Raw genomic sequence first — 254,731 nt, forward strand, 5'->3', positions numbered from 1 at the left:
ATTTTAAAGTTAGAAAAACATTCTTCACAACTTTTCTATTCTCCCTTCATTATTCAAAGCAGGAGTGTCTAAGGACCACCTCCCCACTAGGCTGCAAGCTTCATGAAGGCAGGTATGTGCTTCTTTTGTTTAGCAAGGCATCAAACTATATTTCATGAATGCCTGCATTTGTGTCTCTTCACTTACAAGAATTAAATGATCATTTTCTTTAATTGATACCTGGGTTTTATATCTTCCAACAGAGACATTTCTCATTTCAGAACAAGACCTTAAAAATGTATTCTAATATTTTCATATTGAACATGTGAGATAACCAATAAAACAGTCAGAAGTTCATGGAAGTCACATCACTTGACTTTAAACCACCCTTCTGTATTCAGCCCAATGTTTGTTGAACCACACTCTCCTGCTCTTTATAATTCTGTAAAAATCAAATTTAACTGTTTTTTGAAAAGAATATATTTTCAAGTTGATTAAGAAAAACTAAAATACTAGTTTGTAAAAGTCTTTTATTGTATCCGTGCCACACATAGTAGTGAAAAATAACACTCCTAAAAAAAAGAATGCTACCTTTTCCACAACATTTTATTTTAAATAAAACTTCAAGTACTCTTACATAGGTACAAAAAAAATTCTGATCTATTTGCCTCCAACGGGCCACCACAACACACAGTAGATAAAACACAGTGGTTACAAATGTCTTTTAAATTTATTTCTGAGGCAAGGCAAATGGGAGGGAAATGTTTCTATGAAAAAATACTGTGTGCGTAGGAAAATGTCACAATTTTATTCCACATGGATACAAATGATTATACTTTAATTTAGGCCCTGGTGGCTTAAAATTATATAACAAAATAGAAAAATGGAAAACTAATATCCCCTACACCCTGTTTCAAAGGCAGGCACTACCAAGATCAAGGAAACGCCACAGTGTTGGTAGAGGATAATTACTGTACAAGCTGTATAGCTATAATTACCTTCAGACTAAAATAAAATGCTACAGTCCTTCTAAGGCATAAACAATAATGTCTGCAAACAATATATACACATAATACATATTTAAAACAAGACTTAATATAAACAATAATGAACAGTATATACAAGTCAATTTTTCTTCACTGTTTTTGAAATACATTTAACTACACAAGTGATGCAGCAACATATATATATATAGATATATATATATAAATGTACTTGAAACTCTACAGTAAAGTTTATTTTTGGTGCTTTTATAGCACATCAGTGTAAACAGTTTAACTTGGCTTTGTTTTATATTTTAAAACATTCCTTGTTGTATTTTCAAGATTTAAAGCAATTTTCTAGTTCTTCCTTTTCACAGAAAACGAAGATTCTGGATGTGGTTTAATCATAAATAATTCATAAAATTAAATACATTCACTAAAAAATAAACTACAAAGTAAAAAAATGAAAAATATATATTTATTGAGAGGGAAAGGAGAACCGTTTCCCACGTTAGAGCTCTGGTGTTGAATATTCAGTGCGATTTGATATATTTTAATTGCTATTGCACTATAACACCCTTTCCTTTGAAAATTCTTTGGGTGTGCTTCCCTGTTCTACCTAAATTAGCTGATAAATCACACAAACCAATAACCAAGGGCCTTGGTTGTTGTAGGAGTGAAGCCTTTAAAAATGGTATCATTCTTCTGATACTTTGTGATATTTTAAGGAAAAAAAAGTCACTATGCATGTGCCTTGCACATTTGTGTAAATACAGTTCACATTGCTGGTCTCATTTGTCCTTGTTTTAAAGGGTAAAAAGGAGATTATTATAATTTCAGCTCACTTTGAAAGTATCTGTCCACTTTTTTTCAAAATACTTTCTCATACTGTGGCCAGCTCTACCTATATCAGAATCATCTTCATTAAATGTTTCACAGTTGTCAAAAACAAGTCTGACATCTAGAGCAAAGGTTTCAAGATTTGGATATCTGAAAAACAAACAAACAAACAAAAACACAACATGATTTAAAAGTTATTTTATGGGACAGTTTTGTTTTATAAACACAAATGAAGAAGTAATAGAAGGTAAAATAAAGAGTAAAACTGAACAGGAAAAGATGAGGATAACTGCATTTAAGCTTATATAAAACATAACCTCTTAAAAGTGGAACATTAAAACAATTGCATTTATTCTGAACTATATAGAATTAAAAGACAAGTTAAACAGAAAAATGGATTTCTCTGAACGTCAGGTATAGTTTAATTAACTAGCATTTTTCCTACATCTCATTTCCTGTTCAATCTGGACCATAACTCAGTCAGAGGACGCATCTCACATAACTATATCTTTCAGGGCCTCCCTGGTGGCGCAAGGGGTTAAGCACCGCACTATGAAGCAATCCGCAGCCTCTGCAGCACGAGTTCAATCCCCGGCTAGGGAGATATCCAAATGGCACAGCAGAACTCTCCTGTCTCGCCCGCTGCTCCCCTCAGCAGTGTGTTTCAGTCAGTCTGCGTGTTCTGTTCCCTACTCTGTCTCTGGTGAATACTCTCACCCCTTGCATCTCTGGTCTGTACCCCAGCTCTTTTTTTTTTTAAATATATATATATTTTTAGAGGCATGTATTTTTATTTATTTGTTTGTTTGTTTTGTTTCCTTTTTTTATTTATACATGCACTGGGTACAGTCAGAAGCGTGGGAGGGTGAGAGAATTCACCAGAGCCAGAGCAGGGAACAGAGCAGGCAGAAGGACCGAAGTACACTGCTGAGGGGAGCAGCGGGCGGCAGGAGAGGTCTGTGCGCCATGTGGGACCCTCCTCCAGTGGCCGGGAGCAGCCGGGGATCGTACTGGCGCCGCGGAGGCTGCGGGCAGCTTCGCAACCCAGCGCTCAACCGCTGCGCCACCAGGGAGGCCCATGTACCCCAGCTCTTATATGCATAAATAAATAACTCTTTAAAAAAACTATATCTTTATTTAACTCCTCTAACCAACTGTATCACCTGTAGTACCCCACTATCCAAATTCAAAGATATTTAGTTGCAGTAGAAATAATGTAAATGCGTCCTCTGCACAATAAACATTATGCCTGCCCTGTAGCTATTACATACATCCCAGGATCTGCTTCTTTATCTCATTTCCCATTTCTCTTCTCCCAAATCTGCCTCATCTCCCATTTCTCTTCTCTCTTCACATATGCTCTTTTGCTGAAGCATTGGCGTATGATGATCCAAAACAAGCCAAGAAAGCACATACTATAATAGAAATAACATTATGAGGAACTGCTTTTCAACAAGAGCACTTGACTACAGTCCTTTATAATCTCTCATTTTCTATAAGAACACAGAGAAAAGAACAGGAAGATGAATGAATCTGCCTAAATTTAATTGGTAATCGAGGAATGGGTTTGTTTCAAGTCAAATCATACATTTTGAAAGAGGGCTTTGGAAATTCAAATTAAGTGATTCTAACTTCCAAATTGTATACTAAAATAATTCACTCATTAGAAATATCTGTGGGGCCTTCCCGGTGGCGCAGCAGTTGAGCACTGGGCTAGGAAGCTGCCCGCAGCCTCTGCAGCGCCGGTTTGATCCCCGGCTGATGGGTGAGGGTCCCACATGGTGCACAGACATCTCCTGCCGCCCGCTGCTCCCCTCAGCCGTGTATTTCGTCAGTCAGCCTGCTCTGCTCTCCCCTCTGGCTCTGGTGAATTCTCTCACCCTCCCGTGCTTCTGACTGTACCCAGTGCTTGTATAAATAAATAATCATATATTAAAAAAAAAAGAATTATCTGTGAAGCCTGATTGGGAAAAAATCTTTGCACTCCATTCAGCTGATAAGGGACTGATCACAAACATATACAAAGAACTCACATGACTCAACAAAAACAAATAAACAATCCAGTCAAGAAATGGGCAGAAGAACTTAAAGGACATTTCTCCAAAGAGGAAATGCAAATGGCAAACAGGCATATGAAACATCCATTATAATCAGGGAAATGCAAATCAAAACCACATTGAGATACCACCTTATACTAGTAAGAATGGCACATATCAAAAAAACAAGCAACAACACATGTTGGCGAGGATGTGGTGAAAAAGGAACTCTTCAACATTGCTGGTGGGAGTGCAAACTGGTCCAACCACTATGGAAAGCTGACTGGAGGTTCCTCAGTCTACTGAAAATGGAGCTACCACATGCCTGGCAATCCCACTCCTAGGGATCTACTCAAAGGACACAAAAACATTAATTCAAAAGACCATCTGTACCCCTATGTTTATTGAAGCACTATTTACAATAGATAAAACGTGGAAACAACCTAAATGCCCCAAAACAGATGACTGGATCAAGAAGATGTGGTATATATACACAGTGGAATTTTATTCAGCCATCGAAAAAGATAAAATCATGCCATTCGCAGCAATGTGGATGAAGCTAGAAGGAATTATGCTCAGTGAAATAAACCAGAAGAAAAAAGAAAAATATTGGATGGTTTCACTTATAACAGGAATATAGAGAAACCCAATAAGACATCAGTGTAAAAAAAATAATAACAGTACAAAACACAACAAAGCAAAAGAGACAATTATAAATCAGAGACATCCTGCAGGGGAGGAGGAGGGAGCGGGATCAAGGGAGGGAGGGAGGAGCTCAGGGGACTGAGGTGATGGTGCACGGGTGCATTGGTGAAGGAAACTCTATGGGGACTACACCTGAGGGGGTGGGGGAAGCAAATATTGTTTAAAAATGAACAATGATGTAAAAAATTAAAAAAACTAATTAATTAAAAAAGAGAATACAAATAAGAAAAATATATCTGTGAAGCATGCACTGACATTCTGAGACCTGGTAAAAACTATTTCTTTAATGGAATACCTTGTGCAGTCTCTCACTTCCTTCTTTTAATATGAACAATAACAAAAGAAGTAAAATTTCTGTATCTGTAATGAGCTCAAAGAGTTAAGTAAGGCTTTATGTAACCTCATCCATATTCCTGTCCTGGGAATTGTTATTATTCATTATGGGGAAACTCACATAACATAAAACCAACCATTTTTCCTCCACCCTCACCCTACCCCAAAATTAACCATTTTAAGGTCAGTAGCATTCACAACATTGTATTTGCCATCACTTCTAGCTAACCAAATCATTGTCATTACCCTCAGAGGAAACCTGTATCCATGATGTAAGTTATTCTCCATTCCTCCTTGTCCTCTAGCCTCTTTGCGATCACCATACTGTCTCTATTCTGGATATTTCAGATAAATGGAATTACACATCATCTGAGAGAATAATTTTTATAAAATATCTTAAAGTTACTGTGAAAATTACTTCTCTCTTTAGATTGTTCCTTTCTACAAGAAAAGATTAATGATTAATGCTTAGGTAGACTAGCATCTAGGGGAGAATTTTAGGTGAGATTCTAGGTGAAATAAGTATAATACCCACATCTGTGCCTTCACAGAAGGATGGGACAGTTGATGGAATGCAGTAAGACTAATTATAGTAGGCAGTTCCTTCCTTCTGTTTTATAAATTTATAGTATAAAAATTTGTAACACTTTTTATGAATTTTAATTCCAACTTACTAGGTTGGGTTTAATAAAAAAAAAAACAATAAAAAAAGAACTCTCAAGAGTTATAGGAGCCCGAATCCACTAAATGTTGCTTCTCATTCAGTTGGCATCAAAAACAGGGCTATAAAGAACTGCTTCCCTTTGGCTGTCTGCCTTCACTGTGACTCTTCCATGTACCAGGACTCATCTCAAAAGGGAGTTCCAATTTTGTAGTTCTTTGGGAATTTTGCATTTGAATTCTAAGTCTGTCTGTCTTGAAGATTTTAAAGTTTAAGCTCATCCGCTATCCACGTATTGGAGAATCATGAAAATTAAAGTCAAGAGCTAATTTAAACACTGATCAAGTCTTCCTGGGTGATCTTTTTCTTAGCCATTTTGATGACAAAGTCCATTGTGTTATTGTGTTAGCTCCTTCCCCCAAACATCTGATTATTTTGATAGACAGACATGCAAAAGAACTACTTCATATCTCGTCAGTAGGTTTTGCTTGGTTCACATTAGAACCACTAGTTTTAACTGTCTTCTGAATGTAGGCCACTCCTCTCTGTGATTTAAAAAAAAAAAGAATCTTTTCCAAGAGTGACTTGCAGTCTCTAAGGAAATAAATTAGTCGTTTTACCAATCTATTAAATCATTTGATATGTGAAACAGGGACACAGGGCATTGTGAGCTAAGTTTTACTCAACTCTTCTAAACTGAATGCAAATTATGGAGCGCAAAAATTTTCACCAAAAGACTGTTCAGGGAGAACTATACGATAAAGTATGTAATGAAGATAAAAATAACAACAAGAGCGTAATTAAATGTGCTTTGTAGTTAACCTCTCAATGTAAAGTTCCTTGTTTCTCCATATTTTCTGTGACTGCCTTGAAGTGATGAGCACAAAGAAATCAGGGGAGAATGGAGAAAAGTACAGCGTCACAGCATCTGGCCACGCACATGTGGAATGCCTTTGTGTGGGCTTTTTAAGCAAACAGACTCATTCTTATGACTCCAAACTGGGCCAAGGTCTAGAAACCAATAAAATTCTACTATCTAATTAATAGCACTCCTCTCTGTCAGGTCTGAGTTGGTCTAACAAAGATCATTAATTGTGGCCAGGAAGTCACTTTACTCTTTAGAATAAAGAAGAACAAAGAATAGCTTTCTTCTACATTTAATAAATGCATTTTTAGTATCTCTGATAACTCATACTGGGCTTTTAATATTAAAATTTCCAATGAATTTTTTCTTTACATTGTAGTAATCTGAAAATATTCGAGTCAACTTTTGTTAAATCCTCATGATAGTGTCAATATTCCACTGATATGCAATATAAGTTTCTGTTTACATGTTACTTACTTTGGGAGACTTTTCTGATATTTTTCCATATCTCCCAAGCTGAATTTGGTGTCCTTTGAATTTCAAAAAAAAGCTTTATACTACTAAATTTCAATTGTTATTGACCCATCTTCCATGCCACATGTGTTCCTTGCAGGATCTCTCTAGCCCTCCCTCTCTCCACAAAGGCAGTGTCTACGTCTTTGTTATTAATTAATGCATTTTTTGCTCACTACAACAGTAGCCAGCACATATCAAACATTTAAAAAAACATTGAACTGAAATGATTTACTTACTGTCCACTACTTAATTTTTCTCTAATTGTAGAAAAATCCATAGGCTTCTTAATAACTTTCTTATAACCAGGAACAAGTTTCAAGTTTACAGGAAGTAGAAAAGGCCATGCATCCTCATGAGTTTCCATTTCAGTAAGGATCATACTAAAGGAAATAATGTTTAAAATCAATACCTAGGCTTTAGAATATCTATTTTTATTAAAAAATCAGCTTGAAAAATCTCTCCAATAAAAGCTCAAGAAAATTAACTTATTAAAAGAGATAAATGAATATATTTACTTATACAACAGAATTTACATTTTCCTAAATAAAATTCACCTTTAATATGCAGTTTTCTAACAGATGTCATAAATATGAAATATGTGAAAACTGAAATGATACCTGCAAAGAGCTAGATCCTTGGAGTCATCTCTCTTAGATTTCTTAACAGAAGTAAAACTTTCCTGTTTGGACAAGCTAATTGAAGTGTTGTCCTCCATTTTCCTTTTTTTCAGGTCTTTGTTTCCTCTTTTTAGTGAACTACTTGTAGATGCAGAGTCTTCATCTTCAGTATCTCCTGTTAAAGTTACTTTCTTGCCTTTCTTTGAATCATTAGTCTTTTTTCCTTTGACATGAAGCTTTTTGATTTTTAGAGTTTGACCACTTGCCTTGAATTTAAAAATATATGAGGTATAAGAGAATAATTGTCCATAGACTTTCAATTATTTTATATTCTTTTAAATTGTGAAAATCTGGACAAAAAGAATAGTATCTCTATCTAGAAGATTGATAATTTTACCATTTTCAAGAGAGATCTAAGAATTGTCCAAAATATAAGGTTAAAAAAATTTTAAAACTTTAAAAATCTAAAGAATTCTTAACACCTAAAGTTGCTATTCTGTTAATCCATCTTTGGTAGTATAGACTTTATCAGCAGTATTCCATTAGTCTAGCTCACTAAGTATGATATATGCTAGAAAAAACTGTGCTGAGGGAAAGAGGTCAGATAAAAAAGGTTACATGTTGTTGATTAAATTTATGTATAATAAACCATAATAGGCAAATCATGTAGATGGAAAACAGACTAATGGTTGCCAAAATCTGAGGCGAGAGGGGAAGTGGAAGTGACTATTAATGAGTTCAAGGGTACTTTTTAGGGGTCATGAAAATGTTCTGGAACTGAATATTGGTCATGGCTATATAACTTTGTTTCTCTATTAAAAACCACTGAACTTTACCCTTTAAAATGGTGAATTTTATGATGTATGAATTATATCTCAAAAAAATCCCTATAAAACTGCATTTTGATCTGGCAATTAAAAATTTCAATTTTAGATCAGTCTTACCTTAGCAATACAAGCTGGACAAAACCAGTCCCCATCTGGAATAGTTGTAATCTTGGGTCTATGGCAGTAAGTATGACAGCCTTTGTCACAGCCATCACAAAGGAGGAGTAGTTCTTCATTATCTCCCTTTCGACAGATTTGGCAGTACTATAACATGTGAAAAATCATTTAAAGTTAACACTCTGCTATGAATAATAGTTACTGGGATATCAAACACACCATATTTCCTAATTTTATTAGTAATGAACATTCCGCTTGCTAATGAATATACAGTAGCCATACACATCTATGTATCTCTCGTTACACAGATATGGACCACATGACGGGGTGAGCAGTTCAATTGGGGTAAATGCACATTTCAGGTACACTGCAAAGAACAAAGCTAGAGGTTGAATGCCTGCACACACTTCAGAAGCATGTACACATCAACATATGAAATAATTAACATGACATTAGAGCACATAAAGCAATGAATAGCTTTAATATGTGGTGTTTTAAATTTTTTAATATTTCATCTTTGGCTTATCTTAGCATCCTCATGATATCCTGAGAAAGAAATAAGTAAGAGTTAGAGTAATTTTCAAGAATTAGTATCAGAATTATATATACTAAAAAGATGTCTCTCGATTTTGGCTAAATTACCCAGTTTTTTGTAATTAATAAAAGTGTCCAAACCAGGAAACTTTGGAAATCAACCCATCTGTCACAAGTACAGAAAGTGTATCCTACAAAATGATTTCTAAGAAAAAATAACTGATATAATAAATCAGAGTATAAAAGGTCATGATTTTTTTAGAGCTAAAAATAATTTCTTCTCTGCTTAAAAATTTCTAATATCACTAAGAAGTTTAAAATCTGCAAAGAGAAGCCATCTCCACCGCATACATCTTCTATCTGTTCATCAAGTTTCATAAAGGGAAAGAAAAAAATTATACAAGCAAAACCTTTCAAATGGCTTAAAAATGGTGTGTGCTAACACTATATTTTGATGTTTAGAGTCAGTAGAAAATTCCTGAAATCATTTTAAAAAATAAAAACATTTAAACAATAACTCATTTATACTAATTTAAAGTTTCATATTATATGCTCTTAAAAACAAAACAGATTAACTGTTCAAACTTAATTTTTAAATTTCCAATACAACATGAAATCTTAATTTGGGATAGGATGATAAGGTACTATATATAACTCAATGCATACTCTAAAAGCTAAGCATCTTATCCAAACAGCAGATACACACTACAAGAAATATCTATCAAATTATACATAGGTATGTAATATGAAAATTGGTAAAAGCAGCAGAGTTTAACATTTTAACAGTAAGTATTTATTTTCAGACCTTTTTAAAACTACATCACCAAATATCTTAATATGCTGTTATTTCTCCATATTTAAGTTATATTTTTAAAACTTCCATTGCAAAAGTATTTATTCAGAAATAACATTTGGAAAGTTGTAACAAAGTTGAAATACCACCGCACAAACATAAGTAAATCCTCACTGTTTCTACAATAATTAAAAATACTACATAATCTGTCTTAGATCTCACATTTATGATTTAAAAATAAAACTATTTTCTAATACTTATCAAGAAAGGATGACAGATATCAAACTTGTAACACTTGAAAAATCACAGTAATAGCCCACAATATGTTAGAGCAAATGTATTAATATTTGATTTTAACACTTTTGCTACTACAGTAAAAAACAGTGGATATTGCCTATTGCTTAACATTAATAATAATAGAAAGCATACTAGAAGCAAATAACGACAGGTCCTTCTTTCTTGGTAAGCTTAGTCTCTGGCAGCAAGGTAATTCTAAAGACATCAAGCACTATTAACAGTCTGTTAGGACTTAACTACAAAGACTAATGAGGCACTGTTATATTTCTATCTAAAAGTTACAAAGTGTTGATTAATCTTTGAATATGAAGCTGCCTTCTTTTCAAGGTAGTTCCATAGCAAATAATATATTATTAAACTTTAAAAATAAAGCAATTAAGATTATGAGAAATGAAGTCAAATAATGATAATGTGTATTAATATGGAAAATATTTATGAATTCACAAAAACTGAAGGCTTTAAATTACAAAGAGTAGCTTTTGGGTTTCTGTGTACATTTTATAACAAAACTGATCACAATGTGAAAAAATAACCACAAATTTCATTTTGATGAGTCAATTCAATCCTTTTTATCATTATAGCCTAGGTTTCAGCAAATATATTTGTCCAAGAGGACTACAAAACTGGTTTTAATAATAATTTTAGAAAAATATTATTTGTACCTGGTAAAATTGCTACCAGATGAACAAAAAAATGCTTTAAAACTTACAGTAAATTCTAACTGGATTTGGAAAGACCTAAATTTGAGCATATTGTGAAAATTGCAGATTTATTATTCCATGGGCATTTTAGGAAGAAGTAAAAACCCACAAAAAACAGTAAACTTATTTATACAGGATAAATGTGGCCTTGAGCAATCTAAGCATAGAAGTAAAAATGAAAGAAACAATGCTAAATTATTTAAGGCTCACTTCTTCAGGAAATGACCACTTATGTAAGGGAATTTTATCCTTATTCATAAAAACAATATCAAATGTTTATGTTTTAAATTAGTCTGTAATTCAAAAGTCAATGTTACAGTGATTCATAAAAGTCTACATAGAATACATGTTTCTATACATGACATGTAAGAGCCAAGAAGGGTATTTGCACATGATTTAAAATAAATTATCTCCCTAGAAAACACATAACATATAGTTTTGATTTTGAATATATAGTATTGGGCACTTTCTACAATGTAAAGGCCAGTAAACAATAATAACTATTGGACTTAAACAAAGGAGGTGAAAAAACAGATATAACTACTAGAGGAAAGACCAAAAAATCTTTACTTCTTGTTAACAGCATCTGATGCAAAATTTGTGATATTAGAGCACACAATGAGAACCCTGTGTCATCATGTATTTACTTATCTATGCATTTCTTAGCTTAAAAAAATGATGATAGAATATAAAGACATCTTAGGAATGCTGTGGATGTAAATAGCAGGTGTTGTTAGCAAGTGAAATATTTACAAGAGTGAAAGGGTCTTCAAAATAGTTAGATTAGCAACTATTAAGCTGGCAGAATGTGGGAGAAAACTACAGTTACAGGCATTATCAAAGGAGGGAGAGTCAAAATTAAAAGACAATAAAAGTTACCTATTTGATAAGTTCCTTCAAAGAGCTTAAAACAAGAAAATATCAAAATATATGGTTTTTAAGAATTAGGCAAACTTTCAAGTACAGGATACATTAATAAATAATATATAATTAAGAAAGATCTGGAGGTTGGGAAAAAACAGGACAAAGTAAATTAGTTATAGTATTTCTTAAATGAAAACACTTACAACTTTCATAATTGATTTTTCCCATGCTATTGATTTCTGTAACTGCTGAATGCACAGAGCTACCTGTGCAGCACTGCGAGCTTCTGATAATGCCCTTCTCCATACCCTGAGCCCTGGAGCAATATCCTCTTCAATTCTGCATTGAAATATAGAAAAATTAAGTAGGTCATGTCCACATTTATGGTTACTGAATGTGAAACAATCATCACACTGAAAGCCAAGCAATGACAAAAACATGTAACAGCCAATAAGTATAAGGTTTAAGCAACTAAATTTGATGTAGTGCACAGACTGTGGCTACGTGCCTCAAAGCTTAGTCACAACCAGGTAAATGTAAGATCACTTTGCAGGATTATCAACGCACATAACAAAAAAAAAATGTTTTTACAAAAGCACCATGCAAATAGCATGATCCATACGGATCACAGACATACAAGAAGATACATAGATAACAGGCAATAGAAAATAGGCTCCAATTAGCAAAGAAGCACAATAATTTTTCAAGTTAATCTCAATAACCTACCCGTCACCATCACCACTAATGGATGGTGCAGGAGCAGGGACAGTAACTGTGCCCACATTATCCAGTTTGATCTGAATGGTGGTACTTAAGGGGCTCTTCAGATACCTTCTTTCAATGTTCCGCTCCAAATCAGCCAGCCTGGTTACAGCTATATCTAGGGGGTTGTCACTCTTCCGTTCTAGTGCATGTGCACTGCCTTCTTCTTCGCCAGTAAAATCTCCATCATGCTCCTTGCACAATTTAGAAAATGACTTATGTTCAAAATATACCAAGTCCTCCCTTTCTGATGCAGGCTCTGGACACATCCAACCCTACACATTAAGAGAATAAAGTTATTATGGTTTCTTCTGGAAATGCCTGTTGAGTGAATTACCCTTACTTAAAATACAGCAGCAATATCGCAGATCTCAAGGATCTTTACTAGACGTTTTTACCGTGTATTTCCTAATGCTAGGTAGAAAGAAGAACAGAAAATTAAAAAACAAAAACAAAAACCAGTTATAAAAATATTTGAAGAAAACTTAATTTTGTTATGAAAGGTATAATGAAAAAGTATTCTAAAGGACTTTTGACTAAATGCTTATGAACTTCATGAGATCTCATAAATGGAAATCTCTCTGTAGCCTCTGACAAGTCACTCTTCCTTTATATTTCCATTCCTTCCACTACACTTCTGCATAGGTACTTGTACTCACCGTCTTTCTTTTTGTAGTAGGACTTTTGCATAGACTGTTTATCCATGTAGTTTTTCTCTGTACCTCACCACCTAGTTAATTTTGCTCATCCTTCAGCTCTCAAGTCAAAATTACTTTCTCAGGTAGTCCTTTCCTGATCACCTTTAGGGCCTAAGCCTATATTACAGATTCTCACAGAATCATATAATATTATATAGCCTTTTGATAGTTACAATTTTATACTGTGATTATATAATTAACATCTTTCCCCCTCTAAATTTCTACATGTGTCTATAATTTCATGAGGGTTGGGACCATGATTTATGCATTTTCTCTCCAACACATTAAGGCAAACAATTGGCACTCAATACACATATATTGAATGAATAAATGATCTTATAACTCAGCTTGCTTATATTGATCCTCTAGTTCAAAAGTCCCCACTGTTATATAAAAGCCAACGTTTTTACCATGACATTTGAGTACCTCAATCTATTGTTTTCTCTCTTCTTATCATTCACACATTCAATACTGCAGTCAAATTCCATGCCACCCCTGTGTTCTGTCCATTCAGTTCATACTTAGTATGGCCTTCTCTATTCTCTGTCAAAAGCTTACTGATCTTCTCAAGTTCTGTCTCCATTTCTACATGAAATATTCCCTGATCTCTCCCATATCTGCAGCAGAATTCCTGTATGCTGTATCTAAATTTATGTATAACCCTGTACTACTCTATGATTAATTGATAGATTTTGAAGAGATAAAAACATGTATTATCGCCTTATTATCTGACAGGGAACTAATAACTGGTCTGGATAATGATGTTCCAGTATCACCAAGAAAATTTAAATCAAACTCATAATTCTCATTTTAACAATTCTGCATAACATAAGCCATTCAACAAACGTGCTTAATATTGTGGCACTAAATGGAATAATATTTATTTCTTTAAAAAATTAACATGTGCAGAGGAGTTCCTTTGTTGAAAATGCCAAATAAATGAGGCATTTCATACTGTACCAGGGGAAGATACATATAGTTTGCTAGCATAACAATTTCGGCAAATGAATTATTGCCTTGCAAAGTTGGTAATTATGTTTGTGGTTATAAGGAGTATTTTATTAGCTCTAGAAAATGACATTTTTCAGTGGTCCTCAAAAGTTTCCCAATGCCAGATTAGAGTAGTAATGAAGTAAAAACTTAAGCATTGGCTAGGATATTATTATTATAGCATAAATATCTCATTCTGAATAAAGTATGAAACATCAAATTACACAGAGACCACATTTTTAAAACTCTTTCAGCTATCTATCTCAGGTTCACTCATCACTATCCATTTATTTTCAGAGATATCACCTTATTATCAACTGAGAAATCCTTGACATTCTTCTTTATAAAATCAAAAATTTTTAACACAAAGATAGCTTTCGCTTTGCTTGTTCATTGGAAACTAATTTGGATCACTGTTTGTGATATGGGAACACCCAATAGATCGGTAATTAATTAAAACCATATATATGTGCGTTCATGCCTGTGTGCATGTGTGTGTATATACCCGTACGTACAGTGTCTCTATGTGTGTGTATTTGGATACATCTATGTTCTTTAATTTTAAATTATATAGAGTGATAGTCTGACACATAACATGGCTTATAAACAAGTGAGTTCTTGGTCCTATATGAAACATTACAGTAGGGATTTGACAAAATATCATATTTATTATGAACAAAACTATAAAATTCTGCTTGTGGTAAAAAAACTGCATTCCAACAATAATTTCTTTTAAGCTATGTAAGTGAATATTTATTTAGAATCAGAAGAAAAATCATAACAAATACCAAACCTTGGAAATTAATGTTGCTTTCTTCCAAGTTCTCTTAAGGCAACACACTACCTGACAACTCCGATTCCTCACCAGGTCTTAAGAGTGAGGAGCCCTTACACTGAAGTTTACAGTCTATGAGTAAATGCAGGTGGTGATGCATATACTCAAGCTAATTTCTAGTTATCATAGCTTTACTTAATTTCCCAGCACATTTTTAATTTTTTTTTAATGTGCCAATACACATCAGAAATCTCTGGCATATCATAAACAGGTAATTCTTTCTTAAATTTACCATACAATGTGGTTTTCAAAATGATTATTTTTGAATACCATTAGAGAGGCAGCAAGATTTAATAAAACAAACATGGCAGCTGGAGTCAGACTTGAATTCACATTTGGCTTATTATATGCTCACTGGCAGGTTACTTACTTTTGAGCCTTCTTCCTTACCTGTAAGATGTGGGAAATTAATTCATGATTGTTTTGAGAATTAAATAGGATACAGCAAAAATATTTAGGACAGTAACTGGCATAAATCAGGCATATAATAGACATTAATTACCTTTTACTACCCTAAAAACAAATTTTATTCCAAGTCAATTTTACCTTCACTTGCAAACTTGCTGATGCAACTCTCCTTTCTAGATCTTCTACCTGTTGAAGAATACTCAAATCCATTTCCATTGCTTGTTCTTCTACTGACCAGTTCTCCACAATATCTCGAGTTACCTGGTTTTCTTCATTTTCATTTAATTCAATAATAGCAACTACATTTGAAAAGAAATTAATTTTAAAATCCTTCAGTGATTTCTTTCAAAAAGTGAATAAAATTCCAGAGGTAACAAATACATGTAACTCAACACACACAAATGTACTTGTGCATATGTAGACAGCTTACTCTTAAAAGGTTGGAATATTCTTAAGAAACGCAAAACAAAATATCTGCAGGTATAAAAATTACAAGAAGTAATACCAGGTCAAGAAATTTAAATAGTTACTGCTTGTTGAGCCAAATAGAAATGCCCACTAATAAGAAGTTAAGAATTAAGACTAAGTGGTTTTAAAAAGATAAAAGAATTAATTCTCATAATTAAGCAAGAGAATGGCTATCTCTTTAGGTACATACCATCCTTATTCTTGATGCAGGCTTGAGTGATATAATCCAAGTGTTTCTGAATTTGCTTTTGTAATGCCTTTTCTCTTATTCCTCTGAGATGCAGCACTTTGAGCAAAGCTTTTAGGTCCTCTGGGTCAATAATTCTCCACCAACCAAATTGCATTTCTAAGTCAAGATAAATATATAGATCTTTTACAAATATCTTGAGTATGAAATAAATAAATCAGAAGATTACCAACTATATAAAACAATCAAATATTCAGCTATAATACAGCACTCTATAGCCATGAAATAAAATAGGTGTCTATAAGCCATGTCAAGGTACCTACCTTCTGGAATAGGTTTTGGACTAGGAAAATCTACTGGTTTTGCTACTTCAACAACTGCAGATTGTGTTAAAGAGGATTTTTCATTCTGTGGTATTGGAGATTCACTTTTACTTGAAGCAACATTGGGAGTCAAGAAGGAATTACCATTTCCTTCTGATAATCCCAACCCTGATCCCATACTAGGTAGAGGTGATGTAAATGGAATATTGGAAGTAAGCATGCCAGTGGACCACCCACAAAACTGAAGTCCCATCATAGATACTCCACTTTTCATCTGCAAAAAAAACAAAATATTTAAAATACAATTATTTAAGAAGTTAATAAAAATGTTTAGAACTTGAAATTATTTTCAAAAATTTGAAAACAGATTCTTTCACTTATCACAATTATAGGAAATGTAATAGCAACATTTAATTCCTTGGTATTTGTTCCCCAAAGCAATTATCATTTTATATATACTCTAATAGTAATTTAAAAAGTTATCTAAGGATCCTGTGCCTTAGGTTAAAGATAAAAACAAGCAGTTCTGCTGAATTTTGGTGATAGTAATTCCAACTCTCTTTAGTTTTCAAATTGGCAGGGATAAGACTATAAATATGCAACTGATTCTCCTTGAGTGAAAATCTACTTGGGGTCAAAGATTAAATAAAGTAACATTAAAAAACTTACAGTTTGAAGTACTAACCTGAAGAGGTGATAAACCAAATGGATTTAGGCCAACAGGATTCTGAGCAGAAGATGATCCAAGAAGAGGAGCTGGAGCAGGTGAAGGTGACTTAGATGGTGGCTGAGACTGAGGAGTCACTGAAGAAGCAGTTGACATATTGGCATGGGTCAGTGAAGTATCATCACAAGGTGTTCTTGGCAAAAGGCTAAACCATTGTCTATTCTTTTCAGTCAGTGTTTTTAACAACTGGTCATTGGGGAGAGGACTGTAGAACTTCCCTGGACCACTTGAACCAGCATTAAACATTAAATTATTAGAATCTGCCTTTTCCATGTTGGTTTGTGTAGTTGTTGATTGAATGCTGCCTAATGAGTGCTTTCCACTATTTTGATAAGACAATGTGCATCCATTTGAACTAACATTTGGTTTGGGGGTTATTGCATCTGGCTCAGGAGGCATCTTAGCTACTTCTAAAAGTTTGCTTAATTTTGAAAAAGAGCCAGGTTTCTGAAGAAATAGATTTGTATTATCTTTTTCTTTAGGATCTTCCTTTTGCTCACAATGATCTGGATTTGAACAATTTAAAATGTCCTCAGACATCTCAAATATTTCTTCTTTGATCTGGATACTTTCAGCTTTTTTAAGTTTTTCTCTTTCTTTTGCAATTTCCTCCAGTCCTAAAAAATTCAAAAGTTTTATGAAGATTAGTTATTACAAATCAAATCAATATTATCATTATATTTCATTACTATTTATCAAGCTAGATACATAAGTATTTTAACAAACATTTCTAGGTTCTAATACTCTGCTTTTTCCTTTTTCATACACTAGATTTTTTTTCTCATTGAAAAAAATCAATGTAACTTGGTAATTAATCATTATTAAAAATATAAAAAATATTAAAAGTTCTAATACACAGCTAAAATTATTTTTAAGATTTTCAAATAAGTCCTTCCAGTAGTTCTCTATATGTATACACAGATTCTTACACCTAAAACCTATAAAGTCAACACTGTCATATACATAAACTTTTAACCAGTATGTTTTACTGAACATACTCTCTAAATATCTTGATGTGTCAAATAAATATATTACTACACCATGAATTTTAATATCCACAGAACATTCAATAGGCAAGGTTCTACTGATGAATACTAATAGGGCCCAATTATTCACTATTATAAACAATGCTGCAAATGATAAATGATCTTATACTTATATCTTTACTTTTTTTTAAATCTGATTTACTTCCTTAGGGTAAATTCCTAGAAAGAACATACTCAATCCTAAGATATGTACACACATCAGAGTTTTGAAATGCACTGTTCTCTAGAAATTCTGGATTGATAAACATTCATACCAGAAGTATATAAGTGCATCTGTATGTTTAAACCCTCAGTGAAACTGGCTACTATCATTATTTTCTCGTTTTGCTAATATCTATTAGATGAAAATCTAAACTGTATTTTTTTCTTGTCACTAGCAAAGCTGAATATCTTTTCATGGGTTTACTTCTATGAACTTCAGGTTCAGAATTTTGACCATTGTTTTAAAAATAAGTTACAAGATCTCTTAACAGTATAAATCCATTACATTATTCAATTTGAAAAAATACATACAAGGTAAAACATTTTGTAATAAAAAGGATACAGTAGACCTTTCTGTCCTATGCCCTCAGTTCTATTTTTACTCTTCAGTTTTAACCATGGTTAATCAATCATATCTGTATCTCTTTCTGGAAATTTTAGATGCATATATATCACTATTTCATTGCACTACTATATAAATGGGTACCACTAGTCACTTTTCTGCAACTTAGAATAAAATCTAAAATCTGAAGCAGTTATAGCATTCTGTATGATCTGGTTAATGAAAGCCTGTCTGACCACTCTTGATCTTGCTAAGTTTGGTCTTACTTTCTCTTTCTTATTTTTTTTTCTTCAGTTTCTCAAGCATTTCTTCTCAGGATCTTTACACATGCTATTACCTTTACCTGATTCGTTGACAGGACCCTTATCTTTCATGTCTCAGATTTAATGTCATTTTCTCAGCGGTTTTCTCTGATCACCTTATCTAAAATAGGGTCCCCATACCATTTACCTCATGATATCATTCTAATTCCTTCACAGTGTTTACCAAAATCAACAAGCAACTATAAACCAGAGACTCACTATGGGGGGGAGCGGGGGGGGGGGGAGGGAATGGGATCAAAACAAGGGGGGTAGGAATTGTATGGGGACTATGACCACGATGAAAATGCATACATTGTGCAAAAATGAAAAATGATGTAAAAATATATAAAATAAAAAAATATTTACAGGAAAATAATCCTGTAACAATTAAGGTAAAATTCACAATGTTATTCTCAAAATCTGCTGTCATATATCCAACACCAAACAGAATAACAAATCAACCAATTTTTTGATTTGAAACTAGTACATGATTTCCCATTTATTTGCAACTAAAAAAGATTAAGTCAATGATATATTTTACTAGTCTGTTCATGTTTGTCTTTACTTTTGTATTTTCTTTGGCTATAAACAGCTAAACCTTTCATTAGAATGTAAGTTTATTTTTTAAATATGTCAAAGCATATATGAATGCTTAGTATAAGCAGATTTATACTATAGAGATTAACTATACTATAGAGATATTATAGTATAGAGATAGTAATATCTAGATGTTTAATACAAAGAGAGTCTTTAAATAGTTTTCTATCTCCTGTTTCACATAATTCTATGTTTTTTCTAGTCTCCATTTCTTTGACAAGTGGCAAAAAGCATTAATAAATATCCTCAAGACAGACTAAAAAAGAGGAAGGCAAGTTAGAGGTGAAATAGGGAGTACTGTTCACTTGATTAATTTCCATGGCAGTAACTGCAAGTACATGTGGACAAAGAAAATACCATTTCCTGATTTTAAAAATATCTTAAAAATGGGCCTCCCCGCTGGCGCAGCGGTTGAGCGCTGGGTTGCGAAGCTGCCCGTAGCCTCCGTGGTGCCATTTCGATCCCCGGCTGTTCCCCGGCCACCGGAGGAGGGTCCCACATGGGACGCAGACCTCTCCTGCCGCCCGCTGCTCCCCTCTGCAGTGTACTTCGGTCCTTCTGCCTGTTCTGCTCCCCGCTCTGGCTCTGGTGAATTCTCTCACCCTCCCATGCTTCTGACTGTACCCAGTGCTTGTATAAATAAACAAATAAATAAATATAAAAAAAATCTTAAAAATAACAAAGGTATTTATTTTTGAGCTTTGAATCCTCAAAGATCACAAAATCACTCTGAATGCTTTCAGTCGTCACTAGACCCAAGGGGCTCTCAGTTCAAGTGAAATATACCTCTTTTGATTGTACTTATGCCAAAGCAGGCTAAAACTTTCAAACAGATCTTACTAAATTCTAAGTGAATTACAGTAAAGAACAGAAGAAATGTAAAAACCTTGGCATTTAGAATACTGTCTCTGCTCAAGGCTTCCTCACAGGGGTCAAAGGCCTTTACCCATTCAGAGTACTCACTTCCAGAGCTCCTTTGCTGTCTTTATGCCAAGAGTGCTACTCCCCCAACCAAGCTCCCAACAAATATTTTGCTAATACTGTGAAGACTACAGGAAAGAGATTCTTATCAGTTTTCTGTCTAGGATTGCTCTTCAGTCCAACATAGGAATTAAAAAAATATGACTGATACTATAATACCCCTGTCCATCACATTCCATCACATTTCCATAACAGGGATTAACTTTTATATTTAAAGGTCGAATGCTTTAATCATATGAATACAAAAATGGAAGAGTAACATTTACATCACAATATATACATAAAATTTACAGTAAATTTGTTTCATTTTTCTTCCAAAGCTATAAATTATAATCTAACATAGCCAACTGTGGGAAACATCCTAAATCATCCTGACTCTTGAAATGAGATTACAGGTAGGAATACTCACAAATCGTCAACTCCACCTTAGGAGTTTGATTCAACTCCTGAAGTTCAAGGTCTTTGTTCTCAATCTGGACTCATTTAAAGTTGAGGAAGACCAGGACTTGGCTCAGTCCTATGGTCCCATCTCCAAGAGATTGCTAACCACTCTCTTCATCTCACTAGACTGGGAAGGAGAGGTACTGAAAACATTTATGGGCTTGCTGGAAGGGACCAAGTATTTATTGTCCCAGAAAGCACAATTACTGTGGCAAACAAATTTCCTCTACTGTGATTAGGATTTGGTGTTACTAATGGCTGAAAGACCAGAAGAATCATAATCACTACAAAGGCTTTTGGACCTCTGGCATGAACTCGTTTCATTTTCAGATAGCATAACTGGCATGGAAATACTAACGTATTTACGTCCTGTGTGGGCATATGCCCACATAGTAGTCGGACTTCTGTACTTATGTATTGTGCCCTCTACTGGCATATACTCTGACGGCATTTGTTAGCTTTTGGGGATCTGATTTCCTCTAGTCACTGAATGCCATATACCTTTCCTGGATATGGAATTACAGTGTCTCTTGCTTATGTAGTCAATACACACACTATTAAGATTGAAACATATTTGTCATTTAGTGGGGTCTGCAGAAATGATACAATCAAAGAATTGGAATCCTTTCACACATGCTGCAATTTAACAAAGGGTTTCCCAGCATGGTACTTTTGGGTGGCTAACCCATGCTCCCTTTTGTCCACGGGCAGGACAAAACAGTGGAGTAACATCCTAAAAAGTAGCTGCACTAACCCCTTTAACAATAGCCTCTATAAGTCTGACTGGTCTTTGCACACTTCTTATACCTCATTAAGGTCCCTCCATACAAGGCCAAGTTCTTTGGAATCCCGGAGTTGAAGAACAGAAATGGATCATGAATCTACTTGGTATGTCAGGATACTAAATTTTTATGCTATGATATGTCTCTCCTTTTTTGGTACTTTGCATGATTTCAAGAGGTGTCTGGGAGGTCCTATTATAGATGTTCTGTCTTCCAAATGACACTTGATAGCTACATCCACAGGGGGAGCAGTTTTGAGTCTGTTTTAAGTCCAACCAAATCTAAAATTTTGTTGAACACTCACTCTAAATGTGAGAGAGTTTACTGCAGTCCTTATATACGCAGATAGGATATTCCACCTGGTGGACATCTTTATAGGAAAAGGGCAACTCATGTGGAAAATTATTCCTCCTATCACTCTGTATTCTACAATGAGTAGAAATAATAGCATAAAGTACAATTGATATTTATATATCACTTTGTAGGTCTTTTAGACTCATAATTGGTCATGATCCTTAAAACAACCAAAGAATTTTTACAGAGCCTACTAAAACTCTTTAGTAAAGTGAGAATTCAGAATTCAGATAAGTTAAGAGTTAGGGCCTGAAGGGAAGCTGAGGAACACAAATTTAATTAATGTTATTTATCTCAGGGCTAAAATAAAAGTCTCCTGTATCCTATTCCTATAAACCTTATTAAGACATTTTATTAACTATTCACTTACTTTCTTACAATACCTTTAGTATGCATGCACTATGTAAAGCACTATGCATAACACTATGGAGAATAAAACTTGTACATAGGTATGGATTATAAAACAAATACTAAAAAGAAATGGTATGTATATCAATGTGCCACAATAATGGTATAATTACTTGGTTTTCTACAGGTTTACAGATAGTAAAACTTAGCTCCAATTAAACAATCTGGGGAAGGATTTATAAAAGAGGTGGGATTTGAACTTGATCAAGAAACACGGCAAAATTTATAACGTTGAAGAAAAGGCAGATTAACATTAGGATGAACAGAATTTGGAAAAGCATAGTATGCAAAGACAGAGGGAAGAAAGTAGATTGGTCTATGAAAATTCATATAGTAGAAAAAGTGTGAAGATATTTTGAGTTCAGATTTGCACAGGGCCTTGAATTTCAGGCTACATGCATAGTTACAACATTATCTTATAGGCAATAGGGAGTTGTTTAAGGTTTAGAGTAGAGACATGATATGACGACAGAATCTTAGAGAAGAAGGGGATTATATTCAGCAAAATTGCAGACAGTGTAATAATTCACATATATTGAAAAAGAACTTATTTCAGTAATGTGGAAAAGATACTTCATTTTGAAGGGAAAGTTGATGTCCTGATGTCCTAGACAACAGCATGCTTACATGTCCAGGTGTATCAATTCATCTTAATTAAAATGGCTCAGTTTTTGTTTTGCCTTTTTCATCCAAAGCCTCATAGTTGATTCTTATAGTTAAGGCAAAATTACTCACTTGGGCATTTCTTACTCTGTGCTTAAACTTACGAAGACTCTGCACTTGAATATCAACTGACTCATAATTTTGTCATTTTAAAATTAAATTTCTATTTTAATACTTTCATTCCAAACAAGTTCCTTCTCCTGACTCCTTTGGTTTAGTTTAGAGAATCACAATATTTTTACTGGGGAAATTAGTTCATCAAATTTATCTCTGATTTCATGTTTATGCCATACTCAATAATTGTCATACTCAAGATATCCACGTCTTCTCTTTCCTCCAGTCTCTTCTCTTTCCTCCTCCAATTTGAGTGCCCTAATTTTTTACTCAGGCTACTGGAATGATCTCACAACTCATGTCTCCACCCCTGTTATGCCTATTCAATTGGTATTTTGTTCCCAGATTACTTACTTCAATAAATAAGCCTGAATTACGCTCTGCCCTCAAAGAGCTCAGTGATAAAAATGATCATATATGCCAAAAAGTATGATATTAAATAGTCTATATAACATTTCCCTGTTTGAGTCCTTAACCTCTTCATTTTTACACCTTTAATGGCTTTGATCTTACTCCCTGATTTGCAAAGCCCTGATATTTTTTGGAGTTGCTTTTGGGGTAACTTTTAGATTAGAAAGTAACTGGACAGAATAGAGATCTATATGGAAAAGCCAGGAGTGCCCCAAGTACATCAAGCAGAACAATTCTGTTTCTGTCAAATGTTGAGGTCCTGCACACGATTTTTATTTTTAAAAAATGGTGGTTCCACTGTAATTACTTTATACATTGTTTTAGTCATCTATGTGATTAATCGATCCTCTTTTTTTCAATGGACTATAAACTTCTACCTGAGATGGATTATAAATCTCTGTCTAGGTTATAAATCTGCATGTCTAGAAATGCCTGGTATATAAACATTGAAAAAAAAATTTGAAAGCAGTTTTTGCTTCCATGTAGTACCATAGGGCAATACCTATATCCTGAAGCTTATAAGACTAGCATAACACTTTTGGGCCCATCAGAATTTAAATATTTGAAAATGCCCATATACAATATTTTGAAAAGTTCAATTCTAGTATAGCTTACTGGGCACAAAAATGCACTAAATATTGTGCTAGTTAATATAACAAATGGAGCCAGAAAAAGGTAAACTATCAAGGACTGTGTGTTAACAAAACTCAATAAAGAAAAGATTTCAAGATGAATGGGGATTATGCTAAGGATTTTGAATTTAAGCAAGTTACTTCCAGAGGTACTGTCAGAATGAATGTTTGTTGTAAAGATTAAGGAATAAACCATTTCTTGAAAAGTTTTCCAGTGGAAGAAAGAAGAAATGGAATAGCAGGCATGAAGGTAACACAGGTAAAGAACTTCATTCACTAAATAATAAAAAGAATAGGTTATATTTGATGTCAGAAAGCAATAGAATGAAAATCATAGAGAAGGAATATTTATCAGTGGTAGGAGCATTAAAAATCAAAAGAAATGAGAATCAAGGTTTTATAATGTTTCTCCATTATGCAAATTTGATTTTGGAACCACAAAATTTAGTAAAATATAGGAATAACAGGATATTTAAAAACTTTTAAAAAACGTAGTAAGTTAATAATTCCTACCTTCACCACTCTCCATGCCTTCTACAAAAATTCCCCCACACTGGGGAAGAATCCAGTACCGGCGTCTATAACGATCCTGGCCAAACATCATTGAACGTAAAGAGTGAGAAGCATCAAAGAGTTTCCTTCTGTACTGACTTTGTTGCTGTTTAAAAAAATGAAGCACATCATTGAGCTCTGGATGTTAATTCCTTTAAATATTAATATATAAGCAACATCATACTTATGCTTTCAGAGTAGGAAAATTTCATTACTGGGGAAAAAAGATATAGCAAAGGGGCTGAGGATTACATACTTACTTCAATTTCAGTAATTTATAAAAGTAGAAATTAGTTTGACGGTAACGGGAATATTACTGTTGCCAAGGATTAAAGGGATAAATTTTATAAATTATAAATTAGAGCCCCTAGTTTTTTATTAGGTATCAGGTATCTTACAAAGCATGATAGTGAAGTGATCAAGTATTTTATTGAGCTAAAGCAAACTGGCTTATGCAAACATATGAAATGGACCATATCTGTATTTGCTTAATTTTATATTCATGCTGCACACCTTGCCAACATATGACTAAATTTAGGGGTTGCACTGTGATCAATAAACATAACATATAGCTATCTTAAACACTTAAAAATGTCATAAATATACTAAAATGAAATAAAACATAAAATGAAATAAAACGTAAGATGCTGAATTACCATGAAATTTGACTGAATTTTTAAAGTAATTTAATTCCAAAATAATAAAACCAAGCATTTATTGCTATATAAAGAACCAAATAATACAGGTTTTTTCCTTCAAAAGTGCTGAAAAATTTTAGTATTGTGTCTAAAGAGACAAAATTTTAACTTTGGCATTGTACTTTTAAGATTTAATTGTAAGAATATTTCTAGTACTCCTTTAATTACTCACAAAAAGCTTGTTTTATTGAACAGTCAAAAAAAAAAAAAAACTAATCCCAGGCAGATTTTTTAAACACTGCAAAAAAAGGAATAAACTTTTATCTGAAAAATACTTACTTTACTTAGTTTTTCAATTTGTTTTTCTAGCTCTTCGACACTTGCTGCTTGGTCACCTTCATCCTATATATAATAAAATACAATATCATTTACCTGTTTTTTGAGATTTATTTATTCAATCAATTAGCAAATATTTTGTGAAACCCCTTTCTATGCAAAGTACTAAGATAGACATGCAGAAGCAATTAAGACTCAGTTCTTGCTCCTTATAAACTAGTAATCTCATAGGGTTAATAATCTGGGAGGGAGAGACATAAAATACACATCACCATTGACTAGTAGGAAGCTATTAGGGCTTCAAAAGAGGTAGATATTAAGAATGGTGGAGTTCAGGGAAGTGTCGGATTACTTCCAGAGGAAATCTATACCAAAAGGGGCTATGTGGAAGTGGTGTTTTAATTAGCTGCTGACAATTAGCTGCTGTCTAATTGACAAATTAGTAATTTGACAAATTACTAATTTGTCAATTAGAGGAAAGGGTAGGGCATTCTAGATTTTGATATATCTTCATATGAAAACATGAAGTGAGCTGAGAGACATGCAAAGATGGTTTAGAGCTAAATTGTCTAGAGTGGTAAATACTTGACAATGGAAAATAAAGTGGTCCTTTGAGGGAGGTTAAACATCAGAACTCTGCTTTATGACAAATATGGCAATACTAGTAAGATTCTTGGACTGGGGAAAGACTTCATGTCTTGATAGATTGAAGAGTGAGGAGAAGAGGGAGTCGTCTTTGAGTTAAAGGGTTATGAATTAGTCAAGGGCAGTTATTTTCCAATTCAACACTCATAAAAATAAAATACTTTAAAAGACACATCTGGTCTAAAAAACATTAATAACGAAAGAAAAAATGAATGGTTTATTAATTCTCCATGTGGAAAAACAAAGTCAGGGGAAGCAAGTATTTCTGTAAATAAATCCTAATATAAAGGGGTAACAACCCAGTAGGATACATTCATATCCCAATACAGAGTTGTCAAATTCATGAGTTAACACTTTAAAACAATTTATATTAAGTGTTGAGAAGGTATGCTAATTCTGACAAAAGGTGATTAATATTGGTCAGAAAGGTTTAATTCCTCCTATAACAACAACTCCACTGGGAAAATGAAACAAATTGCTTATAAATGATATCTTAAGTTTAGGTAATTAAATTCTGATACCCAAATTATGTTTCATACATTATTTGTTACAGGATGAAAGTATATGATCCAGTGGTATCAAAAATACAATATTATGAAAAGATTCATTTCTGATAGGAATCTCAATATAGTCTCTGTTGGTACTCTTAAAAGAAGTAAAGCTCACTGCAGTTATTTTTATCATTATGGTTTAAAACATAACATTGGTGGGGATTTATGAAAACATTTTTATTTATGTATTTTTACTAAAGAGAAATGTGCAGCACATGATCTTATAATTTCTTCTATATTAATATCCAGATTAAGTGAGTAATTTGGTAAACCATTGGTCTTGATTAGATATTGTTTTCATATTCCATCAGTAAATTCACCCCTCTAAGCAGTCTTCATTGCCCCAGTAACACTCAAGTTGCTGTCCCCCGTTGTCTGGGAAGTACCCTTTCTTTCCAGACACAATACAGCCATCTTCATTTTCTCACTTTCTATTTTCATCCAATCACAGTTTGACTTCTAGTCTCATTCTTTAACACAACTGTGTTGACGTTGGCTACCAAGGACCTCTATGTTGCCAGACTCAACACTTTTAGTCTTCATTACACTAGACGCACTGCTCTGACATAGTTTCTCTCTCTATTCTTATTGAAATGTCCAGTTTTCTTGATTTTTGTTATTACTGAATGTATAGAAAAGAATTAACAATTCTTTAGCAATTAATAATTTGAAATGTGTGCTTACAAGGTTGGCCCTTGGTTTGTGTCTAGGAATTTGTTGCTGGCAGGTTCCCCTACTCTAACTGATACGATTGGTTCATAGGACCAAAACATTGCTAACAATCTGGTTTATACTGAACACCTGCATTTCTTCTGAGAGTCTGCAATTTTGGCACATGCTATACAGAGTATGTCTATGTGACCCGCTCTTAATTAAAAACCTTGGGTTTTATTTTAGTATACATTTCATGAATGTTAGAATTTATTCCTGAAAAAATTAAGTTCCTCCTGTGTAACTCCACTGGGAAAAGACTCTCAGAAGCTTGAACTCAGTTCTCTATACTTCAGCCTATATGCCTTTTCTGTTTGCTAGTTTTGCTTTATTTCCTTTTGCTGTAATATTCATAACCATAGCATAATTACATACTAAGTGCTATGAGTCCTCCTAGTGAATCACTGACTCTGAAGATGATGTTGGGGATCCCCACATATTACAGAAATCCCCGAACTCTTTGACTGTTCCTTCTTCAACAGGAAGTCTTGCCAGCTCATTCCAAGTACTGACAATTCCCTAGGGTTCCAACCTCAGTTCAGTACCTGAGTCACTAAACCAATCTTACTGTGCAAACTTACTCACATCATGATTTTAAACTATTGTCTATGTGTTAATAAATTCCAGATCCATATTTTAAAGACTAAGGTCTCAAATTTTTAAGTCCAAATGACTATTGAACTTACACATCGGTACCTGAAACTCAAGACGTCCAAAATAAATCTACAATCATTTCCTATTTTCAATGATCTGTTTTCTACTTCCCTCCTTCCCTATCATCTACTTATTTCTCCTGATTTCCCTATCTTAGTTAATGCAACACTCCATGCAGTATTCCAAGTAATACAGTTGGGAATTAGATGGGAATAAATCATACCTACCCTTCCATTAACCTACAAAATTCATCTTCAAATACTGCTTATTCTTCTGCCTAGATATTTATTGTATCCTTTCCTCTTTTTTCATCAGAATTACCACTGGTTTAGTTTCAGGCCTGTCAAATTCATCTAAACTACTACAGTATTTCCTAACTAATCCTACCAACTCTAATCTTGTTTTACCAGATTTACTTTAGGTTTCAAATTTGAAAGAGCTGCCACAGTGAGCAACTTAAAAAATCAAGTCTGACTATATGTCATTTCCAACTTACAACCCATCAATAGCTTCTTATCACCAAAAAAGTACAAAAACCTAGTTCAGAGTTATATATAAGACTCTGTAGCAAAATTGAAGCACTTGTTTGTCCCTCCAAACACCTTGTGGTATCAGGTGTCCATGCCCTTGCTTGTGTTATTTGCCTGCCTGGAACATTTTACCATTCTCCCCTAGGCTAGCAGTCAACCCAGACTGTCATCTAAGCTAATGGGTCCAAAAAAACCTATGTGAGAATTTACTCCTCAGAAAGTTAAATGCCCTTCCTTTGTACCTGCCTCTTGGTACAAAAATTGGCTAAATACGAATTTCAAAGCAGTTAATAGAACCCTTTACATTTTTTTGTTGCAAATCTTTCTGAGTAAGACTGTAAATTGTGACAGACTTTCATTGCCTTATTCATCTTTGATCAAGTGTCTAGAGGTTGGCACATAATACTTTTTAGTACAAATACATTAAACTCAACATGACAATACTTTCAAGGCAAGAAGTATTACATAAATATAAAATAGTATGTTAACAGAATGGAAGAGAATGCCAAAAATAAATAATGCAAAGTTCTTTAACGAATTCTTAGATGATTAAATAGGAAGAAAAATTTAAACTTCTTTCATTCACTGTAACTGTATATATGTAAAAATTCTATTCAATATTTACATAAGCATCACAAATTAGGTGGCTGCTGTAATATTCATTTTATGGGTGAAGAAAGTGAGGCAAATATTTACACCTACATCCATTTCAGTCTAAATGCTATGCTATTTTTCATGTTATATAGTTTTAGTTAAGTATTAAAACCAATTTGAATTTGATTACCTCATCTTCACAGATATCAGTCTTCTTTCCTTTCTTGTCTTCTTTATCTTCTTCATCCTCATCATCTTCATCAGCCTGATCATCACTATCATCATCATCATCATCATCATAATCACTGTCTCCTCCCTTCCTTCTTCGCTTGCGTCCTGGAGTGGGTGTGCCCAATGGATGCTGTTCTTCTCCAAGATCAATGCCACCTGAAGTGTCTCTTTTGCCTGTTTTCTTAGCATGAATGATTCTGAGCCTTTAAAAATAAAAATATGATGATATATTAGAAAATGATTCTCATTATACTTTTTAAAGAGCCTAACATGAGTTTTAAGCAAAAATAGCTCATAGGATCTCTCTCATAGTAAGCAATAATTTAATGGCAATAAAAATTAGAATTAAGGAATCTGAAGAAATATGTTTGCAGAAATCATAGGCTATATTAACTTTCAAAAATTATCCTGATAGCCCTTTGTAATTAGAACATATTTTAAAAAATGAAACTTAGAAAGCTGAAAAGACTAATTCTAGCAACAGCCAACTAACAATTACTATTCACATACTATTAGATTGAATAAATTTCAATTCAAATTACCATAAAGAAACTATCCTCTTAATAAAAGTTGAAAATTCCAGCATTATATTTCCTAGCAGGAACATTAAGTTTTAATGTTGAGTATGTCTGAGTATGTTAGACTCTCTGTAAATGCAACCTTAACTAGAAAGCAATTAAGAAAAAAAGTCATAATTCCAAACAGACTACACTCATGACAAAAGTAACCTGATAGAAAATGTAGTCCCTTGACTTCTTGGAAAGACAAAAAGATAAAATGAATTTCTTCTGTGTATGAAGCATATAAACTCAATCTCAATATATTTTTGTCCCTTTACAAATTCTGGCCCTGAGTTTTACTAATTTCATGTCTCATCTTAATTAACCTGTACCTTTTCTAGTTCTTAGACAAAATAAAGTTAAATTCTATCTTTGTAATTTTATGTTTTACTGGAAATTTGTACAAAGGGAAAGCAGTGCGTTAATTTTAATAAAACAGGACTTACTTGCGGAGTTTTCCTTCTACGACCCATTTATCTCTCCTCAAGTTTGACATATAGTCTATGTTCTTGTCAATTTCACTGCCAATGCAAAAATTTATTAGAAGACATAAATTATCCATTATGCAATGCATTAATTTGGTAAGCAAAAGTGATATTTGTCAATGAATAGTAAAAACAAATGCAAAATATATTAATAAAATGTCATGGCTAAGAGATGTATGGAAAACTTAAAATGTTCACCAATGGTAAAAATGCATGAGTGAAATGTTTCGATTGACTTTTTCCTGGAAAAACAATGGACTAAAAGTAACATAATTAAAATATATAAAATACAGATGAGCAAAAACAAGATGAACATGGATTTTGCTCACTGAATTTTGAAACATAAAAGAGAAGGACTTAAATTTTGATTCTTAAGTGAGATTAAGTACTTTTTAAAAAAAGGTATAAATTAATTACCAATAGACTAATAACATTAAGGTTGCATATGTGCATAATACAATGAAATGTAGCTAGATAATTCTATGAATAGAAAAGTAGGTCATCATCTATCCTCAAAAGATATCAAGGAAAGAAAATCTGGATTCTTGGAAAGCTGCTGGATACTGATGCCATAGGAAGAAAAATATTTTTACATTTTATTATATAGAGAATTAACTATTAAATAAATAAAACAAGCTATAAAGATGATATATAGACCATCCAAATTTTCTTTTCAAAAAACTGCAAAGGATTCTATTAAAATATTCCTAGCAGGGCTTCCCTAGTGGTACAAGGGGTTAAGCATAGCGCTGTGAAGCTGTCCGCAGCCTCTGCAGCATGAGTTCAATGCCCTGTCAGGGAGCTACCCACATGGCACAGCAGACCTCTCCCGACTCGCCCACTGCTCCCCTCAGCAGTGTACTTCAGTCTATCTGCCTGTTCTGTTCCCCACTCTGTATCTAGTGAATCCTCTCACCTCCCACACCTCTGGCCTGTACCCAAATTCTTGTATGAATAAATAAAATCTTTTTAAAAAATATTATTAGCAGTCATCCTCAAATGGTAAAATTAAGCATAGTTTCCTTTTTTTTCTTTGTGATAATCTATATAGCTTCCAAATTTTGTAAAGCAAATTTTATTATTTTGTGATTATATAAGTTCAATATAGAAAAAAATCAAAAGAAAAATATGGATATATGCTCACCTCACCACACTCTTGCTACATGCCAGTTCATTGATCAGGAAAGCCAGGACTGAGGCTTTCTGTGCTGGAGTGTGAGCCTGAAAAGCTTTGGTCTTCAGGCTTTCAGTAAGCTCAGTTTGTCCACAGTGGGCTTCCATAAAAATCTGCAAAATCTCGGAAACATTGTCTCGATTCACACCAACATTCAGCAAATGTTCTCCAAGCGCTGTCTTGGCCTATAAAAGTTTGGGATATTTGTTATTATCATCATAAGCTTTCGTAACAAAAACATTAAGACTTTAAAATATTGGTATTATAGGTGTGTGTAGTATTACTGACAAGGGCTTTATTCACATTTTTAATAAAGAGATAAAAATGGGCAACAAAGGATAAAGAGCTATGCAAGTATTTGTATTTTTCTGTTCCTTCTTGAAACCCTTGGCTAAAAGTTAGGCAGGGAGAAGAGTACGTAAACTCAAGGGTTAAAATCATCTATCATACCTTCTTTGGCTACAGAAACTATCCCAAGCTTTCTAGACTTTATCAGTAGTGGTTATGGGGAGGTTCAAAAGTGCTATTGTTGTGCCATGAGTTTTACTGCCTGGTATAATAAATGAATATGGAAAATGAGGAAAAATAGCATGTGCATGTAGAAGCAGAGCTCTCATCAATGTTATTTAGCACAAAGCTGACTAAAATGTGAATCTTAATTGGAATTTGGGTAAATTTGAACTTATTGAGTAACTACTAAGGAGTATAGAATCTTAACATGCTCTGCAGGTGCCTTGATTAATCTGTTATTCAGTGATTCAGAGAGAACATAGTAAAATTTTAAAAGACACACACAAGTCCTAATTGCTTTATGAACTCTGTTTTGTGGAATATCACATGGGTACTTTGCCTTATAACAAATTGGTTTTTGCCTAAAGTAAGAGGGAAAAAGAATAACTTTGGAATGATTTATCCCTTAGGTTTTATGAGCACAGATTTCTAGGTTTGTAACAATTTTAACCTAAAACAAACCTTCATTTAATTTTATATGACATTATGTAGAAAAAAATTGAATCAGTCTATAAATCTTCTGCTAAAGCAAGATATAAATGCACTGAGAGTATATATTAAAAAAAATACTTTGCATTTTTTTTTTTTACCTTGTATCCTGTAATTAGACCTGGATCACATACAGCAGCAGAGAGGAGCCTCACAAGCAAGTCTTGAACTTCACCCATGCTGTCCCCTATATTTAGCAATCCCTCTTGAAGAACACTCAGGTTTGGAACATCAATATTCACATCAAAGCCCAAAACTTTACCAAAGTTTCGTAAGAACTGGACCACCATGAGACAGTCTGAAAATGTACTCCCAGAGAGAACAAGTCCTGGAATACGAGGCAACTCTGGCAAAGGCTATGTGAAATAAAGAAATACATAAATATATTAAAAATAAGTTTAAAAATAAGTACTTTTTAATTGAGGTTAACAGTGGTTTATAACACTGTATGTGATTCAGAGGTATATGATCACATGTTTTCACATAAGCCCACCTATTTTATATTTTCTGAAGTAAAATAAATTCCTATCTTTCAATCTCTTGTTGATTGATTTCCCTTGTAATTGTAAATTCCATAGAACATTTCTGCAACCAACATGGTACTAAGCATCCTCAAAGCAAGTAACCATCAGTAAACATTGATTAAACTCAATAGAAACTTAGATCTCCACAAAAGAGAACACTAAGTTAAATTAACTTACATGCTAATAAAACATGGTTATATAACTGGAGCACAAATTAGATAACTGAAGAAATAAAGATTTCAAAAATACTTTATTCACAGACATACTTAGGTGGCTCATGCACTCTTCTAAAGATGGAGACTGATTTATAGTTCACACATTTTTGGTAGCTCAGAAACTAACAGTGTGCATCTTTCAACTGTAGGACAGAGTGTGGTACCATCTTTGGCTAATGAATGCAGATACATTACAAGGTCCAAATCTATGGCCTAGCCAGAACCTGGATTTATTGCAACTAAACAATCTTTAGGTTTCCCTGTATGTAGTGAACCACTGAGTTTCAGTATTAAAATTAGAAAGCTGGGGCCTCCCTGTAGCGTAGGGTTGAATTTGATCTCTGGCCAAGGAGCTAACCCATATGGCACAGCAGACCTCTCCTTTCTTGCTGGCTACTCCTCTTAGCAGCGTTTTTCAGTATTATCTGCCTGTTTTGCTCTACACTCTGTTTCTGTTGAATCCTCCCAACCTCCATACCTCTGGCCTATACTCCAGTTCTTCTATGCAAAAATAAATAAAAATTTAAATAAATTAATAAAATTAGAAAGTTGCCTTTTTTGCTAATTCGCAAATATGCTCCTATATTAGTATTTTAATGACCAAATTATAATCAGTTGTCAAGGACATTTAAAAAATTAAATGAAAAGGCAAGCTCAATAAAAAAAAAAATACCATAAATGCAAATTCAACAATAGTATTTACAATTTTGATTGGGGAAAAAAGTGACTTGTAAATATTTTTATTTATCTGACTTGGTACTTGTTAAAAATGTTCTGCCACCCTGCAGTTAGGGAAATAACTAAGCAGGCCTTTTCTACTAATACTGTGTGGAAACACAGAATTATGGATAATAAGCTGATCTTTTATGTTCCATTTGAGTCTTCTTTCATGGAACCATTTGATATACACATTTCTTTACAATTCTAAAATTTTGAGTAACCAAAACTAGTAAAAATAAGGCTTAAAATGAACTTATATATTTGCTATAATGCATACAGACTTAGATGAAAATAAAAGGTGCAAGACAATAAAACTCACTTAGGAAAACAAACTGCTCACTATGAGATTATTAAATGTGTTAACTACACATTCTGTGTCTGTGCTTAGGAAATTTTAAATCTCCATGTGATTGAAAGTAGTACATATACTTTCGTTATTATTTAAAAGCATTTATGCTAAGTAAATATAATTAAATCTCTACGAGGGTATTAAAAGTTAGCTTTCAGCACCTTAGAAAAGAGCTTTCATAAATCAAGAGATAATCATTTGTTATCAGATGAATATGTAATAAGTAAATAGGGATGCTACTGATGAGTATAATAATATTATCGAGATGATATGCATTACCGATATAATTTTCTAGAAATACCATCTTTATATATACAATTGATCTCTATTCATAAGTATGTGAAGTCATGTCGGTTACCATGATAATTTTGCTCTTTCCAAGTTTCTACTTTTATGTTATCTTAGTATTACATATCTGTGAAGCACAATGGAAAACACAAATGAAGTAATTTGGCTGGACATATTTCTTGACTTTCAAGATAAGCAGTATGAACTCAAGTTTAATAAAGTGGAGCTTAAACCAAGTCGCCAACTTATTTTGTGATCTCCGGTAACTTCCTTAGCCTCTTTGTGTCTCAATTTTCTCATGTATAAATGAGGATAAATAACAGCACCAGAGGATCATGGGGGGAAAAATTATATAAAGTTCTTATTAGCATAGTGTCGGTATACAGTAAATATACTTAATAAAAGTTACTTAATAAAGAAATGAAGGAAGTTATAGATTATTAACCCTGATTTATTTAAATATTTATGAATGCTTGAGGAGGAATTAGATCTTTCTGATTTTTCTAAATACCTGGAAAGAACCAAAGAAAACAGGGAAAGTCTATCTACTGACTTTTATAATTCTTTTTTGTAGGCCTCTGCCAATATTTCTACTTTAAACAATTTGCAGTGTTCCAGTTATATATATTAAGAACTTTCATTACCAGTGTAGGAGTGCAAAAGAGATTTATCGGTGGTCATTTGGATAGGCAGATTGACAGACTTGGAAATCCAATAATCTTAGTTAAAAATGAAAGACTTTCATAATGGCAGCTCTGGCAAAGAAAGTAGGTGAGACTATAGTAAAAATTAAATGTATTAATGAGTGGTTTACATGATAAATTACCTTTTGGTCTGCTAAGCACATGTCTTCATTAGGCTTCTTTAGTTCTTTTGCCATTTCTAATTCTAATCTTCGTTGTTCTAGTTTACGCTCTTTATTTAGTCTTTTCTCATCACGTTTTTCTTGTTTCAACCGTTCTTTTTCCTTAAAAAGAAAATCATGACCACATATTCTCTTTAATCATTATATGTGTTTGCAAATATGATATAAAAATCCAGTAAAAATTTAAACATGAGCAAAGTGTCATTATTTCGTGATCAGAATTCTCTAAGGAAGTTTAAGGATAGACTTGAAATTACATAGCAACAATGGCTTATTTTGCTTTTCCTTGCTTTCACCCTTTGAATTTCAAATAATCTATGACTGTGTGTGTGTGTGTGTGTGTGTGTGATCAATAATAGATAAAATACATTTTATTCCATTATTTAAAATTAATCCAATCATTTCCTATGTTTTAATATGAGAACAAAATAGTAATAAGAGTCGGCAAATAAAATGCAAATGGGCAACTAAATATAAAATAAAGGTAACTGGCATTAATATAAGTTCTGTTGTTATTAATATAACTTCTCCAGGAAGCAAGGGAGGATTTATAGTAGTTAAGTGGAAACACGTTTGAATTTGCAAAACAGTTCATCAAAATGAATTTGTTACTGTTAAGATAGCACCTGTGATACACCAAAACATTATTTACCACTATAAGCAACATTTAAGAGAATGTAAAATGCATTCTGAAGACAGTTTCAAAAGCATTCAAAAATATTTTGGGTAGTGTAAATAATATGTTCTATTTTCCTATTGTAGGGGATGATAATCTGTTAGAAAACGTCAAGAAATTTTCTGTTATATATCAGTATCATTACCTGTCATACCTCAAATATAATTTTTATTTATTTAGAGGAGAAATATCAGAGGAATTATCAGGCATCTCTAACCTATTATAGCAAGTCCAAACTTGAAAACTACAACATTAAGTGAAACATATAAATAATGAAACCAAATCTACCATGGGCTAATTGACACAAGAGTTCCATTTGCATGGCCTATATCTGGTCAAAAAAATCACCGACTTCTCAATAAAGACCCCAAACACCCCTCATGTTAAATAATTATATGTCTTCATTCAATCATTCTTCACCCACCCATTTATTTTAGTTCAGGGTCACAGGTGGCTGGGGCCATCCTGAGCGCTCAGGGCACAGGTGCACACACATGTGCACACTCAGACTAAACAAAGAAACACCAAAGAACCTAACATGGACATCTTTGGCATGTGGGATGAAACCGGAGTACTCAGAAAAAACCCATGAAAACATGGGGAGAAGGTGTAGACTCCACACAGACAACACCCTCAGTTGGGAATCATTTTTTTTTTCCCTTATCAACATTAAAATGAAACAATGTCGAACAAACTAATGTTATTTAAGGACCTGCTTCATCTCATACATCCAACATATGCTGATGGATTTGCTACTTTAAGGCTGATCATGTCGTTTCCTAAACTAAAAATCTTTCAATTTTCTATATTCAATTTTATTTATTCTTTATCAAAATAACATCCCGCTTCTTTTAAATTCAGGACTAGCCTTTTCCAAACTTATCTTCCACTTTTATATGCATCACAGACTCATCAAACTATTTGCTATTCCTTATGAACATCTTTTATTCCCTTCTCTCCTTATATTGGTGAATTCCAATCAGGATGACCACTATTCCTATTGTGTATATCTAAATCCTAATTACACTACCACCTCCTCCCTATGACCACTTCTCTTAATTCTACAGTCCCAATCTATAGTTTTAACATAGCACTTATTGTTTCCATACTATTGTTAGCATTTGCCAAAGCCTACCCTCTCCATTTCAAGCACCACTGGTAAGACAGCATACTAACTGCTGCTGGAGGACATGAAAAGGAGGAAGACAGAGAAAAGTGGAGGGTATTTCAGGCAGAGAGTTGAGGAAGCACGGCATGTTTGAGGAACTCTTCATAGTTTCAGTTCTGGAGAGTGGGTTACAGATTGAGTAGTAGTATTATGAAAGTCAGAGGGCCAGATCATGAAGGCCTCTTTATATGATATGCCTAAATTACTCTTTGTTTTTACATAGTTTCTCAATTTCTTGGTTACTGATTCACACAGACATTGTGGGAGGGAAATGACAAAGAAGCTATGGTATTACTGACACTAAAAAAAAAAAAAAATCTGTAATTGCTTATAACAGATCTTTGGCCTACCAGAGACATGACTTATTAAATCTATGTTAATATGAGAGGAATGTTGAAACATTTTACATTACTATTGGCTAAATTTCAGGGCAAAAACTTAGACTGTCTACAAAAGGCTACAAATTATAGCTTTTAGCTATACTGTACACTAACAATACATAACTACAAGCAAATTAATATGCTCATTCCAAATTCTTTTCCTTCTCTCTCCTCACAGTGTTCTAGATATAGAATTTTAAGAGTAAATGTGAATTTTCAGTATGTCATTTACATTAAAACATCTTTTATCATTTTAATTATAGTAGTGAAATTTTCTATATCAAAATATTACTAATACATTAGGCAAAAGGTTATTTAAATTGTCATTCACAGTTGAAACATCTTTTGATAGCATATGCACTACTCACCTGGCAAGTTAATTTATGAACTCTAAAAACATACATGAAAGTACTTCCAGATATAGTAACAAATATATGAAATATTTATTTCAGTTTAGAATACTAGAAGTCTAAAAACCAAAGAATGAATGTGGTAGAGTATCCTGTTACTGTAAAGTTTTACAACTTCTAAGATTGTAAAACAGGGCATTTTTAAGGGACCACATTCCAAAGATACCTCTGTTTTTGGCATTTATGATTCCACTGGCTCTCTTAGGTGTTTGTTCTATGCATAATTAGAAGAATACATGTTTTTGACAGCAAGTTGTATTTAAATTTCAAACACATAAATATAATTTCAAACACATAAATATAATTTAAAATATGGGTTTACCTTAAGGTGCAGGAAGGATAAAAGTGTAAATAAGATTAATAATACATTTATAGAAGACAGATATAAACAATAAAAATGATACTGTCTATGGTCACATATTGAATGTGAGAACAATCGGGCAATTTTTTGAGTATATTTTTACATATAAAATATTATGGAAATTCAACTATAAACCAGAGAAACACTATGAGGGGGCGCAGGAAGATGAGAGATTGGGGTCAAAACAAGAGGGGTGCAATTGCATGGAGAACATAAAAAAAAATCTTAAAAAAACTATTATGGAAATTAAGTTTACACAAATTAAAAAATTATGAATCACATGATTGAAGAAACCTGATACTTTATATTTTTAATAAAATACATTATTTTTATTATATTTATAGCTATAAAAAGAATATTCAAAAAGAAAAAAACCTAGTTATTATCTTAGAATTAAAATAGTATACACAATAGTACTTTATATTAAATATCTTTAAGTATTGTGTATTGATAGACTACTGTCATACAAAATTAACATTAAATTAAAATAAAAATTGTTAATTCTTGCATGAAATAATTAGAGATTTTAATTGTATCTAAGTTAAATTGATAATAATCTTCTCCAAATCAGTTTTGTTATGACATTTATCATTTTATTATAGTGTTACAATAAAATCACTTTACATTTGTTTTTTAAAGGTAATTTAATTGTAAAATTGAAATAAAGTTCATCATAAGCTCAAATATAATTATATTTTATGAAATATAAATGTGTTGTATATTTACTATGTCTTCAACTGAGAATGGATTTGCTTAAGCAAAACTGTCTACATGTGCAATTTTACTGTTTATTTTTCACTAAGTAACGGTGTAAATACAGGATTATAAAATATTCTTATGACTTGCATCATTGGTCGGGGGGTATATATATTTTTTCTGCTTTCAGATTGCTTATTAAAAGACTTCTGAAACCTCAACTACTCTCTTCTTTTTATGGATTTGTCTCCTAAAATGCTGATATAGTCATTCTGCAATAGATGCATGTTTAACAACCTTTTGTAGTTTATTGATCCTTGGGGAAACACAAAAGACTCTGTTACAATTACTATGGCTGATTATTCACAGTTAATATGAGTAATGTGATTGTAAATTAGAGGCAAGTATAAAGTTTTAATAAATGAAACAGGAGATTTTGCGCTGTTTTCTCATGTTGCTTAAACCAACCTTAAATTTCCCATGATGAAAGTAGATGTGTTTCATACTGTTTGAGTTATACTCAGAAATAAGCCCTTTTATTCCTGAGGCTAAAGACTATGCTTTACTTTTTGTACATATGCTATATGATATACTAAGGACACTTTAAAATTAATAGGATAATAACAAGTGGGGTAATTTGTATAAATCTAATATTTGTATAAATCTAATATTTGTATAAATCTAATATAAATCTAATATTTTTACTAATTATAGATTCATATTACTAATTATAGATTCTCTAAATTAGAGAATCAATATAACTTGGGATTTCTTTTTAGTAAAAAGATATTGAGTTTTTACTAAATCAAAGCATTAAATCATTAGAGTGTACATAAACAATCACAAAAATGTACTTGTGCTACCTAGTTGCTTCGCTGGATCTGGATATGGAGAGATTCTTGGAATAATTTCATATTATAGATTTTTCAATCAAAAAGGTCACAGCAATTTTTCAAACTCGTAACTTTTCAAAAATTACATTTGTATTTTGTCTAGCCTATTTTTCTTTCTCAATAGTCTAATAATTAAATATCTAAGGGAACACCCATCCTATTTTTCTTAATATTCTACTAACTAAATGTCTAAAGATATTAAAGTTTTGAATCAAGGGTCGCACATAGTCTGATTCAGAATTTTGAACTGGTCCTGCCTAAGTATCACATGGCCTTAACTTCACAATAACACTTGCTCTTTTAATAGAAATAGAAAAAAATACAGATTTTGGTTATTATAAGGTAATAGGAAACATAATAGGAAGCCAAGATATGCCCATTATTGGTATAACATAGTTGTATCTTGTAATCAAGATTGTTGTATCTTGTATAACACGATGGACAAGTACATATAGGAATATTTTGATAATACTCAATGAAGTACAAGCTTAGGTATGGATTATTAGTAAAAGCATATGCCTTATAATGAGAGAAAGAGAGCGAGAGGGCGCATGAGAGAGAGAGAGAGAAAGAGAGAGAGAGAGAGAGAACGTGCCCCCTGCATGCATGAGTGCACACAGTGCACTGTGTCTGGCTTCTAATATCCCTTTCTAAACTTTATTGGAATCACTGTATCTTATTTACTCCTTCTAGTCAAAGGTCCATTTAATTTTAATTATCTTCATTTATCCTGTGGCATCTACTTCCCACTCAACCTAGATCCTATCTACCTCTCTTCAGCAACTTTACTCATTCTCGTCCCAGCCCGTGCGGAACAAATAGGATATACCAGTGGATAAATCATGGTCTTTTACACTTTTGGGCTTCTTATCCTGGGCATTCACTCCCTCAAATGGCCTTATTGTCACAATTTTCTTGGGTGTCCCCTTTTACTAAATACTAGCTTGTCTGGAGATAATCTCTTTTAGCTTTCCTCCCTACCAGAAAAAAGTCAGAATGATAAGACTTGGTTCTTAGTCCTTCTGGTAAGAAACACAGTTGGTGGGGAAGAACTTTTTTTATGAGGGAATTTCCAGATCTTTTTTCCTTAGTTACTTCCTCAGTTGTGCCCTCAGTTCCTTTTTCTCCAGATAGGTAGAAACCAGGTTAAGCTTTTAGGATTTTAATTAACTTCTTCCTCTACTCTTCTGCACTAGATTGCTTTCAGAAGGGAACAGAAATAGAAGTGATACCAATTCGTGGAATTTATTACCTCTCTTTCCCTCACTGTCACTTTTCAGAGACCATCATTACAAATGCACATATAGATGCCATTATGTTAGATGTAGAGGGTATCAATGAACCTGGATAATTTTGGGGGTTGGGGAAGAAGATAACAATAAAGACATCAGGGCAAAACTTACATAAAGTTTAGGAGAGTCACAGAAAGAGATTACTAGGAGAGGCTTTAGAGGTTATTGATGTTATTAGTTCCCAACCCTGGCTATACATCTTACTAGGTCACTCTATATAGCAAACACATGTAGAGTAAAAAGCGACTTTAAGCACTATGTGATGCCAGACATTGTACCAAGAACTTTGTAGACATACAGATGCACACCCATTTATAATTGTCACGACAAACCCTATGAGATAGGAATTAGAATCATCTTTTCTTTTTAGATGAAAATAGAATCACAGAGAGGCTGAGTAACTTGTCCAAGGTAATATCACTGCAAAGTATTGAAACTAGAATTCAAATCCAGGTAACTTGGTTACAACATCAACATTCCTAAACAATACAAATAGTGTCTCTACACATCAGAAATCTCTACATGATAGTTTAAGCCAGAGCTGAAGCCCAAATACTGAAATACAAGGTTAAAGAGTGTCATTTTCATTAATTCTCATATATTAAATGCTCATCTCATTTGATGATCCTATAATTCTAGGAGGTAGAAAACTTTATCTTAAAGAAGTAAAGCAAGTTGTTTCAGAGCCACCATAGGAATCTGAGTATCTCAAACTCCAAAGCCCTGTTTCTATTGGTCATAACTCCAATTCAATTGTTTTAATGAAGAACACATTCTTTTGTAACATACATTTAGTCTTTAACTTATTTCTATTAAATTTCAAAGTTTATTTTGAATTATAGTTCATTTGGACTCACATCAATGATTTTCATATTGTGAAAAATCTATTAAAAGTCTATTTTAAGGGAAATACTCAGGTCTAGTTTTAAATGTATAATGCTACACAGAATAATTTTGAGGGGAGAAGTCCATGGTTAAACTGGTTAGTGTTTGAACAATGACAACAAAGGACTTGTCTACGCATGTTGTAATATTGTGGAACTTTGGTTACAGTAATAAATAGCTACATCTACCCAGCGAATGCCACTTACTACATTAAAAGATAACTTTAAAAGCTTAGCCAAGAAAATTAACACACAGATTGGAACTCTTCCTACATTCTTTTATGTACTAACACTTAGTAACTATCTCCAATCTTTAAGAAAGCCAGTAAATGGTACGCTGAAAAATTTATATTTAGAAGAGCCAAAGTCTTAAGAAAAAAATACTAATTTATGAGAAGGTAATATCTTCCTAGAAATATATACTTACTTCTGCTTTTTTGCGAGCTTCCATAGCTTTCATAAGCATCATATGTTGTCGCCTTCTCTCTCGTTCCTATTAGGCCAGATAAAATTAGGAAAATAACTCAACCATAGTTAATAGTTTAATTTTCAAATAGAAAAACAAAAAAATCCAGTATAGCATGTTTAGCATTTATAGACAAGTCACAGTAAATACTAGATATAAGACAAAAATGGCCAGTCTGTGCATGTTTTAGTTTAGGTTTAGAAAGCAAATACAAGAACAATCAAAAGCAAAAAGGTAAAGCAATGAACATGGAGACAGTGTAAACAGAAGCATACAAGATTTACTTATGGTCAGTTGTGATGCTCCTTCAAAAGCTGGCAGAACAAAAAGCATAATGGTTGGCTGGAACAGGTCAGTTACCTTACATCTGCTATTAGAAAAACCACAAATTCTCACTGTAGCCAATTAAACTAAAGGTTTTATTGTTCATAAATTTTTAGATCAGGCAGAAAATTGAATTATAATCACTACACTTCACAGTTTTAGAATTAGTCATTTTTATTTCAAGTATACTGTCATTTTGTAAATCCAATAAGCCACCAATAAATTTGAAAGCTTTTCTAATGGCTTTATACCAATTTTGTCAAACTAGTTGTGGTTCATATACCAACACCAATGAAATGGTATATTCCTATTTACTGATGTCTACCTCTTGATGAGCCATTAAAGTCACAAAAGCTGCACCAAGGGCAAAAAGGTACAATATAAAATAAAGTAAGAACTAGCTCAGTTTGATAATCTCATTTTAAAGTGAAAAACTCACATATTGTAATATTTAATCAAATCTTTACGGTATATTTGGTTCCCCCAAAGGGATATTTCTAAAATTTGTCTATAACACTAAAATATATTTCATATCCTCTCATCACCTAACTCAAAATTCCCATTGTATTCAATGGCAGTTTTGCATCTAGAATGATGGGAGAATATGGCTCATAATTGTATCTAACTGTATAGAGATCCAGCTTTCATTGTGACATCAGTAATGTAAAATTTTAGAGTAGCCTCAGATGAGGCTTATACATTCAATGAGGCTTATACATTCAAATCTTGGAGATGTATCATATTTCTTTATAGACAGACAAGCAGATGTATGCAATGCACTGTGCTGTAAAGCCATGCAGCAGTATGTAATATGACAGCAGCCAGTGCTACACTTTATGCATTGCTATGACAACCATATCACAACCAAATCACAATGCGGTGTTAGATGTACAAAAATAAACATACCCATACCATATCTAGTCTATGCCTCTCCAACTCCTGGTAGAAAGAGTTGGCACAACATTATGAAACAGAAATCACAGAGTCATGAAACCAATTTTTAAACCCCCCAAAAGACACCAATACCAAAGCAAGGCAATAAACTGTAAGATGAAGGAAAAACTTAAGCAGGAATCTTATTGGAAATTTTTAAGAAAATATTTGGAAGATTTTCCCCCGATTTAAGAAAAATAAAATGCACATTTCAAAAATTGTAAAACTATATGTATACAGACCTGATGTTTCAGAAGAACAGCTTGTTGTCTTCTCATTTCTTTTTCCTTAAAAATAAGAAACTTTTAATTTATGATTTTTGGGTAAGATTCAGAACATGTTACTAGTATTAAAGACTCCTTTTCTGATATTCTAGTCTTCTGTTAGGGTAAACCATTTGAAATTGCAAATATTAAATCTCTTCTATTTGTAAATGCAATTTCATTTGCTTCCAATACCTATACAAAAACAGCATAACAGTAAACATTTCAAATTAAAATGCAATGACCTAACAGCACACTACAAAGGCATATTCACTGAACCAATTGGATAGATGATTAGAGTGTATTAGATACAAATGGCATATTTATTTTATTTAATACATTATGGCAAAATCTTCAAATCTAGCTGATTGAATTGATTTCATTCTGAACATAAATGTCCATACAAACTCTGTAATTAACATTTGTATAATTTCTATATATTCTGTATGAATAAATGTGACACAAGACCATGGGATCAGTTTCATGTTCACCTAAGATTCAGGGCACCATCCCAAAGGTGCAGGGCTTAATGCAAACAATTCTATGAAAGTCACCAATTTAAATATTTTTTTAAAAGATAAAATCCAGATGAAATTAATATTAAAGGCAGCACTAAAAAGAGTAGAAATCTAAAGAACAAATAAAGAGAACCTATGTAGAAAATATATACTTCAGGGCATTATAAGATATAGTTGTGGCTCTTTCCAGAACCAGGGGGATCATTCAGCTGACTTTTTTCAGTAATCAATTACCAGAAAAAGTAAAAGCTTTACTTTCACTTTTCTGATAACTGTTTAGTGATAATCATAAAATGTTGTGAGGGTGGGGGAGGGTACACAGGGGTCCCCAACTCTTTTATGCTTCATGCAACAAAATAAAAATCAAAACATTCCCAAACACTTGAAGTTACAGTAATTAGTAATGGCTAATTTTATTATTGGTAAATACAAGTTTATGTTTCTGTAGGCTTTTCATTTTTAAGAGTTAAGACAAGGGCTGAATATTAACAAAAGTTCTAATTTAAAAGGAGAATCAGATTTGAGACACAGTTTGAAACATAAACATAACGACATAAAACAGCTTTGGGGAGATCATTCTTATTCAGCAAAAGTATATACAGGTTTTATGTAATAGTTTCCATTTCTGATTTTCAGCTATTTAAAGAGCTCAAAGAATCACATGAAACCTGTATAATGAAATAAAAATATATATATACACCATATACATACAATAAAAGCACACATTATACACATGTTGGATCTGTGCTAAATATTTTTTTAGATGGTCATATTTTGAGTACAGCTATTGTTCATATAATTGATACTGTTATAAAATCATAGTTTTTATTTTGGAAAAATAAAAACTCTGATTCTCATCTAAACTAACCTTTATTCGTTTCTCGGCCTCCAATAATTTGGCATTTGCCGCTTCTTCCTTCTTTTTCTTTTTAGCCTGTGCATGCAAAACAGGTCTCAAAGTCATGCAACAGTACCACTACAACTTGAAAATAATCTCAGACTTGAAATGGAGCTACATGCCTCACAGGTACAAAACAATATGTAACATATATGTAGACAATAACAGATTTTCGACCAATTTATATTGTATTTAACATACTAATTTCATTTCTAATCGATAGGTCAACATTGAGATACATTTTTAAAAAGTTAGTTTTTCTTGTTCAAACTTAAAAGTTTGAAATAACTGAGTTTATTTTACCGTAAACCTTAATCGCAGGAAAAATTATTTTGTCATGGTTTTTTTTTCCTGCTTTTCAAAAGTAAAGATGACTGTAAAATAATTTTTACAGGATAGATTTTAACTAATAAATAACTTAGTTTAAATCAGTAATACAAATGCATATGTCCACTATATTTGACATTATGTTTTTAATACTTTTAAAATATGAACTAAAGAAATCCCTTATTCAGTTGATTTAAATATTAAGAAACATAATAAATCTAATTTTTCATGGCTGTATACATGCATTAAATTCAAAGTTTTAAAAAATACAATGGAATCTCAAAATATTTCATGGAGTACATATCAAGATAACACTACTAAATTTGAGCTCTTTTTACTTAAAAGTCATTATCCAGTAGTTTTATAAGTATCTGGTAGGTACTGTCAATTCACTGTGAGACAAAGATATTTTCAGTGGGAGAGAGGGGTTTGAAATAGATAAGAGAACATATGTATATCTTTAGAAAGAAAAATCTACAACAAAAAAAAACCTCAGCTGTCTGAAGCCCTCAGGGAACAAGTGTTCTATATAGCAAATAAATAGTTTATTGAATAACTGAGTGGTTATAATAATTTTAAACATGAAAAGTTCATTTTCACTGTTTTGGATGGAAACAATTTTGAGACACATGCCTACTATACATAGTACACTAAACATAATTTGATTTTTTCTTGATGACTTTATTCTGAACAACTGATGTTATACTGCAGAGTTCAAAACAATAATGTTGTTTGGCTATCAAGGTATTGAAAATTGCTAGCTATTCAACAAAAAGATTACACATTGTTGAAAGGATTTTGAATTCCTGTATATGTTGGTTGGAGCATCTCTGTATTTTTCCTAGCTATCTTTGGTTATTACTTCTGCTGTTGCCAAATTATGTCCTCTGGCCCTATTCTATCAACTTGCTGGGAAGAAGAGCATAGAAGAAACCAGAAAACCAAGCTTAAATTAAATAAATGTTTTGACATTTAAGTTTTACTTTTGCTTTTAAAACGTTTTATTTCTAAATTTAAAATGTTTAAATTAAAAGCAAATATCTGACTATAAGTCCTAATAACTTTCCTGAAAGTAAAGAATACAAGTTTTAACACGTGAATTTCAAAACAACTATATTGGCAACTTAGAAGTTTCCCTGTTACTTCATTTGTCTTTTTTCTTGGGTTTTTACTGTTAGGATTAGAGATTGCTAGTTAAGGTCTTACTCTACGCATTGTGTTTAAAAAGAATTTCATGGACACAGTAATCTATGTAAGTGTGAGAAAATATACATGAATTTTTTTTTTTTGGATTGTAAAATGTATAACTATTTTATTTTAGTTATATCAAATTTAAGAATGCTACCTCTAGAATTTGCTGGGCTCGAAGTTCTTTTTCCATTCTGATTTGTTGTATTCTCTTAATTTTTTCCTGTAGGGAAAATTAAGATAATTTTGTTGATAAACTAAATTTCTAGGTGAAAAGTATTTAAGAGGAATCGAATAAATTAAGATAGAAGTATAGAATCACCAAAAGTTGTCCATGTTGAATATAAAATAATTATTAACTTTAACATTACAAATATATATTCAAGTTTTAATATAATTTTATAGAATCTCAAAACAATCTGCAAAATACAAATGCTAAGAAAGTGTACAGAAACCAGATAAAATAATTTGATTAAATTCATTTAAGCCTGCAGAGTATTATAAATAGTTGAAATATAAATACTACTTACTTTGAAATAATTGAAATAAATGTAGGACATTATAGTAGAAAAATAGTATATCAGAAGTTATAAAATAAGTAGGGGGAATGTAATGTACAGTAGGGTAACTATAGTTAATATTGCATTGCACATTTGCTGAGAGTAGATCTTAAAAAGTTTTCATCACAATAAAAACAATTTTTCTAACGACACTTGGCAATAGATGCTAAATACATTTATTGTGGTGATAAATATGCAATCTATTCAACTAATGTTAAATGCCACTGACAACTTACTAAAAATGTTTAGAAATATATATAGTGACAAAGAATAGTAATGGATAAACAACAATTTCCATAAGACAATTTTTTAATTCACAATTTTTAAATTTTTAAAATTCACATGAATAACATGACAATATGACATTGCTTTTAACTACAATAAGCCAAATTCAGAAATAACCTAACATTATTTAAAAATAGATTAATTATATGTTGACATTCTAGGAAATGTTGACATTCTAGGGATTTTATATATTGACATTCTAGAGATTTTCATGAAATAACTGGTGTTTACAAATTTAATGTACTTGTTATTGTTTTAGAATTTAAGTGATCTAAGGTGTGATAAGACTTTACATTTTGATTTTAAAAAATTGTCTCATGCTATGTGCACATCATTAACAATTTCATGTTCATAAATCCCTTTGAAAGCTCAAAATTGGTACTGAGGAGAAAAAATGCAGTTTTCAAAAAAAACACTGAAATTTTTGTACTTGCAAATTGTATTTAAGCTAGGATTTCCAGCCCAACACATTTTATGCTGCTGTATATTACAATTCTCACTCCAATTTCTGAATGTTTGCTGCAACTTTTGTAGCTATATTTTAATATGTTTTTAAACATTTCTTTTTCGAACACGATGCTAATTCCTTGCAGAGGTCTACTACAATATAAATGAAATTTCTAGAATTATTACTTTTATTTAAGAAGATTGATCACATTCTATTATTTTGCTGTTGATGTTCCTGTCTTGGTTTGGAGTATTAATTATAGCTTGCAAAAAATAAAAACCCAGATAAATCTTTTGTTTCATTTCCAAGTTTTTGATAAGGTTGTACTTGATGTATATTTGAAGCAATTATTTCTTTAGAGCTGGAATCCAAGTTAAGCATACTATTGATTTAATTTTTCTGCTTTTGTCAATCACAAGGATATAAAGTGATGTGTTCTCAAGTTAATAAGTCATTCATTATTCTCTTAAGCACAGAGATAGTTATGGAATCTTGGAAGTAAATACATTCACTCTAGTGCTTGTTTTTAATAGTACAGAGTGATTTTTATATATGTACACATATTTTGTCATTCTGTGATTAGCATTAGTGGAGATAAATCTTATTTATAAATTATTATAATATAGTTAACCTTATAATATTCAGCACCCAATCACTGAACTTTATATCAAATATCACTGAACACTTTATACAAATATCGTATTTTTCATAAAATAAAACAACATATGAATTGAAATTGTCTTCTTTTTAATTAAGAAAAAAAGTAAAGTTGTTGGAGGGTAAATATTTTGCTAAAAAAAAATATTGATAGTAAATATGGAGCTCTGGTCAGATTACAAAGCCTTTGCTCCTTCTGCTTCATAACAATGTTTCTGAGAGCTACAGAAAATTGCCTGGGATACTCTGGAGATATGTTTGGACTACTAGGTGGAAAAAATAACCCAGAGGATGAGTACGTGCAACTTTCTTTTCTAGATCTAATGCTTACTTTAAAATAAGTATTATGTTTCCCACTATGTGAGTAGATGTAAGGTATACTTAGGCAATAAGGAAAGTCAGGTGGTACTTTGAGACTAGCCTCAGATAAATATCTTGATGACTCTCTAAGATCAGCTTATTTGCATTAATGTTGCTGGAACCTTGGAACTCAACGCTTTACTGATAAGCAACAAAGACTATGTACACTTAGCTTGCAGCCACTTGAAGACTAAGAAATCACAAAGCTGAATTTAGAGTGTTGCTGGCATTTGATGGATCACTCTCTAGCCATTAGGAAAGTACATAAGCTATAAAAATGTGCAACAGAAACAATACTATTTCATTTAAAATGAAATATGAACTTGTTTTACCTATATGGGTAACATGCAGTAAACCTTTACTTTAATAAATGCATTTATTATTAGACTAATGTCTAATAAAAGACTGCTAATATCTTTAGTGGTCACTCTTAAGAAACTGAGAAAGGAATACAAGTTTACAATGACTAAGTTATAGTAAAAGACTAGCATACATTTGGTGTTTTATATCTATCTTTTAAAAAATGAACATTTGTTTTGTGCCAGGCACTGTGGCTGGTACTTTACATTCAATCTCAAAAAGCTTCAAAAAATGTAGTTATTTTCTTTTATAATAGAGGAAATAGCAATTTAGAGGTTAATTAACTCATCTAAGTTCACAAAATTACTATGTAACAGAGTTAATATTTAACTCTAGTCATGATCCTAGATCTTTAAACTATACACAACAATACAAACCAATGTTACATCAATGAAATAAATTAACTCTAGGCTACCTGACTACAAACTCTAAATTCTAAATCCAAATTCTATATCAACTTTTTAATTATACTGCTTTAGTTAATACTAGAAGGAAACTTACTTAGCAATAACATCAAATCCAACCCAATCTGTTTATTAGCAGTTATTTCTATAAGAACACAATTGACTTCATTTCACACTCAGAAATGATTACTTGTTTAAAAATGTTTAAAGATAGTAGTTTCTTCCATTTCCTTTCTGTTTTAATGGTTACATGAAGAGAGTAATTCATGCATCATTAAAAAAACGATACATATCTTGTCATGACATACTTTGCCAATATGAATATTAAAATCACTTCATCTACCTATACTTAATTTTTAAAACTACATCAAGGAGGAATATTGTTATAATATTATAACAGAGAATCCTGGGAATGCTGAAATAATGCCTTCATTATTTGCACCAGTCATTTTTCAGTAATTATGAAATTATCCAGAAGTATATGGGGGAAAAACTATCCTATAGATTTTGAAATTAATTTTTCACTAGTATCTTACATATTTTAGAACAACAAACTTTTCTTATAAAATTTAAAAATATTAGTAATGTCCTTTATTTACTGATAGATTATACTTTGAATGTTGTTTACGAAGATAACTTATGTTCATAGTCTATCAGGATGTTAAAAATACTTATACAAATTTACTGCTTAGTAATCATTTCCTTAAAAACTTGGAAGTAGAAGACTTGGCTTAAAAATGACGTGAATTTTAACTAGTATAAGATGAAAGCTTTCTAAATAAGTCATATAACATTAAAGTGAAATACAGTCATTTCAAAAATCAAAATGAAATAAAAACTTTAAAAATGAAATAAAATGAAAATGAATATGTATTTATAACACACAAATAGATGTTAAAATAATGCATGTTCTAAAAATCAGGTCCAATGCATAAACGTACCTGTTGTTTCATAATCTTTATCTGTTCTTTTTGCTTTCGCTTCTCCTCAGCAGCCATTATTGCTATGATGAAAAACCAAAGCATAGACATCAGAAAGGAAATGAGAAGTCTCCTGTGAATTCTCCCATACTTACTTTGGAAGTTTATGTTTTCATTTAAATCACTCACCTTGTTGTTTTTTAGCTTCTTTGGCAACCCGAGCCTGTTCTTGCTTTTGAAGTTTTCTTAAAAGCTTTATTTGGGCTGCTTGCCTGGCTATTTCTGAAAAACAAAAAATTTCAAAGCATATTATTAATAACTTTAGAGAACTGCTAACTTAAAAAATAATGACATGTGAAATTGACATCATAATAAAGAATGTCATTTTTAAGAAAATTTCCTAAGGCTAGATACCATGTTGGAGAATGATGTGGCAGATGTCGTGTACATTTTTCCTAGGAGCGTCTAAACTATTTCATCAAATAGGAATCCTATATTAAATGATGCTTCTCTTAATTCTCAACACAGAGACTAGTTTAAGTAAATTTTTTCACATTTCATGTAATTTCTACCTAGTATGAAAGTAGCTGTTAATATGTAGCTTCACTCTTAAAAGTAATGAAATATATTTTAAAAATCCAAATAAGCTAACACAAAGTTCCCCAAGCTTAGTATTTCATTCATCTGAATAAAGGAAAAGTTCCTGAATCTAGTGATTTTTTTTTTATGAAGGAAAGGGATTAAATCTCCTAAATAAAAACATCATAGAATGTTAATGAGTTTTAAAGACAACCTATTTCTCATAAGTTTTTAAGGACAAATGTATGAAGCCATGTTAGGTTGCCATAATTAATGGCCCAAATCTACATTTGTGTCTCTACCCATGCAATTTGTTATGTGATGTTGCTGTTCCTCTCATGAAGAGGTGGAAAATATTTTCTACTTCCATGTTTCTGAGCCACGTGATCTTCTTTGGCCAAAAGGATGTTAGCAGTAGTGATGCAAGTGTTTTTGTATGCTTTCAACTTTTCTCCTGTGCTTTGCCCATTACCATGAGGACATGTTTGGGCTAGACTGCTGGAGTGTGGGATACTTGCAGCTAGCTGACTCCACACATCTGAACAAGTCCAGCTGACATCAACAGAGATGCCTAACTTAGCTCCAGCTGATTCTATCTGTACAAACAATTAATGCTTAGTACACCACTGAGGGTTTGTGGTTGGCTCTTTCCCAGCATCACTGTGGCACTAGGTAACAGAAAGCATGTAATGTCATGCTTTTTTCTGCTGGCTAATTTGGTAAGTATACTTCTATTAAAGTGGTATATCACTTTAGAAAAGACTGCTTTACTGTACACATTGTTTTAAACTCTGTAGTAGAAGAGTTTTTTTAAAACCTATATATTATATTCATCAATAAAAAATATGATTGGGTAACATGTGAATCATTTGTGCTCTAATAATATCAACCATTTATTGAACTGTATTAAATTCACACAATCTTATTTAATCTTCATAGCAACTTCATGAGATAGGTAGCATTATGACCAACTAACAAATAAAGTAATTAAGGCTGATAATAGCAGAGGCAAGATCTAAAACTAGGTCTTTTGGACTCACGATATATATGGTACAACTTCCAAATTCCTCTAGGATTTTTAAGAAATCAGAAAGCCTTGAGGTTTTAGAGGAGAACTTAACTTTATGTCAACGTGATAGCTGAGATGAAGTTGTTTACTATGCCTGATTCTCTATTATCAAGAGAGAAAAAAAGGGAATTGGAAGTAAAAGGGTCTAATTTTATCTAATAAACTGAAAATGTTAATGAAAAATTTTAATGGTAGCTGATACTAAAGTATTTTTCCAATAATTTTCAACATTAGGTTATAAATATTATCAAAATTTTCTGAGTCATATAAAGGATGTCCTGTTTACTAAGTCCTCTGAGAAATAAAAAGCTAACAACTGGCTTGCATTGATAAAAATAATTGATAATAATAATATACCTGAAGGACAGTATGTATTGACAGGCTATGGCATCTTACATTCTGTGCTATATGAAACAGACAGGTGCTACTTAATATTTTAGAAAACTTGAGATATTAATAATACTAGCGAAGTACACACAGGTTTACTTATATAGGTTAATTTTTTTTCATATCTCAGATTCTTATTTGTATTCTCTGAGAAATTAGAGCATTTTCATTTCATAATGCTTGGATGTACATTTATTTTAGGATTATGAACTTTTCTTTAAATTATGTTCAGCTTTTCATTCTAGTTGAATCACAGTGAGATAACACATAGCAGAATCTTCTAAATCCCCTCACATAACTCCAGCCTTTAATAAGATGTCTTTCAGAAATAAATAGGATAATAGGGCCTGACTGGTGGCGCACGGGTTAAAGACAGCGCTATCAAGCTATTGCCAGGCACTGCAGCACGAGTTCTATCCCCAGAAGGCCAGGAAGCAACCCACATGGCACAGAAGACCTCCCCTGTCTCGCCCACTGCTCCCCTCAGCAGTGTATTTCACTAGATATACCTGTTCTGCTCCCCACTCTCTCCGGTGAATCCTCACACCCCCGCACCTCTGGTCTACACCCCAGTTCTTGTATGCATAAATAAATAAATCTTTTTAAAAACTAGGATAATAAAGTGATTAATTCCTATAACCATTCTTTCTCAAGAAAAAACATGCATATTATATTCCATATACTTATAAGTAGTAATAAACTTATATATTTTTACATGTTTAATATTCATATACAAGCTAAGAAGAACATTATGTACACAAAAAGCAACATAATATAATAAGAAAGAACTCTAACAGAATACAAACTAATCTGAAACCTGTAGGCTGTAAAATATAGAGTACAAGTTGAATGATTAATGTCTGTGAAATAAAATTTAATTTTTGCAAATGATAAGTTGATATTTTAGATACTATTCATACCAATGATATTTGTATAAGCTATGCAAAACATGCATGAAGACTCAAACCTCTGGGAATCAGTAAATTTCAAATTCTTTAATTTTAAGCAAGTAATGCACATTCCCCAGTATCATACGTTCTTCAGCAAAGTCAGTGGTTTACTGAAAATACTAATTTAAAAACTCATCATATACATTTATGTCTGTTAATATATTTGTTTTTTTAAACCTTCACTAGTAAATATTCAGTGCAGATGAAAACCTTAATAGAAACCAAGTCAAATTATATTAAAAAATATTTAAAATACTAAGGCAGAGAAACAATTATATAACATTAAGTTATATGCCAGGCAGTTAACATACATGCCACTGGTGGAAGTATGAATTGGTGCAAACTTTTTGGAGACCTTTTTACCTGCTGTCTCCTCAAACTGAAAAATACACACAGCCTTTGATTCAGAGATACTATCCTAGGATTTTATACTGCTGATACTGATACCTCAGATAGTCATATCTCAGCATTGTTTTTTATAGTAAAGATCAAGAAATAGCTGAAACAGTTATCAAAAGAGGCTGAATAAATGAAGACTAGTAAATGCCATACACAGACTGTTACTTAATATTCAGCCATTAAGAGCATAAAGTTGATTTATAAGTACAATATGGAAAGATGCTCAAGATAAATTAAGCAGAAAAATTTCAAGCTGGATAGTATTTTTTATTTTAGAAATCAAAAAGAATATATTATGTACAGATGTATACATAAATTTTTTATACACATATGAGTATGTGTATAGGAGTGTATGCAAACATTTCTGGATAGACTAACTGGAAAACTGCTATTAATGATTCCATTTCTGAGTGTCTTTTAAAGAGAGTAGAATGAGTGTCTTTTATTTGAAAGCATTCTGTTCTATGAGCTTTTGTCATGGATATGTGTCTTATAATAAAAGCAAAGCAGTTACAAAGAAATCAATATTATGACGGTATTTATAATAGAAATCAGTCAGGCTTCTCCTCCAGAAAATGCCCATGAAACAAAGTAAAATTGTGTTAGCCTTTTAAGTCAATTTTTATTATTCAATCTTTATTTTTACATTGAAATACAGGTTTACATATATGTATGTATGTATATATACAGCAAGAACTCTAACAGAATACAAACCAATTTGAAACGTATAGGCTATAAACATGGAGTAAAAGTTGAATGATTAATGTCTGTTTTGTTAAACAAAATTTAATTTTGCAAATAATAAGTTGACATTTTGGATACTATTCATACCAGTGATTATTTGTATTAGATATTCAAGACATACATATGTAATATATATATGCTTGTGAATCATAATACACCAACATAGATATTAAAATACATTCAAACAGCTGTAGGAGGCTTCATATTTGTAACTAGTAACTTAAATTCACAGCAGAACTATTTTATTTTGGTCAGCTTTTTCTGTGTCAGACATAACATGGGACTTCATGTTGATAATTTATAGTTTTGAATCAAAAATACATTTGAGGTAATTATTGTCACTTGACTGCTTATTAAATAGATACTTACTGGTAATGTTAAAATAACTATTTTTGATTTAAACATTAGTTGGGCATTTTAGGGCCTCCCTGGTGGCGCAAGGGGTTAAGATGCAACCTATGATTCTATCCGCAGCCACTGCAGCATGAGATCGATCCCCTGGCCAGGGGGCTACGCACATGGCTCAGCAGACCTCTCCTGACTCACCTGCTGCTCCCCTCAGCAGTGTATTTCAGTCAATCTGCCTGTTCTGTTCCCCACTCTGTCTCTGGTGAATCCTCTCACCTCCTGCACCTCTGGCCTGTACCCCAGTAGTTGTATGCATAAATGAATAAATCTTTAAAAAAAAGCAGTTGGACATTTTAAACATTAGTTTAAACTAAAAGACAACTGTTGTCTTTTAGTTTACTAAAAGTTTAAACTAAAAGACTGGGGTTACTTACCAGTAATTGGAGTTCAATTTACTCCAATTTACTCCACAGATCCACATATTTTGGAGTAATCCCTTGTACCACCTCAAGGAATCGGGAGCTGTTAAAATGAGAATTTCCAGAAGGTTGGCACAACCTTAAGGCATGTGCCAAGTGCTGGTTCATTCCCTTTCTGTGCAAGCCTTAAAGCGTATTACCCACCTTTGTAATCCTAAACACACAGGATATGATGTATTCACAGGTATGGGTCTTGAAAGAAGCTTACCTAATCAAAGAATTTCAGTTACCATTTTAATTCTAACACAAACATTCACTTTTTAGGCATTGAGAGCAGTGTCAACCACTATAAGTCAAGAAACCTAGTACTTTTTAGTGTGATTACTAAATTTCTGGTACACTGTTTCTTACCTTGGGCTTGCAGTTTTCTTAGTAATTTGGCATCTGTATTATCTAGAAATTCAGCATTGCCAACATTTGGAGGTCGACCCTTGCGACGCCTCATCCTAGATTCTTCTCTTGCTCGCTGTCTATCTGGGTTTGGTGGTCGTCCTCTACGGCCTTCCATTGCCCTGATGTGGGGAATAACATCCTCTTCTTTCAAAAGACACCACTGCATTCCCTTTTAATGGAGATTTTATAGAAATAATATATTATTACCAACAAAATAAACAAAAGTGATCAATACATTGGTAAATTCATAGTCACTTAAAAATTTATAAAGTAGGCACAAACTACTTAAAAATTTATAAAGCAGGCACAAACTTTAGACATTTTTAAAATTATAACAGTTGATGGCCTTCAGGATAGCTTTCATATTATTAACTTTAATAACTTCAATTTTAAATACATATAGATTTATAGTTGTATCTATAAATATATAAAGAGTTATATATCTGAATCACCAAAAAAAGTCAAACCTGGATTTGATTAAACATCTAGACTTAATTACTGTAACTTTACAGGAAAAATAGAATGAGAAGTGATTATTAAACTACACAGCAATATCTAGTCTGTAGGAAATTCTACAAATTACCTAGTTTCATCAACAAATTTTAGGAAGTAAAATATCTGTGGGAAGATTAAAAGCCTTAAAATATATATGAAAAAATTCGAGTGTGGGTTTTATCTACTGATTCAAATAAACAAGCTCCACAGAAAATTATGACAATTGAAAAGTTGGAAGAGGGACTGAAGTTTAATAATATCATGTATTTTAAAGGGTGATAATGGTACTTTAGCACTCTTAGACAAGAGCCCTTACTTTTTAGAGATAGAAAAGGAGGAAATATTTACACATAAAATAAGATGCATAAGATTTGCTTCAATAAGTTATGGGAAGGGATAGGGAGAAAGCGGTCTCTGTAAAACATACTGACTATATGATAATTTCAAAAGTTGATGATGTGTACATTATTGTATCTACTTTTGTGTATATTTGGGATTTTTCATTCTGGATATACTGATGGAAATACATACATCAGCATCATGGTAATATATTAAAGAAATGATACTGCTCAGTGCATAGATTCATTCTAAGTCTGATGTTCATATGTGAACCAATACAAATAGTGTACATTGTTATATTAACTTACTTATAGCACAAGATAATATATTCAGATATAGAAAAGGTATCCTCTAAAAAAATAATCCTATTAAGATAACTGTTTTACCATTTTTCCTTTTGGAAAGAAAAAAATCTTTAATTATGAAGATTAAGGAAACTAACTCCAATCAATTAAAAGCAATCGAAAGTTCTAGAGTCACATTTAATGTTATGATTACTAACCTGGAGCAAGGAGTCTAATGAGCATTGCATTTAATGGTTACTACAAATATTACTCCTGCTATCAAAATGGATGACAGCTATATTCTAAGTTCTAAGCACTGTGGTTTACTCCAGGCATTGAAAATATTTTATCTACCTTAATCTTTACAACATTTTGCTCCAATATGGTTAAGTATTGTTGACTTTACATTACAACTGAGGGTATTCTGGCCCAGTATGGTTAAATAATTTCCTGAAGTACAGACGCAATAAGGAACAAAAGAACTATGATTTGAATGCAGGGTTGTCATTCTCTAAAATTTGCCTCTTAATTAACCATACTTTGTAAGTGACTAAACAAATAATCAGCTATGAAAAGTAAAGATTATATATAAGGCAAGATTGAGTCAGAAAATAATGAATACAGTTCATATTTACATGTTTAAAATTATATATACACACTCATTCCTTTCAGGAATTATGTTAAAAATAATTTTAAAAATTAATTCTGGATAAAATGAGAATTTTTTGCTGAGATGTCTAATCAAGTCAATAGAAACAATATTTGTGGTAATGCATTTTTAGGTGTTAAACCACTAAGAAGGAAACCATCAAAAACAATTTTATATTCCCCAGCATGGCAAGATTTTGATTAGTTTTGGTTTTCATTTTTCTATTATGCTCTTAGGCATAAGGCAGCATGCATCACATAAATTGAAAAATATAAAAATGACATTCATGACACTTGGAGTAGAATAGAGAGACTAATAAAAGAGTCTATAAAGGCATCTGCATTCGGTTTTTAAAATGTCTTAATAATAATCAAATCAACTTTTAGCCACGATTTAAAGTATGTGATCAATTTATCTCTTTATACCCAGTTGTAATTTTTACATAGCTATGTTTTTATTCTTAGGAAAATATACCCATGTCAACCAAGGAATAGAACACGTTTGTACCCAAAATTAAGCAAACAAATATAGTAACATAATTAGTTAATTATGTCATAATTTTTCCCTTCACAACTGTAAAGTAGTTTCTAAGGGAATTGCATATATTGGGCAACATACAATGCCTTTTGACTCCTGGACTTGAGAAAATGAGAAATGGATTGCTATGGAAATCTGAAACTTACACTACAGCTTTAATTCATTGAGCAGACAATATAATTATGGGTAAGGGGAAAAAAGTATTTTTCTCAATAAACTTCAAGAAAAGTAAATATAATTTATAATACTTGATTCATATAAGCTTTTTTTCAATTAAAAATTATGCATTAAAAGAGCTAGTTTATTAATATTTTAATTTCTAAGACTAAGATAGTAAATGCTTCCTGAAATACAATTATAGTGAATATATATAAAATATATTCACATATATCTTTATATATATATATATGAATAAAATATAAGGAATTATTACTTACCAAACTGAGTTTTGGTTAAATAACATTCAATAAATTTAACCAGATTCAAATAGTTAATTTTTTTCACTACCATTCTCTTAGAAAGGAAACTTTTAGAATTCTTCTAATAACTGATCTATTAAAAAATTTTTTTTAGCATTTCATACCCAACATAGGCCTCTTATATATATTTCACATTACAGTAGAGTAAATTATAAAGCCTAGAAAAGTAGGCCAGAGTTTCTCAAAGAAACACAGGATGCTAAATTACCCTGCTAGGAGTCTAAGAAAAATATTAAGGAACAAGCAAGGCAAGGGCATCAAATACTTTTGACATAACTTGACATTTCATATTTTAAGAAAAATTAAGTGGATTTCCTTATACCTATCTCACAGTTTAATACTTCTATTTTTAAGGTAATTTATAGTGTCAGAAGTAGGCAGAGTGAGAGTTTTATATACTATGAACTTCTCAGCATTAGGAATTTGTGATCTACTCTAATCATTCTCTAATAATATTGTGTACTGAGTAGTACTTAAAAAGATGTGAAAGAGTAAGAAATGCTGGTTGATGGGAGCCATCTATTACAAACAGTTGAGAAAGATGTGGCTTGATAAAATTGCTTCCATAATGCTCACGATGTGTTCCAGTTACTGATAGCAGGTTACCCTGTAAGAGTGATCACTTTTAAAACCTCCTTTAGGCCCATAACTGAACACAATTAGCCTCCCAGTATAGGCCCTTACCTAGCCATCAAAAATCCTACCTGGTAGATCAGAGACATAAATTTCCAGACTTTTAGATTTCTGGTACTGATCTTTCATGTTCTCAGTGTCCATAAGTAGCATTAGGTGTGACAGTTAACAGCAGAGTTGAATTAGAACTCTGGTTGTTGACTCTCAATCTTTTGTTCTTATTTGAAATAATTACTAGCCAAGGACTGCTTTGCCAACTTTATAGTAAAGTCTCCCCTCTGGTTGTTGACTCACAATCTTTTGTTCTTTACTTATTTGAAATAATTACTAGCCAAAGACTGCTTTGCCAACTTTATAGTGAAGTCTCCCCTTCTTACTCCTTATTAATAAAACCTTGATTTTAGTTGGACAGCACTGTGCTTAGTGTTATATCTTCCCTAGAAAATAGGCTTCTCTGAGTCAGTGATCATAATTTCTATATCTTTTGTACTCTTCAGTTTTTCTATGAATACTAACTTTTCCTTGAAGCTAATATTTCAAGTTCATTTCTATAGCCAACAGGTTCACAATTTTTTAAATTTGAAGTGCCATTAGGGAAAATTTTATTTGAAAAAAAAATGCCTGGCATATTAAGCCACAAGTACTTATTGATTAAATGATGATGCAAAAGGCTCTTCTCAATAAGAACCTCAGATATTTTTCTTTTCTCATGGTCTTATGCTATTAAAAAGAAGAAATGTCTTTTTAAAAAGTATTTCAAATAGAGAGAGCAACATTTTCTAAGTCACTTTTTTTACTTCTTCGCATCTTTCCTTTTTTTGCCTCGGATACATTGGATTATCATGAACCTTCTGGTTAAAAAGAAAGAAAATGTATTGCAATTATTAAGTAAATAAGTAATAATTAAGTAATTGTTTTATTCCCTACAATTCTGTAAAAATTCTTTTTGAAGTAGACTAATAAATATCAAAATATTTCTTGTCATTAATAATTCAATTTCAAGCCAACATATAATTCTAGTAAAAATATGAACACCTTTTATCTTTTTACCAAAGCCTCATATTCAGGTACTATTTTATATTTACCAAAATCTTTCTGCCTTAACTTTACTGTTATTATTTTGACATTCAAAAACAAAAATGGAAACAATGATAAGCAGGTTCAAGTTCTTTATAATGTGATGGAGCAGACGTTTGTATGAAATTTATTTAGACCATTTTCAAAGGGGTAAGTGGTTAAAGTAATTAACAGAAATTTATTAGATGGTAGCTAGCAATATAACAGTGAACTTATTGTGTTATGGTTCATTTTTGTCCATGAAGTCTATATCACTAAAATCATGACTTTAATCCTGATAGGAAGTATTTGATAGCTTATAGTAGGTGCTGACAAGTAGCTGATGCCACAAATCTCTTATCACACTTGTAGATAAAATACATAAAACTAATAAAGAATAAATGAAAGGATCTGCCCACTCACTCCTATGTCAATCCTGTTTACTTGAAGTAAGGGCTTCACTTTTTTTTAAAGGTAAAAATCAGGTTGTTTTCCTTCAATTAATAATGAATTTATTTAAATTCATAGATGTAAGTTCTCATACCTCTCATGTTATACAAGTGAGTCAAGATTTTCAACAGATATTTGCTGTTGAAATATATAACCCTTATCTTAAGCTCAGAAATATGATGAGTGAAAAAACAATTACCTTATACAAAATAACCACTGTTTTCTACTTCAGTTATTAACTTCTAGCAGAAATTATCACCTCCTAAATTTACCTTATAAAATATAGATCTTTACATATAATTTATATATAATTTCTGATATGTTTGAGCAAAAGTAAGAACTTAGATAACTGATATTGGTTGTTTGGAGCTAAGTTTTAAGTGGAAAAAGAAAACTATGATAGAGAAAATATGTTTTCCATTTCAATTATTTTATTAGAGAAGTGATTACGAATACTAATGAAGCTGCAAACATTTTGCTTGTTATCAAAACCCAAAATAAATATACAAAGCTTGGAAAACTGCAGCAGTAACATTTAAAATCATTATCTACTATCTCCATGAATTTTGAAAACTGAATGCTTAGTTTTATTGAATCACAAGGTGTAGAAGTATTTATTTTTAAAAATTAGTTGTTTTTCACATTATATTTGAAATACAAGCACATTTTAGAAGATAAGAAACATGCAAGAATGTAGGGGGAAAAGGATCCACTACCCACCAACCATTACCTCTATCATTAAAAATTTGATATATTTCCTCCCATTCTTTTAATGTGCATAAGTTGTTTTTCAATAGATACACAGTCATCAAACCATTTATATAATATGTACAAAGGCAAACATGTGGACATCACCACATGGTAACAGTGCTCTGTTCCAAACTATCTGTTATATCTTCTATAAAATTTAGGGCAGTCGGAATTATTATAAATCATATTTACTCTATCAAAAATAATCTTTATTTTCAAAAATAATCTTTATTTTATAATTATAAATGTTTTAAAAAGTACATTCTTCTACATATTAATCACGTATTATATGGTAATACATAGGGTTCCACAACCATATGCATCTGATATTAATCAACTACACATTTTTTAGATTACTTACCTTTAATTGCTGTTCTCTAAAAGTGTCCTGAAGTGAAGCCAACTTACTAATATTTTTAAATTGAGAGAAATGTTCTCAAATTGCTAGTATTTTCCCCTAATAGTCCACTGTAATGTTGTTTAACAGGTTCTGAATTTACTAATTCATCACACATCTTTGATTGAAATAAATCTCTCAACAAGATAATAGGTATTTGGAAAACATTGATTACATTCAATAAAAAGTGAATGGATGTCAAAGAACATTCTGCTTTGCCTAATGATACTTTATAGATTAAGTATAATTATCACTGATCCAGTCTTTTATGTACTGAATAGTGATTAGCTTTCCTCTCAGAACAAAAATCTATTGAGCTTAAAAACATAAAGAACTCTTTGGCATAGATAAGACAAGCATTATCTGGTAACAGGGACCAAAAGGTTGAAAAATTACAAGAATTTTTAAATATTTATTGCCTTCTAATATATTTATGACTAAATGACTGATCCATACATATGGAATGTGTCAAAACCAGTATGGTTCACTGAATTCTGAAAATCTAGTGACTGATTTAGTCTTAGTTAAACATTTCTTAGAGTTTAAAAACAAAAAGCTGAAAAAATTCCATATTTCCATAAAGAGTTAAACCTTAAATACATACATTCTAGAATTTTACATTACCAATAACAAGACAAATGTATCTGGACATAACTTCTTCCTGAAAAAGTCATTGACAAAAGGAAAATAAGATATACAATGAATGCAAAAGAACATTGTCAGAAACCTTGAGATTTAGTTATGTCTTTGCCTTGTTTAGGCTGTGCAAAGAAACTGAGGTAAATGTGGGCATTATTTTGTGCAAAATCACAAAACTATTTTGTGGAATAACAAAAATCTAGGTCTCCTCATTCCTTAACTAGGTTGTCTTCCCATGGAGTTGATAAAGTTAAAGGGAATAATAAGCTGAATCCTAGTAAGGAACAAAGGCAAAATAGTAAAGGAAATACCCAGGAAATGAGGACTCTGGTGGGTTCTTTGTGCTGCTTCATGAGGATGTGTACTCACCCACAAGTGCAAAGTGAGCTGTGTTATGTTCAGAAATGTGTATAATTAGCTTAAAAAATCAATTTCCCAAAAAAGCAGAAATTTCACTAACCTAATTGTAAGGAGCTATACCCGCCCATACCAAAATTTCCAAATTTGTGAAAATGGATCATATATCATGGCACAGTTGAATGGACAAGATCTTTCCCAAAAAACCCTAAGGTCTTCCTATTAATATTAATTTTTAAAAAACTGATTACCTTTCAGGCAATTAATGTTTTCTATATATCACATGAATGTTGAGATACTTTTATACCTGTAAAATTGACAGAACTAATAGGAAAAAGTTTGGCTAAAAATTATGAAATAAGAAATCTATCAGGTCAAAGCTCCTTGTTACTGAAACAATAGATTAAGGCCTTGTTGTGTGTTTACCACAAAGTTTTATGTATAGCTATATATGAATTAACTAAGAAAAGGCAATGCTCCAGAGTGGAGTGAAATTTACTTCATTTAGTTTTATGGCACTACTTTTTGGTTCAAAAACTTTACTTTTTAAAAAGTGGATACCTGCGGTCCATCTCTGGCTTCATAGAAGTCACCCACTCTTATTTTTGCACTGAAGCTGAAATTGTCCCTTGAGATATCCATTATTCCATTTCTGCTGAGATACTGAAAAAATCACATATTTTTCCACTTCAGGTTTTAATAATTACAACCCAGCTTTGATGTATAGCTATCTTTAGAATACTAATGTTTTGTATATTCTAATAAGAGTTTTAGGTTAAATACAATAGTCCCACACAAGAAAATATATTGTATCAAGGAACTTTATCTGAAAAAAGGAGCACACTTTTTTTTGGATAAGCATGCTTAATAGACACCAAATATATGTTATTTGGTGAAAAGAATGTACCTTTATTACTTCGGGGTACTGTCTAAGTTTCTTCCCACATGGAGCATAATATGCTACTTCTCCTTGAAGGCGCCCTCCAAAGTTTCTTATTCTTGTCTCTCTCTGCCAGCTACACATAACAGAAATGAAAGTTATACTTAATTTATGAAGGGTTTTAAAAATGAAAATTAAAAATTTTCAGTATACATGCTCTTTAGAAAACATAAAAAGTACAAAGAAAACAAACATAAACCCCAAATCATACAAATCAAATACATTTACGTTAAACTCACTTAGATTTTTAGCTAAATAATTCAATTAAAAATTGAAGACAATTTACAAATATTAAACTCTATTTTTTTTAAAAAAAAAAAAACTAGTAAGTGGTATTACTTTGGATACTTACTATAACATGTATCAAAGTATAGTGCGTTTTTTTAAAGTCTGAAAATTTTTAAGAAAAGTAAAGTAAACCTGGCTCTCCGCTATTTGGTCATGTACTTCCAGTGTGAAATTTCATAATTCCAATTAAACTATTCTAGTCAGACTGCTTAAGTCACTCAGTTTTGCCACAGTAATTTTCACTACCTTATAATTCTTTCTTTACAAAACCTTCAAATACTCTTTCCTCTGCCTTTTGCCAAATGATCTGCTTTTGTATTTTTCCAGTTATATCCCCTCCTAACTGCATAACCCCCCCAGTTCTGCCATATCTACCAATAACAGCCTTAATTTCAATTCTCAGCTATATCAAACATACATAATATATGGGAAAAGGGTTAGAGAAATCTTATTTTGCATACCCATATTCCAAAGGAATACGCAGTTCACGTTCATCTGTGACTCTTCTTCTTTTGGAAGTGCCTTCAAGAAAATTCAACCAGTTAATATAAAAAATTATTTATATATAATAATTTTTTATAGTTTTAAAACTTTTCTTTAAAAACTATATTTTAATTATGTGGATTATTTAGTGTGTTACTGTAGTTTGTACACTATTTTAAATGGTTTTCAACAAACCACACTGTATAAAGTAGAAGTTGTTTTTATTCTTTTGTCCACATGTCAGAATACTAGTCATTCTATTTACAGAAAATATAACCCATTGTAAAAATATGTAACTTTCCTCTCATTTAATATAATAACAGAAATGGCTAAAGCAGCAGGAGGGAGATAGTAGATAAAAGTTTCAGATTATTTTAGGTTTCTATAAAGATGCTACTAAGATGCTGAAAATTTTCAACAAATGGTTCATATATTAGAAATGTATATAAGATACATATATAATTTATGTAGAAATAATATAACTTCTATATCCATGTAAATCTATGGTCAAAAAAACTATTAGGTATTTTAACTTATCTAAAGTACAAAGAAAAAGGATTATATATAAATATCTTCTATTTACAACAATCAAGTTTCACAAGCACAAATACATACACCTTAAATCAGTAGGATATCATACTACCGTAAATTAATTAGGATATCAAGTGAAAGCAAAATTGGAAATTTCCAAGAAAACAGTTAAATAAGTGAAACAACATATTTTACTATACATCTCTTTCTTCACCATTGAAATGAGAACAGAGAGTTTTAGAACATTAATGTAAGAACTTTCAATGAATACCCCTACAAATTTATATAGGTCAAATAGAAAATAAGACATGGCATGCTAATGGAATAATGTTACTCACTAATACAAATGCAATGGCATTTGGCTGTGTGTTGGGCAGATAGGCAATTATATCTTAGGTAATCAAGTGAACTCATTATTAAAGTATAACAAAGTCCAACTGTCAGTCAAATTTTAAATCCTAGACATAAAAACTGAACACAAAATGAAAGTGTTCAAAATAAAGAGCTGTCATCAGTCAGGTTCTTGAGTTGGAAGTGCAGAGAGTAAAAATGGTATTGGGTCATATCCTTTGAAAATATAAGCTGACTTTTCTTAGTCACCTAAAATCTAACTGTAGCACTTGATTCCAATGAGATCATCCCCAGAACACTGCATAAATATTCTTGGTTTGACTTCTATTTTACAATAATAAAAACAAAGTGTAGGTACCAGAGTGTGGACTTGAAGTAAGTGTGGAAGAAGGTGTGCCAAGAAAAGCAGGTGACTGGGATTCTGAACATAAGGCAGCAGGAGCAGAGCCTGGGGCTTTTGCTATGTGGAGGTTACGAGGTGTTGAGTGAGCTGTGAGACTGATGGAAGGGCTTTTGACAGAGGAAGTTGTTTTATTCATTTTCATTGAAGTTTTCTCTCCTTCAGTATCACTATCTGATTCATCTTGGTCTTTATCATCATCATCATCTTCTTCTGATCCTTCTGTATCTGATTCTGAATTACTATCTGATTCTGGGAAGTAAAAGAAGCATTTGTATATTATAACTATATAATCACCAACAATTTGCAGTTTGTATCTACATGGAATAGTTCAGGAATCACCATCTGTGACTGAGAAATCAAAGAGCAACAGTTCCTGAAGAGTAATTCTAAAAGTTACTATCTTACAAGTCTTTGGAATACAATGTATGCAGTCTATAAATCCTCAAAGTTGTAACTGAAAGTATGTTTTACTCAACACTTAAATCATAAAATAATTCTTCTCATATGACATTACTCACATGATGAGTTTTGTTCAATGCTTCAAAATTATAACTTTTTTAAATCACTTACAACTTAATGGAAAAACTAAGTTTAGAGAAAATAGATTATTTAAATTAACAGATTCCAATGGCTTAAGAAGTCTATCAGAATCAGTACGAGGAAGAGAATGCTGGAACTACCATCATCCTTACATTTGGACTGAGGTAAAAGAAAATTTTCGAGAGAAGATTCTTGGTTTTTTTTGGCTACACTTTTTCTTTTTTGGTACAGGACTTCATCAGACTTCTCACCCTTCCCAAAATACTATGATTACAGAAATAGTGTGGATTAATTTAGTGATTTAATAATTAAAGTTTGTTGTAGCTATATAATCCTATAAATGCATCTACTCCTAAAGATATGCAAAATCCATTCCCAGATTAAACTGGTAAACAAAAGACTGATACTTGGACTATATATCTTACTGGTTCTCAGAACAAGTCTTTGTGAAATTGTGTTTTGTGTAGTACTATCTGCCACAATGAACTGCATTATAAAAATTAGTCTTTGAAAGTTATTAATATTGATATTCATCATATTTATGAAAGGTTGTATTTAGGGATATCCCAGGGAAAAATATCATTAGGAAAAATTGTTCTAACCATGAGCTATTTTGGTGTTACCTTACAGACATTTTAAATCATGTAACTGACTATATTTTGCTCTTCATATTGGCTGCTAGAAAATTTACAAGTAGATTTGTGACTAACCAGTAACAAATGCAAATGTGTTTATAGTATGCCTTTTATCTTTCTGTTTAAAACTTATTCTAGGTTATATTTAGGTTTTCAAACTTCTATCAACAAAGAGAAGAGTTAAAGGGAAGAAAAACAAAAAGTTAAAAAAAAAACATAACTATAAAGTGAACAAAATAAATTCAGGGAGTACCCTGCAGGCTATTTAATGAATTTGATGTTACTCATGGACATTCACAGGGATTTAGGCTATGGGTACTTTTTAAATGACTGTGACTACAATTTTACCTTTGTTCAAAATATCAAGTGACACATTTTAACAAGGAGCAGAAAGAGATGAAGATAAGAAATAATTAAGTGGTCCTGAATTAATGAACATTAAGGAAATTTGTGAACTTATACATTTTACATCATTTATATTCACTTTAAAGTTTTTATTTATTTAATGTTGTGAATAACAAAGCTGAGAATTTAACTTTGGATTTCCAATTTTAATTACTTATATATTTTACCAGCTCATTATAAACAGACACACAGCTGTGTTAAGCACAGTGAATGAAAATGATCATAAATCTGTGAATTAGAAAAACTCTTCAAAAGGTTGGCCTTCACAAAATATTTACAAAAATACTTGAAATTTTAAAACGGAAACTAACCTGATTGGCTGTCATCAGATTCATCATCATCATCATCTTCCTCATCTTCTTCCTCATCATCTTCCTCTTCATCCTCATTTGAATCTTCAGAATCTTTGCTACTGGGAATGTCTGAATCTGTTCCTCTGAACTGTTCCACTAAAGATTTTGTAGGATGAGAGTGATGTGTTTTTACTGTGTTTATATTATTGCTAACTGCTTTTTCCTTCCCTTGACTATGCAAGACAGGTGAGGCCGAGGGCATTACAGCTGCCTGGTTGCCAGTGGTTCTTCTCCCGCTTGTGCTCAAGTTTACAGGGGAAGAAAAAGGAGTGCTACTTGCAGTAGCAATGTTTTCATTAATCTTACTCTGCATTTTAGTTTTGGTAGTAAGTGCTAGAGGAGCCTCTTGAATGACACTCTGAATAACTCCATTTGGTTGGTGATTACCTAAAAGTGCATTTGTCAAAAATGGATTAGGGTGGTTGTTTTCTAATGTTTGTTTTGGATGTGCTGGTGAACTAGAGGTTGCTTTTGGATTTGACAAAGCTGCAATAACCTTCTTCAAGCTCTTAGATGACTCCTGTTTCTTTAACTGTGCTGGGAATGTCTGTTTATATTGTTCCTGTTGAAACATGAGGTAAAAAACATAACAATAGTTCTTAAGAACAAAGATTACTTTTACTTTTTGTAGCATCTGACAACAGCTGCTCATGTTCAAATTTAAATCATGATATACAAGCGCTATAAAAGTAGTAACAGTGAAGATTTTTGATAATATATGCCAATGGTTAAAAGTTTTAGTGCCTCCTACATCACTGCCAACTTTTAAAAACATAAATACTTCATTCAGATATTCAAATTACTTTCAAAGAGGCACTAACATACCTTTCTAGACAAACTGGGCTATTTGCATACCCTATTCATATCATACTTTCAACACCTCCATATTTTGCTATTACCATTTTCTCTGCATGAGATGTGTTCCTTTTATAACTGATAAAATCCAGATTGATAAAATCCATTTCATTCTTTAAAATCTAACCCAGAAGCTATCAATGTTTGACCCAGACAAAAGCACTCACTGCCCCTATCCTTTGACCTCCTTTATCTCCTTTATCTCCTGTGCTCCCTATGGTATAGATTTATGGTATAGATTTATATAGGGCTAGTTAGAACGCTGGCTCAACGTTCTGTGAGATATACTTAGAATATTTTTAGCACATGAGCATCAGAAAGAGTATAATGAAACAATTTATAAAATGATACCTTTCTTTGGAAAAATTAATTTACAAACCATTAAGCTATGAAATCTACTACTATAGAATAAAAACAAATTATTTGACTTGCAAAGTTCTTGAAAAGAATAAAATTTAAATTTCATCTAATTCATAAAAATAATACATGAAATAAACTGAAGCACAATGATTGAAATATTCTAGGTCAATAGAAATACAGTTGAATTTCAGAAGGTAAAATTCTGTTAATATTAAAATTATTGCCTTGAAATTAAATTTGATGCTGTCAACATTGAAGCCTGGTTAGCACTCAAGTCAGCAAAGATTTGTGGTGGGCATTTCCCAAATACAAAGGTAGACAAAATAACTTATTAAATATTTTTAAAAGGACAGGTACTAATAGGCAGTAAGCAATTCCTATACAAACTATTTTATTTGCCATCTAACAGTTTTGGAGATTAATTATTCAAAAAAATATTATTCATAACTAAGGTAATGAATAGCTCACAAACAGAAAGTGCTATGTTATTTATTCAGTGAATAAAATATGGTAAACTATACTAAATTATTATATTTATCTTTAGAGAATTTTATAGTAAAATTCTTACAAAAAATACCTTAGTATACTTAATTTTACTCAATACTTATAAATAAGCATTGCATATTATATATAAGAATATATAATGTACTTAATACATCACTATTTCACAGACACTGACTTAAATTTCTGGCAGCAGAATTTGGTGCATTTTTTCTTAGAACATAATTATGTCATATAATCATTTCATACTCTAATAAACAAGATCAAAATAATCATGAACAAAAACTTTCCTTTTTTGTTTTGTATTCTCTATTTCAGTTTCTGAAATTGCTCCTCACTTTATAATTCTAGAAAATCACCAGTCATATATTGACAATTGGAGATTTTATTAGAGTAACCAAGATTACCCTGTTTTATCCCAAAACCTGTATCAGTTACTCTTTCATGGCAAACATGTTACCTTTCTTGAGAGAAGAGGTGGTAAATAAAAAAAGTAGGGGAGAAAATTGAGACCTGTTAGCAGCAAACATCTTGCCGCTTTAAAGTACTCACTTTAGTAACAGGACTATGGCAGGAGATAAGTTCAAAGCACTGACTACTTCAAGAAGTTCTTGTTGTCCCAGCCCCAACCTGAGTCTTTACAGATAACAACAAAAAAATCTTTTCTACAGAAAACAAAATATTCACTCCTGGTTTATACAACCAATTAGTGTATAGTGCTTTGAATAAATATCCAAATTGTATGGGTATGGAAGGAACCAATGATATAACACTCAAAATCATACACTAGTGAAGAAGGCAAATGCAGAGCAAGGATGAAAAAACTGAGACTATCATAAGAAATAAGGGAAAATTCCATATTGTAGACAGTCATATAAAGAAAAGAGAGCTGATATGACAGTATTTATAAAATACTCTATAATTCAAAACTAGGTACCGATAAAAAGTAGATACTTATTTAAGGTTGAGTCTAATGTGAATATCTATTTAAATAAAATATCTCCCATTAACTATTATTAGCATTTCAGAAATACCAAAATATTTCATTTTAATCTTGGGCTTTTATGACCTCTATTTACAATACTTCTGTCCTTTAACTTGTTATGTGATGTTAGTAAGTGACATTAGCTCTATCTGCCTTAGTTTCTGTACTTCACATAAAAAGGATTACATAAGATTATATGGTTTCATAATTATGCAAGTGCAATAATGAATGATTTTTAATTCAGTCATATCAAATGCTTTAAATAAGCAACATTTAAGAAACTAAAAACATGAAGAAATCTTTTATGATGCATATAATCTTGATGCAGCTCTGTAAACTCATTTATCTGAAAGTTGTATATGCAGTAATGAAAATTAAAATCACCCAAACTGTATATTTTTTAATCTTCTTGATTTACTCATGAAGATGTAATGGCAGTAATATTGCCTTATGACTGAGCAGTGCATCATAAATTATTGTATGCATAGTATTATAACATTGGTCGTACCATTTAGATCAGGAGAATCTCAAATGTGGCTGCACATGAATCACCTGGGAACCTCTTTGGACATGCTTTTAGTCTCACCACAACAGATCCTGAGTTAATTGTTCTGAGGTGGTATTTTTTTTAGCTTCTCAGATGATTCTAATGTATACTGAGATTTAAGAATCACTCATTTTTATTGTCAAAAAAAGCCTGATTTGCTCGTCATTCTTCTTTGACCCTGCATTAAATTCTTCACAGAACAGTAAGAGTCAATGGAAAAATTCATGACTTTTATGAGAAAGGCAGCACCTGATAGTGGTTAAGAAAAAGCCTCTAGTTCCACACTGCCCAGGTTTGTATTCTAGTTGCACTAACTTGCAGTGTGATTTTGGGAAGGTTACTTAAGTTCCTTGAATCTTAATTTGATCATCTGTAAATGGGGATAATAGCATATGTAGATATTAGTATCCAATGAGAAAATGTATTTTCAGCACATAAAACAATTGTTAATAGTAAGACCTCTGAAAGTTAACTAATATTAGGATGCTAATGATCATTTTTATAACCACAAACGAGAATACTATGCCCACACATAGTATTTTTTCCATTGTTGTAAAATAAGAGCTGCTAATTGGATTACTAGAATTTTACTGGACATACAAACTTAGATTATGTTGTAATATAAAATCAGCAGCAAGAAAGCAAATTCTCTGATGAATGGTTTTGATGTTTATGTAAGTAAAAGTTACTAAAATATTTTGTATTTCATATATTATGAATGGCAAAATAAATTATTACAAAGAATTTTTATACTTAACAATTAAAATTATAGGACTACAAAAGGTAAATCACTTGAGTCAATTTCTTTAACAAAGAATATATTGGTATTAGAAAACATGACATTGACTTTTAAACAAAAGCATTTGTGAAATTTGTATATTCAAACACATTTCTCCCCTTACTGCTAAGTCAATAAAGCTGGGAAAAAATAACACAATTTTGTAATGAAAAATATATTAAGCATATCTATATGTATCTGTCTTATATATAAACACAGAATCAGAGATATTTAATTTGCTGATGTGTATTTCTATTTCTAGTGACAGAGAGTATAAAAATAATAGTAGAATTTAATTAAAACTTGCATATTGTTAGACTATATCCAAGCTCTTTTTCTAATAATAAAATTCTTCCCTAATAATTTTTAACTCACCCGTTTGGATCGCAATTCATTTGTCAAAGAACTAGATTCTTCAGAGGTATTTTTATTCCCTGCTTTAAGAACTTCAGGAGAAGGAACTATGAGTTTCATATAAGTTTCCTTTTTGGCTTGATTTACCAAAGATAAAGGTTTCACATTGGACACCAATCCCGTAGACTGTATTACACTTGTGTGTTTGTTCACAGATTCCTCCTTTGCCTGAGAGCTTTGGAAAATAAATGGAAGCTGCTGTGACAAAACCTGAGGCTGCTTCTGCTGGGATTGGAATGATGAGTGAGTCTGGGATTCAGACACTAGAGGTAATGGCTGGTGTATTCTTTTTTCCTGGGCTTTTTCAGTTGTTTTCTGTCCCTCTGCTTTTGGGTCTGAAATACTATGTAATAGCACCTGTAAATAAAAATTGAAAAGCAACTTCTTAACATTTATTAAAACAAAAAAAAATCAAACAGTAAAAATAAAGGAAAACAGGGTATATTACAAAGTTCTTAATGACTTCTGCTAAAGTTCATTAAAAAAACCACCAAATGCCTTTAAAATTGTTTTTCCCTCTTCTTCTTTCTCATGTATAAGAATTAAAGGCAATGATTAACTTCAACTCTACAGATTTTGAGTTGAGATTAACCAGTTAATGCCCAAATATGAATAATGTATAGACACTGCTAATGACATCATACCTGGTTGTTACTTTTATGTTGTGCTTCGCTCTCTGATTCAGAATCATCATCTTCACTTTCTTCAATACTTTGATCTTCTTCATCTTCCTCAAGATCATCTGAATCACTACTACTAATTCCTTCACTTGAGGTGTCGGATGATGTGCCTGAATCACTGTCACTGTTGCTAGAACTTTCCATAGTTTTCTTCCTTGGTTTCTGTATAAAAACAAGATTTTGAGCAAGTCTTTACTTTGGGGGAAAAAATCAAGTTTCAGTAAGAAATATGATCTTTTAGCTTTGAAATGATATTTATGATCTCAAAATGTCATTTTAGCATTAAAAAGACCATATTGTAAAGATAATTAGTCCACAAACTAATCAAAATAATCTGACAGGAATCTGTGAATAAAAAGTACAATCTCTGTCATGTGCACAACATTGGAAATATAAATAAATACACAGATCTGCTCATGACTGCAAAGCTTCAAAATGTACAACATATTAAAAAGAGCTCTTTAAAAAATAATAACTCCAATTATAGGGTTATGTAAGTATAAAGTTTTTATTTAGGGTTTTTTTTTTGGATTTGATATATATTTACTAAACTTGGCATTCATAATTACTTAACACAACCCGTTGGATAGTGGGGGAAAATACATGCTTACTGATAATAAGGAGCTTTCTCCAAAATACAAAATAGAGAAAAGGTTGAATCAAATTCTTCAGTCTATATTTTGAGAAGTATACTAGCAGAAAGTAGGAGAGAATGTTTACATGACAAAGCAAGAGATCAGATTTGGGAAAATAGGACAAGGAGCACCAGTGAAGCAATGGGGAGAAATGACCCAACTGCTTTCCTGCCGACACCCATAAAGAGTGGTAAATCAGGGTTACCTTAGGTTAAATTAATTGTGAGTAGGCTAGATAAAATATGCTATCTTTTTCACAATATTTTTCACTTTATTTCATGTACATATAAAATGAGAGAGAATCCACAAATTGCATCACTCCTTATTTAGTTGTACAATTACTTTGTAGATACTGGACATCAGCCACTTGAAGATAAATGATCTGTAAATATTTCCTTCCATTCAATAGGGTGTTTTTGTTTGTTTGTTTGTTTTAATGATGGGTTCTTTTGCTTTGCAGAAGCATATTAGTTTGATGTAGTCAAACTTTTGATTCCATTGCTGTTGAGTCAAGTCCCCCAAGACATCTGTGAAGCTGATATGGTGGAGTGTATTGTCTGTGTTTTTGCCTATGCATTTTACGGTTCCAGGTCTTACATACAAGTTTTCAATCTATTTTGACTTAACTTCACTATATGGTGTGAAATAGTGGTCAAGATTCATTCTTTTGCCTATGGCTCTGCAGTTTTCCCAAGACCATTTTTTTTTTCAATTGCATATGCTTGGCTCCTTTGTTGTAGATTAACTGTCCATGTAATTATAAGTTTATTTCCAGGTTCTCAATTCTAGTCACTGGTCTTTGTTTTTTTTAATTCAATACGATACTGCTTTGATACTATAGCTTTGCAGTATGTTTTGAACTATTGTAGTATGATACTTCTGTCAGAATTGTTATGGTTATCTGGGATTTTCTGTGGTTCCACATAAATTTCAGTAATGTTTGTTCTATTTCTTTGAAGAATGTCACTGAAACTTGGTATGGATGCAATCAATCAGTATACTGCTTTAGGTAAAATGGCCATTTTTAACAATGTTAATTCTTCTAGTCTATTAACAGGAAATATCTTTCCCATTCTCTCTGTCTTCTATTTATTTTAACAATGTCTTACAGTATTAACTGGCCAGTCCTCCACCTCTTTTGTTTAGTATATTCTTAGGGATTTAACTGTTTTTGATGTAATAGTAAAGAGAAATGTTTTTCTTGATTTTTTTCTCTTCTAGGTTATTATTTGCATATAGGAACACAATCAATTTTTGTAAATTGATATTATAGCCCACTGTACTGATCATCTCTAATTGTTGTGTGGCTTTTTTGTGGGTTTTTTTTTTAAGTGGAGTCTTTAGGGGTTTCTATGCAGTTAATCATGTCATCTGCAAACACTGATACTTTTATTTTTTTCCCAATTTGGATTCCATTCATATCTTTCTCTTGTCTAATTGTTCTAGCTAGAACTTCCAATACTATTTAGAATAGTAGTGGTGAGAATGGATATCTTTGTCTTTACCTGATCTTAGCGGAAAAGCTTTCAGTTTCTTACCTTACTCATCTCAAGATGAGCAAGTTTCTTATCTTACTATGACGTTAGGTGTGGTTCTGTCATATATGGTATGACAAATATATGGTATGACCATATATGGTGTACTTGCTATATTTAGGTATGTTCCTTGTACCCCAACTTTGTTGAGAGTTTTTCTAATAATGGATGTTGAATCTTAGCAAATGCTTTCTCTGCATTGAGATAAGATCATATGAGTTTCATCTTCCCTTTTGTTGATGTAGTAAATCACATTAATCAATTTGTGGATTTGATCCACACTGTGTCCCTGCAATAAATCACACTTGGTCAAAATATATAATCCTTTTCATGTGTTGTTGAATTTGAATTGATGAGATTTTGTTGAAGACTTCTGCATTTATTTTCATCAATGATAAAGGTCTGTAGTATTCTTTTTTTTTCTGTGATGCTCTTGTCTGCTTTTAGTATGAGAAATTTTCATCTCATAAATATATTTGAAAATATTCCCTTCTCCTCAATATTTTGATAGGGTTTGAGATGGATAGGTACCAGTTTATCTTTGAAGGTTGGTAGAACTCACTAGTGAAACCATATGTTCCTGGGCTTTTGCATTTCAGGAATCTTTTGATTATTTAAATTCCCTTGCTTGTGATTGTTCTGTTCAGATTTTCTTTACTTCCTAATTCAATCTGAGAAATCTAAATACTTCAGAGAATTTGTCTCTTTATGCTAGGTTATTTAATTTATTGGCATATAGCTGTTCATAGCAGTCTCTTATGATTCTCTGTATTTGAACTGTCTGCTGTAACTTCCCTTTTATTTCTAGATCTACTTATTAGTTTTCTCCCCTTTTTTTCTGTTAGACTAGCTAACATTTATCTATTTTTTTAAAAAAAGAATTTTTTTGATATTTTGTACAGTCTTTATTTTTATTTCAATTATTTCTGCTCTAATTTTTATTATTTCTTGCTTCTACTGGCTTTTGATTTTGTTCTATTTTCCTACCCATTTAGGATGTGAGGTTATTTATTTGACAGCTATCTTATTTCTTGTTGCAGATTTGTATAGTTATATACTACCCTCTTAGTAGTGTTTTTGGTGTGTTCCAAAGGTTTGCTTATATTATTTTCAACTGTCATTTGTAAATTTTTTTTTAATATATATTTTTATTTATTTATTTATTTATACAAGCACTGGGTACAGTCAGAAGCGCGGGAGGGTGAGAGAATCCACCAGAGCCAGAGCGTGGAGCAGAGCAGGCAGAAGGACCGAAGTACACTGCTGAGGGGAGCAGCGGGCGGCAGGAGAGGTCTGCGCACCATGTGGGACCCTCCTGCAGTGGCCGGGAAGCAGCCGGGAATCGAACCAGCGCTGCAGAGGCTGCAGGCAGCCTCGCAACCCAGCCAGCGCTCAACCACTGCGCCACCGGGGAGGCGCACTGGGTACAGTCAGAAGCACTGGGTACAGTCAGAAGCACGGGAGGGTGAGAGAATTCACCAGAGCCAGAGCAGGGAGCAGAACTGGCAGAAGGACCAAGGTACACTGCTGAGGGGAGCAGCGGACAGCAGGAGAGGTCTGCGTGCCATGTGGGACCCTCACCCAGTGGCTGGGGATCGAACTGGCGCTGCAGAGGCTGCGGGCAACTTCACAATCCAGCGCTCAGCCACTGTGCCACCGGAGAGGCCCATGTCATTTGTAAATATTTTAAATTTCTCCTTAATTCATCATAACCCCAATTGTCCTTTATGTCCAGTCTATTGCTCATTGTCCAACTGTTAGAATCCCCCCTCCACTTTCTTTTTTGTGGTTGATTTCTAACTTGATATTATTTTAATCAGAAGATAACTTCATATGATTTCAATCTTTATGAATTTATTGAAACATGTTTTGTGACCCAATATTTTGTCTGTTCTCGAGAATGTTCCATGTGCACTTCAGAAGAATGTGTACTCAGCTTTTTTGGAATGTAGTGTCCTATAAATGTCTATTAAGCCCATGTCTATTAATTCCTTGTTTGAGGTGACTGTTTCCATGTGATTTTCTTTCGGGTTGATGTGTCCACTGATGAATGTAGGGTACTGAAGTACAATTGTGTCGGCGCCAATACCTGCTTTTATATTTGTTAATAGTTCCCTTTTGTATTTTGATGAGTGTTATTTTTTCCTGATGTACTAATAACTTAGCCATTATATAATGTCCATACCTATCTCTTGTATCTTTTTGAGATGAAAGTCTATTTTATTTTATATAAATATGGCTGTCCTTACTTTTTTTGGTGGGGAGTCCCCTTTGCTTATAGATGTTTTCCAACCATTTACTTGGAGTCTATGGTTATCCATGGAGCTCAGACAAGTCCCATGGAGACAGTGTCAAGTTGGGTTTTGTGTTCATATCTAATCACCCTCTCTGTGACTTTTGATTGGTGAGGTCAATCTATTTCCATTTAGGTTGATTATTGATATATGAGAATTTATTACTGCCATTGTCTTTAGTTTCTTGTTCTATTTATTTCCTCATCCAATTTTTTATGTGTATTTCCTTGCCTCTGATATAGATAGAAGAACTTTTAATATTTATTGTAGGGGAGGTGGAGTATGTGTAAGTTCCTTCGCTTATGTTTGTCTGGGAAGGACTTTATGTCTCCCTCACCTTTGAAAGGGTAACTTACAGGATATAGTATTCTTAGTTGGAAGGTTTTATCTTTCAAGTATTTTGAATGCATTATTCCATTCTTCCCTTCTTTGTTTGGTTATTTCAGAGATGTATGATGTCAACCTGATGGGAGTACCTTCATAAATTACCTGCTTTATTTTCTAGTCACCTTTAATATTCCTTTGAAGTCTTGGTAGTTTTGTGACTATGTCTTGGTATAGATCTTATTGCATATAGGCATAACCAGGAGCACATTAAACTTCACAGACTTATACAGTTAGGGTCCCTTCTAGGGTTTGGAAAATTTTCCTGTATTATTTCTTACAGAGAAAAAGTTCTCTGTAACTTTCTCTCTGTTCCCCTTCTGAAATACCCACTATCCTTATGCTGCCTTTCCTACTGGAGTCAGATCCTTCTCAAAGTATTTCTTCATTTTTTCTTCACATTTCTCTCTTTTCTGCTTGGGTTCTGTATGCATTATTATTTTTGAGGCTACTGATTCAATCTGCCATTTGGTGTATTCTGCTTCCATAGCTTTCTTCAAATTTTACCATCCCCTCTTTTGAACCTTTAATCTCCTACATCTCATATCTCTACATCTATTTAAACCTTCAATTTCTATTTTCTAAGCATATGGAATGCTTTATGAATTTATGTGACCCCCCTTATGCTGGGGTCATGGCAGTATCTATCAACACAATTTTAGTTTATGTATTATTGCACTCCTTATTTAGCTTTAGTCTTCTTTATGCAGATAGTGTTTCAGTTACCAAGTATTTACAAATAACATGCCACATATATCTTTCTAGGTGTTAGACCACAATGATGTCTAAGAGAGTCCTTTTTTCCAAGAAATTTATATGCTAGTCAAGGTCTGGCAAAGTAGACAGATAATTAATATAAAAGCAAAGTGTTCCATATAGCAATAAATGCTATAGAGAAGATAAAAAAGAAAAAAAATAGGGCATTTCTTTGGTTAGGGTAAAAAAAAATAATTTTTATATTTCACATCAGAAAAAACAGACAAATATGATCAAAATAGAAAATATAGAAAAATATGATCAAAGAGAGAGATTAATTTCATGAACATTTAAGACTCTTTATGAAAAAGAACATCCAAAGGGACACTGGATCACATGAAAGCAAAGATTTGTGCTTAAAGAACAGACAACAGTAGTGGATAAATCATGAGATGAATTATAACTAAATAAACATTTAACCATAGAAAAATGCCAATAGGAGGCCTGAAAAGGAGAAATGTTGAAATGATGGAGCAACAAGATTGAGTACAATAAAAAGTTACGAACATTTCAACAGTATTTTCTGGCAAGTTAAAGGACAAACTTATAAAAAAAAAAAAAAAGAGGCAGTAAATTACAAAAGCAATGAATTATAAAAATCATGATCTTAAGGGAAGTACGGTCTTTCATTACTAAGGGATTTGGGAGACTGCTGGAAACAAGGTGTCTGTTGTTCACTGGTGTCAGAGATCAGTGAGGTATTGCAGGTCAAGATTGACACAGGAAGCACTGTCTGCTGCAGTGCCAAAAAAAACTGACTGGGAACTTCCTAACCATGGTCCCAGTAAAACTAATTAGAAAGGTACTCACTAAGAAACCAACAAAACTACTAATAAGCTGCCTGTTCAGATACCAGTAAAACTCACTAGACAGTGTACCCTAGTAGGTCTCCTTAACACAACTGACAGAGTAGCTACCAGCTGTCAAGAAAGTCATCCACCAACAGTCACATAATAAGATCAAGAAGTTAACATTGGAAACCGAAACAGAAGCCTCTTCTAGTGTTTCTATAGCACCCTGTATTGACAAGGTCTAACACTCTGCCAACTGGCAAAGGTGAAAGGGATGAATTGAAAGCAGAGAGGCAATAAAAGTGATAACTTGCAGAGTCGGGGATACAAGGAAATTAAATTGGCTATGAGATGATAATGGTTGGAACTGAATAATGAACACACAGGATTATAACACTACTATAACTACTTTGTATATTTAAATATGTTCTCAACAAAGAGAATTTTGCTTATGCTTTCCTAAAGCATGGATTCTGGAGTTAACCTGCACTGGCTTCAAATCCTTGTCACTTACCCACCTACGATTTTGGAAATCTGTTTTGCATTTGCAATAATACCTGTCTCATTAGGGGCACAGGGAAGAATGAAATGGATATTGAATGTAAAGCAATTAGAGCAGAGCTGGTATGTATTCAGTTCTCAATAAATCTTAGTTGTTATTATTTATATTAGTGGTGATAGTTTTAATTTTTTAAAATACATAATATTAGTACATCATAAAAATAAACATCTGCAAAAATAGAGGAGTTGGTAATGCATAATAAATTATTCCATATATTCTAGTGGTTTTAGCTTTAGAATGGGTAAATACATGCATACATATAAATATTTAAAGATATATATTTGTCCTTCAAAGAATACCTTACCTTATCTTTAATTTTGTCAGCTCTAGCATCTAAAGGCTGGTTTTTGTTTTGCTCCTGATTACATTTTCGATTTCCTCCACCTGAGCTTATACTTTTAGTTTGTCCCACGGAACTTGAAGCAGTAGTAGATAGTACAGATGTATTGATGCCAGATACAGATGATGCACTGTTTCCATTTATTGATCCATTTACACCTTGAAAATAAAATAAACATTTATACAATAGAATGCTATTCAGCCATAAAAACAAATGAAGTAATGATATATGCTACAATGTAGATAACTATTGAAAACATTAAACTAAATGAAAGAAGCCAGACATCTCACATATCGTAAGATACCATCTATTTGAGATATTCACAATAGGCAGATCCATAGAGATAAAGTGCATTCTGGTAGTTTATCAGGAACTGGAGGGAGGGAAAAATAGGAGAAACTGCATAACAGATATGGAGTTTTCCTTAGGTTGATGTAAGCCAAAAAGAAAAAGAAAAATACCGGATGGTCTCACTCATAGCAGGAATCTAGAAAACTTAAATAAGGGACCAGGAAAATAAATATAAGAAAGTGAAAATCAAAATCAACAAAAAACTATGAACCAGAGACACTTTTTGGGGGGTGGGGGGCGGGAGGGGAAGGGTTGGGGTCAGAATGGGGCGTTTGCAATTGTATGGGGGAATATAAAAATAAAAAAAAAAAATTAAAAAAAAAAAAATTAGAGAGGTGGTGGTTCCGTAACATTTGGGCACATTAATGCTACTTTAAAATGGTTAATTTCACATGTATATGAATTTCATTTTAATTTTAAAAATGTTTAGAAATATAACTAAATGCAAATATTATATCTTTCAGAGAAAACTCCTCAAAACACTCAAGAAAAAAGAGAATAAACCATTATAATACACAAATGACATTCTAATAATAGTTATGATTGACAAAAATATTAATGACCATTTAAAGCAAAAAGGAGTACTACGACATTAGTTTTCACGAATTTAATGCTTAATCACAGAAGAAGCAATATATTCAGTTACCTAAAGGACCTAATGGAATACAGAGGAAAAGCAGTGGGATGGAAAACTAGGAAATCTGGGTTCAAATCCTGATTATGCCACATTCACATGAAAGCAGTATTTCCTGGAATAACTTATTTGGACCTTGCAAAATGATAATTTTTCAACATGAAACACTTCCAATGTGAAAGTATCTAGCACAATACTATCTAAGTGCTATTAAAACTGAAGTCTACTGATAAGATTATTAGAATAGAGGGTTTGTAGCCCTTCAATTCAATTAATATGTATACCTTTTTCAGGACCATTTCGATTACTTTTTCCTGAAGTTCTTGAATGGAATGAAGTAGAATCATGATTCTGGGCTGAAGGAGCAAACAGTGGTGGAATTCCCAGTAATGGTGGAAAGAAGGTAGCCCCTGTACGAGTATGGACATCTGCTGTTCGCCACCATTCTGTACCTCAAAACCAAATACCAAACAAACATAAATACTTGAATTAACTTCCTAATTAACATAAAAATGATTTTAATATTTTAGCCCTAAAAAATTTTTTTCAAGTTTCGTCTTGGAACAGAATTGCTGAATTACACATAATTCTGATCATCTTTATAATTTTAAGATATCTAAATTAGAAATTATACACTCATCATTACTCTCATTAAGATAGTACCCAAGCATCTTCACTTGGCAGTTTCCTTGAGTTCAAGTTTCTGATGAACAAAAGTTTGAAAAATAAAATGGAAAATTTGAAATATTAAAAAAAACTACCTCTTTGATGATATACCATAATTTTTCTACGATATCAAAGAAACAAAATACTTAAGACAATATTAATTTTTCTTAAAACCTTAGACTTCATGGTTACCATTTACAATCCATGTTAAGAAGTTCCTCAAATTAGATACAATGTGAATGTGGTTCTGATAAATTGGGTAGTTTAAATAGTAATATAAAAATTATTATAATCTAATATACCTCAGATGCATTTATGGAAGAAAATATTTATATTCAAACAAAAGCATAAGTATAGCAAACTCAGTACACCTTTTTATTGGTCTAAGAAATAAGAACCGCTAAAAAAAAAGTTCAAAAACACGTAAGTCACATTAAAATATTAAACATTTATAATGTTTCTTCCTCTAAAATTAAGAAAGCTGGTATTTTATTTTATTTACATTCCCTCTCATTAATCACAGATAACAATGATTTATCATTATAAAATTACTTAAATGGCAGAAAAACATCAAATTCAATTTAGATATTCAAAGAGTGATTCTTAACTAAAAGGAGACAAGTGAAATTTTTTAACATATTTTTCAAGGATGGGTGAAGACAGAGGAGAGATAAAAAAATAAAGGAAAGTCTTTATATTGTCCCCTCTAAACTCTCAGAAACAATCTTCTCCAACTGGCTAACTTTCATGCCAATTTTCCATGTTATGTTTTAGTTTTCATTCATTGCAACAATCACAGATATTAGAGAAAAAATTCAAAGTATGGAGAAAAATTCAATATTGCCAGTATATCATATGATCTTTATTGTTTTTCAAGGAATATCTTTTGATTAAAAATAGGGGGTAAAGCAATGCACACCTTCATTATCTAATAGTAATATCTGGGTTTTTGGAAAAAGTGAAATATTCACGGCAGCTGCCATTCTGAAAGGTCTACAAGCCAGAATATGCAAAAAACAGCAAAAGCTTTTCTTCCACACTGCAAGAAGGCATTGCTAATGAAATGACACCAATATGTATTCAGCAATGACTGAATGATGGGAACTAGACCAAGAATAACTATACAAAAGCACTAATCATTTATCCACTGTTGGATAAATTATTTACATGTTTATTATTTACATGTCTATCATTATTTACATGTTTGAAAATTAAGTTCCATAGCATGGCTGAAAAAAAGGAACTGAGATTTCCCCAAAATATTTGTTATTTAATAGAGTATATTAATTAAAGCACTAGCATTGAATGTACAGACTTTGTAACAACCAAGGTAATCAAAGCACAGTAAGATTCAAATATTTTAGACATAAACTCAGAAAAAAACAAAAATGTACTTTGAAATGTCAATGATAAATAAGCACACAGCAAAGTTTAGAAAAAAAACTGGAAAATGTGCTTGAGCTAACAGTACAAGTAAAAAGTAAAACACAAGTGAATAAGATGAATCAACAAAAGATAAAAATGGTAGATGATCAACTATACAAATGTTTAATATTTTATTCATAGGAAATAATATAAATGTTCAGTGACAAAGTTATTTAACTTCCAAATTTAAGATAAAAATATTTTTATCTATTCATATATTAGCTTATAGATTAAAGGAAATAAAGTAAGAACTACACATACCAGCACTTTATACATTTCTAAATGTATTCAAAGATGGGATAATAGCACGGTAGCAACATTAACCATATTAAGCTGAAATATTTTAGTATTTCATAGGATATAATGAATCTCATTTTGAAACTAGAAAATATAGCCTAATTCTAAAATCTTTCATACTTGATAGTCGGACACTTTATAAAACTTTATGGTAATATAAAACTTTATGGTAATATAAAAATATAACAAGCAAAATAATGAAAATATTTTAAAAGAAACTTCCATGAAATACTATATTAATATAAAACAGAAATAATTACATAATACTACTATCTATTCTATAATTTTGCATTTGTTGATTTAATTCTGAAGAGTGGAATAATTAAGAAGTGTATAAAATTTAATATAATTTTTCCACTAAAAATTCCTAGTAATTTTTTCCTTCCTCATTTATTAGATGATTTCAAAAATCTGGCAATCCAGCTACCCTTTTGGATAATTTATAAGGAATTTAAATTATTATACCAAACCTGCAACTAAAATAAGGACTCTAAATAGCAGGAATAGCCTAAACTGGCATACTTTTACCACTACAGACTCTTTCTTGTAATTGCCTGTTTATCCATTTCCTAAAAAAACCATAAGCAATTTAACATATACTGTGTTAGTGTCTTTCTCAATTACTTGGTCTAGTGCATAAAACAGAGTAGATATTCAAAGAACATTATGTAATTAAAGAATGAGTAAATATGTGTGTAGGTTAGGGAAGTCTTTTTTTTTTTTTCTATTTAGTGGAAGTACCAACTTTACTTAAGTCCAGAGGAATAATATTTTATACTTTTAAATTATCATTCCAGTACAGAAGGTATTGTCGTTTTATTCAGCAATCCTGTATCTCAACAAGTATCTACTGGATGCTTATCTTGCAAAACAACCTTGCTATGAACTGAATGAAATAAGTTTTTATATGTCTTTAAAGCAAACATTGAGATTTATTTGACTATTTTAACATTCTAGTCACATTACCCCTCCCCACTACTCCCTTTCTCCAGGCAATGATTCTAGAAATAGTACTTGACATATACATTTAATCAACTTTTTATTGTATAAAGAAGCATTTGATCAACTATTACCTACTAAAGTAGGCAAGAGAAAGTAATAATGATAGTTACCAATTACATACTAATTATGTGTTTCAAACACTGCATTCAGCACTGAACAGTGCTTATCTCCTGAATATTCACAGGAACCCTAGTAGGCAGGTATTATTATTATTCTCTTTTTTTCAAATGAGTAAACTGAAGCTGAGAGGTCATATTTTCATTTCATAGTTAAAATGTAGCAAAGTCATATTTAAATTCAGATAGTTTCATCTCTAGAATTATGGTCTAATTTTTAAATTTTGCATGTATTAAAACATGCATCCTTTACTAAAATTTATTAAAGTAAAATTAATCACTGGAAACACATTAAAGTTTAGGCTTTCAAAATAATATAGCAAGACAAATTATAGTATGTTTGTCTGAGTTAAATTTTAATTCATGTTTTACTATATTGTTAAATTCCCATCATTTGTAGAATTTGGGATAACCCAGCTTCCTGCCATGTAAATGATGCAAATCTCTAGTTGCTTTAATCAAATATGGAAAAATAAGGAAATCTGTCTCAAATTCATTTTCCTTCCTAAGTGCAGAGAAGCTGCAACTCGAAATAAAAATATGGTGATATTCGTTATAAGAACTAAACTTTAGTTTTCCACTGAAAGTTAAATAACTTTAAAAAAAAAACAAAGCTGAGGAAAATATATCAAACTCTACATTTACAATATGTAATTTTTTGCATGTTGTACTTTAATAAATAGCATGAGGAAAAACTTGGCCTAATTGTTCACTTCTGTGGCAGATACCTTTCTCTCTAGCTAAATACTTGAATATTTAATTGCATTGCCACCTAGAAACCAGAGTGGTTTTTTTTTTTTTTTTTTTTGCACATGATAAACAGTATTGAGCCAATTCTTGCACAAGTTTTAGTAAACCAGGCATTAGCCTATTTTTTTGGTTCAATTTAACAATTACTGCTTGAACATCTTTAAGCTTTCCTCCTTTCCTTAAACACTGTTTAAAACAGATGTTTACCTGGAAAAGATGCTAGTTGGGGATGTGCGGCTAAGGCTGTGGGTGTACCAAGTGTCCCCAAACCACCAAATTCTGAATGCCCTGAGCTGGCTGAATGTAGACCAAAGACTGGGTGGCTGACCATTGGGAAGGCACTCGACACTGTGGACAGGTTAAACGGTTGATCCCCAGCTGCTCTGAATAAATGTCCTGGGAGGGAAAAAAACACACTTGAAGTTGTACTGTAAAGACAGATGAAATTTATCTGATTTCAGTGTTCATACTTAGTTAAAATGTAGTTAATTTGTTGTCTATTAAAAATTTATTTTACATTCTTTCTTTTGCATTTCTGCTCTTCAAACCCCACAGAACAAGATATTTCTAGAAACATGGTATCACTCTAAAAATAGCTAAAAAATGAATAGTATAACCTTATTTACTTTGATTTTTGAGATTTGAGTATTTTTACATAACTAATTTTCACTAATTATAATAGTTTGACCTGTAGACATGAGGCAAACTTTCGTTTATAATATAGAATAAAGTATTATGAAAAATTTACACTCATAAGAAAAATATTAATGTCCTATTACTAAAGTTGAAAACTAATAAGTCCAGAATCTGTCACCCACTCATTTCTCAAATTATCAACACTCTAGGCAGTGTTCCCAAGTTTCATGTGCCAGAACTAAAACTATGATCTTTATCCAATACCTCTCAGGTGAGGAGAATGAAACAAAAATGGATTCTAGCCTTACAAAGTAATGTATAAGACATCATAAATATTTTTGATGAATAAATTTATCAAGATATTTCTAAATGCATCCATGGGTAGTTACCAATATATTAAATGTTTTTAAACTTTGTGATTAAAAAAATCTGAAATCAGTGTAACATTTCAGTTTCCACTTTTACTCTGAAGAGACTCTAGTACTACGCCAGTTTGGAGTGTTATACAATCAAAAACATGACTTTAATTTTCAGTTTGTAGAGATCTGTCAGAAACTTTTCAATATGTAAAAATCTACTTTTTACTTCCAGGAAATAACTAGTTTCTCAAGCTTGATACTATGAAAACAGAATATCAAACCCAAATTCCAGCTATCTTAAGAATTTATGGTGTGAAAGGCATATATTCCATGTTAAAATAAAAACAAGGTATCTTTATTATCCTCTCTTTATAACAGAACTGGCTGTACATTGCATTAGTTTTAACATAATTCTTGAAATAAATTTAAAAATAAGCATACTTGTTATTATCAGTGATACTTTAGTTATTTAGTTATCATTTAGTTATCAGTGATACTTCTCCTTTGCCTTTTTAGTCCCCAAAACCAACAGGTAGTCACCAAAAAGGTGACAATCTACCCTCAAAGGCTAATGTTAGCCCTATATACTCTATTGACATGACACTATACTCTTTATTGTAGTAGGAAGATTTAAATAAATTGAGTAAAGTTAAGTCTTATATGGGCATTCAATGTAAAAAGTTCTGATAGGCCTCCCTGGCAGATTGACTGAAATACACCGCTGAGGGGAGCAGTGGGCAAGACAGGAGAGGTCTATTTCACCATGTGGGTAGCTCGGCCAGGGATTGAACTCGTGCTGTAGAGGCTATGGATAGCTAACTGTCTAGCCCGCTGCTCCCCTCAGCAGTGAATTTCAGTCATTCTGCCTGTTCTGTTCCTTCCTCTCTCTCTGGTGAATCCTCTCACCCCTGCACCTCTGGCCTGTACTACCCCAGTTCTTGCATGGATAAATAAATAAATCTTAAAAAAAAAAAAAGTTCTGATAGAGGGTCATAGTCCCACTACATCAAAGCAAAAACTAGATCTCAAAGAAAAGAGCTCAAAATGCACCCCCCTCACATTTGAATCTTGAAGGCCTACAAAGAAACCGAGGGAAGAGCATGAGGGAAGAACACAAATTTGGTATCTTTTCCAAGTCAGCCAATCTTCGTGTTTGCTCATTCAAGTCTAAACAGAAAATCTGTGAGCTTGGTACTTTCATTATCAGATTTCTAGACAGTGTTAGCACTGAGGTAGAGACAAAAAAAAAAAAAATAGGGTATGCTACTGATAAAATCACTATCTTTAAGAATGGTGATAGGTCACAGAAAAATTGTACAATTATTTGAGCCAATTCTCAAAACTCAGATACATTCTCTAATAAAGAAAATGCCTGGTTTTAGTCAAATGTTTTATTAATAAATCACATAATGATCAGTTAGATATCTGACTACATTCATTTTCTTCTTCTTTTTTTTTTTTAAAGATTTATTTATTTATTTATTTATACAAGCACTGGGTACAGTCAGAAGTGCGGGAGGGTGAGAAAAGTCACCAGAGCCAGAGGAGGGAACAGAACAGACAGACTGATGAAATACACTGCTGAGGGGAGCAGCGGGCGCAGCAGGAGAGGTCTGTCGTGCCATATGGGACCCTTGCTGGTGGCTGGGGATTGAACCGGTGCTGCAGGGGCTGCGGGCAGCTTCACAGCCCAGTGCTCAACCGCTGCGCCACCTGGGAGACCCTACATTCATTTTCTTGATAAGCAAGTTGAAAAGCACATACCAGTTGGGGATTTTCATTTAGGCAATGATTAAGAATCAATCATATACCATTTTGATAGCAAAAAAGTTCTTTAAAAAAACTCTAAAATGACATCTAGGAGGAGCTGTGTATGAAATTTCAACAAAATATTACCTTCGGTCACCTCACATTCAAAGAAAAAAAAAACATATAGTAGCATACACAAAGTTACTTGTATGACTGGCAACATTATAACAAGGCTACCATAGTCCTATTTCCTTATTCTTTCTTATGAAATTCTTGGTAAAGTTAATTAAAGCATAGAAAGCACTTAAGAGACAATGGAATCCATAGTGCCTATTCCTTGTTAGTGAGAAAAGATTCACTTTTATATTTAATAAAAAAAAGACTAAGACCACATTATAATGATTATAATGATAGCATATTATTAACAAAATTACATCACTAGAGACTTTGTTACATATGAATGATAAAGGTGTACCACAGAAAATAAATGATTTCATAATTTTTATTATATTTTGCCTTTACTGCAAAAATATGTTAAGTCAGTGGTTTTTTAAAAAAGTGTATCTTTGGGGCCTCCCTGGTGGCACAAGGTGTTAAGACGCAACCTATGAAACTATCAGCAGCCACTGCAGCACAAGTTCGATCCCCGGCCAGGGAGTTACCCACATGGTGCAAGACCTCTCCTGGCTCACCCACTGCTCCCCTCAGCAGTGTATTTCGGTCAATCTGCCTGTTTTGTTCCCCACTCCATCTCTGGTGAATTATCTCACCACCCCCGACACCTCTGGCCTGTACCCCAGTTCTTGTATGGATAAGTAAATAAATCTTTTTTTAAAAAGTGTATCTTCCTCTTTAAAAGGCTCTAAAATGCTATATGTAATTTTAGTACTTTCTCTCAACTTCTAAAAAACATAGATACTAGTTTCAGTAAAATTTCCCAGAATTATTCTGTCTTTATACCACAGTTTCAGCTATTCAAACATTTCACAAAACCACCTATTATGTATTAGGTGCTGTGTCTAGGAATTGACATACAAGGATGAATATGACATAATCCTTTTGCGCACAGAACTCACAGTATGAACATAATTTAAATAGTGTAATACTGGTTTTTTACACAATAATACAATTAAACCAGCTAGTTAATGTTTCAACATAAGAAGCTGGTTATTGTCATAACAAGTCTCAGCAAGAGATCCCAGATACACAATAAGTATTTACAGAAAGAATCAATTACTACTCATTAAAAGTAGAAGAGGCATATCCCATGGGACTGATTCCAAAGGTCTTCAACCAGAATAGGAAATTATCTTGAATCTTCAGTTCACTTCCAATTATGCTTTCTAGTTTCCTTTGTCTTATTTCACCAATCCATTTGTTCCTAGTCTATTTTTTTTTAAATTCTCACATGACCTTTAACTCTTACTTGAAAACATTCAGGTCACATATTTGATTTCATCTACCAAGTCCAAATCTTCCACCTCCAAAATCTTTAAACTCATTTTTTTAAATTTACTTATTTACTTTTTTTTTTTTTTTTTTGGGCATAGAAGAACTAGTGTGTAGGTCAGAGGTACAGGGGGTAGAGAATTCACCAGAGACAGAGAAGGGAGCAGAACAAGCAGATTTACTGAAATACACTGCTAAGGGGAGCAGTGGGCTAGACAGGAGAGGTCTGCTGTGCCATATGTGAGCTCGCTCCCTGGCACCCTGGCAAGGGATTGAACTCAGGTTAACGGTGAAAGCACTGAGACTTTACCCCTAGGCTGCTTAGGAAAGGCCCCCAAAATCTTTAAACTCTTAAATTTTATTCTAACCAGTTTCCACATTTCCTTTTCCTTATTGCTCAGCATAGTCTGTCGCAATCTTCTACCATGCCGAATGGCCTTATCTATTACTATATCCTCCCACCTCAATTCCATCACTATCTCTTCTGTGTCAACCTTGAAAGAAAAAGTCTTATATCTGTATGTCTACTTCCTGCATATTCATAAGCTGCTATATTTGTACTAAGTCTTCCTTTCATTTTTTTTCTGTAAAGTTACTAAAGTTTTCCTAATCACTAGAACCCACAATTTTTAATTCTTCTCATTCTTCTCTCCTTTTTGACCAATTATCTTATCTTTTCTTATTCTTTCTATGCTTTCTTCCATGTTCTTCTACTGTTTCATTTATCATCTCTAAGCAAATGAATTCTAAATTACAATTTTAGTGCCCTGAGAGCAAAGGCAGAATCTTACAGATCTCAGTATCACCAATACCTGGTATAGTCTTAAACATAATGATATTTAACAAACATTCCTCTTGTATTTTTAGTCACATTATTGCTTCCACTTCATAACCACCAAGCCTATATAACATGTGCTTTGATTACTTTTGCCTTTTATAATCCCATCTATCTTTTCTAAACCATCTCAAAAAACATTACACAGGAAGTATTCCTTGATCTCCCAAACAGACACAATCTGGTTATCTTTTAACATTTACAATTGTTCAAAATACATCTTTTATTATACCATAACTAAGGGATGTTGTGAAGGAAAGAGCCACTTCTTCATTTTACTCTAAAACTGGCCTTTATGAAATCATTTTTTGTGAAATAGTGCCAAAAAAAAAAGCAACAGTTATCAGTTGGGACAATACTTCCTAATACATGCTGTGGACAACGCTAAATAGTATCAATTCTTTGTTTTTCTTTTGTTTCTAACGGTTAGAATAATCAGGAGTTAGTCTTTAAATGACTGAAATTACACTTTAGTTTTTCTCTGCTCTAACTACAAAACCATTCACAAAGTTACTAAAAGCTTTTTGTGAAATTAGAAATTAATATAATGACATCTATGTTGCAGTTTTATTCTTCTTATACAATAGGGGATGCTGCTTTGATTACACCCATAGTTCCTTTGCCAGGACAATGCCCTTAGCCTTCAGCAATTATCTTGAAATTTCAAGCTACCGTTCACAAGGGAATTTTAAATCTTAGATGGGTAATGACTCAGTGAATGGTATAATGACACTTAAAACAAAGCATATTCTGCATTAATAAATAAACAGAATATCTTCTTACATGACTCAAAATACAACACAAGTCATATAGGTCACATTAATCTTATGACTACAAAGTAAAATTATTGGGATATTAAAATGCTCTACTTTTGGAGAAATAACCTTTTTTCTATAATAATGTATCTGATGTCAGAAGACATTCCCAAATAAAAACCCATTGTGATTAAAACTTACTAAATTTTACTCAGAGAAAGCATATGCCAACAGATAAAGTGTATCATAAAAGAATACATTTAGAAGACCACAATTATTTTTTGAACAGAGATTAACATTCAAACATTTTAAATATTATGGACACAACTTCTAGTTTCTATTTTAAGTGATAGGTAACAATATGTACATTGTGCATAATAAAAATTAACACATATCTTTAATGCCTAAGTTTTTAAACTACATTATAAAAAACTGTACAGTTTCTTAGCAGCTTTCAAATTCTACTAGTCAATGTACATATAAATTATTAAAAACAGATAAAAAACCAGAGGCTCAGTAACATGACATGGTATCTGCAAGTGTTTGTTAGTAGTGCTGAATTCCATATCACAATACAATAAGGGTTTTCTTCCACTAAAATGAAATATCATAATAATGCATTAACCCTCAATTATAAGAGAACAAACTCTTCTATCAATGAGGAAAAATCTTAAAAACAACTTTTAAAAAATTGTAGTAAATAAGTTAAGGAATTTAATCTTTTAAAATATTTAGGAGAATGTTTACTATAACAGAATTCCACATGTTGCTTTTTGTGTCTTTAATCTTTTAATGCAACATGTCTTTAAATTCTTGTTTTTAGTTTTTAAGATTGTGAGCAAAATTTTTTTAAAGTTGATCTGGAAACCAGTTTCTAGTATACGACTTGAAATATATATACTAGAAACCAGTTTCTAGTATACGACTAATTTTTTTTTAAATTTTTTTTCTAGTATACGACTTGGCTAATCATTAAAAATACCTTCATGTAAAAGTTATATGAGTAGTTTAACACTAGAAGTAATTAACAACCAAAGTTTATCAAAATTACTGTATATTAAAGAAATGCTCAAATTACTGGCTCACATATTAAAATTCTTAAATATATTAATGTTAAATACTCTGAAGCTCAAAAGTTACAAATTCTATATACTTGAAGTTTGATTATGGAACAGAAAAATTTCTATGATAAAATGACAAACATTCCTTCTCTTCATTTTATTCTTCCATCCTCATAACTTTTTCAGTCAGTTAATTTTTATATTTTACCTTTTAAAATATGTATAAACTGGAGATTAAATTCTTTATTTTGAGATTGATTTAGAAGAATTATAAAAAATAATACCTGACAAAAAACAAATTTCAAAACCAGTTTTAAAGAAATTAACCCTGATGATCTCAAATAAAATCTATTCAGATTTCATCAATTTCCCACTGTGTCATTTCTCTATTCCAAGATCCAACCCAGGATGTCACATTACATTTAGTTGCTGTGTCTTCTTAACTTTCTCCAATCTGAAAAGTTCCTTACTCTTGTCTTTTACCACCATAATATACTGAAAGTACTAGTCAAATATTTTGTAAATTATCCCTCGATTTGGGTTTGTCTGAAGCATTCTCATGGTTAGAAGAAGCTATATATTTTTGGAAAGGATACCCAATGTGCTCTCAGTATAACATATCTGGGTTCCAGATTATTGTTATATAGTACGGGTGATATTAACTTTTATCACTTCATTAACTTGCTATCTGCCAGGATTTTATGTAAAGTTACTATTTTCCCTCAGAAAGTTCTTTCATTAGAAAACAAATCATTAAATGCCTAGGTAATAAAAAACCTTGGGAAGAAAAGAGGACATGGTGAACAAGCTTGTGATTCAGTACAGCAAATCATCTATCAATCGTCAGACAAACTATTGTTCTCAAAAGACAGAAAAGTCCCTTTTTTGTAATAAGCATTTGTTAGTGCTAATGAAAGGTCTGAGAGTTCATCGATTAAAAAGCTAAAAGCTAAAAAGTTTCATAAACATGTATTTTTGTCAGATATAGCTGTACTTTAATAATGAAATAGAAAAAAAGATAGTTGTAAAAACAATCTCTTAAATCTTGTTTTACTTATATTTCATTAAATAAAAAGACCTAGTTTTCTCCTAGTGAATAAAAATTATTAAAATCAGCTTTGAAAGACATACTGGCTATGTTATGTTGCTAGAGCTTTCCATAACAAAATACCACAAACTGGGTAGCTCAGAACAATAAAAATTTATTGTCTCATAGTTCTGGAAGCTACAAGTCTGAAATCAAAGTGGTGGCAAGGTCATGTTCCCTCTGAAGGCACTAGGAATGAGCTTTTCCATGCTTCTCTCCTAGTTTTTGGAAACCTCAACCTTCCTCTGCATGACTGTGTCCAAATTTGTCTTTTATTAGGTTACCAGTCATACTGGATTAAAGCCAATTCCAATAATCTCATTTTTAACTATATTATCTCATTTTAATTTTATTACCTTTGGAAGGATCCCATCTCCAAATAATGTTACATTCTGAGATACTGGCAGTTAGGGGTCCAACTTTTTTTTTTTGAGGGAAAACACTATTCAACCCCTAACACTGGGTTTATGTTTAAGAATATTTTACTGAAGAAGGCATTGCCTTTCTTTAGTAATTTACTGCTAAAATTAAAACTACAAAGTTCTACTAATAAAAGTTAGGTAAAATGATGTTTAAAAAATATATGGTACCTTGTGATCAGATGTCTCATTAAATAAACTCATCATTCCCATAGAGGACGGGTAGAGAACCAGACATTTGAGCACATTTATGGCTTGTGGATACCTATAATCTAAACAACTCAACTAAATATACAACTAATAATAGTTCATACATTAATAAAAACAAACTAAAATGAAACTTTGGCTTTCTACCCAAACCTTCAAACACAGGCTTATCTAGTTTTCATGATTCTCTAATAACTGTAAACTTAAGCTCTGGTTAATTTAATAGCTAGGTTTTACAAAATGAGTCTTAATTTTGTAAAAACTTTGGCCTTTGAGGACTTTCAAATGCATTTTGGCACATTTTAAAATAGATTTAATCAGTGCTTAATGTACATACATTTAGTACTACATTAGTATTTAATGTAAGTACATTTAAAGATCCTCATTAATAATCTTTAAGATTCTTTTACCCTGTGGTTTATAATGCATATAAAATTTGCATAGTAACTGGGTATCACCAGAACAAAGCACAACACTGAAAACTTACTAGAGTTAATTTATCATCTAATTCAAGTCCTAGCCCAACAAACTCATCTTCTCTTTCTTTCTTCATTTGTTTCCTGACTATTAATATTTCCTGCCAGGTAGAGACTGTATACATCTTGATAAAAGAAAACCGATGAAGCCCCGCCCTTTAAATTTAAAAAAGGGACAAATAGGGCCTCCCCTGGTGGTGCAGACGGGTTGAGCGCAGCGCTGTGAAGCTGTCCACAGCCTCTGTAGAGCAGGTTTGTTCCTGGACACCTGGCGAGAATCCCACATGGAGCGCAGACCTCTCCTGTCTCCTTGCTGCTCCCCTCAGCAGTGTATTTCAGTCAGTCTGCCTGTTCTGTTTCCTGCTCTGTCTCTAGTAAATCCTCTCAACCTCCCGCGTGTCTGGCCTGTACCCCGGGTTCTTGTATGCATGAATAAGTAAATCTTAAAAAAAAAAAAAAAAAAAAAAAAAAAAAGGGGACAGCCTCCCCCGTGGCGCAGCAGTTGAGCTCTGGGTTGCAAAGCTGCCTACAACCACTGCAGCGCAGGTTCGACCCCCGGCCCTTGGCGAAGGTCCCACATGGCGCACAGACTTCTGCCATGCCCGCTGCTCCCCTCAGCAGTGTATTTTGTCAGTCTGCCTGTTCTGTTCCCTGCTCTGGTGAATTCTCTCACCCTCCTGCACTTCTGACTGTACCCAGTGCCTAAATAAATAAATAAATATTAAGGGGGGGGAAGACAAATAAGCAGGACAACACCAAATGAAAAATTAAAAATTGTGAAGAAGTGCTTTGTAGGAAATTAAGAGCATAAATAAAAATTTGTGTTTGGGGGAAGTGGAGACAATAACTTCAGGTAACAGTGTTATAATGAAGTGGTCACATAAATCAACCACAAAAAAGAATTATCAACACTGAAGTTAAAAACAGCAAAAACAAAACTACAGTGCCTGGAAAACATCCAACAGCAGAGAAAAGTTAGGGGATAGTTTAATTTGGAAAGATGGTAATGAGAATTACTTTGTGGCTTTCTAGTCTGGAGAATGCTGCCCAAGACTCACAGTTAAAACTGCAAAAAATAATAGTAGAAAAACTAACAGGCTTATCAACTAAAGGTGCCAGAGGTCAGAATCCAGAGCTGAGAAAACATCAGGAAATTTAAAGGGGAAATCGTGGCAGTAAACAAAGTCACAGCAGAAATCATCCAACTTCTAGCTACAAGTACATTGTGTACAATGAGTAAGAACTCTTCGAGCCATTACAAAATAACTAGCAAAAACAGTTAAAAAAAAAAAAAACCCAAAAAACTACTCATGAAAGACCAAGCTAGATACAGCAGATCTGTTCAGTTTGATGTATTTCTTAACTGAGTGCATTCCTTTACTGAGATAGCTTAGACAGCAGAAAGCCTGAAGTGCTAGAGTGCGAAGTCCAAAGGTAGCAGTGGGGCTGGAAACTAGGAAGGGATAAAAGTAAGAAAGCACAGAAGTTAACAACTCCTATCTGCCTAAGTACTCAGTTGACCAACAATTTTCACAGGCACTGAGAAGCCCCACACTAGGTGTCAATCTAAGAAAGAAGCAGTAGAAAGCAAAAATAGAGCACAGATTATCCTCAGTATGTTTTTTGAGTATAGTGAAAGTAAAATAGACATCAAAAAAGAATTTAAATAGCCAATTGCTGTGTTTAAAGTAATAAATTACACAAAAAAGCATTTTTTACAAGCATGATAATGAAATGACAATATGTCAAAATGGGTGCAATGCAAATATACTGGTAATTAAAAAGAAATTTCATAACAGTAGAATGCACATAGAAGAAAGGTCATAAATAAATAATCTAAGCTTTTCTTTAAGAAGTGGAGGGGGATGGACAGGAAATCACACCCATGGAAAAACAAGGAAATAATAAACATACAAGCTGAAATCAATAAAACAGAAAATTAAGAAAAGCAAATGAAACCAAAAGCTGGTTTGTCAAAAAGATCAATAAGCTTATCAACCTCTAATCACACAGACAAAAGAGACAAGACACATATTACTATCAACAATCAAAGAGAAGACATCGCTATAATTCCTATATCATTAAGATACTATCTGGAAGAATTTCATCTGTATAAATTCAATGATTTTGATGAAATGGAAAAATTCCTTGAGAGACATTAAAAATAAAGTTAACTCAAAAAACAGAAGATAATCTGAACAGTTTTATATCTTTATTTTAAAAGTTGAACTCATAATTTAATATCTTCCAAAAACAACTTAAAGAGCATCTTCCAAAGCCCAGATAATTTCACCAGAGGATTCTAACAAACATTTAGGGAAAAAAATAATGCCAGTTTTATACAAATTCTTTTAAAATATGAGAGGTGCTAAACTTCCCAACTTACCTCCAGCAAGGAAATAACAAGGGAGGAAAAAAAAAAACAAAAAACAACCTATTGACCAGTATCCCTCATGAACATGGATGTAAAGTTCTTTAACAAAATTTTGCACATCAAATTCAGTAATATTTTAAAAGAATAGCAGATCATGACCAAGTGGGATAAATGCCTGAAATTAAGTTTGGTGTAACATAAAATAATGTAATTCACAGTATTAGTGAAGTACAAATGAAAACTTATTTGCTAATCTCAACCCAGAAAAATCATTGTTAACATTTAGTACCAATTCATAATTTAAAAACTCTCAGGAAAGTAGAAATAGAAGAGAATTTCTTCAATTTTATAAGAGGCTTCTACCAAAAATATACAACTAATATCATACTTATTAAACAAATAATGACTACATTTTCCTTGAGATTAGAAACAAAGAAAAGATGTCTTATCGCCTCTATACAACATCATACTAAAGGTGCAATTTCATTGAAGATGGGAAAAGAAGTAAAAAGAGACTGGGTAGGAAGAAAATTCAGTTTTTGAAAATGGACAAGATATTTGAAAAAATATTACCAAAGAAGACATATGGTAAGCAAATAAACTTGCTCAATGCCATTAGTTGTTTGTTTTTTTTTTTTTTTAAGATTTATTTATACAAGCACTGGGTACAGTCAGAATTTTGGAGAGGGTGAGGGAATTCACCAGAGCCAGAGCAGAGAGCAGAACAGGCAGAAGGATCAAAGTACACTGCTGAGGGGAGCAGTGGGCAGTAGGAGAGGTCTGCACCCCATGTGGGACCCTCCCTGGTGGCCAGGGATCTAGCTGGAGCTGCAGAGGCTGCAGGCAGCTTTGCAACCCAGTGCTCAACCGCTGCGCCACCGGGGAGGCCCCTCAATGCCATTAGTTTTTAAGGGAATAAAATCAAAATGAGGTAACACTCTATCCACTAGAATGGTTAAAATTAAAATGACTGATAATAGGATATTATTAGGACTAGCTAGGATATAGAGCAACTAGAACTCTATAGAGTGCTGGTAGAGGAGACCAAATATTACAACCACTTTTGAAAAATATCTGTTGATTTTTATAAAAACGCACCATATTATTAAGAAATTCTACTTTTAGATATTTGTCCAGAAGAAATAAAAGCACCTATGCATACAAGGGCTCATTACTTGAATATTCATTTATGCCCCAAATTGAAATAATCCAATGTCCATCAACAGGTAAATGATAAATTTTAGCATAGCCATTCAGTAGAATAATACCAAGTAATATAAGGGAATAAACATAACACACACAATGGTATAGATAAGCCTCAAAAGCATTATGCTAAGTGATAGAAATCAGACACAAAAGTATATATCATTTCATTTATATGTCTTACATAAAATTCTGGAAAAGGTGAACAACAGTGACAGAAAGCAGATCACTGATTAACCACGAGTGGGGATGGAAGAAGTATCTGACTTCATAAAATTTATTATGAAAATGTTTCATAATCTAGAAATTACATGACTACATAATTTTGTCAAAACTTATGAAGCAATCCATACAAAACCCACCAAACTATCCACATAAACTTAAAGTGGTGAATTTCACTATATGTAAGTTTTACCTAAATTTAAAAAAAACTAATAGAGTTTGCATAATCAGCTTCACTCTATTATGAGAAAAATAGATTAAAGCAAGTACAGCATGGAATGAAAAGGCCAGTTTAGAGTAAACTAAGACTACAGTTGAGATTTTAGTATATATAGAATAGATGTAGTGGAGAAATAAAGTGTACAGACTCAAGCGTTATTTTAAACAGAGAATCAACAGGATTTGGATGTGAGAGTGACAGTCTACCATGATTATTGTATTTATGGCTTGAGTTATTCAGTGGATTTTTATGGAATTATTTATTCAAATAAGGAAGAATGTTACATAAATAAGTTTTGGGGAAATATTAGATTGTTAGTGTGTACATACCACTGTGTGAATTATAGTTTATTTCATTATATGATTTGGTAGCTTTCTACTGAATAGTTCTGGTACATTTTTGATCATTTTCCTGGTGATGGACAATGGATTGCTTCAGATTAGGGCAATATTGCTACAATTTATTTATTTATACCGAACCAATAGCTTGGTTTTAGATATGTTAAGTTTGTTAAGTTTGAGATGCTTATGAAAACCTAAGTAAAATACGTACATTCTGGAGCTCAAAAAGAAAGTTCAGACAGTCTTCATGTAAACAAAGATACAGGAGATAAGAGGCCTCAGGACAAAGACCTGAAATATGCAACCCTTATGAGTAAAGGAATCTGCTGCACACACAAACTCAAAACTAAGCAGGCATATTCAAAGAACTAAAGAGAGAAACCAGAAGTGGTATTATAGAACACGAGAGTACACGATTTTCAAGAAAGTATAAGTGGTCAACGTGTCAATTCTGCTGAGAGGCTGAGATGAGGATAAAGTAAGTGATATTGATGTGAGTTAAGACACGCATGAAAGATGAGGAAAAGGAGAAAGTATGTGCAGCTACATCTTACGAGACGTTTGATTGAGAAGAAAGGCAAAAAAAATGGCAATAACCGAAGAGTATTTAGGGGTAAAAGGAGAGTTTTGGTCTGTCATTTCTTAGGATTGTAGACATTAAGGTCAAGCTTTTAAGTTGAAGGTCATGTTCCAATAAGTAGAGTAAAATTAATGATACAGTATAGAAGGAATAAAGTCTTTATAAACTTTGTGAAGGATATTTGCTACTGTCTGTAACAGTTTAGAGTCCTATCATCATATGTTAAGCATTTATTCTATTTGGTTTAATTACAGTGTTACATAGAACCATATATCAAAGGAGATTTGTAGAAAGTATATATAGATTATTAGATACACTAATGAAATTCTTTTTTTTTTAAAAAAAGACTGTGAAAATTGGAATAAAAACCATATGTATAGATCAAATACAATTCAGACAAGGAGAGATATGCCAGGGAGGGCTGGGCTATCACCAAATGAGCTCAAATGGGTAGATATCGAGCTCACTTTAGTATTTGGTCCAACCTCCTTTTAGTGTATCTTACACAGAAATTGGGTTGCTAAAAGAAATTTACCTCTCTTGGAGCCAGGATTCTGAATAATATTTAGATTGTGCCAACTAGATGTATTTGGGAAGAAATACTTAAGTATGCAGACTGTGAGTACATTAACTATACTTTTTGCTGATGTACATATAGCAGAGAGAGCAAATAGTCTTGGAGTCAGTTACATCAGTGATTTCTGATCAATGAATGCAGCTGAGGTAGCATGATCCACGGATTCTAGGGACTTGGAGAGTGGTATCCAGACTGAACCAGAGGTAATTTCCTTAAGCAAGTCAATTCAACAGTCATGCTCTGAAATCATCCATATTATCATATTTGCAAATGGCTTAATCAATCTTTCTATTGCAGTGTTATTTTTCTGCCCAAGTTACTATAATAAAATTAAAAATGTGTTGTTAGAGGTAATTATCCAAGGTTCCTACATGGTACTGCTGGATATATCAAGAATGCATGGCCTTGGTAACTCCTTAACTGAGTCATTTCTCAACGTTGCATTTATAGTAAGCACCATTTTCTTCCAGACAAAGGGGGAGTTTGCTTTCATTTACCATAGAAGCATTTAATTTCCCAAGCTCAGTATTATCTGACACAAACCCACTGCATGAATAAAATCCAAGTAGGCCCCTCCAGCTTTCCCTGGGGGACTTAGGAGGCATAGAGAGCCAATGACAACATGATGCTCTTGCTATCTGTTGCATGTTTAAGTATTAAAATCTCTGATGTGGGAGTCTCATGTCTTCTGCAAGCCTCCATAACAACAAAAGGCTATTGTAGGCAGATATAAACCCAGACCCTGACAGGTACTGATTCAAAAGAAATTAGTTGATCATTCAAAGTTTGAAAGCAGGTTTGAATTACACTCTTTGTAACTCAGAGGAATTCCTACAGACACACCATTAATGAAGAAGAGAGAGAAAGAGAGAGCGAGAGAGAGAGAGAGAGAGAGAGAGAGAGAGGTCTACTGAAATAACTGCTTAAAACATCAGAATGTCCACAAAGGGATCATTAAAAATGTCTTGAGGTATTGACATTCTAAAGATGAAACTTCAATTTTGTCATCTCTCTACATGCATTAAAAAAAATCCGAGGAGATCCAATTGTTTAAGATAAAGAAGTCTGGCTCATTAACACACTACAATTTTATTTTAAAATGAAAAGAATTGTCAAGTAATAAATAGATTAAAATCATGACTCAAACTAGAGAAGAGATGAACTGAGTTAAATAGGACATCTATTTTCTAAGTAACCTATGTCTGTAAAGGAAATGCAGGCTTTATTTTAACTATAAGCCATAACAACTGATAATCCTAAATAAATATAGACATTAACTATACTTTCCTTAAATGTAAGCATCTCAAAAATAAATACAGCCTATTAAATTGGCAAACAAATAATAAAGGCTAATTCCTTTCTAGACAAGGACATTTCTGATGTCATTCAGCAACCCAATTTACCCTACCTCTCCAAAATGCCTAACTACCACTAGGAAAGAATCATTGCCAACATGTGACTAATCTGAATTGTAAAAAATGCATGTTTTACCAATTCAGAAAACTAAGTGAGAAACAGGAGAGAGCACAATACCAGAAAACTCAAGGTTTTGTACACAAGGATGCTATTAAAACCCTCAACATTTTAAAAAGGCTATTTCTCCATAATATATATGTATTTCAAAAGACTAATTTAAAAGTACATACAAAGTAAGTGAGTAAATGAGAACATACTCAAAGGGGCTGACAACAAAGGAAAGAAGAGTTGTGGAAAACAGGAAAAAAATAATTAGAAAAATACAACTGTGTGCAATCATTTAGATAAAGCTGTTTAAGGTAAAGTGCCAGTCATGTTATCACTGTTTTTGAATACAACATATCATCAAATGCATTCACCATTCTATATATTCCTATCACAATACTATTTGTAAGGTAAGTTAGGATAAAGTTGAATGAATGAATTATTGACTGTACAGGGTGCAGAAGAATAGGAATTATATATATATTTACACACACACACACATATATATTTGAGGTAATGCTATTTTGGCTATTTTGTGATAACTAAAATAAAAAACTGGAAAAATTTCCTGATAAAACAATAACAACAAAAAAGTAATGGCATCCTTTTCATGTCATTGATTTGGAAAAAAATCAAAATAATTAAACAACTAGATATTTAACAATTTGTGATGGTATTTCATTAGCAAGCATTCTGTATGTATGCATTTCATTTGTCCAAAATTATAAACCCAAATTTTAAAAAAGTAAAATATCACTTAGTTCTACTTCTTAATCACATAAGAAATAACCTATAAGATAAAGAATACTTGATGTTAAAAAACTTCCAAATGATAAAGGAATGAATTAATCTAGTTTAGATTTAACAAAAGCAAAAAGATGTACTTTATCAATCCTTGTCTTGGGCACAAGTATGCCTTTTATATAAATAATCAAAATTGAGGATATTTTCATTTCTGAAATAAAGCTCTCTCTTAAAACAGTATAAAATTTATATTTAAAAGAGACGTTACACTCTAAACTTTCCATCAAGGAAATGATTTTTTATTTGCTGTGAACTAGGGTATTTGGAGTTTGGTGAAGGTCATTTCAAATACTGAACGCAAATTTAGGGCAAAGGATCATTTTACCAGCAGGGGCACTAATTTTACCACCAGGGACAACTGTGTATTTCTTCACTATCCACTTCTTGGGCCAATTATTTTAAAAGATTTTGCCTGAACTAGTGTATTAATTTAAATGGTCCAACCAATTATGACATTAAAATGAAACTCTAAAGAGAGGATCTAATAAACATGAAAAGCACGACATAACTAGTGCTACCCCCACGTGCTGACAAAATCCAGAAAATGCAACAAGACTAGATATTTAACCTAACCTTTGTTTTACAAGTCAATGGAGCTAATAAGGACATTTTATTCATCATTCATTTAAAAAAAACAAACACCCATGAACTCAAATTAGTAAAGCAATAGCATTTGAAAAGAAAATTAATAAAGAATATTCACCACATGGGTTGATTGTAGAGCTAAGCGAAGGAGCTCCAGTGGAAAGGCCGCCTTTTGATGAAGCCACAGAAGGTACAGAAGATGAAGATGATGTTGTGGTGGAGGCTGTTGAGGATGGTAACCGCTCTCCAGACTCCATATCTGCGAGGAAGAAAAATGTTAATGCTCAGCAGTCGACAGTGAAATTGTTCAAAAGAATTAAATATATATATATAAAATAAGTCAACAATGTAGTATTTTTTTTTAATTATGTAATAATTTTAGAAATACTTTCAGAAAGATAAAATATGGAATAATAAACAATCAAAGCCACCAATTTATGAAATAAGCTTAAATTTAAGTAAAACAAATCTTCTTCCAAAGGCATGCAGGGTTTCCTTTTTCAAAATAATGGGTGTTGCCACCACAGGAAAATTAACATATTAACTTGTTATTCTTCCTGAATCACTACATCATCTATTTTCTTATAATATCTACATTAACTTAATGTGTCAAAGAAAAGACCACCATGTTTAAATGAACTGCAACTCTTATCTTCTAAATCTAGATATCAGTATGCTTGTAGATCTCAGGCATTCAAAAATTTGACCTTGTATTCCCTAATATCGTTGAGTCCCCCCCAAAAAATAAATACACCATAGAGTTTTTACAAAAGTCAGGTTTAATCTGGCAATAAGAAAGACTAGAACTAGAGCTAGCACTGTGAGTTTAGGAACTTTCTTTTAAGATTCAGTAAAGATACAATTTTTCTTTACTCTTGGTTTTTTTGTTCATTTCAATGAGAAAAGACAACCCTTTGGCCAGTAAAAGCTTCTAGATGATTGACTGTTCTCCTTGTAGGTAAAGTACAGCTCTTTTACAATGGTCCTAAGTTTCTAAATTTTGTTCATGTTTTATGGGAATTCTAGTAACCACAAGTCTGGTCAATTACCCAAATTTATCTTATATGATCCTTCTTTTCATTCTAAAGAAATTTACAAATCCAGTCTAGCTGTTGCTGCTTACTCTGAGATGGTGTTGCATGCTTGAACTAATAAGAATTGATTGTTAAAATTTTTCTTTTTAAGTTAAATATTACTGATATCAGACTTTATTATTTTTACCTGCTAATAAGCATAGCTCTGGAAGCAATTCTAGAAATCAATTTAAAAGGTAAAAGCCAGGTATGTAATTTAGTTAATAGTATTATACTAATATTAATTTTCTTACTTATAATTTTATAATTATACTATGTTACATAAATTATCAAAATTAGGGGAAGCTGGGAATAAAATATGGAAAATTTCTGCATTGTTTTGTAACTAAGTAAAATTATTTCAAATAAAAAGCCAATAAAACCAAAAATACATGAAGTCTGAAAGAAAGTGCTTGCTCTCTCTCTCTCCCTCTCTCTCTCTATATACATATATATATGCTAGTGGTTGAAGAAAGTAAAGAAATGAAGGTAGAGGTTACATGGTGTCTTAATCATCACCTAGGTTCAAAAATTTTCTAGAACTTATTATCTATGACTTATATAAATTATGTAATTTCAGTGAATTTTCAATTTCCTCATGAGTAATACTGAGATGAAGTTGGGAGGATTAAATGAAATAATGCATGTAAAGTGCTGAGTACCTAGCATACAATAATTGTCAGCTATTATTTTTAATAAATGAACATTTGGTGTGTAATTATCCATGTGTGGCAGTAAAAAGTATTTTCAGATTATTCATTTCAAGTAAATATTTCAGTTATATCTATTTATAGGTTATGTTCATGCTAGGTGAGGTATTACATTTTTTAAAAGCAGAGATTTTGTGTTAAGAATTAAAAATAAATGCCTCATTATGTAAGTGCCAATGGTAAAATATTTGATCTTAGAACTTTCAAAACAAAATGAAACACAAATACAGATTAAAATTAATATGTTAATTTTCTGCTGAAAATTATAATTGCTCTACAATCACATGAAATGCTATTATTCAAGCATAATACATAAAAATTGGTAGAAACCTTTCTTTTCAGCTCATTTAAGAAAAAAACACATTCATTAAAGTAAAAGTGATTCAGATATTTAAGAACCAACTAGTTGAGATTTCTATTAAGCCAGAAACATCCAGAGATGATAACTGTACTACTGTAACTGCCTCCAATCTGACTCTTCATTTCACATCAAACCACTAATTCTTTTCGGCTCCAAACAGCCAGATATCATTGATCAAAATGAATGAACTATAATAATAACATTATTCTCCCACCCATAACACACTCAAGTATAGAATAATATCAATCAGTAGGTACGTCTTTCAGGGTTAAGGTCATTTATGAGAGTATAGTTTAAAATGAATAACTTCAGAGTTATTTATAAAGTCACAAGGTAGGGAAGATTACTTCAACTGAAAATGAACATACAATACTACAAAAAAAGAAATGTGTTGATATGAAAGATGGGAGCAAAATATGCAGAAGATAATGAGGCATTGTAAACAGTTTGATTCATTATATCTTTCCCATGATCTGAGCAGTTCTCAACCAGTAGTGACTTACAGTACCTCCCCATTCACTAGGAAACTTTTGACAACTTTTAGAGACATTTTTTATTGTCACACTGAGTGGGTGCCCTGGCTTTGAGGAAATACAGTCCAGGGATGCTGCTAAACACACTATAATGCACAGGACCTCCCACATACAGAGAATTACCTGACCCAAGATGTTAGTAGTGCAAAGGTTAGGAAATCCTGATCTCAAGCATCAAAAATTGTATTGTGGGAAATGGAATTCAATTACCCAAAAATTTCTGTGAAGTAGGAATTCCATATAACTATTATAATAGCTGATTCAAGCTGTTTGTGATAACTTAAAATGACTGCAATATGTGATCAAATTATAGTCCACCTATCTTTTGTGTCAGCCCAGGTCTAGAATGTCTTATTTTACAGTTTATCCTAATTGTTTAAAACAGATCATGCATGATATGCAATTAGCACATATCATTATACATGCTCATTCTGGGTAATGTGAACTTACTGTATTTTACTAAGATGATATTTACCTCTAACAATTCTGTCAGAAATCAGAATTACCACAATTTCTTCCCTGCACAATGATATACTACAAAAAGATTCAAATATCAGTTGTTAATGATAATACTGTTTAAATTCATGCTTATGAAACGTTCCTTTCTGTGTAATCATAGAGTGTATGAACACTGACAGCTGCTAGGTGTAAAACTGAACAGGTGCAAACAGGAAAGGGCAAGGCATCTGGCTGAGAAAGGTAAACATGATCAGCTGCCCTGTGTTTCAGTTGCATGATTTAGTATTGAAACTACAGCTAAAGAATAGACTTAAGATTCAGAAAGTAGACATAAAAATATTTCCCCTGGATGTGTGTCTTTATCTATGTAATACCAAAGGTTCTCTGTGGGAATTTAAGGAACAAAAGTAGTTTGGGCAAACCCTTACTTTTCCTTTAGAATGTAACAAGTGAAAAACAACACTTGGGATGAATGTGAAGAGACAGTAACTATGTTGCTCCTTTTGCTTTAGTAAGACCACTAAATAGAAATTTACAAGTCCAGTATTTTCTTAAACCTCTAACAATGACTTTTATGTAAATCTTTCTTTAGATAACCTCCAGATAACTGAACATTTAAACAAATAATATGATTTCAGGATATAAAGTATCAAAACAAAATCAAGCAACAAATACAAATACCTCAATATATTTAAAAACAAAATATAATATGTCCATAGGGAAAGAATTCTTTTTACAAAATATTTATTTACCTGTTTTTCAGAAAGTTATTTCAAGTCATTAAGTATGTATTAAGTATTGTGGTTTAAATATGAGTGTACAAAATGTGTCAAATTCCTGTCGCTTTACACATTTTAACTACCTCTGTAAGTAATTAAACAATTACATTCCCAAACAAAAGCATGCTGGCAATCAGGTGCCCTGTGCTACAGCCTGGGATCTGGAGCAAGTCTCAGATAACCAACCCCTGAGTACAAGTCCCCTTATCTGAAAAATATTAAGACTGAATGATCTGGCCCTCAAATCCCTCTCACAGTTTTATCAACTTATGGTTAAGGGGGCTGCGGGGGGTGGGGGAGTGTCGGGGGGTGGGAAGAACTTCACATTGCATTAAAATATTTAACAATATAATTCCTTACCCTCCATCATTTCACTGTTTTCCTTACCCTCCATCATTTCACTGGCCTAAGTTCTATCTCCAACTGTGTACTTTGGTAAATATCAGATTTCTGTTAAATATCTTAAAGATTTACTCCTGTCTTATTTATACCTCAAGAGTCTGAATGATGAGAAAATTATCCGAGAGTAAAGAACTCATTTTCATACTGCTCAGTAAATAATCTATTCAGGGTATACCTTTTCCATCCAAAGGATTAAGTATTGCTTTGCAATTATATTAGTGAGGAAAAGGTCATTTTAAGCTATAAGAAAAAGATGTAAAAAGAATATGAACGATGTAAGTAAGATTTAACAAATGTGGAATTTTAAGTATTGACTTGACTTAGAAATTTGTAAAAAGGATAGAAAAGCTAGATGAATAAAAAGGGAAATAAATATATAATTAGTTGATCCTTTCTTTTTTTTAAAGATTTATTTATTTACTTATAGAAGAATCAGGGTACAGGCCAGATGCACCGAAGGGCAAGAGGATTCACCAGAGAAAGAGCAGGGAACAGAACAGGCAGACTGATGAAATATACTGCTGAGGGGAGCGGCGGGCACGACAGGAGAGGTCTGCTGCGCCATGTGGGACCCTCGCAAGCCACCGGCGCTGCAGAGGCTGCGGACAGCTTCACAGTGAAGCGCTCAACTGCCTACACCACCAAGGGAGGCCCTAGTTGATCCTTTGATCTACAAATGCAAGGAGTCCCAAAGAACAAGCAATAAAGGAAAAAAAAACCTAAAACTTTGCTCTGGAGACAATTAAAATTAAATGGAATTTATAACATTTGTGTATAGTGACTGAGGCTGATGCATAACACACTGATGAAATAAAGCTCCCTGGCTGGGAGCTAACCCACATGGCGCAGCAGACCTATCCTGACTCACCTACTGCTACCCTCAGCAGTATATTTCAGTCAATCTACCTGTTCTGCTCCCCACTCTGTCTCTGGTGAATCCTCTCAGTCACCACACCTCTGGCCTGTACCCCAGTTCTTGTATGCATAAATAAATAAATCTTTTTTTTTGTGGGACCCTCACCGGCGGCTGGGGAACAAACCGGCGCTGCAGAGGCTGTGGGCAGCCTCGCAGCCCAGGGCTCAACCGCTGTGCCACCATGGGAGGCCCAATAAATCTTTAAAAAAAGAGGGGATTGCTAAATTATGGTACATCTTAAGAAAATACTGTGCAGTTGTTATGAAAGAATGAAGTAGCTCTATACTAGCTAATGTGTTAAATGAAGAGTAAAACAGGGGAAAATATAAATAGCAAGGTCAGGAGTGTGATAAAGAAAAAAGGGAATACATTCTTATGCTTGAATTTTGAGACTGTTTCTGGAAAAAAAAGTATTAAAAAAATGAAAACAAAAAAACAAAAACGGTTCACTCCTTCACTTCTAGGTAAAGGAACTGGGGAACTGAATCAAGGATGGGGAAATTATTTTTCACTGTATGTCTTTTTCTACTACTTAAATAATTTACCATGTGCTGGTGTTAATGAGTTGCTTTAATTTTTTTTTTTTTTTATAGAGGCATGTTTATTTATTTATTTGTTTGTTTGGTTGGTTGGTTGGTTTTTGTTTATACATGCACTGGGTACAGTCAGAAGCGCGGGAGGGTGAGAGAATTCACCAGAGCCAGAGCGGGGAGCAGAGCAGGCAGAAGGACCAAAGTACACTGCTGAGGGGAGCAGCGGGCCGCAGGAGAGGTCTGCGGGCCATGTGGGACCCTCCTCCGGTGGCCGGGGAGCAGCCGGGGATCGAACTGGCACCGCAGAGGCTGCGGGCAGCTTCACAACCCAGCGCTCAACCGCTGCGCCACCGGGGAGGCCCGAGTTGCTTTAATTTTAAAAGAAGAAAGATTTCTAAAGGGTTCTTGGTGCTAGAAATTACCTTTCAAAATGTTCTGCAAAGGTTTAGGGTACCTTTAGCTGCCTTGGAAGATGACAAGGATGGTAACAGGTAAAAGATATGGCTGTAGCTCATACGCTACCTGCATTTATATTCTTTTATCTGCTTTGTTTATTGGGATTCCATGTGAGATTTTGTTTGAAGAATGGGACCCACTGTTCAAAAAAAAGTCTGTAAACCACTATTCTAAAGGATATCTGTCTAATATCACTTCTCAATAACATGGTCATCTGTCCAACATTATTTACAGTGACTTTAGAATCTAAGTCAACCTTACATAGGAGGCACTTCACTCCTCTCATCTTTATTCCTAATTTGAAGCTACTGTAGAATGCAGCCCAGAATTAGATCTCATTCTCTCACAGAGTATTATCTCCTTAATTCCAAACCCCAAATTCCAGATCCTAACATGCTGAATCAATCATCTTCTTGGGAGTTTATAAGTGATGTACATTATTACATATCTATTTCCTGCTTTTTCCCATAAAAAAAAGAATAGGAATAAAAAAGGTAACTATGGAGTAGAATGGATGACTCTACTGATAGTAATTTGGAACCCTCCAATGGGGCTAGGGGAACCTAAATGATGAAAATACAACACTGTACAAAAATATTTTTCTTCCTTCTAGAAAATCTAAACTCTAATGGCATTATACTCATCTTCTCCTTCGTTCCCATTAAAAGGAAATTTAATGTTTCTTCATTTTCTGACACTACCTTTTCACACTTGTCAGAGACTTTACTGGTCATTCCTTCTCTTTCCTGCATCTCTACTCTACTGACGTCTCAGTTATCTCCTATCTTTAAAATCTAAGACACTCTTTGACTACTCATCCCCATTTTGCCATCTTATTTTTTTTTGCTCTTATTTCAATTGAGATTCTTTTTTTTAGTTTTTTTATTTTTTATATATCATTCTTAATTTTTAACAATATTTGCTACCCCCCACCCCCTCAGGTGTAGTCCCCACAGAGTTTTCTTCACCAATGCACCCGTGCACCATCACCTCAGTCCCCTGTGCTCCTCCCTCCCTCCCTCTGATACCTCTCCCTCCTCCTCCCCTGCAGTATGCCTCTGATTTATAATTGATTTCAACTGAGATTCTTAAAATGAAATTGTCTATATACATAGTTTCCATTTTTCTACCTGCTTTCATAATTTCACTCATTCCAGTCTATAGTGCTCCACATTTATTTCTGTGACATATCATTAGGCAACTTTGAGTGCTGAGACACAACTACCCAAAATAAGGGCATGAAAGTCAAGAAAAATTTAGTCAAATGAGTCTGAGGCACTGTCAGAAAGGAAGTTTATGAAAAATATAAAGAAATCAACCAGGAGATAAAGACAACTGTTTGTAAAAGTTGGCATCAATTTGGCTGCAGGAATGCAAACATAAATCAGATGTGAAAATTGGGTAATAGTTTCTTTAATATAAGAGACTAATTCATAAGACAAACCCCACACATAACACAAGGCCCTGATGTCCTCTGAAGGGGGATGAGTATGTACATGTTCACTCTTGTGACCTACCACAACCAATTAACTGTCAAGAGGTCTCAATTTTACTTTCACTGCAATCTTTTTTTTTTTTTAAGATTTATTTATTTATTTATTTATTTATTTATTTATACAAGCACTGGGGACAGAAGTGCAGGAGGGTGAGAAAATTCACCAGAGCCAGAGCAGGGAACAGAACAGGCAGACGGACGAAATACACTGCTGAGGGGAGCAGCGGGTGCGGCAGGAGAGGTCTGCGCACCATGTGGGACCCTTGCCGGCAGCTGGGGATGGAACCGGCACTTCAGAGGCTGCAGGCAGCCTCCCAGCCCAGACTCAACCACTGCACCACCAGGGGAGGCCCTCCACTGTAATCTTAAATAGATCCACCATTTACCATTTTCCTCTAGAAATAAGAGGTATGCAAAATATGGCTTGTGGGCAGGGTGCCAATTTTTGGCAAATCAAGTTTTACTTGTTTTTGTTTTATCTATGGCTATATTTGCAGTATTTGCAGTGGTAGGATATAATAATTGAAATAAGAGACGGTAAGGCCTGCAAAGCCTAAAATACTTACTGCCTGAGTCTTTAATAAGAACAAATAAGTTTGCTGTCCCCTACTCTATAGTCTAGTTGAGTAGTATCATTCCTAACTGATCTTATTTACAAAATCATCCCAGTACTGCCATTCTCCCAGCTAAAATCGAATGTTCACAGAGCAATCACTGTTACACATTTGAAAATTAGATAATGTCACTTCCTTGCCTAAATCTTTTAATTACATTGCAGTTATACTTAAGGTAGACTATGAAATCATTGATAGGCACCACAGAGTCCCTCCCTCTGCCCCCTTAGCCTCGTGCATACTATGTGCTCAATACTTTTGACTGGATGAGCTGAATATAAAACATAATTAGGGATTATAGATATTTTTCATAGTCACAAGTATGACATTTTTCCTGACATGCTTATCAATCTCTAAAGAAATCTGTTAAGACACAGCAGAAATCAAAATAATAATCAGAAACTACTATGAACAGTTATATGCAAACAAGCTCAACGATCTAGAAGAGATGGACAAATTCCTACAACTTTACAGTCACCCAAAGCTAGGTAAAGAAGAAATAGAACACCTAAACAGACCAATTACATGCAGTGAAATTGAAAATGTAATCAAAACCCTCCCCCAAAACAAAAGCCCAGGACCAGATGGATTTACAAATGAATTCTACCAAACATTCAGAAATGAATTAGTGCCTATCCTTCACAAACTTCCAAGACATTGAGAAGGAAGGGATAATACCAAACACGTTCTATGAAGCCAACATTATACTCATACCCAAACCGAACAAGGACAACACAAAAAAAGAAAACTACAGGCCAATCTCTCTAATGAACAGTGATGCAAAAATCCTCAATAAAATTTTAGCTATCAGAATCCAGTGATGTACCATAAGATAATTCACCACAACCAAGTAGGATTTATTCCAGGGACACAAGGATGGTTCAACATCTGAAAACCAATCAATGTAATCCAACACATCAACAAAAAGAAATGTAAAAACTGTATGATAATATCAGTAGCTGCTGAGAAAGCTTTTGACAAAGTACAACATCCATTTATGATAAAGGCCCTTGAAATCCTCGGGATACAAGGAGCATACCTCAACATCATAAAGGTCATATATGACAAGACCATAGCCAATATCATTCTCAATGGTGAAAGCTGAAAGCATTTCCATTAAGATCTGGAACAAGACAAGGATATCCACTCACACCACTGCCTTTCAATATAATACTAGAAGTCCTAGACAGAGCAATAAGACAAGAGAAAGACATACAAGGAATCCAAACAGGGAAGGAAGAAGTCAAACTATCACTATTCACAGATGATATGATAATATACATAGAGACCCCAAAAACTCCACAGAAAAACTAATTACAAAATCAATCAGTTTAGTAAAGTGGCAGGATACAAAATCAACACTCAAAAATCAGTAGCCAAAAAAAAAAAAAAAAAAAAAAAATCAGTAGCCTTCCTATACAGAAACAATAAATCTGAAGAAATAAAAAAAAACACCCCTTCTATTATTGAAATAAAAAAAAATAAAATACTTGGGAATAAACCTACAAAAGAGGTAAAGGACTAATACAAAAAAAAAAAAAAACCTATAAAACACTGAAAAGAAATAGAAGAAGACACGAAGAAATGGAAAGACATCATGGATTGGAAGAATTAACATTATCAAAATGGTCATCCTACCAAAAGCAATTTATAGATTCAATGCTATTCAAATAAAAATTCCAATGACATTCTTCAGAGAAATAGAACAAATATTGATGAAATTCATATGGAGCTACCAAAACTCCCGAATAGCCAAAGCTCTCCTGAAAAAAAAAAAAAAAAAAAAAAAAAACGAGAAGGAAATGGAGGCATCACACGCCCAGATTTCAAACTATACTACAAAGCCTTAATAATCAAAACTGCATGGTACTGGAACAAGAACAGACACACAGACCAATGGAACCAAACAGAAAATCCAGAAATAAACCCACAGATTTACAGTCAACTAATCTTTGACAAAGGAGCAAAGAATATGCAATGGAGCAAAGAAAGTTTGTTCAATAAATGGTGCTGGGAAAACTGAGTCGCTGCATGTAAAAGAATGAATCTTGACTACTACCTCACACCATACACGAAAACCAACTCAAAATGGATTAAAGAACTAGACATAAGACCTGAAACCATAAAATATATAAAAGGAAATATAGGCGAAACACTATATGACATGCACCTCAAAGACATCTTTACAGACACATCACACAAAGCAATGATAGCAAAGGCAAAGATAAACAGCTGGGACTACATCAAATTAAAGAGCTTCTGTACAACAAAAGAGACAATAACCAAAACAAAGAGAATCCACGCCAACTGGGAGAAAATGTTTGCACACAACACTAATGATAAAGGATTGATCACAAAAAACTACAAAGAGCTGATGAGACTCAACAAAAACAAAGTAAATAATCCAGTCAAAAATGGGAAGAAGAGCTAAAAGGAAACTTCTCCAAAGAGGATATGCAAATGGCCAACAGGCATATGAAAAAAAGGTTCAACATCACTTGTAATGAGGTAAATGCAAATCAAAACTACACTGAGATACCATTTTAAACCAGTGAGAATGGCACATATTAAAAGAAACTAGCAACAAAAATGTTGGCGAGGGTGTGGAGAAAAAGGAACTCTCCTGCACTGCTGGTGGGAGTACAAAATGGTTCAACCACTATGGAAAGCTGCATGGAGATTCCTTAACCTACTAAAGATAGAACTTCCACATGATCCAGCCATTTCACTCCTTGGTATTTACCCAAAGGACACAGAAACATTAATTCAAAAGGGCACCTGCACCCCTAGGTTTATAGCAGCACTATTTACAATAGCTAAGCTGTGGAAAGAACCCAAATGCCCAAAAGTAGATGACTGGATGAAGAAGATGTTGTATATATATACAATGGAATATTATTCAGCAATCAAAAAAGATAAGCTCATGCAATTTGCAGCAACATGGATGGAGCTGAAAGGGATCATGCTCAGCGAAATAAACTAGAAAGAAAAAGAAAAATACCAGATGGTCTCACTCATAGCAGGAATTTAGAAAACCTAAATAAAGGACCAAGAAAAAGACTAGTTATAATAAAGAAAAATCAAAATCAACAAGCAACTATAAACCAGAGACATACTACGGGGGGTGGGGAAGGAGGAACAGAGGGATTAGGGTCAAAATAAGGGGGGTGGGAATTGTATGGGGAATATAACCAAGGTGAAAATGCATACATTGTACAAAAATGAAAAATGATGTAAGAATTATATAAAATAAATAAAAAAAGAATCTGTGAAGTGAAAAACTAATTTGAAGTTAGGATGAGGGAAAAATTTAAACACCGAATCTATTACTTATCCTTTGGAATTTGTTCATAATTTAATATTCTGGAGGTAACTGAAAATAACCCCACTGAATTCTCAGTGAAATAATTTTAGGAAAAATATTTATTTATATGGTATTAAAATAAAATTGACAACAAGCCAGATATTGAAAAGCTTGACAATTCAAAAGTTATATAGGAAAAAAACATCGCACACACAGGATTGGGAAAAACACTAAAAAGAGCTTAAAAATGAGTCAAGTGGTCAGACTAGGTAAGAAGTGATTTAACCTAAAATTTAACACTTTTATGGAAAAATTTGAGATAATATATCAAATATGATTATTGACAGTATTATTACTACTTATTCCTAATTTTTAACACCATTACATTACTTACTAAAAGACTAGTATTTATACCAAACACTATGCTAAGTATTTTCACTTCATTACTTTAATTATATCAAATCAAATTCCAAGTATATTGTGATCATCACCATTAATAATAATGATAATAATTTTCAGATGAGGAAACACAGACATAGAAAGATTAAGTCACTTGCTATAGTCAAAGGTGTTAAGTGTCAGAAAAAGAAGTCTGGCCCCACTCCTTCCTGTAAAACTGTGTTATTTAGATCAATATTAGAACATGCTAAGTTGTAGACAGTATAGTTTTAAATACATTAAGTAGTAATGGAAGAATAGATCAGGCACTGTGAACAATTTAATAATGTGACAGTAAGTTTTATCAAATTTTTTTTTAAATGAAGTTTTTCAGTTTCAAAATAAGAAGACCAAAGAATAAGAATTGTGGTTTTAGTGACTTCTGTTTTTTTTTTTTTTTTTAAAAAAGGCATCTTCTGCCTTGGCCCTTTTTTTCCCACTGCCTTCTACCATAAAGACACAGTAAAAGAAAGTGGGGAAAACTAAAATTAGGGTCAATGGTCCACCAATATCTGGGAAGATTTTTAACAAATAAATGATAATCAAACTTAAATACTCATTCCAGTGAACCAACACCACATATACATTAAAAATTTTATTTTCTAATACTATCTAATACATGAAAATATTCACAGTACAATGGTAAGTGGAAAGAAAGCTTATACAACATAAACCTAGTATGATCTAACTTTTTTAAGTACAGATATATGAACAGATATTAAAGGGAAAAGAATGAAAGAAAATATAATTGTTATCACAGAATAATGGTATTATGAGTGATTTTTACTCCTTTTAATGTTTGTAAACCTCTTCCAATTCTCTACATTAAAAATCATTACACAAAAATTAAACACATTTTTCAAAGGGAAAGAAATAACTTTCAAATATAAATCTGGCACAGGAAAAATCCTTGATCAAGAATGGAATGTTGTATTTTACAGAAGTAAAATTTGTCCTTGATTAAATCTTAAGAACACTTGAAGAAGGTGATTAATAATCATTTGTCCTAGATGGTTCAAAAGAGATGAGTTAGTCACAAGCTCTGGACATAGATTTCCAGTTATCACTAACTAGTGTCGTGTAACAAAGGACACTAAATTATTTTTTCCAATATTAAACCACAAAAATTCTGATAACTACCATATTTATGTTACTAGCTTAGACTACCTAATTGTTTGCTAACCAAAAGGCAGGATTTTAGATCAGGTCATAAGCTATTACCTGTAATTTTCTATTAATGGTTAATAGCTTACTAAACCATAAGAGGATTATATTTTCTGATACCCAAATACATAAAGTAGTTGGTAGTTAGTGAGCAAGTTATAATGAACACACTTGAATAGTAAACTATAAAGCCTTGACAATAAAATATAAAATATAAAGAAGAACTAATGAAAACTTTAGAATTGAAAAGTAAAGTAACTGAAATAAAAGAGCTCACTGGATGGAGACAACAGCAGAATGGATATGATATAAAAAAAAAAAGTCAATGAACTTGAGGATAGATCAATGGAAATTATCAAATGTGAAAACAGAACATTAAAAACAATGGACAGGGATCTCCCTGTGGCGCAGCAGGTTGAGCACAGCACTGTGAAGCTGTCCACAGCCTCTGCAGCGCCAGTTCGATTCCAGGCCGGCCAGGGAGATATATCCACATGGCGCGGCAGACCTCTCCTGCCTTGCCCGCTGCTCCCCTCAACAGTGCCTTCTGTCTGTCTACCTGTTCTGCTCCCAGCTCTGTCTCTGGTGAATCCTCTCACCCTCCCATGCCTCTGGCCTGTACCCCAGCTCTTGTATAGATAAATAAATCTTTAAAAAAAAAAAAAAGAATGACAATGAAATTACATTAAAAAAATAAAAATAAAAAAATAAAAATGATGAATGATCATGTGGGATAATAGCAAAAGTTCTAACATTCATGTCATTAAAGACAAGAGATGTCAAAGGGAGTGGTACTTTAATTGGAAAAGATGTTACCTGAAAATTTTCCATTTTGGGTAAAAGACATAGATTCAAGAAGCTGAACAAACCCCAACTTGGGTAAACTCAAACTATAAATTCTAATAAAAGGGGCAATTTTTCACCTAAGGACACCATTTTTATTTAATGAATTCAATTTTAAATAATCCCTCTGAAAAAAGAACCAAAATTAACCATGTTTTTCCTGAAAAGAAGCTGATGCCTAGGAATATATTGTACTATTTCTTTCCCATTAATTTGTTTTACGAATTGTCAAAAATCAAGATTTCTTAACAAGTCACATCTTGCTTCCAAGGTAGATGCTTATACTACTTTACTATATCAATTATTTTTTCATAATTTCTGTAATAGAATTTTTTAAAAAGCTACAGTCCAGAGGAAGGAACAAAATGCACAATTTAGTTATTTTTGGAATACTAAATTTACTTAAAATTAAAAATTCTCACTTAAGAAAATCTGGATAAACTCACACATAAAAGAGGAAACATATAAGCTAGTCAAATCATTACATTTTTAAATGCAAGCCTTCAAGTATGATCCAATTATTTTATACACTATTTATACTACACAAGTACAAAATAGCTAATGCCCAATACCTCCTGGGAACTACCATATAACTAACCTAACATAACACAAATTTTAATGTTATAGTTTCATCTCTTGAAAACTTGAACAAACCATTTCTAAGCAAGGAAACTGAAATCAAAACTCTTCCAAAAAATGAAAGCCCAAGGCCAGATGGTTTTATTAGTGAGTTCTACCAAACTTTCAAAGATGAACTAATACCTATCCTACTCAAAATCTTCCAAAAGACTGAGAAAGAAGGACTACTTTCAAATACATTTTATGAGGCCAACATCACACTAATACTGAAACCAAAGAAAGACAACACAGAGGAAGAAAACTACAGGCCAGTCTCTCTAATGAACACACAGATACTAAAATCCCCAATAAAATAATAGCAAAACAAATCCAAGAATGGATCAAGAGAATTACATACATAACCAAGTGGAATTTATTCCAGGGGCACCAGGATGGTTCAACATCTGAAAATCATCAATGTAATTCACCAGCAACAAAAAGATAAAAACCATATGGTCATATCAATAGATGCAGAGAAAGCATTTGATAAAGTCCAACATCTATCCATGATGAAAGCCATTAAAAAACAGGAATAAAAGGAACATATCTCAATATAATAAAAATCATATTTGACAAACCCACAACCAGCATCATTCTCAAAACTTAAACTTAAAGCCTTTCCACTAAGAGCCAGTACAAGACAAGGATGTCCACTTTCACCACCACTATTCAACATGGTACTAGAAGTCCTAGCTAGAGCAATTAGGCAAGGCAAAGGCATAAAAGGAAAACAAATTGGGAAAGAAGAAGTAAAACTATCATTTTTTTCAGATGATATAATAATATATAGTGAACCCTTAAAAACCCATGGAAAAAATTAATTAAAACAATAAATCAGTTCACTAAAGTAGGAGGTTACAAAATCAATATACAAAAATCAGTTACCTTCCTATATGAAAACTACTGGCCTGAAGAGGAAGAAATTAAGAAAACCATCCCATTTATAATTGTACAAAAAATTAAATACATGAGAATAAAATGGTGATTTTAACAAAGAAAGTGCGAGATCTATACAAGGAAAATTATAAAATATTATTAAAAGAAATAGAAGAGGCATAAAGAAATAAAAATACATTCCTGCTTATGGACCAGAAGATTAAACATTATCAAAATGACCATCCTACCCAAAGCAATTTACAGATTCAATGCAATTCCAATGAAAATTGCAATGATGTTCTTAAAAAAAAAAAAAAGGACAAATACTTCTAAAATTGATATGGAATCCAAAAGACCCTGAATAGCCAAAGTTCTGACAAAAAGGGGAAAATGGGAGTATTATGCTTCCAGACTTCAAACTATACTACAAAACCATAACAATAAAAACCACGTGGTACTGGAAAAGAAAAAAAACACACACACACAGGACAATGGAATCAAATCGAAAGTCCAGAAATAAAACCACACATAAATTGTCAACTAATCTATGACAAAGGAGCAAAGAATATACACTGGAATAAGGAAAGTCTCTTCAACAACTAGTGCTGGGAAAATTGGACTGCCACATGCAAAAGAATGAAACTAAACTGCTATCTTACATCATGCACAAAGATCACTTCAAAGTGGGTAAGAGGGCCTTCCCCGTGGTGCAGCGGTTGAGCGCTGGGTTGCGAAGCTGCCCGCAGCCTCTGCAGCGCCGGTTTGATCCCCGGCTGCTCCCTGGCCACTGGAGGAGGGTCCCACATGGCGCGCAGACCTCTCCTGCTGCCCGCTGCTCCCCTCAGCAGTGTACTTCGGTCCTTCTGCCTGCTCTGCTCCCTGCTCTGGCTCTGGTGAATTCTCTCACCCTCCCGCGCTTCTGACTGTACCCAGAGCTTGTATAAATAAATAAATAAATAAATCTTTAAAAAAAAAAAACAAACCCAAAGTGGGTAAGAGACTTGCATGTAAGACCTAAAACCATAATATATATGGAAGAAAACATAGGCAAAACACTCCATGACATAAATTTCAGAAACACCTTTGAGAACTCATCTCTAGAAGCAAGGAAAACAAAGGGAATATAAAAAGTTGAGACTATATCAAACTAAAAGCTTCTGTACAGCAAAAGAGATAATAACCAAAACAAAAAGACACCCTACTGAATGGGAGAAAATATTTGCACCCCATACATGCGATAAAGGGCTGATATCAAAGATCTACAAAAAGCTCACACAACTCTTAACTCCTTGTGCCACCAGGGAGGCCCTTTCATTCCAATTTTTAAGAACAACATGCAACTAGACAGCAAGCAATTGTGATGAACCAAAGATCTATGTATTAAAACCAGTATAAATCTGCATGGATGGAATGGGTAGATAGGGTAGCCATTAAACATTAACTAACAATATGCAGATAAAATTAAATTTAAATTAAAAGACTAAATACAATGTAAAAATCACACTAACCAACTTTCCATAGTTATGACATTACAAAAAGTTTTACAGTACAGTTGTGAAAGAAATGATAATGTTCCCTCAGACACTGACATCTTTTTGTATAACAGACTATTTCATTTTAAGAAACCAGAACCATTACAAAGTAAGACAAACAAAGATAATACATAGGAAACAGTGACTACTAATTCTAAAATTTTAAATAATTTCTGTTTATGGAATTCATTAGTCCCACTTGACACAAGAGTTTTATACCTGTGGATTATAACACATGAGTCATGAAAGCCACATAGTAGGGTAATAAAAAATGAAATATTCTGGGTCACTGACTAAGAAGCTTGAAAAACATTGCTTTATTTGGCTTTCAAATAATGTATAGTTTAAGGGAAACATAAAAAGATTTTATGTTAGGAATTTTACAGTCCCTAATCATACCAGCAGCTATACAGGAATTTTATTTGAATATATACTTGCATATATATATATATATAACTACATGTGTGCATGTGTATGTATTACTACACTAGCAGATTCATGTCTTTTGTATAGTCTATTACTAAGAGTGGCTGTACAAAAATCTTAGCATTTCTCAAGGATTTGAAGACACATATTTAAACTTCCAGTCTAAGACAAAGAAATAAGGGCTTTTATATTACTTGGGCACCTGGGATGTCACCTAAATGCTAGATTCTTCTACTCCACATACTCAGCCAATTAAGGATAGATCAAAGTCCTTTCACCCAGATGCTGCGACACCAATTATACAAAGTTTAACCATTATGGAAACATTAAATGTTCAGTCCTTCAGAAAGCATTTATTAAACCATGACTAGTGATAGGTATTTGGGATAAAAGGAGTAAGTCAATTAGGTTAAATAGTCTAACTCAGGGTTTACAGTTCAGTAATTTGGACAATGGTGGAAACCTTATCAAAGTTGAGTTAAACTGATACCTTGCTAACAAGAAACTGAGCTAAGTAACAGTAGCAGTGGTACCATATTGAAAAATGGTATAGAGTCAGGAAATGGGATGGCTGTATCTGTAGATGAGCAAACAAATTAAGGAAGTAAGTTAGATATGCAGTGGGAAGAGGTTACATTTAACCATTATTTTGTTAGTGATTAGGAATATCTATTTTAAAAGTTACAAATTTTCTGATACTCAGGAAAATATAAAATCAGTATGAAAAAAATGCTTCTGAAAATAGTCATCTCAGCATTCAAATCCAAATACAGATGTATAATTGTTTTATAATACACAAGGCACATTCGTTAATTTAACTATTCTCTAATGATTACATTTACGATTCATTTACACCTGTCAATTTCAACATCTACACAGGCCACAGGATACTCTCATATTGCAGTAAAGTAGAAGAAACAATGTTTTAATCAAAAAAGAAATACTTCTTTAAAAACTGTGCTACTGAAATTAAAGACAATAAGAAATTATGAATTCTGATAAAATTTCAAGGAAAAAATACTATACATGAAGTAATTATTTTCTTTCTGCCACCTATATTAAAATAGCTATAATGTCACTACTCATTTAAAAACTACTCAGCTAATACAAAATTATATAGTGGCTATTTTTTAGAATATAAAGATAAATACATCATGCATAACCTTTGCCTTATAAAACTTCATCTAATAATTTTCATTTATTTTTCTATTTTTTTCATTTAAAATATTCTCATCATGATTCAACCAAATCTAAATTACTACATTTTTAAAATTTTCCCAGTAAAAAGAAATGTGTATGTGCTCACTTTATTAAATTCACAAAATACTGAAATATGGGAGAAAAAAATTTTTAATTCACATTCCACATATAATGTCTAAGTTTCCTATTTTGGGAACCAGGGCATGTTTTTTTAATTTTAATTTTTTCTTAATCTTAATAGCTGAATACCTGAAAACTTTTGTCCTTCTCACTTCAGCTTCAGGGCGGGATGATGGAAGAAGTGGGAAAAAAGCTGGGGGGCAGAGGTTGGGGGGTACTAAGCTAGGGAGGAAGGAAAAGTGGAAGAGAGAGATTTTGAAAGACACAGCATCACTTAAATTACACTATCAGGAAGAAAAAAAAGGGGTTTTGCCTTAAAATAATTTTTAGGGCCTTCCTGGTGGCGCAGCGGTTGAGCGCTGGGTTGCAAAGCTGCCCGCAGCCTCTGCGGTGCCAGTTGGATCCCCGGCCACCGGCTGAGGGTCCCACATGGCGCACAGACCTCTGCTGCTGCCCGCTGCTCCCCTCAGCAGTGTATTTCGTCAGTCTGCCTGCTCTGCTCTCCACTCTGACTCTGGTGAATTCTCTCACCCTCCTGCGCTTCTGACTGTACCCAGTGCTTGTATAAATAAATAAGTACATCTTAAAAAAAATAATTTTTAAATGATGAGTTTTCATTCAAGTAAAAAATCTACCCTTCACCTCCATCCAGAAAGTAGAAAGGTCCATGCCATGCCCCATTGTGCTCACATTTCTTGTTTCTAAATAAACCGTGTAATTTTTGAGCCTCAAAAATGGGCCACATGACCCCACTCAAAGCTGAACCAGATATTACTCAAGGAGACAATGGCCGTTCAGAAATCTATGACATGTTAAAGTTATATCTAAAGACACCATGATCTACTCATAAACAGGGGAATTATTGCTGAGTGGGAGATCATAAAGACTGTGGTACTAAAACTAGATTGCTCAAGAAAAATGGGTTGGAAAAACTGTTGGTAGAGAGATGTACAGAGAAGTTGAGAGGTCCTAAGAGACAGAAGCTGAGAGTAGGGTCAAGCTCAGGTTCTGTTTCTTAGATCTGCTTTTATGATTTTCCTATTATTCCCTGAGACTCTCTGTAACCTTCCAAATATTTATCCTTGTAATTAAGTTTTAATAGGTTAGTGTTATTTGCAATGGAAGGGATTGGTATAAAACTCCCTAACCAATGTTTTACTTAGTTTTTTTTTCTCTTTTCATTTTTGCTCATGCTTTTTACACCACTAAGATATACTGTTTTTTCCTTTCAACAATCCAAATATCATGTCCCTCCAATATAAGCCCAAGAGTCAGTTTATCCATAAGCTGTACCTGACTAATCCTCGGTCACAACTTCCCATCTTTGAACTACAGAGCACTTTAGCTTCTACCCAGGAAGTTGCTAATTACTTTGACTTTTTACTGCTCTGTATTTGTTTTATGAATTCTCTAAATTATTCAGCACATAGCCAGCATGTCTGTTGAGTCTTGGTTTCCGAATCAGTAAAATGGGATTAATTACACCTACTTCAAAGAGCTACTGTAAAGAGAGTACCTAGCATACTTTTTGAGAGATGTTTTATTGTTCTGTGTTTGGTCAGAATTCAGAAGAAAATATCTTTATTTTCCTCAAACTAAATACACTAAAGTGGGAAAATACTCATTAAAGGTATAAATTATTTCTTTCATATGTCAAATGCATGCAAAAAATCAAGGCGAGATGGTGATTTTAAAATAATTTTTACTTCCAACTACATACTTTTTCAGAAGTAAATCTGAATAAATGTTCAGAAGTACACTAGGCTACACCCTGTCAAACTACCCCTCAAAAATGTGATCATTACTTTAGCTATGGCCAATAATTTGAAGTTTTATTTTTAACAGACATTTTTAGTTTAGTTTTTTTATAACCAAAATAGTAAAAATGTTTTATAGTAAGATAGTGCATACTTTTATAACTTATTGTTTGAAAAAAAATAATTTTGTTGAGACTGTAACTCCTTTTTACAATAAGTTAGAATCTAAATTTTCTCCTCTTTTGACATTGATAATCTCCAAAACTTCACACAAATAGTTAACAGTAATTTTATCCACTATTTCTTAGTCAAATAATGTACTAATTATTTTCTCAAATAAGCTTCTTTTTTCGAAGTACATATAATTGGTTCATGTCTTACCCAAATATTAAATAATACTCAAAGGTTTTTTTTTTTTGAAGATTCAAGACCCTCTGTGACACTACTCAGAGAATTTGACTGCTTCTCTTCATAATATAAGGCCCCAAGTATATATCCCAAACATGTCTTAACATGACCCATGCTAAGCATCCACATAAATGTAGAAATAACCCGAATAACTAACAATTGATAAAATAAGTAAAATATGGTATACCTATACAATAAAGTATTATTTACCAATAAGGAACGAAATATTCATACATACAAGGAAAAACCTTGAAAACATACTAAGTGAAAGCCAGTCACAAATGACCATATATTACAGGATTCTTTTGCATAAAATGTCCAGAAAAGGCAAATTTATAAAAACAGAAAATAGGTTCATCGTTGCCATGGGCTATGGTTTAGTTGGGAGAAACTTGGGAATGACTACTAATGGGAGATTCTTTTTGGTATGATGAAAATGTTTTACTGTTGTTCGATAATGCGGAATTGCATATGTTAACTGGGTGAATTATATCCCCAGAAAGCTGTTATGAAAAAAACGGAATTGCATACGTTAACTGGGTGAATTATATCCCCAGAAAGCTGTTATGAAAAAAAAAAAAAGGATACTTGGTTTCTTGGTTTTCCTGTCCCTAGAATGCTATTTAACTTAATGCATTCTGTATGAAAAATGAAGTCAATATTGTCAATAGTAGCTTCTACATTCAAGACTGGATATAAAATGTTCCCAGTATGACCTTTCACATGTTATGTACCAAAATGTCTTAGGCATTTATCCACTGAGCAAATTTTACATAATTTCCCTCCCTCTACACATACACACATACCTCTCCCTCTCTTTCCCCCTTCGTGTGTGTGTGTGTGTGTGTGTGTGTGTGTGTGTGTGTGTGTGTAAAACTTGCCGAAGCTGTATTAATACAGTTTGGGAATGAACAGGCTTATCCAACATTTTAAGTTCCTCAGTACTTTCAAAACTTGCTCTACAACTTCATTTAAATAGTCACATGACTGACTAGGTTTTATAATAGAGGGATTTAATGGAGATAAATAAGCCTGATATTTGAAATCACATGAACTATTCACTCTCCTCTGTTGGTTCTGCTTCCTAAACATCTTCTCACTGTTGCCACCATTATTTCAGTTCTTACTGGAAACATTGCAATAAACTTCTAAGAGGTCTTTCTGCTTCTCTGTTCTCCAACCCTCTAAACAACCAACAATAATCCTATATTTTTTTTAAAAAGTAATCCTCTCAATATAAAAATCTAATCCTACAACTTCCCTATTAAAGCCTATTAGTATTTTTACATTACAAATATGGTAAAATCTCAGGTTCTGTGTTTGACATAAAAAAACTCTTCTTACTACACATCTGACTTTCTCTTGGGCCTCACTCTCATACATCTTCTTAACATTCCCCAAATATACCATTGTCTTCCCTGCAGTCAAACCAGGTATTTTGGTCTAAGATACTCACACTGCCTCAAATATTCTTCCCTGATTCCCTGCCAAACTCCTATTCTAGGGCTTGTCACATAATTAGCTACTCTGGGGAAACATTTTGACTCACTAAGATATCTTACATGCTCTATTTTGCTGCTCTTGTATATTCCCTAGTTAACACAATTATTACATACATAACACACATAAAATTATAACAATCTTCTTTTGATATCTGACATCTACCAGAGATCCTTGAGAAGAAAGGACTATTGTGCTTATATCTTTACAGCCTTATTACTAGAATATAAAATCTTTTTAAATTTTTTTTTAAAGAGAGAGCTGTTCAATATGAGATTCAAACCAACTATGACTTAACTAATCCCACGGCATTGTTATGTTCTGAGTAAAGTAAAATTAGTCAATACAAGTAAAGTAGTAAGCCCTAACTCCTTACCTATAATGAATTTGAGATGTTTGGTATAAAATGAAAAATTTATACAAGCACTTGGGTACAGGCCAGAGGCGCGGGAGGGTGAGAGAATCCACCAGAGACAGAGTAGGGAGCAGAACAGGCAGAGGACCGAAATACACTGATGAGGGGAGAAGCGGGTGAGACAGGGGAGGTCTGTAGTGCCATGTGGGAATCTCCCTGAGCCAGGTGGGAATCGAACCAGAGCCGGGAGGCTCAACCGGTTGCACCACCAGGGAGGCCCTAGAATATAAAATCTTAATAAATAATGACTGAATATGCTTGATAATCATCACAATTTATATGGAACTTGACAATCTGCAAAATAAGAAAGTGTGACATATAGATCTTCATCTTTTCCTAAGAAGAAATCTTGAAATAGGTAGGTCAGTTATTATTTTTTCAATTTTATAGGGGATAAATTCTGAGTTAATACTTATCACAAATGTTGGCTTGTTTTTGAAAGTGTGAAAGGAACTTTCTTACCTCAAAATTTTTTTCATTTAGGAATAACTTAATGCTATTTAAGTGATCCAATTTTACCAATGAAAATTTTCATGTTTATACCAAACATCTCATATTCATAATAGGTAAGGAGTTAGGGACTACTACTTTACTTCTATTGACTAATTTTACTTTACTCAGAACATAACAATGCCCTGGGATTAGTTAAGTCATAGCTGGTTTGAATCTCATATTGAACAGCTCTCTCTTCAGAAATGGAGTTTCACACAAAACAGATAAGTGAGGTTATAGTCAGTTTATCAGCAAGATAATTATTTATAACAATATGAAATACTATAAAACACAGGTTCAAAACATTCCTTTAATAAAACTTCATGTGAATTTATTTGGTTCTGCATAAATAGGTTATATGTAAGTCTTAGTTTTCATCTGAAACTTGGAATTAACATTTTTTCTAGATACAATTTTATCATTTGATTTATTTATATGTAAGTCTTAGTTTTCATCTGAAACTTGGAATTAGCATTTTTTTCATACAGACTTGGATGTTAATATTCAAGTTGAGCAATCCTTTTCTCACTTACAGGTGATATAATGCTTCCATTCACACAGAAAGGTTTTCTAAGCCCACCAAGAAGATAGATAGCATTACTATCTCAGACATATTCTCCAAGCCAACCACATCTATCAACAATTTAAGGATGCTATCCCAGACCTTGTTGCCAGGAATCCTATTAAACTGGTTCAAGTGGTGTTCAAGGTATGTTTGTGACCCAGCCTACTATGAGAGCATTTTTTTTTTTTTAAATCAGACCTCTCCTGTCTCACCCATTGCTCCCCTCAGCAGTGTATTTCAGTCAGTCTTCCTGTTCTGTTCCCCACTCCATCTCTGGTGAATCCTCTCACGTCCCGCACCTGGCCTATACCCCAGTTCATGTGTGCATAAATAAATAAATCTTTAGAATGGTAAAATGGCAACTTTCATATATTCTACCACAGCTTAAAAAATGTAATCAAATACCAAAAAATATTAGTTTCTATATTTTAAATGGGCAAACCATAGGATGTGTGAATTACATCTCAATAAAGTCTTTCTAAAAATTAATGTTTGAAGTTCTTTATTGCTTGACAATCAGGTACCTTTTCCATAAAGGAGCCTCTCCTAGTCATTCTAATAATTTCTCTTATAGTCAAATCACAGTAGTTTATTTATTTATATCCCTCACTTTTAGCAATTATTCTTATTCTGCTTGTGACATCTCTGGTCAATTACTATTACACATTTAATATGATTATGCTTTGTTTATAAAACTAGATTAGTTGCTCAAATTATCAAATAAAGATCCATATTTAATATATGTTTGTACTTTGTTTACCAAACTAGCTCAGTAATAGTTCAAATTGTCAAATCAGGAAACTGTAATTCTTTGCCACCTTCTAATCATCAAAAAATAATTAGTTTATACTTACACAAATACATTAACAAAACATCTCAATAACAAATGTTAAGAGAAAGCATTCTAGGAAAAATTCACCAGGAAACTCATTTCCTGGGCACTCCAATTAATCAGGAATGAAATAGATTCAATTCAGTACAATTATTAAAAATAGGCAATCGGATTACTTTTAAAAGAAAATCTTCTGACCAGTCACTTTTCTTTTCCCCAAGTGAATTAAAGACAAGACACTGTCCAAATAAACATAAAACAAAATGGGTGAGGAATATGTAAACATATGTATAGTAATATTTTTATGTTATGTACAAATGTTGAAGATACAAACTTCTAATCCTGCACATAATTAAGATGTGAAATGACACAGATAATTGTTACCATAAAAAAGGGTACTCTGGGAGCCAACAAAAATTTTTTTATTTAAAATGCTAGTTTAATGATTACAGTGATCTTAAAATAAATTATACATAAGTATTTTGGGTATAATAATGAAAGAAGACTTCAGAGGAAAAAATAAAAGGATGAATGATATATACACACACATTTATATATACTTGTATGTATATATATATATATACCTACACATGCACATATACATATGTGCATTTGTACATACAAATATATGCACATGTATATGTGCAAATAAACATATATACATGTGTGTAATTGTATTTGTTTCTTTGAAAAAAGGCAAAAATTTTGAGAAATGTACAGAACAAGCTACTTGGAATAAGTCATATGTATACAGAACAGAAATATAAATGCTAGGCAAATCTCCTACCTGTATCCTTAGTATATGCTTAAAAGGACTTTTTAAGGTATTTCAACCCAGAGCAGATTTCTTTTGTAATTGACACCTTAAAAACATGCACAAGGGGCCTCCCTGGTGGCACAGGAGTTAAGACGCAACCTATGAAGCAATCCACAGCCACTGCAAAATGAGTTCGATTTCTGGTCAGGGAGCTACTCTCGTGGTGCAGTAGACCTCTCCTGACTCGCCTACTGCTCCCTATGGCAGTGTATTTCAGTCAATCTGCCTGTTCTGTTCCCCACTCTGTCTCTGGTGAATCCTCTCACCCTCCACACCTCTGGCCTGTACCCCAGTTCTTGTATACATAAATAAATCTATATACATACACACACACTCACAAACTCACAAGATGTTTTAACCACTGTGCAATTAGCTTATTTAAAAAAGGATTAGGACTTTTACAAAAATATATTTTCTATGTCCGAATAACTTGTGTCCATAAAACATATCATGAACAGTATTAACTCATCTGATATTTGAAAAATAACATATTTGTTATGTCTTTAGATAGATAAAAGGTTTAAGTTTTTAAAATATGGTATTATTACCTCAAATGTAAATCTGCTTCAAGTACAGAGCTGTATTTCTTTTTCCTATTGTAGCAAAATAACTTATGCTCACTTTCATAGTGAAATACCCACTGGCATCTCAAAGAATATTGTTTTACCAGTTAGAAACAAAGCTATTTGTCAAATTCACCTCCCCAGAAACAACCCATAATAGGAAGGAGACAAAAAACGTTTTTTATCTGTAAAAAATATATGATTCATTAATCAGATTTCAGAAATACATGATTTCATTAATTAGAAAGTCCTCATGATGTTTTATAATTTAAACATTATTCTAACAAGTCTGGTGGTTATTCCCAAGAGCATAGCATACTAGAAAGAAAAAATAGATGATGATGAGAGCAGCTATAATTTTCTAAGCATGTATTATGATCTAAATATAGGAATGGGAGACATGAGTGAAGGGAGTGTCTGTAATAGGTAACCATACTGAAACCTGCATAGGAATTAAAAAAGACCAACAATAACAAATAGCTTGACTCATGATCAAGCATCTACAAACTGTATGTCCCAAGGTTATCACCATGTTACAAACAGAGAATAACAAACATTCAGGGTCTCCTGGTGGCACAGGGGTTAAAGTCTCAGCACTATCAAGCTATTCCCAGCCATTGCAGCATGAGTTCCATCCCAGGCCAGGGAGCTAACCCACTTGGCACAACAGACCTCTCCTGTCTGGCCCGCTGCTTCCCTTAGCAGTGTATTTCAGTAGATCTGCCTGTTCTGCTCCCTACCCTGTCTCTGGTGAATCCTTTCACCACCTACCTCTGGCCTACACCCCAGTTTTTCTATGCAAAAATATATGTATATTTTTAAAAAGTTGCAGAATGTGACTGCTACCATCCTTATGCAAGCCACTACCTGCAATCACTTAGATTACTGTAAGAGTTTTGTAATCATAGTCAATGTCTCTCTATAGTCTATTCTCAACATAGAAACGGGATTTTGTTTTTTTTAAATAGAGGATAGAGTTTCCTTTCCAAGAACACATCAAATGCCACTGAACTCATGGAGTGAAGACCTAGTAAGGAGTGGATCCTTGTCACCAAGTTGGGCTGCCTTGTCAAGGACCGGAAGAGCAAATTCCCAGAGCTCTATCTCTTCTTGACTATCAAGGAATCTGAGATCATTGATATTTCCCCCCTGGGGCCATCCTCAAAGGTGCGATTTTTGAGGATTATGTCCAGGCAAAAGGAGACCTGTGATGGCCAGTGAACCAAGTTCAGGACATCTGTAGTCACTGGGGATTACAAGTGACATGTTAGTCTGAGTATTAAGTGTTTCAAGGAGGCAGCCATTGCTATCTGAGGGGGGTATTATCCTTGCCAATCTTTCCATGGTTCCCATGCAGCAAGGCTACTGGGAGAACAAGACTGGCAAGCCCTACATATTTGCAAGATGACTCAACTTTTTAGCTCTGTGTCAGTGGCCCCATTCCTGCCCCCAGTGACATTGGTATAGTCTTGGCCTCTATGCCTAAAAAGCTGGTAATGATGGTAGCTATTGACTGTGTACCTTGATCAAAGGCTGTACTGCTCCCCTAGGCAACTTTGCCAAGGCAACATTTGATGCCATCTCTAAATATATAGCTATTTCACTTCCATCTCTGGAAAAAGACTGTGCTCACCAAATCTCCCTAGCAGGAACTTACAAATCATCTTACAAAGACTCACACCAGAGTCTCCATGAAAAGGACCCAGATGAGGCTACCACATAGCTTTTATACCAAAATGAATGAATGAATGATTGAATGAATGGAGTCTGTCTGAAAAAAAAAAAAAAGGCAGATCAACTGAAGCTTTGTAATGGCTCCTCACAGTCCCTTACTATTTAGCCCACCTTACTATTTAGATGAAGCCCATCTTACTATTTAGATGAAGTATAATTATAGGCCTATAATAATAAGGTTACAGTGGTCTGTAAAACTCTACAAAATCTGACTTTACCACTCATTACTTCTGTCAATATCTACTTTCCCTTCTGCCTCACTGTTCTAATCACACTGAACACACCAGGTATGCTCTTGCCTCAAATTGTCTGTCTGGAAATCTCTTAACAAAAATATGAACAACACTAATTTCCTTGCTCTTTGCTCGAAAACCACCTTCATTTTAAGTTGTTCCCAGTTTCTGGATCCCATTATCATCACCACAGCCATCTTACCAGCTCTACTTTTTCTTTCCTACATAATACTTATTACCTTCTAATATGCTAACTGTTTATCTCTACCTCTACATATGTCCTACAAAAGCAGAGACCTTTGAAACTTTAATTCAGTGATACATACCAAATACCTAGAACACCATCCAAAAATAGAAACAAAATATCTAAGTAACATACATTAGTACATTCTTCATGTTCCATTTAGCCTGCTGTATTTACTCCTTTTTTCATAAATTATCACATTATATTGTAATAGTTTATTAACTTTCTGCCTCCTCCACTAAACTGAAAATTTCTTTTTAACAATTTTATTTTGCTTTCCATTACAATTGCCAACACTTCCTTACAGTGCCTGACACTTAGCTAGCACTCCACAGTATTTGATAAGTTGGTTAAAAAATAAAACCATCTAAATCAAGGGGTAAGTACTTTATTATCTCCAAAATATAAACACAGTGCTTAAAGGGTATGACACTAAAAACTGAGTTCTGCATTCTGAATTGTTATTGTTTTTGATCATTCTCTGGGACTTACTAGATAAGCGACATTGATCAAATTATTTAAATTTCCCATTATAATAATCAATAAAAATGGGAATAATGAATGGTGTCTGCAACTCATGTGATTATCATAAATTCAGAATGAGAGGATAGAGAAGGAGTTGAGATGATGGCAACTCCAAAATATGCCACAGGGCATACTGAATATTTTTAATTAAAGGCACTGGAAAAACAGCCAATATAAGAAAAATACTCTGACCTTCCTTCGTTTCACTAAAAGCATGAAATGAAATTTCTATGTGAAAGATGTCCTCCCTACACCAGAAGGAAAAGCAACATTCTTATCATGAAGGACAAGTAGTTAAGAGAGAATTCTACACAAACAGACCTTGTAAAAATAATTCATATCTTCCTTTCGCCTCTCCAAATATTTAGTCCCTTTTCCACAATATCTCTTTATTTTTCAACCTAATGTGAAACAAGTAGATTTTGCCATTTCTTTGGGTCTTCATTCTTTATGCAGGTTCCCATGACACACAGAACTTTATTAAATAGATTTGAATTGCTTTCTCCTGTTGATTTACCTAACGTCAATTTAACTTTCAGGCCCTGCCAAAAAAAACCTCTAAGAATCTAAAGTTAAAAGTTTGTCTTTCCTACAATAGATCTTGTACTTTCGTTTGCACATATTAAGCATTTAACAAATGACATTTGTTATTACAAATTAAAATAGAAATACTACTATCCTACAATAAATTAACTGAACTTGAACATTCACAACATAATCTTTAGACTATCCTTGCAAAAATACATCAATATTTATATTCTAAATTACTGAGATACCTAAAATAATTTTGATAAGCATTTTGCAAAAGAAAGTGCCTTAATTCTCCTAAGAAAAGTAGGTTGTATTTATATTATGCCAAATTATTTTCAAATATTTCAGGGTGTTAGGTTATACAACTATCTTCAGTAACTGTCTTCAATCTTTAATAATAATTCCATTATATGTTTTCTTTCCTATAGCCAGGACACCTAATACAAGAGTTCTAAAAAAATTAAACATATTATTTAGATGAACTATATTTATAGACCTGTAATAAACATACTTTTTTTCTTTTACTCCGAATAATTTCATTTCTAGGAACAAGACTTTTGAGAATAAGTTAAATAATGTACTTGTATTTGTCACTGTTTACTAAATCACCCCCAAGCTTTCCACTTCCCATTTTAGTCACCCACCCAACAATGTGTATAATCCTTTGAAAATGCTAAATTAAGGCTCTAGAAAAACTAACAGTTGTGTTCAAATTAAAATGATATGATCTGTATTTAAAAGTTTATTTTCTATAAGATAATTTTCTATAATTTTCCTATCTATTATGATTTCTAAATATTTTCTAATTCTATTTTCAGAGTCAGTTCTCATTTTATGAAATACTTGTAAAAATTCATTTTCTTTATACTTTGTACTATTATACTATTATGAATAGAGAAACATACACATTTTACTTAGCATTCATATGAACAGTAGATAAGCCAACTGAGGTAAGCAGTTTAAATGATTGTCCCAAGAACACAGATGGAAAGACTGGCAGCTTTAGGATTAAAACTAAGAAGCTCATTATTCTCTGCTTAAATTCACAGTGCTTAATATTGTTTTTATATCACAAGGATTTCAGCTAATTTTAGAACAATAATTCTATCAACATATTATGACAATATGTATATACTGACTGATATTTACTCAATAAAAATAAAATCCAAACATTCCTTGAAAAGAAAATCAATCAGATTTACTACATAAGTTATTTTTAAAATTTTGCTAACAGTGCCGAGAAAGTGACAGTTAATTTATCATTTTTTAAAAATTTAATTTCTTTAACCAAAATCTACAGTAAGTATTTGAGATAGTTGGATTCGATACCAAACAGAAATACTTTTTATTCAAAAAGAAAATCCTTCAAACTTAAAAGAGTAGTTACTACTCTAATTGTAAACTTCAACTTTAGGATATATTTGTAACAGATATACCTATGAAAAGACAGTGATGAAAAGTAAAGAAAACATCAAATAATCTTGCATTTACAGGAGAAAAAGACATACAGTATAACATTAACAGCTTACTGTGGAGAGGGTTTAATCAGGAAGTAGCCATTATCCTTTCGATTCAGAGCAGTGACAGCACTCCAAAACAACAAGCCGTGATATTTTTCAGTTAAAAGGCATGAAAGAATACCTACTATTGTGTCCTAGCTTTGCTGACCCCAAAGGTCACCATATGTCTTTTATCAAAAGCTTTCATGAAAACACAATCCAAGTAAGCATTTACAATAGTCTATTTGTTGAAACACCTAAAATCTACCTAACACAACCTCTCTCTCTCTCTGTTACTCACAAAACATGGCTGTCTTATTCAGAGATTAGCAATTATTGTAATGAGATACTGTCGGAGAGGGTCAAATAGTACTTCCTGCAGTTTACACATCTTGATTTCCTGGTAAACAAACTGAAAGGCAGGTGGAGCACTTAGATCACCAGTAACCGTGAATGCTCACGTGACAAAACTAAGCCAGGTAAACCTGATGTCTCAAGTAATCTTTCTTTCCTTAATTTTATTAAAGTCAAAACAGACAAGAAATAGTTCTGTTTTCATTTCTTCCTTTTTTAAGGAGGGCTTATTCCTGACATGCATAGACCCACAGTTTATCATAAGGAATGACTGAAAAACGAATCTGTTTAAGCAGGTTTTAAAAATTACTTCTGGCAAGTTAATTGTAAAAACAAGGCAACATTAATAAGGCTTTAACAACAACTAAGAACAACTGTTCCGAAACCTGCTTGCTAGAAGGAAAAGCCTTTAAATCTCAATGCCTTCATTAAAGTAGAAAAAGAAGTTTCTAAGTTACATTTAAAATCCAAAATTGAAATTTTCATTACAACATAAGACTTTTTATTAGGACAGGTTCCTGGAAATTAAGACTACTTTATAATTTGCTAGTCTTTGGGGGGGGGAAAAAACCCTCAATTGCATGAATCAAGAGTTGGCATAACGTGAAGCTATTCCCTGAATCATTTTTAATTCATATTTCCAAAAGCAAGCCAAACTTAAAATATTTACTTGTGATCATTAAAAAAACACACTAAGTTTCCGTGTCCTTAATTCTCCTCCCCCGACAATTGGTATGGTTTTACTATCTAAAATTACTACATAATTGAATAAGGGTTGGTTTAAATTAATGAAGGGAATAAAACAAAAACACTCCATCAAAATGCTAAACTAATGTAATACTTTAAAATATTCAGGATTTTTTTTACATCTGCAAGATTTGCAGTTATCCTAAAATTTCTATATATACTAAGGTAATGTGTCTATGTCCTAACTACTATGAACACAACATGCTTTATTTTAATGCAAAAGCTCTTAAGCCCCTTTTACAACAATATAATCATATCAAGGCATTAAAATTATATTATTTAAATCAGGTTTATATTTACTCCATTGACAAAATTCTAATATACTGAAATAGAAAATAAAACGACAATAAAATCAATCACAACAAAAGAACATTCAAGTAGGTAAGCCTGTGTCAAAAGTTCAGAAACTCAGAACAGGTCTCATTAACTTAATATGTACGTGTCATTTGAAAGGTACATGTATGCAGTATTGAAAGCATTAAACTCAAATCACTGGTCACTAGCTTTACTACAATAACACATGAAACAGCAAATTTTCAGAAAACTATAACTGAGTTAACAGTTTTAGCTGAATTTGTGGGTTAAGTTAAATATTTCTAAGATCTTGGACTTAAAAACAAAGCTCTTATTTCTTTTACAGAAAATTTAAGCTATAATTCCTACTAAATAGGTTACTTTCTATAATTCATATACCAAAACAAAATAAAATTTTAAATTAGAAAATAATTATTTTGATTATTTCAAAGAGCCATGCCTATCTTACTTTCCAATATTGGGTCAAATATACAGGATAATGAAAGAAAACTATAGAGATATAGAAAATAAATTTTATTTCTGTTTCATTCAAGGTGATTTTTATCAAGGGTCAGCATGTTTTGGTATTAAGACCTGGTAGCTCTCTTTGTGCAGGCAAAAAGCTTCACAGAGGATTCTCCTACCCCTGACTAGTCTAAGAAATCCAAGAGAATATGAATTCTCCATATTTTCATAGCAAAATTAAGAAATGCAAAATGAAAAGGATGACAAAGGAGGGGAAATGAGGAAGAAGAAAGCTTTCTACTTTTATTTGTTTGATTTCTGCTGGCAAAAAGTAAATTTTACATGGTTATTTATAGTTCATCTTATTTCAAAGTAACTAAAGGTGACTTACAGAAATATGAGTAGTAGAGTAGCATACCTTCAAAGTATAAATTAGTTTGAATAAAGGGAAAAAATAAGAGGAAGCAAGAAGATGAAACACAAGGTATAGAAGATGAAACACAAACAACTATCATAAAGTCTTACACAGTTTTATGATGTTAGTGGTTCAGTTCTGAGCTTTATAGCAAAGCAAAATGGGAATCAAGATCAAATTATAAAATTCATGTTCTCTATAAGATATATTTTACAAACAAATAACAAAGCTTTCCTACCACTCAGAACTGAGAGAAATTTCTCCTATACTTTTCAATAAAGCAACCTGGATAATACAGTATTTTTTTTTCAATAGGATATTGACAAAAATTAAATAATAAATTTCATGCGAAAATTTTTAATATTCCCGTAATGCAAGCCAGAGCAGTGTCACAACAAAAGGTTACCCAGAAAATAAGCCGTCTTGCTAGGAAGTCTTCTGCAATTTATCTAATCTGCGTTTTCTAACAAACATTAAAAATACCTAGGACCTTTGGTTAAATTTTGAACATTCATTTTCATATTTCAAATTCATGTTTCATTTTTAATTTTCAGGTTTTTCTGCTGAATGAGTATGTAAAAAGGGCATACAAGTAATAACTGGTTCTAGATTAGATGATGGCTAAGATAGATTCACACACTTAAAAGGAACCTCTCTTTTTATCTTAGAGCAGACCTTCTATGATTTTGCTTAATTCAAGCATGGTAGGGAAGCCTTACCTAGAGTTCCTAGATTCCTATATTCCTATTCAGTCTACTAAGTTGGATTCATTCTAGAGCATGGATCTTTGCATACGTTTACAGCCTTTACTTTTTAAGTTATGGGGCATAGTAGACAATAATTAATATAAAGGGAATTTTCTATCTCACATTTTATTATGCAAGGGAAAACAAGGTCCACAGGTAGCGTCTACATATACCATATCTGGACTAGATCTGGACTACTAAAATTTAACAAAGCTATGATCCTATTTTCATGTGAGATAATTGGGAGTCATCCATTACAGTTGGGTTGCTCTTGCCTGTCTCCCAAAGATGCCATGTTCTCCAATTGTCCATATTATGTTTATGTTATTTCTCATTGCTTCATTGTAAGTTTAGATCTTGAAATTTAACAAAAGGTCCTGAGAGCCTAGTGGGGCCATGATTTAGCTCTATATTACTTTCAAATTACTTTAGGAATTTCCATTACTAGATTTTGAAATGCCTTGGAGTGTGAATAAACACTCTAAGTACAAATCAACTTAATATGATGTATTAATAAACTGCTATATATATTTAAAACAACATATGTTTGTCTGACACTATCAAAATATTTATCAGAATTGTATTAACTGAGTCATAGGTCAATGTTTACCATGCAGGTAAATTTCTACAGTGTCCAATAAACCCATATTAAATCAAACCTTGAGCTTTTCTACTTCCAAGCTTGTCAAAATAATTTTTGTTGAGAGAACAACTTTTAAGAAATCCACCAAAGCCAACTGCCTGTATAAATAAATAAATAAATCTTTAAAAAAAAAAAATAAAAAAAAAATAAATAAAAAATATTGTCAGACCTCAAAATATCTAAAATGAAATGACAATTGTGTCCAATACAGTTTGATTCATATTTGAACTCAAATACATAACACAAAGATTCATGCCGCCTGTTCTCTCCTTCAGCATACAACTTGTAGTATTGCAAAAGGTAGCAGTATTTAGATCTAGAGTAATATGTAAACTTACTTGACTTTTTCACTGCAATAAAAAACTCCTAATATTTAAATATAGGTTAGGAAGCAAATGCTAAGAAAGTTCATATTAATTATCACCTTTAAACAAATCAAGGTTATATCCTACTATCTTAAAAAAATTCTAGGATAATTTAAGTAGTTACATTATTAACCATCTTACACTTATTTATTTCAAAAAACAACAGTCGGAAACCTATCTATAACACAAATTGAAAAGCTTTGGAACAATTTAAGAACAAAAGATAGAATACAATCAAATTTCCTTTCTTTACCTATAAAACAAAATGGGGAAGGGTAAACCAAAGAAAGCTACAAATGTATATATTTTCATTTATTGCAACATAATAGATACACACAGAGGCTGTGAGGATACAATATTCATTTTGCTGCAGAAGAACAGACATTGCATAACAATGAGATTTGCTAATGAAATCAACCATCAACCTGGAATACATATGTATTAAACCAAGACCTCAGTGTCATTTTCTTTTTGCATCGTTTGTTCTTTCTTTCATTTTTTCCTGACCTTGTCAGTATTTTTGTCCTTTAGATTTTAGAACTTTGGTAAAGCAAAATTAAGACTATAATATTATACTGTACTGATTTTTATTCATCGCATTTATTTTTAATGTACATTCCGATTGTTCTGCTTCTATCAGCACAATTAATGTACCTTTGGAAAAAAAAAATCAATGGATGCTACCAGAAGCAACAAAAGAGGTTTATTTCTATGAAAGATTGTTGGATCAGGTTAGAAACAAACTTATCAACATTTGACTAAATTCCATGTGAAAACTTCTATAAAAATCTTAGTACTTAATAAGAAACAAGAAATTATATTTTAAAGTCATTTATCTAACATAATTCCTCGGGTAATTTCTACAACTGACAATGAAAATTAAAAACTTAAGAACATTTTTCCCAAAATAAAAATGCTCTTCTGTCCTGGTCCACAAAGTTTGTCAAAATGATATTTTTCTTAAAGATTTACTGTACTGAATTTAGTTAGAATTACTAACTAAAATTATAGTAATTTTCTATAAAAGTGCAAAAGACTATGAAAATCTTTGATAGTATACATCTTAAATAAAAACATTAATATCCATCAGATTGATTTATGTATTTTTGAGTATAAGTTATTTAACAAGATGACTATTTGTTCTATTGTCTATTTATAGAAATTATGTTTCCAATTCACGTGTCTAACAGATAAAATTAACAGCCCAATATGCAATGATGTATAGTTGATACAATTCATGATAATAACAGCTTTTTAAAAAATATTGCTAGGGACCACACTGGTGGCCTAAGGCTTCAATCTCAGTGCTGTCTCCCTCTACGGCCTGGGTTCCATCCTCAGCCAGGAAGCTACCCACATGGCATAGCAGATCTCTCCTGTCTCACCCACTGCTCCCCTCAGTAATGTATTTCAGCGGATCTGCCTGTTCTGCTCCCCACTCAGTCCCTGGTGAGTCCTCTCACCCCACTGCACCTCTGGTCTATACCCAATTCTACACAAAATTAATTAATTAAAAATATTGTTTGTTTACTATTGTATTTATAAAAACTGTTTAAATAAATCAGTACTTATACCAACTAAAATAGACTTAGTCAAACAAAATTAAGTTTTCTATTTTTATTTTAATAATACCTTAATGTCTACCTCAAACAATACACTGCAAAATAGCTAAAGTCAGTAAGTATTACAATTCTGTTGGGAAAATACATCAAATAGTAGTTCTTTATTAAACTTAAGCTCTCTAATAAAAATTGCCATGGACAGTAAGTGAGTCACTGATAGTTCTCAAGGCAATTTTTAAAATCCTGAAGGATTTTAATAACCACAGAGCAATTATTAGTCCATATACAAAGCAGTTCTCTAAAAAACCAAAAACTTCTATAAAATGGCAAAATAAAAATCAGACTGTAGAGAAAGAGAGTTTAAAACAATGTCTATGGCAATACCAAAAGCCTATTTTCACTAGGGCAAAGGATGCAATCCTAAAATGTGATAAGCTTTGGATTCCATTTAGTTTTTATTACTCAAAATGTACTCCATACACAATCAAAATAATGAAATCGCTATTTGAAAATGCAGAATATCAAGCTCAGCCCAGAACTACTAAGTCAGAATCTTATGCACATTTTAAAACTTAAGTAGCCAAAATATGTAAATAAAAAATAATAAAATTCCTAACAAAAAAAAATAATCTACAAAATTCCTCAGCCTACCTTATAATTTCCATACTATTTTCAGTAACTTGATATCCCAATATCTCAAAAACATATAGAAAAATGCAGAATGTTCAGAGAATAAACAATTTATCTGCCATTTCTAAAAGCCCTTATTTGCTTACTTATCTGAAGTCTCATATTCATATGCACTGCATATTTGAAATTTGTGATAAGTTAATAAAGAAGTGCTAGAAACATTTTTTTATTTAAGATCTTAGAAAACAAATGGATAAAGTTTAAACATTTACACACTGCTAGCAATTTTTGCAATTATTTTAGCAAGTCTTTTTTTTAAATAAAATCTTTTGAAGGAACCCAGTATTGTAAAAATATAAATGAAGAGCTACTTTTTAGGACAGGGAAGGTACCCAGCAAGAGCCAAAGCAACTCAACAAAACCAACTGGTAGGATTCATCAGAGCACAGCATGAAAAACTCTGACTTATGGAAGTTAATTAAGAGTCTAAAAGCAGGGCCTCCCTGGTGATGCAAGGGGTTAAGACACAACCTATGAAGCTCTCTGCAGCTACTGCAGCACAAGTTCAATCCTCAGACAGAGCTACCCACATGGCATAGCAGACCTCTCCTATCTCGCCAGCTACTCCCCTCAGCAGTGTATTTCAGTCTGCCTGTTCTGTTCCCCACTCTGTCTCTGTGAATCCTCTCACCCCCCACACCTCTGGCCTGTACCCTAGTTCTTGTATACATAAATAAACAAATCTTTTTTTTTTTTTTAAAAAAAAAAGAAGTCTAAAACCAAAGTGAACACATTACAAAAATCACAAATAAATATTACTATCTATCAAGCCAGCCAAAAAGGTCACTATGTAAGAACTCACAGTTTATTTTATAGTGTTTTAAAGTAAGAACACAAGATAAAATTTTTTTTAAATTCAATCTGATGTTTCCCCACATAGGTCCAAAGGTGAAGTAGGATTTAATGAGTATGTTATCTTCAATTAAAGTATATTAATTAATAGCATGCTTATACAAGATATGTTAAGTGCTACAAGGGCAACAAATAAATGTCACCTTAATGCCATAAGAGTAATATAAATATACTACCGTGGGAGCAAAATTAATTGAGGATTTTGGAAAAGCAGTCATGGAAAGGTAGCACTCTGAAGTTGGCCTTGAATATTCTATAGAGTTTAGAAAGGCAAAGATGGCTTGGAGAAGAACTAGGAAAGAAGACATACAAAGTGGAAAGAAAACATATGGTGAGGACCAGAGGCTAAAGAACATTGGGTGTGTTCACTGAATAACTTAAGATAGCTTGCCAACGTTCCCATAACAATAAGAAGCTGTTTACTTTATTGTACTAGTACTTAAAAAACTCAAGTGTTAACATACCTGTATAGTATAACAAGAGCATTAAATATCTACTCCTTAAATTAATCAACTGATCAATGTATTCTACACTGGCTAGTATACAGGGCATATACAGAGGGGGATATGGCTGGAGACAACCTTAAATATTCCTTTTTTTTTAATTTAATGCTGCAAACAATGGTTAACTACTTGCATTAGAAATACTGATGAACAATCAGTTCGGCAAAGTGGCAGGATACAAAATCAACACGCAAAAGTCAGTAGCCTTCCTATACACAAACGATAAATCTGAAGAAGAAGAAATAAATAAAAAACATCCCTTTTATTATTGAAACAAAAAAAAGTCAAATATTTGGGAATAAATCTAAAAAAAGAGGTAAAGGACCTATACAAAGAAAACTATAAAACACTGTTAAAAGAAATAGAAGAAGACACAAAGAAATGGAAAGACATCCCCTGCTCATGGATTGGAAGAATAAACATTATTAAAATGGCCATCCTACCAAAACCAATGTACAGATTCAATGCTATTCCAACCAAAATTTCAATGTCATTCTTCAAAGAAATAGAACAATTATTGATGAAATTCATATGGAATCACAAAAAACCCCGAATAGCCAAAGCTCTCCTGAAAAAAAAAGAAGGGAATGGAGGCATCACACTCCCAGACTTCAAACTCTACTACAAAGCCATAATCATCAAAACTGCATGGTATTGGAACAAGAACAGACACACAGACCAATGGAATCAAATAGAAAATCCAGAAATAAACCCACAGATTTATGGTCAACTAATCTTTGACAAAGGAGCAAAGACTATGCATTGGAGCAAAGAAAGTTTGTTCAATAAATGGTGCTGGGAAAACTGGGTCGCTACATGCAAAAGAATGAAGCTTGACCACTACCTCACACCATACACAAAAATCAACTCAAAATGGATTAAAGAACTAGACATAAGACCTGAAACTATAAAATACATAGAAGGAAATATAGGCGAAACACTACGTGATATGCACATCAAAGACATCTTTACAGACACATCACCCAAAGCAGTGATAGTGAAGGCAAAGATAAACAGCTGGGACTACATCAAATTCAAGAGCTTCTGCACAGCAAAAGAGACAATAACAAAAACAAAGAGAAACCCCACCAACTGGGAGAACATTTTTGCACCCAACACTAATGATAAAGGACTGATCACAAAAATCTGCAAAGAGCTGATGAGACTCAACACAAACTAAGAAAATAATCCAGTCAAAAAATGGGCAAAAGAGCTAAAAAAGAAACTTCTCTGAAGAGGAAATGCAAATGGCCAACAGGCATATGAAAAAATGTTCAACATCACTTGTAATCAGGGAAATGCAAATCAAAACTACCATGAGATACCACCTTACACCAGTGAGAATGGCACATATTAAGAAAACTAGCAACAACAAATGTTGGCGAGGGTATGGAGAAAAAGGAACTCTCCTGCACTGCTGGTGGGAGTGCAAACTGGTCCAACCACTATGGAGAGCTGTGTGGAGATTTCTGGACCTACTAAACATAGAGCTTCCATATGATCCAGCAATTCCACTCCTAGGTATTTACCCAAAGGACACAGAAACATCAATTCCAAAGAGCACCTGCACCCCTATGTTTATAGCAGCACTGTTTACAATAGCTAAGCTTTGGAAACAGCCCAAATGCCCAAAAATAGATGACTGGATCAAGAAGATGTGGCACATATACACCATGGAATATTACTCAGCATTCAAAAAAGATAAACACATGCAATTTGCAGCAACATGGATGGCGCTGAAAGGGATCATGCTCAGCGAAATAAGCCAGAAAGAAAAAGAAAAATACCGGATGGTCTCACTCATAGCAGGAATCTAGAAAACTTAAATAAGGGACCAGGAAAATGAATAACTATAAGAAAGTGAAAATCAAAATCAACAAACAACTATGAACCAGAGACACTTTTTGGGGGGTGAGGGGTGGGAGGGGAGGGACTGGGGTCAAAATGGGGGGGGTTGCAATTGTATGGGGAATATAAAAATAAAATTTATTTTAAAAAATTAAAAAAATATATATTAAAAAAAAAGAAATACTGATGAAGTAGTTTTAAATATGGTGGATTACAGCAAGAAGGGATATTGCAATATCTGGGCTTTTATAGTAGTTTAGGCAAGGGATAAGGGTCTCAACTAAGGATTACTTCTTGGGTGGTCAAGAAATAATTATATTGTACAAGTTAAATCTTCTGGACTTCATGGTAGGTTCTATGAGGAGGGAATGGGAAGGCAAAGATTAAGGAAATTCCAAAGGATGGCAAAAATATAGAGTAACATGTAAATATCTCTTATGCAATGGTGGTATAAACTGATATAATCACTATAAAATCTTAAGCAATACATATTAAAAGCAAGGCTGTATGTAGTTTCAATCACAGAAATTCCATTTCTAGATATGCAACCCAGAAATATTCTCATGCATGTGCAAAAGGAGTGATCACATATAGCAATGTTAATTATAGCATTAATTGTAAAGTAAAATGTAGGAAAAAATGAATATAAATTATGATATTTATATAAAGAAATAGTATATAGCCATTAAAATGAATGAACTGGATCTATACACACTAACATAGATATATATATCTATTTAACATGCAAATAACCATTTGAAGAAAGTAAAGGTTTTGCTTCTACAGTAAGTCCTCACTTAATATCATTGATAAGTTCTTTAAAATTGCAACTTCAGGCAAAACAAAAAATAATACCATTCATTTAGAATAGGCTGGAGTTGTTTTTCTCATCGACATTATAACCAAACTATGTTTAATAAAATGATGTTATTCACAGATCTGCTATATTTCTATTCATCATATGATTTAAGGTAGGCTGAAACAATGCTTAGGCGAAAACAGTCAAGAAAGAAGAAAATGAAAATGTTTTATGAAGAATCAATTAAACAAGTCTATAAGATAAAGATAAAAAGATAAAGAAAAGATAAAAATCAAAAACATAAATAAATTCAAGTTCAGTGAGAAGATGAAAAAGTTTTTTTTTTTTTTACCAGAACTGTTATTACTGGAAGTGTGTATGTTTTGACCATCTTCACCTATTTCATCCATGTCCTCCCCTAGCAAACAACAATCTGTTCTCTGTGTCTGTTAGTTTGTATTTTTGTTCTTTGATTCCATATGTAAGTACTATCATATGGTACTTGTCTTCCAGTCTGTCTGACTTATGACACTTAAGATAATGCCCTCAAGGGCCCATCCATGATGTTGCAAATGATTTCCTTCTTCCTCATGTGGCAGAGTGTGTGTGTGACTTTTTTCATCCATTTTTCCATCAATGGAAAATTAGGTTTTTTCTTTGCCGTAGTTATTGTACATAATACTACAATGAACATGGGGGCTATGAAATGATACGGTTTTTTTCTCAGAGGAAAAACAATTTTTTTTTGACTTTTTATTTTGAGTAATTAAGTTTACAGTGACTACAGTGAGGTCCTATATACTCATCACCCATTTCCCACCAGTGGTTACACCTTCTATAATTATTGTGCATAACAAAACCAGGAAAATTACAATGTATATGTATAGGTCTATCATTTTATCACATGTAGATTCTTGTAGCCAATACTCCAATCAAGATACAGAACTCTTCCATTACCACAAAGACCTCTCTTGTTCTACCTCTTTTTAGTTATACCCAAAGTCTTCTCTTCCACCACCCCTCACTCCTGGCAACCATTAATTTGTTCTTGATGTCTATAATTATGTTATCTCATATAAATGGAATCACAGAGTGACCTTTTGAAATTGGCATCTTCATTCAGTCTAATACTCTTGAGATCTATCTGAGTTGTTCCAATAGTTATTGCCATGAAGCATTGCATGATATGGACATTAGACATTCATTTATCTTAAGATATTTCAATAGCTTCCAATTTTGGCTACTACAAATATATCTGCTATGAACAAAAATGTACAATCAGTTGTTGGCAAAAGTAACCCACTAACCTGGGTCATACAGTAACTGTTTAGTTGTGTGTGTGTTTCTAGGAAACTGCCAATCTCTTTTTCAGAATGGTTCTGACCATTTACATTCCTACTGGCAATGAAAAAGAGTTCTATTTCTTCACATCCTTGCCCACATTTGCTATTACTTTTTTATTTCAGTTGATCTGATTCAGTAAGTAATGATAGCTCATTTTGTAAAAATATCCCTGATAGCAAAAGATACCAAACAACTTTTCATATGCTCATCTCACATACATATATCCATTTGGTGAGATGTTTCTTCATGTCTTTTGCATTTTCTAATTGTACTGCAGGCATTTTTACTGCTGAGTTAAAAGTTTTTATATATGCTAGATATGAATCCTCTGTCAGATATTTGGTTTTCAAAAAATTTCTCCTAGCACACAGCTTGTGTTTTCATAACCTTAAGTCTTTTGCAAAGTAAATGATTTTAATTTTCATAAAGTCCAATTACTAGTTTTACTTTAATGAACAGTGTTATTTGTATAAGAACTCTTAACCAAGTTAGGTTCCACAGATTTTTCTCTTGCATTTTCTTCGAAGAGTTTTACAGTTAAAATCTATAATCCAAACAGATTTTGAATTATAAAAGGGGAATTTGATTTATCAGGTCTTCACTACTTAGTTAATTACAAAATTTTTTATCCACTTAGAATATGAAACACTTAAGATAGGTACATGGTATTCTATCGTTTTAATTCTTTGACAAAGTTATACATCAGTAGTTCTGACTTAGCCAAGAAGAGCATTCTTGGAGAACATTTATCTATCCTAAACCATTAAGAATGGAGAAATCAGGCTATTCACAAGGAGAGGGTTGTGTCAGGAAGAGATAACAGCACAGAACAAGGACATATGGACTATCTCTATACCGGTCACCTACTTTAAGGAAATACAAACGTTTACAAATTTGGAGAACAAAAAGTATGGGCAATTAGGCAAAAATTTTACATGTAGGCAGGAGAAAGATTATGGAAATATTCGTATGCCCTACAAACAAGGATATTATTTGGTAGTGTTGGGAAGCTAGTAAAGGATTATAAGTAGGTGAATAATCTAGTTATATTTGTGATGCCAATTAAATTGTTACTGAGACAATGATGAATTTGGACTCAGCAAGACTAGACGCAGAGCCACCAGTTAGGAAGTTGCTGTGACAACCCAGGTGAGATACGATGCAAACTTATATAAACAATCAGGCATTGTGAACAGAGGCCGGATTTCAGAAATATTCAGGGGAAAATGTAGTCTTCGCTTAAAAAAAAGGCAGGGAAGGAAAAAGAAAAAAATCGGATGGTTTCACTTATAGCAGGAATATAGGTAAACCAAATAAGACATCAGTGTAAAAAAATAATAGTACAAAACAAAACAAAGCAAAAGCAGACAACTATAAATCAGAGACATCCTGCAGGGGAGGAGGAGGGAGAGGGATCAGAGGGAGGGAGGGAGGAGCATACGGGACTGAGGTGATGTGCATGGGTGCACTGAGGAAACTCTATGGGGACTACACCTGAGGAGGTTACATCATTACACCATAATGATGCTCTTAGAAGGAATGGTCAAATGAGATTCAAAAACTCATAAAGGATGCACAGAAACATTAAGTAAACAAAACCTGTCCAACTTTAACATTAACCTTATGTTTTCCAAACTTACTGACCACGGAATCTTTTCTCCATGTAATACTCACTCCATATGATCAATGCTCTAACAAAACAAATTAAGGGACCACTAGTTTAGCAACAATATAAGTTTTGGTTAAGCTCAGAGCAAATTTTTTCAATCTTCTTTTATAACGAAAAAAAAAAAAGACTGAAATGTAGGTTTATGTTAAATCTCTCTGGTTTTGTTTATTACTCTCCTTCTTCATTCACACCACTTCAGCCAGGCTAGTTTCCTTCTTCATGGAATATGCCAAGCACAATTTCCTTCTGGGAACTGGCATTTAGTGATATCTTTGGTATAGTCCTGACCCAGATAGATGCGTGACTATCTACCTCACTTTCCTAAGATAACTGTAAACTTTCTTAGAGAGGTCTTCACTGATGACCCTATAACAAATAACTCCACAGCCCTGGCATTCAAGGCCTTTAATTCGTTTTATCATTCTTCATAGTTTGGGTTACCATCTAACATATTAAATATTAACTTATTTATTATCTCTTTCACTTATAGACTGGAAGCCCAAGAATGAAGAGTTTGTTTTGCTCACTGCCTTATCATCAGTATTCACATGTATAAGGCACTCGAAAATTTGTTGTTAAATAATTTAGTAATCATCACTTAATCTCTGAAAGTATTTACATCATATTAAAGTAGACAATAGGTGAAACTGCTACATATAACATATCCATTGATAGGAATAGCATTCTGTTTTATGATGCTGTGATTAGTATTTTTAATGTTCACATTCAATCTAAAAGATCTGAGCTCTAGCCTTAAAACAAAAGAACTTACTTCAATAAGTTTATATAGCTTTCAAATCTAACCTTTTAAATTTTTCTCCCTTTCAAAAGCAATTATAACATAGGTGTAATAATTTATCTTTAGAAAATGCTCAGATAGCATTTTGTATAATTGTTAAATTTCTCTTTAACAATATTTGTTAGACACCAGCTTGCAAAAAAACAAGTGAGCAATGACTGCAACAACCTTGACCCTATGACGCAAACCATCACTTTCTTCTGTGATGTATAGTGATTCTTTTCTACAACTTAAGCAATTGCGAAGTGCTGTAGAAGGGTCTACATATGTAATGCTTTCACTTTTAACTTTAACTATGACTTATTACTCTTTCAGTATAGGTCTGCTGTTCAATTGAACACACTCCACATAATAGTCTCACAAAGGGATAAATATTCCTCTAAATGCTGGAAGAAATTCTCACTAATACATACAGCCATTTCTTAAAAATATCTCAGTAGAAAATCTAAAAAACCCTCAAATGTTTCAATATGAAATGCAGAATTTCTAAAAGAAGAGACTTTTAAAAAATAGTCAAGTAAGTCAGAACAAGATATATATTTGAAAAACAAAAGATATATTTTGGAACTGGTTCTCATTTAAACAAGGTATTGTTTAAATATGTTCTTACTAGGGATTAATAACATAACTTAGGCATACATAAATTTATAACACAGATATAAACTCTATGACACAAATTTTTCTGTACTGTAGTATTGTGATGACAGACTGAAATGAAAAACTTGAATTCCTGCCAATAAAAATATGTGCAACTGAATAGTAAATAAAAGCCTCTAAAATTATATGCTCTCATAATGTACTTGTCATGAACAAGTAGGTATATGCTGTGGCATTTTAAGTTTTATTCAAAGAGTAGATTTCTTTTACCTTCACAGCTAAAGATATTTTATATGTATAAAAAGTAACAATCTAAGAGTCACCTAAAGTTTTTTCATGAACTAGGTTAGTGACCCTGGTTAAATCACAGCCTAAGAGACTCAGTCTGTTCATCTACAAAATTAGAGAGTTTGTCTAGGATTTTTAACAGAATTTCCTGATTTAATGTTCTGTGGTTCTTTAAAATTTTTCAACCAAACTCTTATTATTTTTCCTCTTATGAACCAATTGATAACTATTTCTGATACCAAGAAATACATGTTCCTTGGATAGCAAACTTCTTTAAAAACTAGATAATAAAATATAAAACAAAAAAATATATAATGTTTATTTTTCTCTATAATGAAACACTTCAATTTGTATTGAAATATGATAAGTACTGTTTAGCTACTTTGAGTGAATAAAAGCTGAGAACAATTTATTAAAGTATAAGAAAGACTCCTGAACACTAGAAGGTCACAGTCTGTGTACTGTGCTGCTAGCAAAACATCTATGATGCTCCTAAGCTGCCATTTTTCTTCCTTGACAAAGACTCCATCTGCCACGGAGCCATTTACAGCCTCCAAGTCAGAATATCAATGATTTCCAACCATTCTGCAAGCCTGCTTTCACCTTGACATCACCTCTGTAGTACATCTAAACCAGATGATACATATATCCCCAAGTATAAGCATGAAACCCATGCTTTATTCACCTGATAGGTATTTAAGCTGCCCTCTAATGTACCATTTTTATTCATGCTGAGTTGTAAAAGAATTTTAAAGTGTATATTATTTCCTGTAATTCTTGTTTCTCTATTTACATGCTTTAAATCAGATACAGTCATAAAACTTTAAACCTGAAAAGACTATACTAGATAGTTTTCGTATTGCCTTAATAACTGAAACCAAAAAAAAAAAAAAACTATCATATTTCCACTTGGACAATCTGCTGCAAAATTATTTTATATAAAACATTTTGTTAAAGCAATGAAGAAATGTCAACAAAATTTCTAGTTTTGTTCTTACATCTCTGAACTTAACATTATAACAAATGCAAACCATTTACCAAACAATAAAAAGGACCCACAGAATTTTTCAATTAAATTTTGTTATTTCCTACTACTTTTGCTTATTAGCAATGTCCTACAAATACATGCAATATACCAAGAACTATTAAAAATATCCTTCTTTCATCCCATTTAAATAAAAGCTGTATAATCATGGTCATTAATATTTATATAAATGGAAATAACCTTATTTAAAATACTGCTTTTTTCTGAAAGTAATTTTCTACAAAATAAAGGATAAATTGAGGCCTATTATGTGCAAAACATTTAGAGGAGTACAAAAAAGTTGAAAACAAGACTATAGTCTCAACTAGAGGAAATAATAAATGCACTCATGAAAGTACACCTAAAACACACGGCGCTTTTCTGTGAAAGGAACGATGTTACACAGATGAATTCTGGATTACAGGTTAAGAGACTTACATCTAATCACATTTCTGCTCCAAACCCTCTGAGTACTTATGTTAGCCTCTAGGAAAACCACTTATTCAACCGAAAAGCAAGGTGACTAGAATAAATGAAATCTAAGATAGTAAGTATTATGACACTAGATGTCAAATGATTACAGTCACTAATTGATCCTAGATTTTCAAATGGCACTTCCTTTACATAGATGTGGCAAATATTGACAATTAAATGAAATTTTATTTGTTGGACCCTGGAGGATGTGCAGCATTTGAATAAATGCAATGGCAAGAAAAGAACTTCCCCAAAAAGGAAATAGATAAACACAGGTATGAAAAAAAGAAATCATAGATGTGTAAATGAGGCAATGCTATTCATAGTAAGAAGATGAGACTGGAGGCAGAGAAACTAGTAAGGAAATTAATACAGCAATCTAAACATGACCTAGAGAGAGAGGAGGTAGAAGTGACAGGAAAGCAAAGGATGCAAAAGATATAAAACATAGTTCATAGACACTTTTAAATTTTGATTATATGAAGCCAGAGAAGGGAGCATAATCAAAAATGATAACAGGGTTCACATACGGATGAAGGCAATTGTGACAGTATCACAGAAATAGTCTAAAACGTCATCCTATTTCTAAAACAAAACAAAAAAAAATAGAATACATAAAAGAGAGTCACTTAATTCTCAGAAAAAGTAGTGGATTAGGATTAACAGTGATGGTGAAGCTTCCCATAAACTAAGTAAGTCTCTTTCAGGTTTCTAAAATGAGAGCATTGAACTTAAGATGATTTTAATATTCTCTTCAAATTTATATATAACATAGCATCTTAATTTCGGAACAAATTTCATTTTTTTAAGATTTATTTATTTATGCATTCAAGAACTGGGGTACAGGCCAGAGTTGTGGGGAGTGAGCGGATTTACCAGAGACAGAGTGGGAAACAGAACAAGCAGGTTGACTGAAATACACTGCCAAGGGGAGCAGCAGGCAGAGTGACTAAAATGCACTGCCAAGGGGAGGAGAGGTCTGCTGTGCCATGTGGGTAGTAGCTCCCTGGCCATTGGGGGATCGAACTTGTGCTGCAGTAGCTGCAGATAGTTTCATAGGTTGCTTCTTAACCCCTTGTGCCACCATGGAGGCCCTAAGCAAACTTTAAATTGGAGATAGAGGAAATGTTTTGAAACAGTCTTATCCCTATATAAGTTTTAAAGATGAAAAATGTAAAGTACTTCAGATGAAATACCTGATTTTTGTGTATGTGAGAAACACACAAAAAGAATATGAATGATTTCTCTCAAGTATCAGGTACAACCAAAAAAAAAAAAAAAAACCTGCCACAAAACTAAAAATAATAAGCAGTAATTTCAGACTTAAGCCTGCTTTGGTACATTAATCATTGGCTGATTCATTAAATACTTTTTAATAGGAATTATGACAAAACATATCACATTTAAACATATAATCTGATTGGTGAAATTAAATAAATGTATGTGAAATGATAAAAAAAATTGCCTTCTGATGTAGACTAAATGCAATACCAAAGAAACCATCACTTAACATCATTTCAAAGGGGAGGTGACTCCTGAAGTATAGTTTGAAAAATATAATGGATATGAATTTTGATTAAAGGAGAAAATATTCTTACACTGTTTCCATTAACAACAGAAGCCATAATAGAATTTTATTCACATTTATAGTTATTTTGGACAATTATGACCTATAATTTCAGGAAAACACCCTTTATGTTTATTCTATAAAGGCTTCAAAATACATAGTATTTACAAGGTATCTTCTGGATTAATGTGTCAAACAAAGGAAAACAATTTTTTCTAAACATTAAAGTATCATTTATCATAGTCTGAAATAATTTCTACTCCAAATGTAATTTAAAAATCAAATAACAGCTTTAATATTGTGATAGTGTTAAATAAACATATAAATAAGGAAAACAACATCCAGTAACTTCCCTTATTTCTTCATTAAAATAACTATGATTTTAATAAGTAATTACTATAGAAGCTAATAACCTCTAACTTACCAGTACTTAATATTAACATTCTTAGTAAAAATGTAATTGAATTGGCAAGTGCTGCACATGCTTTGAGTGAAAAATCTCTATAGACTTTGATCTCCAAGGTGATTTCTGCCTATTTTTTCTTAAGATTTATTTATTTATTCATGCTGAGAACTGGGGTGTAGGCTAGAGGTGCAGGGAGGGGTGAGAGGATTCACCAGATACAGAGTGGGGAGCAGAACAGGCAGATCTACTGAAACATACTTCTGAGGGGGGTAGTGGGCAAGACAGGAGAGGTCTGCTGCTGCACCATATATGGATTAGCTCCTTGGCAGGGGGTTGAATTCAGGCCATAGTGGTGACAGGATGATAGTGCTGAGACTTAACCCCTATGCCACCAGGGAGGCCCCCTCTTTCTAATTAAAATATAGCTTTACCTTATTTAAGAATATAATGTCTAGGACCTCCCTGGTCGTGCAGGGGGTTAAGAACAACCTATGAGGCTATCTACAGCCACTACAGCACATGTTCAATCCCCTGAAAACAAGGGAGCTACCCACATGGTGCAGCAGACCTCTCCTGTCTTGCCTGCTGCTCCCCTCAGCAGTGTGTTTCAGTCTGCCTGTTCTGTTTCCCGCTCTCTCACCCCACTCCCCACCTCTGGCCTGTGTCCCAGTTCTTGTGTGGATAAATAAATAAATCTTAAAAAAAAAAAGAATATGATGTCTAATAAAAAACTTTCCCTACTTTGCCTATTAAGTCCAACATCCAGTATGCAAAAATGATCACAGTCTAATACTTTAAACAAAATGCCCCCCAAAAAGGGAGTAGAAATAGAGTGTTACCTATGAAAATACAAGTACAATTTCATACAAAAATTAACCCAGTTCTCTTTAGAGATAGAACATTCTTTTTTAATTATTAGTTTACTTAAGATAAAATCATTTTTTTTTTTTGCTACTCTCCAAGTAAAATTCACATGAGGGCCTCCCTGGTGGCGCAGTGGTTGAGTGCTGGGCTGCAAGGCTGCCCACAGCCTCTGCAGCACCGGTTCGATCCCCGGCCGCCGGGTGAGGGTCCCACATGGCGCGCAGACCTCTCCTGCCGCCCACTGCTCCCCTCAGCAGTGTACTTCGGTCCTTCTGCTTGCTCTGCTCCCTGCTCTGGCTCTGGTGAATTCTCTCACCCTCCTGCACTTCTGACTGTACCCAGTGCTTGTATGAAATAAATAAATAAATAAATAAATAAATAAATAAATAAATAAATAAATCTTTAAAAAAAAAAAAAAGAGTTGTCTGGCCTCATGTTAGGTCACAAAACAAGTGTCAACAAATTCAGTAAGAATAAAATTATATCGAGGATATTCCTTAATTACAATGGCATAAATCTAGATATCAATCACAGAAATTAAGCAGAAAAAAACCCTCAAATCTGTGGAGATATGCTACTGAGTAATATTTAGATTAATGAGAGATGTAATATTATTTGTTATATAAATCAGAGATATTATAAAAATACGTGGAAATAAATGAAAATGAAGAAATAAACTATCAAAACCTAAGGGATGCAGCATAAGCAGCACTAACAGGGATGTTTATAGTAATACAGGCCTATAAAAAAGGAACAATGAAGCGCTCAAACAATCTAAACTTATACCTTAAGGATATAGAAAAAAAAGAATAAATGAGAACTAAAAGGAAGGAAATAATGAAAAGTAAAGCACAAATAAATGAAATAGAAATTTACAAAGATACTACAATAGATTAATGAAACCAAAAGTTGTTATTTGAAAAAAGAGATAAACTGCCAGCTAGGCTCAATTAAGAAAAAATAAAAATGAGTAGTTACAACAGACGTCTGAAAAACAGATGAACATAAGAGACTACTAGACTATATTTATGCCATTAAATTAGATAATCAAACAGAAATGGATAATTTGTATAGTCATACAACCTTCCAAGCCTGAATTTGGATGAAAGAGAAAACATGAACAGAACAATTACATGCAACGAAATTGAAACAGTAATCAAAAGACTCCCCAAAACAGGAAAGCCCAGAACTAGATGTTTTCATGAATGAATTCTACCAAACCTGCAAAGATGAATTGATACCTATCCTTGTCATACTCTTCCAAAAAGTTGAGTAAGACGAGATACTTCCAGACACATTTTATGAAGCTGACATTACTCAAACACCAAAAGCAGACATGGACATCACAAAGAAAGGAAATCGCAGACCAATATTCCTGATGATTAGAGATCAAAAATCCTCAAAAAAATCTTACCAAACTGAATTCAACAATATGTTAAAGATTCATATATCATGACTAAGTGAGATTTATTCCAGGAATACCAAAATGATTCAACATCCACAAACCAATAAATGTAATCCACCACATCAACAAAAGGAAAGATTAAAATCACATGGGCATCGCTTCTCGGCCTTTTGGCTAAGATCAAGTGTAAAATCACATGGGCATATCAATAGATATAGAAAAAATATTTGAAAAGATTCAACAGTCAGTTATGATAAAAACTTTCAAAAAATTAGGAGAGAAGGAACATACCTCAATATAATAAAGAAAACATAAAACAAACTCACAGTTAACATAATATTCAATGGCAAAAAAATAAAATCCTTCTAAGATTAGATAAAAGCAAGGGTGTCCACTTTCAACACTACTGTTCAACACAGTATTGGAAGTCCTAGCCAGAACAATTAGGCAAGAAAAACAAATAAACAGAATCCAAATTGTGAAAGTAAAACTATCATTATGTATAGATGACATAACAGATACCATTTAGATGGAAAACTCAAAATATATCATGCTCCTAGACGTCAAACTATGCTAAAAAAAAACTATAGTAATCAAAAGAGTACAGTACTGAAATAAAAAATAAGACACACAGACCAATGGAATAGAATGGAAAGCCTGGAAATAAATCCATACTCACATGGACAGTTAATCTACAACAAAACAGGTAAGAGTATATAAGTGTCTCCCTGGTGACACAGAGGTTAAAGTCTCAGCTCTACCAAGCTATCACCAGCTACTGCAGCATGAGTGTGATCACTGGCCAGGGAGCTGACCCACATGGCTCAGCAGACCTCTCCTGTCTCGCCCACTGCTCCTCTCAGCAGTGTATTTCAGTAGATCCACCTGTTCTGCTCCCCACTCTGTCTCTGGTGAATCCTTTCAACCCCCTACACCTCTGGCCTACATCCCAGTTCTTGTATGCATAGGTAAATAAAAATAATTAAAAAAAAAAAAGACTATATAATGAAGGAAAGTCTTCAACAAATGGTGTTGGAAAAACTAAACAACCATATACAAAAGAATGAAACTAGACCACCATCTCTCACCACACACAAAAATTACTTCAAAATGGATTAAAGACTTGGATGTAAGACATAAAACCATAAAATATGTAAAAGAAAACATAGCAAAACACTCTTTGACACTGAAGAGTGAACTGGCACTAGATGAGAACTGACAACACTCCAAGAAAAGGTAATGATCTATACAAAAGAGCATTCAGACAAAATCATCACTATATGTTATGTTCTGACTAGAAAGTAATCTGCATATAGGTAAGCTGAGGGAAATTAGTATATGCAGATAAGATAAAGTTAACTCTGAATGGCTTTGATATTTAGGATTAGGTATTTTGATTTAAGTAGGAAGAAGATACTGAAAAAGTTAGTTAGGAAGACAACTAAACTCTACACTGTGGAAACATTTTACAAATATCTACCATAAAAGAATTGGAAGTGTATCTGCCACATTTTTCCAGAGGATTTAAATTTCTGCCAGTTTACTTCCATCTAAGCTAAAGGGAACAATACTTAAGTATTGCGACTTTAGAAAATACTTCAAAGATGGACAATGGTGTCTTTAGTACCTTTCTGTATCCCTCTTCCATCTGTATCCCCTTCTTCCATCTCTCCTGTTCCCTAGGAAAACAATTCTTTCAAGTTGTCCTAACTTTATAAAACTATATTTTTGCAATAATGCACTTTCCTATTCTCTAAACCACTCTGATTACATCCCTACATTCAGTTTTAGCCCACCATGAAATCTTTCACTTCTCTACTGCCACCCTACAGATTCTTCAAATAGTAAATTGAAGTAGGTCATGTAACAATGTAAGTAGTCAAGATCCTCAGAGCTATTTAATTTTTTTAATGAATTTGTCTATTTGAATGAATTTCAAATTGTTAAAATATACAATCCCTATATGTGTTCTGCATATTTATCCATTTAAGTTTAGTTTGGCAGATTAGCAATACACTAAGGCACATCAGCATAAATATCTGCTACAACACCACTGTGTATGAGCATTGTAACAGACTCTAAGGGAACTGCGAGAATGAATAAAACAATCTATTCCTTTATTAGATTATAGGACTTTATAATCTAGATGTGAAATAGTCATACTCACACAACTCATCTCATGAGGCAATTAAAGGCTCTAAAAGAATGTCTTCGAAATTTTAGTGATGTATAGATCCTTAAGAAGAGAGAAAAAGATATCTAGTGGACATTTGTTTTACTTAATTAAATTATATTACTGAAGAACACTGAAAAGTAAAACTATGTTAAAGATAAACTCTTTTATGCTCCCAGATCTTATTCAAACAGAGTACAAAACAAATTTACAGTGTACACACATTAAAGCTACAAAATTAACAGATTTCAAGTTGCAATCATATGATGTTTTTGCTAAAATGGAATCATTGTACTCAACATTAGTACAGTACTGACTGTCACTTCCCCATTCTTTTCCAGTTACACTGGAGTATGGCATGATTACCTTATGGTCTAGTGTTCCCAAGACAATTGTACAGTCCCAACATTTCTTTCCTTTTAAAAATTTTATTTATTTTTGTAGAGACAGAATGGGGCAGATTTACTGAAATACACTGCTAAGGGGAGCAGTGGCCAAGACAGGAGAGGTCTACTGTGCCATATGTGGGTTAGCTCCTTGGCAGGGGATGGAAATCCACTTGTGGTGGGCAGTCACAGTGATAGCACTGAGACTTAACCCTTAGGCCACCAGGGAGGCCCCAACATTTCTACTCAGACTACTACAGACCTGATTTTGCACACTCTGATATTTGCTAGCCTTCACTTGATACAAAATGAACCATTTTCTATGTCAAATTTAATTTTGCTCTTCCCTCAATAAACTAACATAAGTAAACACAATCATAGTCCTGAAAGTTACAAGGTAAGCACCACAGGTGATCCAAGAAAATGCTCAAATAATTTCTTTTATATTAATGTTGAAATTTATCAATTCTTGTAGCAAATTATTTCTTTCTCTATAGAGAATATATGTACACACTCAGGTCCAAAAACCGCAGTTTTGAAAAATAATGCTATGATAGAAATTGTAAACACACACTAGAAAAGCAGTAACGATGAGGAAATTAATTCCAACTTAAGGGAGATCCAGAGGTTTTATGGAAGATGTGACATTTGAACAGAGCTATAACATTTGAGTTTGCTGCCAAGTATATAGGTTTTCTAAAATTTCCTTTCTAAAAGGCTGACTGAGACTATAAAGCAACTAGAAAGAATGAAAGACATACAGATATATTCAGTGATAAAGGCAATGAAGAGACAAATTTCATGGTTTTATGAACAATAGTTGAGATTTTTCCTGAGAGAAAAGAAAATCGGAGTATTGCAAGCATTAGGAGTACTATTCACAAAATAAATGGCATACTTTGCATTTGGAGAAGTTTACATATACAACCCTGCATTACAACGGAGATGTGCCTATATTTGTAATGTTTTTTAAATTCATTAAAAATACATCAGTAATATTTGCATTAGTAAGATATTTTTAATACCTATGACAAGCTGATTTGGGTACCCTCTGATCCTATGCTATAAGAATTTTTCTACTTTGATCAAAATCTTCTCTACAGTTTTTCCTTTATGTATTCATAGAAAAAGAATGGAAGATCCAAATATTATAATCCCATAGTCAGTTTATAATATCCTTCTCATCTATAAAACAGTTTCTGTTGAATATATTTTATCTATTCCTTAACATTTATATACACACACACACATCAGCAGAAGTATGCACTGATGTTCTATAAAGTATAAGAGGAAGAGAATGATGTACTAACCAGATTAAATTTCAAACAACTTTAATTCAGAATATATTTGCCTAGTCTAGGTGCTAGACTCTGTATTGCTCATAATGAAAAAAAACCAAGCCAAAATAGAAACCTCATTTTTCTTTAATATTCTCTCACTTTACTATAATTATTTCTAGACTCTGTTAAGGTTCCTGCCTTGTTTTCCTTTTTTTTCAGGCAGTTTTATTAAATAATACTCATTTATAATTTCTGGATAAAAGCTAATCTTTAAAGGAAATGAGTGTGTAATATCACACATTTTCACTTGTTCAAGAAAGTTTAGTTGGATTTCCTCAGCATGGTGTTGCTTATATCTGTACTCACTCATATAGACAACACCAATGCATGCTTTTTAGCCCCATTTATGTTAAAGCAGTACAACTTTTGGGAGATGGAGTAGGCATTGAGAGGTTTCTTTAATTCAAATATACATTTAGAATTAGCAATGAAAAGCAATTAATGAAATAACTTAAATAACTGCTACATACTAACATTTACAATTCAAACTCTACAAAACAAATGTTTAAGACATAGTTTATGACTTTACTATATTAGATGATTTAATATTTTAGATTTATTTGTAGGCATAAAGTATGGAAATTGCTATGTAGAATTTGACTTCTGGATTGATTTCTGTTGTTATAATTTACCAAATACATTTTAAAATTTACTAACATCCTACTTTTGATAACAGAAAAAGTAGAAAAATAAAGGTCAAATAATACATAGCAGACTTGTTCCAGAAATGGTAGATTTTTATACTTTCCAAATAATGATTTAACTACCACTTAGAACACACTGAATATGACACCTGACCTTTCTGCATCTCAGCTTAGTCATCTGTAAAATGTAATAATATGTCTTCTGAAATTGTTAGGGGCTCAAATGGAAAGCACTAGGACCTTAAAAAGCAGTGCATAAATACTAGTTTTATTTTTCCTACTTCCACACTTTAACAAATATGTTTTCCAAATAGGTAATGGAAAAACCATAAATAATATTAAAATGATTAATGGAAACAAAGCTCCTTGCTAGGTACCTAGTACTCACTAAACATTTTGGCTCACACTTTCCTACAAGATCTGACCTTTACAAGATCTGCTAATATATTTCCTCAAATTTTACGTTTCAAGAATTTTTGACTAAAATAACTACATGTCCCTGAACATATGTTCTAGCCAATCTATATGCCTACTTCTTCTGCTGGATTCTCTTCTAATTCATACTTCAAAAATCTAGCCCAGGGCCTCCCCGGTGGCGCAGTGGTTGAGCGCTGGGTTGCAAAGCTGCCCACGGCCTCTGCAGCGCCGGTTCGATCCCCAGCTGCTCCCCGGCCACCAGAAGAGAGTCCCACATGGCGCACAGACCTCTCCTGCCACCCGCTGCTCCCCTCAGCAGTGTACTTCGGTCCTTCTGCCTGCTCTGCTCACCGCTCTGGCTCTGGTGAATTCTCCCACCCTCCCGCGCTTCTGACTGTACCCAGTGCATGTATAAACAAAACAAACAAACAAATAAATAAATAAATAAAACATGCCTCTATTTAAAAAAAAAAATCTAGCCCAGATATCTCCCATCTCAATAAAATTTTCCCTATTTTCCTCTTCTAAACAGAGTGAATCATTCCCTTTTTCAATCGTCTCCTTAAAATGAAGTCATCAAATATGACAGCAGAGTTCAAGAAAAATAGATGAAATGTAAACAAGTCAAAAATACTTTAATAATGGATGAACTTTCTTTGCCAAACATCATGATTAATTTTGCCATGAGAGTGACAGAAAGCCAAAAAATCCAGATGCTTATAAAATAGAAGTTTGTCTCTGTCACATCAAAGAATTCCAGTTGTAGGCTGACCAGTGCAGAAGAGTAACATTCTGAATTTATTAGAGATGTTCTATATCATTCTTTTGCCCATTCTGTTTGTGGTTTCAACTCATGTTTCAATGACCACATCCACATTTCGGTAAGCAAAGGGGAAGTTGGAAAAGAAATGGAGTACTCCCTTCCTTTAAAGGTATTTTCTCAAGTTTCTGCTTATGTATCTCTAGCCAAAACTTAGTCTTATCAGCACATTTAGCTGAAAGGGAGGCTAGCGAATATTTTTATACCAGATGGTAATATGCTGGGGAAAAAAATTAGCAGAGGGAAGATATCAATATAGATAGAGGGAAATCAACTATCAGTCACTGCCACCCTTTATTATATCTTGCCTGTGATAGATACTGACATTTAAAATTTACAAACACTGATATTTCTAATTGTGTATTCACTGTAAAATTATACAGTAATTCGTTCTAAATTTCAAATTTTAAGTTAAATAGATCTATTGGTTGAGACTAATCTTTATAAAATTTAAGTACTATTCATAATAAAATTACCAAAGGGGAAAGAGGAATTTTTTTTCTTTTTTTGAAAGAGGAATTTAATAAAAGCAAAAAAAGCCACTTTAGTTATCTTAAAAGTTGCCTTGTAACTATTATCATACACATTATATTAATGAAATTATTCATTATATTCAGGAAATTACATGTAAACAAATTTGAATGTAAGAAAAAGTCCACAAGATTCTACTCTTTTAGCATTTTCTTTATTATCTCATTTACCTTTACCATTTATGTAAGCTTAACTAGTATTTTAACTTCTCCATTTTCTCTGACCTTCTCTTAACTCACTTGATTTCATCTCAAGGTCAACATTTAACTACACTCTCAACAGCACCCTCCACTTGAATCAGTGTTGAAATCTATCCTCTATTCTTTAGAGCTTGAAGAAAGTTTCAAAACCAAGGCATTATTACAAAGTAAGGGTTTCTATTATCGATCACTTATGAACCTCTCAAATGAACACTTAATTTTAACTTATTTAAAATCTAATAATACTGAATTCCATACTCTCCCTGAAATTCTTAAAGTTAGAACATTTGCAATACTATCGTAATATTATCCAAAAAATATACCATGAGAGTCAGCACTTTTAAATTAAAAAAAAATTATTAATTTCCTTGATTGTAAAGCAAAAAATGCTAAATAGAAGGCTAGTACAGAAATATGTTAATATTTTGTGGTAGACTATTCAGTTAGGGCGGTAATTCTGATTAAGAAAAAATAAACAAGCAAGGAGCTAGGAATCTGAGAGTGCTGCCTTATGAACATGCCATAAAGTATGTAGACTCAATGGTGATGATAGTCTTTAAAAATATAACAGAAGTTCTATCTGGCCTCTGAAAAATGTTAAGCTAAACAAATAAACCAATTTTCCCAAAAAATGTTAAAACACAAATACAAAGAATATACATGGATTTATGTTTCTGATAATTACTTCTTCTATACCAATGAACAATTGAAAAAAAGGATTAAAACAGCCTTATTCAGTAAACAGTTTATTCTAAATTTAAAAAGATTTTTCAAAAGTACAACAGTCTCTCTTTACTGCAATTCAAATTTGAGTAAGAAGCCTTTACAGGCTGTTTTCAGTCATTTATTAATAAATAATTAGTGTCAAGCCTTAATTTTATTATTTTTGTAATTTTCCCCTAAGGCAGAGTCACGTAAAATGTTTTGCTATTTTTTAGTAAAACCAAAGCTAAAAAATTACAATGTTCAAGATTATTATTCACACTGAAATACATTAATATAGTTAGGCATATCATTTCAGTTATAAATTAAAATTAATTTTCATTTAAATGTTTTAAAACCCTTTGAAGCAATATTTTTAAATTAGTTAAATGATTAACTAGAAATAATAAATGTGATTCACTGAAGATATAAACATTCACTTGAATGTTGAAAGGATTAATAATTTAAAATGATAAATATTTTCTATCTCAGTTAATTCTCATTCTCAAAGAAAATAAGACATCCTTAAATACTTAATTATCATTTTGGTCTTACTGTGAACAATGTGGTCAATCTTGTGACATCACTGTTGAGAAACCTGCAAAAGGAAAACAGAAATAGCATTCAGTTGAATCATACTTAAGTAAGTAATTTCAGAAACTAAAAGGTCTGTTTAGAATTTTTGTCTTTATTGATGCCAAAAATCATATTTAAATTAATCTAAAATTGTCAGGAAAAGTTCAACTGGTATGCACCTGGGAGTTTATTGATGATCATTATTTATTATAGTATGGTATAATCATCTTTTGTTTATAATCAAAGAACACCCCAGAGTTAACATAATAAAACATGTTAGTAAATGAACTATAGGTTTAATTTGGGGTTAAATTCATTTGTTTTCAAATATTTACTAAGAAGAGAATAACAGTATTTTAAACTACAAATCAAAGATAGATATTGTTTATAGATACCTTTCTTCTATGATTAGATTAGAAGTTCAACTTATGTCCAAAATGTGAACTACTCAATATAGGAAAGATTGTCTCATGCTAATCCTTATAATTATTGAAAAAACTGAGGTGGTTCAAAATTCATAATGGTCTCTCATGTATTAATTAGATCCTCACAATAATTCCTTGAAAGAAACAAAGAGATATTTTTTATTATACAGTCAAGGAAAACCAATGATAAAGGGGATGAATCTCCTGTCCAAGCACATAGAGTGCACTTTCCTTTTCCTTGGTTCCTGTTTTATCTCACTTTCACCCAATTCATCCTGCCGACAATTTTCCTTATTCTATCCTAATCCAAAAATACTTTTGATGCCTTTTATCTCATTAGTTCTAGATATGGCTCTTTTTATCTTACTATTATTATAATCTCCCTAATTACATTTTTAATGCAATTACAAGTATATTAGCCACGTCACTCCCTTACTCAAACCATTGATATGGCTTTCCCAACAGAATAAAACCCACAATTTGCCCTCTGTCACCTAGTAACCTGACTACTCTACTCTACACGATTACCTTTTTGATACTCCCCAAATATACCAAACTTGTCACTCTTTGGGGTCTTAACACATGCTGTTCACTCAACCTGGAGCATATTGTTCCCCTTATCTTTGTAAGACTGACTCTCTCACTTCATTCAGGTCTCATAAAAAATGCCACCTCCTCAGAGAAGTCTTTCTTTATAACCAGAACCTGATTTGGGCTGAAAGAAGATCACTGGAGCACTATTATAACACCTGGAACTCAATAACCATTCAGTAAATAGTTGCTGAAGGAATGAGTGAATAATTACTTATTGATTTCCTACTGTATCTAGCACTGTGCCCAGAAGAAAGCATAAAAAAATTCTTAGGGTTACTATCTATTTAAGGAAGATATATCATAGCAACTTGAAACGTATTTTGAAAAACTTTCTAAGTTTTGGAACCTTGAAAAAACAACAGTAAGGGCCTCCCTGGTGGCGCAAGGGATTAAGCACCACACTATGAAGCAATCACCAGCCTCTGCAGCACGAGTTCGATCCCCGGCTGGCCAGAGAGAAACCCACATGGCGCAGCAGACCTCTCCTGACTCTCCCGCTGCTCCCCTCAGCGGTGTATTTCAGTCAATCTGTCTGTTCTGTTCCCCACTCTGTCTCTGGTGGATCTTCTCGCCCTCCCACACCTCTGGCCTGTACCCCAGTTCTTGCATGCATAAATAAAATACATCTTTTTAAATAATTAATTAATTAACATGTTAGTTACATGCAATTTTTCTACAAGTCACCATTTCAGTTAATATGAGAAAATCTCAACTATATTTACCAACAGAAAACATCTACCAATGTTAAACGATGGAGAAAGAATCTTAAACAATGATACACCAGTTCTTAGCATGTAACTATCTTTATTTTTCCTCTTCCTCTGTCCCCAAACAAGGTTTTTTCTTACATAATCAACTGTAGCATACCCAAGTCTTAATCTTCACTTAACAACACTACATAAGTTTCAATATATACAAAGTAAGGCTAATTATCTCTAACTAGCTCAATGAAACTATTCAAAGGAATAAATAAATAGAATATCTATCTATCTTCTCTTTCTCGGCTCATGCAATCTAAACATGGAAATATATGCAAATCAACTCTAAAATTCATTTAAAGCTATGGACACTAAAACAGTTAGTCAATCATTTATACAGCATTGTGATATTTTCTCTATTCTACGCTATTTTCAGTGTGGTTATACAATAAAAAAATTACTTCTAAAAGCTAGATGTGAAAAAATAATCTAAAAAATCATAGGCTACTTATGTGCTGCTTCAGAAAAGAATGTCTATCATTCTCTTTTTTGAAGTATCACAATTACACATATTTTGGCATATTTTTAAGGTTTAATTTTTAAGGTTTAATAAAAAAATGCATAAAATCAAAACTTGCTTCTACCATTGTCTAGCCATTCTGATCATTGCTTTTTTGCTACTTGAAGAAAATTATTCAGTAAAAAAAATCCACAGAATTCTGATGAGCAATATTGTGGAGGAAGAGTTAATTTATATATATATATATATATATTCCTATATATAGTTCCCTATATATCCTGTATTTTTATGGGACGCTATAAGACTTGTTTGACTTTTACCACCAGTGTCTAGTTGGGAGAGACAGTAAAACATACTGTAGTAGGTTTTCACTTAATATCATTGGTAGATTCTTGGAAATTGTTACTTTAAGCGAAGAGATGTAGAAAACCAATTTCTGGTCCTGGGCATATTTCTGGTCACAAAAACATCACCAAAGTTCTAAATAAAGACCCAAAATACTTCTAATATTAAACAATAATTTGTATCTATTCGTTCATTTACCAACCTTATTTCAATTTAGGGTTGCAGGTGACAGTAACCTATCTGGGCAGTTCAGGGTGCAAGGCAGGAACCCTCTCTGGACAGGATACCCTGCCGTTGCAGGGCAAACTCACATACACATGTACACTCATCCAGACTGAGACAGTCAGATTCCCTGCACAGCTAGCCTGCACATCTTTAGAATATGGGAGAAAACTTTGTACAGTAAGTTCTCACTAAACATAGCAAAATAGGTTCTTGGGAACTGTGACTTTAAGTGAAGTGATCTAAAATGATATCAGGTCCTTGAATAATGTTGTTTGGTTCAAAAATAGCCTGGGATCTTTTTTTTCCTCATCAAGGTTATACTGAAATGACCTTAGATGAAAGAACATTGACGGAAACGTTATTCAAGGACCTACAGGCTTGTACCCAGAGAAAACCCACGCAGACATGGGAGAATATGCAAACTCCACATAGACAGCAGCCCCAGCAGGGAACCAATTTATTTTTCTCATCAACTAATGACAAAACGTTGCCTTAAAGGACCTTATTCCAGGACCTTCTGTAACAGATGTGCCTCTTAATGTTCACAGAGGTCATGAAGGCAAACGTTTCAATGATTCCTGCTACTGTATATCCATGTGAAAATATACTGAAATAAAAAAAAAACAACAACCATAGTGTCTCACCCTTGAAACAGACAAAAAGACAAAAAACTGCCTGAAAGAAAGTGCTCACACCTTTGTAGAAATGGAAGTGTCCTAAAGATTCACTAATTTAATGCCACCACATTTTTATTTTGACTTGTAAAATAATTTGGATCACAAAAGCAACATAGTCAAGTCCAAGAGTCTATATATTGGCACTATTTGCCTTTGGTGACTTAACTACACTTTCTGGTAGGCTACATAGGCCTCTAATTCAATATTAGAAGCCTGCTACCTAGAACAGAGATTGTACAGCCTTCTATTGGAAGCTTAGGAATGAAGCAAATGACAGTTTCTCATTTTAAAACCATTTACTTTGAGATACCACAATTCAAAACAAAATGAGGTTTCACTTAAGGAACTGTTTAAGAATTAAACCCAACAAAAAGCATGAGCAGTCTCTTTAAAACCTTAGCATGATTTACCAGGATTCTGACATTTTGTCACCCTCTTCAAACTGTTACTCTCTAGGACTAAACAACTCAGTGTGAAGAGTACTACTTTAGGTAAAACGAAATCAAACAGTTGTCATTTTGAAACACTTTTTGTATTGCCAATGATTTCACAGTTTTATGAAAAAAAATTACATTTCCATAAATGACTAAAATGTATCAATAATTTCACTATATACTTCCACAAGAAACTGTCATTCCCTCAAAATGTATATTTGTCATTTATTGTTCTGTGTGATAGAAACTTATCTAGAAAAGTTGCATTTCCTATAGATAAACTCACAAAACTTAGACAACTATCATAAGCCATACTATAAGGTTTAGTTAGAATTCAGATGATACTTTTACAATTTTGCTGATAAAAACCAAAACCACACAAACAAAACTATTACATTTGGTGGATTCAAAAAAAAAAAATTTAGTAGTGTCTTTCAACACTACTAAGCACTTCTCAAAAATCTTTCACTCACTCATTCATAGGTTTCTGTTTTATTTTATATATATATATGATTTTTTATTTTTTACATCATTGTTCATTTTTAAACAATATTTGCTTCCCCCCACCCCCTCAGGTGTAGTCCCCTTAGAGTTTCCTTCACCAATGCACCGGTGCACCATCACCTCAGTCCCCTGTGCTCCTCCCTCTGATCCCTCTCCCACCTCCTCCCCTGCAGTATGTCTCTGCTTTATAATTGTCCATTTACGCTTTGTTGTGTTTTGTGCTGTTATCATTTTTTTATGCTGATGTCTTAGTGGGTTTCCCTATATTCCTGCTATAAGTGAAACCATCTGATATTTTTCTTTTTCCTTCTGGCTTATTTCACTGAGCATAATTCCTTCTAGTTCCATCCACGTTGCTGCGAATGGAATGAGTTTATCTTTTTTGATTACTGAATAATATTCCATTGTGTATATATGCCACATCTTCTTGATCCAGTTATCTATTTTTGGGCATTTGGGTTGTTTCCAGGTTCTACCTATTGTAAATAGCGCTGCAATAAGCATAGGTGTACAGATGTTCTTTTGAATCAATGTTTTTGGGCCCTTTGGGTAGATCCCTAGTAGTGGAATTGCCAGGTTATATGGTACCTCCATTTTTGGTACACTGAGGAACCTCTAGACAGCTTTCCATAGTGATTGGACCAGTTTGCACTCCCACCAGCAATGTCGGAGAGTTCCTTTTGCACCACATCCTCACCAACATTTGTTGTTCCATAAAATATATAGAAGAAAATATAGGTAAAACACTACAAGACATACATCGCAATAAATCTTTAAAGACTCATCACCCAAAGCAAAGATAGTCAAGGAAAAGATAAACACCTGGGATTACATCAAACTGAAAAGCTTCTGCACAGCAAAAGAGACATTAACCATAACAGAGAGACACCCCACTGTTTGGGAAAAAAAATCTTTGCACCCCAGTCAACTGATAAGGGACTGATCACAAAGATATACAAAGAACTCACACACGACTCAACAAAAACAAAATAAACAATCCAGTCAAGAAATGGGCAGAAGAACGTAAAAGACATCTCTCCAAAGAGGAAATGCAAATGACCAACAGGCACATGAAAAAATGTTCAACATCCCTTATCATCAGGGAAATGCAAATTAAAACCACACTGAGATACCACCTTACACCAGTAAGAATGGCACATATCAAAAAAACAAGGTTTCTGTTTTAGAGCCATAAATGGGCATCCAATAGAAGAAGGAGGCTTTAGCATTGCCAACAGGTGTTGAAACTTTCTTGAGGCTAGTATATACACAATATCCAAAGTGAACTAATCACTTGGGTGATGTAAATAGTGACCTTCATTTGAGAAAAAGTATATACCAGGTTAGCTGTACTTTTATTTCTGTAAGTTCTGTAGGAAGTGAACTGAAATTGTAGCAACATAAAGAGTTAAAGTGTTTATGAATTACTATTAACTAAGTTAAAACATCTGACTATAATTATGGGAAATTTTAATTTTTATCTAAATTAGAGTTCTTTAGTTCTGTCAACAAATGCCAAACTGGCAAATAATTTGCCACCTACAAGACTGCTTTAAAAAAAAAAACAAAACTTCACCTGAATAAGCCAGCAGTATAGACAAACATTAAGTTCTGAGTTTTATCAAGGCATTGTGTAAAATAGCTAGAAGACCGAAATGAAATTACTCCAATCAATCTTCAAAGGTCCAATTCAGACTATAGCTATGAAGACTGGTAGGCAATTAAGCAATATAATAATATTCAGTCAAAAAATTATTTATTTATATCCAAGAACTAAAGTTGCTATCACTAACAATGACTAAGTTTCAAATTATTTTATTTAGTCTTTTCTATTAAAGGAACTTCTCTGTGAATATTTAGGGATATTAAATAATTATTACTGCTATCTTATTTTTCTTAGACTTCTTAGAATGACTTCATCTTAAGTAAGAAATCTGGTCCAATGCTTTCAACAAGGACTGAATAACCCTGGTCCTTATTCAGAGTTTTGGCATGCATTCATTATGTACCTCAGGCAGTCTTGTAGTACTACAGTGTGCTAGACCATAATTATCTACTTCATAGGGATGTTGTGAAGTTTAGTTAATTATGCTTATAAAATTTTCTGAAGTACACAGATGAAAGGGAGGTATAAGGCATAGATACAATTAACTGCTATGTACTTAAAAAAAATGCCACTTAGAAACATTTAACAGCAACAACATGGATGAATCTTAAAGACACTATACTGAGTGAAACAAACCATTTGTGCCCCCTGCCATATAATATATTGAAATCTAATCTCCGATGTGATGGTTCTTTAGATGATTAGGTCATGAGGGTTCTGCCCTCATTAAAAGATACCCCAGAGAACTGCCTTGTCCTCTACCATTATAGCAAAAAGATGGCCATCTACAACCAGAAAGTGGCCTTTAACCACACACTGAATCCTTCAATACCTTGATCTTGGATTTCCCAGCCTTCAAAACTGAGTAATTTCTGTTGTTTAGAAGTTACCCACTGTATTGTACGTTGTTATAGCAGTTGGAATGAATTAAGATAGTCACAAAAGGACAAATAAAAATTGATTGTTATCATATTGTGATATGAATTATTTATATGAAGTACAAACAGTCAAACTTGTAAGACAGAAAGAATACTGATTGTCAGGGGTTGGGGAAGGGAGAGTAGGAAGTTATTGCTAAAGGGGTACAGAATTTCAATTTTGGAAGATAAAAAAATCCTGGAGATGGATGGCGATGTTTGCACAACAATGTAAATTTATTTAATGCCACTGAAATATATACTTAAAAATGGTTAAAATGGTAAATTAAATGTTAAATGTATTTTACCACAAATTAAATTAAAAAATTTAATAACTGTGAATATCAGCACATAAATCATAAACCAATCTTAAATTTTTCTCAATCACTAATTTACTCATTAAAGCATTAATCAAATCAAGTAGTTCATTGTTTCATTCATTCAGCAAATACATATGGTAGTTTTCTATGTGGTAGGCACTGTACTAGACCTGGAAATATGGCAGTGAAAAAAAGACAAACTCTCAGTCTTTGCTGAACTTAAGCAGAAATATTAGCGATCTACAAAACAACAACAAAAAGTATAAAAATTGTAGCCATTCTCACGAGTTTAAGTATTAGGATGAAGAATAGGAAGATGGAATGATGGCAAGTAAGGGCTCTCTGAGAAGATAAAGTGCCCTGAAACCAGAATGAAGTACGACAGAATGCTTTAGGTGGAAGTATTTACAAGTGCCAAAGTCCTGACATTGAAAGGGTTTTCTATTTAAAAAAAAATAATAGGGCCTCCCCGGCGGCCCAGCAGTTGAGCGCTGGGTTGCGAAGCTGCCTGCAGCCTCTGCGGCACCAGTTCGATCCCCGGCTGCTCCCCGGCCACCAGAAGAGAGTCCCACATGGCACGCAGACCTCTCCTGCCACCCGCTGCTCCCCTCAGCAGTATACTTCGGTCCTTCTGCCTGCTCTGGCTCTGGTGATTTCTCTCACCCTCCTGCGCTTCTGACTGTACCCAGTGCATGTATAAACAAACAAACAAACAAGTAAATAAATAAATAAATAAATAAATAACATGCCTCTATTAAAATAAATAAATAAATAAATAAAAATGATAATAGGATACACAGCCAGTAGCTACTAAGTTTGAAGACAGTGGTAGGACAACTAGACACAGACGCTGTAGGGCCTGGAAGAAGTGGTAGTAACTTGGATGTTGTTCCAGGTATACTGAAAATCACCTGGGATGTTTTGACTAAGAGAGTGGTAAGATCTGATCTTTTACAACCACAAACATCCTAGGTACTGATACAGAATAATCTCGCAGATGTGGAGGAAAAGAATCAAAACACAGAGACCACTTTAGAGAACAACTACAGTAGTTCCGGAGGACATTAGGTGACTATCATGGTAGCCACATTGGTAATAAGAAATGGTTGGATATTTGATTGCTGATGAACTAAATAAGAGAAAAAAGCATAACAGTCAAAGGACGACTCCAGGGTTTTGGTCAGATTAATTGGGTGAATAATGCTGACCGGCATCAAGATGGAGAAAACTGGAGTAAGAATAGGTGGGAGGTAGTGGTGACAGTACTAACAAATCAAGAATTTGATTTTTGCAAAGTTAACTACATAAGTGAAGAGTTGCAGAAAAGATAATAGGATTGACTGGCAAATGCAGCTGGGAAATTTTAACATGAGGGCAGAGAAATGACCATTGGATGGTGCCCGTGACCAGACTGCTGTAGGGGAAGTGGTGAAGACAAAAGTGTGAACAGGGTAACTAAAGCTGAGACAGTGAGGTGAGGATGTAGAAGCAGCATACTTGCCAATCCTCTGAAGGAATTTTGATATAAAGGATTTTATAGAAATTGTATAGGAGCTGGAGAAAGATGTGGGGTCTTCAAAAGTTTTTGTATTGAAATGGGGGTAGAGTACAGCATGTCCACATGCTAATGAAATTATCTAGACAAAGAAAAAATGTTAAAAATTACAGAACAATGATTACAGCTTCTACTATAAGCATAAATCTGGCCCTATCACTAGAAATGCAAAGATAACAAATATAAGACATATGACTAATTTAAGAGTTATATAGAAAGGACACTGAAAACCATGGGGGAAAAATACCATTTGCAGACAATAAACTTAAAATCCTTTACAAATAATATTATTTTATAATAGAAGCTGCCACATTAAAAAATTATGCAAAATAATGTGTTAGGTATTTTATTATGTGACAGCAATGTCCTTCTAAGCTAAACACATACAGCAGCACAGTGTAAAAATAATGTCATACACAGTTTTTATTAGATTAGACACAGTGGGGTTTAAATAGGATCAACATTAGACAAAGAGTAAAAGCAACAATTTAAAAATAAAATCTCCACTATATTATCCTTTTTCATGCCTCTGCATTCACCCATTTCTACTTTTAGGTATCTAACACCCTTCTAATCAATAACTCATCACTATACTGAAAACAGGAAACAATTCATACATCAATCACTTATGCAAATTTTAATCATTTCCAGGGTTTCCCTCCTTATATGTATTAATTACTTACCCTCTTATTCTCTTGCCTCTTTAAAAAAAGAATCAGATTGTTAAAAAGGATTTGAATGTTGTAGTGTATTCACCACATATTAGTGTAAATTAATTTAGATAAGTTACTCAAGCATATTTTCATTTTAAGCTTTTTCCCTCCAATTATAATATCCTTTATCTAGTATGTATTTTTATATCCTGCCCTATTCTAATATACAAAAGAACATAAAATACAAAACAAAAATAAGAAATTGAGAGTGAGAAGAGTTAAGATCAGGTCAAGAATAAAGTTTGTTAAAAAATATATGCTATAAGGTTCTGCACCCTTTGTTATTGGGGGGGGAGTTAAATATAAGGCTTTGAATTTCCTGATAAACAATGTAAAGAAAAAATGACTATTGCATGAAGTTTTTGTTTGTTTATATTAATTGCAGTAATCATAAAATAAAATAAACACATTTTCTTGAAGGAAGCAGAGTTCTTTCTGTTATTGAGACCCGAGGAAGCCATTTTATTGAATTGTAAAAAATATTCCAGCAATAAATAACATAATTTGCTTTGAAGGACTATTTCTTTAGCATCCCTCAGAGACTGTTAAATAGCATAATTCTTGAGGGAATCTCAGCTGCTAACACAATACAGTTCAAGTATGTTGCACATAAACTTTAATTCAAAGATAAGATATGAAATACTGCTTCAGGTATTCCTCTCCCAAATTGGGGGACAATTAGGGATAAATTTCACATAACATAAAATTCACCATTTTAAAATGTACAATTCAAAACTTTTGGTGTATTCACAATATTGTGTAGCCATCACCACTATCTAATTCCAGAACAAATTAATCACCCCAAAAGACACAATATACTAATTAAGCAGTCACTACCCATTCTCCACCCTACTCTCCCTTCCAATCCCTGGCAACTAGTCTACTTTGTTTCTATGAGTTTGGCTATTCGGCCATGTTTCATATACATGGAATCATATGTGACCTTTTGTGTGTGGTTTGTTTCATTTAGTGTAACATTCTAAAGGTTCACCTATATTGTGCTGGTACTTCACCTTTTTTCTGTGGCTGAATAATATTCAAGTGTATGAAAATTTTATTTATCTACTTATCAGGTAAATGAGCATTTTGGTTATATCTACCTTTTGCCTATTATAAATAACACTGTGAACATAAGTTTTTGTGTGGACATATATTTGAATTTCTCTGACATGTCTAAGAATTTCTCTTACATATCTAGGAATGAAAGCATTGGGTCTTACAGTAACGCTACATTTAACTTATTGAGTTTTCAGTTTCAGACAAAATGTAATAGATTATAATTTGTATCAAAGTATAAAACATTATAATTTGTGTAAGTAAAGATGGCAGATCAAAAGTACTTTGACACAGAAAACATATCTCCATATTACAAGGACCTGTTGTATAATACTAATATCAACAGTATATTTTATCTTTGCACTGCCTGTGAATTCTCTTCTCACTCATCATCACATGTATTGCCCAGTTAATGAACAGTTGATATCCATAAAGAGGCATATTGGTTTTCTTTAATTTTTTAAATTGAGGTAACATTGGCTTACAATACTGTAAATGATTCCGAGAAATAGAATCAAACCTCTTCAGATGTATGTTACTATACCATACTCACCACCAAAGCACCTATAATCCTCCACAATTGTCCATTGTGCTCCCTCCCACCTTTGCTCTCCTTCTAATACTCCCCTACTGTCAGCCTCAGCTTTACAGTCAGATTTCTAGGGATTGGTGTTGCTTAACTCTGATTTTTTTCTCTATATTCCACATGAGTGAAAACCTAAGTATTTGTCTTTCTCCATTCAATGAAAACACAATTGTCAAATTGTGAGGGTGAGGGGTGTCAATATTAAAGCAGTTTGCAGCAATTCAAAGGAAACGAGCAAAATAAATGGATTATAGCTTAGAAAAGTAAAAGCATAAAATATTTGCTCACACTGTATTCTTCATACAGATTGAAAAGTGTAAAAAAAAATTTAAAGCTCTCTTAATTGGAGCTTTAAAGGCAATGCTTGTTTCATATTTTCAACAGTGGCCAAGGATGTATGCCAGTGCCTGGATTACTCTGAACTGAAAAAGGCAATATCATTAAGGATCTAGGAATGGAAGATACTAATCATCAAGTTAGTTAACCAGATTTAATCAACATCTGTAATTCATCGTGCACAACAAAGTGAAAAATAACACTTCTGAATTTTTTTACTGTGATTCTTAAGAGCTGGAATTTGAAACAACAGTAATACTAAATTCGTTGGAAGAAGAGACAAAATTGTCAGGCCTGACAATTCCGGTATCAATGGTAACATACATCCATAAACATTTTACTAAATAAAGTTAATTACTTGAATATCTAGATTTTATTAGATGCAATTTTAATTCACTATTGTCATAAGTTTTATTATATTTTATTGTATTATTTTATTATATTATTTATTATTATTTTATTATATTATTTATGAGTTTTATTATATTATTTACTATTTTCCCCTTATATTAGGGTTTCCATGACCTATTCCCTAACATTACTTGCAAAATTCCTGGTCTACCTAGTGGCACTCAGGCAGCATTTACCAAATAACAATTAATGTATGTCATCTACAACATAACAAAATGTCTTGACTTGCAATTTTAATATGTATCTGCAGAATTTTCAATGATACATAAACATTACATGTGACTGCCACCCCTTGTTCTCAAATTTAAAAAAAAGATGATGTAAATGAATAATAGATTCTTGTTCTCAAATTGATGGTGAATTAAACATAAAAGTGGGAATATTTCAAAGAGAATAAAGGCCCTCTGTTTCTTACCGAAAAAAGTGAAATGAGCTATTCGGGATGAAACAATGACTGGTTCTGCATCAGTCCAAAGAATAACTAACATACTACAATATGTATGTATAGACTGTGTTCTTCCTTTTTCTATAATATAGCCAAGTGGAACAGGCAAGTAAGTCTCAATAATAATAGAAACATGATTTAATGCCAAACTTCTGTATTATATAATCTAGTATTAATGAGAAATAGTATAAAAGGATGGAAATGTCACCTTTTTTTAAAAGTTGGTAGATTTAATATTTTTGAACAAAAATATGAATCTTAAATTTCTCCATAAAAATATTTGATTTAATATTAAAAATTGACTTCACATTTCTAATTGCTTCTAATTTCATCATTCTCAGCAGTAAATTAATCTGAGGGATAATTTTTTTTTGTTATCTACCTTGATATCCTATTAACCCAACTATCAGAAGGCAATTAAAAGGCAAAGCTCATTTATTTGGGACGAAATAATTGTACTTTCAGGGCACAAATTCAGGAAGAAATGCAACTGGTGTCCCAAGAAGGAACAAAAGGCAGAGTTTTCTGTGGAAAGAAAGGAAAGGATTAGGTCATGAGTGTTGACCTATAGTGGCAGATTTGTACTTCATTGATTGGTCAGGCAAAGGGGTCATAAGGTAAATAAATGTAGATGAAAGGATTACATGATAAAAGTAGGTAACTTTTATCAGTCTTTCAAATAGGACAGTCTCATTCTTTCTAGCTCCTTGGAATGTTTGTGGTTTAGCCCAGTTCAAGATAGTTCCTCCGAAATAATTACCCCCAACTCCATTTTTAAATGTCTCCACTTATGTCAACAAAATCCAAAAAAGTTAATTCAACTCTTTAAGATACAAAAAAGATGTCCCATGCTAAAATACTAAGATTGATGCAGTGATTGATTCACAGGTTTTCAATAAACATGTATTAGACTAAGCTGTATATTTTTTCTGTGCCTCACCTTTTCTGAGATGCGGCGAATAAAGATTCTTATATTTGGTTTGAAAATTAAAAACTTAAAATGCATTCACGGGCCTCCCCGCTGGCGCAGCGGTTGAGCGCTGGGTTGCGAAGCTGCCCGCGGCCTCTGCGGCACCGGTTCGATCCCCGGCTGCTCCCCGGCCACCGGAGGAGGGTACCAGATGGCGCGCAGACCTCTCCTGCCGCCCGCTGCTCCCCTCAGCAGTGTACTTCGGTCCTTCTGCCTGCTCTGCTCCCTGCTCTGGCTCTGGTGAATTCTCTCACCCTCCCACGCTTCTGACTGTACCCAGTGCTTGTATAAATAATAAATAAATAAAAATTAATCTTAAAAAAAATTCATTTTTAAAATAAATAAATAAATAAATAAAATGCATTCACTTAAAAATCAATTTCATTCCAATATTATAATGAGGCTTGACTCTACAGAAAAGGGCAAGAGATTAAAAAGGAGAGGAATACTCCTACTTCCTACCCCATATATACCCTCGGAGAGAGGTGACCTCACCTTAAATGATCCTTTTCCTGTCATTTACAGTAGCAAGGCAGTTCTTACTCTTTCTTTTTCTTCTTTTTGTCAGGCAAAAGACAGCTTCCTCCAGAAACCCTTTTCTAACTTTTCTATCTGCCTTTCCAACCCCAATACCAATTCTTAGCACTCCTTACAGACTGTTAGATAAGGGAAGTAATCTTAATATCCCATAAGATACTCTATTATTGAATAAGTTATCTCATATTGTTAAGATTTTCTCTTAATCATTTTGTTTCTTTTCATTAGATTCCAAGTTCCATAAGAGCAATGGTTATGTCTGATATACAATAGGTGTTTTTGAAATAATAGTAAGAAAATAGTCTTTTGTCCCTAGTTCCTGCCACACTGCTCCAAGCCCTGGAAATTAAATTAACACTCTTTGTATGCTAATGAGATGACTCCTGGGGAAGGAGTGGGTAGATAGCTTCAGAATGGGGGTTATTCAGCAGAAAAATTAGCCACTAAATTTGAGTTCAGTTACCAATAGCCAATGATTTAATCAATCTTGCCTGCCTCCATTAAAACCCCTAAACAACACAATTAATGAAACTTCTGAGTTACTAAATAGATGCTCATGATAGCAGAGTGGTGCACACTGACTCCGTAGAGGCTCAAAACTCCTGTAGATCACACCCTATGAAGTGCCTCATCTGCTGTTTTATAACTGTAAAAGTAAGGCACTTTTTTCAATTCTGTTGACTTTTTTTTTTTTTTTTTTGAGGAGGGGGAGGTGATTGGCATGGGAATGCCTGATTAGCAGTTTAACAGACAGAAGTATGGGTAGCCTTGCAACCCCATTTGCAGGTGTTATAGTAGAAGCATCAGTTTTATGAAACAGAACCCTTAACCTGCGGGGTCTGTGCTAGCTCTGAATAGTTTGTGTGAGAATTAAATTGAATTAAATTGTTGGGAGACACAGTTGGTGTGAAAAAAATTTATTTAAAATACAATCATCTTTCCCTGAAGGTTAGCTAGTTAATTTTAGTATACTTTTGTAAGCAAAACCAAGCCAATTTCAATTGCAAAATCCTAAATAAAGCAGAATATTAAAATACTATTAACAAGTCATTTTTAAGTAGGTTTTCTTCAGAGAATGTAAGAAATGTTCTCTTTTTGAAAAGCTATTAATATTAGTCATAATATTAATGAACTAAAAGAATAAGATTATCATATCTTTGTAAAAACGCAATAAAAAAATTCGGTATAATGCAACTCTAAGTTGTGATTTAAAATTTATCCAATTCAGCACAATAGTAGAAAAGTTCTTTAACTTGACAGCACATTAGTCACAAATAATAATTAAAATAAGTATTCCCAATAGGGTAAAGAAAAGACTAAATGTTACCACTTCTATTTGATGTTGTCCTATAATTTCTACTCACTGAAATATGAAAAGTGCCTAGCATTTCCAGTTGGCTGTCCAATTTAAGCCCCAGTCAACAATGAACATCAACCACAAGATGTGAGCAAAGGTATCTCCCGGTTATTCCAGTCACAGCTGTCAAATCTTCAAGTTGCTCTACCTGGGTCATGTGGAGCAGAGATGAGGCTACCCTGCTACAACTTGTCTGAATTTTTAACACAGAGACATGATGAAATAAAATAATTTGTGTTGCTTTAAGTCATTAAGTTTGGGGACACTTATTGGAACAATGGACTATAGGAAAAAAATTTTAAAGCATAATCAAGAAGTGAAAAACCGACTTTAATGAAATTCACTATTTTCAAACTTCTATACCACAAAGACATTATAATCGAAGTGAAAAGACAAGGCATTGACTGAGAGAAAACATCTCCAATGCATAAAACTGTATCGCCTATATGTAGAATAAGGAAGAGCCATCCTAATTTTGAAAGATGGACCAAGAATATGAAGAGACAACTCACTAAAAAAGAAACTTAGATGACTACAAACATATGAAAGATGTTCTACTGGACAACAGAAAAACTAAAATAGCAAACAGCTATCAGTTAATATGGCGAGTCAAACTGGTTAAAATTGTAAGTCTGGTAATATCAAATTCATTCAGGGACAAAATAAATGGAAACTTGTATGTATTTCATCATTGCAATTCCCCACTGTGTGATTACAACCTAGGGATCTATGGTGGGGGCAGTGATCCCCAGACCCACTTACATATGTGGGTGAGAGATAGGGTTTGTTCTTAGAAGTCATATGGAAACCCTGAGGGGCAAACAATTGGTTCACTGAGCAGCCATGAGGTAAGAGCTGTCCTAAGTCATAAAACAGACCTGTGGCCTACGGAATATTCAAAGTAAAACCACCAGAGAGGGCAATTTATCAATAACTGATCATTTCAAGGTGCAACTCCAGTAGCAGATACAAAGTCTTCGGTAATTCCCAGAGCTTTGCATAAGATCAGTGCAAAAATGCTCCTTGTGGGGCCTCCCTAGTGGCCCAGGGGTTAAAGACAGCGCTATCAAGCTACTGCCTGTCACTACAGCACTAGTTCGATCCCTGGCCTGCCAGGGAACTAACCCACATAGCCCAACAGACCTCCTCTGTCTTGCCAGCTGCTCCCCTCAGCAGTGTATTCCAATACATCTGCTTGTTCTGCTCCCCACTCTCTCTGGTGAATCTGTTACAGGGCAGAGAGAGGGGCAGCCCGACCCTGCAAACCTGCCTGCTCTAAATAGGTTTTGCCATCCGCCGCATTAACACAAAACACATGAGACTTTAATGGGAAGGAACTTTAATACAATTAGGAAACAATACAGGAAAGGCAAAGAATATAGTTTCTAAATCAAGCACCCAAAGTTACCCGTCCACTCGTGGGTAAAAGTCCACCCAAATGGGATTGGCCCAGAGCAAGGCCCCAAAGCCTGCCACAAGTCCAAAGCATCTCCCAGTGGGGACCCACAGAAAAGGATCAGAAACAACCAGACAAGTCTGGAGAGAAAAAAGCAAAATCAAAATCAAGACAAAAACTGCTATTGTCACCTCCCCACGGGTCTCTCACCCACATCTGTTTCAACCAGACCACGACCAAAAGGCAAGTGTAGTTTCTTCACCTGTCTCTCGGCTCCATGTGTCTCCTCCAGGTCTCCTTCTGGCTCCCCATCCTGCTTCCTTCCTTCCTCAGTCTCCTCTACAGCTTCTCTCTCTGCTCGGCTCCACCCTCCTTTGGGTGGGGCAGGACACCTGGAATCTCCCCCTTTCCTGGGGACCACCCTGATACAATTCCTCCCACCCCTTGCACCTCTGGTTTACACCCCAGTTCTTGTATGCATAAATAAATTTTTAAAAAATACTCCTTGTGCCACTTCTAGTAAAAAATTATAAACATCTTACATAACCTATTTTTAGGAGAACAGATATTATATTCACACAATGAAATACTGTTTCATGATTAAAATGAATTACTTATATAGTACATGAATAAATGTAGATAAATTTGAAAAACAAAAATTAGTGAAAAAGCAGTTTGAAAAATGATATAGTATAATAGTATGCAAATGTTTAAAACATGCCAAACAATGTATGTGTGGTACAAAAATGTACACTTTCCTAGAAGTGATCAACACAAATTTGTTTTCTGTAGAGGAACCGAGAGAAAGAATAATTTGGTTAGGTCCCATATAAGATTTAAATTGTATCTGTTTTTATTTATTTAAATAATGGAAGCATATATGGCAAGAGGTTAGCATTTATTAAAGCAAAGTAGTAGTTACAATTCATACATTTTCATTTTATTGTTTTGTAGATTGTATGTTTACAATGTTTTTATTTTTCAGGTCTTAAAAAACATTGTAAAGAATGGTGAAGGGGTTAGTTACTGGAGAAAAGTGAAAAAAAAAAAGGAAACTTGGATTGTGGAGAATATACTAAACTCAGTTTAATAGAAATGATTGACACAATTGTCAATGAAAATACAATAATTATACAACATGGAAGCAATTTATAGAAAGATGAAAACCTGCTATCTGAGCTACATGTTCCCTTAATACATTTTATAATGTATATTTACAAGGCATTATACTTGAATTTCTCTGTCCTAGAAAATAGGTTAGCCAATTGCATAACAAGAGAAATCTCAGAAATCATATAAATTTACACAGCAGAATTTTTTTTCTATCAGCAACTTTTAAAATTAACCCTATTTGAGATTATATTTTATATGCATTTTGATAAAAACAGGAACATTATTGACATGGTAACTTCTTAAAATATGCAATGTCTTAAACATTAACACCTTTTTTTCCTGACATTAGTCCTGAAACAAAAGGAAACAGCAAAACATTTTAAAAATACTGAGGAAAAAAATTCCAAAGTGTAAGGTTCAAGGTAAGAAATAAAATTACGGCCTCCTTGGTGGCACAGGCAGTTGAGCACAGCACTGTGAAGCTGTCCACAGACTCTGCGGTGCATGTTCAGTCCCAGCCATCCAGGGAGATACCCACATGGCACAGCAGACCTCTCCTGTCTCGCCCGCTGCTCCCCACAGCAGTGTATTTCAGTCAGTCTGCCTGTTCTGGTCCCCGCTCTGTCTCTGGTGAATGCTCTCACCCTCCCGCACATCTGGCCTATACCCCGATTCTTGTATGCATGAATAAATAAATCTTAAAAACAAATTAGGAAAAAAATTTTAAAAAAAGATAATTAAAATAGGAGAAGTTAAAGAAGGGGAACATTAAATTGATAATGTATAATGTATAAAAAAAGAAATAAAACAAAATTAATAGTATAGCATTATAAGAAAAGCAAGTCAAAGACAGAATTAAATTTGATCCTGGACTATATTATCTACTAATTGAAAAAATGATGGCTAATTATTATTAATTAACTAGTAAGTAATTTTCAAGGATGATATTCCAGGCAACTAGTCCCTAACTGGACTGACAAGAAATTTAAAACTTTGTCTACCATGAGATTTTTCTTTTTCTCCATGTTAAAATAAACACGACATAAAGATTACTATCTTAAGCATTTTTAAGTGTATAATTTAGTGGTATTAAATACATTCACCTTGTTGTGCAACTGTCAACACCACCTATCCCTTCATCATCATATGTCTTTTAAGAACATCCTTAAATAGCATTCTGATTGTAAAAGGCAAAGTAGAAATGTCAGTGAATTAACTGCAATGAATATAACATAAAAGTGGTTACTTACAATGTAACCGTTTTTCTGCACTATTCTGTTCTGGGATGCCTAACTTAAATCTAATCATAAGAAAACATTCGACAACCCCATATTAAGAGCATTCAATTAAAAAGAAAGTGGGGAAAGGATATTTTCTCCAAAAACAAAAAATGTTAAAGATGATAAAGAAAAGCTGTAAAGAAGTTACATTTAAAGGGAACCAAAGAGAAATAACAATTGTAAAACTTGACCATAGACCAAATCCTGTATTGAATAGAGGAAAAAACAAAGGACAATATTCAATTAACTAATAAAAGTTGAAACATCTACAGGAAATTAGAATTTTGTAAAGCTTAACATTTTTCTGGAAACAAAGGTATCCTTAAGACATACCCTTGGTGGAGCATGGATTAAAGACAGCCCTGTCACGCTATCACCAGCCACTGCAGCAAGAGTTGGATTCCCTGCTGGCCAGGGAGCTGACCCACATGGCACAGCAGATCTCTCCTGTCTCGCCCACTGCTCCTCTCAGCAGTGTATTTCAGTCAGTCTGCCTGTTCTGCTTCCCACTCTCTCTGGTGAATCCTCTCACACCCCCGCACCTCTGGCTTACACCCCAGTTCTTGTACGCATAAATAAATCTTTAAAAAGAAATACACACTGAAGTAAAAGGTAACTACTCTCAAATGGTTCAAAAAATTTTTTAACAGTAGGTAAATTTGAAAAAGGGGATAAAAGTTACTTGGGTGTTCTATTCTAGTCTGATTGTTACAACTTTTCTAAAGTTTGAAATTATACACAAATAAACTGCTAAACTGTGCTTAATTAGATAAATGCCACATATGGATTTCTCATAACAGAAAAAAACATAAAAATGAATATACAGCTCTTGCAAAAGTGATTTTTAGTAAAAATATAAACATACGTGCAATTTCAAAGCACTGTTAGCTTATCATAACTAAATTGTGAACAATGCCAGATCACTGCCTTTTTTGAGGCTGATTAATGGGGTCAGTTAAATAAAGACATTCTGTATAATGGTCACTAATTTTTTTTCTTTTTTTTTAATTTTATTTTTATATTCCCCATACAATTGCAACCCCCTTATTTTTGGTCACTAATTTTGATTAAAACTCAGTACTGTGGGAAATTACCTCTAGCAATGTTTGTTTTTAATGTTACAAATACTGAAAATGGTCTTGGCATCATTAAATTCAGGTCCACTACATAATATTTCTTGGGCTAAAATGAATGAGTTTTCTGTTCACTCTGCCATTGTGGTGATTGATAAACAAAACTCAGCAATATCAGGATAAATAAAATGTCTTTATCTGACACTTATGAGATACCACAGTGCTTTATTTTTATTCTATCTTTTAAAAATTAATTTATCTTAATTTTGATTTATTTTCTTCCTTGTTGTTTTGATTGTTTCAGTGTTCCTTTTGTTTGTTTACATTATTTCAATTTTTCTTTCCTTATTTTCCTTATTTTTAATCTTACATTTAATTCAGTTTATAAATTTCTTTTTATTGTTGTTAGTTTAGCCAAGGTTTATCATAATGATGTAAGTCATAAACACATGAGCATGGTAGATTGGAATCCCTTCTTCTACTCACCTCAAAACTAAGTTTCTACACAACATGAGTCTTAGTAAAAGTGACACTTAGATTGCAGATCTAATGCAGATTTGTCCAGCCTTTATGGAAAGTAGTATGGTGGTATTTCAAAAGATTAAAAATGACCTACTATATGATGCAGTAATTCCATCATATAGTGATGGAATTTATCCCAAAAAAATTCAAAAATACTAATTCAAAAGGAGACTTGCAATTCTATGTTTACTGCAGCCCTATTTACCAATAGTCAAATTATGGAAACAACATAAATGGCTAAAAACAGATGAGTGGATCGAGAAGATATAGTATACATATGCAATTAAATGTTACCAGCAATCAAAAAAAGTTAAATTCATGCTATTTGCAGCAGCATGGATGGAGCTGGAAGGGGAGTACACTACGTGAAATAAGTCAGAAGGAGAAAGATAAATACTGCATGGTGCCACTAACATGTGGAATATAGAGAAATCAAACAAAGGGTCAGATGAAGACGAGCTTAAAAATTAAACCTTGAAAGCTTATTACAGAACTGAAGCATCAAGAAGTAGGAGGGGGTCAGGAAGGGGCAAAAACAAAAAGGGGAGGAAACAACTGTTTATGGTGGGGAGTTATGGGAAATTTGGCGGTGAGTGCATTTACAGTAGTAAATGTTCTTGGGCAGTTATCACAGACTACTAAGTGTTGTTTTCTCATATTAAACTTACATTGACTTTTGCCTTATATAACTAGTAGATAAATTTTGTAAATAATATAGATTACAAGAGGTAAGTGAGACTATATTCACGGAAGGGCTTAATGTCTGCTTTAACTATAGAAAAAATGAAGGTAGGTCGTAAGTAATCTTCTAGTGGAACTCCAAGACTGTCTCCTATAATTGCTTTATAGTATCCGAGCTCAGATCTATGTCTATCTGTATGTTATTTTATAATCTATGAAAATAATTTACATGCATTTTCTTATTAGGTCTTAATACCTCAATGATACTTACACAAGTATCATTGCAGATGAGAAAACTGAAGCTCACAGAGAGAGATATTAAGTGATTTATCAAAATTATACAGACAGCAAAGGGGCAGAACACAGACAAAAAAAAATGTCAAAGTGCCCCAAACCTAAACAACTGGGAGGATTTTTCTTGGTCAGATGCAGGTGAAGGGAAGTGCAAAAAAAAAAAAAAAAAAAAGCCGCTGTGCAGAACCAAAATCATAACTGTGGACTATCTTACTAAATCTATATCACCAAGATTATCTTTAAAATATCTGCTAGTGGGCCTCCCTGGTGGCACAAGGGGTTAAGTCACAGCACTGTGAAGCTATCCGCAGCCACTGCAGTATGAGTTTGATCCCCAGCCAGGGAGCTAATCCACATGGCGCAGCAGACCTCTCCTGACTCACCTGCTGCTCCCCTCAGCAGTATATTTCAGTCAATCCACTTGTTCTGCTCCCCACTCTGTCTCTGGTGAATCCTCTCACCCCCTCACCCCATCCACCCCCACCTCTAGCCTACACCCCAGCTCTTACATGCATAAATAAAGTAAATCTTAAAAAAAAAATAAAATATCTGCTAGATACTGCCAAATACTACCTTAGCATTTCATTTTATTTCATTTCATTCAATAGTAAATGTTATCATATATGTCAGCTTTGAATCTTTCAAGTTAAATTCTTCATTGAGTTTTTAGCCAGAATCATCATAATTATAACCCACACCCAAGAAAACAAAGGATCAAATGTGTTTAGGAATGAGGAATGAAAACAGATCAGACCCATAGAAAAGAGTGGCCCACTGCACTGGGATATGCTTGCCCTTGCCATTGATCAAAAGCATTCATTGTTGCAGAAGCACAGCTGGAAGAGAATGAGGATAGCCACTCCTCAAAATTTACCTCTGACCCAGATTCCAAAGAGTGGTTAGGGCTTGTTCTAATCATGGGGTGTGGCTGAAAGGAAAAATCTTTAAAGTTGGCAATATGTAAGGAGAAACGCTATAGGAGAAATAGAGACCAATCTTAGTTTTTCATACTGAGGCTGCAATTGGAGAACTGGGTAGCAAGGGGAGAAACCTAGATGGATCACTTTCACAGGTGGAAAGTTATTAGGCAACAGGACAAATTTTCAAAACTATCCTCTTCACTAAAAAAGACTTTAAAGTAGAAGTGAAAACAGATTTGAGGCCTAGGCAGGCAATTTTTACAAGATCTGAGTCTAGATGTGAATGCAATGGCTTAAAAAAAAAAAAAAAGACCAAAAAAAAATTCAACAAAGAATCAGTTCCCTCCTTAAGCCTCTCATGCAACTGAATGAGGTACTAAAAATTAGTGATTCAATCTATGTTATCAAAACCTACAGTATGCAGAACAGTAGCTAGATAAACAGGGAATAAAGACAAGAAGGATCTATCAGGTAAATAATAGATCTATGTAAGTCTACCCTTATATGAAGATAAATTAACCAAAAATAAACTGGATAAAAATCTGCCATTAAAAGACATATAGTAAACACAGTGAGTCAAAGATTAATAAAGAAGATACATACCAGGAAACAAGACAAATACCAAGAAACAAATGGCAAAACAACCACTTTATTTCCAGGAAAATTAAGGAAAAAAAACCACATCTCTATAAAGTAAACTAAATAATACAATAGAATGAATCAAAATATGTGAATTTTAATACAATCCCAATTAAAACTCACAAGATTATTTTCTGGAACTTGAGAAATAGCCAAACGGTACCTAAAAAAAAGAAAAAAAACTAACCAAAGAATTCTTAAATAAATGAGCAAAGATGAAAGGTCTGTCCTAAGAAATTAGCAAAACTTACAGAGTTAGCAATTGAAAATATGGTAGTGAAGAACTAAAATAGATTAAATAATTCAAAGAGTACAAAAACAATCCTGTGAATTTATTAAGTATTTAAAAGGTGGTATTTCAAATTATAAGAAAAAAGGAGTAATTATTCAAATAACAGCGTTTGGACAAATAGCTAGGAGTTGGTAGAAAAATGAAATTGAATTCAAAACTCACAATTCAGATTTCCAAATCAGACTAAAAGGAAACCATTTTAAAATATCAGCAGAAATATCTTCACCATCTTAGAACACAGACTGACTTCCTTTTAGGCATAGCACGCAACATCAGAGGCAACTTTTTATCCCCTCAATGTCCATTCTCTTTTTCTCACCTGCCACACACCTTACTGCTCCCCATCAACTACCATCGAGACACAAAACCCCAGATTTTAGTTAGGCACTTCACCTTCAGCTTTGTCTCATTCCCAGGTGCCTTTTTGTAGCCTTATGACTAAAGCTGTGGACAGCTTGATATGAACAAAGTCATTTGTACAACTTTCAGGCTGTATCCTTAAAACAGGCCTACCTCTTCTTTCTGCCTTCCTGATGCTAAGAGAAAGTAACAACAGTGTTGTCACCTTGGACTCACAAGTGGAATTTACATGGTAAGAATGATAAAGCCACTCATGAAGCTCACCCACTGGAATATTAAGTGTAAGTGAAATAAAGTTTTATCTTATTTCATTCACTGCAATTTTTGACTTTTGGTTATAGCAGTTTAGCCTATATTCAAACATCAAAGTTAAAACTATAGAGAAAGAGAAAGATCTTTAGCACTTATAAAATGAAAATCTTTCACAGGGAAATTTATAGTTAAATTTATATGAAGTTATTTATACAAATTTAAAATGCAAATAAAATAAACTGTGAAAAATTTATTTCCAATATATACCGTCAAAATGAAATTCTTATAAATTTAAAAAAAAGGACATGTATCCAAAAGAAAAGTGAACAAAATATATGAGGAGACAATTCCACAGAAAAAATAAATATAAAAGAAAGCTGACACATAATTTGCCTTTAACATTCTAGTAAATACAAATCTTAATAAGACATAATTTTTCTTGATTATGTTGGGAATAGTAAAAGCATAAAAAAATGGGAACTCCTACAGTTAATGGAAATATGAACCAGTACAACTTTTCTATAGGGAAGTCTGTCAAAATAGATAAAAATGAACATATATGATCTTTGAACCAGTAACTCTACTTCATCCTAATAAACTCTCTCTCTCTCTTTCTCTCTCTCTCACACACACACACACACACACCTCACAGTAATATCTGCAACAATGAAAAACTATAAATTTATATTTCTAAAATAGCAATCTAGTTAAACAAATAAGAGTATATCTACAAAACAGAATATTCTGATGCCATTAAAAATGAATAGTTTGGGGGCCTCCCCAGTGGCGCAGCAGTTGAGCACTGGGTTGGGAAGCTGCCCGCAGCCTCTGCAGCGCCAGTTCGATACCAGGCCACCAGGCGAGGGTCCCACATGGTGCACAGACCTCTCCTGCCACCCGCTGCTCCCCTCAGCAGTGTGTTTCATCAGTCTGCCTGTTCTGTTCCCCGCTCTGGCTCTGGTGAATTCTCTCACACTCCCGCGCTTCTGACTGTACCCAGTACTTGTATAAATACATCATTATAAACTCTTCCCAGTGATAATATGTGGGTACTTAAGAATGCCAAAATTTCAAAAGTTAAAAATGTAATATGCTTGTATATAAAGGTTCCAAAAATACATCCTGATCAGGAACTCCTGCATCTTTAGTCATAGGAAGTGCTTGTAAATTATGTGACGTTACTAAGACTCTAAGTTGAATTTTATAAGAAGTAGCCTAAAACGCTAGGATCAATGCTCACAAACATTAGTAAATATTTTTCCTTTAAGACCTACAAATTTACTAAATTCTAAAAAACAAATAGTTCCAAAATATTACAAGTTAAATGAGACCGTGTTTGTAAATTTGACTAAATCTGGCAGGCCAGAGTTAGTACTGATTTAGTAAAAATCAGTACAGGAAATCTAAATTCGAATCCTGGATTTACCTTACACTCACTGTGTAATCATGGACAAGTTAGACTTAGCCACATCTGTTTCCTCTATTGTAACATGGAACAAAGATAGAATCGATCTCACAGAATTCTTGTGAGGATGTAATAAATAAAAGCAAAGTCCTTACAGCATAATATCAATTTGGGTAAAGATGCGTATAGACAATCTAAAAAAGAAAAAATTGGCCGTTACATGAAAATATATTAAATCTCATTGATAAAGACATGCAAAATTGAACAATCTTGAGCCATTCAGATTATCAGAACTGAATAAGGTGTGGCAGCAAAAGCACTCTCATATAATTTTAAAGGGAATAAAAATTGTTACCGTTGTCTGGAAAGCAATTTGGTAAAAAGAACCAAAATTCTGATCCAACAATTTCTAATGTTCAAGAAAGAACTATTCATAATTTGAAAAACCGTGAAATCATCCATGTGGATGATAAAATGGACATTAAACTATGGCATATTCATAAAATGGTTTGTAGTCAATAAGAAGTGACATATATTCTCTATATTAATGAGGAAAGTGTTCAACAATATACTGGCAAGTAAAAAGGCAAATCATAAGCCAGTAGAGTAAGATCTTATATTTATAGATGTTTGTGTTTATAGAAGAAAGTACAATATTAATACAGTATTAAAATAGCTACTTCCAAATAGATTTTGGTTCAACTTTCTTATGACTTTCTGCATTACTTAAGCTTTCTATATGAGTATGCATTATTTTCATAATCAAAAAATATCTATCCTCATTTCCTTAAATAAAAATGTAAAACAATCTGGAACTAAAAGAGAAATAGTAATTCTTCCTACAATGATAGTTTTCATTACTAATTTTAAAAATAATCAGTCCTAGCAAACATTATGTAAAGGAGGAAAAGCCTCCTTCCACACAAGTCTCTGAATGTAGCCTAGCATTAGAGAAACCTGACAGGTCAGGGAAAGGCAAAGTAAAACCAATTTTCCCAACAAGATTCAATAGCATCTCTATTTTAAAACATATCAAGTCTTAAACTAGACTGATTAGCGTTCTATACACTTTAAGAAATTAAATTAAAATCCCGAATAAAGACAAGAAAGTAAAAAGAAATAGAAATTAGTAGGCATTTTCAAACTGGCTTTTGAAGTGACTCTTAAAATATTTGAAGCAATTATTCAACATGGGAAAGGAACTAGTGCATTTATGTCAGAGTACTTAAGTGATTTAAGAAAAGTTTTATCAAATTGATTGAAAGCTAATTTGTTTTCACTTGTCACTAATTAATCACCAGCCAAGACATCACATATTGACATAAAGAAACACCAAAAGAGGGCCTCCCCTGGTGGCGCAGCGGTTGAGCGCTGGGCTGCGAAGCTGCCCGCAGCCTCTGCAGCGCCAGTTCCATCCCCGGCCACCAGCGAGAGTCTCACATGGCGCAACAGACCTCTCCTGCCGCGCCCGCTGCTCCCCTCAGCAGTGTATTTCGTCACTCTGGCTGCTCTGTTCCCCACTCTGGCTCTGGTGAATTCTCTCACCCTCCCGCGCTTCTGACTGTACCCAATGCTTGTATAAATAAATCTTTAAAAAAGAAAGAAAGAAAGAAAGAAAGAAACACCAAAAGACAATCAAATGTTAACTTTCCTAGTATCAACAGATGGAAAGTTCTTCCCTTATAAAAACTTCTGGTGCTTCACTCCCAGATTTCAACCTATATTACAAAACCTTAACAATATGGAACAAAAACAGACACAAGGACCAATGAAATCAATTAGAAAACCCAGAAATAAAGCCACACACATATGGACAACTACTACTTGACAAAGAAGCAAAGAATATACAGTGTAATAAGGATAGTTTGTTCAGTAAATGGTGCTGGGAAAACTGGACCACCACATGCAAAAGAATGAAACCGGACTACTATCTCACACCATGCACAAAAAAATAACTGAAAATGGATAATAGAATTGCATATAAGATCTGGAACCATAAAATACATACAAGAAAATATAGGTAAAATACTCCAGGACATACATCTCAGTTACACCTTTAAAGACTTATCCCCCAAAGCAAAGAAAGTGAAGAAAAAGATAAACAGCTGGTATTACATCAAAGCTTCTGTACAGCAAAAAAGACATTAACCAAAACAGACACCCTACTGATTGGGAGAAAATTTTTCCACTCTTTACAACTGATAAGGAATTGATCACAAAGATCTACAGAGAGCTCACACAACTCAGTAAAAACAAAGTAAATGATCCAGTCAAAAAAATGGGCAGAAGAGCTAAGCAGACACTTCTCCAAAGAGGAAATGCAAATGGCCAGCAGGTATATGAAAAATTGTTCAACATCACTTTAAATCAGGGAATGCAAATCAAAACCACAATGAGATACCACCACACACCAGTGAGAAGAAACATATTTAAAAAACTAGCAACAACAAATGTTGGCAAGGATGTAGAGAAAAAGAAACTCTCTTACATTGCTGGTGGGAGTGCAAATTGGTCCAACCACTATGGAAAAGTGTGTGTAGTTTCCTCAAACTACTAAAAATGGAGCTACCATATGACCCAGCAATTCCACTCCTACAATCTACCCAAACAACACAAAAACATTAATTTAAAAGGATACCTACACACCTGTGTTTATTGCATCACTATTTACAATAGGTAAGATGTGGAAACAACCCAAATGCCCAAAAATAGATGACTGGATCAAGAAGATATGATATATATACATATATATATATATACACACACACACACACAATGGAATACTATTCAGCAATCAAAAAAGATAAACTCATGCCATTCACAGCAATTTGAATGGAGCTGGAAGGTATTATGCTCAGTGAAATAAGTCAGAAGGAAAAAGAAAAATATTGGATGCCTTCACTTCAAGAAGGAATATAGGGGAACCAAGTAAGAGATCAGGAAAAATATAATAATAATAATAATAATAAATAAATAAATAAATAAATAACCAAAGTTAGCAGCCAGCTATAAATCAGAGACATTCTGCAGGGGAAAGGGAGGGACAGGAATCAAAACAGGGGAGGGAAGAACAAAGGACTATGGTGATGGTGCACGGGTGAACTGGTGGTAGGAATTTCACGGGAACTACACCTGAGAGGAGAAAGCAAATATTGTACAAAAATGAACAATGATGTAAAATACATATAAATAATTTTTTTTAATTGCGGTTCTTAACTTTCCTATTTGAATTCAAGAAAAATTACTAACTGAAAATTAAAATCAACGAAATCAAAGTATGATGATACAAGAATCAAGAAACTGATGGTATAGTTCCAACTTTCCATTAACTCAGTCTCAATTTCCTTATAAGTAAAATAAGATTAAACAGTTCCAAAGATACTTAATGGAACATCAGTGATATAATATGCTTTTTTAAAAAAATGCATAGTATAGGAAATAAAGATTGTACTAGTGAAATAAGTTCAAGAAATCTGCATACTATTTACCCTCTTCGGAGAAGAATTATTATGCACTTTACTGCATAAATGAAACTATGTAACCCACTATTTCCATTAAATAGAGACAAATAAAATGTCTATAAAGTAACAATTAAAAAGTAGGTATCATTGGGCCTCCCTCGTGGCGAAAGGGGTTAAGACTCAACCTAGGAAGCTATCCTCAGCCACTGCAGCACAAGTTCAATCCCCGGCCAGGGAGATACCCACATGGCGCAGCAAACCTTTCCTGACTCGCCCACTGCTCCTCTCAGCAGTGTATTTGAATTAATCTGCCTATTCTGTTCCCCACTCTGTCTCTGGTGAATCTGCTCAGCCTCTACACCTCTGGCCTGTACCCCAGTTCTTGTATGCATAAATAAATAAATCTTTTAAAAAAAAGTATGTATAATCTTTGAGGAATATTTACAAAGAAGATACTTTATACACTGACATGGAAAATTTCTGTGATACAAGGCAGACAAGATAAACTACAAGCTACAAGTTAATAATACAATACTGCATATTTTAAAGTTTTATAGAGTAAAACTTTTTTAAATTGGCTAATTTTAAAAGTTCTCATCAAAAGAAAAAAAATTGTTATCTAGGTGTAATGATGGGCTTATGATAATCATTTCACAATATATACAAATATCAGATCATGATGTTGTATACCTCTAGCTAATATGTCAATTATAGCACAGGTTTTTAATTCCTTTTAAAAAAAGGAATAAGTGAATTTGGGAGTCATTAGCATTGAGATGCTATCTTAATCCAAGAGTATTATTTTACCAGAGGGGTGATTATAGTAAAAGAAGAATTTTGCAGACTGAGGACTAAGGCATGGGTGGAGAGATGAAGAAAAACCCGCAAAGAAAGGGAGAACAGACAACTAGAAGGAAAAACAAAGCATGAAATTCTGGAAGTCAAAAGAAAAAGAATGTTTTAAGAAAGACAGAGTGATAATGCTGTGCAGTAAAGCCTGTGAGTTTTTTCAAGAATGAGAGGAGAAAAGAACTGATTAAAGTCACAGAGTACACTAGTAAGTTTCAGTGGAGCTGATACTGAGCAAAAGCATGACTAAAATATTTTCCAAGAAAGAATGTTAGGAGTGTATTATAGGCAGCAAATATAATTTTGCTCAGTAAAAAGCATGGGATTAGGACAGTCATTTGGGGAATCAAAAGGTTAAAAGAAAAAAAAATGTCCTTGTTTGTTGATGGTAATACTATGAGAAGGGGAAAAAATGGTCGTGCAGGAAGTAGATGTTATGAATAATATGACTAATATGAAGGAAAAACAGGAAAACAAAATATCCATCTTGTATTATGGGAGAGCAGGAAGGTGAGTCTACCAGGGCTGACCTCCCAGAACTCCCTCAAGGCAGATCTCTTTAAGATAACTCTCAAAGATGATTTGACTTGATGATGGGTGTGGGTAATTCTAGGCACATTGAACAAAGCAGTTTTGCAAAGGCAAAAATTTTAATGGCAATTATTTTTCTCTTTCCAGTAAGTCATATGTTTGTTCCCACCATTTGATTTGCATGCCTAAGTAGTCTTGTTTGTTCTCAAATCTATTAAGGCTAGTAATATTCCACATTTATATAATTACAACATAAAACAAAGAAGTGAGTGCAAAAAGTAAGTCACCTCCCTGAAAATTAAATGACCCTGAAAACTTGATTAAAGTGAGTTATTTAAAAGTTACTGCTAAATTAGATGTAGATAAGACAAGGATAAAATATTGACAGAAAACATAAAAATGTACAAGGACTCTGCATCCAGAAAGTTTTGTAACTTTCTAAATTCTTGCTCTACTTTAAAGGAACTTATGAGAAACTTCTATTTTGGAGATGTGTGTTCAAGAAATACATGACAATTTCTACTTAGGAACTCCATCTTCAATGGAAAAGTAAAGACTGGCCCTCCACAAACAGAAAAAAAATAGTTAAAACAAACAAATGTGAAAGTCATTAAATGTTTACATTCTTATATATGAATTTTTTTCTGTTTTCCATTTTGACCTTTTTGACTAATAACTATCAGCCCCAAATGCATTTTTCCCCTAGTAAATTCTGCAAAAAAATGGTTACAAGATGTATTTATCCATAATAGATTCTAAGTGAAATGGTTAACATACTTTCCCGTCCTTTTGTAAAAGTCTGTCCTTTATTTAATACTCAGAATCATCTAACAAAATCAACTACATACTTTCTATTTATTGGTTTTATAGCAGTAATATAGTAATGCCCTCATTTTATGACAAGAACTTTGCCCCTATGCTAAATGATGCCAGTCAGACTGCTTTCAAGTTTTCCAGATCTCTTATCTGAAAGCTTGTTATCTGTGACCTGCTTACTGCCTGCTTACTTTAAAATAATCTTTCAACATTACTGTCTAAATAAATTACTTTTTCCTTTATAAACTTTATTCCAAATTTTAACAAAATGACCCTTACATTGCTTACTTAAACACTTTTTAATTAGCAGTTCTGGTGCCAATACTACCCATTTGTGGCTATGCAGGTGGCTCTTTTAAGAAACCCGTCCCTGTTAAATGCAGTTCTTTCTGCCCACTTGTATCTGTACAAGTGTCTTCTTCTCCGTTCCTTTTTTTCCCAATAAGCCTGACCCTTTGGATATTAAAAAAAAAAAAAAAAAAAAAAAGACACTCTTTAGGTATTAGTAAGGCAGATCTAATACTTAAGAATTTATATGTATCAGGGCCTCCCCGGTGGTGCAGCGGTTGAGCGCTGGGTTGCGAAGCTGCCCGCAGCCTCTGCGACGCCGGTTCGATCCCCAGCTGCTCCCCGGCCACTGCAGGAGGGTCCCACATGGTGCGCAGACCTCTCCTGCGGCCCGCTGCTCCCCTCAGCAGTGTACTTCGGTCCTTCTGCCTGCTCTACTCCCCGCTCTGGCTCTGGTGAATTCTCTCACCCTCCCGCGCTTCTGACTGTACCCAGCGCATGTATAAACAAAAACCAAACAAACAAACAAATAAATAAATAAATAAACATGCCTCTATAAAATTAAAAAAAAAAAGAATTTATATGTATCAAAACAAGTCATGTTATGTGTGGTAAAGTTGCAGCTCATATTCTTTACAATTATTTATCGCACAATTCCAACATTAAAATATCACATTAAACAAAAAAACAAAAACCCACTTAATTGCCACTTAATTGTTAATTTATTGATGGTCTAAAATTTACGAGCTTACATCTAGCACAACAAAAATGGATTTGAAAAGTTCTAAAAACTAGAAGTTAAAATACCTGCTTTCATTTTATGACACAAAATTTTTTTTGTCTGTCTGTGGAAGGTGCTAGGCTACATACTAATTTTTTTACTTAAATCCAGTCTCCTAATTCTAATACAACTCAGAATTAGCTTACTGGTTGCTACTAAGCTACCTTACAAGTGTGTTACCAAGTATTCTTCAGTTGAACTACTTTATCAATATTAGGATTATAAATTTCTCTTAAAAAAATTACGTAAGGCCACTAATTATTCTCCTTGTTTTGTAGACAAATAGTACTGGTCTAAAATAATAGGTCACAGGCCTCCCCTGGTGGCACAGCGGTTGAGCGCTGGGCTGAGAGGCTGCCCGCAGCCTCTGCAGCACCGGTTCGTTCCCCGGCCGCCAGCGAGGGTCCCACAAAAAAAAAAATAAATAAAAAATAACTACATTATGCATTGAAAAATTAAAATTACTCAATATAAAATACACTTAGAGCAACATACTATGAACTCTATCACTAAATAATATAAATTAACACATAAAATCTTGAATTAAATTCTCAGTTAACATTTGGACCCTTACAAGGTCTTACATGCATGAAGTTTACTACTAAGATATTGATATATCTCTTCTTCAACTACATCGTCCACAACGCCAGCAAATACTTTCTAAAAACTAAACATATGACTAAATCTAATCATGTCTCTCCACCTTACTAAAATCTTAACTGAAAAAAATCTTTAATGATATCCCATCATCTGCAAGTAACTTCATCACTTGATTAAGCCCCATCTTCCAACATTATGCTCCAGGCACATCCTGCAATATCTGGGCACTTTGACATTGCCTGTTCATTCCTACTTTGCCCACCGAGGTATACATTTTTTAAAAAAGATTTATTTATTTATGCATACAAGAACTGGGGTATGGGCCAGAGGTTGTGGGGGAGAGAGGATCCACCAGAGACAGAGTGGGAACAGAACAGGCAGATCGACTGAGGTACACTGCTCAGGGGAGCAGCGGGTAAGTCAGGAAAGGTCTGCTGCACCACGTGGGTAGCTCCCTGGCCGGGGATGGAACTCCTGCTGCTGTGGCTGCAGATAGCCTCATAGGTGTGTCTTAACCCTTTGCACCACCAGGGAGGGCCCTGCTCACCTAGATATACTATTGGAGGAACAATAAGGAACAAGCTATAAGCCTATGAATGACTTAACACTCTGACATTTTTTTTTAATCTCTGAAAGCAATTTATTTCTTCCATAGAAGATTATTATATACATGGATACTACAACCATTAGTTGACCTTGTTATAAACATTAATCTGGTTCCTTATAAATTCTTGTCATTGATTTGCATTCTATTCCTAGGGAGCTAGAGAGAATAAACACGAATCTCTCCTCCACATGACTTTAATCTTAAAGACACAATCACGTCATCCTTGATCTTCGTTCCAACCACTATGGAGAGCTGTGTGGAGATTTCTTGACCTACTAAACACAGAGCTTCCATACAAGCCAGCAATTTTACTCCTAGGTATTTACCCAAAATGACACAGAAACATTAATTCCAAAGGGCACCTGCATGTCTATGTTGATAGCAGCACTATTTACAATAGCTAAGCTATGGAAACAACCCAAATGCCCAAAAGTAGATGACTGGATCAAGAAGATGTGGTACACATACACAACGGAATATTACTCAGCAATCAAAAAAGACAAATACACGCAGCTTGCTACACTCTGACATTTTTATGTACTTCACCCCCTTCTTCTTCAAACCTGAAGAGATCTCAGGTACCAAGGAATACAACTTCCAGCATGCCGTGAATCTGACTTCCTAAATGAGGGATCACTGGGAACTACTGGTGGAGTTAAGCAGCCATGCCTGGCGTTTAACTGAACACGCATGACTTTCAACTGAACATATGCGGACTCAGAGTCTCTTACTTTTCTGGCATTGAACTTGCATCTCATAAGGTTGGAAGGAGACACTTGGATGAGGCACATGCAAGGAGACACTTGGAGGAGAGATATTAGAGACACATGGAATAGATACTTGGAAGAGACATGTGAGTCAGAGACAATGGCAGCAGTTATGGTGATCTCATTTTGGATTATGTGTTATATTTTGAACTTTGACACTTTTTGTGTCTCAACTCCTGGGACCTACCTAACTCTTTTCTTGTGGTTCCTTGCCAGACTATATTTTAGACTTGTGGCAAGTATTTGGGCCTCAACAGCACCTCTTCAAGCTAACCCTGTTTGGCTGGGCATTTCCCAGAAAGGGGTGGGTAAAAACGGGAGTTTTATTTGACATCCTTTCACTCTGCACACTAATTCTATTAGAAATCTTTCACACTAAGATTCTGCTTCCTTTACCTTTGTGTGGCAGATGGCTGGACTCCTTCTAGAGTGTAAAACCCTTAACATTTGGGGTCACTGGGTACCCCTCAGTCACAAGCTAACAATACTTCAATTGATCCTTCAAAAATTTGCTAAGATATCAATCACTAATATTTACTGACAATGACTTTCAAAGTTTAAGGTCCAGTCCAACATATTGTAAATAGGTAACTTTTATATGAAAAGATGGAGTTGTAATAATTGAACAGGCTAACTACAGGTGAAGAGTTAGAATACTCACTCATTTCAGTAGTTGTTTGCCTTGCCATTTCCCTAGTTCATTTCTGCTTTTATGGTTTCAAAGGAAGAATCAGGAAGTAGAAGCAAATACCTTAATAAAACAGCTCAGTGGAGAGAGTCAAGTACTGAATAACATACAGTAAATTAACTTTAAGAAAATAATCTAAAATTTAAAAAGAAGGAATCAAAGTTCATACAGGGAGAAACCTACTAGCCCAGTAATTTTTTCTTGAATGTTTACATGAAAAACTATTTTTATGTAACTTACAAATTTTCTAAAAATTTCATTACACTCCCACTATGGGTAACCAACAATAGAAACAAAACAAAACAAACAAACAAACAAAAAAAAAAAAAAAAACGCTGTGACTTCATTTTAGACTTTGTTTTTTGAATAGTTTATTCTAATATGAACTTTGAAGTAAAGCAAAGCACTTATTATTAAGAATAAAAGTAAGTCTTTTGCTAAAATTGATGTAAACTATATACATTGTAAACTACAGGAAATACACACACGCACTCACCCCTCATATCAATGAAATACGTATAATGTATCTGGAAAGGAAACAGCTTCAGTAGATTACCTAAGCATTTTTAGGGCTGTCTTAAGTCTGTGAATATCCAAAATGATAATTTTATTAGATTCTGTAAAGTAAAGCTTAAACAATGCTTTACATTCAAAATTTTCTTTCCTCTCTCACAATATTGTCACTACAAAAAAGCCTCTGTCTCTCAGCACTCACTTGAGAGAAAGCCAGCTGCCATGTCAGAAGCAGCACTGCAGAAATGAACGTATGACAAAGAAGTGAGGTCACCTGTCAATAGGAAGCAAAGAGCTGAGGCCTACTGACGACCATGTGAGCTTGGGAGCAGATCCTCTACTCCAATACTGAGATGACTGCTGTCCCAACTGAAAGCCTGGCAAGTCACTTTATGGGAGAATGTGACCTAAACCCCCTGACAAAGCCCATTCTGGATTCCTGACCCACAGAAAACAAAATAATAATATGTATTGGAAGTTGCTAATTTTTAGAGTATTTTGCTGAAAAGAATTAATCAATGAAGTATCTAGTTCATTTTTTTTCCTCCCATCCCAACTCTAATTGCTATTTTCTAAATACATATATATATATATATATACATATATATATATTTGGAGAGAGAGAGAGAAGGAGAGAGAGAGAGAGACTTAGAAAAAAGATTGGAAATGAAACCGTAATTTTATTAAAAGAGGAGCAAAGAGACATTTCTTTGTTGAAGAATGTGATAGTTGGAATTTGAATTCTATGAAATTTCTTTCCACCAAAGCTCTAATTTCAATGCTGTGCACATCCACATCTCACAAAGGTACTCTTCCTTCCAACCAATGTCAGTCTAACACAGGTCTAGAACCATTTTCTCCCCACTTCTCAAAGAAGTTCTGAATTATATCATCTGTTTCTACATATTTTTTTGTTTTAAAGATTGATTTATTGATGCATACAAGAGCTGGGGTGCAGGCCAGAGGTGCAGGGCTGGGGGGATTGAGAGGATTCACCAGAGTGGGGAGCAGAATAGGCAGATCCAATGAAATACGCTGCTGAGGGGAGCAGAGGGCGACACAGAAGAGGTCTGAAGCACCATATGGATTAGCTCCCTGGCCAGGGATGGAACTCCAACTCGTGTTGCAGTGGCTGTGGATTGCTGCAGTGGTTGAGGATTGTTTCATAGTGCTCAGACTTAACCCCTTGCCCACCAGGGAGGCCCCTGACTCTTTATCTTCATTCTCATCAAGAAAGTCATCTTTGAGGGGCCTCCTTGGTGGCCTAGGGGTTAAGTCTCAGCGCTCTCACTGCCATGGCATCAGTTCACCCCGCCAGGTGGCTAACCCACATAAGGCACAGCAGACCTCTCCTGTCTCACCTGCTGCTCCCCTTAGTAGTGTATTTCAGTAAATCTGCCTGCTGTACTCCCCGCTCTGTCTCTGGTGAGGCCTCTCACACCCTTCCACCTCTGGACTACACTTCAGTCCTTCAATAAATAAATAAATGAAAAGAAAGTTGTCTTCAAGTCTACATTTCCTTCCTAGAAACTTTTTATTTTTCCTTTCCCTGACTTCCTACCTAAAAAGAGCCATGTCTAAATCAATGTTCCTATTTCTTGAGCTTTAGTCTAAAGCATTGCACTGTCAGTATTTTCTGCAAGGTCATCACTGTACATGTGGCTTAACTGAATTTTTTTTTTCAATTCTGTCTCATTTGACATCACAGAAGCATTTCGCTCCCCTCCATTTCACTCCCCTCCATTTTCACCTTTTGTAGGCAAGGTTCATCACACTAAGTACCTTGCTTACTATATGAGCACTTTCACTAAATAAAGTTCAAACAAAAGAAACTAAAAATGCAAATAATAAAACTTTGGACATTTGAAATTATCTAAATAACTTGCTGTATTTTTCAAAATTTGTGATAATATTTTAATGAAAATACATGCTTGACATGTAAAGAAAGAAAAGTCAAAAACAATCATTAACTAGAAGATGAAATAACTGGTAAGCTGTAGAGCTACATATTTTTATCATAATTGCAATGGCAAGTTGTAGAGCAACATATTTTTATCATAAACAAAAAATCCATGAAAATTTAGTTTTTAAAGCTTCAAATTATATTCTCAAATGGTGTTAATTCAGACATCTAATAGGCAAGAGAATTATTTACAAGGGTGATAACCATACCTTATCAAGGACAATTTTCATGGGCCTCCCTGGTGGCGCAAGGGGTTAAACAAAGCACTGTGAAGCTATCCGCAGCCCCTGCAGTATGAGTTCGATCCCCGGCTGTCCAGGGAGCTACCCACATGGCGCAGCAGACCTCTCCTGACTTGCCCACTGCTCCCCTCAACAGTGTATTTCAGTCAATCTGCCTGTTCTGTTCCCCACTCTGTCTCTGGTGAATCCTCTCACCCCTCACACCTCTGGCCTGGTCCCCAGTTCTTGTATGCATAAATAAATGAATCTTTTTTTAAAAAAAAAAAAAAAGGATAATTTTCAGTACGTTCAATATTACCTAATAAAATTAATACTTTTAGGAGACCTAACACAAGAGGTAGAAACAAACAACAACAACAAAAATTGATAATCCTTTTTTAAAATTGACCTTCAAAAGAGACAAAACACACACTTGAAATCTGAGTGCATAACTAATGGACAAAGGTGGATGATTATGGGTGCTTTGATGGTAGGCATGATGCAATACATTTGTAGAGGTGTGAACCAATAACACCTAAAGATATAGTGTTGCCCATCATTGCTACCTCAATAAACATAATTTTTTAAGAAGCTGACCTTCAATTTTCTAGTTTAACATTCCTTATTTAGAGATTTCAGAGTATACATGGATATATGGTGCAGAGACTAAAGCTTTGATAGTAGGAACGTAGGCCCTACTATGGATATGAAAGTATAATCCATAAAGTATTTACTAACAGGAAATAATAGGAACAATTAAGTGTCAAGAAATAAAAATATGAGCAATGACTACAAAAATTCTGGTAAAGAGGTCATTTTTTAATCTTCAAATGGAAAGAAATGTTAGGGAAAAAATCTGAAGAATTGAGAAGTTAATATGACAATTCTAAGTAAAAACAGTATCAAAATGCAAAATATTTATAGCAAGTATAATAAAAGTGTATCATTAATTCTTAGAATTTATAAATAGCTTACAATAAATATACTAAGATCTTAATAGCAAACAAATGTCAAATACAAATCACAAAAAAGAAATACAACAGATTAAGATACTAAAAATGCTCACGTCTATATAAATAGACTAAAAAAGTACAATTTTTTGCAGTGGAATTGGCAAGTTCTAAAAATGACAAATATACCCAATCTAGTAAAGGTGGATTAGGTAAAATACCGTTATATATTGCCAGTGAGATAAAAATTCAGAGCAATGCTTTCAAAAACCAAGTTCACATTACCTATATTAATAGTCCTAAAATATTCCCAGCCCTTGACCTACTAATTGCACTTTTGGAAATTCATTCCATGAAATAATGTCAAACAACTAATAAAAGCATTATGCATAAAATGCTAGTAAAAACACTATTTATGAGGGAAGGAATCAATCTACAGGAACAATCATGTGCTCCACCATTAAAACACTGGGCACAAGGAAAGAATCAAATAATCCTATTGAGATACAGAAGGTTGGGAAGATTTCATGAAGTTACTCTTCAGAAGGGTATTAGAAAACTAGCAAATTTTACAAAGCAAAAAGAGAGGAAACAAGAATTCAGACAGGAAACATCATATGCAATATCATAAATTCATTAAACCACATACTCAGGTGTACTCAGGTATATAACAAGTATACTCTTGTCTGCAAAATGTTTATAACATGCTGCCCACTATTCCACAGTGGTTTTCAGAAACTGATGTGTGGCAGTGATATGAACACGTATGAAGCAATGAAAAATATTAAGCTAACTGAATGTGATTATCACATGCTGAAGGGAAGTAGAAGGGTTTAAAAAAACTGAAGAGTTTATCTTAAGTTAAACTCATCATAAACTATATGATGTATTAGAAAGAATATCTAACCCCTGCCAAGTGGTAAGCCACAGTCATTCTCTTTAGTTCCGTCTTTTAGGAAAAAATAAGTGTTAAGCTACATCAAATGATTGATGTGGTCCTATAAAAGAGATCTGAATAGCCTACCTTTCCAAACCAGTTCGGCTCCATTCCTTTAAAATTATGTCCCTTATATTTACCCTTCTACCCCTTCATATTGTTATTAATCTAGTCATTACCACATGACACTGTAATTTCTTCAGTAAATCCCTGTTCTTTCTTTTAATAGCTTCTTTCTATGTATTCATCAGATTTCTTTCAAATGTCTATTTCCAAAACAACTTTTTAACCATATCACAGTGCTTAAAAATCTATGAGTTAACACAAATTCCCCTTTCCAACTTACTCTCCCACTATTTTCAAGCAAATTAGTTAAGAAGGTCTCACTCCAGGGCCTCCCCGGTGGCGCAGCGGTTAAGCACTGGGTTGCAAAGCTGCCTGCAGCCTCTGCAGCCCCGGTTCGATCCCCGGAGGGTCCTACATGGTGCGCAGACCTCTCCTGCTGCCCACTGCTCTCCTTAGCAGTGTACTTCTTCATTCTGCCTGCTCTGCTCTCCACTCTGGCTCTGGTGAATTCTCTCACCCTCCTGCGCTTCTTCTGACTGTACCCAGTGCTTGTATAAATAAATAAATAAATCTTAAAAAAAAAAAGCTATCACTCCATTCTCTCCTTTGTTCAAGTTGCTTTTCTAAGCTAAACATCTACTACTTCCTTCAAAGTCCAACTGAAGTCTCAAGGTCTAACTGAAGTATCAGCCTCTCATTGAAGTCTTGTTAACTCCAAACCAATTGTTTTTGTTTTACAATCATGTATTGCTTAACAACCGCTTCAGGGCCTCCCCGGTGGCGCAGCTGTTGAGCACTGGGTTGCGAAGCCGCTCGCAGCTTCTGCAGCGCTGGTTCGATTCCCAGCTGCTCCCCGGCCACCAGAGGAGGGTCCCACATGGCATCCAGACCTCTCCTGCCGCCCGCTGCTCCCTCAGCAGTGTATTTCGTCACTCTGCCTGTTCTGTTCCCCGCTCTGGCTCTGGTGAATTCTCTCACCCTCCCGTGCTTCTGACTGTACCCAGTGCTTGTATAAATAAATAAATCTTTAAAAAAAAAAAAAAAGCTTCAATGACAGACCACATATAAGAAGATGACCCCCAAAAGCTATACCATATAGCCTAGCGTGCAGTAGGTTATACCGTAGAGGTTTTGCAATTACACTCTTAAGACACTCACTCCTAGATATTACATTCTAGGACATTCTCATGACAAAACTGCCTAAAACGACCTATTTTTCAGAATGTACTTCCATTGCTAAGCAACATATATTTTGGGCTTATCAATAACAATACTTAAGCATGTAATGATGCTGAACCATGCTACTTTCATATACAATCAGAGACACAACTTATTGGAGGCAGAGAAATGTGGTTAGGTTCTAGTCAGCAAGTTACATTAAAATATAGTAAAGATCGTTATCAGATAAACTATCTGTCACTAACTCAAACATAGCCAGTTTCGCTGCCAGTGTTAAAGCAGAGAGTATTTATATAGTTGAGCTCCAGATCTCTATGATTGGCCTATACTTAGGGGCTATGATATACAAAAAAATTATATTTACATTTACATTAAGAGCTACACTTAGTGTAAGTTGCTCACACTGTGACAGCTACCCAGGAACAGAAAACACCTGACCCATGTATCCTATCTGAAGCCTACGTTCACTAAGTCACTGATGGTTATTGAAACTGTTTTCCTTTCCCACTCCCAACTTTTTTCCTCACGTAAATAGCTGAGTTTCCATGAGTTAAAATTACAAAAGATGAAACTTCATTCTTCATTCTTCATTCTTTCTTTCTGAGCAAACTATGAACTCCTTGAGCACAGGATCACGTCTTTTATTTCTAGGCACCTTAAATTGTTTCTAACATTAAAAAAAAGTAGATGTTGACTTGATTCTTGTTCTCAACTTAACCATCAATTCATTATAACTGATCACTACTGCCCAACACAAGACTATTAGCACATCACTAAACATGAGAAACTAGTAAGTGATTTTTGTTTCCATGGGTAACTAAGTATAGGATTATTTTTAGCTCACTTGTGAAGTACTGAGGTTACAACCACAGGAACAAACATGCATATTATCCAAGTACATGTAATTAATTTAGCTGGTACCTCTGGTCTTCAGCAGCAACATATCAAATTCTACCTAATAATAAAACACTTGCAAAAAATGACCTCTTTCACAAACAGTGTCTCACATTAAAAGAAAAAAAGGTTAAATTCAAGGTACTAAATCATATAATACTTCATTAAGGAATAGCAACAAAAAGCCATGAAATTTCTGTTCATGCACTATTTTAACATTTTTTTTTCCCCCTTGAGCAAACATTGCTCTTATCCTCCCATTTTCACACACAGGACAAAGGATTTACACATTCTTTAAACCAATTCTTTTTTTTGAATTTTGGCAAATACTTCTATGAAGAGGCTTTCTGGAGAGGAAGGAGAGAGCTTTTACCTAACTGGCCAAAGTTATTACATGCGCTTTTCCTGGACCAACTGTTTACTGTTTTACTTAGTCCTTCCCTAACCTTTCAACTTCCTACTTCAGATCCCCCAGGTATGATTAGAATACGTTACTTTCTCAACACGCTGTTGAAAATATTAATGGCAATGCACAGAAATTTAATGCTAAGATACTTAGCAGAAAATCTTAAGAGGATTCAACAACATAACCAATCTCCACTCCTCTTAACACCACTTAAAAGTTTTAAAGTTTGTCACCTCTTCGTTGTTATCATCTACCCCTACAGCTCTGCAATTACCCCTCTTTTAAAGCAGATTTGATCCACAACATGTCAAGATGTTCCCAAGAGAAACACATCACCATGTGACTTAACAGGCTACTTTCTGACTTTTTTTCAGATGCTCAAGATGAGCTTTACTGCTTCTTATGTGTCACCATATGCTTTATAACAACAATCCTTTCCCCAGAAGTACAGAAGTGTTTCAACAACCACATCAAAGAAACCAGAAAACACACTAAGTACGGTTCTCTAAACTTAGACACTGGATAGACTCCTATTTCCACTCATTTCCACCTTTAATTGACCTCAAAACTCATCATCGGACAAGATAAGTATTAAGGTTTTCTCTGACATGTCTCTTGGTAGTAAATGTTTATCGCATATTGCAACTAAGAAAAATGAAACAAATGCCATTATCTTGCTGCAGCAATAATGAAGTCAGGAAAAGTTTAACCATTGAAATTTGAGACATTTCTGTACATTTGTATTTGAATTTTTAAAAATACTTCCTTTTCATAGTCTATTATTTTTATTGGGATTTCTATTATTAGTAAAATTCATTACTGATGTTATTAAAAGTAGGAGTTACGAATTTGTTGCTTTTTGTCCTTGCGGATATTCCTATTATTGGCAGTGCAAGACAGTCTGTCCATCTTCTTCATTCATCCAAAGGAAGTGAAAGAAGTAAAAGCATTTTATTTTTGAAGTCTGAGTCATTAAGTTCCCTTGGAAATCTTATTCTTACCACCAAATCCACAAAAGGAAAACAGAGGTGATATGCTCTCTGCCCAAATATTGTTAGCAGGTATGACCATGCATTAAGTTTCAAGAAAAACCACTTACAAAAGCATAGGAAAAGAACGAAGAAGGGAGTGGTTCTGGTTAATCTCACATGAAACACAATATTTGAGTAACACTGACCAGAAAGGGCAGTTTTGTCAGTTTTAACCAGGCCTCCACAAACAAGTGTACCATTGAAATGAATGATTTAAAACTGATTAACCTACCCTCTCCAGAGATAGCAAAGCAGTCAATTTTGAAAGCAATGGAGAAAAAGAACCCCGTAACATTTTATCTTGGAAAAGAGGTGTGAGTTGGTGTGATCTTAAAAAGGTTGCAGAACTACTGCAGGTGCCCCACAGACCTAGATTTAAATATTTTTGTGTTATTTGTTCTTTTAGGGGGCTCATGCATTCCTCTGTTGGATACTTGCTTCTCTAGTCCCTAAACAGTCAGTTTATGCATTCTTCCTGGTCTAACTTAATGCTTCACAAACCAGAGAGTCTTTTCTAATTATTTCAAACTAGAAGTCCTCTCTCCCTTATTCTGAATCTTTACCCATTAAAAATATATATATATTTTATCCATAGATTTTCCAAAGGTATGCTTGAAGACAGCATTCAACACAACATGGATGAATGAAGGTAGAGCCCCTAAAGAAAAAGACCCTTATTAGCAGTACTAAGAAATAAAACTATCTCAAATACCTTTGATTATCCTGTGATTATCATTACTGAGTCAATTCATTTTTCAACGAATAGCCAAAATTTCTACCATTTTGTTTGATTATTAATAATTTAAAAATTGAGTCCATTACTTACTTCATCTTTCTTTTTTTCTAGATTATCTTTTGCAATGAGAGCCAGAAGAAAACAGACAAATAAAATTCCAAGCCATCATTTTAGTAAAAACCTAAGAACTTCTCTCTGTCCGAACTATCCAAAAGTGGGAGAGGAAGGGAAACTAAACTTATTTGAATTTTACTTCCCTTTATTTCTTTGGCTTATTTTGTGATGAGATGCAAAAAAAAAAAAAAAAGGTGGGGGGAATAACTGCAAAATAGTAAAAAAGGGAAAGAAAGGGGGTAGCGAAAATCCACAAAATGACTAATGTAATGGCAAATAATGGCAAGTTAACTGTACAAGCTACTATATATGCATCTCAAAACTGAAGTGTAACATCGTCCTTTAATAACCTTTGAATTTATTATTTAGAAAAAATGTACAGCCTACTATCAGCTAGATTAAATCTAGCCATATATTCAGCTATATTACCAACATATCCAGCCATTTGTAAAGCCAAGAAAGAGTAAAATGCACTCTTAGGACTGGTACTCAACCTTGAAGTGCTGAAAGCTACTTCATCATCTAGTGTGGGGACAAATACATGCATGCACATGTGAACTTAAGACTGTGCTGTGTGGAAAACTCAGCATAATCACCATCATTGTAAATCACTCAGGTATCCACTTATTTTAACATACACAAATCAAAGCTGAGCTTGCTCTTGAAATTGCATTTTAACATTTTCTCTTCCCACTCTTCTCACTGAAAGCTTAGGATATAAGGGTATCCCTCCTTCCAGTTACTACTACGCAAGACAAGGTGTAGAAAATTAGTATAGCAGGACTAGCTTACACATGTCCTTCTAATACTGTAAAAGCACAGTAGCGCTAAACGTTCCAGAAGTGACCCACAGAGTAGAAGAGATTCTTCATCAGATTCCTTCTAAAAAATTAAGAATAGCTTTATAGTTTTAGGATTAGCATTTTTAATCCAATTATAGTATCTTGTCAGTTTTCCTTTCTATCCTGCCTTATGCCACTCATAAGGTGAAAGTACTGTCACTTTCCTACATATGAGATGAAATTTTTTTACAGGTGAATTAATCACAATCTGGTACCTATGTTGTTTCCTAAAAGCATATATAATTAGTAAACTACAATTAATAATGTTTTCAAATCAGACATAATTCAGTTATTTATCTATGGACGAAATGAGAAAACATTTTCTAAAAACAGAAATGGTCATATAATGGTTGGTTTGTTTTTGACCAGGTGAAATACATGACGGGTAATACATTATTGACCTTTTACACTAAGTTCCTTCTAAGCATCTTCATTTTATTCAGCATTTAGTTTAAATTAAATATTTAAAATTGAACCTGTTCTATGTTGCAAACACAGCTAAAATGAACAGCTTCTGTAGGAGCAGTGACCAGATTTTTAAATGCAGGTAGATCAATAAAAAAAAAAAAATCCACCAAGCACAGACTCCATGTGTGAGTGGAATGGTTTATAATAGCTTGCAAATGACTGTGTGCTTGCTGTAACCAGCTGTTCTTAAATTATGAATATGCAACCAATTCATGTTAAAGCCAAATCCCAGCACTATTTCTACAGAGAAATCCCAGTAGTTTTGCTTGTTCTACATGTTAGCTCTGTTAAGGATACAAATAGCAGTAAGCTTCCGAACAAATAGGACCAAACTATTGGCATTTCATGCACTAGGTCCATTATCACAGCGGGGGATGTCAATCATTGGTACATTCCTATAACAGCTCAGGCAATATGACAATGATCTCGTAGGGGAAAAAAATCAAAATCTCTGCAGCATACTCTAAGCCCTTCTGACAACCTAATGCTTTCTGACTTCAGCCAATCAGATTGTCAGACCTGACCTACTAGAAGACTTGCAGCAAGCCTGAAACATTTAAAAACATCAATCATAAAAACAAAGACAGGACATTGAATTATACAGTATTAACCTCCAGGGTTTGCATACAAAGACCTTAGATTTATTTATGTCCCAGCGAGTTAAGAGCCTCAGTACACTGTTCTTTACACCAAACTGACTGCCAGTTTGATGAACCTCTCTGCCCTCAGCAGGAGTGCACCGTCTTTGATTAATGAGTGCATGCTTGTGGAAAAGTGTTAAGAGGAGAAAACAGGAAAAACACACAATTATGTCTACACATAGCTGAAGTACCAATGCAGTAATTATCTTCACAACTGCTCCTTTTTTCATTACATGCACATGCACACATATGCACAAACAGTATTAATACAGGTTCTTACCTATATTACCTTATTTATTATTCTCTCTAACAATAGTCTTTATTTGAATGAAAGGTATTCAAAAGCCAAGATACAAGCTAAATTTCATAAACTATAAAACAAACTATTTCAAAAGCATGAATTTTATTTTTGAGAACACCTTACCTTATATAGCAAATTTTTAAACACAAAGAATAAAAACTACTATTTTCACCCTAGATTTTTATAAAAATCTATTTAAAAAACTCAGTGTTTAACTTTCAAATACCAGGACTATTGAGTATTTTGCATCTCAAATGTACTATGACTTGCTACAAATTACACAGCACTCAAAATAGATTTAAAAGTCATGTAATTAATTTTATTTTCTTTCAGCAAAGATGTTGCCAATATTTTGTAACTCCACCTGTAACTGTAAATTAATTATATTTATGCCCATCATTTCAAAGTTAATGTGGTCAATAGAAAAACTTATGAATGAACGGTTTGAACTTTTTATGATTGTTCTATTTAGTATGCCTTCCTTTAAGTAATACAAAGCTGAAAATTTCCTACTCAATTATGGGACGTATATTTGCACTGCAATCAAGACTGTTATCTCTAAAAAATTAAACAAATTGAGACTATTGATAAAAATTTACCCTAAACATAAACTCAGTTTCCCATAATTTAACTTATGGAAACATCTTACTTGCCATAAATATGCTATGAGTAGATACAGTTCTCAAAAACTGGAATGATTTTCTTTTTAAGGGAAAGTATGGCCATTATACAAAAAAAAAAAAAAAAGAAAAAGAATTGAGAAGGCTGTCACCTGAATATAGTCTTTAGTCTCAGTAAAGTATAATTTATTTAAAAGGAAACCACCTCTAAAATCTTATAATTTTGGGAAATAATAATTATGGAGTGGCTTGGTATAAGTATTTAAAATTGATTTCTATTGCATAGGAATTTAGTGGGATTTAACAGCAAATTATAATATCCCAATCATCAATTTCACATTTTAAATATTTATTACAAGGCAAACAATTTTAAAGTTTATGCTCCTCTACACTTTGTTTAAATGCTTGTTGCACCTAAAGATTTAAAAATTAAAATCAATAAATACCAGAAATAGAAAAGCTCTATTAACACAGTGTTAGGCTATAGCACAGCCTTAAACTAATCATCCTAAAGTTTATTTCACAAATTTCTTTGAATTTTTTTTCCCTGTTGAGATTATCACCCCTTTAATTCTTCTTTCCTCATTATCTCCCCTCTCCCCACCCCTCAAAAAAACCCAAATAATTACAAAACGAAGAGAACACTTACACACCAATGGGATGATCTGATGCCATTTTAGCACCAAAGTTTGATACTTTAGACTACAAATAGACTATCAGTAAAATTAAAATACAATTTCAATCTTTTTAATGTTAAGTTATTGATTAGTAGCCAATTATTTAAAATCTTGGCCACTTTATAAGGAAAATTAAACACAAAACGATCCATGTCCTCAATGATTCTTTCCTGATCTGATTATCTTCTGCAACAAATGCTTGAAGAAATATTTAATCAAATTAGTTAACATTTATTAAATAATGCACAGAACTTTTTAAATCTGTAGTATGAAAATTTCAATTTTACATAAGCAAAAACCTTTAAAAATACCTAACTAGGTGATTTAATTAATCCCTCAGGATATCAAGTAGATTAAAAATCATTAAACCTTGATGACATATTTTCATCAAGGGGTCAAAATCACATTACTTTGTTTGTGCTATATTATCCTGGTGGTAGTTCTATCTAGGACATCAAAATTTCAGAAAGCACAACTTAAAATCTTTCTTTAAGAAATTTTTAAATCTAAAAGTAATCAAGATCTAACACATACTTTCACTAATTCAAGGAGATAAGACAGAAACCATGAACTTCCATGTAAGTGTGATATCCTACATCTTGTATAGTAACACAAAAGTAGCAACAAAGACATTAACAATTGCAGTTCAAGCTGGGAGTGACTGTTCTGTTTCAATTCAATGACACCACTAATGGCTTCTTAGCAGCTCCATGAAATCAACCAGCTGTCAAGTTGATGCATCAGAAGGAACAGTTATGCACTCCCATAAGAAAAAGCAACACATCAGGATGTTTGGCAAAACATCTGCTCCTTTACACTGCAATTCTATAATAAACATGCAAACAAAGAAATGGGAGAAAGGGCAACAGAATTAAAATTCCAAGGTTTCCATTACAGACTTACATGCATTTTAAATAAATGGCTTATAAAAATAAAAACAAATTTCTGCCAAATTGAATACTTTGTTATTCTAAGTCTTTTAAAAATGCCGAATATAATTACTCAGTCTTTTAGAAAGGCAAGAACTACATAAAAACCTCTACATTTAAGAAATTTAGAGTAAAATTATGCTATATACAAAATTAAAATAATACTAAAACATATCCTTCCTTCAATTAATAAGTATTTAGATGACGACAACAGTATTCTAATAACTGCATTTCCAAGACTCAATGATTTACTAATACTTTTCAGCAGTGTTTGAAAGAATAAAATGATGTTAAAAGTTAGTCACTAGTTTAACATGTAAGATTAGTAGAGATACTATTACCTGGATTTTAAAACATGTACCTACTCCTACTTCTCTCCAAGCCATTATATGAATAAAGTGATATTAAGATCTCATAAATAACTTCCTGTTTTTAAGCTGACCATTTGATTTCCGAAAAACAAACAAAAAACTTACTGGCCATCATTGGCATAATATAATTTTACGTTCAACAAATCTTTTCAAACTTCTGTAAAAATCTTACTTTCTTCTACCTGAAACTTATAAGTGTCACATGTTGTCTAAATTATTGATTATGCAGCACAGTGACAATAATATGTACAGTGTTTACAATAGGTGTGAGACATCAAATGTACTTAACTACCATTTTCTTAAACTGCTTATCCTCTGTTGCTTGCAATTTATAATCTGCCAAATCTTCCAGTCCTTTGTTGCATGTATAATTTAGAACCATCTGTTCTATGTGCTTTTAACTATTTAAACATTTTTCACCTACCTACAATTCACATAAATGGCAGACATTCAATTCAGTCAAGTTTTCCATATAGTTTTTTACATAAAGCAAATTTCTAGATTAACCGCATACCAGATAACACCAAAGAAGACTGCTACCCAGATAAAAACACACCACATACAAGGTAAGTTTTGTGTTAGACAAACCTTTTCAGTGTGTTCAGAATTGTTCCTATTAGCTTTTTTCTTTTTTTTTTTTTTAGTTAATTGTAGTCAAAGCTCCCACACACACACCCAGTAGACAAAGAGAATGCAAATTAAATACAGTTTCACGTCCTTGTTAGAAAAGAGGTAAATATGATGACTGAAAATAACTACAGGAGACAGAATTCTACTTTCTCATTCAATTTACAGTGCCCCTTATTTATATACTAGTCAGTGTAGCATTGAGTTTGGTCATGTGACCAGCCAAACTTCTGAGATGAAAAACTATTTTAGACCAACAAATTAAAACACTAGCTTTTATTGTTTATCTTTTTATAATGGCTGACAAAGACTTTACTGCTAGAAGTTGTATATTTAAAAATCAATCCTGCCTTTTAAGTACTAGTGACATTTTTGCCAATAGCTTGACTTAATATCTACTATAAAATTTCAAAGTACTTGATATTTCCAAATTATTGTCAGCATTTGTATCTTTTCAAACTGTAAAACAATACATAGAAGAAAAAACAGGACATTTAAGTTACAAGAGGGAAGCTAGGTATTCTAAAATAAGTTTACATAAATGTTAACCAAGCTGATTAAAGAAAAATCCACAGCAGAAAGTAGAGAAAACGAATATGCTGATTAAAAATAACATTTGAGACATTTAAAGAATAAACACGTAGACAAATGACACTGTAAAGTTTACACTATTTATTTTTACACATAATTTTCCACCTGTTACCAAACATAAAATATGTAGAGGCGGAGGGTTCATATTGTGAGCAGAAAACACAAAAATAAGTGGCATAACTTATTGCTGACCTGTAAATTACATGGTCCTTTACAACAGGAAAAAAAAATTTTTTTTGAGACAAATTTACTGTTGGAAAAATTTTCTCAATAAACTTTGCATGACGTCACCAGGCCCCCTGAACATTCCCTAAACTTTGAGTTTTATCCAGATACACTTTTCGCCTTTCTAAGGCTTATTTCCCTTTCTCAAAAATATATATTTAAAAAGAGAGAGAGAGAGACTTGGGAATAAAAATTGCCCAAGATGGCGAAACGCTTGTTGTTTAGAGGGCAGGGAAAAAAATGGAGGATATTGTAATATACACAAAGGGATAAATTTCAACAACTCGGCCAAGGGCTGCAGCTGCTTCTCTCTTTATAAGGAAGCAACACACAAAAGATAAATACAGCAGGAAAGAAAAGAAGAGAAAATCTCCCCAACAGCAAAGCCAGCTCTGCCTCTCCAGATACTTCCTTTCCCAAATCCCAATTCTGGGGTTCATGGAACTACTTTAAAGGAGAAAGGAGCCGCGAAAGGGAATGGGGGGAGGGGAGCAACAAGACGACTGAAAGAGCGGAGAAGAGTTGCGGGCTGGAGGTCGTTCCCGGGGAAGAGCCGCCGGGTGGGAGCCGGCTCGCGGACATGACTGCGAGGACAGCCCCGGCTCCTCCAGCCCCGCCGCGCGCGGACAGCTCTTCCCAGGTATCCAGCTCTCCGCTCAGTCCCACCTGCCCCTGCACCGAAACCCCCAGCTCTCTCCCCGTAAACTCCAGAGCCCTCAGCTGTGAGGAGAGCTAGCAAAAGAGGCCCGCACTGGGAGTGGGGGTGGGAGGCGAAGCTCAACAGTCCTGCCAGCGAGGAAGAGGGGGCGGAGGCAAAAAAGGGCAGCGGGAGGCGGCCGGGGCCGGGGCCGGGGCCGGGGGGTGGCAATCTGAAAACTACCCCTGCGTGGAAGGGGTGGGGGGAGGGAAGTGGGTAATCCAGGGTTAGGGACGACGATCTCAACGGCGCCTGGGCTTGCTTTTAAGGCGCAAATCTGGCGGCGGCGGCCCGGGCGGGCGGCGCCGAGGGGAGCGGGGGACGCGCAGCCCCGGGCGGCACAAAGGCGGCGGGTCGCGGCCGCAGAGCTGCCCGCGCTCGGGAAGGCTCGGCCGCGGCCCTGCTCCATCGAAGTCCCGCACTGGCAGCTAGGAATAAAGTTTATGTTCTCCTGAGACCGCACCCCCCCCCACCTCCCACCCAGGACCGCGCATCTCCGCGCCCTCCTCCCCCCAAAACTGCACTCGGGACGCCGCGCGCACCCCAGCCCTCCCGGCAGCACAACAAAGAGGCTCGGCGGCCGGCGAGGGCGAGCGGCGGCCGGCGGCGGGCGGGCGCCCCGGGAGGAGCCGCTCCGGGTCTCCCCGGCCCGCAGGAGCCCAGTTTTCTCCTTTTCGGTTGCAACCGGGCGTACAACAGTTGGAGTTTTCAGGTTCACCCGCACCCCTCACACCCGGGGATTTGAAACTCACCTTTACTTTCGAAGTGAGAGTTGCGGTAGAAGGGATTCTGCCTTCCCCAGATGGCTGAAGGTTACGATTTTTGTTTTGTTTTGTTTTTTGTTTTGTTTTTTTTGGGAAAGCCCACCGCCTCCTTATTTCTAGTATTATTTTTGGAAGAAAAGTATAAAGAGTGGGCGTGGAGGTGAGATTTGTGATCGGGAAAGCCCTCGACTCCCTCCGTCTCCGTCTTCCGCCGCTCGCTCGCCCTCTGATTAGTTCCTATCCAGCAGCAGATTGAAGCAGGAGATGATTCTTCTCAAGGTTTGTTCAACAGCTTCACTTCTAGGCGAAGCTTCATGAACCAAGTGACGTCAACCAGCAAGGCTTCTCTCTCTCTCCTCTCTCTAACAATGAAAGTTGCTGTTAACAAGGGGAAAAAGAGAGAGAATTGTTTATACCATTTCAGTTCCAGTAATAAATGACCTATCAGCTCCTAAAGGAGCCAAGGGAGGGGGGGTTACTTCTTCCTTCCAAGAATACTGTCGCTTTGAGTTTGCAACGTTCCTCGTCCCAGGAAAAAAGTTCAGAAACTTAAATGGTTTGCTTTGCTTTTAAAACTAGAGAGGACAGAACGAAGGGACTGAAACATAATTTAAAAAAAAAAAAAAAAGGTAAGCTGGCGAATAGGGAGTATAGGTTCACCATTTCCACCTAAACTTTTTATCCGTAAACTCAGAAATCGGCTCAAGTCTATCAGCCAACAAAATGAATAAGCCAAGAATTCATGGATGTTTAGAACTCAAAATAAAATAAGAACCAGGACGCAAGATGGTCTCAGAATAAATCGCTACTGCCCTAGCATGGGCAAATTAAGCTGGCTGTAATGTTTGTGCACGGAATGAAAATTTATATAAAACACCTTAAAATAGTAAATCGTTCTAAAGTTATGGCAAAATTGTAAAGGTTTACCCCCAATTTCTGAGAGGTCAAAAACGGGGTGGGGGTATAGATAATTGCAGGAACTGAACACTTTTTAAGAAATCAAGTTAAGACGGGGAGCCTATCGCTCCATCTTTAAACTACATATGAGCTACGCTATTTTTCTAACCCTTCAAAGCTCTTTCCAACTTTCTGGTTTCTACTCTTCCATTCCCCCACCCAACCCCAACATCCTGAAACCAATCAAGTTTATTTCGTCCTCCCACGCTATACCAGAGCTTCCTAAAAAATGATTTTTAAAAAAAGCCTTGACGCTTTATTACCCAAGAAGCTATATATATTTTTTTTTTCCAGTTAAGTAGTGTTTTTACCCTTCGTGGAACACAATATAAGTCTCAACGTTCATATAATTGAAAACTGCATCATTTGTTAGGATGGATGAAAAACAAGCTATAGAAATAATTTGACCATATATGTATATTTTGCACATATCCACATGTATGTGGATAAATGTATCTTAAAAGGCACTATTGTTTTATGTTTCCTCTTCAGCCACTGGCTGTGATTTTAATTGTGCTGGAGGATCTTCATTAGTATTAACACATGGGGAGATTTCACAAAGCTGCTTCATTAGGGGAAAAAAAAAAGCTTGGCAGACTAGGTCTTTTTGCATGCACTGAGAATGTCAGCCTTACCTCGGTCATTTGTAACATAATAAGTGCAAGTACAATGATTGCAATGCAGGAGCACTGGGGGAAGGGCAGAAATACTGCCTGTCTAATAAGGATATCTGAAAAGAAGACTGCTCATTACATAGTAAAATGTATGCTAAAAATTAGTGAAGATGATGTCTCAGGAGACTGATGCTAAATAAATTAATGTGCTGATATGTTTTTAATTATTATTTTTGTAGTAGTTTATTTCATTCTCAGGATTCACATTGAGCAGCAAAGCTGTGCTAGCACTTATTGATTTTTTTTCCCTGCCACATTCCCGGAATACAGATTTTAATCATTTCACTACACCACACTCAGTAATTTCATTAAAAACTGGAACCTTCCATCCCCAGAAAAGCATTTAATTTCAATGACATACAATTTCTCTCTTAGCAGAAAACTGTCTCTACAGTAAAAGCTGGCCTAAGGTTCAAATGCATAATTTAATCCTGAGTTTTCCATGCTTTGCATTCCTTTGAAGCTATAATTTGAGTAACTACCTAATAACTGTAATAAGGACAATAATTTCCTTATAATATATTATTAACTCATATTTAATTAACTGAGAGGCCAAGCTATGTACATGTATGACTGGGTCAACAGTTCTATAGACTCAAAATTTACTAATAATGTTCCAGAAGAAAAATAAAGCTTAAAATATCAGTGTGAATGGTAGAATTTAAATTTTCTGTCCAATATAACATCCAAAACATTCATGTATTTTTATATAATAGTGGTTATTACTCAAAGTGTTTATGATTTTAAATGTTTGGAAGTAAACAAGACAATTTACTGAAATTTCTTTATGTAAAGTTTTATGGTATTATTTCAAACACTTTGCCTCATCAGTAGCATTTTCTGTTAAAAATATTTTGGAACAATAAGAAAAAAGGGCTAGTTTCAAGTCATCTCAGTTTTTATGCAGAATTCTCTTAAAGTATTTCTCTTGAAATTAAGTAGCACACTTGAATAACTTAAATAACTATAAGGCTATACGTTTTATTTAAATAGTTTGAATAATCTGCAAAGCATAGCTTAATTTTTGGTTGTAATAATATTTTGAAATATTGGGTTTGAAAACAGTACATTCATTGGTTATCCAAACAATAGGTTTCATAAGGATATGTAATTTACATCACCTGGTTTTAAGAAAAGAAACTTGGGGGGAAGGGGATTAACATAATAAAATTCATTTTTTAAAGTTTATATGCCTAAATCAACAGAGAAAAGGATACACTTGTAATGAAAGTGATTAACATATAAAAACTCATTAAAACTTGCTATCATTTTCCTGGGTGATTATAGAACCATACTTCAAAAAAGTTTTCAAGGAGTACATAAAAATAATTTCAAGTTAAAGCCATATACAACATAAAGTTGTCTTTTTCTTGGCTGAATGAGGTAATTTGTGTAACAAAATAAACCTCAGTGTCCTCCAAGAGTTTGGGATAAAGGATAAAAGTAGTGATAATGAAAAAAGTTGAATTTAATGTCTTTTAAACCATATTTTCTTTATCATCAAGGGCTCTTCATACATATAATTTGGAAAATATTTTTGTAACATTCTCAAAGATGGAATGCAATTAATGGAAATCAACAGTAGTTGGTAAGTGAAAAAGGTTAATATCTAAAATTCAAGATTATTTTCTATATTTCAATAAGTGTTCATTTTCATATTAAATTCTATCTTTGAATGTGCTATTTTGTAAATCAAACATATCCAATTCCATATTTTTAAATGATTTTTAATAAGGGTACACTAGACATTTTAAACTGGATTATTCCAATATTTAATGCCTTATACAAAGAAGTTGTGCCCAAATTATTTTTAATGATTCCTTCCCTTTTTACATATTCTGATATTTGATCATTTCAGAGATTACTAATTGTCATAGAGTTGAGGGAAAAAAAAGAAAAACCTATTCCTATACTTATATAAAATAATTTGGCCCCCATACAGTCTTCTACCTAAGATCATCATTTAAATTAGTGCTTACTTGAGTACAGAATTATAAATGAGTTTAATGATTAAACATATTTTCCAATATTGCTGTGGATAATTATTTTTTTAATTTCTTTTAATAGAGGCATGTTTTATTTATTTATTTATTTGTTTGTTTGTTTATTTTGTTTTTATACATGCACTGGGTACAGTCAGAAGCACCGGAGGGTGAGAGAATTCACCAGAGCCAGAGCGGGGAGCAGAGCAGGCAGAAGGACCGAAGTACACTGCTGAGGGGAGCAGCGGGCGGCAGGAGAGGTCTGCGCGCCATGTGGGACCCTCCTCCGGGGCCGGGGAGCAGCCGGGGATCGAACCGGCGTCGCAGAGGCTGCGGGCAGCTTCGCAACCCAGCGCTCAACCGCTGCGCCACCGGGGAGGCCCTGGATAATTATTTTTTAATTCTACATATGATATATACCTACTCCATATACCAATTATGCCATCACTATAGACTAAATTGTTGCACTTTATTTTTAAAGCAGCACCTATTTTTATTTTTTTTAAAGATTTATTTTTATTTATACAAGAACTGGGGTACAGGCCAGAGGCACGGGAGATTGAGAGAATTCACCAGAGACAGAGGGGAGCAGAACAGGCAGACGGACTGAAAACACTGCTGAGGGGAGCAGCAGGTGAGACAGGAGAGGTCTGCTTCGCCATGTGGGTATCTCCCTGGCCGGCCGGGAATCAAGCCCGCGCTGCAGAAGCTGCAGACAGCTTCACAGCGCTGTGCTTAACCCACTGCACCACCAGGGAGGCTCTGCATCTATTTTTAGAACCAAGACAGAACTTCTTAAACAGATAAAAAGATAATGGTACATAGATATATAATTTACTACTATAGGTGCTGTACATAGGTTTTTAAAAAGTAAAGAATTACCATGTTCAGAGAACAAAGTCTAGGAAGGCAGACTGCAAAAAGCTAAATGAATGAGATCTCAATAGAATAAGCTGGCCACTGTCATGTCTTATTTCTGTTTCAATTGGTACAGACTAATGAAGCTTTATTTGTTTTCATTCATTGAACAAACATTGAGTGCTTGCTTTATGCTATGCACTCTGTTCGAGGCTGGAAAAACTCACATTCTGGTTGATATTGAAAGTGTGAAATTCCTCAGAGGTTAGAGACTCACATAAATAACGTTATAAAGATACAAAAAGTAAATTTCTATAAAAATGAAGGGGATGGGACAACTAATTCTGATGGAAACTAAAAGAAAGATTTTATTAGAGATGCCATTTGAACTACATCTCAAATATTGAGTACTCACCCCCCCCCCAAAAAAAAGCAGGAGCGGGGAGGAGTGGGTGATGGATTCTAAGTAAGAGAAACCATATGCTTAAATACAAAGAGCTACTAGTGTCCACCAATATTGAGAATTCAATATAAGAGGAATGTTCAATGTATGGTATGGAATAAAAGGGACAAAGGAAGAAAAGGAGGCTGGGACCCGAAAGTGAAAGGCCAAATGTATCATGTCTGGTAGGGTGGTCACCAACAAAATTTAGCAAACATGACAGACCTGATTTAGGGAATAACTGTGTTAACAGTACAAACAGATAATAATATAAAGAGATTGCTTAACAGCTCATCAGAAAGAAGGTAAAGAACAGTGGCACTCGAAGTATAAAGCCAGTTACTTTTTAGGTAAAATGTTGGTTTGATGACTGTAAAAAACAGTTTTGGGAAATGAAGGACTGATAGAAGATTAAAGAGATTTCTAGTTTAGGTAAATGGGTATATCCAAGGGTTCACTAAGTTTAAGAGTACATAGGTGGGAAATCTTAAGGTAGTCTGGAATTCCAACTTGAGTTTATGCTTTATAGGTCATTTTCTTTTTAAAATGGGATGATTAGAATCAGCTGAAAAGCATTCCCAAAATCTCAGATTCAATAGGTCTGGGGTGAGGTACAAATATTTCTTGGGTATTATTTTTTAAACTCTGAAGGTGCTTCTGATAAACATTCCTGATTAAGAAACTATTACAAAAAAACAAACTGCAAAGTTCATGGAGATGGGGTGAGAACAAAGCCCAGAAAACTTTGAAAACGATGAGCACTGAGAATGGGAGGGATATGTCACATCAGATATTAAGATGTTATAAATTCTTCATAATTTAACAGTTGGTAATGAAACCTGTAAAAAAAAAAAGACCAATAAAATGCAATATAAAATTGAGAAATTGACCCAAATGCAAATGGAAATTTAACATAACTAAAAACTGTATTTGACAGCAGCGAGGAAGAGATGGACTCTTTAATTAGTAGTGTTGGAATAACTGGATAGTCATAAGAAAAAAGATGAATTTAGATCTGTTCCAAAAATAAATTTCAAAGAGATTATATATTTAAACATAAGCATTTGAACCACAAAAGTACTAGGAGAAATTATGGGTCAATCCCCTGTAAGTGGAGAGTAGGAAAACAGTCCTAGTAATAATCAAAACTGGTAAAAAATGAAATACCGATAAATCCCAACATGTAAAAAATGAAAAGCTTTTGTATGACCAAGGAAAGAAAAAAAAATACCTCAAACAAAATGTAAACAATAATGAGAAACTGAAAAAAAAATTGTAACTTATACAAATTAACAACTCTGTATTGAGTATCTAAAAATAAGACTAACACCCTGATAGAAAAAATGGCAAGAGATATTGAACAGACATTTTACAGAAAAAAAAATGCAAATGCCCCTTAAAAGAAACATTCTCAACCTGTTCATAAGATAAATGCAAATCACTGAGATACTATTTTTCACCTAACAAATAGGTAAAAATCTCAAGTTTCAGAACATAGCCATATTTAGGGTAGCTTTATGTGGAAGGGACAATCTCCAGTAATATTTGTTGGAATGAAAAGTGAACAAATCCTAACAAGAAGGAATTTGACAATATTTAATGAAATTATACATGCATTTTTTTGGGGGGGGGCTAGCAAATTCTGCTTCAAGAGTCTACCCAACACTTGCAAAAACATAAAAAAAAAAACCATAATAAGTTATTCATCAAAGCATCAAAGAAATAACCTAAATGTTGATCATAGGGAAATAGTGGAATTAATTATGGTATACTATGCAGTGGAATACTATGCAATTTTTAAAAAGGAATGAGGAATATATATAATATAAAGTATTTTATAGAAAATTCCAGTATGTATTGCTAAACAAAAAAATGCAAGGTGGAGAAGAATATGTACAGTCTGCTACCATTTGTTTATTTACCCATTTGCTTAAATGAAAGGAAAAATCAAAGCCATAAAAAACAAGATTACATATAAGGAGAGAACAGATAGTAAAAACAGAATAGCAGGAAGAATTCTCATACAACTTGTTTTGTAGATTCAATTTGAGAACCATATAAATAATTTACATAATTTAAAAAAGCAAATGTAAAAAGCAATTCCATCAAAATAAAAAGTAGATGAAATAAATGAACTTAATTACATATGGAATTGGTGGTATAACAATAGAGAGGAACATTGCAAGTGACTTTGAAGATAACTTTTTAAAAATCACCACTCTTAGGATATAAACTAAGAAAAAGAACTTTAAAACAGCAAAAACAAGAAATGAAATTGTTATCGCTAGCCATATTTTTGTGGCACTATTGGTGGTGGTCCTGTAGTATTTAAGTTGGCGTTTGATAACTAATTTTTGGTGTGGGACTAAAAAAGAAACATGTAAAATTAATGAATTACATAAAGACTCTGTGATCCTAAATATGAACTAGATGTATTAAAATGAACTCCTTACATATTTATGTTTAAAGCAGGCATTTCTCAGTTCTGCCCACTGTAAATGTCAAAAACTAGAGACTGTCGCTATAACAAGCACATGCCTGTGTACCCAGTTTATGGTATCTAAACACCATTACCAGTGAAAAGAATTCTTTGAAGCAAAGGCTGATTCCAGGTTTGGGTCAGGAAATATGCAAGATAAGTACAACAGCTTGTCATACCATTAAGCCTGGACGCTAAAAGATTGGGGTCATGTCAAAAGGATTTGAAAGTCACCTTGAAAAGGCCAACCTGAAGTGGCTCCCACTAGCTAAAGGTGAGGCAGTCTGAACACTGTTAAAAATAAAATGGATTCAAACATTAATACATTTTAGTATGTAAGTTTATAATGAATTTTTAAAAACCAACCTCATTGTTTACCTTTGAAAAATGCAGGGAACCAACTCATGATTTTAATAGATATAGCAAACAAGTTAAGGATTTATTTAATATTTCCTATCAAATGTACCTTGGGAAACCAAATTTGTAACTATTTTTGTATGTATATGTATGCATGCATGTCTATACATATATACATATTTATGAAGATTACAACATCAGATTTCACTTTTCAAAAATGTTATTAGATAATGCTAAGTTATTGTGATCAAGCATACAATTTGCTGGTGAATTTTAATGCAGAGAAAAGAGGCAATATGATCTGGGAAGTAAGGAAACTTAATTCATTAAGGCAAACTTAAAACATTGGAGTAACATATCAAAGTTTTTGAAGTAATTTTATAGCAAATGCATAGACATCATTTGTATGGTCTTTCCTATAGTAATCCTTGATGAAAGCCAAAGGCATAATGAATATAATTAGGTTGATTGAATTAACTCAATTTAATACTGTTACTCATCCATATCAGTCACATAGGGCTGTGTAGACCCCGCATAGCCCTACCTCAAGGGTCAGCAATGTGCTGAATCCTACCCATACCAGCTCATCAGTAAAATATTAGATTTTCAGGAATTTTTGCAAGCTGGTTGTTAAACACAATTATTAACAAAAACAAATATTTTCAAACTTAAGATAAATTGCATTAAAAACAAGTAAATACTCAAAATTCATAATTTCTTATTTTACCATGCTGGAGGTTATTTATGTCCATTGTAGTACAACTATGTCCAATGGAGTGCTACTGCCCATCTTTTCCCAACTCTATTTTCAGTGATGTTAAATTGGTAGCTTGAAATTGACTATGGTGGGAATGTTTACACCTTGGAAAATGGCAAACAATATAAAATCAGGGCATAAGTCAATGTGCTGTTGATAGTCACATTTAAGAAAATGATGGGAAAATGGTGATGCAAATTAAAGTGTTATACTGAAATTGCAGGAAAAAAAGGGGGAAAATAATCTTCCAGTATTTGAAAACTATTACGTTAGCAAGAATTCACTCACATCACTGATGAAAAAAGTAAAGTCATTTCATTTTCATCTGATTCATTAAACAAAAATATCAATGACCATTTAGGTCAAAACTATATTCTCCATCAATTACAAATACAGGTTGGCTACAGACACAGGTGTTTAGCAAAAACATTCTGAGACAATCAATTGACTATAAGAATTTTTACTATATATTTTTATTTATAAATTGTCTACTTATTATGTATGTTTTTGCTTAATTGTGTGCATGTGTAGGCATACATATATATTCCCAAAAAGTTGTTTTTAAAGATGTATCAGCATACTTCTGGTGGCAAAGATCATAATCACTAGCTCTTAAAGAGTGTACCATCCAATTGGGAGGTAACACAACAAAATATCTGATACAATGTGTTAAACACTCAAAGTAAAATGAGTGCATATTAAGAATAATTATTTTTGTGGGTGAGGATGTGGGATGGATGATGCATGTCCTAAATTGTGTTAGAGTCCATTTAATAGTGATTATTAAGCCTTCTTTGCACTAAAGTTTGTGCTGATATATTATTTTCACTATTAAAATTTTTAATAATTTGGCCCTAGAAGACAGTTTCAAACTATTCAAGGTACTGATCAATGCCATTTGGACTAGAACTTCAGAAATCACAGAAATTGTCTGTTTGGGGGACATGAACAAATACTTTTATCTCATATCTAATTTCAAAAACTCATATGACTAACTTCCTTCTTGACAGCATGTTTCAAGTTGGATAAGCACTTTTACATTCACTGCTCATTTATTTTCACAACATTTTGAAAAACATACACTCAAGGACCAAAATTCGATCATAACCACAATTTTCACGACTTTCTTTAAAAACCGAATGAAGGGCCTCCCTGCAGGTGCAAGGGGTTAAGCACCGCCCTGTGAAGCAATCCGCAGCCTCTGCAGCACGAGTTCGATCCCCAGCCGGCCAGGGAGCAACCCGCATGGTGCAGCAGACCTCTCCTGACTCGCCCGCTGTTCCCCTCAGCAGTATATTTCTGTCAGTCTGCCTGTTCTGCTCCCTACTCTGTCTCTGGTGAATACTCTCACCCCCCATATCTCTGGTCTGTACCCCAGCTCCTGTATGCATAAATAAATAAATCTTTTAAAAAAAATGAAGATCAGAGTTCACATTGTTTACAGACAGTTGTGTTCTGGGAATAATGCAATGTGAGAAATAATATTCAAGTGTCAACTCTTTTAACTAGTGTAGTAATGTTCTTCCTTGTCCTATAGCACATATTCTAACACACCTTTTTCGGCTCACAAAATAATCATGAAATAATTTTTAATCTCTTCCTCATTAGCATGGATTTGGAATGTCCAAATAAAAAATTATCAAACACTTCTCTCTCACATGTAAACTGCACATAGTTTAAAAAAGTCTACTCATATACTTCAAACACTTTTCACCGACCTGTAAAGCTAAGTATCTATTAGCATGAGCATGCTAGAGAAAATTGTACTCAAACATAGTAGTATATCAACTATATTAGTGTCCAAAAGTATCACATTAAAGGAATTTTGCCAATAGTTGATTCTGTTTTCTCTCCACAGATATACTTATTATTTTGCTACTGGTTTTATAAACTTAGCAACTTTGTGCTTTTTATATATTTTTGCTCTGAGGAGTGCAAATTTGAATTAATATTTCCTGTGTTTTCACACTTACAAAAACACATGAAAACATTATTTTATGCTTGTCCTGCGAAGTTTTTATTGTTTTACTAAACTAGTTGACCAAAAATGTCATTAGGTTTTATTTAAATTTGCCCAAATGAAATCAAATTATTTTATGACCCCCCCAAAATATACTTATAACCATTGTATTTCCCATTTTTCATTGAAGAGAGATAGTCTAATAGAAATTATCCTCTGAAACTCCAAACAAAAGACCACAAACTACCTAGAAACAAGGTAATACAAGCTGGGTCTTTTTCCCTGAATTAGAAATCACTAAGAAGTTTTGAGCAAAGAAATGGCATAGCCTTATTTACCTTAGAATGATCTCTCTGGCTTCACTAGTAGAACAGAGCATAGGAAGCAAATGGAAGGTAGGAGACCATATAGAAGACTGATAAAAAAAAAAAAATCCAAACAAGGGATAATAATACTAGGTTTAGAATTGATGGTAGTGATTGAAATAGTAGAAAATGGTCAGATTCTGAATATATTTTGAAGATAGGGCTGTTGATGGATTGGATATGTGCTATAACAGAGAGGAAGGAGTATTAACTCCAGTTTTGGTCCTCAGGATCTAAAATTAACATTAATTTATATAGAGAGAATGCAGAAAGTTGGGCTCAATTAATTTCCAGACTTCATCAAGTAGTTAGGATCTTTTAGGGATCAGGTCACTTGAACAAAAATCAATTTACTAAAAGATAACAATCAATTTACTGAATGATTCGTTAAATATATCAAACTCATTAATGAGTAGTAGTAATTGAAAGTCTCAATATATAGAATATAATAAAACATTAGGAAAAAACTCAGGGGCCTCCCTGGTGGCGCAGGTGGTTGAGCGCAGCACTGTGAAACTGTCCACAGCCTCTGCAGCAGGGGTTCAATCCCAGACAGCCAGGGAGATATCCATCCACATGGCGCAGTAGACCTCCCACATATCTGGCCTGTATCCCGGTTCTTGTATGCATGAATAAATAAATCTTTAAAAAAGAAAAAAATCTCAGTGTTTCTTAGAGGAAATTATTTTACATATAATTTTTTTTTTACCTGTCTCTTCTTTGGGATTATTCTGATTTTTTTCAAAGCTTTTTAATTTAATTAAATAGGGCCTTGCTGGTGGCGCGGTGGTTGAACACTGGGCTGAGAAGCTGCCCGCGGCCCCTGCAGCGCTGGTTCAATGCCTGGCCTCTGGCGAAGGTCCCACGTGGCACAAAGACCTCTCCTGTAGCACCCGCTGCTCCCCTCAGCAGTGTATTTTGTCAGTCTGCCTGTTCTGTTCCCTGCTCTGGCTTTGGTGAATTCTCTCACCCTCCTGTGCGTCTGACTGTACCCAGTGCTTGTATAAATAAATAAATCTTTTTTTTCCTCATTTCTTTTTTTTTTTTATTTTATAGAGGCATGTTTATTTATTTATTTGTTTGTTTCTTTTGTTTATACATGCACTGGGTACAGTCAGAAGCGCGGGAAGGTGAGAGAATTCACCAGAGCCAGAGCGGGAAGCAGAGCAGGCAGAAGGACCAAAGTACACTGCTGAGGGGAGCAGCGGGCGGCAGGAGAGGTCTGCGCGCCATGTGGGACCCTCCTCCGGTGGCTGGGGAGCAGCCGGGATGGAACCGGCGCTGCAGAGGCTGCGGGCAGCTTCGCAACCCAGCGCTCAACAAAAAAAATTTAATTAAATAAAAACTTTAATTTATATTTACTATTCTTAAGTTCTAATGTCTTTGACTACAATTAAATAAAAATATTTTAAAATATTATTAGTTTGGGGGCAGTTTTAACTTAGATAAGCAATCATTTTTACACCCCCACATTACTGTGCAAAGCATGCAAACTTTTCTTATTATGGAAAAAATTACGGTAACATTTACAAACTTTTGTCAAAACATGGAAAACTTATTCCAAAAGGGAGAAATAAAGAGGTGACCCCAAGCAAGTAAAAACCTAGCAAAGTAAGTTTCATTAGATTTTAGGCTTGAGAACAATCCTCTTTGGCTTAATATCCCATCTCTTAGGTCTACTGGGATGTCTGTATCAGGGCAATTCTGACTTCATGGCTCTCTTCAACCCCTCCATCTAAAATTGAGTAGGAAACAATTTTGATCCCCGTGCCTATAGTGGGAGTGTCAGCCCTGATGATTTCTGAGTCTCCTTGAGTCTTTTTCTTTTAGAAAAGCACACATTTGCAGCTGAATAGATGCATGGTCTTAGAGAAACCAAGAAGTCTGGCAGCCATCCTTCATTCCATCACACTTTCTTGGTACCCTTTAGCTCAAACTGATAAGATCACAGCTGGTGTAATCATGTCTCTGTTGCTGAACCAGCTGATTAAATCCATGAGTTGCACCAGAGTCTCTTTATCAAATGGTTGTTCAACCACTTGTCTTCAGAATAAACTTTTCATTTTTTGCAACATGGATAGGATGGAAATTTTCTCCAAATTCTGTTTCTTTTTCACTTAACAATTCTGCCTTCAATTCCTCTCCCTCCTGTTATATTTTACTACAAACAAGGACTCCAGCCACAGCTTTAATGCTTGGCTTCGATAGCTCCTGTGTTAAATATCCAATTTCATTTTCACAAGTTCTAACTTCTATAAAACAAGAAAACATAATTCAGTCAAGTTCTCTGTCACTTTATAAAAAGAACTGCTTTTCCTCGTTTCCAAAAACTTGTTCCTCATTTCCACCTAAGATTCACCAGGTAGGCTTTTATTTATTTATTTATTTTTAAAGATTTATTTATTTATTTATACAAGCACTGGGTACAGCCAGAAGCACAGGAGGGTGAGAGAATTTGCCAGAGCCAGAGGGGAGAGTAGAGCAGGCAGACTGATGAAACACACTGCTGAGGGGAGCAGCAGATGGCAGGAGAGGTCTGCGCTCCATGTGGGACCCTCACCCAGCGGCCGGGGATCGAACCGGCGCTGCAGAGGCTGTGGGCAGCTTCGCAACCCAGCGCTCAACCACTGCGCCACCGGGGAGGCCCAGGTAGGCTTTTAATACTCATACTTCTAACTAATATTCTTTTCATGATTATTTATATATGCCCTAAGAAGAATTTTTAAATGTTCTTTATCAAGTTGAGGAAGTTCCTTTCTATTCCTAGTTTGTCTTTGATGAATTTTTTTTTTAATAAGTGGGTTTTGGATTGTGCCAAATTCCTTTTCTCATTCTAATTAATATGATCATATAGCTTTTCTTCTTTAATATGTTGGTTTAATAAATTACATTGGTTGGGCCTTCCTGGTGGTGCAAGGGGTTAAACACCGCACTATGTAGCAATCCACAGACTCTGCAGCACGAGTTCGATCCCCGGCCGGCCAGGGAGCAACCCACATGGCCAGGCAGAACACTCCTGTCTTGCCCACTGCTCCCCTCAGCAGTGTATTTCAGTCAATCCGCCTGTTCTGTTCCCCACTGTCTCTGGTGAATCCTCTCACCTCCTGCATCTCTGACCTATACCCCAGCTCTTGTATGCATAAATAAATAAATCTTTAAAAAAAAATAAAAAAAAATAAATTACATTGGTTGATTTTCAAATGTTGATCCAACCTTGCAAACCTGAAATAAATCCCATTGGTCATGGTATATAATTCTTTTTTGTAAATTGTTGGGTTTAACTTATTATTTTCCTGAAATTTTTTGTATTCATGTTCCTGGGAGATACTAATCTGCAATTTTCCTTTCTTGTAATTTGTCTGGTTTTATTAGGGTAATGCTGTCCTCACAGAATGAGTTAGGAAGTATTATCTCTGCATCTGTCTTCTGAAAGAGAGAGAAATGGTACCATTTCTTCCTTGAATGTCTCGTTCAGTTTTTTAAATATCTGTTTTTGTTGTTTTGTAATCTCGCTTCTCAGAAATCTGCCTCTGTTTCAGCATAATTTAGTGGTCAGTCAATGATTTGGCCAGAGATTGTATTCAAACTTGTTTTAACAAGGTTTCTACCCTTTGCCAAGCAATCTGTGTGTGAGCTGCAAAACATTTTCAAAGTTTGAGCCAGTTCTATAGTTTCCTTTGCCTTGTCACTTTCTACCAGATGCTTTTAGGAATGTCTTACATTTATATACTTTCCCAGTTAGCCAGATACCTTTGGGGAGCTTACCTGAGTCCTTATATACCTTTTTGACTTCCAGGGTCACTCATGAAATTTCTGGCTGATTCACCTCTCATCCCACCTGAAACTGTAAATTCTGGCTAACAAATGTAGTTACTACACTCCCTACCCCCATTATTTCCTACCTAATTTGACAATTTTAACTGGCAAAGATGTAGTTTCAGTCCTAATCTCTGAATACTACTATGACATCAAATGTGTTAGTTTCCATTTCCAGTCAAAAGCTGTTAAAACTACCATTCTTGCCCATCAAGTTGGGGCGTGGGGCACAGAAACAGTTCCAAGATAAGAAGATCATAGTCGCCCACTATTATTACCTGAAATTACATTAGTTTTTCAGGACTAAGCATTTCCCAATGTGCTGTCTGTTTTTGAGTGATGTACAGTGCCCTGAAATACGTTTTGACTATTTTTCCACTTAAAAAACAGCACGTTTACTGAGGCATTACTGACATTCAAAATTGTAAGATGTTTAAAGAGTATATCGTGTCATTTGATATGCATATAAATTGTGAAGATTCTCCCCCCATGTAGCTAATTAACACATCAATCACTTCAATTACTTATTTTGGTGAGAACATCTATAATTTTTCCATTTTTATACTTATTCTTTTGTGGAGAAGAATTACTGATCACATTCAACTGCCACAACTGAAAGTCCCCTATTCATTAGGCTACAATAGTTACATGTATTGCTTTTTTCTATTGTGGTAAAATAAATTCAACATACATTTACGATTTAACCATTTTTAACTGTACAATTCAGTGACATTAAACACATACCCAATATTGTGCAATCATTTCATCATCATTTTCTAGTTCCAGAATTTTTTTTATCATGACCTATAGGAATTTTGTACTCATAAAAAAAAAAAAAAAAAAACTCCCAATTTCTTCCCCTTCCTGCAGTAACCTTTATTTACTTTTTCTCTATGAATTTACCTATTCTAGGTACCACATATTAATAGAGTCATACAGTAGTTGTTCTTTTGTGTTTGTACTTATTTTACTTAGCATAATGTTTCCAAGGGTCAATTATATTGAAGCAAGTATCAGTATTTTTTTTGTGGTTGAATAATATTCCACTGCATACCACATTTTGTTTATCCATTCATTAGATGATAGACTTGTTTCCAGCTTTTGGCTATTATGAATTATATTTCTATGAACATTTTGTGTGAAATTTCTTTGGTGGGTATATGCTTTCATTTCTCATGGGCGAATACTTTGTTGTAGAATTGGTCATAGAATTGATAAATCTTTTCAGAAAGTGCCAAAATGTTTTCTAAAGTGGAACACTATTTTTCATCACCACTGTAAGTGTGGTATGGTTCCAATTTCTCATAACCTTGCCGTTATTTTTAAAGAGCATTACTAAGGTATGGCATATAAACTACATATCTATAACATACCATTTGATGTCCTGACATACAAATATGCCTATGAAATCATCACCACAATCTAAATGTGAATATATTCATCATCCTACATAGTTTTCTCATTCCCTCGATAATCCTAACACCTTTTTATGCCCCCATCCCTGGCCCTAGCCAACCAGTGGTTTATTGTCTCAATAGATTTGTTTGTATTTTTTAGAGTTTTATATAAATGAAATTATATGGTATGTATTCTTTTATTCACCTGGATTCCTTCTCTTCGCATAATTATTTTGAGCTTCATTAATATCATTGTATGTGTGTTAATACTTCATCCATATAGAGTACTGAAAAGTATTCCCTTTTTTTTAAGATTTATTTATTTATGCATATAAGAACTGGGGTACAGGCCAGAGGTGTGGGGGTGAGAGGATTCACCAGAAACAGAGTGGGGAACAGAACAAGCAGATTGACTGAAATATACTGCTGAGGGGAGCAGAGGGCAAGTCAGGAGAGGTCTGCTGTGCCATGTGGGTCACCTCCCTGGCTGGGGATCAAACTCATGCTGCAGTGGCTGCAGTTAGCTTCATAGTGCTGGGTCTTAACCCCTTGCACCACCAGAGAGGCCCGAAAAGTATTCCATTTTATGGATACATTAAAATTTGTTTATTTACTAACCTGTTGGTGGGCATCGCAGATATTTCCAATTTGGGATTATTACAAATAAAGTTGCTATGAACATTCTAGTACAAGCATTTATGTGGACATATGCTCTTTTCTCTTGGGTAAATTCCGAAACCAAATCATTCCAAATGACTAAGTCATGTGGTGGGTGTATATTTAACTTTTTAAGCAACTGTAGAACTGTTTTATAGAGTGGTTTCACAATTTGACATTCTCATCAACAGCTTCAATTCCTCTAAAATTAAGTCCAAAGTTGTTATGGTCAAGCTTTCTAAATTTATCCATTTTAATTTGTATGTAGAGGTATCTCAATATGTGTGTGCCATTTAGTTAATTCACAAAACATGAAATTTAACTTTTTTTTTTTTTTTTTGAGAGTGAAAATCTGAGTGTAATTTTCTTTGAGTTGGTGACCAGTATATATATGTTTTTCTAAAGGCATAGGAATGGCGAACATCAGTGAAGAAATCAGCTTGCTTATAGGTTTAGCTTATCATTGACAGGGCAGTGATTTACATCTGGACCCAGGCGCATTCCTAAGTAGTTAGGCTATTAATTTTTCTTTTTGTTTTATATGATTACTTTTTGTTTTAACTACTCACTTACCACTAAAGTGCTATTAATTAGCACGGGTGAGTTTTACTTTTCACAATGTAATATTTTTATCATTAATACTAACAAGGCTAAGCATACAACAGAGAAATTATTAAGCTAACAGTTCTATTAATACACAGAGTTTAGTAATGTTTCATTTGAATTAGCCTAGTTATTAGATTTCGTATGTTCTTTTTTTTTTTTTTTTTTCTGCTTCTTTCTTTTTTTTTTTTTTTTTTTTTTTATAAATTTTATTGTTATATTCCCCATACAATTGCAGCCCCCCATTCTGACCCCAATCCCTCCCCTCCCGCCCCCACCCCCCTAAAAGTGTCTCTGGTTCATAGTTTTTTGTTGATTTTGATTTTCACTTTCTTATAGTTATTCATTTTCCTGGTCCCTTATTTAAGTTTTCTAGATTCCTGCTATGAGTGAGACCATCCGGTATTTTTCTTTTTCTTTTTGGCTTATTTCGCTGAGCATGATCCCTTCCAGCGCCATCCATGTTGCAGCAAATTGCATGTGTTTATCTTTTTTGAATGCTGAGTAATATTCCATGGTATATATGTACCACATCTTCTTGATCCAGTCATCTATTTTTGGGCATTTGGGTTGTTTCCAAAGCTTAGCTATTGTAAACAGTGCTGCTATAAACATAGGGGTGCAGGTGTTCTTTGGAATTGATGTTTCTGTGTCCTTTGGGTAAATACCTAGGAGTGGAATTGCTGGGTCATATGGAAGCTCTATGTTTAGTAGGTCCAGAAATCTCCACACAGCTTTCCACAGTGGTTGGACCAGTTTGCACTCCCACCAACAGTGCAGAAGAGTTCCTTTTTCTCCACACCCTCGCCAACATTTGTTGTTGCTAGTTTTTTTAATATGTGCCATTCTCACTGGTGTAAGATGGTATCTCATGGTAGTTTTGATTTGCATTTCCCTGATGACAAGTGATGTTGAACATTTTTTCATATGCCTGTTGGCCATTTGCATTTCCTCTTCAGAGAAGTTTCTTTTAAGCTCTTCTGCCCATTTTTTGACTGGATTATTTTCTTTGTTGTTGTTGAGTCTCATCAGCTCTTTGCAGATTTTTGTGATCAGTCCTTTATCATTAGTGTTGGGTGCAAAAATGTTCTCCCAGTTGGTGGGGTTTCTCTTTGTTTTTGTTATTGTCTCTTTTGCTGTGCAAAAGCTCTTTAATTTGATATAGTCCCAGCTGTTTATCTTTGCCTTCACTATCACTGCTTTGGGTGATGTGTCTGTAAAGATGTCTTTGATGTGCAAATCACGTAGTGTTTTGCCTATATTTCCTTCTATATATTTTATGGTTTCAGGTCTTATGTCTAGTTCTTTAATCCATTTTGAGTTGATTTTTGTGTATGGTGTGAGGTGGTGGTCAAGCTTCATTCTTTTGCATGTAGCGACCCAGTTTTCCCAGCACCATTTATTGAACAAACTTTCTTTGCTCCAATGCATAGTCTTTGCTCCTTTGTCAAAGATTAGTTGACCATAAATCTGTGGGTTTATTTCTGGATTTTCTATTCGATTCCATTGGTCTGTATGTCTGTTCTTGTTCCAATACCATGCAGTTTTGATGATTATGGCTTTGTAGTATAGTTTGAAGTCTGGGAGTCTGATGCCTCCATTCCCTTCTTTTTTTTTCAGGAGAGCTTTGGCTATTCGGGGTTTTTTGTGATTCCATATGAATTTCATCAATAATTGTTCTATTTCTTTGAAGAATGACATTGAAATTTTGATTGGAATAGCATTGAATCTGTATATTGCTTTTGGAAGGATGGCCATTTTAATAATGTTTATTCTTCCAATCCATGAGCAGGGGATGTCTCTCCATTTCTTTGTGTCTTCTTCTATTTCTTTTAACAGTGTTTTATAGTTTTCTTTGTATAGGTCCTTTACCTCTTTTGTTAGATTTATTCCCAAATATTTGATTTTTTTTGTTTCAATAACAAAAGGGATGGTCTTTTTGATTTCTTCTTCTTCAGATTTATTGTTTGTGTATAGGAAGGCTACTGACTTTTGCGTGTTGATTTTGTATCCTGCCACTTTACTGAACTGATTGATGAGTTGAATTAGCTTTTCTGTGGAGTTTTTGGGGTTCTCTATGTATAATATCATATCGTCTGCAAATAGTGATAGTTTGACTTCTTCTTTTCCTATTTGGATTCCTTGGATGTCTTTCTCTTGTCTTATTGCCCTGGCTAGGACTTCCAGTATTATATTGAAAAGCAATGGTGAGAGTGGACATCCTTGTCTTGTTCCAGATCTTAATGGAATTGCTTTCAGCTTTTCACCATTGAGAATGATACTGGCTGTTGGCTTGTCATAGATGGCCTTTATGATGTTGAGGTATGTTCCTTGTATCCCAAGAATTTCAAGGGCTTTTATCATGAATGGGTGTTGCACTTTGTCGAAAGCTTTCTCAGCATCTATTGATATTATCATATGGTTTTTATATTTCTTTTTGTTGATGTGTTGGATAACGTTGATTGATTTTCGGATGTTAAACCATCCTTGTGCCCCTGGAATGAATCCAACTTGGTCGTGGTGAATTATCTTATGGATACATTGTTGGATTCTGATAGCTAAAATTTTATTGAGGATTTTTGCATCAGTGTTCATTAGGGAGATTGGCCTGTAGTTTTCCTTTTTTGTGTTGTCCTTGTTCGGTTTTGGTATTAGTGTAATGTTGGCTTCATAGAACGTGTTTGGTATTGTCCCTTCCTTCTCAATTTTTTGGAAGAGTTTGTGAAGGATAGGCACTAATTCGTCTCTGAATGTTTGGTAGAATTCATTTGTAAATCCATCAGGTCCTGGGCTTTTGTTTTTGGGGAGGTTTTTGATTACCATTTCAATTTCGCTAATTGTAATTGGTCTGTTTAGGTGTTCTATTTCTTCTTTATCTAGCTTTGGGTGATTGTAGAGTTGTAGGAATTTGTCCATCTCCTCTAGATTGTTAAACTTGTTTCCATATAACTGTTCATAGTAGTTACTGATTATTCTTTTGATTTCTGCTGTGTCCGTTGTGATTTCTCCTCTTTCATTGATGATCCTGTTTATTTGTGCTTTCTCCCTTTTTTCTTTTGTGAGCCTGGCTAGGGGTTTGTCTATTTTATTTATTTTTTCAAAGAACCAGCTCTTGGTTTCATTGATCTTTTGGATTGTTTTTTTAGTTTCAATTTCATTTATTTCTGCTTTGGTTTTTATTATTTCTTTTCTTCTACTGGTTTTGGGGTTTTTTTGTTGTTCTTTTTCTAGATCTTTGAGCTTCGAGATTAGGTTGTTTCTTTGCGTTCTTTCTTGTTTCTTGATGTGAGCTTCTATTGCTATATATTTTCCTCTTATTACTGCTTTTGCTGCATCCCATACATTTAGGATATTGGTGTCCTCCTTGTCGTTCAATTCAAAAAATTTTTTAATTTCTTCTTTTATCTCCTCATTAGTCCAATGGTCTTCCAGTAGTGTGGTTTTTAATCTCCATGAGGTAGGAAAGTTCCTTGCCTTCTTTTTATGGTTTATTTCTAGTTTGATGCCTTCATGGTCAGAAAAGATGGTTGATATGATTTCAATCTTGGTGTATCTGTTGATGTTTGTCTTGTGCCCCAGTATGTGATCGATCCTGGAGAATGATCCGTGTGCGCTTGAGAAAAATGTGTACTCCGTTTTTTTGGGGTTTAGTGTTCTATAGATGTCTGTTAAGCCCAATTGCTCTAGGTCTTTATTTAGAGCTTTGGTTTCTTTACTTATTTTTTGTCTTGTTGATCTATCCATTGTTGATAGTGGTGTGTTGAAGTCTCCCACTACGTATGTGTTTTCTCTGATGTCTGTTTTCAGAGAGGACAACAGTTGTCTGATATATTTTGGTGCTCCTTCGTTTGGTGAGTATATGTTAATGAGTGTTATTTCTTCTTGAAGTATTGTCCCCTTGATCATAATGTAGTGACCATTGGGGTCTCTTTTTATCTTTTTGAGTTTGAAATCTGTTTTATCTGATATAAGTATAGCTGTTCCTGCTTTCTTTTTTGGTCCATTTGCTTGTAGGATTGTTTTCCATCCTTTAACTTTGAGCCTATTTTTATCTTTTGTAGCTAAATGTGTTTCCTGGAGACAGCAAAAGGTTGGGTTTTGTTTCTTAATCCAGGCTGCAACTCTGTGTCTTTTTATTGAAGAGTTTAGTCCATTTACATTTAGAGTTAATATTGATATGTTAACATCTGTATTTGCCATTGTGTTTGTCTTTCCTTTGATTTTATTTATTTATTCTTTTAATAACTTTTTTTTTTTTTTTTGGCCTTCTTTCATTGTTATTCGTCGCTCTGAGGTTCTGGCTTTAGGACTCCTTGTAGTATTTTTTGGAGTGGGGGTTTAGTTGCAATGAAATTCCGGAGTTTCTGTTTGTCTGGGAAGGTCCATATTCTTTCTTCAAAGAGGAAGGAGAGCTTTGCGGGATAGAGTATTCTTGGTTGGCATCTGTTTTCTTGGAGTCTGTTGACTATGTCCCTCCACTCTCTCCTTGCCCGTAGTGTTTCTTCGGAGAAGTCTGATGTCAGCCTGATTGGTTTTCCTTTGAATGTTATCTGTTTCTTCCCTCTTGCCAGCTTCATTATTTTTTCCTTGTCCTGGATTCTTGGGAGCTTTACTATTATGTGTCTTGCTGTATTTTTCCTTTCGTCGTGGAAGTTTGGTGTTCTTCTTGCTTCTTGTATATCAATTTTCAGCTCCTTCTTCACATTTGGGAAGTTCTCTTCAATTATCTCTTTGAATATTTTCTCTGTTCCTACATCTCTCTCCTCTCCTTCTGGTATTCCTATAACTCTTATATTTCCTTTCCTCATGGAGTCAGATAGTTCCCGAAGTCTTTCTTCGTTCTTTTTTCTTCGTACTTCTCTTTCCTTTTCTGTTTTGGTTCTTTTTATTTCTGTGTCTTCAAGAGTACTTATTCGTTCTTCCATTTCATCTATTCTGCTTTCATTGCTTTTCCCAGAGTTCTTTAGTTCTTCCATTAATTCTTTGATCTCCTGCATTTCTTTTACTTCCCTCTTTAGGGACTCAATTTCTTTCTTCTGACCATTGTTTTCCCTCTCTAGGGACTCAATTGCATTCTTCTGATCGTTGATTATTTTTCCCTTATCATTGTTTTCCTTTATGACTTCTGTCAGTTTTTTAATCACGGCAATTTTAAATTCTCTTTCTGGAAGGCTCAGAAATTCTTCCAAGTTATTGTCGTTGCAATCTGGGGGCTGGCTTTCTTTTTGTGGTGTGCTTTTTCTCTGGAGAGTTGCTAGGTTGCGTGTGGTTCTTCTCCTCCCTACTGTCTGTTTTCTAATTTGCCGTATGCGTTGGGACACTGTGTTGTTGGGACTTGCCGGCATCTTGGGTGGGCTTCTCTGTTCCCCTCTGGTTCTTCCAGGAGTCATCTGTCAGTTTCAAGCAGCCTTTACTGGAGAAAGGTCCCTGTTCTAAAATGCCGATGTGGGGACACACTCCCCTGTGTGCCTGGTCTGTCCCGGCGGTGGGTTCCTGCTCCCCTCTGGGCTTGGACTGCAGGCCAGAGGGGGTCTGGCGTGGGCGAACTTCCCCCGCTCACCTCTGGCTCCTGAGGAAGCCTTCTGCAGGTAGTCTTTACTGAAGAAATGTCCCTGTTCTAAAATGGTGATGTGGGACACACTCCCTGCGCTTCTGGTCTCAGGCACACTCTTCTGCGCGCCTGGTCTGCCCCGGCTGTGGGTGCTCGCTCTCCCGGGCGGCCGGGGCTGTGTGCTGGTGCTGGTCTCCTCCTGGGGGGTTGGGCTCTCTTTAATGGCGCCTGGAGCTCACCTCTGCGGCGGATCCTGCAGGGTTCGCCTCAGCTCCCGTTCACGGGGTGTGGTGGCTGAAATAGTTCCTTTCCACTCACAGTCCCACTTGCTGCATCCGTTTTTCTTGTTGGGCGTTTTGGTTTGTTGTTTCCCTGGTCTCTGCCGGTCGGAGAGTGCCGCCTCTGTGGGCGGGGGAGGGGAGCAGGGTTCTGCGCTTCCCTCCCTTCTCGTCCTCTTTTATGGCAACTTTCTTCTTAGGGCAGTTTGCTGGAGTCGTCCGTTTATCTTCCGTGTCCCAGTTCTCACTGGGACCTGCCGCTTTTCCTCCCTATTAACTTTTTTTAATGGGAGATCTTACTCGCAGCGTCTCCTCGCCGCCATGTTGCTCCGAAATTTAACTTTTTAAAGAGACTAATTCAATGACATTTAGCAATTAATAATGTTGTACAACTACCATAATATCTAACTGCAAAAGATTTTCATCATTTCAAAATAAAATCCCATATTGAGTAAGCATTCCTTATTGTTTCCTTCTCTATACCACTGGCAAAAACCAATCTACTTTCTATCTCTGAATTTACTCATTCTGGATATTCCATACAATTGTAGTATACAATATATGGCCTTTTGTGTTTGAATTCTGTCACTTAGCATGTTATTTAAGCTCATCAGCAATGTAGCATGTATACGCAACTTTATTCCTTTTTTTTTTTTTTTTGGTGGAATGATATTCCATTTTGTTATTCTACCTCGGTTTGTTTATTCGCTCATCCATTGATGAATATTTCACTTGTTTTCACATTTTAGCTATTGTAAATAGTAGTGCTGTAAACATCCTTGTACATGTATTTGAGTGTCTGTTTTCAACTTTTTAGGTTATACATCTTAGAGTAGAATTGTTTGTTAAACGATATTAGTACTGCCAAACTGTTTTCCATAGTTGCCAAACAATTTTATATTCCTAATAGCAACTTATGTACAAGAAGTTCTAGTTTCTCCACATTTTCACCAACATTAGTGAGATGTGGTATATACCTGTGGTTTTGGTTTGCATTTCCTTGATGACAAATTATGTTAAGCACCTTTTCATGTGCTTACTAGTCATATACTTTCTTTTTTAAAAAAGGTTTATTTATTTATGCATACAATAACTGGTGTACAGACCAATGGTGCAGAGGGTGAGAGGATTCACCAGAGACAGTGGGGAACAGAACAGGCAGATCTACTGAGATACACTGCTGAGGGGAGCAGCAGGTGAGACAGGAGACGTCTGCTATACCACCTGGGTAGCTCCCTGGTCAGGGACTGAATTTGTGCTGCAGTGGCTACGGATAACATCATAGGTTACATCTTAAACCCTAGTGCCACCGGGGAGGTCCCACTTGTATACTTTCTTTAAATAAGTATCTATTAAAATCCTTCGCCTATTTTTTACTTTTTTTGTCTTGTTAATGCCTTGCAATAGATCTTTATATATTCAAGATATAAACCCATTATTGTAGATTAGATTTTAAAATATTTTTTCCTATTCTGTTGGTTTTCACCTTCTTTAAGTGTTTTTGGAAGCACAGTTTTTAGTTAATTATTGATGAAGTCCAATTTATTCACTTTTATCTTTTGCTACTGTCAAACCATTTCCAAAGTAGCTATACTAATTTACAAGTAACAAGTAATATTTTAGAGTTCTAGTCACTGCAACTCTTAACAAATATTGACATTTCTTTAATTCTATTAATATTAAGAAGTATTAAAGGGTTCTCATTTTAATTTGCATTTCCCTGTTAACTAATGATGTTGAGCATATTTATTTACTTACTAATAGATCCTTACTGTGATATGCCTTATCACAGTAAAACACTTAAAACCATTTTTAAACTGCATCATTTGCCTACATTTTAGTGCGTTGTACTTCTTTAACCTAGAAAACAGTCATTTTAAATATGTTTGCAATTATTTTACCCTCAGAGATACACTGCCTTTTCATTTCCTTAAGAGCAAAAAATTAAAAATTTTGATTAAAAAATAAAATTTTGATTAAAAACTAACATTTTATATTTTTGATTATTTCTGAGTCCTAAGAATCATTTTCTACCTTGAGATAGCAAAATAATTTTTCCTGTGTTTTTTCTTGCAAAGTTTAGAGTTATGTTTACATTTAAGTCTATGGTTCATTTTGAATTAATTTAAAAAAATTAAAGTAGAATCTAATTTTTTTCATATGAATGGCCAGTTTTATCAACATAACTTATTAAATGATCATCTTTCCTTCACTGAATTAGGTTGGTATCCTTGGTAAAAATCAACAAATTATGTATGTGTGGGTTTACTTGAAGATCCAACTCAGTTCTATTGATCCAGAGATCTATTATTTCACCAATAACAAATGGTCTTGATTATAGTAACTTTATTCTAAGTATTGAAATCATTTAGGGTAAGTCCTATTTTATCATTTAAAATTTTACAATCAGCTTGTTATATCCTACCAAAATAGCTGATTATAGTTTTTACTGAGAATGTGTTGGATGTATTGATCAGTTTTATTAGAATTTAAATTTGAATACTCTAACATTCCAATCCATTAATATGGCCTATATCTCTTTATTAAATTTAGCTGATCTTTAAATTCTCTAATGTTCTATGAATTTCACAGTAGACTTTATGGATGTCTTTTGTTATATATATATATTTCTTAAATATTACTGTTTTGCAAATGAAGTTTAAAATTTTTTTCAACTGACGGCTGCTAGTCTATAAATATCCAACTGATTTTTGCATCTTAACTCTGCATGCTGTTAGATTCATTCATTTCTTCTAGTAGTTCTCAAGTTCCACAGACTCCTTAGATTTTCTAAGTAAAACTCTTATCTTCTGAACACAGGGACAGTTTTTTTAAAATTTAAATTTACTTATTTATATATACATTACATCATTGTTTATTTTTGTACAATATTTGCTTTCTCCTCTCAGGTGTAGTCTCTGTAAAATTCCACCACCAATTCACCCGTGAACCATCAACCATAGTCCCTTGTGCTCTTTCTTCCCCTGTTTTGATACCTCTCCCCCGCTCCCCTGCAGATTGTCTCTGATTTATAGTTGTTTGCTAATTTTAGCTTTTGATTTATTATTTTTTTCTTTAGTCTCTTAAGGTTTCCCTATATTCCTCCTATAAGTGAAAACATCCAATATTTCTCTTTTTCCTTCTGACTTATTTCATTGAGCATAATCTTTTCTACTTCCATCCAAGTTGCTGTGAATGGCATCAGTTTATTTTTTATTTATTTATTTTTTATACAAGCATTGGGTACAGTCGGAGGCGTGGGAGGGTGAGAGAATTCAACAGAGCCAGAGCATGGAACAGAACAGGCAGACTGACGAAATACTCTGCTGAGGGGAGCAATAGGCGCGGCAGGAGAGGTCTGTTGCGCCATGTGGGACCCTCGCTGGCGGAGTGGGATGGAACCGGCGCTGCAGAGGCTGCGGGCAGCTTCGTAGTCCAGCGCTCAACCGCTGCGCCACCAGGGGAGTATCTTATCTTTTTGATTGCTGAATAGTATCTTTTTGATTGCTGAATAGTATCCCATTGTTTATACATACCACATCTTCTTGATCCATCATCTACTGTTGGGCATTTGGGTTGTTTCCACATCTTTTTTTAAGTTATTAAATTTTTTTAAGATTTTTTTTTAAATTTGTTTATGCATTCAAGAGCTAGCCAGGGATGTGGTGGGTGAGCAGATTCACCAGAGACAGAGTGGGGAGCAGAACAGGCAGATCAGCTGAAATGCACTGCTGAGGGGAGCAGCAGGTGGGACAAGAAAGGTCTGCTGCGCCATGTGGGTTAGTTCCCGTGCTGGGGAGTGCTGGGGATCGAATTCATGCTGCAGTGGCTGCCAATAGCTTATTAGTGCTGAAACTTAACCACTTGTACCACCAGGGAGGCCCTGTTTCCACATCTTACCTATTGTAAATAGTGCTGCCACAAACATAGAGGGGCAGGTATGTTTTAATTAATGTTTTTGTGTTCTTTGGGTAGATTCTAAGGAGTAGAATTGCTGGGCCATATGGTAGCTCCATTTTCAGTAATTTGAGGAACCTCCATACAGCTTTCCATAGTGGTTGCACCAATTTGCATTCCCACTAGCAGTTAAGAAGAGTTCCTTTGTCTCCACATCCTGACCAACATTTGTTGTTGCTAGTTTTTTTAACATGCCTTATTCTCACTTTGTGAGGTGGTTTTGATTTGCCTTTCCCTTGATTATAAGTGATGTTGAACAATTTTTCATATACCTGTTGGCCATTTGCATTTCCTCTTTGGAGACCTGTCTGTTGTTAGCTCCTCTGCCCATTTATTTTTGACCAATCATTTACTTTGTTTTTGTTGTTTGAGCTCTTTGTAGATCTTTGTGATCAGTACCTTATCAGTTGTATGGAATGTAAAAAGTTTCCCCCAATCAGTAGGGTGCCTCTATTTTGGTTAATGTCTCCTTTGCTGTACAGAAGCTTTTTAGTTTGATATAATCCCAGCTGTTTGTTTTCCTTCACTTTCTTTGCTTTGGGAGATGAGTCTTTAAAGATGTTTCTGAGATGTATGGCATGGAGTGTTTTGCTTATATTTTCTTCTATAAATTTTATGGTTTCAGATCTTATGTGCAATTCTATTATCCATTTTGAGTTGTTTTTTATGCATGGTGTGAGACAGTAGTCCAGTTTCACTCTTTTGCATGTGGTGGTCTAGTTTTCTCAGCACCATTTATTGAACTGTCCTTATTCCACTGCATATTCTTTGCTCCTTTGTTAAAGATTAGTTGTCCATACATGTGTGGCTTTATATCTGGGTTTTTTATTCTATTCCATTGGTCTACATCTGTTTTTGTTTCAGTACAATACTGTTTTAATTATTAAGGCTTTTTAGTATAGTTTGAAGTGTGGGAGTGTGATACTTCCATTCTCCTTTTAAGTCAGGAGAGCTTTGGCTATTCAAGGTATTTTTGTGGCTCCATATGAATTTCATCAATATTTGTTCTATTTCTTTGAAGAATGTCATTGAGACTCTTATCAGGATTGAGTTGAATCTGTAAATTGCTTTTGGTAGGATGGCCTTTTTAATAATGTTAATTCTTCCAATCCATTAGCAGGGGATGTCTTTCCATTTCTTCATGTCGTCTATTTAACAATTGAAAACAAGGGCAGTTTTACTTCTTCCTTTATGAAATTCATGCACAATATTATTATTTCTATGCCTTAATGCAATTCCTTTGGCATTTTGTACAATGTGAAATATCAGTTGTGAAAGTGGACAGTCTACCCATGTTTCTAAACTTGGAAGTAAAATAGTCAGTCTTCTATCAGTTAAGTAAGCTGCTTATTGAGAGTCTACAGTAGAAACTCTGGATCAGATTACAAAGTTGCATATTATTCTTAATTTGCTGAGTTTTTAATCATGAATATATGTTGAATATTGTTTTCTCTTCAAACTTTGAAATGATCATTTTTTTCCTACACAAGTTTATTAATATAGTAATTAACATCAAAAGTTTTGAATATTGGACCTCCCCTGGTGGTGCAGCAGTTGAGTGCTGGGTTGCGAAGCTGCCCGCAGCCTCTGTAGCCCTGGTTTGATTATCGGTTCGATCCCCAGCCGACGGGCGAGGGTCCCACATGGCGCGCAGACCTCTCCTGCCGCCCGCGGCTCCCCTCAGCAGTGTACTTCTGTCCTTCTGCCTGCTCTGCTCCCTGCTCTGGCTCTGGTGAATTCTCTCACCCTCCTGCACTTCTGACTGTACCCAGTGCTTGTATAAATAAATAAATCTTAAAAAAAAAAAAGTTTGAATATTGATCCAGCTTTGTATTTCTGAACTAAACCATCTTTGTTCATATTATCCTTTTGCTATATTGTTAAATTCAATGTGCTATTATTTTATAAAATGTTTTGTATTAATGTTCATGTGAGTACTGGAGTGTAATTATCTTTATTGTAATGTTTGTGTAAGGTTTTAGTCTTAGGCTGTGCTTATCTTGTAAATTGTGTGGAACAGTGTTCTTTATTTACTGAAAAGTTTTGATCTTCAGTAAGATTTCTGGGATTTTATATTTTTCTTGTGTCAAATTTGGTAAGTTGCTTTTTAAAGGAAGTCATCCTTACATAAGTGGCAAAATTTGATGACATTAACTTCAAAATATTCTCTTACTATCCTTTTGATCTCAATAGAGCTGTAGTGAAAACCCTTCATTACTTTTATTAATGTATTTTATTCTCTTTTTCTCTTGATTATCTAGGTAGGAGGTTATACAATTTATTTCTTCACAAGATTCAGCTTTTTGTTTCCTTTTTTATATTATTTAAGTAGATTTTGGTTCTTATCTTTGTTATTATTTCTGCTTACTTTGAGATTACTTATCTTCTTGGAGCTTTTTAATGTCGACTGTTAAGTCTTTGATTTTAAAACTTTCTTATTTTCTAGTTTAAAGAAATACTACAATGTTGCCATTGCTTTATCGGCTTCCCCCAAATTCTGAGATGTTGTATTTTCACTGTCATTCACTTCAAATTACTTTCTAGTTTCCGCTGTAGTTTTTTTTTTTGTCCCATAATTTATTTGAGAATACTGTTAAATTTCAAACTATTTGGCATTTTCCAATCTTGTCACTTTTAATTCTGTTGTGTTAAAAGAACATATTCCATGCACATAAAAACAGTATTTGACAGCTTTGGAGTATAGTGTTCTATAAAAATTCATTAGATCAAGGTAATTCAAAGCTTTGTTTAAAGCTGTTTTTCTAGTTGTTCTATTTATTACTGAGAAGAGGACAGTAAAATCACCAACAATCATTGTGAAAATCTCTCTTTCTCCCTGAAATCTCTCAGCTTTTGCCTCATATATTTTTAAGCTTGTGGTAAATACATGGATATTTATAATTATGTCTTGGTAAAATGTCCTTTTATCATTATGATATATTCCCCTTTATCTCTAGTACCCTCCATCTTCAAAGTTATTTTATTTTAAATTAATTTAGTCAGTCCTTATTTTTATGCTTGGTATCCTTTTGTCTACTCATTTACTGTCAATGGATCTGTGTGTCTTTATACTTAAAATGTATCTCTTGTAAGCAGTTTGTAGTTTAGTCTTCCTTTATCAACTGTCTTTTAATTCCAGCATTTACTATTTTAATGTTTAATATAATTATTATTCTCATTGAATTGGATTTCGTCATTTATCCTTTATTTACCCTTTGCCTCCTCTGTTGTTGTTGTTCTTTCTTCTGTAAATTTAAACAATATACCTTAAAAACTTTTTAGTATTCCATTTTAATATTTTTATTGGCTTTTAAGCTATATCTTTTTGCATTTTATTTTACCAGTTTCTGCAAAGAATATACCATCACTCCTTCAGAGTTTACAGAAAAAAAAATTTTTTTAAGGATTTATTTATTTATTTATTTATTTATTTATTTATTTATTTATAACAAGCACTGGTTACAGTCAGACGCGCAGGAGGGTGAGAGAATTCACCAGAGCCAGAGCGGGGAGCAGAAAAGGCAGAAGGACCAAGGTACACTGCTGAGGGGGGCGGAGGGCGGCAGGAGAGGTCTGCACACCATGTGGGACCCTCCTCCGGTGGCCGGGGAGCAGCCAGGGATCGAACCGGTGCGCCAGAGGCTGCAGGCAGCTTCGCAACCCAGTGCTCAACCACTGCGCCACCGGGGAGGCCCCTACAGAAAATATTTTTTATGTAAAATATAGATAACTTGCAAATACATAGGTCCCATTAATCACCTCCTCCCACATACATTATACATTGTTATAATTTCAAATATTTTTAGTAGTTTTATATATTTATTTTATTGTACATTTGTGTGTTACATCTGCATGCATTGAAAACTCCAAAAGATGTTATAATTTTGTTTTAAACATCCATCTAAAATAGTCTTTGATCATTATCCAGATTATTTACCATTTCTGGTGCTCCTGAAGATTCAAGTTTCCTGTTAATATTGTTCCTTTTCCAATTGAAAAACTTCCATTGCCATTTTTTTTGTACAAGTCTACAGAAGACACATTTCTCTTGGTTTTTCACTTATGAAATTGTCTAAATTTTGTCATCATTCCTGAAAGGTGTTTTCACTGGATATGTAATTTTTGGCTGACTGATTTATAGCTTTAAAATTTTCTGGGCATAATGACTTTTGTTGAAAATGTGTTAACATTTCAATCATTGTTCTTTTTATGCGAGCATCACTTGTCTCTATTTCCTTTCAGGATTTTCTTTTTATCTTAGGATATCATATTATAGTGTATCCAGGTGTAGTTCTCCTAGAAGTACCTGGTCATTCTAAACTATATCACAACATGCCTCCTTTCTTGATTTTCTGTTATAGCCAATGAATCAGTCCTCAGAGTTTAGCTCTCCCTTAATATCTGCTTTCTACATTCATAAGCTGTTCATAATGGAATGGTCAGAAATGCTGTTTTAAAAGTTAGTATTTTATAGTTCAACAGCATGATGAGAGCTCCTAGATAATACTTTCTCTCAAAGGACTTTCCAAATTTCTTTATTTTAATGAAGTACTATTATTTTACATCCTTGTTTGATAGCACAGGATTTCTCCCCTCAGGTTTGGTTACTGTTGCTCTCCCAACACCAAAGCAACCATAGTCCTCCACTATCATGTTTTCCCCTATACCCATAGCATTACCCAAATTTAAAAAAAAATGCATAAAGGAGAGATACATATCAATAACTATTAAGGACATTAAAAAAACTAACACCTTCTAGAAGCCAGTAGGTCAAATCCTTTTTATTTTTATTTTTTTAAAAAGATTTATTTATTTATATAAGCACTGGGTACAGTCAGAAGTGCGGGAGGGTGAGTGAATTCACCAGAGCGAGAGCGGAGAGCAGAGCAGGCAGAAGGACCGAAGTACACTGCTGAGGAGAGCAGCGGGCGGCAGAAGAGGTCTGCGTGCCATGTGGGACTCTCACTTGGCGGCCAGGGATGGAACCCGCGCTGCAGAGGCTGCGCGCAGCTTCGCAGCCTAGCGCTCAACTGCTGTGCCACTGGGGAGGCCCTCAAATCCTTTTTAAAGCAAGTAATATAGTATGTTTTAAATAAGTTCAGAGATAAAAGTTACATTTTAAAAAAAGAATAGTTACGATAGTTAAAATTTATTAAGGGTGACTTCACCAATTAGACAAGAGAAAATTGTCCAATTCTGCTGAAGTCATCAATGGCCTGCTCTGTCAGTGAACGCGAACGCTTTCTGCTCAAGAATACTCAGTTTATTGGTCAAACTGGTAGAAACAAATAGTTCACATATCTGTAGTATATAATCTGTTTATGCTGGAAAGATCAAAGACTAGAGATGATTGTACTAATTGCTTTTACTATGTATTCTCACTGCTAGCACCACTTCTCAAGGCTATGCAGCTTTATCAATAAATTATTACATAAACAAACTATGAATAAATCCTAATAATATATACTGTCATTCAACTATTATTTGAATGATTTTCTGGAGAGCTGCTCAAGGATATAACCACACTTTTAGATATTAGAGTGAGCTGAAAAGTCTTTACCTCATTTTCATGCCAGGAACACATTATTTGTTTTTGTACACATTATTATCATACTAGCATTAATACTTCATTTTCCATGTAGGTAAACATTCTAAACATTTTGGTATGAAATGAGAATAGTTCTTTGGTGTTAAGAAAACAGTAACAGTTATTTTGCTTAAAAATGTAAGACTGCTCACAATCAATGGGAAAAAATCAGCATTTATTGTACACAGTTTAAAAATATTGAGGAGGGCCTCCCCGGTGGCGCAGCGGTTGAGCACTGGGCTGCGAAGCTGCCCGAGCCTCTGCAGCGCCGGTTCGATACCCGGCTGCTCCCCGGCCACCAGAGGAGGCTCCCACATGGCGCGCAGACCTCTCCTGCTGCCCGCTGCTCCCCTCAGCAGTGTACTTCGGTCCTTCTGCCTGCTCTGCTCCCCACTCTGGCTCTGGTGAATTCTCTCACCCTCCCGCGCTTCTGACTGTACCCAGTGCTTGTATAAATGAATGAATGAATGAATGAATAAATAAATAAATCTTTAAAAAAAATATTGAGGAGGAGGGCCTCCCTGGTGGTCTGGGGGTTGGGTCTCAGTGCTACCTCTGGCCTCCCTGGTGGCCTGGGGGCCTGGTCTCAGTGCTACCTCTGCGCCAGCCCTCCTGTGGTAAAGCAGACTTAGGTTCCATCCCAGCCAGGGAGTTAAGCCACAAAGCACAGCAGACCTCCCTGTTTCGTCCACTGCTCCCTTTTAGCAGTTTATTTCAATGGATCCTGCCTGTTCTGTTCTCTACTCTGTCTCTGGTGAATCCTCTCACCCCCTGCACCTTTGGCCTGCACCCCACTTCTTCTACGCAAAATAAATAAAATAAAAATCTTACAATAAAGGAATAATCCTTTAAGAAAAAATATTGCAGAGGAATATTCAGGACTGTGAATATACATAAGGATAATACTTTAGCTAATTTTTACTATCTTATCAGTGAAATACACAAACTTTAGTCTTCTAATCATTAGTTCCAATGAATCACACTCTACATAAACAAAATTCAACAACCCTCAATATTATCTACTTTTTCTTTTTTGTAAATCTCTTTATTTGGGAAAGATAAAACCCAAAAGATAGAACTTCATGAAAATAAAGAATTTTATTACGTGTAAAGTAGGAAATGTAGAAATTAGACTAAACATCCAAGGCCCCATTGTCCTTGTAGAAATAATAGTTGCCTATGATATTGACTAAATAGCGGAAGGTTTTATCCAGGAATAAACAGCACCTACTTTACTTTTTTGGAGGAAAGGGGCCTATATAATTTCCTCATTACACATGTTGCTTGAGATACTGGAGAGTATTTGCTAGCTAACCTGGTGTAAGTATATAGCATACACCTAGCATATTTCTGGGAGTGAAGTGGAAGGCAGGGGAGTTACAGAATTAATCCCAAATGTCCCAAACCATCTGTCCAGGCGTAGGCACCAGATTTCTTTGACAAACCTGACAAGTATTTTATAAGTTCTTATATTGAACATAGTCTAAGACCATACTCACAAATTCTCCACAGTCCACTCCTTGGTCCTTGGTTACCTGGTCATTTAGCCAATAACAATGAGGTATGTACTTTTGTATTTTTGTTAATTGGGGTTCACAGAGCTCCATAATTTTATTGAGCACATTTTATTCCTTTTGTTTATCATAATGGACTTAAACTGTTTTTTACAGCTTCAATTGGTTCTAATAATTATAATCATCTCTTCTTGTACATACACAAATTATCAAAGTTCTTTAGTCTTTTAATGAATCACACTCTACATAAACAAAATTTGACAACTCTCAATATTGTCTACTTTTTCTTTGAAGCTGTCATCTCTGTCAGACATCTTGGAAAATATTCTTCTTTTCTCACCAATAGTAACATTCCAGGCAAATCTTATTTTCTGGCTCATTCTAGTGGGCAATAGTATTTAGAAAATGCCAATAAACAAGATATTTAAACTCAGAGGGTCTTCATTTGCTCTAGAAATTGAGTGTTTTAGGATACAATGAGCACCCAGATAATGTTTTCTAAATACCATTACCCTGCAAAAAGAATGAGGGTTCCCTGGAGAAATGACTAATTCTAAAGCTGGTGCAGGAAATATAAAAGACAGGCTTACAACATTTTATAACAAAAGGAAGTGCTCAAGAAATTAGATACCAAGTAACAAAATTAACAGAATAAGTGCAAGACTAGTACATTAGAAACTACAAAGCACTGTTGAAAAAAAGTAAAGAAGATCTAAGTAAAAGGAAATCTATGCCATGTTCAGGGACTGAAATACTTAACACTGTTAAGAAGGCAATATTCCCCAGATTAATAAAGAGATTCAGCACAATCTCTATCTAAATATGAATTTCTTATTTCCTTCCAGAAATTGATAAGCTGATCCTAGGTCTCATAAGAGACAAGCAAGATATGCAAGAAAAGCAAAAACAATCTTATAAAGAAAGACAACTCTGTAGGACTCACACTTCCCTATTTGAAACTTACTACAAAACAACAGTAAATCAAGGCACTATGGTACTGGCCTAAGGATAAACATACAGAATGGAATAGAATGGAATGGAATGGAATACAATTGAGTCTAAAAATGAACTCTCAATCTGTAGTGAGTTGATTCTGACAAAAAAAATCTAAAATTCAGTGGGGGGAAAAAAAGTACTTTTTAAAAATGGTGCTAGATAACCACATGCAAAAAATTAAATGGACCCTTACCTCACACTGTACACAAAAATTAGCTCAAAATGAATCATAGACTTAAATATATAAGCTAAAACTATAAAACTTCCAGAAGAAAAACATATATTTTTCCAAAAATAATAGGCATATGGACAGTAAACACATGAAAAGATAATCAATTTCATGTTATACAATACAAATACAAATCAAAGCCAGGAAGAAACCACTTCATATCCACTGGGATATGAAAAATATAAAGGACAAACAATAACAAGTATTGGTGAAGGAGTAGAGAAATTGAAATTCACATATTGCTAATAGGAAGGTAAAATGCACAGTTGCTTTGGAAGCAATTTGACAGCTGGTCCAAATGTAGAGTTATCATGAGTAATAAAAACAGGCTCACACAAAATTTTGTGAATGACTAGACAGACTACTCACAACAGACAAGAAGTAGAACAACCTAAATGCCCAATAACTGATCAAATGATGTACAATGGGAGATTATTGGAATACAATTCTATAATGGGATATTATTTGTAATAAGAAAAATGACATGCCAATACATGCTTCAATAAGGATGAACCTTGAAAATATATTAAGTGAAAGAAACCACCAGAAACATCTTATATGGGTGTGGGAAGACACAGGCTATAGGAAGCCCAATGGACTATAGTGGAGGATTGCTGGTGGGTGTGGTGTAGTAACATGTATTTGTAGAGGCATGAACCTATACTCTTTGAAACATATATAGGACTGTTAACTGTTACTGCAATTAAAAAAAAGTATATATAATTATATCATAATACATTTTACTGAAAGTATTGTTATTATGAGTAAAAAGGAAACAATAATTATGATCCCATTTATGTGCAATGCCTAGAATAGGCAAATATAGAAACAAAAATAAATTAGTAGATGACTAGGGTTGAGATGGTGGAGGTGGAGAACGGAACAGGAATTGGAATAACTGATGTTATTTGGGGTTTGAAAATGTATTAAAATTAGATAGTAATGTTGGTTGTAAACTGAATATACTAAAAACCACTAAACTGTACGTGTTGAGTTGATTTTATGATATGTGAAATATATTTCAATAAAGCTATGAAGAATACATAACCTGAATTTAATGAGAAAACACAATCCCAATTTTAAAATGCACAAGACAATTAGACTATATACTTTGAAAATGTCACATCTTTCATAAAAGACAAATACTAAGTATGTATTCCAGGTTTTTTTTAGTGTACAGAATACAAATAAAAGTTTATTGTAAAAATTAAGGGTTTGATATTTCATAGCTCATATAATAAGAAATAATAGGTAATTTTTTAAAGCAGTATTTATTTAAGCATATAAGAGCTGGGATACAAGCCAGAGGTGCAGGGGGTGAGAGAATTCACCAGAGACAGAGTGGGGAACAGAACAAGCAGATCCACTGAAATACACTGCTAAGGGGAGCAGCGGGCGAGACAGGAGAGGTCTGCTGCCTCATGTGGGTAGCTCCCTGGCGGGCCCGGGATCAAACTGAAGCCATGTTGCAGTGGCTGCTAATAGCTTCATAGTGCTGCAACTTAACCCCTTGTGCCATCAGGAAGGCCCACTAGGTAATTTATTTTTAATCCTTCACAAAATTTTCCCTCTCTCATCCCACCAGCCCTGTTAAAATGTGACCGAATGTTATCAAAACAAACACTGTAAATAACACCAACTCCTTTAAAGACAGCTATCCCAAATGTTATTTTATGTCCTAGGTGATCTTCAGGCATAGGATGGTATGATCTTAAATCCTTGTAATCCTGGCAGCTCCAACCTGTCCAAAATTTTGAGATTCAACAAAAGCCAATCTTATGCCTCCCAATACCAAACATACTTCCCTGAAACCAAGGAACTTATTAAACAGCATGTATAATTCTGTTAAATTATTAAGGAATAAAATATAGTTTGGAGGGCAATCGGAACCTGAGGATTTGGTGTTCAATTTCCCTGAGTATTAGCTGAATTTTGTGTTCCCTGACCAGGCTTTTTGTTTGTGGTTGTTACAGTCTGTTCCACAGTTTTGGCTTTTTTCTTCCTTTTTCAGTAATGGTGTCACACATTTTAGATACTATATCAGAATCTGGTTTTGCATACTGGATTTGCGTTTGGTTTACCATAAAATGGGAATCTTTGTAACTGTTTTCAAGATTTCCTGGATGAGTCCTTCCTTAAATATAACAAAGGCTGGGCCTCCCTGGTGGCGCAGCGGTTGAGCGCTGGGTTGCGAAGCTGCCCGCAGCCTCTGCAGTGCCAGTTTGATCCCTGGCTGCTCCCCGGCCACCGGAGGAGGGCCCCACATGGCACGCAGACCTGCCGCCCGCTGCTCCCCTCAGCAGTGTACTTTGGTCCTTCTGCCTGCTCTGCTCCCCGCTCTGGCTCTGGTGAATTATCTCACCCTCCCGCGCTTCTGACTGTACCCAGTGCTTGTATAAATAAATAAATCTTTAAAAAAAAATAATAATAACAAAGGCTTGCTCCCTCATCTTCATGGTTTTTAAAGCCAAAATATCTATCACGTGGCCAAACTGAGAAAACAGGGCATACAGATATCTTTAATTCTCTTTTAATCTTGTGAATCTTATTCCTACTATAAATCATATGATTTGGTCTGATACGCATGTTTTGTGTTAAATTTTTCAAATAGCCAGAGGCCAACTCTATTTCTCTGAAAGTAGAAAATGGTCATATTCCAGGTTTTAAAAGACTAACAAGACATGACAATGGTATGTGTGACATATGAGACAAAATAATTGTTATAGACAATTGAGACAAAAATGACAAATACTGAAAAAGGACTGAATAGTAGGAGATATATTCAGTCAATGGTGAATTTCCTGACTTTTATAATTATGTTGCAGTGATGCAGGAATATCCTTACTTTTACAAGATACACAATGAGGTAAAAGTAAGGAGTCATGACACCTGCAATTATTCATAAGTAGTTCAGCAAACCCAAAAACAATTATAGCAATAATTATAATAATGGCCATGTGTATGTATAAAAAGAAAAGCAAATATGGAAAATGGTAACAGTTATGAATTGAGATAAAACCTGCAGAAAATCCTTCTGTAAGTCTGAAAGTTTAACTTACTTTTCAAAAATTTGATTTTGAAAAATAAAAGCCTTTTTTTTTTCCCTATGGTCAATATTTAGAGTTTGTTATCATGGTTAGAAAAGTTTTACCTACTCCTAGGTAACAAGGAATTCATCCATTTTCATCCATATTTCTACTGCTACTGTTTTATTTTGTATGTTTCCACTTTTCACAGTTCAACTTGGAATTTATTCCAATATATGGTGTGAGAAACATGTGACTTAAAACTTTTCTTATAGGTCTATCTAGTTTATCTCAAAATGTCTGATTTAAAAGTTCTTCTTAGGGCCCCCTGGTGGTGCAAGGGGTTAAGACTCAGCACTATGAAGCAATATGCAAGCCACTGCAGCAAAAGTTCAATCCCCAGGCAGGGAGCTAACTCACATGGCACAGTAGACCTCTTCTGTCTCGCCCGTTGCTTCCCTCAGCGGTGTTTCAGTGGATCTGCCTGTTCTGTTCCCCACTGTGTCTCTGGTGAATCCTCTAACCCCTGCACCTCTGGCCTATACCCCCTGCTCTTGTATGCATAAATAAATAAATCTTTAAAAAAAAAGTTCTTCTTAGGTCACTAAGTCCTTTAATAGTGTCTTGTAGTTCTTGTATGGTCCTTCTTCTTGTCAAGTTAATTCTGAGTTACCTGAATTTTAGAGGCAATTGTAAATGGAGTTATTTTCTTAATTTCCTTTGCTTCTTGTTTGTTTGTATATAAAAATGCTACAGATTTTTCTGTTACTTTTGTAATCTGGCACTCTGCTCTATTCATCTATTGCTTCAAATAACTTGTGACTGAGTCTTTAGTATGATTTTCTATATATGTATTATCCTATCATCTGCAAGTGGTGATAGTCTCATTTATTCTTTTCTGAATTGTATTCCCTTATTTCCTATTTTTGTTTGATAGTTTAGCTAAAGCCTCTAAACAGAAGTGCTGACAGTGAGCATCCTCATCTTGTTCCTGATCTTAAGGGAAAGATTTTTTTTTTCATAATTAAGCATTATAATGGCATTGGCTTATACTGAGGTAGGTTCTTTCCATATCCCATCTTGTTTAGTTTATATCATAAATGGGTACTGGATGTTATTGCTTTCTCTATATCTACTAATATTATCATATGATTTGTATCTTTACTTTTGC

The 254,731-nt window shown here is 33.8% G+C and overlaps 1 protein-coding gene and 1 pseudogene across 5 annotated transcripts; both read right to left on the minus strand.

Annotated features, from left to right (window-relative positions):
* Positions 1-1,776: 1,776 nt before the first annotated feature.
* On the minus strand, positions 1,777-104,290 carry BAZ2B (bromodomain adjacent to zinc finger domain 2B; the record flags this gene model as incomplete). Of its 4 annotated transcripts, none has more annotated exons than XM_084235176.1 (35): positions 1,777-1,952; positions 7,155-7,298; positions 7,536-7,801; positions 8,480-8,626; positions 11,872-12,007; positions 12,395-12,705; positions 15,500-15,660; positions 16,020-16,175; positions 16,340-16,613; positions 17,025-17,683; positions 24,855-24,999; positions 25,871-25,933; positions 29,743-29,986; positions 30,790-30,864; positions 31,973-32,187; positions 33,103-33,357; positions 35,924-36,064; positions 43,150-43,215; positions 44,425-44,451; positions 44,688-44,732; positions 46,095-46,160; positions 47,797-47,862; positions 51,655-51,716; positions 51,823-51,915; positions 56,940-57,150; positions 64,608-64,709; positions 64,954-65,062; positions 65,736-65,796; positions 66,998-67,291; positions 68,934-69,537; positions 73,377-73,772; positions 74,060-74,257; positions 81,357-81,550; positions 82,662-82,829; positions 104,152-104,290. In XM_084235176.1, the coding sequence occupies 35 exons, from the start codon at positions 104,288-104,290 to the stop codon at positions 1,799-1,801; spliced, it is 6,447 nt and encodes a 2,148-aa protein (XP_084091302.1). In that variant the 3' UTR covers positions 1,777-1,798. The 4 variants fall into 4 exon arrangements, with proteins under 4 accessions (XP_084091302.1, XP_084091303.1, XP_084091301.1 ...); XM_084235177.1 differs by lacking the exon at positions 64,608-64,709 and adding an exon at positions 86,841-87,029 and having other exon boundaries at positions 12,500-12,705; XM_084235175.1 differs by lacking the exon at positions 44,425-44,451 and adding an exon at positions 86,841-87,029 and having other exon boundaries at positions 12,500-12,705.
* A 147,933-nt stretch (positions 104,291-252,223) lies between these two features.
* On the minus strand, positions 252,224-253,147 carry LOC311185809 (U2 small nuclear ribonucleoprotein B''-like; annotated as a pseudogene). The gene is made up of 2 exons: positions 252,967-253,147; positions 252,224-252,680 (listed from the first exon to the last, which is right to left on the minus strand). The product of its transcript is annotated as a U2 small nuclear ribonucleoprotein B''-like (transcript).
* Positions 253,148-254,731: the final 1,584 nt, after the last annotated feature.

The sequence above is a fragment of the Talpa europaea genome, assembly GCF_964194135.1.
Source record: "Talpa europaea genome assembly, chromosome: 1".
NCBI classification, from domain to species: Eukaryota; Metazoa; Chordata; class Mammalia; order Eulipotyphla; family Talpidae; genus Talpa; species Talpa europaea.